Raw genomic sequence first — 204,683 nt, forward strand, 5'->3', positions numbered from 1 at the left:
GGAGACAGCGATCGGGGCATCACCCTCTCCCCCCCCCTTCCTACACACACACACACACACACACACACACACACCATTGGATGGGAGCGGTCAGGTGACCGCTCCTCCGCTTCCCCGAGCACCAAATTTCAGTTTGGCGCTCGGGAAGAGTTTCTCCTCCTCAGCGCGCATCAGCAGGGAGAAACTATAGCCGCGCTGATAGCAGATGCAGGGGCGTTCTGCATCTGTTCAGCGCGGCTCAGCCCACCTCAGCACGCCTGAGTGCTCTATGGCCCGGGCCTTATGGCTAGGTGAAACCTGAAATCCCAATGGTGCAAGATATTCAAACTGCTAGAATCCCTAAAAAAGATCATTACTGGGCCTTAGAGGAGTTTTATACTATAATGTGCTGCCATAGCTGCCCCTTAGACTGAACTAACCAAAAAGATAAATGGAAATAAAGTAGTGGGGTCAGACGGACGTGAGCATGCTTTTCAACAAATAAGAGATGTACTTTGCAAGGTAGCACTTTTGAGAAGTCCACATTTTGGAAAGCCATTTTTTTTTAGTGCAGACTAATGCTTTACAAATTAGGTTTGGAGCTATCTTTAGCCAAGAAATTGAAGGCAAGGAATATTCTATTCTTTATATAAGCCATACATAGTTTCTTAGAGGAAGAACTACTGTACTATTAAGGAGGGATTAGTGATTAAATGGGCATTGGGGCCCAATGATTATTTGCTGGGAAACGAGTTGACATTAGTTACTGATCACCTTCTGACTTGGATTAATAGTATGAAAGCCAAGAACGCGAGGATTACCAGATGATATATTGCTTTACAGCCATTTAAATAACAGATTGGGCATCAGTCAGGGAAGGAGCTTCAAAATGCTGAATACAGTATTTATCTCAGTATGGTGATTAAATTAAGGATTTGAAGGAAAGACACACTTCATTTTAGGAAGGGGGGTATGTGTTTAGGTTCCTTGTTTTACCTCATTAGTCTAAATGAAAATGCTGTATAAGGTTGTTATTCTAATGCATATATTCCCTAAAGATTGACTAACCGCTGCTAAGTGAATGGTGGGAGTGCTGTTTTTTGTTCCCTTTTCTTATTAGGCTGGCCACTTAATAAGATGTTCAACTTCTTTTGGCAGTTGGTTAATACTCAGGCTAACAGGCTAATCAGTGCACCCCTAGCCAGCTTAATGCTGTCAGCTGACTTTGGTTTTTGACAATGTTTAAATAGAAAGAAATGCTGTGTTTTTTGTGTACAAAAAACTGTAGTATTTTTAAGATGGCAAGCACTATGACCCTAATATTGAACATTAATGTTGAGCTTGAAAAATGGTTTGTTTGGGTATATATCCGAACATAAGTATATTTTACTTACCTTGGAATATACCCTGCTAGAGGCAGGAAATCTCTGCTAAGGCCTCTCTAAGAGGCTGCTCATCTGACCGCCCTGGGAGTTAGGGAGAACCCTTAATAATGCTAAGGGATGCGGCTGTCAGTTAGTGTTAAGACACAGTGAGAGAAGGATCTCATGTGAGAGTTACAATACTGTTTGTGGCAGGGCATGCCATCAAGCTAATGCCAGAAAATCACTGAATGGTTCTATAATTCATATACAGACTAAGCCAAAAGGGAACATTTGTTTCTGCATTATAATGGAAGGTCCACAGCACTCTAAATAAATAATTTGCACACAAACGTACTGAGAAATTCTCTAATTGCCAACAGTGTAACGACACATCAAGAGAACGTATTACAAATTAACAATATTCATGGTGATGCTGAAAAGTGTCCCAATTACCCCATTCTAATCACCTCAAGCGTCCATTTGGGTCCTGTGTTCCTGGTGAATGAGTCAGTCATGTTATGACCAAGATGGACGCTAGAGTTTATGCCAAGAGAAGCGGCTATGGAAGCAGTGGATGGCTTGTTTCTGTACTGTGAGCATCTGGCATTGAGTATCAGTTTATTTTGCCTTGGCTGGCCATAGTGCCCAAAACATTGGACATTTTGTTTTCCTAAGCTATTGCTTTTTCAAGATGTTTTATCTTGTAGTCTTTCCTGTCTCTATTTTCCATTGAATATTGAATAATAGTCACGGTGATGCTGAAAAGACAGTGTCACAATGACCCCACTCTAATCTCTCAGCCCAAAAAGTGGAAAATAGAGACAGGGAAGACTACAATAAAAGAACCTCTGGTTTTCCTGAATAAATCCAAATGAGTTTGCTCATATATTAATGTCACCCCCATGTCCCCCTTTCTTCCCCATTGTCACACCCTCTCTCTTCCCCGCCCCCCCCCCCCCATTTCACCACTTCTCCCACTTGTCACAATCTACCTCCACCCCCATGTCACACTTCCTTTCTCCTCCGCCTCAAGTCCCACTCTTCCTCTCTGCTCCCCACATAAGTCACACACTTTGGTTCCTCTCTCTGCTCCTCACACATGTCATACTCACCCCCCCTGTTGAAGGGCTATCTTTTTGGCATCTCTGTATGTACATTGTTTTAGTGTTACTTGTACTGTATGTTGTGGTAATAATGTATTCTGTGTTGCTAATGCCCCTACATTAATTTAGTATTAATCTGGCCTGTTGAATTGATTTGGTCATGCTAAATTGTATAATGTTTGATTTGATGTTAATGTGTATTAATGTTCTTATATTCTGATATAGAGTTCTGTCTGGTTGTACAACGGGTGAGGAGGTAAGCATGTGTGGGAGAAGCTTGTGAGGAGGGCAGTGGTGGGGAAGAAGCTGAAGAGGAGGGCAGCATGTGGGGGAGAAGCTGGGGTTGCGGGGAGAAGCTTGGGAGAAAGGGAGCATGTGAGGGAGAAGCAGATGAAGACGATCTAGGACATTTAGTAACAGACGTTTTACTGTGACCAAATGAATGCTGTCGTTTTGCCGTGACTCACCTCACCGCCAGTCCGCCGGCTGCTTTGCCGATAAGGAAAGTGCCTACGCTTAACCATTACACTAAGGCCTCACCCTAAAACCCCCTACCTTAACCACTAAAATTCCCAAAGTTAACCCCCCTAAAACTGACCCCATACCCTAACCGCTAAAACTTACCGGCTCCTGGAAGCAGCTGGCGGCGGAGGTTCCATTGGCCGATCGGCAGCAGTAGAGGGTCTCTCTGCAGCCAAATGCCAGTGGTCATTTGATCGCGGTGATAAGGCAGCGACCAAATGTCCTATTCAGGATGAGGGGGAGTCATTATGGTTTCTTTTGAGAATTCACCAGATATAATATCCTACCTAGTTGGATGTAACAGTATTTTTTAAATATTCTAATTATTTCTTTACTTGACCCTTGTACTCTCGACCCTTGCTCATTCCATGCTTTCTTTACCCTTGCCACCTTGACTCTTACCCCTCTGTTTAATAACCCATACAAATAAAAACAGACACCTTTGATAGCGACCAGCACTACTCAACCAACCGAGGCCCATTTGGGACCATATTAAACGCGACCATCGGGGATGTTACCATCATCCGGGCCATATCCTCTGGGGCGCGTTCCTCTCTCCACCTATGCCTCTGGCCCAGATCAATTGCTCCAGTGCGTAGGATCCAAATCTACGGGAACTCCATCTACTGACACTCCTGCTACCTCCTTGCCCAGCTAGCGGTCAAGGCTACAAGACATCACATCCACCCTTCTCGGAATCATTGTCCTTCTGAGTAGACTCCTGCTGGGCCTGCAGCGCCACTACTCCCAGCTGTGCCTGGACTTCAGGGTGTTATGCGAGCTTCCACAGCAGCACTTTACCCCAGACCTCTCCTCTTCCGATAAGCCTCCACTGTCTAATGGGGACGAAGAGCCTGGGAGTGAACCCATTAGCTCTCTGAGCCATCCTTCGCCATGCTGATCCCCTCCTCTCTGCAGCTTCTCCAGCCTGGCACTTTCCTCCTCCGACAGGGGGGAGGACAGTCCCTCCACAGCCTGAATTCTCCTTGCTGCAGATGTTGCTTTTGCCGACCTCCTCTTTGGACCCATGCTGTTGCAGATCCCCTGGACAGAAACCTCTCCTCTAAATGAAGAGACCCTAGGAACAGTCATAGAACCTCTTGGGGACAGGGGCAGAGGATGAGAGAAGTAAATATCCCAACATTACGACATTAGGAGTCTACAATGAGATTCAGCATGAGAAATTACTCAGTAGCAATTCTACATATTATAATATACTGTATAGCAATGCTATCTTGAGTGCCAATGAGAAATTTTAATTGTAATGTGTCTACACTGAAAATGATCACATTGTCTGTTATATATAGAATCACACAAATAGTTTTATTGTTACTAAAAAATTGGCTAGAAAACTGATTCTGATTATTATTTGCAGATGGGTGGTGGCAGCGAATTAAGATATATTTACAGTATATATATATATATATATATATATATATATTGTGAAGGGTTGAGGGCTATAGTACTCAAGATTGGGTGAGCAAAGTCGCTGTGTGTATTAACCCTTGTAACATATACAAGTCACATGCTCACAGGTGTGCCATTTGTGACACATGAGCCATTTTTAACCCTTTGTCCACCGAAGTGAGAGAGTGGGTGAAGGACCGAGATCCTAATTCAGCCACAGAAACTGGCAAGCTTGTTAATTGTAATATATTGCTGTGTTCACCTTTTTAAGGAATAAATATATTTTACTATATCTAAGCCTCGTTCAGTTCAACCCAGATATTTGGTGTTTGTTATATCTTGTCATAAGTTACCGTGACAAGGAGGTGTGAATAAATGATGATAATCCTGCTAATATGTTGCTAGGTAATGATTTTAGGAAGATGATTACCTAATATGAGACTGTCGAGACCCAACAAGCTCAGGAACCTGCTGCACAATTCCAGATACTGACGCACACTAGGGACCAGGGAAGGGTGATTAATATGGGTTGTACCAGTGGGAGGACTCTGGTGACCACCCAGTATAATTTATAATCGCCAACCAGACAGTCGCAGGGGGGCCTAATGAGGTGGTTGAGGGGGGTTGTACCAGAGTAGGGGCAAAGAGAGATTCCCATTACAGCCCATCATAAGGGACCCAGAAGAGGTGATTAATATGGGTTGTACTGAAGTGGGGGACAAAGGGGACCTCACATCTCAACCCATCACAACATATCAGATGTCTCGGATGGGTGGGGAAAGAGGGTGATTGATGAGGTTTGTACCGAAGTGAGAGCCATAGAGGACTTCATTACAGCCCATACCCACAGATCAGACAGTCTTGGGGGACCTGGGGAATTGTAATGTGCCAGGACACACCCAGATTGTTAAGTAAGAGGGGCAGAGTCGGGCATTTCAAGAGACAGAGAGAGTGTAAGTAATCGGGGAACACGTCCTTTGCGACGTGTTCCCTCCTTACCTAGTGCTGCTGCTCACTCTGTTCCACTCTCCACTCATGCGCGCAACCCCACTCTGATTACAGAGCGCGTGTGCACCCGCAGCTCTTTAGTCCCTGCCACGGAGCTTGGCTCCACACCCCGGACTCGCCACGCGAGCACATGATGACTTGCAACGATCCCCAGCTGCGTGTCAAGCATCAATTGTGCCTTTTGTCTCCTGCAGCCTATCCCAGCTTCCACTGGGGCCGCGCCTCCGCTCCACCCCCTGTCCCATTGGTTCTGTCTGCTCCACCCTCTGTCCCATTGGTTCTGTCTGTTCCACCCCCTGTCCCATTGGTTCTGTCAGCAATTTTGATTGAGTCACCTGTGCTGAAGCAGGGATATCCTTAATACCTGACCTGTCGGGGGGTCTTGAGGACTGGAGTTGGGAATCACTGCTGTAGTCTGTCTGTGAATTTCATACAACCCTTAAGACGCATTCCTTTTTTTGTGCGTTATTTAAAACAATGCCTTTTTATCCCTTTACCCACAGGTTTTAGAGGAGATCCTGTCCTCCCAGATTACCAACTTCCAATGCGGGAGATGACCTGACATATCACTACTCAGGAGAGGCAATTACTGAACATAATGTAGTCTTCAGTATATTCTGAACGGAGTTGCAGTTTATAAAGATAATTAATGCCACATGCTGCTGGATTCCATAGGTGAGATTAAGAATAAGTTGTAGTAAAATCAGGCAAAACAAAATAAGTTAGGCCGGGGCCATGGTGCCGCAGACCGTGCAGATGCTGAGCGATCAGATTGCCTTAAGGCAGTGATCGCGTCCATGCGGCATGCGGGCGGAAGCGGGAGGTGGGGCGCATTGCGCAAGAAATCAGTTGAAACTGATTTCTTGGCGCGACAGGCTGGTCACGTGAGCGGTTCGTCCAATGATGGTGAGCCAGCTCCATCACGCCCCCCAAGGCCCGTCCACCATGGCCAGGGAAAGCACCCTCTTCATCACAGCCTCCGTTCCCCTCCGCGCGGGCGACGGCACCATGGTCCAGGTCTTAGGGAAATACTGACTGCCTGAGCATCCCTAAGGAAGAAATTGTCCATATGTGTTCATGTAAATAAAGTTAAAAGAAAAGTTCCTGGCGCCCTCTATCTGTTTCTTCACGTGCTTACCATACAGCCCTGCACCATTTCCAGCACCCTGGTAAATAAGAGGCGCTCAGCATCACCCGAACATAAGCAACACCTGAATAGACAGTGGATAACTTTGAAAAGTGCCTTCTTCTGTTGCCCGGCGGGAAGAGGTGTTACACAATGTCATTACCCAGAATCCCTGGCTGCAGTGGATGCATTGTATGCTGAGTGCCCCTTAGGCACTGTAAACATATCACACATCCCATTAATTATCGTTGCTTTGTTCCCTCTTTTCTCTATGCAGTGGAGGAAATACAAAAGAACACCATTTAAAATTGGTAGAGTAGAACCTGCTGATAGAATTACTGTGACATGGGTGCAGGCTTGATATGCTTTGACCAAAATATTTAACTAAATGACCCAAACTTACGAGAAGAAAAAAACATATAGAAATGAACTAAACTATTTGTCACATTGGATGTGCTTTGGGGCTTTTTTGCTTACTGTTGTACAGAAGGTGTTACATGAATGAGTTTCTTTTTCCTTTACATGTTTTACAGCTCAGAAGAGGGATTGCACCATTAAAGGCCAAAACTGTAGAGAAGGTGAAGGGGGCGTTGTGTGAGGCGACCCAGCTTCTGCAGTGCATCAATTCTATGCATCTCTGTAGATGAAGTATGTTCAACCAATGCAAGGAGGTGAGGCCTGAAATGGAATCTATTGCAATGAATTGTAGCCATTTGCAGCGTTACAGAGGTTAAAGAGCTCAATATCTAAATGTCATAGCTGATTAAAGACCTTGTCAGTCTCCCTGCAGACCCGAGGGTGAGCTAGGAGGTGTAAGGAAGGTGATAAATATTCTGGGAAAAAATTCTATATTCAAGAACTGAAAAGGATGAAGAAAGAAGACAGAGAATGTTATATATAATGGGGTAGAAAATAAACTGTATAGAGAGACGAAGCAGACAAGAGAATAGTAAATATTGAGGTAAATATGAAGGTACAAATAATATATTGTGTAGACTGTAGAGAAAGAATAAGGAAGAGCATTCAAATAGTAAACACAGGTTAAAAGTAATACAGATAAAGGATAAGAGAAAGCACATTAATAGGTTGAAACAAATAAAATATTTGAGTCTAAAAAGAAAAGAGGAATAGGGAGAAAACAGCTCAGCTTACCAAAGGGTAACGAGAACTAAATAAAATGGAAGATGAATTACGAGACAACAATAATTTAAAGCAAGTGGAGGGGGGAAATAGTGCAATTATATGGAAAGGACGAGAGGGAATGGAGGGAAGAGAGAAAGAGGGAAGCAATAATCTATGAAAAAGCAGGGGGGATTCGAGAAGGAAAGATATGGATATAGTAGAAAGAATATGTATAGAGAGAATAGGCAGATACATTAGAAACAGAGCAGGAATATATACAGGAGATCCAGACAGGAGAGTTGTGCACGGTAAGAAGGGGGAGTTTAGGGAGGAGGGGGAAAAAAAGAGACACAAAGGTGGGGGAAATTCAGGCAAGTGGAGAGAAGGGAGATGTAAAAAGAAATGGAGTGTGCCCGAGATGAGAGGCCGCTGCCCATTGCACTCTACGGCTTCAGGGAGCAGTGTTCCCTGATTCGGGAGAAATTTTGGGGAAATAAGACCCTCGCCGGGACCAAATTTTGCCAACTGTAGGAAATTTAGAACTGGATTATGTTCTGCACATGTACAGCCAGCCGTGACCACGTCCCTCCCCACCTTTTCTGGTCTCTCCTGTTCTAAATGGCTAAAGGACACATGGGGGTTGGGTGATCTCGTAACCACATCATGGCATTGATAATTCGGAGCAGAGGCCTCTGTGCAACACGCCTGCTGCAGAAACACACACGGGGGATCCTCCTACACACACCGCAGCAGCTTAACCACAGGATCCTTCCCCTGCACCCTGTATGTATATCTGTATTTATATCGCCCCATCTATGTACATAGCGCTTCACAGCATTAATACGTGGGAAATAATAATATAACACATGGGAATAAATGTTTGAGACATAAAAGTAACATTCGGAAAAGGAGTCCCTGATGTGAAGAGCTTACAATCTAAGTTGTAAGTATGAAGAGTGTACAGAGACAGTAGGAAGGTGTTCTGATACAGTAAGGGTGTCTGCAAGGGGCATAGGTCGATGTATGAGGTTTATAGTATCAGCCAAGGAGCTACTCATATGCTTTGTTAAAGAGGTGTGTTTTAACATGGGTCTTAAAGGTGAAGAGAGGGTGCTTGTCGGATATTGAGAGGAAGGGCATTCCAGGTGTGGGGCAGTCAGTAAGAGAGGTTTTAGAAAGGAGAAGGCTTTAGATACAAAAGGGGTAGACACAAGACATTCTAAAGCAGAACCCAAGAGTCAGGCAGATGTATAATGTGATATTAGGGTTGAGATGTAAGGTGGGAGAGACGAGCCTTAACCATCAGATCCTGCACCGGATGCTCCTGCAGCAACGTCTCTTGAACTAGATCCCTCATAAGAAACAAAAGCAGATCCCCTCTACCCGGCAGTTATTGTACCAGGTCCCCTCCCTGCATCAGCAGATCTCTCTGTGACTTCTCCCCCACCACTAGATACCCGGTCCATTCTAGCTGCAGTAGCTACCCTCCTCCCCAGCACTATATCCTACAGCGGCTCTTGCACCGGATCGTTCTGCAAGATCCCACTTTGTTCAAGGAGTGCTGCTTCCTTCCGAGAGGTCACACACTGAGCTGTGACAGCAGCTTCCCCATGTCCCACCCTCCTGGTGGTGGTGGTTGTGATGATGATATGCTGGCATCATACCTGGTTCTTGGTGTGCTGTGCAGGGCTCTCCCCACCATTGCTCATTTGATTATTTGGTGATCGAGCGAGCGGAGTGGCCAGTGCACGGATGGCAGCAGAAATCGGTGCAAAGGCAGCAGTGGGCACAGCCTCCTATAATAAGAATAATAAGTGTAAAAGGTACTGTGCTTTAAATAAAGGGAAGCTTACACTATTAAAGAAAGGAGGAAAGGATATTTGGATCAGACTTTCAAAAAGTTTATTTTTTATAAAAAAAAAATTACATTTCTCTTTATTAAACAATGTTAAAAGATAGGGAAATATATAAGGCAGGTAAATGGCAGATGAGGTTTAATACAGATAAATGTAAGGTTATGCATTTGGGATGCAAGAATAAAAAGGCGACTTACAGTACAAATTAAATGGAGATATATTGGGGTAATACTTGATGGAGAAGGATTTAGGAGTGCTTGTAGACAGCAGGCTTGGCAATAGTGCCCAAAGTCATGCAGTAGCTGCAAAGGCAAACAAGATCTTATCTTGCATCAAATGGGAAATGGATTGAAGGGAAGTAAACATAATTATGCCCCTTTACAAAGCATTAGTAAGACCACACCTTGAATATGGAGTACAATTTTGGGCACCAATCGTAAGAAAATACATTATGGAACTAGAGAGAGTGCAAAGAGCCACCAAATTAATAAAGGAGATGGACAATCTAATTTATGAGGAGAGGCTAGCTAAATTAGATTTATTTACATTAGAAAAGAGGCGTCTAAGAGGGGATATGATAACTATATACAAATATATTCGGGGACAGTACAAGGAGCTTTCAAAAGAACTATTCATCCCACGGGCAGTACAAAGGACTCGGGCCCATCCCTTAAAGTTGGAGGAAAGGAGATTTCACCAGCAACAAAGGAAAGGGTTCTTTACAGTAAGAGCAGTTAAAATGTGGAATTCATTACCTATGGAGACTGTGATGGCAGATACAATAGATTTGTTAAAAAAAAAGGTCATCTTTTTAGATGGGAAAGGTATACAGGGATATACCAAATAAGTATAATGGGGAGGATGTTGATCCAGGGATTAATCCGATTGCCAATTCTTGGACAGGAAGGAATTTATTTTTCCCCTTATGAGATATCATTGGATGATATGACTCTGGGGTTTTTGTTTACCTTCCTCTGGATCAATAAGTAAGTATAGATATAGGATAAAGTATCTGTTGTCTAAATTTAGCATAGGTTGAACTTATGTCTTTTTTCAACCTCATTTACTATGTAACTATTTCCACAAGGACCAGGGGAGCGTCGTAAGTACCATAAAAATAAAGAGACATTACATAGTGTAGTAATGTTAACAAAATAATATAAAAGCAGTAAATGGGCTCGCAAATGGCTACTCACAATAGAGTAGAGATATCAAGCAGTCATCCAACTTAAGGGGTGGATGTTCCCATAGATGTGCAGCAATATTCAGCTGCCAGTCTCAAAAGAAAAAGAACAAACCAATGTGTAGAACGAAAAAATCTATTAATACACGGTGAAATACAATTGAAGGCTTACACTTAAGATGGTTTTAATGTGCAGTGTATAACATGCAGCAGCTGTACAGCGGGTCGCGATCTCCCCTGTGTACCGCACTGCTCTCCGAAATACTTCTGCATCCACGCCGGGGGTCACACGTCACTTCCTATGTGGCTGGAACCTCCGGACGCGGTGGTGCAGATGCGCTCTTGGTGCTCCCTCTCACAGATCTCTTGCTGAAACACACTACGCGTTTCGCCGTTGGTCAACGTGGCTTCGTCAGTAGTGATGATATGCTGCATCATGGGGACTTAGATACCCACTTGCCCTACCTCTAATTAAACATAATTGGCTATCCCACTTGTGGTTAACCCTAGATCGGCAGACAGGATCAGTTGTACAATTCCCTTGTATTCTGGCAAATGACTTTACAAATGATAAAGTGTAATGCCTAAATGTTATATCAATTAATTAAAATACAATTTTAATATAACAAATACAATAAAATAGATATTAATAATAAAATGTGACTAAACATTATTCACAAATTTATATAATGAAAAATGTATATAGTAAAAAAATCTTAAAATAATTACAAATTAATATAATTAATATTGAAATAATACAGTTTATGTTCTCCCCAGATATCAATCTCTACATAAACTATACTCAAGGAGTCGTCGATTGATGTTTCTCGGAAAAAATGGAAAATAAACATTAGTAACAATGTATACAAATTGTTTTGTAGAACAGAGTGGGGGTTATTTTTGGAAAAACCCCAATTATATCAAAGCAAAGTTGACTGTGGATACTTATAAGAATACCCCCAATTCAATATCCACATTGAGTCCCAGAGGGGCTAAGGTTTTCATTGAAAATATCCAAAATGTTTCCCTTTTTGTTAGTAACAAATTTCTATCCCCTCCCCTCCTATGAGGAAAACATGTTCTATAACAGTGAAGACTAATCCCACTGTATTTCCCTGATGATGGGAAATAAAGTGGTCAGATAAAAGGTGGGTTGTAACCCCTCTCCTTATATTCCCTAGATGTTCCAAAATTCTCACTTTTACACACCTGGTGGTCTTCCCAATGTACTGTAATCCACATGGGCAAGATATTAGATAAATCACATGATCACTTCTACATGTGACATGTTGTTTAATGAGACATTTTTCTTTAGTCACATGTGATGTAAAAGAGTGTTTGTCAGCTGTTTTATACTTGCAGGCTTTGCATATTGTGCATCCAAAGAACCCCTTTACTGAAGGTAACCATGTATTCTCATCTCTCTTTTCTACAGGTAAGGCACTTGGTGCCAATTTATTTTTAAGTGTATTTGCCCTCCTGAATATCACAGATGGTATCTCTGGAACAACATCACCAAGCAATGTGTCATTCCTAACAATATGCCAGTGCTTCTTTACAATTCTGACAATTTTATCAGCATCTTTATTAAAGTTTGTTAGGAAAGAAAAACTGAATTTGTCTTTTACATTAGTTTTATTTTTTACATTATGTAATAACTCTTTTCTTTCCAAAATTTTAGCCTTTAAAAAGGCATTTTGTACTGTACATTGTCAGAATCATACTTCTTGTCAAGAAATTTGACTTCTAATGTCTTCGATTGCAACTCAAAAGTGTCAATGTCAGTGCAGTTGCGCCTAACCCTACTAAACTGGCCAAATGGCACTTTTTTAAGGCAGCTTTGGTGGTGGCAACTGGATGGCAATATATAATTGTTGCTATCAACATCTTTGTAGAAAGGTTTCGTTTTGACGCATCCATGTTCCACGAAATGGTTAGCTCTAAAAATTAACATACTCTTTACTATAATTGCAAGTAAATTTGAGATTTGGTCCTTGTGGAAGAAGTTTGTGCAGAAGACTTTTGAAACAGTCTTCACTAAGGGTTGAGTGTGTTTTGTTCCTCTAAATCACCTATAGTTCACTATTAAGAGCTTAGTTTGTCACATTTGTCCACTATATATATTATTTATGCACTACTTATATACTTTTTAATGTACTATTAATTTTTATGCATTACTATTTTATGCACTATTGTATGCACCATTATCGTTTTGGGTTTGTGAGAGCGCTACTCAGCAATCGTGTGTACTATGTAACAATGTAAGGCTACAGAAAGGTAAAAAAATAAATGGAGGGGAACTAGGGTGAAGTCTGATACATTTATTTAGGGAGAGGGGAATGCCAATTTTATTTCTAAACAGATCCCCTTTTTAGTAACACGTTTATAGCAAGTGTCAATGGTAGGGAAAATGCTATAAATATATACAGTAGAAGTGTACCTTTGTAAATAAAGAAAGTAGCAGTATACATTTGCACAGTGTACTGTTCCAGCACCACTTACATGGTGTGCTCGTTGGGGCTGGGTCACCCTTCATGTGATCATGCTTTTATCCCCACTGTTTGTACTTTATTTTCCCTGCATTGTAATCTTGTAAAGCGCTGCAGGCACTGTTGGTGCTATATAAACAAAATGATACATACATACCATGCATAAACATGGCGCTTCATTGTCCTTTGCTTATCCTTGCTATTTAGTTGGCACCTTGTGTAAACCGCAGCCCGAAACACTTTTTTGCCCTGTGCTAATCTGGCCCATTACAATAGAGGGCTTCTCATTGCATATCTGCTTCCTCATACTACACTTATGTAGCACATTTTCCCCCATTCTAAGTGAGATGATGTCGCTACCGGTGTATTCTGGTGCTGGTGCGTACCTGTGAGGTGGCACAGGAGGCTGCAGATCTCGCGGTGGTATAGGGAGTCCATCAGGACAGGCTATACGGATGGTTCATCATCAGTGACAGCGCCTCCAGCCCAAGAGGAACCTGGTGCGGCCAGGATTGACCTCAGGGGCACTTCTTCTTGGATTGGCATATTTCGATCAGCACACCAGAGTTGGTATAACTGGGGTTTATTGGTTACACAGCAAGATAACACAGGATACAATCCCTGAATATAGTACCCGGATTGAGGCCTTGAATACCCCTCTTCAATATACCTACCCCTAATAGTGCAAGACCTCAGCCTACTCCTTCTTGGGAAAGGCGCTCTGCTGCATCCTCATAGCATGGAGGGCAGCCCAGAACTCCCCCCTTACAATAACAGGCAACTCCTGAACTTTATTGATAACACACACAAATCAATATAACAGACCCGACAGGAATTACTCCCAACACTGCCCTCTCTTTACTGGGATTTAGGGCCTCATTCAGAGAGGGTTCATAAAAAAAATCGCCAGGGAATTTAAAATGCCGCCTCTCCCAGCTGAAATGTCGCCCGAAAAATATATATTTAAATATATATTTCTTTAATAGTGTAGAGGTGCAGTCACGTGACACGGGACATTTCAATGCAGAGGGATACCGGCACCCCATAAAGGGGCCTGTATCTCGGGAAGCAGGGGGTCCCCGGACATGAAACCAACGTGGTTCAGCTCCGGAGACACCCTGCACATCTACACTATGAAAGAAATGTATATTAATAAATATTTTTAAAAAATCAATACACGCCCCCCCCTCCGCCCAAACCCATACAGTACAGTAATGGGCAAAATAACTACTATCCATATATGGATAATAGATTATTTGCCCATTATTAAACACTGCATTAACATACATAAATAAAGTAAATAAATACAGTTATACTTACCACAACACCAGGTCCCTCTGTCCTCCGTTGCCAGAAAGCATATATACATAATAAATACATTATAATGGCCCCTAACCCCTTAATCACCTTAGCGGTTACTAACTGCTATAGTCATTAAGGGGTTAACCCACCCTGACCCGACACAAACCCGGGAGCCCTAAGCACCCACCCCGGACTGACTATACCCACCCTATACCCATTGAGTAGTATAGTGGTACATCATACCCATCTAATAATAATATGGGCATGATAAGCCTCTATAGCACTCAATGGGCACCCTAATAAAAATACAGTAATACATAAGACAAAAAACCATAAAAGCCAACTAAACTACCAAAAAACACACTTCATTAAATACAAACAGTAGCCAGCTAATCCAATCAATATAATCAATAGCAAAATCAACATTGAATTAATTAAACCATTATCCAATCAAAACAATTAATTCGGAAAACAACTCAAAATGAATAGTAACACTAACCAATGTAAACAATGAATTAATCCAACATTAATTAATGTAACCATTAAAAGACAAATAAATAAATTAAAACTATCTCTGAAGTATCCATAAAACACATTAGCTAACATAATATAACATTAAGTACAAGCGAACACCAATCGCAAACCTTTTCTTACATTAACCATAAACAAACAATCACATCCACATCATTAACAAGCGAGAAATGCCCCCCAAATATTGGCATAATAATGTAGTAATCTGTACCCTAAAGAGGTACAGATTAATATATTATCAGTCAATGTGCCTCCCCCAAAAAATCAAAAAACACATCCAAAAAATATACCTGTAAAAAGAGACATTTACAAACATTGAATATCTTACTTACCATTAGAAGCGGTGGCCCTCCAACTCCCGGGGTAACAGGAAGCTCACGTACCTTGAAGGCCTCCAACAGCATCCGATACCATCCACCATCAGGATCCTGATCAGGTACCCCAATCTTCTTTTTTTTTTCTTTAATCACCTTCTTCTATCTTCATCTGTCACTATTTCTTAATTTTCTTTATCTTCTATCTTCATCTGTCAATCCAAAAAACCCCATGGTAAATCCCAACCGATGTTGTCTCGTCGGCTTCTTGGGCTCAAATGAGGCGTCACGGCCTTAAATAGGGCTTGTGATGTCACATTTAGCCTCAAAATGGTTAACAGCCACCTGATTGGCTGTTAAAACCATGTTCCGACTTTAATTTTTTTTTTTTTTACATGACGTCACTTAAAGGGAATGATGCCAGCCAATCAGAATGGTTGTGCTTCCTTTGCCTTTAAGATGACGTCACGAGATCCAAGATGGCTGGCGTCACATGGTATTTCAGCCAATCAGATCGTGGGAACCAATTCCACACGCTGATTGGCGAAATACCTTGTGACATAGCGGCCATCTTGGATTTACTGACGTCATGTTAAAGGTAAATGAAGCACAGCCATTCTGATTGGCTGGCATCATTCCCTTTAAGTGACGTCATGTAAAAAAAAAAAATTAAAGTCGGAACATGGTTTCAACAGCCAATCAGGTGGCTGTTAACCATTTTGAGGCTAAATGTGACGTCATAAGCCCTATTTAAGGCCGTGACGCCTCATTTGAGCCCAAGAAGCCGACGAGACAACATCGGTTGGGATTTAACATGGGGTTTTATGGATTGACAGATGAAGAAAGAAGATAAAGAATAAAAAGAAATGGTTACAGATGAAGATAGAAGACGGTGATTAAAGAAAGAAAAAAGAAGATTGGGGTACCTGATCCGGATCTTCATGGCGGATGGCATCGGATGCTGTTGGAGGCCTTCAAGGTACGTGAGCTTCCTGTTACCCCGGGAGTCGGAGGGCCACCGCTTCTAATGGTAAGTAAGATATTCAATGTTTGTAAATGTCTCTTTTTACAGGTTTATTTTTTGGATGTGTTTTTTGATTTTTTGGTGGAGGCACATTGACTGATAATATATTAATCTGTACCTCTTTAGGGTACAGATTAATACATTATTATGCCAATATTTGGGGGGCATTTCTCGCTTGTTATTGCAGTTAATGATGTGGATGTGATTGTTTGTTTATGGTTAATGTATTAAAAGTTTTGCGATTGGTGTTCGCTTGTACTTAATGTTATATTATGTTAGCTAATGTGTTTTATGGATACTTCAGATATAGTTTTAATTTATTTAATTGACTTTTAATGGTTACATTAATTAATGTTGGATTAATTCATTGTTTACATTGGTTAGTGTTACTATTCATTTTGAGTTGCTTTCCGAATTAATTGTTTAGATTGGATAATGGTTTAATTAATTCAATGTTGATTTTGCTATTGATTATATTGATTGGATTAGCTGGCTACTGTTTGTATTTAGTGAAGTGTCTTTTTTGGTAGTCTAGTTGGCTTTTCTTATTGTGTGTCTTATGTATTACTGTATTTTTATTAGGGTGCCCATTGAGTGCTATAGAGGCTTATCATGCCCATATTATTATTATATGGGTATGATGTACCACTATACTACTCAATGGGTATAGGGTGGGTATAGTCAATCTGGGGTGGGTGCTTAGGCCTGACGGCTGGGTGAAGGGGGTATTAGCCCTAAGGATGGGTGTTTAGACCTTGCGGGTGGGTAGCGGTTGGGTTAACCCCTTAATTACCTTAGCGGTATTAACCGCTACGGTAATGAAGGGGTTAACTCCCCCCCGCAACCCCCCCGCAATGCCTAAACAGCCACTAAGGGCCAAATTCCCCCTTCACCCACCCCGATAGCCACAGTATTGTATTGTATTGTATGTTTATACAGTATGCCTGGCACGGGTTTTTAAACCCTTCATTGCCTTAGCGGTTAGCCACTAAGGTAATGAAGTTGCTGTACATGCATGTTTCCTGCCTCGGATGCATGCCCGGGGGGGGGGGTTCGGAGCTGCTATTAATGGCTATCAGCTCCGGAGACCCCCGGCATCAATCCGAGGCAGGAAAGGGGCCTGATTTTTTCTAAGTCCCGACCCATCGCAGCTCATCGACCCATCTCCCCACCAATTGACCAACAATTTTGTGGTGAATTGAATTTGGGGAGAAAATCATTTTTTAGGGCTGCGATGGGCTGCGATAGGCCGTGACAGCCGACTCGCGGGTCTCTGAATAGCGCGAGTTTATCAACCATCCGAAAATGGTCGATTGCGGCCTGATCGCTGCTCAGTCAGTGAATTTCGGATGGAGATAAAATTTTGCGTCGATACAGGCCGTTATCGAGCACTTATCGAGGCTATCTGCATACGAGTAGCCATTTTGGGCGATAAGTGCTCGATAAGGGCCTTATCGAGGCTTTCTGAATAAGGCCCTTACAGTGTTAGAGGGGCCAGTGAATCAGTAGTCCAAGGGGACTTGGCTACACTTATAATAATGACATGTGTTTTAATACATAGCCCTGACAGTATACACAGCTCTATATATAATTTTGCAGATACAATGACTTCCTGTCCCTTAGAGCTTACAATCTAATTTGTGATGCCTCAGGTTGAGGGAGATTTAACAAAGGTCACGAGAGGCCGACACTAGGATTTAAACCAGGTGCAAAGACAGCGATATTACCACTGAGCTACTCCACGCATGGACAGAGGGGACGTGATTTATATTGACATATCACACTCTGCAACATTTGGCACCTGTCCCAGTTCCTCTCTCCCACTTTCATCCTTTTCCTTTCACAAAGACAGGGAGATTGTCCCCCACTCGTTCTCTCTGCCTCTCAGAGAGAGAAAAGGCAGACAGAGAGACCAAGTCTCCCCGTCTGCCTCACGTTCAAATTCTCCCTGTCTGGATCACATTCACATCATGTGCTGATGAATCGCATGTCTGAGACTAAGTGCACAGTGTCTACATGTAGTCTGTGCTGCTGCTGCTGCTGCTGCTGCTGCTGCTCATTGAATGTTTGTCTTAGTGTGTGTGTATGCATTTTAAGTACATACATACAACATGAAATGTGAGGGTGGGATATATGTAATATATAATCATGATGAGATGGGGCTAGCAGCATTTACATGTCACTCACTTCCAGTTAGCCAGCCCACAGGGAGGGTCTTATATGCGAGACACACAGACTTGCACACTGACTGCAGCAGGTTTATTAACTGCAGAACAATAGAAAGAAGGAAATCACACAGAGAGGTGCCTTTTGTGCCCCTTCAAGTTAAAACTGTTGTCACTTCTACTCGTCATTGCCTTTTTAAATACAATTTTTTTTGGTCAGGGATTTTGGGGCCAGGAAATTTGATCTCTTGACAAGAACCCCCCCCCCCCCCCCAGGAAATCCTACTGTATATTTGAAAGTGGAAACTGCTCCGGGGAGCCTTGATTTTGTCTGGGATTCCCATTGCCGCAGCACAGACCGGAACCTGTGCTAAAACCAAGCGCTGTCCAGAAGGGATTTAAACCAAGCACGCGTGGGCTCAACCTTCAACTTCTTCTCTCTTGCACCCCAGTCTATTAGACCAACCCCTAAAAACGCCACAGATCCCCCTCCCACCCCCCAAGCGATCAGAGGGGTTTTCTATTGTGTTTCCACTAGGTGAATCCGCACATCGTTAAATGTAAGTGACTGACATCTCTGCTATTCACTCTGTATGTTGCATTAGGAAGTAAATGATGTTGATGTACATTGCAGATGACAAGTGGGGAGGGGGTTTCTGGTCTTCTGAATGCTTCTTTTTGGCTAATGCATTAACTAAAGAAGTGGATACGGGTCTTGTTTCTGCTTGCTGTGTAGACGTATAGTTAATTGACAAAGCGTTTTTGATTTATTTATACAAATGTTTTACCAGGAAGTAATACATTGAGAGTTACCTCTCGTTTTCACGTATGTCCTGGGCACAGAGTTATAACAATATATGGTTACACTAAAAAACAGGGTTATACAGTCAATTCACAGACATTTCATGGGTTTGGGTCTGTGATGCTGCCAACTCAGAGAGAACATCTTATTTCTGACATATGTGCACTGATTTTTGCTGGGACAAATTCATGCAAATCCATGTAAAAAAAAAAAAAAAAAGTTTCTTTAAAAACAGTGTGTCCTTAAAAACTGATTAAATCTAGTGACCTTATAAAGTCGCTCATTAATTGAAACAGTGTTGGCATAGGATGGTTGCAGTGGACTTTCTTTGCGGTCAATTAACACATCAAAACCCTACTTGATTCAGTCGGAAAGGTCCAGATAGGATGTTATTGTTTTATTAATACTCATACTGCATTGATCTTGGTACCACTTTGAGTATTTGCAACCCAATGAGACCTAGGTTATACACCTTTAACCCTTTCAGTCCCGGAAAATAATGCCTCCAGGATAGAAGGGTTTAATACAGGAGTGGTGGCAACACTCAAAGTTATTTTGGATTTCCATTTTCAATGATTTTATGACATAAAAAAAAAGCAATGCAGATTCTCCATACAGTACTTTGCCTCCCCCCTTTCTGTAAACAGATAAATGCTATTGATTGGGATATAAATATACCATTACCAATACAGGGACACAGATTATGCACCAATTGCCTGCACACTGTACATTTCTGTAATATAATCCCTAACATGATGCAAAGTAATAACTGTATGTAAGGAAGCAGTGTGATGCTTCTGTGTAGCTCAATTGTACTGTGGTGTGTAGGATAAAAGGACACATGCATATGCATCCAGCCAAGGTCACATACATAGTATACTTTACAATGTTGAAACATTTTAAGAGTATCTATTTTTATTCCAGTGTTTTTCCCCCATGGGTCGATACTTATCAGTCTTAATGCAGACTCATAATATTTGTGTTTGGTGTTTTAATATGTATGGTGGGTTTGTTAATCCTATAGCTGGGTCCTGCAATGAACAAAATATTTTGCTTGTATGGTCGGAAATGATGTCTTCAACGTTATGATGTGATCAGGCGGTATTTTGTGGAAGTTTACACCAAGGAAATGAAATTAAAACCAGTAAACACCCAAATGAGGTGGAAAAGTGGAAATAATGCCATGTTATTGCTCATGTAAGGCATGATCAGTTTGTAGGACTTTAACACCTGCTGTACACACCAAAGAGAAGACCATTTTAGCTTGGACCTCTTCGTTTTTTTCCTCCATGCTATGATTGGAAATTGTCTGTATTTCTTTACTTGTTCCCATAAGGGAATATTCCCTCGTTCTTATCTATCGCTCTGTCTTTGAAGGATTTAGTCCTCATCCAACTAAGTCCATTATGATGAACAACATGATAAGGATGGAAACCGCTGTCTCTGTAGTGGCCGTATAGGTATTCTTGCTGGCTTGGAGACAAAGTGACACGGAAATGACCTCTGGCCATTTGTAAGGTTATTTGTCAGAAAGACCTTGGTATGTCTCTGTGCAGATTGAGCTGGATCGAAAGCTAATTGTTTAAGCTCAGTGGTGCCCCCTCTTCCATCCCCTGGATGGAAGCTGCAGTGTGGCCCCTTCACTGCTATGCAGGGTTTTCTGCAAATGCAGAGGAGAGGGAAGAGGTGCATTCGTAGAATACTCCTAGTCTTCCTCCTATGGACAGATAATTACATTTATAACTGCTTTCCAATATACGGTAGTTCACTTATTTTAACCCTACACTGCTGGAGGGCCAGCAAAGCCTTCCTCTGCAGTAATTATTATTTTATATTGAATTCACCAGGTACGCAGGCAATGCTTTGCCATGTAACACAAGAGGCTGGGAAATAAATACAGTATATAGTATATAAATAACTGATGCACGTGTAACTAAAGGGCTTGTAGGAGGGAATTCCTGCCTTGACAACCTTATAATTGGACTGTAATATGTTGCTGACCCCTGCAGAGTTAATTCAATAGTCCTTGATACAGAAACCAGGGAATGCAGCAAGATTGGTGACAAAGGATGTGATCTGTGTTACTGTATCAGGAGATATATATATATATATACTGTATATATATATATATATATATATACACACACACACACACACACACACAAACACACACACACACACATATAGACACACACATATATATAAATATATATATATATATATATATATATATATTATACACACACACACACACACACACACATATATATATATACACACACACACACACACACACATATATATATACACACACACACACACACACACACACATATATATATACACACACACACACACACACACATATACACACATACACATCTTCCCTTCTCCCCCTCTCCCCCCCCCCCCCCCAAAGATTTAATATAAAACAATGTTTATCTATGGGATTTAATAGTAATGTTTGTACCATATATAACAATCCAGCACAACATGTCAGAATGGCCAAATCGCAGGGCACCTTCATTTTTATGGCAGATTTTAGTTGCTTAACCTGTTTTTCCACTGCATAAATCCGCAGACTCAAAAAGGTCAGCAAAGAAACTGGCTTGTTTCAATATCTTTTCTGATATGTAGTTTGGTTAATACTTGAACAGCTTTTGTCTGATTGTATAGTATGACAAAAATAAATGTGTGCCTTTTTTGTGTTGCTTTATTAGCCCAGATGTTCTAATTAGTTTCCTAACCTTGACAAAACTGCTTCGTTTTTTATTTATTTTTTAAAGCAGATACTCATTGAAGCTTTCTGATGTAAGGGTTGTTATTGATTTTGGATAAATTACACTAATGCTTAACAGCAGTCAAGATGTTCAAAAAAAGCTACCAATAATGTCAAACCAGATACATATAACATTTTTAATTTTTAATTAACATTTAATGTTCATTTTTAGCAATATAATAATAACTTTTATATAGCACGTTTCCCCCAGTGGGACTCAAAGCGCTTCACAATTACAGTATATACAGTATATTACAGTCTATGTTTTTGGTGCCTGAGGCACAGGGATAAAGTGAGTTGCCCAAGGTCACAAGGAGCCGACACCAGGAATTGAACCAGTTTCCCCTCTCACTGTGCTACTCCACTCCTTATATACACACTATATAGAAAGTATCTACATCACTATATATTTGGGGCACTTTATATATGTGCTTGTGCCATTACCCTCTAAAAATGACTGATTTCTTACAATTGCTGTTCAGATCAATATTTATTATTGTAGCAGATTATGTATGGATTTCCTTTTCAATGTTAATTTAGCATGTCATTTTTTTTAAATTGGATAATTGTTACTGTTTTTTTTACATTTTATTTAATACTACAACGATCTAAAAGAAGAAATTGGGGGCCTCTCTTGCGTACACCAGAAGTTTGAAAATACAGAAGAGTCTCTGACCCATAAGTTTGCTAGCTACAGCTCGCAAATCGTATTACAAATTGCTGTATTTCTCAGACGCTTCACCCCCTGTTTTTTTTAATCGATTTTACTCAATACCAGGGGATCTCCGGAGATCGAACCAAACTTACCGGAGTTCTGACCCGGGGAACATATAATCAGACATAAAACAGCATATGAAAATGTACACAGACCCTCCAATGCTTGCAACATGAAAATAGTCTGTATATATACACACAAAATAAAAAAATGACATGTTACAGGCAGTTTTAGGTGTCACTTGCTTGGAAGCTCCACAATCATGCACCGATGTTGCCAATAAAGTGACTATTTTCATGTTGCAAGCATTGGAGGGTCTGTGTACATTTTCATATGCTGTTTTATGTCTGATTATATGTTCCCCGGGTCAGAACTCTGGTAAGTTTGGTTCGTAAATTTGGTATATATATATATGTATATATATCTGTACCTTGTTAGCCGAGCTTAATAATCACAAACGAATAGACAATACCATTCTGTGACTAACTAAATGCTTTTATTTGTGCAAGCTTTCGAGATACAACGGATAAAGCGAGAAAGGTTTTTACTTAAAAACAGTGCATCCTGGAATGTTTCTGACTGAAGCCTATCCCTCCCCCCTGTGCAGTATGCGATTTGTGACTTAAGGTGTTAAATGGTCCCTGAATGTTAGTGATGTAAGAGTATGTGTGTAAATATAAATGTATAAAGTGTCCACAGTGTATACAGCGCTTTACAAAAGGTGTGTGTGGGAGTGTATACCAATGGTGTGGGTAGATGTAGAAATGTAAGAGGGTGTTGCATTAATATTCGTGTGTGTAGATACTATGTGGTCCCTATTGGTATATAGGGATAGAATTACATTGTACATATGTATGTGTAAGAGACAGCTGTGTGTGCATTCATATAGCGACGTATGTATAGACATGGCCTTTAGCACGCATGGGAAGAGAGTTCTCTTGTATCAGGGTAGTGGCGCTGTATTCAATGTGGGCACTTTATACATTTATATTTACACACATACACACGCACACTCATATCACTAACATTCAGGGACCATTTAACATCTTAAGTCATAAATCGCATACTGCACAGGGGGAACGATAGGCTTCAATCACAGATATATTCCAGGATGCACTGTTTTTAAGTAAAAAACACTCTTGATTTATCCATTGTAACATCGCCGGAAGAAGAGATCAGTGTGGTATCGTCTATTCGTTTTTGATTATATGTACAGTATCTACATTTCTATATTTCTATATATCAAAAGAGGAGCTCGCTCTCCTCTTTTGTTTTTTAGGTTAAAAAGGAGGTGGTTGTATCCTGTGGAGAACTGTACAGAGTTCCAGAACATCTATTTCTATTTGTTGGAATTTTTTTATTCGTTTTAGCATTTTTTAGCTCTATTCTTGGCATTTTTGTTCCCTTTGTGTTTTCCTCTCTATTTTCCCTCACCCCATTCCTGTCTTTCCCTCCCTGTTTTTTCCCTTTGTGGTTATCCTTGTTTGTCACCCTTACCTTGTCTACAGCTCCGTTTTTGCTCTTGCATCACCAGTGGTTATTATTCCATTATTTTATTTTGTATAATTTTTCCACTGTTGGGTCAATCTACCTATAGGCACTGTCATTTATCTATCCTTCCATCTATCTATCTATCTATCTATCGATCTATCGATCTATCGGTCTATCGGTCTATCGGTCTATCGGTCTGTCTGTCTGTCTGTCTGTCTATCTGTCTATCTGTCTATCTGTCTATCTGTCTATCTGTCTATCTATCTATCACTCAAAGGTGTTACAGGTGCACTCAAAATGTATAGAAACAATGACAAAAAATGATATACTGTATATATAAAGTGCAAAAGATCCCATGACAAAGCCACCCAAACAAAATGGAACCCCAATAATCAATAAAGAAAAAGTCAGGGAAAGAAACTCGGTAAAAAAACAAATGCGGCATACAAATATTATGTATTTCAATTGTGTCCAAAAAAGATACAAAGATCACAATATAATAATGAAACAAAATACAAATAATACAAACATGTAAAAAAAGAGTTTCCTCTTGACAAAGGACTGTGTCCCGAAATGTTGGGGATTTTCTCAGGTGTGCCGCCCCTTTTTTGCACCTTTGTAATCTGTTTTATTAATATATAGTGATTTTTTTTTTTTTTTTACTTTTTTTGGACACTACAGAAATACATAATTTTTGTACATTGCGTTTGAGTGCGGCTTCTGTTTTTTGGATGAGTTTCTTTCCCTGACGTCTTTATTGTAACACGCACACACGTTAAATTGCCCATAACCAGCCGCTCATTATCACAGAGGTTATCAATCTGCCAGATGCTTTATTTAGCTGAAGGCTATGAGTTTCAACCACTGGCAGAAATAGGTACAAAAGGTGCAGCTGAATTTATAGGTACAGAACATAAAAAACAGGTGCATTTGGAGGATATGTGTTGATAAATCTGGAAACAATGGTACTCAGAGCTAAATGTACCTGGTTCATAATATTACAAAAATAAAGTGTACATAATATGCGGATTGGTACATTTACGATACACTCAAGGAAGAACAGGTGGGTGAAAGACGCCTCACTCTTCCTTTGAAACCTCTTTTGTTATATTTGATTTTCCATATAGGAGTGATACAAGCGTTTACGATTACTGCAGCAAAGTTACTATAATGTAATCGCTTCACATATACTGTATTCTAAAAAAAAAAATGAAAGCACGTATAGGACAAAAAACAAACAGTTTTTATATTACAAGATTAACAACAAAATGTGGTCTATAACTGGGACTTTTCTCCCAACGTATGTTCTTTTAATTACTCACCAAGGCGTAGATCCACAGAAATCTGGGCTACTAACGTGACGTTGCCTGAATAGATGGCGTCGGTTAGTTTTTGAAGTGAAACTTCTTTAGTGGCACCTATTCTGATGGGGCAAAACTGGAGAGATGGAGACGAAAAATGAAACGGAAGTGATGTGATGTCACGGTTCCCCCCCTCCCCCCCACACACCTGCTGTGACATGCGGCGGCGGCGATAGTCGCCGGCGCCGCTCCTAACGGCCACCGTTACCCCCACGCGTCCGCTGCTATGTGTATACCAAGATGGATGGCGCAGAGCTTCCGGTGCTGTGGGTGTAGTAAGATGGCGGAAGCCCCGCAAGTCCTCCGCCTGTGAGAGGAGGAGCCGCTGCTCAGCCTCTCTCCTCCCTATTCTCTACCTCCGCTTCCCCTTCCCTGTGTCCCGCTGACTGAGCGCCGCCGGGACCGGAGGAGGAAAGGAGCCCCGGGATCATGGAGGGTAACCGAGAATATATTGCTAACGGCCGCTGCACTGTCAGCATATGCCGCGCATGCGCGCACAGACACGTTATCGTGCCCTCTCGCCTCTCACGGCTCCTGCTCCGGTAATGCGGGAAGTGGGGGGTTTGAGCGCGCCACTTCCCACGCAGCACTGCCGGAGAGGGGGCCCTCTTAAGCACGGTATCTGCCCCTCACATACGCCGGTGCGGCCACGTCTCCCTGGGGTTGGTGGGGGGGGGGGGGAAGAGACTCAGACAGAGCTGCCGCGGGTCCGCAGCTCCGCCTGGGGTGGGGGGAGTCAGGAGAGAGGGGGCAGGACACAGAAAGAGAGACACACATACACTGACAGACATGCACACACACACTGACTGACACACATACACACACACACTGACTGACACACATACACACACACTGACACACACACACACACACACACTGACTGACACACACACACACACTGACTGACACACTGACTGACACACATACACACGAACACTGACTGACACACACACACACTGACTGATACACATACGCACGCACACTGACACATATACGCACGCACACTGACTGACACACAGACACACACACAGTGACTGACACACATACACACACATACACACTGACTGACACACACTGACTGACACACACACACACAGTGACTGACACACATACACGCACACTGACACACACACATGCACGCACACTGACACACGCACGCACACTGACACACTGACACACGCACGCACACTCTGACACACACACACACACACACTGACTGACACACACACCCCAGTGATGCGCCAAACACCGCCAAATAAACATTACCCCGCCAATCAGATTTACTCATGCTCTAAGCAGTAATAATATTATTGTTACGTTATATGTTGCTGACAACACACAAAAAAGTTTCACTTACTATGCGCGTGCACAGCACACACAGCTTTTTTTTCTCAGTTTAACTGGCATCCACAAAGCTAAATAAGTGCAAAAACGACAACTGTTACTGATCTCATTAGCCTGGCTTAACGCCACGTTAAATTAACCCTGCCTTGCATTAGCTTTAAATAACATGGCGTTAAGCCTGTCTTACCCACAGGCGGCGTTACTCCCATCCAGACCCTGAATAGGTGTTTCATTAAAGTAAGAAAGAGACGACCAAGAGGGAAGAGTCCTGTAAATAATGATAGGTATGATTTAACTAACCGTGATCTCACAATCTTACTTGTAAAATACCTAGTTCAGGGTGTGGATGTCAGCAACGCCTAACTAATGAAATGTTAAATCCCTGCGTTAACGAGAACGGCGCTCTGGGGATATGCGTTGTAGAGGGAACACCTCTTTTGCTTATCATTAGCACTAACATGCATTATAATAACGCAAGAGCTCGTTACAGCTGAAAACTGCATTTAACGCATCGTTAGTGAGATTTGAAGGTAGCGTCGCTTATAGAGCTCTGTGGATCTACCAGCTAGGCCTCATTCACTCGTGCATCTGTTTTTTGGAGTGTGCTATTAAATTACAAACGCAGCGTTAAACTCCCTAACGGTAACCTATGGTCATCAGAAGTAATTATTTGTTCTTAGCTAAAACACTTATACAATATTAAAAGAATTTAGAAAAAGCTATATTTGATTTGTAATTCCATACATTAAAACAGAGGTGCGCAAAGTTTTTTGCATGCGTCCCCCTCCCCCTTTGCCTGGTGACCCAGCTTTCACGCCCCCCCCTCCTGACTGAACCCGGTGTCAAATGACGTTGCACATCATGTGACGTCGCGTCACGTGACCCTGCCGCGTCATTTGACACGCGTTGTCATGTCGTAAAAATACCACTTGTGAGCACATTCACATCTCTCAGACAGGGCTACAACCCTGCCTTTCACCATTATCTCTTAGCATACAATGATTCCACTGCAACAAGGGATTCTGGGTAACGACATGCAAATGAGCCCTCTGTGTGTCACTTTTTTTCTTCTTGTCCATTTTACCATGGAACTAGGGTTTCCAAAGTGGCTTGTTCAAAAATAATGGACACAATCCTGGCCCCCCACCCCGAACACATATAAAAAAATACCCCCACGCCCCCGAATACATATAAAAAATACCCCCACGCCCCCGAATACATATAAAAAATACCCCCAGCTCCCCAATACATTAAAAAAATACCTCCACCTCCTCAATACATATAAAATATACCCCGACCTCCCCACTACATTTAAAAAATACCCCCACCTCAATACATATAAAAGATACCCCGACCTCCCCAATACATATAAAAAATACCCCCACCTCCTCAATACATTTAAAAAATACCCCCACCTCCCCAATACATATAAAATATACCCCATCTCATCCTGGCCCCCCATCATCATCATCTCATCTCCCCAGGCTGGCCCCCATGCCCCATCTTATTCCCCCCCCCCATCATTTTAATCTCCCCAGGCTAGCAGGCTGGCCCCCATGCCCCATCTTATCCCGCCCCCATATCATTTTAATCTCCCCAGGTGGCCCCCATGCCCCAAAATGTTGTCCTTACCTTATTTCCAGCAGACGTCTCTGAATCTGGCTCCGCCCACGCGCTCGCCTTGCCGACGCATCCGCCCGCAACATGCGTGTCCGGTATTAGCTCCGATTTTCTAAAGGACAGGCATCAGAATTACCGGCCTGTCTGGTTGAAAACCTGGCAACCCTACATGGAAACCTATAAGCATATACCTGCCGTATTACACAGCTCGTTCAGCACAGCCTGGGTTAAAGAAATGAGTAGCCAGTAAAACTACTCAAAGTAATCCCTAGGTTTTATCAACAGTTCACTGCCACTTATGGATTCAGCCTTTCATGAATAAAATGACACAGTAGTAAAAATATCTTCGGTACCTTTTCAAATATTTGGTGAGTGGTATTTAAGTATAGTGTACGTTTAACGTGATTGCTACAGGTCATTACTTCCTTTTGTTGCTAGGCAACAAGGCATTTGCTTCCGAGACAAAGAGTAGGAATTATCCTGCTCTATACATAGTTTGCTGTATGGAAAGCCAGGAAATGTTCAGTCCTTTATGAACGGCAGGTTAAAGACCCTTTCACTGCCAGAGAGGCCAGCAATGTATGTAAGCGCTGATGTGATCTGTTGGAAATCCCAGTTTCACTCATGAGATTTTTTATATATTATGTATTGGAAAAAGGAAAAAAATACAGTATGTTGATTTTTTTTTTTTAACTGCTTATAAATCATTTAGGTATGTTACATTTGAAGTAATAGCTAGCTGAATAGAAACATACTTTTACTTCACAAATAGTCTTTGTTTTTTTATTGTTTGGTGACATATCCATATTTAAAATAAATTCTGGTCATTTTTTGCAAAAAAATATTGGCATAACATTTTTTTTTTTTTTTTGACAAAGATTGGAAATAATTGTGATTATTTGTTAATTCTGCCTGGAAAATTGTAACTTAAAATGTCAGCTGTATTCTTTCTTAAATAAGCATGAGTTCCTTCAGAGACCCAATATTATGGTATTATGTCCTAAATATACAGAGCCGGCTCTAGGCTTTGCAGGGCCCAAGGCGGGTTCTCCCCCCCTCCCCCCAGTCCACCCGTCCCCCATAAAAAAGTTAAGGGGACTTACCTAGACCAGCAGCGATTCCTCTGGCAGCGACATACGTCACGGCGTGGCATCATTTGATGATGGTCACCATGGCAACGTGACACTACAGGAGGCAGCCCGCAACAGAAAAGGTAAGACCTCTCACAAAGGAAAGAAGACACACTCCTACACACCCCCATCTACCTCTCTCTGCTGGTTTGGGGACCCGCGCTCCCTCCTCTCCCTCCTCCTGTTGGCGCCGGAATCCAACTTCCGGCTGGAGGGGGGAGGGGAGTGCGGCCCTCGAAGGCATGGTGCGCAAGGCAGCCGCCTCGCCCTTAGACCGGCCCCGCGTGAAATAGGAGTGTTGCCAAAAACAAAATATCAATGACTATCACTATATACAGTGTATATAAAGTGTAGGCTTGATAAAAGGTGACATTATCACAACGAGAGAGGAGTCTGATACAGTATGCACCTTTTGAACAAGTCGACTGCTAATTACAATACTTCCCCCCCCTGACAAATGACACCTCCGGTGCCGAAAGATAGGTCATCGCCCATTCACTTGAAGCTTTCGGTATGGTGCCTTATCGAATAGCAGGACTTGTAAATATGGTACATACTGTGATAGAATTGTGGCACTAAAGAGACACCCTCAATTAAAATTAAATAGTATTTACTAAAATAATACTCTTTGTATATGACGACGAAAAATGGACAAAAAAAATTAAATCAATTAATAATGTCGGAGGGCGAATGGGCGTATATGTACTCCTACTTAAGCTAATGAGTAGTGCGGCTACACGCAGCAATCAATTATCATATTGACCATAGAGTATAAAAACTTACCAGTATCACTTGTAATCCGCCCCCGATGAAGCCACGCAGGTGAAACGTACGTCGGGCATGTCTGACGTCACGTTCCTTAGTGACGCCGGCTCATCGGAGAGGCATGGGCGCTTTGGGTTAGAGTGCTTCACAGACTGCAGCCGTGGGCAGCAACAGCCCTCTAACCAATCTTGTTGTTATACCAACTGTACTGTATCAATTACAGTATATCTTCAGTAACTGGTACCAGCTATATAACAGTGCTATCTACACTGCTTTTAGTGTCAACATCAACATTGATGCTAAGTACGACTCTAGCTACTTCTGAAACTTATTGAAGTGCTACTTTTAGTACAAAACCCAACTAAACAGTTCACTCTGTTACAGTTTAGTGTTAAGAGGTCCTATCCTACTTACAATTTGGGGTTAGTAATCTGATACTATATATAAGATTATATGATATACAGATTATCTCATGGATTAAGTGTAACATCCATCATTTAATTAGTGATAGGATACGAAGTGGCTATACAGCTATATATCCATTTAGATGATCATATGTACCACCTATATAGATTATAAGCATTAAGGTGCTATTTATACTATAAGTCTATCCACACTGCTCAGTAGCTTAATTAGGAGTACATATACGCCCACTCACCCTCCAACATTTTTAATTGATTTTATTTGTTTTGTCCGTTTTTCGTCGTCATGTCCAAACAGTATTATTTTAGTAAATACTATTCAAGCATTTAATTTTAATTCAGGGTGTCTCTTTAGTGCCACACAAAGGGATCCTTTCTATCACAGTTTGTACAGTATGCCTATTTCCCTGTGAGCACCGCCTTTCCTCACTGTTTGGGATTTTTCTTCAGTAGTAATTGCCCCTCTTTTCACGTTGAGCGTATCTCAGTCTACTTCGTAAATATGGACCATAATCACTCAAAATAGCCATTTAAAAAAAAACAGCTATTTCTTTCATGTATGCTTCAGAATTTTCTTTAATAAGAATATCCTTTTACATTGTAGAACATAGAATATTCTGCTCTGCTGCTTTATTTCCGAACATTAAAACATCCGTGGTCATAGAGACATGTAGTAACAACCATAGTTGAAAGAACTAAAGAGAATGATTGAGCTCTTACGAGACAAATGTGCATGTTTACAACCTAAATACGTTCAAGATGTTTCCCATTGCCTCTGTGTAACCAGCGAGCTGATAAACCTGGATGACCAGGTATGGATATTATGACATCTAAAAATGTAAAAAAAAATAAAAAACTTGTATAATTCTTCTATACCTATCAAAAATGTGTTCCTGTCTGAGTAAAGCAGTCTTTGTAATTTCATCAAGGTTGGTACCTGTATTGTGTGGTATGTTCTGGTTATTTAAAATGCAGCGCAACAAAGGGCATGTGCATATCTTGAACACATTCAGTATAATGTACTGCGTAAAACTGCATCTACAGTATTTGGTAAAGTCATTGAAGTCTGTATTTTTCAGGATGTGTCAGTGACAAAAGTATTAAATAATTTAAGCAACATCAAAATGTGTTGACATGTTAAATTAGATGTGTTGCTCCTAACTGTATTGAAGAACTCTGGTAACCTGATATTTAGGCTTGTTCAGTGTTTGTCTAACTCACACTGAAGTTTTGCAATAGCGCAAATGTGTTGTATAGTCTAGAGGTTGCAATATGCAATTATTGTCAGTTTAAAAATGCTGTTGCAAAACTGGAGTACCTGTCATTTTCCCTCTAGAGAATAAATGTAATATAAACTTTGCAGCTAAGAACTGCTTAGCACTTTGATTTTGAAACCATTATAGTTTTACAAATGACATGACAAAAAAATGTTCAGTATGTAAAATAGTTTTTAGTTATGATTTTTGAAGCATTTGAACTGTGGTGGAAATAGCTTAAAGCACCAGTTTGCTCTGACCTTTTATTTATTTTTCTTGGACTGGAGGGGAGCTTCAATTACCTGACCCCGGGAGGTCCCTCCGAGTTGATTCGGGTTCCCCATAATGTCTGGGAAACCCCGTGGTTCCTGAGATATTACTCTGTTTCTTTTAACCACTGGGCAGGAGCACGCGGATGGGGGAGAAGGAAATGATTGCCGTGGTCAGCCTCACTTTGGCAGACGATAGAAAGCTGCAACGTCATGGAGAGAAGATATTGAGGCTTTCTGTTGGTGACAAAACCCATCCAGGAATCCACAAATACCTTGGGGTTCAGTGGGCTCCCCCAAAGGTCCGTAATCTGGGAATCGGGAAGAGAAAAAAAAAAACACGAAAAAGGGGTGTGATGTTTTAAGAAAAAGTTACCATTTTCATGATGCTTAAATGATTCTGATTCCTATGGGATCTTTGTAGATTTATTTACAAACTGCTGACTTCATCTTAATTCTTCAAAGTACAATTGATATTTGCCCAGGACATCATTGAAAACGAGAGGTAACTCTCAATGTATTTCTTCCTGGTCAAACATTTTATAAATAAATTAAATTAAATGAAACATTGATAAAACACCCAGGCTGGTGCGAGATCTCTTTATCATATTTTCTGCATCGGTCCGTAAATAGAATACACATATTTGTTTGTAAACGATACAGTATTTAACTTGGCCTCTATTCTCTTTATTTCCCTGCTGTTAAGAGGCAATCCAAGCCATTTTTTTTTTTTTTGCGTTCCTTACATTTTATTAATACAGGATTGGAGCAGGGGGCGTCCAGAGCTGAACCCTATTAATTTTAGCTCCCTGCTTCCGGAGATACTACGCTTCATTGTGGGTGCCGGTAACCACCTCACCTGTCACATTATGTCTTCTTTTCAAAGCTCCCGGGCCAATAGGAAGCCGTGATGTCATCAGGTGCGGCTTGTTATTGGCCCCATGTGAATGGGGGGCTTTAAACTGCAGAAACAGGACATACTGGCACCCCCTTCGGAGGTAAGTATCTCTGGGAGCAAGGGGTCCCTGGAGCTGCAATTAACAGTGTTCATCTCCGGAGACCCCATGCTTCAAACCTGTATTTAAAAAAATTAAAGAAAACAAACGGCTTGGATCGCTCCTTTAACTGCTGCATGCAGACTACTAATCATCTGTAGTGATTGCTCATGATGAGTGGGTAATGTCTTGTGCCTTCAGACTCCTGCTACATTTTTCTACTTTTCACTGTATGTAATGGTACAGTACATTTTGTAAATGCCGGGTCTGCTGGGCACTGACGTCAGCTCTGCTTTTTATGGTCGTCATGAAAGAATAAAATGCGGGTTCTCTTTCTAGTGAAGCAACAATGCTAAATGCAGAGAGCCATTATTGATCAGTTCAAGTCTCTCATTTTGCTTGGAGAGGCCACGTTGCTCACTCCCTTCCCATCATTTTGGAAGTCAATAGGCTGAGTCGGTATTGCTATTATGAACCTAAAGAATTGAAATGGCATCAAAATCTAGCTTCCGGCCTACTGCAGCAGATCATGGTCTTTGGGACATGGCCCATTCATTGACCTCCTTTAGTCGGTTACATCTGTGGTGCTCAACTCCAGTCCTCCAATGGGTCAGGTTTTCAGAATGTCCCTGCTTCAGCACAGGTGGCTCAGTCAAAGGCTTTCGACTGAGCCTCCTGTGCTGAAGCTGGGATATCCTGAAAACATTAACTGTTTGGGGGACGGAGGGTGGGGGGTGTTGAGCATTGGAGTTGAGCACCCCTGAGATACATAATTGTTGTTCCAGTCTCTTAATCCTGCCCTCGGGAATCATAGCAGATAGTGTAATCACATCCGTGTGTGTGTCGCAATTTTGTTTTCAATGGCATTTGTACAGATATGAATTTAGTCTAAAGAGCCCTGATATGCACACATGATGCAAACGGTAAATGTAGCCTTCATAAACAACAATACTGCAGTCACATCGGTAGCTTTTCATCTAACCATTTAATATCGTCTGTGGTCATCTCAATGTGACAAATACATTACTGTGAGATGAATAAAACTTCCCAGCTGCTACATATGTGAATATAGCAGTTTTTATTTACTGTAGGTGCTCTAATGAAAGATAAAATATATCCAAAATATCCATCACAATAGTATTCAACTAATACAATATTTACCCACATTTCATATTATGCGTGTACAGTATTAATGAACAATGGAAAATTAACCAACAAGGTGTATTTTTTATCAAACGCTTTTAATAAAGTTAATTAACTATATTCATACCTCTGGGCATGTACACTAGCAGAGAGTATTTCTATAGTGTGTAGTAAAGCTGGGATTTTAAGTAGAGCACGGAATATGTATGTGTTTATTTCTATAGTATATATGCTTCATTTACTGTGCTACTCTACGTCCAATACAGATTTGGGTAAAACGCAAGTTTTATCTATTTATTTGATTCAATGAGCTGGCGGAAAAACTCAAAATCTGCATCAACCCTTCTTGCAGTATTTTGCATCATTTACATATAATTATCACACACACAGTTCAGTGACACCTTGTGCACAGGCGTGCAGAACTATTTTTTGGGTGGGGGTGCTGTACATTAGAAACCAAGAAGATACACTTTCATAATGTAATAATGCAGAAACCTATGGGGGCTGTAGCACTCCCTGTGCCCCTAGTTCCAGCCCTCATGCCAGGGCAGATAATTGCCTGTGTGACAGATGCATGCAGTGGGCACTACGTGTGTTACTAAAACCATCCCTCCTGCTATGATAAATTATCCTTACTATTTTACTTTTAAAATATTAAAATATCACCCTTGAACTTTAATTGGGCATCTTAGAGAATTGTGAGTAACACCATTTCGCACCTTCTAAAACGACCAATACTTCTATTTAATCAATGGTACTCCCTGTTTTCATGAACTCATTGGGAGTATTAAGTCTGAAAAGGTTCTCTGATATACAGTAAGCACTTAGAGGGAGCATGCATTGCACTTTGTGCAATCCATATTACCTTATCGGCATTCGGTATCTAATAGCCATTTACAAAGATACTGTATGTATTAAGCAGGCTGACATTTTTCGTTTTGTGCTACTTGTTGGGTAGTTTGTACATTAAAAGAAAATGCACTTGTGCGTACATAGAGAAAATAAATCCTTTAATGGCGCACTAATAGATAATACAACTTAATGTTTAATAGGCATAACTAAAATGATTACAGGAAAGAAATATAAAGATAAAACAAGAGAGAAGTGCACACCTCATAGTATAGTACGATTTCCTTTACTTGGCACAAAGAATAAAAATGCATTTACAACATGTCTGTGCATCAAGAGCAGTGAACAGAATAGCTGATAGGGTCTCCGTAGTGCAGGAACTGTATGCAGGGATCCTCACACTCTTGCTGACGCATTCATCAGGATGGCCCATCTGGTTGCACTCCACCAGTATCTCAATGCATGAGTGATGCGTCACCGCGTCACTGCCTTGTGATGTCACCGAGACCCAGACGTTCGTCGCAAGAACGGAGCAAGGAGGACGGTCTAGGCTCCACAGGCTTCTTCTCCTGCACATGGATCCCAGCTACTCCCACAACTTGCTGACAACCAATCGAAAGCCACAAGGGTGACGGACCGGTCTGACGGACGCGTCAGCAGGACTGTGAGGATCCCTGCATACAGTTTCTGCTATTCTGTCCACTGCTCTTGATGCACATGTTGCAAGTGCATTTTTATTCTTTGTGCAATGTAAAGGGATTCCTACTATACTATGGGGTGTGAGCTTCTCTCTTGTTTTATCTTTATATAGTGCTACTGTGGAACGCCTTTATACTGTATAGTGCTACTGTGGAACACCTGGGTTACCTCCCATTTTTGAAGATAGCATCACCCTCTGGATTGGACTGTATTATTTATTTTTATTTATTTATGTATCTGATGCATGCATGTTATATGTGGTAACAATTATTATTGAATATTTGTATTTTCTGTACTTACCACATAGGTTATTGAGCGCCCTGAGCTGAGGCTTGGTTTTAAATTATTATTGGTGGATTTTTTAGTATTTGTTATTTACCTATTAGGTTTATCCTGCTACTGCCCCATTCCTCTAACTTAAGCCTTTGAGATCAGTCTAATATTTAACGACAATATATTTATTTAATAGTCAGCAACTTAGTTTTATTGTTAGCCATTAAATATAACAAATATATAACAGTGCTCCTACATACAGTGAGTTAAAGGGATCTTCATCCCTCGTACTGTATACCAGACTGAGAGCGGTTTTGTGTAGATAATAGCAACTGCAAATGATGTATACTGGTAAACCAGTAGTTAGGAAGGCTTCATTCAAAGCACAGACTCAGTGCGATACAGTGTGTCTGGCTACAAGTCTCCTTTGATACAGACTCAGTGGAAACAAATATACTGCATCAAAAGTATAGATATAATTGTATCATATGATAGAACAATATATGAGCCGGCTAGTAAAGCAGCCTTAATATTACGCTGAGGCTCGCCTGCTTCAGTCAGCGCGATTGCACGGACTTGCAGGCGAGCCAGCGTGCGCGAAGGGAGCCGGGGGGAGGTGGTTGGAGGCGGGGCAGTGACGTCGCTGGGCCAATCGCCCGCGACGCACTGACGTCAATGTCACGGCGCCGTCACGTTGACGCTGCTTAAGGCTGATTGGATGTTTCCAGCAGACAGCGCGCTAAAAAAACAGCTTGGCGCTCGGCTGAAAACTCCAAAGCCTGAGCACGCCTGCGGACGCTCGCATGAGCCCCCTCTCAAGGCATCCTCATTGAGGATGCAGGGGCTCAGCGCAGAGCATCCGCACGCCTCAGCACGGCCTGTCCTTGTATGGACGCAGCCTTAGAGTAAGTGAAGAATCCCTCATCAATTTAAGTGAAAGGTGACCTGTTCTGATAGATTTCAGATTGTACCCTTACTGCTAGTCGTAGGTTGGGCTGCTAGTTAAGGCTTGTTGTCTAGTACCCCCTGGATGTGGTGCGCGCATTTAGTGCCTATAGGCCAAAACGGTGACTCGCGCGCCTAGGAGGTGTGGCCATGACATCACATCGTTAGGCCATACTGTGATTGGCTCACAGTGTCACGTAGCACTGCAGCTGCTCGGAAATGTCTTTGTATTTACACACCGCTGCTGCGCCAAAGCTGTCTGCCGTGCGCGTGTCGGCACTTGATAAACATTGCGTCGCGCGCGGCAGCGCTTACTATATTACAAGCCATGAATGCTGTAAGGTACAGCTGCAGTTGCCGGTTTTAGACCATTTGCCATGGAAAATCTGTGGCTGTCTCGCACTGCAAGATTTCTGCAGCCAGACTAATGGCCCATTGGATTATTATAGCGGGGGTTCCTGCATTTGAATGCGACTCACACTGTGTAAATCGGGCTGCGAGTCCCATTCAAACGCAGGGACCCCCGCTGTGTTAATCCGATGGGCCATTTCAGCCATCTCCTGAGTTACTGTGAGATAGCCACAGATTTTCCAGGGCAACTGGGCTAAAACCCGCAGCTGCACCTGTATACTGGGTATGTTGTGTCTTCCCACCTGTGAGCTGCCTTCTAGGAGTGCAGCAATTGTAGATGCTGCAGACATAGATAAGTATGGTGTATGCCCTAAACGTAAATGCTTGTATCTATACTTTTGATACCGGCCAGTATATATTTTTTCCACTGAGTCTGTATCAAAGGAGACTTGTAGCTAGACCCACTGTACCCCACTGAGTCTGTGTAAAGGCGGAGCATTGGTGCTTTGAATTAAACCTTCCTAACTAGCAGTTTACCAGTATACACCATTTCAGTTGCTATTATCTACACAACTGCTCTGAGTCTGGTACACTGTACGAGGGATGAGCACCCTTTTAACTCGCTGTATTTAGAAGCACCGTTATATGTTTGTTAGATTTTCTTGCTGTAATCATTTTATTTATGCCTATTAAACATTAAGTTTTATTATCTAGTAATATTTCATTTATTACTTTGGTAGTAGTGCACCATTAAGGGATTTCTTTTCTATACAGTATATTCACATTTTCTTTTATTCTCATGACATCCCAGGTAGCGCACACACCTTTATACCGCACATTTTGAGTTCGAGCAAGGTCTTTCTGTATCGGACTCTAGTTTGTACATTGTCTAAGAATTAACAAATAGGCATACTATCTCTCATTATATTTTTCCATACAGAGCATTAGGATAATGGTTGTGTATCAGGCCGTACAGTGTTACGAATGTCTTTTAGAAATTGAATACAAAGACCAAGACCTCTGTGCAATTGTTACCCAGAGATGCTTATTAAATATGTAACACGATTCTCACAGGGATATTTTTAAGTACTTAATGTTCTACTTTTATTTCCTGTTAGTATGCTAAGCCTAAATGTCACTGCGTCTAGTAAAGGTTTTGTTTCTAAAAGTTGTCAAGTAGAAAACCAAGCTGTCGAGTCATGCGCAGCCGAGATTAATGTGGAAACTCCTTAGTTGCTGTTATGAATACATTTTATACTGTCGCTCTACATGCAAACACAATAATCTATTTATGGTTAAGCATCTTAACAACAGACATTTTGTTGGAACCACCCCACTGTTTGCAGTAGGGTTACCTAGCTGCTGACTTGTTTGTTTTACGTTTGTGTGTGATGTAGTAAAGCTTTACTGTGTTCCTTTCTGTGGGCTCGAGGGTCGCGGGCCAAAAGGATTAATGCTGCATGGAGCCCCCGCAGCGTGATCGCGGCAGACACTGTCCCAGGCGCCGAAGGCTTGTGCTAATTTAGAGGAGTGGTAAGTAGGTTAATCTCCAGTCCCTGACATATGTGCTAGCTCTAACCTTGTGCAATCCCAACACTTTAGGCCAGTGGTTTTCAAACTTTTTTTGGTTATGGAACCCCAGAATTAGATTGTGAAATTCTGGGGAACCCCAACCCTCGACGCCCCCACCCCTCACTCCCACCATCTCGTGTCTCTCCCCCCTCACACTCTCCCCCTTCGACTAAGGCCATACAGCCTTTGCCCGCGCGGAGGCGTGCAAAGGCTGTGACATCGCAAGCGTGAAGCGGGTGCGTTTTCCGTCCATGGTGGATGCGTTGTGGGTGGCGTGCCTAGGGGCGCCACGGAGCTGGTTTGGCCTCATTGGGCGAACCATTAGCGTAACTTGCCTGTTGCGCCAAGAAATCAGTTTGAACTGATTTCTTGCGCAACGCGCGCCCCCTCCTTTCACCCGCGCGCGTCCGTGCTGTCGATGGGCACGATCAGTGCCTTTAGGCAATGTGATCGTGCCCCACATGGAAACCTCTGCGCGGTCTGCGGCAGTATGGACCTGCCCTTACACTTCCTCACCCCCTCATACTCTCTCCCTTACATTCCCTCTCCCTCTCTCTTCTATACACACTCTCCCTGACACTGTCCCACAACAGTATATACTGTAGGATATACTACATTCAATACAAGGCAGCAATAATACCATGCAATAGTCACGTACCCTGAGTGGTTCCCCCAAAGTACTGAGGATGCCTGTGTGTAAGCCCGGTGTCCGCACAAGCAATCCCACCCAAGTGTGAGGTAGTGCTATCCCCTTGTGATGTGTAGGTGCATGTTGGTACCTTCCTGGTCACAGGCCTGACCAGGCAATAATGGGAGGAGGATGATGGATCAGGTCCCATGCACCGGGGCCTCCAACACAACTCCCCTCACACCTTATCCAGGGCGCGGTCTGTGGTGCAATCGCCAGCCGGAGGGTTCCACCTTTCTGCTGCCACAGGCAGCTCTTGTCCAAGGCTGCAGGTCACCGTGTGGACGTCCGTCCACCGGCACAGTAGTGCAGCTGTAGTGCTAATGGGGAAGGGTCCCTATCTGGGGCCTTCCCTACAGTACTGAACTATGGCTGGCTCAGGGCCTACAGGGCAAAGTCTGGGCCTTGTCCAGGAAGCTACTGCTCCCTGGACACAACCTTCCTCCTTGGCACCTCCGTCAGCACTGGCTGTATCCTTCCTGCCCCACGGAGGATCCTCTGTCTCACAATATGGCCTCTTGCGCCCTTTCTGAAAGGCATCCTGGGACTTGTAGTCTCTGTGGCTTTCAGAGCCATTTCAAGATGGCCGCTGAACCGGCTGCAACAATGCATGGGCACCAGTCCCAAAATGGCCTCCACCACTATCTCCCCGATCGTGCGGAGCCCTGCCGACCAGCTGGGCAGTTGAGCAGTTCCCCCTCACCGGATGTAAGGAGCAGGACTCTGCTACATTTGATTTAAAAAACAAACCAAGAAACAACATGCGTACAGTATATAGTCCCATTTCGACAAGAGGAATTTTGAGCAAGTTAATCTTTAACCCAAGCTGCCACAAGGCTGCGATAGTAGCAAAGGGTTACATTAATATATCGAATTACACTATTCACCAACAATTTGCCATTTTTTTATGCTATTTGTGTTCTCAGAATTTAAATGGGAAATGTATTCTATGTTTTTGTTTCCATCGGTACGCCCTAGTTTTTTTTTTCTGTATAATTATTAACAGTGTATCATTTTATTTCTATCGACGAATAGAAGAACAAAACTTAAAGTAAAATGCTGGGTACTTTTTATAGGAATACTTGAACTTTCAGTGTTGTCAAACGTTTGAAGCAGAGTGTGCCTTTAAAAATCTCACTAAAGAACCAAACCGAACTACGATTAACATCACTAATAGGATTTAAATAAAGACATAGGTTCATAATTGGGCATTCCCACCCAAAATCAACTTAAGAAAATCATATGAAAAAGTGGACAAACAAGAATTAGCCTAATAAAAAAAATACAAAAATCTACTGTTTCATATGTGGTTTTAGTTTTGAGGATTGCCATTGTAGCAGGAAAATGATGGGGGACTTTCACAGGATATCATACCACCATTAACTACTATTCCAGTCAGTGACTGTCCATGCTGTGCGACATCTTTCATTACTTACTTTTACATAGTTATGTAGCACTGCTCCTGTGCCAGTCCCTCCTGTGACAGTCCTCTGAAGATACCCCTACCCAATAGACTGTAGACTCAGGCAGGGCTATATAAAATGGGATCCTTTATTGGTGCAGCCACTGCAGTTCTTGTTACAGGGGATTCATGATGTTAAAAGCAGGATCCAGGTCTTTGGATGGCCCTAGGCCACACTGGTAGGCAGGAGGCGTAACTCTTCCCCAGCCCATAACTGGGCTGGAGGCATACGTCTCTTTACCCTCTGAAGTGTGAACCTGGATTGACTAACTTTACATGCTTCCTTCCTAAGGCATAGATGGGAAAGGCACTAGGTCTGCACCATTATTGGCTGTACACAGACCCAGTTCCACCTCCACACCCAGTCACTCAGAAAGGCTGCTGGAGGAGGGAAAAACCCATGATGACATACTCCTGTAGCCTGCATCTATCAGGGCTTACATAACAGGGGGGTAGTAGAATAGCCAAACCTACCATGGCTACAGTTACATACTTTAATACAGCGGTGCGCAAACTGGGGGGCGCGGGATTTTTCTGGGGGGAGCGCGGGGGACCGCGCAAAAAGTCTCTGCAACCTCAACTTACCGGGATTCAGGCGGCTTCTGGTCATGTCGCCATGACAACACAGTGTCAAATGACCCCGTGGGGTCATGTGACGTGACGCGTTATCATGGAAATGCACGTCAAATGATGCTGCGGGATCACGTGGCGTCATGTGACCCTCTGCGTCATTTGACGCCAGCTCACTGCGGAGGGGGCGCAAGCTCTAGAGCCGGCACACAGGGGAGCACAACAAAAAAACTTTGCGCTTCCCTGCTGTAATAGATGATGTTGAAACAAGACATACAGGGGCTTATGCAGAGAGGTACTTACAGGAAAGGATTAAATCCGCCACAGGATTGGCAATTAATTTTTTCCTATGCAGGGTACTCCGGTAGCGCGGTGTGCGTGAAATTGCTAATTAGGCGAGTTTCACTTGGCGTGAAACTCGCCATTTAGTGGCGCGCTGTATTTGCCCACAATAAAGCCAACTTTTGTTGGCGGGCAAAATTTCCCCTGAACGCGCCATTTAGTAGCTCCGATTGGCGCGTACATGCGCATCGGAGCTACTGGAATCGTGCGTGTTTCAGCATTGGCGAAATCACGCTTCTCGCCACACATCTGGCGAATTTGAATTGGCCCACCATGTTCTCGCCAGGACAAGCTTTTCGCCTGCGTATTTTCGCCAAAAGATGGCGCTATTTCCAGTCTCTATCCTCTCTGCATAAGCCTGTTAGTATGTCCATCGAGTTCAACCTATGTTAAAATTAGATGACAGATACTTATCCTATATTTTTATCTACAGTACAGACAGTATATTGATCAAGAGAAATGTAAACAAAAAACTCAGTGAAAAATTATCCAATGATGTCTCAAGGGGAAAGAAAATTAATTCCTTCCTGACTCCAATAATGGCTATCAGAAGTCTTCCTGGATCAACATTCTTCCCATATTTACTTTATTTGGTATATTTGGGATGGATCAGGTCAGAACAGACATTCCTCTTCCCCCTGCTTTTCCTTCTAATTGTTACCCAGCTTTCCACCTCTTCCTGGTCCTCATCACAGATCCACCATTCTGCGTCCCTAGTCCCAGCCAGGGCCACCTCAGTGAGCAATAAGCACATTTCAAGATTGTCAATGTCCCTCAATGTTGCAAGTTGCCTTTTCAGATCAGAAATGTGAGACTTCAAAGAGACCACCCGCTCACACTTCCCACAGTGGTATGCTCCACGGAACAGCACATACATGTGGCAAGATGTGCATTGTGTGGCAGTCTCAATCCGGTTCATTGTTTCAACTATGGAGTGTTAAGTGATAGCACTTTATTGTATTTCCTTATACTTTGTTTCACACCTTCTTTGTTGCCACTCCTGATTATAACGCCACACTTAATCCAAACTGCACTGGAATCGCACTGCAATTCAGTCACACAGCTCAATGCCCGCACGCTCAAGGATTAGTTACAAGGGTCTGTTTAAAGAACAAACACACCAATCGGGTATGGTCGATAAGCAATTCACTAATACCCACCCACTGCAATCTCTCAAACTAGGCATTAAAAATTTGGTACAAACTCCCAATTCCCACAAAATAAAAATAAACCCACTGTACACTCTCCAAGCTCGCACACCAACGCTAGTAATAAATACTGCACGCCACTTCCACTTCTGGTTAGAACTCCACACTAATTCCAAACTGCACTTGAACCACACTACAATTCTGTCACACAGCTCCGTGCTCGCAGGCCACTTTAAGGTAAGAGATCTCTTCTTGACCTTTCCAATACTAATCTTATTTTTAAAATGTTATTCTCTGTTCAGTCTAAATGTTGGCAGACGCTAAAGATGAAGAAAATTATGATTTTTTTTAAAGAGCCAGGACATGGGGCTTACTCTATATCTGTTGAAGCCAGTGATCAGATCATTTTTAGACATTGTTCTCAATTGACTTCAATGGGGTATTTTGACTGAAAACAGCCCGATCGGCCACCTTAGCTGATGTAGAATCAGCCCCTATATGCTTTAAACTCATACAGTAGCTTACGAGTCATCAAAACGCGATCTGCTATACTACACCCGAATTGGTGATATCTGCCATTGGCTTTTATGGCAGGTATCACCGATTCAGCCACAATAGCGTGGATCGCCCGCTGAGGCTCCCGGACATAAAGGCTTCTGGAAGGGATTACTGCTTTAATGCCAGATCTGAGTGACCTCACCTGCATCAGCGCTTAGAGAATCCTGGCGAACGGTTCCTTGAGGCTTTTCCAGAATTCCAATCTTGTATTATCTGAACTATTCTTCATTTCTCCCTCGCAAGTGAGGGCAGTAACTTCAACAAAATCTTACTTTTGATTCTATACTATCAAGTTGTTCTATCCCAGGCCGGAGGTTTTTTTTTCAGAGATATCATATCTGTTGTAGAAGGGAAGTTTAGCAGGAGATCGGAAGAAATGTGGAGGGATCCCTTTTCAAAATGTAAGGGAAACTATTTAGATTTTTCGTTTCTGCAGCTGCAAAGGGTGTAGCAACTCTCAATTATATTGTACGTTTCATCATCTGCCCATTTTTTTTTAAATGAGGTTAAGGAAAAATGTAGTTTGCCCTGTTTGGATTGAGACTCAATGGAGAGATTTTTAAACCTATTTTCCAAAGTTGTACCTTTAAATTGCTACTAATCAAAAAGGAGTGATGAGCCTGCTATACAGTACACATTGGGGCTGGTGAGTGGGCCTGCAGCTGTGACAAAAGATAACAATAATCATTTAGCAATTTATAGTTGAGCCACTTTACAATATGTTACACATTTCGATTATGACACACTTATAAATGTTGCTCTTGTTATCAGCTGCAGCAGATAAAATGAGTTGCTGGCAGATTACATTTGGATGAAAGCTGAAGAAAGCCGCCGTGGGGCAAAAAAACCCTCCCAGACAATTACAATGATTCAGCAGCAGTCCTAGCGCAAAATGCAACAATCTCTACATCCAATTCCTAACCTCCAATTTATAATCCTAGCAGGGAATTTATCAAACATTTCCGTGAGTGTTTTGCCAATGCAGCGTACATACTTTTTAGTATGTTTACCTGGCACTTGTGAGTTTTACGATAGCTCAATGAGTACAGCCAATATATAATTATATACTGTATCCCAGAGCAACACCAGCACAATGCAACAGCCTGACCCACAGTGCTGGAACAAAAGCTTGCAATCCATTAACATTATTTACAAAAATGAAATTATCCATAGAGAGGAGACTTTCTGGCTGCTTCCTTTCTCTCAAAAATTAGTTTAGCATAAACAATGGTGAATCCCAAATTGGTACATTGTTCTTGAGGAACAATATCAATATTTTCTGACCTTGGGTCAAGTACGCACATGGTAAACCATTGCTCAAATATAAAGGTTAATAAACACACAGAATCCCAGCAAGCTCAAGAAACCCCAAAACATACCACATAAGTGTGTGTGTGTGTGTGTGTGTGTGTGTGTGTGTGTGTGTGTGTGTGTGTGTGTGTGTGTGTGTGTGTGTGTGTGTGTGTGTGTGTGTGTGTGTGTGTGTGTGTGTGTCTCAAAAGGAGTGCTACTGAGCATGGCCAATTATATACAACAAAAGACAGAAAAGCCCATAGCTACATTCAATATGACAAAACTACACTGTGAAATACCCATATACTCTCTTGAAAAAGGGTCTTTTAGTTAAACCCTTTGACCAAAGTGTTATAAGCCTGCAAGCCACATGAAGGCATGAGCAAATTTTCAGGTCCTAACACTACCTGATTAAAATTCTGATTTACCTCTATATTTGGATGGAGAACACATCACATTAGAAAGTATGCATTGTTGTATTTTCTAAGATATTTGTTGTTTTGCTGTTCCATTTTGATATGTAAAAAATTAAAAATGTCAAAGGTGCTTCTGCATCATCCTTTGCCGCCGCTAACAGGGTTATATAAACGGTGATAAACACATTAATCCCAGTAAGCTCAAGAAACCCCAAAACATACCACATAATATATAACAAATGAATACAACAACAAAAAAGACAGAAAAGCCCAAAGCTACATCCAATTACAAAAATACACAGTGAAATACCCATATATTCTCTTGAAAAGGGGTCATTTAGTTAAACCCTTTGGCCAAAGCGTTATAAGCCTGCAAGCCACATGAAGACATGACCAAGTTTGCAGGTCATAACACTTCCTGATTAAAATTCTAATTTACCTCTATATTAGGAGGGAGAATGATCACATTGGATCTGTCCAAACCCAACAACATGAAAAAGACCTGCTAACTTGGAAAGTGGGGAGGGGTGAGCTTGGGGGGGTGGGGCCAATAACCACCAAACAGCTGAGACTTGGAATGTTAGCAGGTCTTTTTCATGTTGCTGGGTTTGGACAGATCCAATGTGATCATTCTCCCTCCTAATATAGAGGTAGATGGGAATTTTAATCAGGTAGTGTTAGGACCTGCAAATTTGGTCATGTCTTGATGTGGCTTCAAGGCTTATAACACTTTGGCTAAAGGGTTTACCTAAATGACCCTTTTTCAAAAGAATATATGGGTATTTCACTGTGTATTTTTGTCATATTTGATGTAGCTTTGGGCTTGTCTTTCAAATATGAATGTGCCTGTTCTTGGAGATCTTCTGGAAATATCTTTCCCTCTCTGTTTCTGCTGCTGCAACCCCCTGCCTCCACAGATCTGCTTCCACTTTTCAAGATTGTAGATGTGTAAAATATTGCTGACTCATTAAAACTATTTATTTTTTTGGCAGGGGAATTTAAAAAATAAAGATAGATAGATTAATAATATTTATATAACTTTGATTTCTTGTAACATTAAACCAGCAGTCCCCCTACTTGTTTGTATTTATTTTTTCTTCCCCTTGGTGTTTTGGGGGGCAGATTTTTATATGCACCACCTTAGATTGCACGAGCGTTAATCGTCCCAAATGTGAAAGATCAACAGTGTTTATATTGTGAAATCGCCATACAGCCCAGTGTCATTACATTAAATAACTTCTCTTTTGACTACACTAGCTAGAGCAGTGGTGCTCAAACTCAATCCTGAAAGGCCACCAGCAGGCCAGGTTTAAACGATAGCCCATCTTCAGCACAAGTGACACAATCAGTGTGAAACCTGACCTGTTGGTGGCCCTTGAGGATGGAGTTTGAGCACCACTACTGTAGATTGCCCAAGGATACAAGTGGTACTATGCCAGCTAAAGAATCTTCAATATGGCCCTGTTTAGTTTCTAACAAAGAAGGAGAGTACACACCCTCATTACATTAAAATAATGAAAGGGAAATTAAACAGTGAAGTGTAAGAGACATAACCAACAACTAGCATATGATCAGTTACAAAGACTAGTGTCACGGTGGACTCCTGGATTGGGAAGGACCTCGTGGCAAGAACAGCGGGACCAGGCAAAAATTGTTGGGGTCACGGGCTGAGGTCGGAGGCAGGCAGCAAGCAGGAATGTCGGGGTCACACGCAGAGGTCGGAGGCAGGCGGTAAGCAGGAACGTCGGGGTCACACGCAGGGTTCGGCAACAGGAAGGCAGGAGCAGGACAAGGGAGCAGGAACTGGGCAGGGGAGCAGGTACTGAGACTAGGGAGCAGGGACAGGTCTAGGACTTGCTAGCAGGAAACAGACTGGGGCAATCTAGTTAAATAGCAAGGGCCTTTAATATGAATAGGACTCAAATACAGAACAGGACTGGTACAGGAACAGATCAGAGGCAGAAACATGGGCATAGAAGTCTTACACAAAACAAAGGCAAGGGAAGAACAGGAACTATACGGGCAGAGGACAAGAGCAACAAGAGGAGACAGACAGAAAGACACAGGAACCCAGAGCAGACAGAAACCAGCAGCACACACGGTGGACAGAGAAAGGAACTATGGCTTGGAGCAGGATGTCTGGGAGACCCTGACAACTAGTTAATAGATCTGTAGCTGAGTTTTGAACAAATAGCCAAATAAATGTGACAGGCAGCATCCAAAAATTGCCATTAAATGGAAACATGTGATGCTTTATAATCTATAAGGCTCTTTATTGACATTGTTTAATTATTTATCTGTTGGACTTTGTACAGTGGATATATAGAGTGACAGTGCAATTAATATACAATTAAGACAAGCATTCCATCATGAATAATTTCACGCTTTCATGCATGAATTGGTGTAACGGTTCAGTTCATTTTCAAAATGTTCTTATTTAACAGTAAATCATTTCACAAAGAAGAGTGTCAAGGAAATGTGCTAACAAAGTGTGAGAACTTAATACACCAAAATATTAATTACGTCACTCTGAAAGATCCAAGAATATTTACGTATAGTTACAGTAAAATGAGCAGTCATCTGTCTATTCAGATTTTTTGCTTTGTGCTCTATCCTAGTTCATAAAATGCAGATTTGAGCATTTGACAAAATTAACATTATTGTTACAGTAGCTCGCATGCATGTGTGACATCTGATGAAATCAAAAAGGTATTAAATCTTGCTACTATTGCATGGTTTATTCATCTGAGTACGATCCAGAAAGGAACTGTTTTATCACCAATATCATCTACCCCATATACCTAAATCTGTGATCATAACGTCTCTTAAATGAATATATTATTATTATTATTATTATTATTGTTGTTGTTACTGCTGGAACTCTGGGATCACAATACTTAGTTCATATTTTCTTACTGTTTTTATTTCAAGCACAAAAAAAACAATAGGGGAGCACACAATGAACAATAGAAAATAGACAAAATTATGTTTGCACACATTAAATGGAGACTGAAATTCTCCCAGCTGTGTTAGATACCCAGAGTAGAGCTCAAGGGGAATTCCCCAGTCAAAGCACTTACAATGGTACAGATAGTACTGGATAATGGTTAAGTGAGGATAGATATAAAATTAGTATATTACTCACACGGCTCTGAGTGAGTAGCAATCCTAGAATGGGTCTCTTGTCCGTGGGCTTCTAAATAGAATGCCTATATTCTGGCCCTGATTCCCCCTCAGTGGCCACGTCTAGGGATGGTGGTCTTCACCTCGGTGTAGGTATGTGCAGAGAAAAATCCAACTCAGTGCAAATGAATGAATTTATTACATAAAAAAAGGTAACTCCACACTTACATATTAGCAGTGTTCGACAAACCTATACATTTGCTCGCCCCGAGCGAGTGGATTTAACATCGTGGCGAGCTCCTATTGGCCCAAGCAGCACACGTTTGGTACTAGGTGGCGAGTAGATTTTTTTGTTCGGCGAGTAGATTTTTTGGTGATTTGTCGACCACTGCATATTAGTATGCCCGCATCGGCACCTGCAGGGTCTATTTGTAGCATGTGACTCAAGATTAGTCCCCACTTCCGCGTCCAGATCCTGGGGTTGTGACCTCAGCTCCAGCAAGTCCCCTATGGTGGCCGTCTGCAGTCAAATTCAGACCAACGCGTTTTGCCTTGTAACCAGGCTTCGTCAGGCTCAATGATGGTCCTCCGCTGGGTGCTTCATCTTTATAGAGTCTCTGCTTAGTCCATAATTAGCCTCACTTGTGCTGGGTGACGTGCCGAGTGTCCATTGGTCAAGCTCCCCCCGCAAATCAACCAGTGAGAAACCGCGTACGATCGTTGCATCCTGGCATAGCAAAGAGGTTGTGGTTCGGGCACATATCCCTGTTCATAAGCCCGGATATGTGCCCGAACCAATAATGTATGTTTACTGATATTAGTTATAAAGAAAAAAAATGCACATAATTCTGTTTTAATTGACATCAGTCAGGTATTCAACATGATGCAATGTGTCAAAATAAATTTCAAACAACAAATCATGCATGTTTTGTATGAAGTCAGAACAACCTCCATACAGTACATACAACGCACACTTTATGAAGGTTTGTACTACTGGTAAACACTACAATTTTGATGCACAAAAATATTTCAAATGTTATTTTAGCACATTCATCGGCCCCTTCTGTCTGAGCGAAACACTTTGGGGAGGGGGCGCTTAGCAAAGTTTCCCAGCTTAAAAACTCAGGCCAAAAAAACTACACCAGATTTATTTAAGACATTTTTTTCCTTTGAAACCAGAGCGAAATTCTCCTTTGATAAACCTGGTGCAGTGTTTTATGCCCACATTTGACTTTGCGAAATGCCATTGAAATATTAAGGAGAAAGCGGTTTATTTGGTTTATTGCGACCTTTAACTCTGCCTCTTTGTAGTGTTCCTACTCTCGGTTAACAAAAGTAACAGCTGATTCCCACTCATATCTGTTCACATTACCACAATTCATTACAGATTCTTTCTTTTTTTTTTTTTGCTGAGGGATTTTTCAACATAAGTTGGTTTTAACGGCTCAGTAATATTTTGCGGGGCAGTAAATGTAAATGAGAATTCAAATTTCCATGTTATATTAAAATTACGTATTCAGCTTGCTGTTTACTGAGCTCCAATAGTTTAATAATTCCAAAATGGAGCAGTCATTTTTACCACCCTGCTCTGTGGTCATTCGTGTTTTTTGGTTTGGTTAATAACCTTCCTCAGGGGTGTTTCTCATTACAAATCACTTCCATGGAGTGTACTGTGAAGATATCACTATAATCACACACTGCTCATTTCATCAGAATATCTATATATACCTGCATAATACATATTATTGTAGGGCCTTGATATACAGTAAAGGGCAGTCCCACTAAGGACAGTGGAAAGTGTTGCCAGGCTCCAGTATTGAACTGGACTGTCCTGTATTTGAACACTATGTCCAGTAAAAAAAAACGAGAGGAAATACTAGACATGTATGTGTCTAGTATTACCCCTCTGGTCATACTGTAGTGACCAGACCAGCTTGGAGGGCTGTGGGATTTCCCAGAGAAGGACTGTTGCTAAGGGGCTGGGCAGCTCCCTCCATCCTGATTGGCTGCATTACCAAGCAGCAACCAATCAGAAGGTGGTGTCAGGAGCCTGGGGGTGGGGCCAAGGAGAGCAGAGGTGTGTGTGTGTGTGTGTGTGTGTGTGTGTGTGTGTGTGTGTGTGTGTGTGTGTGTGTGTGTGTGTGTGTGTGTGTGTGTGTGTGTGTGTGTGTGTGTGTGTGTGTGTGTGTGTGTGTGTGTGTGTGTGTGTGTATATTTAATAGGTTTAGTGCAGCTGATTGGCACCTTTAAATTAAAAAAAAATTTGGAACAAGTATAACTATTTTAAATCAATGTTTACACTTTAAACATTGACTTCTCCGGGGTAAACAAATGATTTGGAGAGGTGGTGGGTTTCCAAAATTCCCCAGTCTTCATCAACTATCTTGTCGTGATAAGACTTTGTCAGTCCTCATTACTAAATTATTTTAGTTTTATCAGTTATTTGAAGTATTTAAGTCATCATTACTAAAAAAAGATAACCGTAAGTAGCTGATATGATTGGATCAAAGGTGACCCAGAGAAAATGGAACCCTATTTTGAACCGGATTCCAATTCTAAGATTGTTACTTTTAAGGGCGATTTTTAATCATTCTTGGGAGTCTGATGACGTTGATAATCCATTATCTATCAGGGGGGAAAACATGTGACCTGCTATGTGGGACTGCCCCTTTAAGTTTCTTAAAAAGCAACACTTGGGCCCAGATCCACAAAAGTTTGTTAATTCTGTGCTATTAAAGGGACATTATCAAAATCATTAACGGATGTTAACTTCTCTAAGGTTAACGCATATCCACAAAGCTAGTATGCAAAAGCAACAGCTGTCATGTATCTCATTAACATACAGTAGGCTGAATGCCATGTTAAGTTGGCACTGCCTCATGTTCGCTTCAAATAACATGACCCGCACTAGTCTCTCTTACCGAGAGGTGATGTTTCTCCCATCCAGACCCTAACACAGCGGTGCGCAATCTTAACTGCTCGCGCACCCCCTCCTGCTTCCCTCCCTGCTCGCGCCCCCCTCCCTTAACTCCTCTCCGACTCCCGGCGTCAAATAACGTTGCGGTGTCACATGACTTCACGTTGCCATGCCAAAGTGACGTCACATGACCCTGCGGCGTCATTTGCTGCCGCGTTGCCATGACGATGCGTCGCCGAAGAGAAGGTAAGTTAGTTGCAGAGGCCTCCTGCGATCCCCCGGCATTCATTTAAATGCCTTGGGGGAAGAGCGCGGGACCCCTGCAGCCCCCCGCACCCCTCCTGAATAATTTTGCGCCCCCAGTTTGCGCACCGCTGCCCTAAGATATGTAGAGAGAGACTCATTTTTTACAACACAGAGAGATACCTGTGTACAAACGCAGACACCTGAGATACCTGGGAAATATGCTAATTTGCTATTCACCGTATAGTATGGGCATATTTACCAGGTATCTCAGGCATGTTCCTCGTTAAATCCCTGAGTTAACTATAACGGAGCTTGGTGTGTATGCGTTGTTGGGGGAACACGTCTTTTGCATAACCTTTGCCCTAATGTCGTTATACTTAATGCACAAAAACAGCACTTAACACTGCTTTAGTGAGTTTGGAAGATGCAGCGTTATCCCGAAAAAAAACCCATAGTCTTAACCTTGTGCCAATGAGCTGAGTTACGGCTGTTACTGTTCTTAGGGTAACCTTCGTGAATAAGGCATTAACTCAGGCAAAATAATGTCCATTTCTGGTTTACGTAACATCCCATTATTTGCCCTGATTTAATAGAGCTTAGTGAATGTGAACCTAAGTGCAGTAAGGAATGGGAACACTCTTTGTCATGATCAGAAATGTACTAATACAGTACAACCCGCAAAATTAAAGTAGTAAAGACTCCTCTGAGAGTTACTCTAGTAATTGTGTGTTGGGTAATACTCTAGTAATGTAATATCTTTACAGGAGGAAATAGTGAACCATCCTCTATAACAGGTCTGCACAACTCCAGTCCTCGAGGGCCGCAAACAGGACAGGTTTTCAAGATATCCCTACTTCAGCACAGCTGTCTCAATTAGTGGCTCAGTCAGACTGAGCCACTAATTGAGCCAACTGTGCTGAAGTAGGGATATCCAGAAAACCTGGCCCATTTGCGGCCCTCGAGGACAGGAGTTGTGCTGACCTGCTCTATAAGAACAGATAAGAAGGATTAAGAAGGAGACGCTGATCACGGAGACTGTATTATTATAATCAAGTGAAGACCCTCTCTTGGTCTGATAGATTTATGTTCTCTCTAACCCACAAAAGATACATCGGTGGTATAATGTCATTAACGATGCATCCGTTTCCGTTAACTGTGCATTTCCCCCACTTCTCATCATATTAAATAGGGGCCTTAGCATTTGATACCCAAATTTGGTTTCTGTGTACTTTTTTTTAGCAGATGTGAATATCCGATTGCTACATTTTGTGACCAAACATTTTAATCACAAGTAAGATTTGTCTACCTAATGCAGAATACGATTTCTCTTTGAAAATGTGCCCTTGTATTCTCCAACGTCTTAGCGTGAAAATACACCGTCTGCCGACTCGGGATGACTTCACACCTCCGGAGGATTTAGCCCACTCTTAAAGCACTGATGATCTGGGAAAACAAAATGGTGGACGAGCTCGGAGGAAAGCAGTAATTGAGTCAGACAGTGAAGCTTTGTCAAAAACTGTTCTCCTGTTTATTGAAGGGTATACAGCCAGTTTAGTAGGTGACAGGTCAGGTCACATTCTCAGACCTGCCTGCACAGCACAATTACGTATGGCATATGGCATGTGATTAGTTCCTGAGACTTAAACGTTAGTACAGAATAGTTATAGAAAAATGGTTATCCAGCAATCAAAATGGAGTCCCCCCTTATATGCACATTTACACTCTTCATAATTGTAAGTGTTTCCATTAGTGCCACTTGCTCGTTTAAATGTAAATGTTAAAAGCTGCAATGCTTTTGAATAACAAAGTACATTTATATTGGTGTAGAATAATTACATTCAATGAAAAACTCAAGGAGGCAATGCTTTGTATTCTGCCCCCAGCTCAAATCAGAATGCAATACAAATACAATCCACACTCCTCTTGGGTTCAAGTTATTAGATAGTCAATGTCACAAAGGTAAGCATGCAATTAAATTTGATGGACAGTGGTCCAAGAAATGATAGTGATCACTGGCATACCCAGAATCATTAAGGTAATAGCTCACATATTGACCCTGATTCTGAGAGTGAAAACTAGGGTTCAGATACTGTGTTATTAACACTTCAAAGTGCTAAATCTCAGTTTGCTACAGTATTGGCTTGGTTGAGAGGATGACGTTTTCTCATTGCCTGGATGTAGTAAAACTGAAGATTCCCATCAGACAGTACAATACCACAATTATCAGACCAATAATTACAAAGACTATATTTGCTTATTGCTTTGTGGCACGTGGAGTGTTATATTTTATTTATTTGTTAATATTGTCCCCTTCCCTGGCTTGTTACAATTTGAACCTGACTGCTTTTGACATAAACATAATCGACTCCAATATGGAATTTATTGGGAAACAAAATCCAAGAATATCTTAACAATATGTTGTTAGACGTTTTATGTGCCTAAGTGAAAATTAACACCTTCTGTTTGTGGCTATGTGCCCTCCATATATGGTAATTGTTTCAATGACAATTCAAGCCAATAAAACATGTATGATCATTTGAATGGTACTAAAATTACAGTATCATGCTTCTTAATAGTTGAGTATTTTGCATAGTATTTGCATCTTTTACCTTTTGTCCATAGTGTAAAATAAGCAATAAGAATTGTGCCATAGCATTTTGTTAGCGTAATGCTGTATCATTATATATTTAACAATGTGACACCATAGCGTGTGTGTGTGTATGTATATATACAGTATATATATATTGCAATAAAGAAAGAAAGAAAGAAAGAAAGCCCACATCAAGCACTCTGATAGATCCACAAAGTAACACAAGTTTGTTATACTAATTAAGCATAGAATTAAATTTAAAAAGACAGATTAAAATCAGGCAGGGATCTACAGTACTAAGGCCTGGGACATAGTAAATTGAAGCTCGCTGAGGCGCGCTCCTGCTCTGCCTCGCCTGCTGAAAATGGTGCTTTTTTCTGTCCTTGCAGGCGAGGCAGTGAGCGCGCTCTGGGGGCGGGGCGGAGGCGGATCAGAGGTATGTCAGGAGGCGGAGCGGGAGGCGGGGCTAGTCCTCCGCTCCCATTGGATGGGAGCGGTCACGTGACCGCTCCTCCGCTTCCCCGAGCGGCAAATTTGAAACTTGCCTGTCTCGGCAAAGTTTCAGAGCCTCCGCACGCATCAGCACGCATGCGGAAGGGGAAACTATAGCCGCGCTGATGACAGATGCAGGGGTTTGTGCATCTGGTCAGCACGGCTCAGCCCTCCTCAGCGAGCTTGAATTTACTATGTCCCAGGCCTTACATACACACACAGACACGCTTACATTTCTCCCATTCAGGGACTATTTAACACCTCAAGTCATAAATCGCACACTACACAGGGGGGAGGGATGAGCTCTAGTCACATTCCAAGATGCACTGTTTTTAAGTAAACCCCTTGCCTGCTTTATTCAATGTAACAGCACCTGAAGAAGAGATCAGTGTATCTTGAAAGCTCACACAAATAAAAGCATTTCGTTAGCCACAGAAGGGTGTCGTCTATTCATTTTTGATTATTAAAACTCGGCTAACACGGTACTGATACCTCTACATATATAGGCAATTGATTAAAAAACAAGGTCCCAAAGGATAAAGACAAGGCAGGACAACACAAGATAATAAATAGCAAAGTACACAAATGGAGAGGGTATATATATATATATATATATATATATATATATATATATATATATATATATATATATATATATATATATATACCAATTGAGTGTCCGATGAACAAACTGATGAGGAGGATTAGGAGTAGAGTTTGTAAAAGTCCCTAATGCCTGTAGCCACGTGATATCGGGGACTAATTGAGGCTGGAATAATGACGTATGGTGCCGCCAATAGTGATAAATAATCTTGGTTGAAGATTAAACAATTCTGTTATGTTGCAAAATGTAGCCAGATCATACTCATCAGTAACAAGATGAAACTACTGAAGGCTGGGACCAAGCAATAGCAGGGAATGGAGACATAGGAACGATCTCACCAGTAGTATGTAAAATAGATGATCCCAAAAGGTGCATGCATCACTCCGTCAGCAGTGCCCCTCCGATATGCTGCTCGGCGGCAATATTATGCTGATCCGGATACACACAGATCAATATCCCTCTTTCCCCCAACCACCGCAAGCCAGCCGGACTGGTAAAGCTGGAAGCCTGTGCGATGTAACACTCCAACCTGTAGATCTTGACTCCCACAGAAGGGCTCCAAATATCAGCAACAAAACGAATCAAGCTACACGCTTCAATAGACTATGTGTGGCATAACCCTCAGGAACTCCTCACTCAGCTGATCAGCAGACACAATGACGTAAACCAACGCATTTCGTCAGCTGCTGCGCCGACTTCATCAAGGGTCATATATATATATATATATATATATATATATATATATGTATGTATATATATATATATATATATATATATATATATATATATATATATATATGCATGTCATCATCATCATCAGTTGTCGATTCACTGCTGGATGAAAGCCTCCCCAATGATCTCCCTTGCCCTGCGGTTGCAAGTCTCTCTTCTTCACGTTGCTCCAAGAAATGTTCTAATTTTATCTTGCCATCTTCCTTTTGGTCGTCGTCTTGGTCTTTTAATTTCCCTTGCAATCCAATCGAGTACCATCTTTGTCCAACGGTGGTAATTTATTTCCTTATGTCTGGCCCATTACCATTTTATTCATTGTGTCACAAACTTTTTTTGTTTGATTTTCTATCCATTCATTATTTTTCCTGTCTGTTTAGGTAATGCCCAGCATCCATCTCTCCATACTTTTCTGAGTTCTATACAGGTATTTACATACATTTCTTTCTTGTTTGGGGTCCAGTCAGAAGAGAAATCACCTCCACACTTGCCTCTTTATGTGCCCTCTCAGTTTTGCATTTGTTTCCAGGTTTACTCTGCCCTCTATGCCTACATTGCTAATGCAGATTTTTGGCATTTGATTGTAGACGTGGTTGCTACAATAGCTGGATAATACTATTGCTTATTTCTTACATTTCTGGCATATACAATAAGTCCCCGAACTACTAATTGACTGAAGTTTGAAGCCGGGAAACCTGATACAAATCCCTGTGTGCGCTCCTTGTGATCTTACAAGTCATTTTATCTCCTTGTGCTGCAGACACCAACACTTAGATTGTACGGTCGATCACATACTTTATAGGTTCTCTTGCATGTAAAATAGGATTAGTGAAATAAAGTCATGTCCTCTGTCTCTGACATTGTTTCTGCCCAGTAAATATAATATCCTTCAATCCTTCATTTGAAACAGGGGTTTGTGTACAAAGGATCATACATTTAATTGTTGGTGTAAAATTGATGCAGAGAAATCACAAATTATATTGCACTTGTATGCGTCTGTCAGTGGTTTTCAACCTTTTTATTTTTGCTTAAGGAACCCCAGAATTCGATTGTAAAATTCTGGGGAACCCCAAACCTCACCTCAACCCCTACCACCCTCACCTCCGTGTTTCTCCCCCTCACACTCTCTCCCCTACGCTCCCTCTCCTTCTCTTCTATACACACACTCTTCCCTTCTCACTTACACACACACACACACACACACACACACTTACTCTCCCCCTCTCACTTAAACATACACAGTTACTCTCCCCCTCTCACACACTCTCTCCTATCACACACACTCTCCCCTCTAACACACACTCTCCCCCTCTCACTTACACACACACTTACTCTCCCCCTCTCAATTACACGTGCACACACACACACACACACACACACACACACACACTTACTCTCCCCCTTTCACTTACACACACAAACACACACACACACACACACTTACTCTCCCCCTATCACTTACACACACACACACACACACACACACACACACTCCCCTTTCACTTACACACACACACTCCCCTTTCACTTACACACACACACACTTACTCTCCCCCTCTCACTTAAACATACACAGTTACTCTCTCCCTCTCACACACTCTCTCCTATCACACACACTCTCCCCTCTAACACACACTCTCCCCCTCTCACTTACACACACACTTACTCTCCCCCTCTCAATTACACGTGCACACACACACACACACACTTACTCTCCCCCTTTCACTTACACACACAAACACACACACACACACTTACTCTCCCCCTCTCACTTACACACACACACTCCCCTTTCACTTACACACACACACACACACACACACACTTACTCTCCCCCTTTCCCTTACACACACAAACACACACACACACACTTACTCTCCCCCTCTCACTTACACACACACACACACACACACACACACTCCCCTTTCACTTACACACACACACACACTTACTCTCCCCCTCTCACTTACACATACACAGTTACTCTCCCCCTCTCACACACTCTGTGCTATCACCCACACACTCTCCCCTCTAACACACACTCTCCCCCTCTCAATTACACACACACACTGACTCTCCCCCTCTCAATTACACACTTACTCTACCCCTCTCACTTACACACACACACACACACACACACGCATCTTTCACTTACATACACACACACACACACACACACACACAACCTCTCACTAACACACACACACACACTCCACCTCTCACTAACACATACTCTCCCCCTCTCACCTACACACACTCCACCTCTCACTAATACACGCACACACACATACTCTCCCCCTCTCACTTACACACACTTACTCTCCCCCTCTCACTTACACACACACACACACACTTACTCTCCCCCTTTCACTTGCACACACTCTCACTTTAAGGGCACAAAATCCCCCGGGTGTGCTCGCTGTCAGAGCGCTCTTACCTGATCCTTTCTCCCCCTCATGTCAGCCGGAAGTTGACACGACTTCCGGTGCCAGCAGGAGCAGGGAGAGGAAGGATAGCAGTGACCAGGTGGCTGCCGCTGAGCTCGAGAGCCGCCGGATCATTGCTGCGTAGGGTAATGCCGCACTGCCTGGCCTGGGACAGCTGGGGGAGTTGTCCCAGCTCACACCCTCTGGCGGCCACAGGACCCCTGAGTGGTGCTCTTGGAACCTCAGTTGAAATTGACTGGTCTGTGTACTAACCTTTTTCTTTTTTCCTCCACTGTGCACCGTAAGTGTAAACAAATGGTTTTAGTCGGTTTATTGACGCAAACAAATTGCATGTACTAAAAAAAATACTTATGTGCTCCAAAATCATCCACCAAGTTGAACACGGAGTAAATCTTAAAAAGTTTGTTTATATTGTTAGCGCAGAATTAATTTTTGGTGCTAATGTTTGATTATATAAGTGGATAAAAATTTATTATTTTCGCAGTGTGGCTATTGTAAATTATTAGTGTCATATTATTTATATTCACTAATTCTTGTAAATGTAAAAAAAAAACACAAACAATTTTGCCCATCACTTAGTTCCTAATTAATCCTCTTAATTGTTCAGCATTGAGGCTCATAATCTTAATTTTTTTTTATAACATTTTACCTTCAAGGGCAATCAGGGGAGAGAGACTTACGAGTGATTTGTAATGAATGTGTTTATTGTCTATCAAGAGAGCAATGTCCATAAGAATAGGAAGCTTTAAAAGCTTTTTCCAGTCAAAATGTCTTCTTGTAATTTCACACCAATCATTGTAATTAATGTATTCTACACTCAATTCCTGTGGTTTTATCTCCTCTTCGTCCCCTACAATCAGAGGTGGATTTATGTATAAGCTAAATAAGCTGCACCTTAGTGCTTTGCAATTTGATGGGCCTACAAATACTAAGATTTAGAATTTTGAAATACATATAATATATTTGAAGGGTCTCATAAATCCAAATCGTCTATTCACACTAAAAATAAATTAGCATAAAATCAATAGTGGTTTGAATTTACCTACCTTTTGTGATAATGAATCTGCTGCTAACCTCAAGTCTGCTATTTACTGTGACCTCATGGAAGCGTTACTATCTCTATCCACTTCAAACTCCTCCCTCCTGGCCCACTCCCAATATCATCATACAACCTGGACTACTCAAAAGCCTTATGCTAGCTACTAAATATTGGTGAACTCTGAAAACCAGCACACCAACCACAACTCATTCTAATGACAAACATCTCCAACTTAGAGCCTTCAAACAATTACTCACATTTTTATTTATACTGTTACTCTCTTTAGCAGGGATTGTGAACTTAACCCAGGCCCTCACTTTTCAACTATGTCCCATGCCCCTGAGAGTCCTGTTTGGAGCTTGAAAGTGGCAATCTGTTGCCCATATAAATATCCATTGCCAGTTGCCCAAACTGGATGAACTGAGGGCATGGTGCCATATGCCTAAACCAAAAGCCATCGTTCTAAAGAAACATGGCTAACTCCTAAAACCCTCGATGCAACCATCGCCATGCAGGGATACTCCATTTCTAGGAAAGATAGGTCAAAGAGCGGATGAGGGGTGTTACTTTATATTGAAGACACCTTAAAATTGACGCTGCTAAATTGACCCCCCAAGCCCAACCTCTGTTGAAATCCTAGTTGGCAAAATTTGCATCCACTTCTCTAAACCCGTTCTTATTGCTGGCATCTTCCGCCCAACTACAATCTCTGACTGATATCACTCAGTTTCTTTGGTCAATTTCCTGTCTGAACGGGAAGTGTGAGCTCTTAGTTCTTGGTGATTTCAACCTCAATTGGCTTGACCTTTAAAACAACAAAATCCAGGCACAACTCAAGTCACTAAACCTAACCCAACTCATTTCCCAACCCACACAGACACATCTATAATCTCACAACCACACTTTACTAGACTGGATTCAATCCCTTTAGTCCCAATAGAATCCAATCCTCTGGTAAATCCTACCTGACATTTTCAGTGGCCATGCAATAGTGTAATGTGTAAAGAAAATCAGACCACAAAAATCAAGCCCGAAAGTTCTACTCACTAGAACATTTAGAAACTTTAACCCACAACAGTTTATTGCTGATCTTACCTACTGCCTTTGGTACAGAATCAGCTTGATACCTGCCCCCAATTCTGTGCTTGATTATTTCCAAACAGAGTTCTTAAACCTACGTGATACCCATGCTCCGCAGAATAAAAGTTAGGGGGAGCCCACCTTCCATGGCTACAACCGACTTTATTGCACTTTACCATTTTTGGGATGCCTTGTCGAAAAGCTGCAAAGTTACTGGCACTACCAAGAATCTTAATAACTACAGATGCCTGTGGAATACCTGCACAAGGCAAACAAGACACGCAAAGCCCAATGTTACTCTGACAATCTTCAGAGCATTACATCAAATTCAGCTAATTTCTGGAAGGTCATCAACAATATATTCCAGCCTGCTAGCCATCAACAACCATCTAATATCAAAAAGGATGATACTACTTTGACAAATCCCACTAACATTGCAAATGCATTCAATGACTACTTTGTAGGGTGTGCTACTTTCCAATTAGCAAAGCGCAACCCAATGGCAAACATCAAGCTCAATCTGAGAAAACACCCATCACCCCAACTTCTCCCAACACTGCCCACAGTTTTCAATTTGTTCCAGTATCTGTGGTGAATGGGGTTAACACATTAGTCAACTCCAATCTGGCTTTCTCCCAAAACACTCCACAGTAAATACCCTCATAAAAGTTTGCAATGTGATCCAATGTGGAATGGAATTGGGACAATTTACAGGTGCAATATTCCTATATTTTGCAAAGGCTTTTTATTCTGTTGATTGTGTTATCTTGCTAAACAAACTGCAGTGCTCTGGAATAGGGGTACATGCTTTAAACTTGTTTCACTCCTTCCTACCTATCAGGTAGATCACAACATGTGTCTATCTCGGGCTCAAACTCCGACCCCTAGGATATCACCTGCGGTGTCCTGCAAGGCTCTGTTCTGTGCCTCTACTCTTTTCAGTCTTCAATGATCTACCTACAGCTTGTAATGGAGCTTCAATGCACATGTATGCGGATGACACAATCTTATATTCACACAGCCCTAGCCTGTCCGACCTTGAACACATACTTCAATCTGATTTTTTGAGATTTGAAAACTGGATTTCCCAAAACAAACTGTTTTTAAACACAACATTTCTAAAGCTACCAATGACGGAGTTTCAGATCAGAACCAACTCTAATACCATCCTAAACCCTGTCACTAGTTTTAAATATCTGGGTATATGGTTTGACTCCCATTTAATACTAGGGTTGCACATTGATACCCTGACAACCAAATCCTCCCTAAGCCAGCTGGTCAGAAAGCGCATAGCACAGCAGATGCTAATGCCAATTATAGACTATGGGGACATAGTATACGGGACAGCACCCCAAACTCACCTTGGCAAACTAGACACTCTCTACAACTCAATATGCCACTTTGTCCTCAAATGCAACTACAACACACATCACTGCGAAATGCTCAAAGAAAGAGATTGGTCATCACTTGAGTCTAGATGCAAAGTTCATGTTTCCTGTCTTGCCTTCAATTACTTTCTGGGCAAGCTACCCATCTATCTGAACCAGCTCCTCACCCCTACCACATGCAGCAGTTATCACATGAGATCTGACTTCAAAAGACTGTTCTCGGCCCCAAGGTTCAAAAAAAGGATTTGGCCGCTCCTCCTCCTTTTACCATGCACCTCACAACTGGAACAACCTACCTGAGAGTCTCAAAGCTGCCTCCAGTCTAAATTCTTTCAAAACCAAAGCTGTCACACATTATAATCTGGTCTGTAACTGTTCCATACACCTCTAATACATATTATCTATAACTGTTCTTACAGTTAATGGCAGACAGCCTGACGGGGCTCCCCAAGAGCTGCTCCCCTCTGCACAGGGCTATCGTGCTAAGGGTTAACATGTACTTGTACTTTGTGGAACTTCAACCCCACCCACTGGAATGTTAATGAGTCAAGAGGACACAAATAAATTTGTATTCACAGCTACATTGAATCTCAACCACCCCAGTGTACATCTGCGTTGCCCCAAAGGCGGACAGCCTGATGGGGCTCCAGAAGAGCTGCTCCCCTCTGCACAAGACCAGCATGCTAAGCGTTAACATTTGGTTGTACTTTGTGGAACATCAACCCCACCACTGGAATATTAATGAGCCAAGAGGACACAAAGAACTTTGAGATTCAATGCATCTGTGAATACAACCACCCTAGTGTACATCTCGTTGACCCAAAGGCGGACAGCCTGATGGGGCTCCTCAAGAGCTGCTCCCCTCTTCACAGGACCAGTGTGCTAAGGGTTAGCATTTGCTTGTACTTTGTGGAACATCAACCCCACCCACTGGAATGTTAATGAGCCAAGAGGATACAAAGAACTTTGTATTCACAGCTGCATGGAATCTCAACCACCCCAGTGTATATCTGCATTGCCCCAGAGATGGACAGCCTTTGGCGCAGCCAAAGGGTGTGAGCCGCTTGCTGCCATTCGCTGATGTTTGGGGATGTTAAAGCTGCTCTATTCAATCTGAAACTTACAAGTCCTTTATATCCTATACCCAATTTTCCAACTCTATCTGTCCATGAAATGTCTGTGATTTGACTGTATAACCCTGTTCTTTTATAACTCTGTGCCCTTGACATACTTGAAAACTCTCAATTTATTACTTCCTGGTAAAACATTTTTACAAATATATATATATAATGTATAACCCTGTTCATTTAATATAACTATGTATTTGTTACTACAGTATGAATTTGTCATCATAACTCTGTGCCCAGGACATACTTGAAAACGAGAGGTAGCTCTCAATGTATTACTTCCTGGAATTGCTTCCTGTATACCCCAGCTACCAACATCTGTGTATACTTGGTGGTCCATACCACAGCCACCAATTAGTGATACACCTGTGGTAGCTTTAAAACTTTAATGCCCCCAAAATGTGAGTTTTATCATGCCCTATTTATTTTATTATTTTTGCATATATAATAAATATTTTTAACTTGCCTCTTACTACCACCAATAGTATTCTGGGTCACCCAGTTACCCACTGATTATATAGCCAATATAGTGTCTCTCTTTGCTAGTCATACATCTACCATTTAGCCATGTCAACAGTCTAGCGAGTGCAATTTTCTCCCCACCTATGGGGAGAGGTGCTTCTCTTTGTTTAATTCTTTAATTGACCTTAGTGTACCCTGACTTCTTACTACCCTAGGTTGAGGGGATGATCTCTTTCTTATTTCGCTTATAAAAATAGCTGTCATTGATTTGACATTTTTAATATTTTGGGTCTGATACATTTGTGTCTGACTTCACAGCATAAAATGACTAAATGTTTAGTATAATGGTTGGATTCTCTTGTTCAGGCATTCAGACAACCAAGTCAACAATACAGTATGCTCATCTGTCTATACGTAATCGAAATGGAGAAATGTATGAATGGCAATAAAGCTCATATTCATGATCAGTAATGTTAGATACATATGTTTAAAGTGTTTTACTATATGGCTCCTCTGTAACTAGTCTAACATAGGTAATAAATACTGTACTAACCCCATTAACTTTTGGAATAAGTAGTGCAGTATATTGGCTGACAAGACTTCAACCCACATTCACTAAAAGGTGAAAAGATTAAATGTAATAACATACAGTATTACATCTGCTACCAACTGGTATTCTTCTTGGTTATTGCAGTGTATCAATATATTAATTATAATAATTATATATATATATAAAGACTATTTTGTGATGGCAGTATTGAAGGCATTGCAAAAAGCATGGAAATATCTGATAAGAATTACAGATGGGCTGCACAAGGACACTGTTAATATACATAAACTATTAAAAACTGAGAGGAAGCAGTGGTGGGACACGGTGACCCTAGAAAAATATCCCGAGAGCAAGAGGGTTCCGAGGGGTCTTAGGGTAATAAAAGTAGCACGTTTTGACAGTGGAATAAGACACTGGAGAACTGTTCGTCAGAACCAATGAGATTGATTATTACACATAGAAGACAATCACGAAGAAGACTAGATGAGGAGATCTCGAAAAATAAACAGATAACTGTACAGTAATAGAGGATCATTCAGATCTACAAAAAGTGACTAGAGAACCTAGAAAAAACGGACACGGAGATCATAGAATTTAAAGTTAGGAAATTTAATAGGGACAAGAATGATTATAAAACCAATACCATTAGGAACTGGGGCAAAATACATAAAGTTAACATTCCCAATAGTCTCAATGAGCGTAGATACACTACACAAGGTAAGAGGCCTGATGTTGGAAAACAAAATGGGCATGTTAGAGAGGATAGGTACATTAATGCTAATATGCGTCACCATAATGACAGAGATATCTGGAAAACAAGCAAACAACTACATAAAGTAGTGATGTGGTAAGAGGGAGGCAGAATCTCCATGTGTACCAGCAGAATATACTGTAACTCATAGAGGTGCATTTCGGAGTAATAGACATAGGAATTATGATTCCAAACGCAAATACTTCACCCCGACATACAATTGGGAGAGGGGTGAGATATCCAACAAAGAATGGATTAAAAGGAAGCACATGGCAAATGCAAATCAAGAAAAAATGAATGGGGTTCTTTTAGACAGAGGCCCCTACTCAAGACAGCTCCCGTGGCATGCTCCATCAGTCAGTGCTCCCACGCTGGCGGTCTGGGTCGCAGCCCAGTGATGTCAGCAGAGGCATCGCTTTCAAGCAGGGAGCTTTCGGCAAAGGTTGATGTAGCAAACCCACTGCCTACACTCAGTAATCACCTCTGATGAAGCGAGATGGCTTTCGCGAAATGTGTTAGGTGCTGTGTAGACAGTGGGGTTGCTACAGCAAAATTTTCCAAAAGCAGGGAGCTTGAGAGCAATGCCTCTGCTGCTGTCCGATTGATGGAGACATTGGGATGCACGCCACGGGAACTGTCTGAGGAGGCAGAAACATCTACGCAGCAGAGAGCAGTAACTACAAGACACAAAAGACTTGTTGGATACCTTAAAGAACTTTCATCTAGTGAGTGCAATCATTTAGACCTTTTTATTTATTATGCCACGTGGAGGTGTTTTTTGTGCCTTTTTTCAATATATATATATATATATAAATAAATATATGCACACACAAACAGACAGATACTGCATACACACCTAGAATAGATTGGTATAAAAAAGACCAGCCGTTTATCACTCTGCTATAAGAGAAGCTGGTCAGTGCTCAGGGACAGTACATATAAATCACATAAACAGAGAAAAAAAAGGAAGTCCCATACTAAGCAGTCACGATATCCAAAACATAACAAGTTTTTATTATACTCAAACATTATACATATAAAACATGATTAAAATCAAAACGGACACACACACATATATATATATATATAAATACAGGTAAACCCCGTTATAGCGCGACCCGTTATGACGCAAATCGGTTATAACGCGGTCTGAGCATGGCTCCCGAATTGAAAGCCTCCATTTTGCCGCCTTACCTGCATCTCAAATCCTCCATTTACCTGCATTTCAAATCCTCCATTTTGCCGCCTTACGCTCTCCTCTTCCAGCTGTCCTGTCCACGTGCTCATCTCTCTTCATCTCTCTCCTCTTCCTGCTGTCCACGTCATCTCTCTGCCCGTCGCGTGTCATTGGGTTGTTTTTTTTTTTTTTTCAAACATTCAATTCAATGCTTTATTGACTACCAGACACAGACACAAATAAACATTAATTCATTTTGTACAAAACACATGCAGGGATTGAACTCGGGACCTTCTGATACCAATGCCTTGCCTCTTACCTCTACACCATAGGCTTGGTGTGACAAGGCATAACCTATAAATATATTTATCCTCTACAACACATTGCCACAGGGTACATGTCAATGTTAATCTTAAGTCTATTTCTAGCTGTCTATGACATCACTCAGCTTATGGTTATGTCTTGTCACACCAAGCCTATGGTGTAGAGGTAAGAGGCAAGGCATTGGTATCAGAAGGTCCCGAGTTCAATCCCTGCATGTGTTTTGTACAAAATGTATTAATGTTTAATCGTGTCTGTGTCTGGTAGTCAATAAAGCATTGAATTGAATGTTTGAAAAAAACAATGGCACGCCGACGGCAAGAGAGCAGAGAGATGAGAGCACTGGTAAGGCGGCAAAATGGAGGAGAATTAAATCTGTAATGAGGAGGCTCGGTGAAATTTTAACGCGACCCCGGTTGTAACGCGGTCTTGGGGTTGTGGACTCCAAGGACCGCGTTATAACGGGGTTTACCTGTATATATATATATATATATATATATATATATATATATATATATATATATATATATATACACAAAGAAAACATGTGAAATTGTGCACTATATTAGTGCGTGAAACTATGAAAAAGTATGTGATATAAAATAAGATTCATATGTGTGACAAATATATATCTACAGTAGTAATAACTAGACTGTAAAATACTAAGCTCTAAACTGTAAGGTGCATGTAAAACCAAACACATATACAGTATATCCCAAACGTTGATGCAATAAGAAATGCAAAAAAAAAAAAACAATTGTGCGTACAAAGTGTCCACATACAGTATAATACAGTAAGAGTCCAATTGGTGAAAATGAGGGGGAGGAGGGAGAAAAGAAAAAGTCCCCAAAAAAGGGGAAAACAATATAAAAAATAATAATGTATATAACTCCAGGGAACATACAGCTTCCAAAAAGGATCTCCACAGCCTTGGATGTTCTCTACAAGACAGAAGCAAACTGCCATAGAGAAGTACGTTTTAGAAAATGTTACTGGTTATAATAAAATAACAGATGTGCCCTTATACTGTAGAGGGAAAAGAATAAAAGATCTTATCTTAAAACTGGTAGATCGCGTTATTAATTAAACATTCACGAATGTGTCTATTTTTAACTTAGATTTTGTAATCAAAGATTTCTCTAAAGACACAATTGTCAATTTCTGGGTTCTTTTCCGACACTGCACTAAGTGAATCAATCGATCTGACTCTTGATAGAGCAACATATGTCCGTGACTAAAAACAGGCTTAGGTAGGAAAAGGCATATTTTATCAAACGTTTGGCCTTGTGACATTCATTGTCATTGAAAAAGCTAATCGAATGGGAAACTGTTTTCGTTTGAAATAGAATGGTAAATTTGTGTCTGATGGAAAGAGTGGGATTCTTGGAATAAGTACTGTGTCTGATTTTGCTTCACTGATCACTTTTACTTCGATTATGTGTGTTTGTACTGGAGTAACAGTAAGTTGTACAATTACATACTGTAGTTCTCTCAATGGCAGGTTTCGAAGGAGCATGATAATGGCTCTTACTTTCAATTTCAGTTCATAAGGAGGCATTCCATTGGGAGTAAGACTGTAAGAATTCTTCCGGGAATGCAAGTTGATCAGCAGTATCATCTTTTCCATGTCAGACATACCCTACAGTATGTTGTCTTTCACTATAGCAGCATGTGTTGTGTAGACTGGTTTATTTCTTGTCTGCTGTTTCAAGTTAGGATATCAAGCATGTTTTATAGTAAGTCACTTAGTTACTGAATTGGCAGAGAGAGTTGTACATTTGGTAATTATTTAATTATATTGGATTTGCTAAAACATTGGTTTATAATGCAGAAATCCTTACTGTTCCACTCATTGTTTTGTTTGTTACCTTGTTATATCCCTTGTTAAATCTGCTTTCAGTATGTTCCTGCCAGTCTCCATTCCTAACATACTGAATAACAAAAAACAGAGTCACAAGGACTAAAATTGCCTACATTTAGGCATTTTTCTAAAAGACCATCATAATGTGAATTTATGTGCATTTTTGGAGCATATTGATGCATTAAACATTAAATTATCAAGGATGCCATTCTATGAACAGCCATTATTGCGAGGGGTAAAATACTGCACATTATGGATAGTGCTGATTAGTAAATATTGTACCTATACAATTTTGTTTTGCCCATTGTCACGGCATGGGCAGCATGTCACTAAGAATAAAGGTTAATCCTGCATGTTATCAAGATGGCAACCCAGTGTAAAGGGCCAAAACTTACCATCCCAGGGTTGGAGAGCCCCAACCTTAGTAATAAGTAACTCTTTTCTATGTATGTTACCACTGCTGCAGCTATCTGTGTGACTCATTGTGTGCCTGGGCTAGTGACAATGACTGAGTTTCAGGCATATAGTGAGCCAGAGGGTTAGCCATTGTGTGGGCCAAATGCTCTGTCTAGGAAGGATGGGGAGCTAGGAATAGACTGCCCGCTTGCTGGGAGAATGCATACTACAAGGCCAGAGCATTGTTCTCTCTCTGGCAGAAAGGCGTCAAACCCTACGTTGTGCCTTGAAGTGATCTCAGGGCTTAGCCCTGTTGGTGCCCTCTTGAGAAAACGCCTTGTAAGAGACGTGTGCAGAGGTACGCAATGTAGACCGTTTAAAGTGAAACTAAAATTAGGCTTTATTGCGCCTGACCCGTTTAACACAGGAAAACATGAAAATAAGCCAAACAAAAACCTATTTCCGCTTTGGAGACTATCTACACATGTAGTTCAGCCCTCTCTATAACTGGGTGGTTAGCTAAGCTATTTACCAGCCCCAAATATATATATATATAAACAGATATATAAACAGTCCCATAAGAAAGTTTTATCTGTTTCTTGTTGCTGTAGGGGAAGGCTTCTCTGTTCTCCTTGTTTCCACACCCTTGTGTGCTAAGGCAATGTCAGGATCCAGGTTTAGAAGTATTGTCCCCTGTGTCTTGCTGGCAGCGTGCAGTCTCTTTGCAGCTCAAGACATCTGTTTGTTCCACATGTCAGCCCAGTTGTGGACTAGGAAACTCTCTGTCTGTCCTTCCTTGGTTCAGCCCCACGTGTGAGACTAAGGAATCCTCCCTTCCTGTCTCAGAACAGGCTATTTCACAGAGCTGTGATTAGCAGGTGGGGTTGATTGCACCAGCAATTAACCAGCACACTGCTGGATTAGAGGCAAGTCTGTTAATAGGGATAAGACCTGTTACACTCCTATTATAAAAATGTGGGAGGGGTGCTTAGAACCTCAGTACCTCGGATCTACTTTTGCCAGCCTCCTCTTAATGTGATCTACCACCACTGAACACTCGCTACCACCACTGAAATTTCGCTACTACCACTGAAATTTCGCGCTGTCTGTCTCGCTTTCTCCCTCCCCATATCTTACTCATTTCCTCTCTCTCATTGCCATCTTTCTCTCTGACTCCCCTCTCACTTACTCGCCATCTCTCTTACTTTCTCCTTGCTCTCTGACTCCACCTCGCTCCCTCACCCTCCCTCGCTCTCTCATCCCCCTCGATCTCTTACTCCCCCTGCTCCCTCACCCCCACTCGCTCTCTCTCACCCACTCACTCTCTCACCCCCCTCGCTCTCTCACCCCCCCCTCGCTCTCACCCCCCTCCTCTTCGCTCTCTCACCCCCTCCTCGCTCTCACACCCCGTCCTCACTTTCTCCCCCTCGCTCTCATCCCTCCTTGCTCTCATCCCTCCTTGCTCTCTCACTCCCCTCTATCTCTTTTACACCTCCCTCTCTCACTCTTATTCCCACCTCTCTTACACCCCTGTCTTACTCCCCACTCTCTTTCTTTTTCTCTCTATATTATTTTTTTTCGTTCTCTTTGACTCTCTTTTTCTCTCTTCTTCCCCCTGCTCCCCCAAATCCCCCCCCCCCCCCGCTCTCCCTCTTTCTCCTTGTCCCATCTCTTTCACATTTGCCCCGGCAGCAGAGGCGGGCCACCCAGGTGGCCTATGGAGTAAGTTGGGCCACACTTCCGATGGGGCCAAACTTCCAGGTTCAGACCACTGGGCCCCTCTCCACTGTCAGACCCGGGACATACTGTATGTCCTGCAGTCTACATGAAGTGAGTCACCGGTCGACTGCGATCGATATCCTGAGCACCTCAGGGATAGAAAATAATATCAAATTTTTCAGCTATGTATTAAGGAGCCTTTCTTATAAACACGGACAATTGTCCATGATGGTTTTGAGCAGTGCTGCTGGGTGGTACATATTGCTTATTAAATGTTAGTGTTGGTTGAAAGCTTTCTTTATTTAAAAGTGCTCACCAATACAGTTACAGTCACTTTTTTTTTTAAAGACGCTCCAGAAATGTGTCACATAACTCCTATAACTAGGAATACAAGGGCAGTGAGAAGTGGAGCTGTGTGTCTGCAATAAACACACCATGGACAACAAGAGCTATACAATGCATACAATGAGGCTGTAAGAATATTGTCCTAATGTAACAATCCTGAAACCGGTAATGATGTGTGTTTACATTGTGACATTATTTATAGGTTCTGAAATCACAGCCTTAGTGCGCACAAATACTTCACTTGTTACTGAAGAGCCACGAGGAAAATGGAAATTGACTGCTGAATGAACCACATTAGGATGTGACACATTGAGAGATTTTCACATGTTAATGGGACTCTGGCAATACTGTGTAATATTGTCATTTTTCATCAAGCAGAAACCTAAAAGCACAGCACCGAGATAACAGTTAGGCCCGGGCCATAGAGGGGGGGAGCCGTGCTGAGGCGTGCGGACGCTGAGGCTCGCCTGCAGAAGCTGGGCGATTTCATGCCCATACAGGCGAGCCAGCGTCCGCAATCGGAGGTGGGGGGAGACTGTAGGGAGGCGGGGCAGTGACGTCGCTGGGCCAATCGCCCGCGACGCACTGACGTTGACGTCACGGCGCCGACGTCACGGCGCCGTGACGTTGACGCAGCCCCACTCTCATTGGAGGGTTTCAGCCGACAGCGCGCTGAAAAACAGCTTGGCGCTCGGCTGAAACCTCCAACTCCTCCGCACGCCTGCGGACGCTCGCGTGAGCCCCCTCTCAAGGCATCCTCATTGAGGATGCAGGGGCTCAGCGCGGAGCGTCCGCACGCCTCAGCACGGCCTGTCCATCTATGGACAACGCCTAAGGAGTAGGATCTCAGTGGGGCCTAGTCACAAAGCGGTGATAAAATCAGTGCTTTTGCATCCGATAATGCCCTTTTTTAAATCGTGCTATAAGACATGAAGCCAAAAGTGGGATTCACTAAGAAGTGATGGCCATTGTTTAAAGTCCAATTAAAAAATGCACTATCGTGTGACCTGTTTTTTGTATCAGTGCTTTCGTGCTATTAATTCCATCGCGTGATAGCTGATAGAAAAAACTGCAGCCTGGAAGAGCTGCATGGAGATGCTGCGTCTCCATGCACGGCTCTTATAGGCGATCGTGCATTAAAATATTTATTTTGATAATAGTGTACATGAGCAGGGGGTCTCCGGAGCTGAACCGCATTGGATTCAGCATCGGAGACCCCCTACTTCCCGAGATACAGGACTCGTTATGGGGTGCCGGTATCCCCTGAACTTTTAAGTCTCCTGCGTCACGTGAGAGGGGGATTTCAATCGTGCACTGGGATACCGGCACCCCATAACGGAGCCTGTATCTCAATAAGTAGTGGGTCCCCGAGGCTGAAACCAATGCGATTCAGCTCAGGAGACCCCTGCTCACGCACACCATTAATTAAAATTTACATTAAAGCAGATTCATTAAATTAGCGGATAGCCGCTAAGGCAATGGAGGGGTTAAGGCACAATAGCAGCTTTATTGGGGGCAATTGCCTCCAATAAACATTGCAATTTGTACTACCCAGAAATACACAACCCACCCACCCCCTGTGCCCCCAACAACCCAATTCCCTCCTAAAACACATAAAAGCAATTTTTAGTTTTATGCACCGGAATGATACCAGAGGCTGGTGGGGGCCCCCAGGTGGTCCCCGCTGGTGTCTGGGAGCCCTCGGCTGGTCCCCGTGGGTGTCCAGGGGCCCTTGGGTGGTTCCCACGAGTGTTCCCCGCGGGTATTCCGTGTGGGTGTCCGGGGATCCTCAGGTGGTTCCCAGAGGTGTCCGGGGGTCCCGTGAGTGTCTGGGGGTCCTCGGGTTGTTCCAATCCTGTGCCTAAAAAAAAAATATATGCATACATTCAAATAAATACATCCTCCCCCCCCAATACATACAGTACAGTAATGGGCAAAATTACTATTATCCAGAAATGGATAATAGCTCATTTGCCCATTATAAAATAAAACATTAGCCAGCCAGCATAAATAAAGTAAATAAACCTTTCTACTTACCCCAGCCATCATGAAGGGCATCCTCGTCAGCTTACACCAGGTCCATGTCCAATGCCAGCAAGAATACATGAAAAAATACAATCTAATGGCCCCTAAACCCTTAATCACCTTAGCTATTAATAACGCTAGAGTAATTAAGGGGTTAACCCACCCTCCCCCGCTACCTGCCTGGGAGGCTTAACCACCCACCCTGGGCCCACTATACCCACCCTCTACCCATTGATTGATATAGTGGTACATCATACCCATTTAATATAGGCATGATAAGCCACTATAGCAGTCAATGGTCACACTAAAAAAAAAGCATGAAGGCCAAAAGTACACAATAATAAAAGATATATACAAGCACCCCAATTCAATAAACAAAAGCACCAGACAACCAATCAATTAAATAAATAAACGCACTAACCAACAAAACAATTCATTTTAACCACAAGCCAACAAATCAATAAATTAATAAAACCACTAGCCAACACATTAATTAAAATCAGTAGCCATCAAAAGAAATAATTAATTAAAAACGCTAAACAATCGGAAAATGAAATAAAAACAAGTCATCCAAATTACAAACAATTTAAGCCAAACAATAAACAGAAAACGAAAAAACAACAAATCAATAGAAAAAAAGCATTTGCCAAAAAATGAATTGGCTGTCGCACTTAAAACCACTTATCACTGCTTCGTGAATAGGCCCCAGTATCTCTTGCTGCTTCGTATAAGAACAATCCAAGGTAGGAGAGATCCTTTTTGAGGAATAAACAAATGAGATGAACAATGAAAAAGGGTCAGTCATGGGTAGAGCAGGACAAGGAAAAGAGGAATACAATTTTATATAACTTTTGTAACTTACAACTTTTGTGGCCTAACTATTTCTAGTTTAAAACCATGTACATAAAAACACAAAAAGGGGCGCAAAAAGAGAAAAAACAAAAACTAAATTGGTAACAAAATATATACTTTATATGTCAATAATTGAAACATATAGCACTCATATTGAGACCCACTTGTAGATCATCTTCTACTGCATGTCTCAGAGAATATGGGCACTCATTTCTTATATTGAAGCAAGCAATGGCAATTGATCTAAATCAACCATCAGGAGAGTGAAAATGCAATACCAAATAGGTTTAAACATGGGCGTAAAGGGTATAGCTGGAAAGTAATGGGAAGGTGTTCAACATTTAGTCTACTGTCTATCAGGTGGAAATCTCTATAGCGTTAATGTAATTTTGTCTAAAAGAAGACTAATCACCAGCCAAGGATAAGGAGAGGGGTCCAGAGGGAAGAAATCTGTAAGAGGATAAAAAGGATAATGGATTAATATCATAATAAGAGAGGAGGGTTAATATCACAGGTGGGAACCCCACTGGGACCCCAGATTTCTCCAGAGAACAAGTCGCTCCCTTTTTAGAGTTTCTGTAATGGAAAGTAGAATCTGCTTTTCTTCGCACATTCTCTGCCATTCTTGTTATACATCTGGACATCGTTCTTAGTGGTGGATAAGTATTACTTTGACTTGCCTTTATGACATATATTTTTGGGACTGTAAATACTATTGTGTAGAGGGTCTTGGGACCCAGATGACTATCCACAAGTATGTTAAGTACTGTATGAATTCTATCATTTATTTTACTGGCTCTAGTGTGGGTCTTGCTTTTGAGTTCTGGAGACAACCACATTTCTCTACTTCGATAATTCGTTTGCATGTGTTGTAAGTAGTTGACGTATAGAACATTCAAACTTTTGTTGAATGCTTTATTGGGAGATAGTTATATTGATCCAGGGGCAGATTAGGAAAAACAGTGCAACATTTGTCAGTTGTAGTATAGTGTATATAAGTTCCCTGAAATGCAGATGCTAGAGGTAATTGGAACGGTGTGATCATACACAACATTGCTTTATTTTTTAGTATTGATCATCTGTCAGCTGATTTGGATATGAAGACGAGCAGCTGCCCACTAAATGTTATTATCTTGAACATATATCGCTTTTCATTTTCAAACATCCAGTAGCCCAGAGGTGCTCAACTCCAGTCTTCAAGCCACCCCCCACCAGGACAGGTTTTCAGGATATCCTTGCTTCAGCACAGATGGCTTAATCAAAGGCTCAGTCGAAGACTGCATTACCTGTGCTGAAGCAGGGATATCCTGAAAATCTGACCTGTGGGGGGCTTGAGGACTGGAGTTGAGCACCCCTGCATTAGCCAATAATTTCTGTTTTCGTTGCCCTGTACACTCACGGACCAAAGATCAAGTCTATTCAAAGTATTACACTTACTTGCCATCCTTATTTTTTTTTTTTTAAAGATACATACTGTACTGTACGAACAATAAACAAACATTAAACAATTCTCATAATGAATTGTTTAACGAAGATCAGTAATATCAATAATGAAGAAAGCAGAAGACAAAAAACATTTGACACTTTAATGAATGAAGCATAACCGTTTCGCCCCAGTTTTTACATACAGTATATTTACTTGAAATGTAAAGTAATGTCAATTATTATTTCTCTAGAAGCAGAATGGGGAAACAGAACAGCAAGCTGGCTCCAGAAGTGATGGAGGATCTTGTGAAGAGCACAGAGTTTAATGAGCATGAGCTGAAACAGTGGTACAAAGGATTTCTAAAGGACTGCCCAAGTGGCAGGCTCAACCTTGACGAATTTCAGCAACTCTATGTAAAGGTAGGTTACTGCCTTTTTACATATTTACTGTACAATACATTTTAACAGTCATTGGGGATTATGCATTAAACTGTGATAGTGCAGATGGAGGCACTATCCCTCAGAAACTCGTTGATATCAGTGGGAGTTTTCTGGGTGATAGTGCCCCAATCGGCACTATAGCAGTTTCATGAATTGCCATTTTATTTATTCCGCGGAAACGTTGCGGAATTTGGATTTAACATACAGGCCAAATACTTGTTGATCTTGTGAGATTCTTTACTTTAGGTTGAACCATTCTATTGTACAGTATATAAGAAATTATTGGGGTTTTATGGAACTGTTGTACTGCACAGAAAACGCATAAAAAGACCAGAGGTTTAAATGCAAACTATTTGCCCCAGAAAATGTATTAATGGTGCTCTGATTTTTAAAGAATAGATTATAGAACACTAAAGGTTGCCACACCATTTTTATTCGTTCCCTTACTTAATTATTTTATCATGTTTAATATGCATGTTATTTTTGTTCTGTATTTAATGTTTTCTAAACTGTATTTAGGTAACACTGTTGTGATATTCAATATAATGTACAGTTTAACTGCTGCCTTGCATTGGTTGTTAACACAAAGCAGTAGGCTGAATTCAACTGATAATTCACCTAATCATTCTGCAGGCATAAAAAAATGAATTGTATAATTACAAAACAAACTCCACACTTCTTCCACTCTTCTTCATATCCCTATACTGCTGGTACTGTATGTAAAGAAACCTTAAACAAAACATAATGTTGGAGGTGCATGGGATGAAATTGCCAATACTTAGGGTGGCCAGACACCCCGTATATATACAGATAGTACCTAATTTCATAGACTTGCCCCCTGGTCCCAGACAGGTCTGTTGAAGCTCATAATTGTCCCCTATCTTAGTGCCTTAAAGTGAAATGTCTGAACTTAAAATGACTATAATGAAATCAGTCCTAAAAACGTATAGATTTCTACGTGAGTGTAATAGTTACTTTTTACGATAGATGTCGCCTTAGTAAATTATTTAAAATAATAAAAGGCGATACTTTTTCCCCCACTGCTACTTGTTAGTTTAGTGCCAAGAACAGAGATGATCGAAAACAACGAATATAGCGAGCAAGCAGAATCTCATTTGGCGTAATCTCGGAGCAGGTCTGGAACCATCTCGGGAACCGCTTCATCAGGGTCCACGGACCCCATGGAACATCCGCTGGGGCACACAGGCCCTCGCGAATCTCCATTGCTGAGGTAGCTTCATCGTCCGCCCAGGTATTGTGGTCAGCCGGATCTTTTGTAGAGAAGGCCGTAGGCCTTAGCAGCGTAGGTTGTAGATAGTATGCTCCACACCATGGACAAGTAGCTCCCCAGACCAGGTCTCCACCCGGGAAGTCACACTTGGGGCACAGGCACTTTTGATATCTTGTCCCTTCCACCTTCAATACAAGGAGTAAAACACACAGAGCATTGCTGCTCAAAATTCCGGTGCTCAAAAGAAAACCTCATAAGTCTCTTTGTTGCTAGGAGAAAAGACTGAATGTATACCACATCTTTGGCTATAAGATATAAGCTCTCAATGAGAGTCAAGTCTACTCACGGCTTGATGAATAAGAAAATCCATAAGTATACCCACATAGGCTCCATGGGTCCGCAGGTCAGTCACTCGCGCGTGTCCTCCCACGGGGCAGTCAGGCAGACTGGCTTGATAAACAGCACAATGATGTCAGAATGCAGGGCACTTGTATACCTCCACGCTGGACTGTTCCTCCGATGTACCGAGTGTACTCCCGCAGGCTCCGCGACTCAGCGTCTCCACTCGTAGCCGGTCAGTCAGGATATCTCGCCCGCCTCCTTGACATTAATGATTCGTTACCGGATTGCAGTAGAACTCCTGAGCCCCTGAGCAGTCTCCTATCTTGCGTGCTCCCAGCTATACTCACAATAGCAGGTAAACATCCCATAGAGGAAATCCCATAGAGAAATAAACGGTGCACTGCGTCTCACATAAAGAGAATGGGGATATGATCATCAAAAAGGTTAATCAAAAAGTGTCTGCATCAGTACTCGTTTTGTCCATGTTTTTATCTAAATAAACCTTTTGGTTAATCATATCCCCATTCTCTTTGTGTGAGACGCAGTGCACTGTTTTTTTCCCTATGGGATTTCCTCTATGGGACGTTTACCTTCAATACAAGGAGGCCTCCTGGCAGACGGTAGTGGGAAAACTCACAGTTTGCCATCTCCCTTTTGGACGAAGTGCTTTGAGGTAGGAGAACAGGTAAAGTAGCTCCTCTCTCTTTGCAGGCTCCGAAGAACTGAGGGTGCGGTCGGCCACATCCGGCTCCTCCCTTAGTTGAGATGGTCTTTCGGCATTGGCTGTCACAGTGCCCCCTCCCTCTGGTGCAGATTAGAGTAGAGGATTACTAGGACAGGGCGTGACTGGATCCTCTCTGAGCCAGTCACATCGCTTGGGTGTGGCTCTGGCTTTCACGCCAGACCCTTGCAGAACTTTGCAACAATTGAGCATGCAACCTTTTTGCAGACAGCCCGCGCGCTCTCCAGTCTTGGCGGGAGACACCATATTGACTGACGAACTTCACATGGTGTGTTCCGAATAGAAGAACCACCATTTTAAGTTCACTGTTGTACAGGACCACGTGTCCCACACGATTCTGACCAGAATCCGTCCTCTGTAGTTCCTTACATGGTTGTACTGTCTACCAATCTTAGGTGTACCCCAGGCTAGCAAAGCTCCCTCTGATATGCTGCACTCGTTCACGGTCCATCACAAGTACTCTGTGGTTCCTGTCTGGTGACGGCTAGTAGTACTCTGGGCGTTCTTCAAGCAGAGGGGCATAAGCACCTAGTACATCAGGCACCGCTCCTAAGACACTCCCTAGCAGTACTTTAATGCTGCCCTGCTGCGGCACTGGCATCACAGACCCTCTCCAGAGGCCCCTGGAACACGTTAGTCAGGCCACCCCCTTTAGGCATCATACGCCTACCAGTCCACATGGTGACTCAGACCAGCAATAGCCTCTGTCTCCACACAGTTCACCTTATGGATCAGCATAGACTACAGTTCATGTGTCACTACACCTGGCCTCCCTTTCTTGTCAGTACTTGCTCTGAAAGAGTATCTTATAACTTTCAGCCTTGCGTCGCTGAAAGCCTGTCCTGTTGAGTAGTATTTCAGCAGCGCATCCAAAAGTAACTGTGTTTCAACACCCAATGGGAGATTCTGTCATTACAGCGTGTGTCGTGCATGCTACCTGTTGGTAAATAGGAGGGCTGAGTCATCCGCCGATGTTTGTGGGGACACAGGACAGGTTTCTGGGGTACACACCCAGCATGGTTCTCTAGCAGTGCAGTGCCTCCATCTGTCGCAGGCGCCAGATGTATGGAGACAATCTCCTACGATAGAAACAATCTCTCTCCTTCCGCAGTAAGATCACACACCAGGCAGGAGGTATATGAAACAGGAACGGTTTATTCTGTTCAGCTCAATGCAGCCACCACAGGCCTCTGCCCTATGCAGTCTCTGGTGATATCTCCAGCTCTAGGATGGTCCCTGGACCTGCACTACGGGTTAAGGGCCCCCGCAGCAGTCCTTGCTCTTCCCTGATCCTCTATCAGGATCAGGGGAAAGGTGCACACTCACTCTCCCCCAAAGGGAAGAGGAACAGGGAAGGCCAGTATTCAGGCAAGCTGTATGTGACCTGCCTCTCTCAGGTGGGGTGAGGCCCTCCCTACATTTGGGTGGCAATCCCCTTAAGTACAGCCAGGAGGAGGGCACCAGGTCTGTCCCAGGATTGGGAGAACCCATGGCTGGTTCCACCTCCCCCCCCCCCTCCTGTCACACAATGACACTGCTGGGAGTGGGGAAAACCCATGATAAGTACTGGCAGGCCTGCTCTTACCAGGGCTTTCTGCCAGTGAGGGCAGACTGGCAGCCAAGAACCAGTCCTGGCTACAATAAAAAATTCAAAGAAATTCAAAGACTCAATTTTGTATAGAAGAAGAAATTGAGGAAACTGCCTGTCTAAGCGTATTTAGCCACAGTACGCCTGGGACAGAACACCTCTTTATTAAAATATGCTCATATTTAAACTGCACAAAATTAGAGCGAGAGAAAAGAGTTCCCCTGTTCATATTTAAAACTGAACTTATTCCGTGGAGAATATATGAATTAATCACAATCAAGGTCATCCCAGGAACATTTTGCTGGCATGAAATCAATAGTCTAATAGACTAGTTCTCTTCCAGCCAATCGCAAATAAGACAAAGCTTGGAAGGTGAAGGACTCGTGTCTGCACGTACTGGGGAGGGTGTGCACCAAAATACTCATTCTGGTGTATTTTCATTGATTAGCAAGTGTTGCTTATTGCAGTTTATACGCGTAATGTTCACACATTAATTTGCTATGTTTAAATAAATTTCTATACAATAAAGGAGGGGGCCTGGACATATAGGGGTAACCAATATGCTGCATTTGTGGTGCAGGGAATAAAGACCAAGCATTTCACATATTATTGATAATACCTTTTTATCAACAGTCAATGGAGATTCCGAAAAAAGAAAATGCACATATTACATTTTGTATTATTTCTAGGATTTGTTGTAAAGGAGCACTCCTGGGGACACGTTTGAACCGTGTTGATTTCAGCTCCGGGGACACCCTGCTTCCCGAGATACTTATCTCCGTAGGTGCTGTGGCTAGGAGCCCCTGGTGGGTTCACAATATGGCAGCTTTCAGTAGCAGTGGCCCCCGGATCTGAAATCAACAGGGTCTAAAAACAACATGTCGCCAGGAGTGCTGCTCTAAAGGATATTCAGACAAACTAATTGTATTAACCCGTTGTTACTAATTAGCTTCTCTGTTGAATGTTTTTCATGCTGATGACATTAACTAACATTTAGATTTACAAAGAAAGAGTCGTATATAATTAGGGTAAGTAGGCACAACTTGAAGTATCATCAGTTTGGGCAGATTTTCGCTAATCACAGATGACTTCATTTTAATGTAGTTGTGTTTCATATTGCAACGACCTGTCCCCAAGTTGTCACAACATTCCAACCTGTCATCTTTTCTGGAGAAAGAATTGCTTAAATAAGAAGAGTTTCATTGGGAGATAACAAAATAAAAGATAAAGGGCCATATTTACTAATAGGTAAAGTAGTAGAATAGTGGGCCAGAGTGCTCTGGGATGTTGAGGTTTATTAAATATTTATTCATTCAAAACGTTTTTGGAATATTTTAACGCTTTACCAGTCAGAAGCGCCATTTAATAAGACATGGTAGTTGAGGCTAGTACCAGCCTACTGGATGGCTAATAATTGGTAACAACTTACAAGCTTTAATGAGTGAACCCAAATTATTGACACCAGCTACATGTATGAGGCCTCACATACGCCTCATGTTATGTGGTTATCTGCTTTTGTTCTATTTTGCTGCAATACTGTTTCTAGACTGTTTACGCTATATACAGTATCATTGAAACCATAGGATTTTTTTTTATTGTTTAAACCTACATTTCAATAAAAGAAAAGACGACAAGTCTTTCTTTTTAGAAAATGAAATCTGAATTGTACCTCCATGCACTATAAATTCGTAGTGCTCTGCCCTTGAGTGCCTCATTTCCGTCCTGTTTACAGTAAGTCTCTCTCGCCTAAAACCCTTTGCCCTCCCTTGCCCTTATAATTTAGTTGTCCAACTCTCTGACCCTCATTATTCAGCCAGCACTTTCCCCACTTTCAAGTCAAATCTAAACGCACACCTTCTGAATTAAGCATTTCAACAGCCTGGAGTCATGAATACTGCTCGCCATTCCCTTTTCTCTCACTGTCTCTTAGTCTCCACTCACATTATAAGATTTTCCTATCATAAGCTTGAATGTTTGATGCACTTTTTATATTCGGGGTTAATGTTTGTATGTACTGTATGTATGTATGTATGTATGTATGTATGTATGTATGTATGTATGTATTTTGTATATTGTATGTATGTATAACTTTAAAACTTCCACAGCTGTACAGTACACATCGCTTTACAAGAGAGATGATGTAGTACAGGGAATTATAATGTAATACAGTAAGTGCAACAAATAAGATCAGACTATAGGAATTGAAATCCCTGCCCCAGAGAGCTTGCAATCTAAGTGTTACAATGGGAACCTTACAGAGACAGCAGGGCAGGGAATAAGCACAGTAGATGGCAGTCATTGGTAGGAGTGGCTGTGGGTGTGGGACAGTAGGTTTGAGTCTAAGCTTTTGGGGGCACTTCTTCTAAGAGGTGAATTTTAAGGTTTGTCTTAAAGGTGTAATCTATTATCACATTTTTTAAGCGTTGTGTACATTGTTGGTGCTATATAAATACAAATATTTAAACATACAATTCAAGGGTGATCAGAGAAGGATGAATAAAAATTCTGTGGGGCAAGTTCATCAAGGACCAGTACAGGTTAGCACAAATAACGTCCATTGACTTAAGTTGCTTATACCTGCACTTTATGAATCTGCCCCTATGAAAGAATTACAATTTTAATTAACATGTCAGAACAATTCGAAGTAAATATTGTATGTTGTTTTTTTTACATACTGTACCACACAATATTGAAAAGCTAAATAAAGGGCCAGAGAGCAATAGGTCTTCCGTTCTGAACATCGACTGATTTAGAAATGTACGAATAATTACAAATGCATGAATTACTTTTCTATAATAACTTTGGGGACATACAGTTATTCTGCTCTAGGGATTCTCCAACCTGTACTTCTGATCCAGAATCAGCGTGAATATTGATTACAATTATATGGGATTAGCCGCTATTTGGGTAAATCCCAGAAGTCACGTTTCACGACACCTACAGTATGCAAAAAAGAATAAATAACACCAAAAATATGTTCCTAATTTGTCTTACCAGACAACTGACTGAAGCCATAAAGTCAGGTATTGCTGACCCACAGTACCAAACCATCACCGTTTGAAATATAATAATAACAACAACAACAACAACAAGACTTTATATCATACAGTGAACTTTGATAAAGCTCTACAGAGCGAAACATGTCAGGTGATTTTCTCCCGTTTTTGCCCTTATTAAAATCGTTTTATTTTTTCACCCTCTTTGCTTATTCATTGAAGTGGTGCGGCGACTTTTTGGCTTTTTTGCCTCTTTTTCTCTTGATTGTATCTTCAGCGCATTGCACACCAGGGATGGCACCCGGCAAGTGAAGACTCCTTATTATAGAGTGGATTACACCAAAGGAGAAGAAATTGATTAATTCCCTTGTGAGTACTTGGTTATTTATCATTTTGAACTGTCTTGATAATAGGAGGTTGCCATTGGACATTGGGCATTCATATATCATGCATGATTGCACTTTCTGAATGGGATTTCATACCTGCACAAGATATATATATACTCTAGAATGGACTTTATACTAGACTTGCCTAGGGTGCCTCCTGCAACATTGTAATTATTTCTTATTGAAAGAAGCTTTGGATTTATATTCAGTCCGTTTTGCTTTCTATACCTAAAGGAACCCCACACCCTTTGAGCCCCATTTCCTCCCTCTGGGGAGATTCTATGGTACAGGGATTTGAACCAGTCTCAACCTGCTTCAAACTCAATGTCATTGTTTTCAGAGTGAGTGTCATTACTCACTGAGCCGCTCACAGGTCTCTAAACAACACCAAGCTCAGTGTACCGTTTATTCGCTCCAAGACTGTAAGGACTTGTATTACATTTCACCTATTTCATTGCTATCCAGGAAAATAAGTGAAATAATTCTTTTCTCACAGCACATATTTCTACAGAAAAAAATGTCTTTGTTTGACAGATGGCATAAAGGCTTAATGCTGCTCCCTTCCTTCCTTGTAACGCTAAACCAAATAACCACACATAACGTTGGAAGAAAAGGTCACAGCTTTATTTTAACACCCACTGTTAAAACCCACCAGCCTGCCCGCCAGCCCAGCATGATCCATGCGAATGGGGGGAGATCCTTGCCCAGCAGCAAGCAATTGGCTGCGCTCCCTCCCCCCGCCCGAAGCATGTGAAATGGGGGGGGAGATCCTTGCCCAGCAGCCAGCAATTGGCCGTGCTCCCTGCCCCTGCCCTAAGCACCGTAAAATGGGAGGGGGAGATCCTTATAAGTCGATGTTGGGCTGCATTCCCTTCCCCTTCTCGCCCCTAGGGTCAGCTTAGGACCAGCCCTAAAGCTGCGCCCCGCCTTTTAGCAGCGTTGATTGGGCATTGGCCGGCCTGGCCCTAAAGCCGGCGCCTCCCGCCTGCCGACCTGTTCTAGGGGCTCCAGCTAAAAGGCGGACCCTAAAGTCCTCACCCATTCTCAGTCTCCTTAGCTTGGCTTGCGTGGCAGCTCCGCTATCCGGATGCTCCTCTGCTAGGCACCTGATACCCTGGGGCCAACACGCCCATCCAAAGCTGCGACCTCTGACCTTAATTCTTCCTGCAAAATCCCCTTGATGTTACTTGGAACACCTCCAAATCCTTTGGCGATGGATGCACGCCGTCCCTTCTGTGCCAGCTGCCGTCTTTGATGTCAATTTCTTTGTGCTTAAGAGTTTTACCACCGCAAGAGAGGATGAATTGCCAATGGCCTTCTTCCTAGCCTTCTCTTTCCTGATCCATTTCCCTGGCCCCTTCCAAATCTGCCTTGGAATAATTTCGGACCAAATTACTTCAACCTCACGCCACAGCACCTTCTAGCGGGCGCATTCCTATTGTAACCAATAAATCACCTCTAGTGTTTTGGTGTTGGCTAGGTCGTTCCCCCCGAGGTGTAGCAAAACAACATCTGGTTTCACCTGAAATTCTGCTAGTGCCTTGTACAGAGCCATTTGCAGATCAACCAAGCACCTTCCTCTCTTCCCAAGCCAATGCAAATTCTTCCTCTCCTCCGCAAAAAACCCTGCTGCGGGCCGCACCGCTGATCCTTCACCCATTTGTGCGCCCAATGAATGAAGAAATGACCCATGATCCACACTTCCAGGGTTCTTGCGCAGCTGCCTACTGAGAGGGAGATTTTTAAAAAAATATTCTTGTGCCCGCACGTTGCCGTCCCCTTTGGTTCTGATGTAACCCCTATAGGCACTGGACTTCCACCTCTCCAGTTTCTTTATTTGCTCCGGCGTACAGCTGTTCTCCGCTGCCGCTGCAGCAGTGCCGATTCTGAAGGAATGGGTACCAAATACACTAGGATCCATCCCCCCAGCGGCAAGGCACTGCCTAAAAAGCTTTAAACTGGTATCTTGTGAGCAGCGTTGCGTCCCAGTGGATGAGGAAATTGCCACCTACCTTGGGCCTGTGCCTTGCGTACCGCTTAATCAACACCACTGGGCATACTCTTTTGTTATTATTCATCGTGAGGTGGACCCACGCTCGCCTTCCCACTTGGTCGTTTTTTGACCTGTGGATCTTGCACGCCACAGACTTGAATTGATAATCACATTCGCGAAAAGCAAGCCCAAACCCTGGGTTGCTTTAGATGCCGCCACTAACTCACCAACCCTGAAGGCGCCAAAGAAAGCCGCAGCAAATGCTACTTTGAACAGTTCCCTTTCCGCTGCATAAGAGCATACCTCTTGTTTCCATCATCAATACCTCAAGCCTGTCTAGCGTTACCGGCTCCCTACCGTCAGTTCTCTTGGCTTCGCCCCTATCCCAGCCTATGAGGATTCTCCTTTCTATGAAATCCTTAGTTATGTCCTTGCGGTTGTGGAGTTTTAGGAAAAAAGCCAAGCCAACATGGCCCCAACACTGGCCCGTGTCGCCTCAGCTTGCTTCTGGGCCTGTAGGAAGCTAATGATTCACGCACTGCTCACTCGCTTACCCTTAACTCTGTCCTTTTCCTTGAATACGCTTACCCTTAACTCTGTCCTTTTCCTTGAATAATAGCCATGTGTGCCAAGCCCGGAGGTAGGTTTTCCAGGTATGTGGGGCTAGCGACTTCTAGACCAGGTCCATTAGTCCGATATCCCTATCTGCCAAAAGTGACGTGGGCACGTTAGACCAAGACATTTGCCACTGGCGCAGCTCGTGACTATGTTTATGGCCCTACCGAACGACTGGTATTGGAAATGGCAAGCATGCTGGTCGATCGCGTCATTGACATATCTGCCCTTGGAGTAGGATAGGTGCTGAATGAGTTTGAATTTGCCAGGTGCTCTCTTCGGAAATATCCCTAAGGGGGATATGATCAGATTGTGTATGGGCAGCGAGTGAAAATGGCCCTGCCATGCACCCCTGGCTTACCTCCTTGTGAATTTTCTCCTGTACGACATGTGCATATATAGAGGCTGACTTAAGATTGCGACTTGCGCACAAGGTTACCAAATTGAACCTAACTGGGATGACAAAACCCTCTCTAAAGCCGTTCTCAAGAAAATACGCTGATGCCTGATAGGGGTAAGGCTGGGGCCATGGTATCATGCATTCTAATTTAATTGGCATTGCTGCCCTTGCCAGGGCCACCATCAGACTCCTTGCCAGTGGTCCTAGCTTTCTGAAACATGTTTGCGCTGAGTGGCCACTGCTGTAAATTGAGCATATATTGTGGTTCTTACACTCCCCTCCCCTTTGCTCAAGAGCTTTTATTAAAGTCCCAGCATTCTGATTTCTTGGGCCTTCCCAGTGGTTGACTAGATGGCCGTCCAGCCGGCCCCCTGGCAAAGGGAGCAAATTTCTCCGGTGTTACCCGGCGCACCCATAGGTCAAGATCTTTACTACCATAATTCAAAACTGGGTTCCCATGCATCTTGTGCCTAAACTCCTCGTCATATTCGTACCATGCTGCGCCCCCATGTTTTATACTGTTGTCATATAGAAGGTCTATGTGTTGAAGGATGTTCAAACCCTCCTCTGGATGCTTCTCTAGCAGGCAGCTGGCTAACACTACGTAACCTCTTAGCCAGGTGTCCATGGTTTTGTACTTGTTACCGCTCTCGTCGCCTGCAGCCTTTGTTTTTTTCTTCGCCAGTAAACCCTCAGTAGAAAGGTTGTATACGTCCATGAATTTTTCTTTTATTATTGCTTTCCTCACTTTGGGTGTAGCCCAACTAGAGAGAGTGGCGCAGGAGAACGTGTCCTTTCCTTTCATTGCTGTGCTGGCGCTGACGCTGTCGTCCTTTATTTTTGGGACCATGCTCTCCACCACTGCCTCCTTACCCCACTTGGCGTAGCCTTAACTGACCGGTTAAAAACCTCTAGCTGTTTTTTAAGGAATTTATACAGCAGGGTTTTGTGCAATTGTTCCGCACTCTCTGACTCTGAAATATCACTGTCACTGGCCTAATCACTATCAGAGCTTGAAATAGGATTTATTTCCTTACCAAGTATCTTGTCGCTCAGGTCAGCACCCTGTGCTGACCCGGAACTAGAGCCCGCCGACGGGTTGAGCTGCCGGAAGGTGTCTGCACTTGGTGGGGGAGCCGGCTGGGCTGGGGGATGAGGCATGGCGGTTTCTATCCGCACCACAGCGCTGGGATCTGCGTGGGGCAGGAACACTTACCTGTATCAGGTGCAGCAGCAGCATCAGGATTCTGAGCTTCGTGGGTGAGGCTGGCAGGGCTCGGGGTGGGGGGGGTCTTCATACAGCGGAGAGCTATTGTAGTCAACAAGGCCTTCCATCATGTCTGGGGAAAAATGTGCAGATCCACAGCAAAATCCCTGTAAGGTAGGGGGAAAAATTATTTTAGTTCTGCCTCTCCCTCTGAGGACCCACTCTTTATACCCTCTCCCCCCCCCCACCCCCTACATGGTAGGGGATAAGCAGCCTTTCCCCTCTACATGGGAGGGGATAAGCAGGCTTCCCCACTCCGTTGGGGATGGGGGTAAGCTGACCCCCGCAGCTCATGCCCATCAGGCCATCACAGCCCTTAAAGAGCCTAGGACCCCATGCTGGGGCCTCTGCTTCTTCATTACAGATATTATTTTGAAGAAGGTGCAGCTGGGTTTGTTAAACATACCTGTCATTGCTAGTAGCAACATGAGATATGTTCTACGACATGGCACCTAACCCCTGAGCCAAGAAGAAAGCGGTACTCATGCAAACTTTGCGGTGATCTGGGCAGCTTGTCAAAGAATTGCAAATAACACTGGAAGTAAAACCAGGAAAATATTTTTACAAAAGCGTGTAGCATTGACATTGAAGATATGCTTTGCCTTATTGTTGAAAGATTAGAGTGACAGCTTAATGACCCATCTTGGCCAATATTTAGTGGTACATTTAAGGAACAAGCGGACATGACCCTTGGAAAAGAGATTCATGCTTATGCAGTTTACCCTATCTGTGCTCCAATCTGTCTCCTCAAAGAGCCGGTACTTTTTCCATTCCGTCTATCGTAGTCAGAATGTCTCTTCACTTCAAATCAAGTTGACACATCAAGATTAAACGTTCCAGTGTTTATATTCTGCTCAGTAAATCACTGACCAATGATAAAGAGGCTCTATATTAAACATACTGTAACTACAATATATAAAGAAAATAAAGAATGCAAAAGGTCAGGCATTGTATGAAAAAAGCAAGAGGAGAATAGACAACCGAAAGCAAGACATATATAACGGTGACATTTTAAAAGTAATGTTACCATTATACTCATTTAACAGTCAAAAGAAAATGGAAGAAATCGAATAAAACAACAAATAATTTTTCCAGACATTTCAAAACTGTTTTTACCATCTTCACTTGAGAAAGACCACTTTTGTTGGTTGAAACGTTGTGCTATTAGATAATAAATTCTTTGAAAATCCACAGTGCCCTGAACCTTCAATTTTTGCTTACTTTGGAGTTTTTCACTGGCAGGGACTCTCCTGGACCAGGAGCACCGGTAACAGCAAGTATCTGTTATTTAGCTTATGGTGTGCAGCATTACAATTGTATCTTGTTTACCAGGAACGACACGCTGAGACGGAAATGTCTTTTTTGATGCGTGTCCTCTGCATCTAAATATATATTGGGTCACCTAATTGGTTACAATCTGATTTAGAATTTCCCAGAAAGGAAGAGAATGCAGAGGATGGATATGTTCACAAATCTGCCGCTTCTGAATATCAAGCTTAACAGATTTGATAAATCATGTCGCTGTCTTTACATATTGCTCACCTTTTCGTTTCTCATATGCCAGTTTCGTGCTGTTCGAAGCCGGAGCAGGTGTGTGAATGTCAAGTGCTAAAAATGAAACTGTTATTTCTTGGCTACGGCACGTCAGAAGAAAATCACACACATTGCTGAGAAAGTAATTCCTTTTCTCTTTCAGAGTTGACATTTTGGCATTTATTGGTGTGGGAATAAATGTCATCTGCTATGGCGGGGAGGGGGGTTCGGCAAAAAAGTAACGTTACTGTATAACTATTGTTTTTTGTAGAAAATACTATTAGTCGGATGAATATATAGTGTGCTTCCCTCAAGTTTGATGCATTCCTTAAAGGAGCAATCCAAGCTTTTTTTCTTTGTTATTTTTTTAAAATACAGGATTGAAGCAGGGGGTCTCCGGAGCTCAACCCCATTAATTTCAGCTCAGGGGACCCCCTACTTCTCGAGATACTTGCCACCGAAGGGGATGCCGGTATCTTTCTGCAGTTTTCTGTAGTTTAAAGCCCCTGATCACGTGGACCAATAGGAAGCCGAAGCTGATGATGTCATGGCTTCCTATTGGCCCGCTGTGCAAGGGGAGCTTTCAAAATCAGCCATAATGTGAATGCAGGAGTGGCTACTGGCACCCACTATGGAGGTAAGTATCTCCAGAAGCAGGGGGGCCCCGGAGCTGAAATTAATGGCGTTAAAAAAATGGAAGAAAAAAAAATGGCTTGCATTGCCTCTTTAAGGCAAGTGTGGTTTAATGAGCACCAATGGCCACTGAATACTTAAGTGGTAGTCCCTAAAACTACAAATGTGTGCTCAGAATATTTTGGACAAATAATTTTTTATAAAATGACTCTTCTTCCTTGAGAGATTGCAGACCCCTGGTCTAGCGATTACGTCTGGGTCACTGTGGACGTGACCTCGCTTTTAACAATTATTAATAATGATCAGGGTATGTATGGCCTATGCATTATTTAACACATTCAGACTATCCCACTGCACAAAATACTTTAATCATGGATTCTGTTTATTTTCTATTGACACATTATTGTTTTCCTTTTTTATCACCATTATTATTTACAAACATGTGGCATAGCAGTGGAGACATCCCTTGTCCCATCCAATGCTAATGTACTTATGGGTTGGTGGGAGTCTGTGCACATTTTTGGTGATCACATTGTTATTTATGAAAGGTATATTGATGACCTGATACTAATATTTAGAATGGAGATATTACTACACTCTTTTTTCTTGAAGAGAGAGACCCCGATTTTAGTAGAGTGCCAAGTTCTATATACTGTATATATAATATACGGAGAAACACTCGAGGTATATAAGGAGCACACCTGAGGTATGCTAATGAGATATGCAAAGTATATTTACATGATTCACACAAGTAAAAGATTTGCATAAGATCTCAGTAAGCTCAAAAGTACTGTGTGCTGTGACAGTAGAGCTTCCCAGCATCTGTTTAGTACAATGCTAGAGCTGCTGCTCTGAATTGCAGAGGCTGTGGGTTCTGGTCCTGTTGGGTCTCTTCACAAGGGGCCTTAGACTTGTCAGTGTAGGTCTTATGGAAATCTTTTTGGATGTGTGAAGCATTTATATATACCTTGCATATCCATTAACATATCTTGCTCTCGCTCTTTCTCCGATTTTTACATGCAGTAGGGTTACAAAACCTCTTAAATTAACCTCCTATCCTAACAGTAAAACTTACCTTAGAAGCGGCTAATGGAAGAGGTTCCAGCGGTGAATCGGCTGTGGTGAGAGTTCGTCTGCAGCCAAATGCCGGTGGTCATTTGTTTGCGGTGTAACGGCCGCGACCGAATGTCCCATTCTTGATAGGTCTTCCCTACTGAATTGTACTAGTCGTAATAATAAAAAATAATTTTAATAACCATAGATCCTTAAGGATTGAAAAAAGTACATCTGATGGTGATACTTATTTTTATGTATGTATGTCTTTATCTATATAGCGCCATTCAGGTACATAGCGCTTCACAGCCGCAAAACACGTGAAGTAATAATATAATACATAATGAGAATAAGCGCTTCAGACATGACAGTAACAATAAGAAAGTGAGTCCCTGCCTGAAGAACTTACAATCTATGTGGTAATTAGGGAGAACTTACAGACAGTTGGAGGGTGTGATGGTAAGTGCGTCTGCAAGGGGTCAAGGTCAGTGTATCTGAGAGTATAGTATCAGCCAGCAGAGTTACCCATATGCTTCGTTAGAGAAGTGTGTTTTAAAAAGGGTCCTAATGGTGGAAAGAGAGGGTGCCAGTGGGATATTGAGGGGCAAGGCTGTCCAGGGGTGTTGGACAGTGAGTGAGAACGGTTTAAGGCGAGAGAGGGCTTTAGATATAAAATGGGTAGACAGAAGACATCCTTGAGCAGAACGCAAGAGTTGGGTAGGTATATAGCTAGAAATTAGGGCTGAGAGGTAAGGAGGGGCAGAAGAGTGTATAGCCTTAAAAGTGAGGAGGAGAATGTTGTGAGTGATAAAGAGTTTAATAAGAAGCCAGGAGAGGGATTTCAGCAGGAGAAACGCTGAGACAGATTTACTAGGAGAGAGTAAAAGTGATTCTTTCAGCAGCATTAAGATTAGATTGTAGGGAGATAGGTGAAAGGCAGGAAGGCCGGACAGTAGGTTACAATAGTCGAGGCACGAGAGAATGAGGCCTGCATTACAGTTTTTGCAGTAGAAGGACAGAGGAAAGAGTGTATCTTTGCAATGTTATGGAGATAAAAACGACAGGTTTTAGCTACATTGTGATTGAGGGAGGAGTTATGTGTGACCCCTAGGCAGCGTGTTGCTGATACTGGGAGTATAATAGTATTGCAAATAGTAATGTAGAAGGGGGTAGTTGGGCCAGGCTTGGATGGAAGTATGAGGAGCTCCATCTTGGACATGTTGAGTTTTAGTCGGCGGAGGACCATACAGATTGATATAGCAGAAAGACATTCAGAGACTTTGGTCTGTATAACAGTTGTAAGGTCAGGGTTTGAAAGGTAAGTTTGTGTGTCATCAGCATTGAGGTGATATTTGAACCCCAGTGATATGATAAAGTCACCTACAGAGAGTGTCAAAAGAGAATAGGTCCCAGGACAGATCCCTGGGGTACACCTACAGAGAGATCGACAGAGGAGGAGGAGGTGTTTTCAAATGAGACACTGAAAGTACAATGGGAGAGATAAGAGAAAATCCACGGTAGAGCTCTGTTACGGATACCAAGAGTATGGAGAATGTGATGGAGAAGATGGTGGTCCACGGTACCAAAGGTTGCAGTGAAGTCTATTAATATGAGCAAAGTGTAATGACCTTTGTCTTTTGCAGCATTTAGGTCATTAGATATTTTGGTGAGGGATGTCTCAGTGGCGTAAGCAGTGCGGAAACCAGATTGTAGGGGGTCTAGGAGAGAGTAGGAGAAAATGGAGAAAGTGAGAGAACACAAGGCGTTCAAGCAGTTTAGAGGCAAAAGGCAGACAGGAAATACATTAAGGTGAGAATTAAAGACAGGTAGGGTCAAGCTGTTTTTGAGTAAGGGTATAACTGTTGCATGCTTCAAGGAGGCGGGAAAGGTACCAGAATGAGGAGTTGAAAATATGTGTGAGGGTAGCGATTAGTGTAGGAGCAATAAGTTTGAGGAGATGGTAGGGTAATATGGTTAAGGGGGCAGGTGGTAGAGGGTGAAGAGGAGATCAGCAGTGACTCATCCTCTTCTGTGACAGCGGAAAAGGGGTCGAGGAAAGCAGGAGGAGTGTTAGTAAGAGATGTGGGCACTGAAAATGGAGTTAGGATAAGGGCAATGTACAACATTTCAGAAGTTCAATATATGAATGGTGGTGCTGCAGAGTGAAGGGCGCTGTGGCTTGAGACACATCCACAGGAGTTTCTTCACTTGCAGGGTAAAGGGTTCTTGTATATAAAAAGGGGGATGGGGGAGCACAATCGTCGTAAACAGGCAACAGGATGGATCTAATGAATGCTCTTAATGTGAAGCAGTTGTTACCATGAGCAAATTAGGTAGCTCAGGTGGCTAATGTCTAATTGGAAGGGAAGACACACATAGGTTTGTATGTATTAATGAGTTGGTAAGATAAAAGTATATATAACTTACACGGCCTTGTGTAAGCTCAGTCACATCAAGGTTTCTTTGGGGATCCCGTGTTCTGCGGTTGATGCTTTTCTTCTTGCGGTGTAGTTACTTCTTCTTGTTGTCTATGCCGTTATCTTCATTAGTTCCAGGTGCCGCTCCAGGGGGATTTCCTCTCGTATAAACAGAGAAGGGGGATAGGATTAAAACATATACATATATACGTTAATAGGGGGGAAGGGTGACGTGGCTATAAACCAATGGACAATATGATAATCTAGCACTCACACGGGCTAATGTGAGTGTGTTCTTATCTTGGTATCTTGCTCATGTAGGGTTATTACCCGATCGGAGGCAAGTGATGAAAGGATGGGGTATAAGGTTATATAAAGTGAAAATATATCTCAATACTCACACGGGCCAGTGTGAGTACACACTCCTAGCGGTATCTTTCTTCTTCTATTGCTGGTACAGCTGAAGTGAAGATGGGAAGAACACATACAAAGGACACTAGGGTCTTCAGGGTAAAACTATTTTTAATGAATATAAAACCCAAAAGATAAAAAACAGAAACCAAGCGTTTCTGTGGGACAGTAAAAGCAAGGGAGGGGACAGTGGGGTGTATGGTGGTAGGGGGTCTCCTCTTCCGCGTCCGGATGGGGAGCTACAACTACACCTCTGTCTCCTCTGTATAGTGCTGCAAAGTATTCCAGATGAAAGAGCAAAAATAAAGGGTTCTTGTAACTGCATCTTCTGTGTGCAAAAAATGTTGAAGGTAAATACTGTTGGGATGTACCAGGCACAAAGCCCAGAAAAACGCTACAAAAACGCAAAAGGGAGATAGTAAAAAACTATTTAATGTGCCAAAAAAGAGAAGGTTACATTGACATGTTTCGTCAACAAATGGCTTTATCAAAGTGCTTTGATAAAGCCATTTGTTGGCGATACGTCAGTGTAACCTTCTCTTTTTTGACACATTAAATTGTTTTTTTTACTATCTCCCTTTTGCGTTTTTGTGGTGCAGCGTTTTTCTGGGCTTTGTGCCTGGTACATCCCAACAGGCAATGATATAGCAATGATGGGCGCCAGGAACTTTTTTCATTCAAGAGCAGCTTTATTGTTACATCCATATATACCCAGAAGTTGGCATAGACATAACCACATTCTTCCTGATGCTGTCTGAACTTACTTCCTTAGCTGCCCCTATCTTGACCCACTAGGGAGGTGATCCCCTTGGCCACCTATGGAAGACCTCCTTGTGGTGACTTTGGTAGAATTCCATTCCATATGAGCCCCTGTCAGGCCTAGTGCTAATCTCTCTTTGCCAGGGATAAGGGTCCTTCCCTCGGTCCCTGCATGTCACCTTGTGGCAGCTTGGAGTGAGGCCAGCTATGGACCCTCCAATTAGGCTGGACTGACTATGCATCAGGACTATGGCCTGTTGAGTCCTCTCTAGGCATAGGCTGCCTCTCCATGAACCCTCTGTGTTGAAAGGAGCAATCTATGTGGGATGCCCCTTAACCAGAGTACTGCCCCTCTCTATTAAATGTTAACATGGTCTCCTTACTGTACAATATGAATGTATTTATAATACTCACAGTGAGATCCTACTACTTCACCTCCTCCTGGGATCTGCCCTCCAGAAGCTTCCACCAATATATAATCTCATGACATTACGGTCTCCAGGCAGAAGTGGGTGATGCTTAATATCTGCTGAGTCACCCCAGCACCATGTAATTGAAAACGGGCGTTACTCTGTGTGGGCCCACACAGTCAACCCCTTAAAGCCATGGTAATACCAAAGGGGAGTTACACCTTTTTGAATTGTAACACGAGTTTCGTGATTTATTTTCTTAAATGCAGATGGGATAAGGGTTATGTGGTTGGGACTACAAGACCCCAATATAAGGATTATGGAACATGTATGATTAATAAGGAATGCTGATACCCAACACCCATTCTCTAGATATTTGTTAATAATGTCAATTTTTTTTTAATTGAACACTTTCCAGTGCCAATTTGTGTGGGCGATCGGTTTAACCTGCTGAACTGCCTTGAGATTTACTGAATTTTTACTTTAAGAACTCTTAACTCCCCGAGGTTTAAACACAGATTATGTAACTTTAATATTTATAGATATTCTCAACAAATATTTATTAACTACAGTACTCTTTACTTGACAAATATTCTTAGATTTATTATGAGATGTTTTGTAGTTCACGTACAAGCTAAAATTCATAATTTGATCACTCTTAATCTTTAGTATCACAAGATGTATTATGAAGATCGAAGATTATTTCAGTTCTTAATCATTTCAGAGGCTTATTATAATCGTTTATTTGTAAACCACCAACATAGTCCAAAGCGCGGTACAATGGGGTGACAGAGATTTGATAATTATATAAACAGAGTTCCATACAAATATAGATCAGGACCAACTGATACACAGAGGCAACGAGGGCCCTGCTAGTCTTATACAAACGTGGTTCATTATTTTGAATAATATGTTTATATGGTGGCCTAGGCGATGATGATGTACGCTTTTTGTAATTTTCTTCTGTCCATTGCTTTCGGATGTGACATCTTAGGCTGCGCTCAGGACCATCCTTGTGCGCAGCCGTTTCCTGCGCGTATGTGAACATCACATGTACTGGGCTGCAGGAGATTAGGGATCAGGGGCGTGGCGGAGCTGGTTAGCCCTCAATGAATGTACCAGCTCACGTGACGCTGATGTCACACAAGTGCAGCCTGAAAGACAAATTCATATGCAGTAGGAACTGAGTCCTGAAGGGGTGCTTCTAATGTCCTGTCACAAGTAGAGTATATATATTTATCTCCCTAAAGTTGGGAAGTAAGATTACAATTTATTTTCATATGGCCACAAATAGTCCTACTTACTTGCTCAGTTACAGTAGCTCCATTTGCCAGTTATGCCTTAAATACATTACAATGAGATGTACAGTAGTTGCATATGGGATAAAAGTATAAATCTTTGTAGAGACACTGACTTTCTGGTTCCCTTTTTTCCCCCACTTGTGGCATTGTACTGAAGAGAATACTGACAGACTCCACACATCTCATTCAACCGTTTGTAGTGCTGGGGAGTGTTATAGAACTATTATTGCTGAAAGAGTGACTCTGAATACAAGATCACTGAGTTTGAATCAGGGGAGCTTGGTTGAAATCCCGGGGTCAGCTTCTTGTGACCTTGGGTATGTCACTTTATCTCCCTGTGCCTCAAACACCAAAACCATAGATTGTAAACTCATCTGGGCAGGGACGTGTATAAAAATTCCCATGTGCTGCGTACCGCACGCTATACTGTAATTCTGAAGCGCTTTGCGTCCCATTGGAAGAAAAGTGCTATATGAAAAAATATATAAATGTAGCCAGGTCACCTCTGGCTCCCCGGTTCCTCGTCTTCCTGTCCCTTACCTTCACCATGGTGGGGGCAGTTGCGGGTGGTGACGGACTGGCCGGCAGCTCCCTTTGCAGGGCACCGCCATGTTTGTTGTGCTCGCGCGTGCGCGGAGGCTCGTGTATGCGCAGATGTGATGCGGCGGCCATTACAGGGATTGCAGAATGGAATAGGTGTTGCGCCGTAGTGCAGGGACCTCCCGAAGCCGCGCATGCACATTTGTAGGCAGCGGCAGCAATTAGATGGTCGCGCATGCACAGTACAGGTAGTGCACGCGGCCCCAATGCTAAAGAGGCTCTAAAGGAACTCAGCAGCCACTGGGGCTGCTAACCACGTGACGCCAGGGAGCCAATGGAAGAGCCAGATTCTCCTGCTGCAGAAAGATACATTTCGCGCGCTGAGCTCAGGAAGTCATTAGGAGCTGGGACACAGACAGGGGAGGGTGTAGGTGCAGTGTGGAAAGTAGCCCCTGCACTAGGCCAGAGATCCCCTAGGCCCCAGCTAGGCCCCTACTTATATCCGATTGTGGCTGTTCTAGGGAAGGCCCCTGCAGTTAGGGACTTTGCCCTTTAAGTAGATAGTTAAGTCAGTGACACAGCTGCAGTGCACATCTCTGACCAGTGTGACCAGTGTGACCATTGTGGTCTGGGACCAGACCTACTTCACTACAGATCAGAGACTGTTTTTATGGTGATATCATTCAGAGGGAGACATCCAATCAGGACTAGGACACCATCGCTAAGGCTTCGGCGCTGGACGCAGACGGACCCTCTTCCTGTGGTTCTGCTGTACCCGGGTGCAGGAGCCCCGGGCAGGTATCATACACCAAGTGCACCAACTATACGTCGCTGATCATGTCTAAGGGGTGAGGTTGTGGGACTCTTGGGACACCTGGGTATAGGGTGTTGGTTTATGGCCCTAGGAGGTCAGCGTCATAGAGGGACACTACTGCGATGTGTTGATGTACAGTATGTTGTTATGTTCTTATCTGCACATATAGTAAACTGTTATACTTACAGTATACTTCAGTGTATGTGGTTACTGTATGTGGGTCCTGTGTCAGGGGTTATTCTATACTCTAGGATCCTGCACAGGTGGAGGCGCTGCGCCAGATTCGTAAGTGTATCAACCTAGGCTCTCACTGGCAGAGGCTTAGGTAAAAGGGCAGCATCAATAGTTTCTGTGTTCAGGGGGAAACAGGGCTACATATATTATTGCTTCCGACTACTTCAGAAGTAAAGAGAAAACGTGTACAACTCCTCCAGCTATCTCAATGGATACAGAACTCCAGAAACAATACAGCAAATACAGGGCGTCATGCAGAAACCACAGTAGATAAAACCAGCTCTTGTTAAGTTTTGGGATAGCGCACGTCAGGGACAATACAGACTGTAATGTGAAGCATTTACTGCTTTGCCTTGATAAACACATGACTCAGTCTAGAAGAGTCACTGACGCCTCGGATGCATCTCTCCTCCTCCTACATATATATTTACTGAGTTTCAAAAGTGTAATCAGGGACTGGCCCTGTTTGTGTTTCTTTTTTTTCTTTTATATTTTTTTTAGCCTTCGAATACTCACCATCATTTTCTGAATTCAAATATCCTGAGTCAGAGAGTCGGCGAGTGGTGAGATGCAAAATACCTTATTCCCAATGGAATTGCATAATGTCACCAGATGCTGACTCACTGTCTCGAAATAGAATATTTAAACTGAGAATAACAAGTTGTGGGATGTAAAGGCTAAAAATCCTGAATGGTGTATTTTTATTTAGTGTCCTATATTGGAGGCAAAATCATGTAGCCTTTTGACAGCTCCTTTACCAATTTTAATTATTTCTCCACGGTCAAAAGTATGTACTGTATACAGTATATGAGGGTAATTTTAAAAGACAAAAAAAAATTCGCATCAATATTCCCTCTGTAAACTAATTGCAGATCTCAGAGTTTTTTACTTAAAAAAATATAGATGTAGCCAGGTTCCCCCCTGTCATGGCTGACCCCCTCCTCCCTTTCGGCCGACGCTGTGTACGAGGGAGTGAGGGGGTGCCGTGTGCGCGAAGGAGCGATCCCTGGTAGCTAGGGACGCGAGCGGCGAGCAGGCCGGTTGCCGGGGACGCGATCGGGCCGTCGCTAAGGCCGCGATCGCGTTGCTACCGGCCCTGCGGCTCGGGGAGCAGGGCGCCGCCATGTTAGGGCTGTTGCGCATGCGCAGTGCCCCAACCCAGCGCGGGAGGACCAGATAGTTCGCGCATGCGCGAGATGAGCATGCCAGCCCCCAGGGTGCATAGGGGCAGAGACACCTGATGCCAGGGAGCCTATCAGAAGGCCAGATTCCCCTGCTAGCAAAGAGATACATTTCGCGGGGTTTTGCAGCCACGCATTCACTCAGGATCCGGACCAGCTAGGGGTAGGAGGTAGATGCAGGGGTGAGTGACCCTCTGCATTAGGCCAGCAGCCCCAAGGTCCCAGTTAGGTCCTGAGCCATCTATTAGCTTGTGGAGCTTAGGGACAGGCCCTAGATAGGGACACTGCCCCATTTATTGGTTGAATAGACAGGGACACAGTGTTGAAGCCGTGCGGCCCTGTGAGGTGGGTTCTGGGCTCAGAACACCACCCAAGACCCTGCGACAAGGAGTGACATTGTTGCGCTGGACTTTCAACCCACGCGGTGTGGAGGACCCCGTCGGATCGTGTGGATTTATATCGCGGTACCCGTGGCTGGAGCCCGGGCAGGTAACCTGCATCTCACGTGCACCAACCAGGCCTATCACCAAACATAGTGGCTGCGCAGTCACACACACACACCTGTACAGTGGTATTTGACTTCGAGAACACGAGACATTTGGGTGGGGGTTACTGGACACAGGGTGGGGTCACACTGTGGGTGGTTAGCGTCCGCCGTGACGCCTAGAGGTGGTTAGCGTCCGCCGTGACGCCTAGAGGTGGTTAGCGTCCGCCGGGACGCCTAGAGGTGATAGCGTCCGCCGTGACGCATAGTGTGGTTAGCGTCCGCCGTGGCGCAATATGCTGTTATGCTGTTTTGATGTTATGCTGTTTTGATGTTATGCTGTTACGTGATTGGTGTGTTTCCATGCAGTAAAGCCCGTCCTGTTTTATATTCTGTAGTGTTGTGTGGTTGTTCCTGTGAGGGCCTCCTCCCACTCCGTTGGGATCCCTCCCAGGTGGAGGCGTTGCACCTAGAGATGTATGATAACGATGTACCCCAGGTTCCCCAAGCGGAGGCTTAGGCTCCTGAGAGCCACACAGGTTGCACAGCACGTAGTAGCGGCGGTAGTCATAGGGAAGACCCGTTACAATTGGAGGCGCTGCTGAGATTGAGACCTGGGGTGCCCGAACTCAGCAAAAATGTCGTTAGGTTACACGTTACCTTCCCGCCAAGAGGTGTACACGTGGGCGGTAAAAAGGCAAGTCCCGCCCTCACAAACCCTTGCTGTAGGACAAGTTCCCGCCAATGCCTCATCCTATGAACTATGTTTAATCCTAATGCAGTACCCAGGCTTAGAAGATGCCAGAATCTTGGGTCGCCGCTCCGACCCCGACGGGTCATGGTGCACCGTATTAATCACTGGGGGATGTGAATTGTCGCCACAGCAAGGCCCATCCAACTTGCGTTTCCACGGGGCCCTCAGCTCAGGGTGTCCTGTTATATATCCTGAAATGCCGATAAAACCCGAACCCTGTAGCCCCAGAACAGACCTGCTAGAGACTAGTATGCGCATGTCCCTGTCCCCACCAGAAAGTGTATGCGGGGATGAGGCCAGTGTATTATCCTGTGCTAATTGTCGCTCAAGCAGACGGAGCTCCAGCCCCAGTAGAATGGGAGAAATCCAATTACTAGCCCAGGCCATCCAACAACTGGGTAGGCCCAAGCACGAATCCCCTTCCCCTCAGCCATACCGCAAGTTAAAGCTCTTTTCAGGGGTAAACCCTACTCCCACTGGTGAAGAGGCTTTTGATGTTTGGAAGGAATATGCTTCACAGGTACTGGAAGAGTGGACCTGTCCTGATGAGGTGAAAAGACAACGAATCATGGAGTGCCTGCGCCCGCCTGCGTCCACTACCATCAAGATGTATAAGGATCAGCATACGGGGGTTACCGCACATCAGATGATGGAGTCGCTTACCCGGGCATATGGTAAGGAAGATGATGTGAGTGAGCTATGGACTAAGTATTACAATCTCCGCCAGAAAGAGGGGGAAGACCTATCCGAGTTCATACAACGGATCCAGTTGCTCTTGTGGGAGCTACGTTCCCGCCAAGTCATCAAGGCCTCAGAAGTAAATGAGTATAGGCGCACTCAATTCCTGCGGGGAGCCATACCCACGCACCATATCGTGATAATGCTCAGACGCACGCTACAGAAGGGAGACCCCCCTACTCTAGAAGACCTACTGGATGAGGTGAAGGGTCATGAGGCCTATACTAGGTTGCATACGCCCAAGAAGGCCAAAGACCCGCGCAAGGATGAGACCAAGGAAGCAACAGTGCCCAAAGCAAAGGGGAGCAAGAGCGGTAAGGATACGGCCACCCCGGAGGTGCCTAGGTCCGCTCCCAGGTCACTTGACGGTCCGGGTCCCCGCCCAGACTTCCGTTGCTTCAACTGTGGCGAGCAGGGCCATGTTGCAAGGAACTGTTCAAACCCCACTAAGGCCCAGACCTACACCGTGACCGTGCGGAAGGCAAGCTCGTCCCTATCAACCATACCCGAAGATGTTGCCGAGGAGTCGGGGGGGCCTTCCACGGAGGAGACGCCCCCGGCCGATGCTTACTGCCGAGTAGGGCCCACCGCTGTAATAAGAGTCGTCGTGGAGGGGATATACTCTTCAGCACTTCTGGACACTGGATCACAGGTGACCATCATCTACCGTCCATTCTACGACCAGCACCTCAGCCATCTTCCCTTGCAGTCAGCCGAAAAGATGAAGTTATGGGGACTGAGTAAAGATGATTATCCCATAGACGGAATAGTAGCGGTCAAGCTGGATATCTTGCAGTTGAACACTAACAAGTCGCATCCCATGCTGGTGGAAGCTTTGGTCTGTCCAGAGGCTCGAGAACATCCCAGTGCCCCCATCATACTAGGCACGAATGCCGATATTGTGAGGTCGGTGATTCGCTCATTCCTACAAGAAGCCGGTGAGCTACCGTTGTCATCCCTGAATATAGCCCCTGGCCTGCGGGAAGAATGCTATAGGGTGGCGTATGAGGAACAGTATGGTGAAATCTTTAATCAAGAGCGAGGGTTATTGCAGATTCCACCAGGGGGAGTGAGGCACGTGACAGCGCTGATCAAGTACCCCAGTCGGCACGAACACGACCGATACTTCTCGCTAGAGACCCTCCCCGAGTCTGAGAATCAGTGGGGATACCGAATGATACCTGAAGTACGGGATTGGCCATCTACTGTCCCTAGGAAGATTACCGTGTCTATCCAGAACATGTCTCTCCATACCGTGCCGCTGGAAGTAGGACAAAGGTTGGGTAGAATTTATCCTGTGGATCCTGTAGACGATCCAGTGACCGTTCACACTGCCCGTGTGGGAGAAGAGGCCGAGGCACTACAATTCGACTTCGGAGAGTCTCCCCTGGGAGAAGCATGGAAAGAGAAGCTATGTGCTCAGTTGAGAGAGAGACGAGATGTGTTCTCTACTAGTGAGATGGACGTGGGATGCAGCAGAAGCGCTCAGCACACGATTCGTCTGAATGATGACACGCCATTTAGGGAAAGGTCGCGCCGCTTAGCTCCCAGAGATGTGGAGGATGTGCGGGGTGTCCTGAACGAGATGGAAACGGCCGGCATAGTGACCGGATCTCGGAGTCCCTATGCCTCACCGATTGTGGTGGTACGAAAGAAGAATGGGTCTGTTCGATTGTGCGTGGACTACAGAACATTGAACAGACGTACTGTGCCTGACCAATACACGCTACCCCGAATAGAGGAGATTCTCAGCGCACTGTCCGGAAGCCAGTGGTTTAGCGTGTTGGACCTTCGATCTGGGTATTACCAGGTTCCGATGAGCCCTACGGATCAAGAAAAGACGGCGTTCGTCTGTCCCCTGGGATTTTATCAGTTCACTCGGATGCCCCAAGGTATCTGTGGCGCTCCAGCCACTTTCCAACGGCTTATGGAAAAGACGATTGGAGATATGTGTCCGCGTGAGTGTTTGGTCTATCTAGACGACATAATCGTGTTCGGAGCCACCCTTGAAGAACACGAGAATAGGCTGATGAAAGTATTGGATCGCTTAGGGAAAGAAGGCCTGAAGCTCTCATTGGATAAGTGCCGCTTCTGTCGAACATCGGTCACTTATGTGGGTCATATCGTGTCCGCAGACGGAGTGGCCACCGACCCGGCCAAGGTGGAGGCGGTGGTGAATTGGCCAAGACCCGAGAATGTGCTGGAGCTGAGGTCATTTCTCGGGTTCTGTGGATATTATAGAAGATTCGTGGATGGATACTCCAAGAAGGCAGCTGTGCTGAACGATCTGCTGAAGGTCTATCCAGAGGAACCCAAGCAGAAGAGGACCCCCCCAAGGACCCCCTTCGGGGATCGGTGGACGCCGGCTTGTGAGGAAGCATTTAAGAGGCTGAAGAATAGTTTAACAGAGGCTCCCGTTCTAGCATATGCTGACCCGGAGAAGCCTTACATTCTGCACGTGGATGCCAGCCTCAACGGATTGGGAGCTGTGCTACACCAGAAGTACCCCACTGGGCTTCGTCCCGTGGCATATGCAAGTAGAAGTTTGACTCCCAGTGAAAAGAATTATCCAGTTCACAAATTGGAGTTCCTCGCCCTCAAATGGGCCATATCTGACAAACTACATGATTACCTATATGGGGTCACCTTCGAGGTCCGAACAGACAACAATCCGCTGACCTATGTACAAACCACGGCCAAATTAGATGCGACCGGTCACAGATGGTTGGCCACCCTCGCCAATTACCAGTTTTCTATGAAATATAAGCCTGGACCTCTCAATATAGGAGCCGATGCTCTATCTAGGAGATCGGGACTGGGCGAGACCGCCGACGATGGCCCTTGGGAAGAAATTCCAGGACCAGGAATGAGAGCTATGTGTTCCACTGCTGCTATTGTAAACGACCGAGTGGCATTCTCCGAGCTACGAGTAGTGGATTCTTTAGGGTGTCGACCTCAAGCCCTTCCAGAAGCTTACTGCCACCCTGATGGCATGGGTCTAACACAAGACGTCATCTTCACGGTGAAGGAACTGGTACTAGCACAGACACATGATCCTGCGGCTAAGGCTGTCCGCGAGGCCCTACACAAAAATGACTCTGCACTGGTGAAACGGGCTCCTCGCGAGGATGTGGGTCTTCTCATGAGAGAATGGGATAAGTTTGAGATGGATAACGGCCTACTCTATAGGGTTGTTCAATTCCACAATCATCCTGACCGTCGACAACTATTTCTACCTCGGCGTATGCAAGGTCTCGTTTTAAGATCACTACATGATGATCATGGACATTTGGGGGTGGATAAGACCTTGGGTTTAGTGCGAGACCGGTTCTTCTGGCCTAGGATGCGGGAGTCAATTGAACAACACTGCAGAAAATGTCTACGGTGCATTCATAGGAAGACCCTTCCCACCCGTGCTGCTCCAATGGGCCATCTCAAAAGTGCTGGGCCTATGGATTTAGTTTGTATGGACTTTTTGTGCATAGAGCCAGATTCAAAGGGTATAGGAAATGTGCTAGTAGTGACAGATCACTACACTCGATACGCTCAAGCCTTCCCCACGAAGGACCAGAAGGCTACCACAGTGGCTAAAGTGCTGTGGGAGAAGTATTTTGTGCATTATGGTCTGCCCAGCAGGATGCACTCTGACCAGGGACGGGATTTTGAGAGCAAGCTGATCAAAGAGTTGCTAACACTGTTGAACATTCAAAAGTCCAGGACTACTCCCTACCACCCGGAGGGAGATGCTCTCCCTGAAAGATTTAATCGGACATTGCTGGACATGCTAGGCACTCTGAAAAATTCCCAAAAAGGAGAATGGAGTAAACATGTTGAGGCCTTGGTGCATGCCTACAATTGCACTAGGCACGAGTCCACCGGATACACCCCATACTTCATGATGTTCGGGAGAGAAGCCAGACTGCCAATCGACATCCGCCTACGGGTATCTACCGACGGGATACCCAACATGGCTCATTATCGATATGTGCAGAGACTCCAGGACAGTCTGCACCGTGCCTATCAGTTAGCTGAAAGAGCCACCGCTCGATTGAATGCCAATAATAAAAGACGGTACGACCACAAAGTACGCTATAGAGCGCTCCAACCAGGAGACGCAGTTCTCCTACGCAACTTAGGGATTCCAGGCAAGCACAAGTTAGCTGATCGCTGGAGGGAAGGGCCTTTTCAAGTAGAGTCCCAAATGCCGGGCCTCCCTGTTTATCGCATACGTGATGTGAATGGCAAAGTAAAAGTTTGGCACCGAAACCACTTGTTACCTATCTCCCAACTGGGAGAAAGTGAACCTGAAACAGAAACAGTAATGAACGACAGTGAGCCTGAAGAGGCTATTGCGAATCCCGGCCCCATAGATGAGACCATTCAGGATCCTTTGGAGGGAACATCCAACCGAGACTGGTGGGCACCTCCCGAAGGCGCAATAAGTAAGGGGCCAGCTGACAAAGTACCGCCATTGGAATTTTCACCAAGTAATCAATCACTAGATCCTACCACTCCGAGTTTTGTGCCTCAAAGAGACAATGTTCAGTTGCAAAGAGACTTTCCCCAAACTGGTTCACCCTTTGCCAGAGAGTCTAGGCCTCAAGCCTACGATGGTCTGTCTCAAGAGGAAGAAATGGAGACTGAGACTCGCAGGAGTCAGAGAGTGAGACGCCCTCCCACTAGAGTGGCTTATGATTCATTAGGGGCACCTCACTATGAGTCTCAGCAGCAAGCTAAAGCCAAGCTAGCCTCAGTTATCAATATGTTTGTTGAACTGTACAATCTCGTTTAGAGTAATCGTTAAGTTGTACTTTAACACTGCATTTTTATTATATAAAGTTTGTACACTGTTTGGAAGGTTATGTGGTTCAAGCGAGGACGTTGGAGTTCTCACCAGGGGGAGGATGTAGCCAGGTTCCCCCCTGTCATGGCTGACCCCCTCCTCCCTTTCGGCCGACGCTGTGTACGAGGGAGTGAGGGGGTGCCGTGTGCGCGAAGGAGCGATCCCTGGTAGCTAGGGACGCGAGCGGCGAGCAGGCCGGTTGCCGGGGACGCGATCGGGCCGTCGCTAAGGCCGCGATCGCGTTGCTACCGGCCCTGCGGCTCGGGGAGCAGGGCGCCGCCATGTTAGGGCTGTTGCGCATGCGCAGTGCCCCAACCCAGCGCGGGAGGACCAGATAGTTCGCGCATGCGCGAGATGAGCATGCCAGCCCCCAGGGTGCATAGGGGCAGAGACACCTGATGCCAGGGAGCCTATCAGAAGGCCAGATTCCCCTGCTAGCAAAGAGATACATTTCGCGGGGTTTTGCAGCCACGCATTCACTCAGGATCCGGACCAGCTAGGGGTAGGAGGTAGATGCAGGGGTGAGTGACCCTCTGCATTAGGCCAGCAGCCCCAAGGTCCCAGTTAGGTCCTGAGCCATCTATTAGCTTGTGGAGCTTAGGGACAGGCCCTAGATAGGGACACTGCCCCATTTATTGGTTGAATAGACAGGGACACAGTGTTGAAGCCGTGCGGCCCTGTGAGGTGGGTTCTGGGCTCAGAACACCACCCAAGACCCTGCGACAAGGAGTGACATTGTTGCGCTGGACTTTCAACCCACGCGGTGTGGAGGACCCCGTCGGATCGTGTGGATTTATATCGCGGTACCCGTGGCTGGAGCCCGGGCAGGTAACCTGCATCTCACGTGCACCAACCAGGCCTATCACCAAACATAGTGGCTGCGCAGTCACACACACACACCTGTACAGTGGTATTTGACTTCGAGAACACGAGACATTTGGGTGGGGGTTACTGGACACAGGGTGGGGTCACACTGTGGGTGGTTAGCGTCCGCCGTGACGCCTAGAGGTGGTTAGCGTCCGCCGTGACGCCTAGAGGTGGTTAGCGTCCGCCGGGACGCCTAGAGGTGATAGCGTCCGCCGTGACGCATAGTGTGGTTAGCGTCCGCCGTGGCGCAATATGCTGTTATGCTGTTTTGATGTTATGCTGTTTTGATGTTATGCTGTTACGTGATTGGTGTGTTTCCATGCAGTAAAGCCCGTCCTGTTTTATATTCTGTAGTGTTGTGTGGTTGTTCCTGTGAGGGCCTCCTCCCACTCCGTTGGGATCCCTCCCAGGTGGAGGCGTTGCACCTAGAGATGTATGATAACGATGTACCCCAGGTTCCCCAAGCGGAGGCTTAGGCTCCTGAGAGCCACACAGGTTGCACAGCACGTAGTAGCGGCGGTAGTCATAGGGAAGACCCGTTACATAGATATATGCTTGCAAAAGATTTTAAAATGGTCGTCGTTATGACTTTCTAAAATCGTCTTTATACAGTAACTCCATCCTGCCCATTGTCATATTGAAAAGCAGTAGTAAAGCAGTTGTGTTTAATCAGTATTAACCCTCCTGTAGCCCTGGACAAATACAATGCATTGCATATTCAGTCATCTTTTCCAATCTGCTTCAGGCCTCGTCCATGCTGACCGCGAGCTGTGCGATCAAATCAATGTCAATCCATTGGAGAGTCCATACTTCTCATGCACGTGAGCGTGGGTAATCACGTTGCGCGGAGATACAAACATTTTGGTCTTTGTCGTGCTATGGGCCGGTCACGTGCGCGGTTCAGCCAATGAGGGCGAACCGCGCACGTGATGTCACGGGTGTGACCCTCGGCACACCCTCACCACGCCGCCCACCCATCGCGCAACCCTGGAATCACCTCTGCTGCAAGCAAGCGCAACGCCACGCCGCTCCGTCTTGCGATCGCGAGCAGGCAGCATGCACGGCCTTATGCAGTTCGCCTTCCAGGTGTTATATATGGCTGCGCACTTTCACTTAGCTCCAATACGTGTTGCAAAGTAGGGTGACAATTTTATATACTGTAGCTGTAGATCAAAGTGTTGTCCTTAACAGGGCACCGTTTACTGAATCTAACCAATACATTTATTTAACTACAGTCCGATATCGGGCCACCGCCAAAAACTATTGCCGGTTTTTATCACCCAGGCTGGCGTTAGGCCTATCTTCCCTATCCTAAATATCAGCAGTGCGCAAAGTGTGGGGGCGCACCCCCGAGACTCGCTGCGGAGGGTGCGGGGTTTACAGAGGCCCCCGCACGCTTCCCGAATACATTAAAATGAATGCCGGGGGAGCTGCAGAGCTTCTGTAAACTTCTACTTACCTTGTTTCAGATGCTCCTGGTCACTCATTGCCATGGCAACGTGGCGTCAGACGTATACCACACAAAAATGAAATAAAAATAAATATCAGAATGCAGAAGCGTACAGTATATATTTATCTTTGTTCCAGAAAAGATGTGATGAAAAATTATAATTTACAGTAGCCCATGTGGTTTCAGTGTTGAGGGAGAAAATCCAATACACCTGTCTGTTAAGGTAGTGATATGTCTTTGTAAATACCGCTCGCTTCTCTCTTGCCAGTTTCTCTCACCGTGGGAGGCGATAACATGCTGATTTATCTCACAGTGCACTTTTTCTTTTCTCCTTCCCTTTTATGTGATGTTCAATAGATGGAATTTTTTGCCTAACATTTGTCTTGTTCACACATTATAAACTTGTTAGCATTGAAACTTGATGGTGACTAAAAGCCTGAAATCGGCTATGCCTCTTGCGACCTTTTTAAAAAATATTATTATTTCGTTATTTGTTTTACTGGGAGGAAAGCAGGGAGTCTCCAGAGCTAAACCATGTTGATTTCAGCTCCAGGAACCCTCTGCTTCCCAAGATATATACCTTGAACGGGGTTGCAGATATCGCGGGTTATTAGGAAGGTTTGAAGTCATCCCTTGCGGCTCCCTAATGGCCTGCATGACGCCGGACCTTTAAACAGGACAGAGAAGCAACATGTACGTATCCCAGGAAGCAGGGGGTTCCCGGAGCTAAAATTAAGCTCTGGAGACCCCCTGCTTCTCATCTAGGGGGAATTTGTTTGTTTTTTAAGGCAATGCGGCTGTAAGCGTGTTTACCATGTAATGTCACCGGTGGTACATACTTTTGTAGCACACAGAAACTTGGAAAAGAAAGACTTGAGGTGTACCAAAAATATTACAAATTTATTAATTCACTTACACATAACAATACAAAATGTAACTGCAGTACAATTAATAAACTCAGAAATGGCAACATATAGCATATGTGTGAGGCTCAGAGTCTGCAGGAAATAATAATAATGCATCAAAACACCGGTTGGATGAGCATAGCATCAAAGTCAGGATGAGCATATCTACGTGTTCCCCATAGTAGACAGGATCAGGGTGTGCAGTCACTGGCTACCACTCCTACGCATTTCGACTTGCGTCTTCCTCTGGGAGTGGTGAGTGGTAACTTTGGGTCCTATTGGATATAGCCTCTCTGACTCATCTGGATCTACTCAGGGTGTCCATGTCAGTTCTTTTAAACTCCTTTTTGTTTATTGTTATGTGTAAGTGAATGAATAAATTTGTGATATTTTTGGTGCACCCGTGTGCTCTCTTGGGATACTTTTCCTTTGTACAACATATTCATATATGTCCTGGAGCACCGCTGGCACAATAATACTGTATGTCATTTGCCAGTTCTTTGTGGGTACCGTGACTAAGACACGGAGTGCATGCGGTGTCAAGTCCCCCCCTTTTTTCCATGTATATATACATATATATATATATATATATATATATATATATATATATATATATATATATATATATACTGTATTTTCTTTTTTCTTTTAAATCTCCAAAAAAATTATATCGAAAAGTCAGATGATCAGAAATAGACGGATAAGAGTTGTGTGTTTGCATGGTTTTTAAAAGGCTTTCAAAAGTCCTCAACAGCAAAACAATGATAATACAATGCATATGGCACCATATTTTTTTGTATTCTGAGCAGTGAACCTCATCATTTTGCACGTTGATACAGTAATAGAAGTTTTGTGGCGGCTATTTTTGTCTGTAAACAGTAGAAGAGAGAGATGGCAGAGCACAACCGGAAATATCCAAAAAAGAGAATTTAGAAGGAAAGTGCGTTATCCATAAAAAGTTTAATGGTCATGAAGGGAAAAATGGCAAGGCATTACCTGGTAGGTAATTGTAGTATGCTGTTACCATTGGAGCATGAGATAGACATTTGTTGAAATGATTAACCACCACCCGAACACTGCACTCTTTCTTCTTTCCCAACCGGTTATTGACACAGCTGCGCTGCAACGCTGCGTGTATGCCACTACACGTCTATCATGATAACAAGATGATGCTAGCAACACTTACAATAGAAAGAGAATTCATACTAAAGTGAAATACATTGTTCTCCTCATATATATCATCTGAATAGACCAGAAAAGATCCATTGAAAATTAAGCTTGTTTTCAAACAGGCGCTGGACGAGGGGTGGGCAACTCCAGTCCTCAGGGGCCACCAACAAGTCAGGTTTTCAGGATATCCCTGCTTCAGCACAGGTGGCTCAATCAGTGGCCCAGTCAATGACTGAGCCACCTCTGCTGAAGCAGGGATATCCTGAAAACCTGACTTGTTGGTGGCCCTTGAGGACTGGAGTTGCCCACCCCTGTGCTAGGCAATGTTGGTGAGGCAGACACAGACGGCGATTACATAAAACGGGAGGAACAATATGAAACGCTGCACAAAGGGAACAGAAAGCTTACGTGGAATTGTCTGGCATTCTTGTGGACTGTCTGGAAGTTTGGCGAACTTTTCCAAATATTAAAAGCATGGTGTGAGGACAATAAGAACAGGAAGTGTCTTTAATATACCCAATGATAACATTATGAGATTAAATTCCTATACAGTACGTCGGGGTCTATGTATCAAAATGCCAACTAATGTGTTTGGGTCAAATGTACAAATCTTGTTACACTGTAATATTGATGCAAAGCAACCGTCAGAGAAACTTTCACTACATCCGAGGTGGCCGAGTTTGCTGATGTTAACAATTGAACAAAACGGCATAGTCACATGATTTGATACTGCACATGCGGTTATGATACGTTGCATATAACGTGTGACATGTAGCTCTTCCCTATTTCCCTTATAAACTCCCCAATTCTCAAGCTGACACACGAGGCGGGAAAGCAGCCAGAACCGCCAAAATACCAGATACATTGACACATATTCAAAATGTCTTTTTGCTCGTGTCCGTTGTATGGCAGAAATGTGGGCTTGATCTTTTTAATTGCTTTTCATTACTTGCAGGTACACCAGAAATAGTGGCTCTGGAGGTTACTGTAGGTTGCAATAGGGCAAACATATCCTTTTTGTGAATATTGACCGGAATATACACCCAGTAATGTAGTTCAAAAACTGAAAGCTTCAAACATAATATTTCTACCTTCAACAAAGTTATTATGTTTTTCATAATATTGTAATCAATTCATTGTACACGCTCTTTATTTGTTCCAATACTTAAAATAAAAGTGGCCAATATAGAGTTACTACCGTACATTGTATCTCTACCTATATTTAGCCCAGACTTCTATCTCGATTGCCATCCGCATTGCTTTATGGCAACGTGACACGTGCACAGTTGACTGCTCATTTGAATGACTTTGCTTCACATAAAATGAGCAGGATTTTGCAATTGGCTGTCTCTAAATCCTTTGAGTAATAGAACGGCTAAGATCTGAGAAAAATAAAGGTAACATTGCAGCTCATGCAACTACGAAACCAATATCCAGATGAAGCCAGGGTTATTGCCCCTGCTAGCGTGTTACGGTGGGATATTCTGTGACATTGTGCATGGTCACCGCCACTAAATCCTATGGAAATTGTGTGATATTCGGTTAGGCAATATTCTGTACCATCAGTAGGTTAAATAAAATTGGCTAAATCTGTAAGTGCATTTTATGGAAGGACCACATCTATGTATAGCCATGGCTGGTCCAGACTATCTTTCTGCCTTCCTGCCACATAAGTTCTGATAGCTACCGACAGTGACAGACTATCCTGTGTGTTTACCCCCCCCCCTCTCCCCCCATGTGCCTCTCTGAATGACAAGGGGTGGAGGTGAACTGAGTCTGTGTCCTCCAATCATGGTGCAGACCCTGTGCCCTCCCCCTTTGAGCCTTAGGGAGGAAGTGTTCCAAATTGTATTCAGTCAAGGTCTCCCCCTCTTGGGGTTGAGATGGGAGTTGAGCGCTTCCCCTCCTGGGGTAGAGACCTGCAGCCCAAGATCTGCGCAGAGGACAAGGTCTCAAGACTGCAAGAGGTCAGGCACCATTCAGAAGTCTGGGACCTATCCTGACAAGCCCATGCATATGCTCTAATACCAACTGCACTGGCTGCACAAATAAAGAATCCTTTTGATATACTCCTGCCTAAGTAAGTCTATTGGGTAGGAGTATGAGAGTGAAGTCTGTCGTGGTGGGGACTGTCTCCAGGAACCCTGGAGCCTATTGCGACTGGAGGCGCTGATGACACCAAGATAAGAACATGAGGATCACCAAAAGCCTGTCCTGTTTCCCCTTACCACCGCGGACGCTCATCTCTCCTGGACTCTCACAGGTAACAAGCACCACACTGACCTGTAGCCAGAGTAAATCTCGCAGAGAGGGGGGGAAGCAGCACTACATATGCATTATATGATGGTTCCTAAAAGATAGTAGATATTCATATCACAGAAACATCATCTCTGGCACTCAGTTGGCAACCTCCGTTTGGACGTAATTAAGGCTGGATAAAGAGAGAATTCTGACAAGGAACACTTTAATCTGAATGTTATGCTGAACCAGTTCACACATACCATGAGAGAAACACATTTTTATTTTCTAGTGATCACACGCTTCCTGTTATAGGATAAAATGGCAATAATGGGGAGCCCCCGCTACTGCTAAGTATATATGTGAGCGGTGCTCTTGGGTGTAAAACGATATGAACACAGAAGAGAAAGTGACCCAAGATTAGCACTCAAGCTCACGCTCTGGTGATAAGTGTTATAGGATAAAACAAACCTTTTACTTGCGGATGATTGAGGTGCATGTCAGTTCTGCAAAATGATCATTCTGATTTTTTTTAGTTTTACATTTTTTTTTTATGATCCATACATACCTTTTCTTTCTAAGCAGTGAAATACTTTAATAGTGTAAAACAAAAATTGTGAGGCGCTTCCAAGAAAGATGTGATAAATAAATATATAAATATAGTGATAAATATAAATATATAGTGATTGATATCAACAGTGCTCAAAAATAATGATAGTAAAATTCGCTGCTCAACCCTCTTAGGAGAAGATCCGGTTTCTCCTCTCTTGACTGTTTGGAAGAAGCTTGTGGGGAGCGCAGATTTTCACCATATGAAAGGAAAAGAATATATAATAGTGTAATAAGTCCAAACACCTGTGGAAATATGTATGGGGATCGAGATTAAGAACTCACATTCTCCCAGTTAAAATACAGCATTTGAAGACACTCTGAAGACTCTGTAGTTTGCAGGGGGTCTTGCTTAGTGTACTCTCCCTGGTGTCAGTGGAACAAGCCCTCGATGGAAACAGAGACAACTCTAGTGCAACATTGTATGTTCACTCATAGTATATTAAATAAAAGCAGTGGTAATTTGCACTTACATTAGCACCATGTGCATAGACACATAAAAATCAAAGCGCAGCAGCAGTATACACCATCTACCCCTCTCCCGGGATCGCGTCGTGTCACTTCCGGTCTGGTCCGGCCCGTCGCGTCACTTCCGGTTTCGCGATCGATCTTGAAATGGGTCCACACGGGTTCTGGGGCATGGGGGGCACACTCTGGGTTGCTGCTGGTTCACTCTACGCGTTTCGCTAGCGTGGCAGCTTCGTCAGGAGTCCGATCTGTAGCATAATGCTTCTGGGTCTTCTGGAAAAAGTGCTGAACCCCCTGGAACTGGTGCAGAATTCTGTGGCCAGGTTGTTAACTAACCAGTCCGTTCTTGCCACATGACACCTGTTCTCCGTTCTCTGCACTGGCTGCCTTTGTTTGAATGTACAGTATCCAATACTGCCGGCTGCCACTATTCACCCAGAAGTTCCAACCCCTGTTCTGGATCTTCAAGGTGGATGGCGTTGGATTGTCTTTGATGACGTCACGGTACGAGAGCTTCCTGATACCCCTGAATTTGGAGGGCCAACGCTTCTTAGTGGATGCCAGCACTGCTGTATCAGGAAGCTCTCGTACCGTGATGTCATCAAAGACAATCCAACGCCATCCACCTTGAAGATCCAGAACAGGGGTTGGAACTTCTGGGTGAATAGTGGCAGCCGGCAGTATTGGATACTGTACATTCAAACAAAGGCAGCCAGTGCAGAGAACGGAGAACAGGTGTCATGTGGCAAGAATGGACTGGTTAGTTAACAACCTGGCCACAGAATTCTGCACCAGTTCCAGGGGGTTCAGCATTTTTTCCAGAAGACCCAGAAGAATTATGCTACAGATCGGACTCCTGACGAAGCTGCCACGCTAGCGAAACGCGTAGAGTGAACCAGCAGCAACCCAGAGTGTGCCCCCCATGCCCCAGAACCCGTGTGGACCCATTTCAAGATCGATCGCGAAACCGGAAGTGACGCGACGGGCCGGACCGGAAGTGACGCGACGCGGTCCCGGGAGAGGGGTAGATGGTGTATACTGCTGCTGCGCTTTGATTTTTATGTGTCTATGCACATGGTGCTAATGTAAGTGCAAATTACCACTGCTTTTATTGAATATACTATGAGTGAACATACAATGTTGCACTAGAGTTGTCTCTGTTTCCATCGAGGGCTTGTTCCACTGACACCAGGGAGAGTACACTAAGCAAGACCCCCCTGCAAACTACAGAGTCTTCAGAGTGTCTTCCAATGCTGTATTTTAACTGGGAGAATGTGAGTTCTTAATCTCGATCCCCATACATATTTCCACAGGTGTTTGGACTTATTACACTATTATATATTCTTTTCCTTTCATATGGTGAAAATCTGCGCTCCCCACAAGCTTCTTCCAAATACTTTAATAGGCCTAATATTTTGTATAAATGCGGGCCGATAGGAAGCCGTGATCTCATCCCTTACAGCTTCCTTTTGGCCCCCTTGACCAGGACATTTAAGGAGCAGAGAGATACCGGGACCCCCTACGGAGGTGTGTATCCCGTAAAGCAGGGGGTCCCCGGACATGAAATCAACACGAATCAGCTCCGGAAACCCCCTGTACAAACCCATTATAAAAAAAAAAAAAAATTGTTACTTGGACTGAAGCTAACTTCCTTAGAACCGGACTTTAATAAAAAGGTTACAGTTAGATAAACAACCATTATTATAACTGTTACTAAGGAATTCTATGATTTTCTGTCTGTACAGTATTACAAATCCTATGCTTTTCTTTCCTGAAGTGAACCGATATATTTTAGAACCCTGGTGAATTTGGGGTGGGAGGGTATCCTCATCCCTTTATTTTTTTACGTAAATACAGGCCTCCACTTAAGGGAGCATCGCAATACTTTACAGTAGTCTGAGAACAACTACAATTAAATACAATTATTTCGTTACATGAGAGACAGGCGGGAACGGCAAACATTATAATAATACATGGTTGCATTAAATGAACAAAGGATATACGTTCAGTTAACAGAGATTTCATGGACAGTTAGCGATATGATTATGGGCATAAGTAATATTTACAGACAGTATTAAAATGGTGTTATAAGCGGTCGGATAGGCCTGCAGTGTGTTGTTAGAAGTGGCCCTGTCTCAGGGAGCTTACAATCTATAGGCAGGGTAAGTTAAAACATTGGATACAGGGGATGGGAGGGCTGGTGAGTTTCAGAATGCAATATAAGAAACTGTAACATTACCAGACATCAGCAAACGGCAACACTCTTTGGCTGACGCATTTGGGTTGACTCTGGTGTTCTTTGGAAGAATGAAATAGCAGCATAGCTCGGACCTCACTTCACTATCAGCAGTGGACATTGAATAAATAACACAGTGAGCACAATCCTAAATGCACAATGAATATATTATTTTTCAGACCGAGGAATAATAAATATACACAAACAAGTCTGTACTAGTTTTTAGCCTATGATTTTGCCACCTTGTACCACATAATCTCCTGTCATTTTTCTTAAACTGACCTTTATAAGCCTGTAAAACAGTATTTTCATTTGTTTTTGGATGCTTTATAACACAACTAATAAAGATACAACAACATCTCATCAATAGGTTCAAGCAAGGGGGGGGGGTGGGAGAGCAGCACTTACAGAGGCTGTGGGGTCACATGACTTTGTAACATCAGAAAATGCCAGAGAAACGGTAAGGGGGGGGGATCAGGAGGAGTGAGCAGGCAGGGGGGCGCTGATGAAAAAGTTTGTGCACCCCTGCGATAAGACACGCTCTAACCTATGAGGAACTAAACGTTGTGAAGTACAGTGAACAATGACATTTTTCCTGTGCTACACATCTCATTCCACCTGTCTGTTTTACACAGCTTTAAAAAAAAATCAGTAGCAATGTAGTGAAAGGCAATACTCAATAAACATGTATAATCTCAATAGTATCTGAAGAGGGCACTTAAATGCTCAAAAAGACCACTTAGGAGCTACAATGTCTTCATTGTTCTTACTTTTTCGACTAGCGTCCGTTAAAATACTGTACAAGCAATCGGTGTACTATTTACTATTCCTTTACAGCACTATACTAAAACCCGGAACATCTTAGCTTTTCTTTACCAAATTTGGCACAAGATGCATCATTCTGATGGGCATAGCCTAAAGTAACTGAATATTCTTCAAATGTAAAATCTGTTCAGGTTTTATAAAGGCGATTTCTTGCTCAGTTATGAAGGCAATATCGATTTGTGTTGTTCTTTCTAAAACACTTTAATTTGTGATCTTTATACCAACCTTTTCTATTCATTGTACTGTATTTATTATTTTAGGAATATTTTTCTTCCCTGTACTGGATTGCTTTGCTTTATTATTTACAATCACCTATTTTACATTTTTTGCTTTGAGTACTATAAAATCCAACCTTCTATTACTCACATACTTGGTGGGGGGGGGGGGGGGGACATTATGTTCTGCTCTCATTTCATATGCGAAAAATGTTCAGATTAGCAAGAACACCAATTTCTAACTATTAAAAGTTGTTTATGAACAGAATCTTTGCAAACGAAATAACAAACATTACAAAAGGAAAGAAGAAAAAAAAACAGGTCAGTGTTTGTTCATGGTGATGTTTACACGTTAAAACCTTGATTTCGTCTTTCATCTATTCTGGTTATGAAATGACCTTTTGCCTCTTTTTGTTTGTAAAGATTCCTATTCATATACTGTACAATCAATGCACGTGCATCTTTGTCATCCGTTCACCTGCACCTCTTTCTATTCCAGGTTGGATTTCTTTTGATCTATTTCATGGAAGTACATTTCTAAATAATATAGCGATGTGCAGTAGGCTCTCCGATGATACATTTATGCTGTTTCTTTTCATGCAAGTGTTTACTTGAATTGTCGGTTCTTCCGTACAACTCACAAAGGTTCTCTCGAAAAAACAATTGGACGTATTTGCTCTGACAGTTGGCAACATGTTACACTGTATATATTTTCTAAACAACCAAGTACGTAAGTAAGACAGTTCACAGTTCTATGTATCCTCTTTTGCAACTTGCTCAAAACAGAGCACTTGTTTGTTCATTTGACAATGGTTCTGTGTACGAATGAGTGACAAGGGTTTGCAGTGCATCCTGTATTATTTTTTGTTTATTTTGGCATGAATGAAACGGCACAGAGATGTTGTATTCCAGGGGTGCTCAGCTCCTGTCCTCAAGCCCCCCAACAGGTCAGGTTTTCAGGATATCCCTGCTTCAGCATAGGTGGCTCAATCAAAAGCCTCAGTTTCTACTGAGCATTTGATTGAACCACCTGTGCTGAAGCTGTGATCTCCTCAAAACCTGACCTGTTGGGGGGACATGAGGACTGGAGTTTAGTCCCCTGTTGTATTCGATTCCACGAACCACACCCTTTGTATAACTTGGGCTCCTCTGTTTTGGATATTGTAGAAGTGGGTGATTTTTTATGTCTATTTATAGAAACCCTACCCTGGAATAACAGCACATCTCATGATAAGAGGAATGGTTTGCTAGGCTGTTCTTTGGGGGGAGGGTGGGGGATTGAACAGTGTAAATGTTGGGATTTATCTATCTCCGTTAAGTACACTCAGAACTAACTAATGGCCACTTAGGTACAAAAATTACTCTTCTGTGCCTCATCTATATGCCCAAAAGAGGGAAACAGAATCAATATGCCACACTGGAGATTTATTTAACAAACTGCTGAAACTGTTTTGCAGAACAATTCAAGCAACACTCCACCCCCACACCCTCTTTATGTTTTTCTTTTTGTTTCCAGTGTAATGGCAAAAGAAAGACAAATTGGCCTGTGCTGTACAGTAAGTCCGATAAGCCACTTATCAAGGCCTTTTCGCCAAAAAGGCCAAATGCTATTCAGTAAGCCCCGATTAGTCGCCGATAAAAACCCTTTTCGGCAATTTTTTTCAGAGGGAAAAAAAAAATCGAGAAGCCCCTTATCGGCAGGATTTCAAACTCGTGCAATTCTAGTAGCCCCGATTAGCTTATCTAGGCTAATCACGGCTCTAGAATAAAGATTTCCTCTTAAAATCCTCCCGCCAGGAAAAGTTGTCAGGAAGGTGGTGAAAAGCTGCCGAGAAGCAGCGAGAGGGGACCTGCATGCAATGCACTTTCCCTGCATCGGATTGATGCCGGGAGCCTCCGGAGCTGATACCCCTTACTATGGGGTGAATCCCATGCAATAAAAATGCATTTACAGGCAACTTCATTACTTTAGCGGCTAACTGCTAAGGCAATGAAAGGGTTAAGGAACAACAGCAGCTTTATTGGGGGGTGAGTGAAGCGGGTACTTGTCCCTTCACTCACCCCTTCTGCCCCAATAAACATTACAGTATGTACTTACCACCAATACACAACCCACCCACCCCAATGCCCCCACATAAAACCTTTTTTTATTTTTTTATACACAGGATTGATACCAGAGGCTGGCGGGGGTCCCCAGGTGATCCCCGCGAGTGTCCGTGGGCCTCCAGATTGTCCCCGCTAGAGTCTGGGGCCCTCAGGTGGTCCCCACGGGTGTTCGGGGCCCTTGAGTGGTCTCCATGGGTGTCTGGGGGCCCTTGGGTGGTCCCCGCGGGTGGATGTCACATGCTTTTGAACTAATGTAACCTATCACATGGTACAGCAACCAATGGGATTGTCTTTAATCCCATTGACTGTAATACCACGTGATATAGCCATGTAGTTTGAAGGATGTGACGTACCTCCTATGATGTTACAACCTGTTACGTCACAACCTGAAGAAAAAAAATAGAGGCGGGCACATGATACAGCGTCCAATCAGATTTGAGCTGGACCACCTGACCATAAAATGTGATGTCACAGGCCATATAAAAGGCCTGTACGTCTCATCTTACCTCAAGAAGCCCACGAGAGAGCATCCTGTTCTGGATTTACAATGGGGGTTTGGATTGACCGATGAAGAAAGAAGATTAAAGAAAAGAAGAAAATAATGACCGTTATTTATTTGCAACTCCCTGCTCAAAACCTCTGGTTGGGACTGTCTACACCGGTCCCAGGAAAGTTGAATTGGTCTTCAAAATCCAGAGGGAGCATGGGAAGAGGTCAACAAAAAGAAAACAAGAAAATATCTAAGTGTAGGTGTCTTAGTAATTATGGCAAATGTGCAAAGCCAATGGCACCTATAGAGTGCTTTCTCGCAGAGTTATAAAAAGCAGATCCAAAACTGTGGCAAACTTGCTTCAATCAACTTGCTCTCCGACTCTCCAACTCAACTCTCTGACGAAGTGCTGAAAAATGTGTGAAACGCGTTAGAGTTTACTTACTGTATGCTTGCCACGCTGTCACCTTGTCTGTTAAATTGATTTTAGTTTAGCTTCAGTATTGTAGCCCTTCCACGTGGAATGGACGGCATCATATCGTGAGTACTACCATTTACTTACCGCACTATGGCTACAGACAGTAGGAGTAATATTGCTGGGCATTACAAACAATAGCTCTAGGGTGGGAGTCCATTGAGGAAGAGAACCAGAGAGTACTGCTCACAACAGAAACCATCTGCATTATCAACCAGGACATATAAAAAATACCTTCCCTTTCTCTGAGCATGAATTTTTGAATGTATACCAGACTACATGATGCCTAAATTGTCCCTTCTCCAAGCAGGTTTATTGCTTTCATCAGTTAACAGACTGTTACTTTGTACCCGAGAATTGGTAGCACTGATCAATGGAACATTGTTTCTTTCTTGCCTAGCGAGAAATTAGTGCTGAGCTTTAAAGCAGCAGTCCAAGCTGCCGGGTTTTTTCTTCCACCCTTTAATATGCGCATCAAAACAATCCATACAATGATGAGTAATTAGCTAAGTTGTCAATCGATCCGTTCTGCTGTGATCGATCAGCGGTTCACTAAATGGTGTCAGTGCGGCAGAAGAGGACCAAAGATGCAAAGTTATGTGGGGAAAATCATGTGACCAGGCAGACACTAGATACAACTGGTGCACTGCTAGAGAAAGAGTAGAGCTCAAAAAGGGGTATGCCAGAGCCTGTTTCAGCAGAGGAAGGGGATGTGACTTTGTAAGTGGTTACTATAGAAACAAAAAAATGATAATTACATTATATTACATTAAAATATAATTTAGAGTTGATTTTTTTTTTATGCTACAAGTATTTTCTCATAGTACAGAACTGATTTATTAAGAAAAACACACATGCAGAATATTGCTTGGTCTGCAGCTTTAAAGAGGGGTGGAAGAGTGTACAAGCAGTCCTCGGTTATCCAATGGAATCCGATCTAGAAGTAGCGTTGGATAGTGAAACCGTTGTAAAGTGAGTCCCATGTTAATCAGTGGCGGTGAGCGTTGGATAATGCATTCAGGCGTCGGATAACAAATTCCGGCGTCGAAAAACGGCCCTTAGGATTACATTGTAAAGCGTTGGATATGCCATTCGTTGTAAAGTGAAACGTTGGATAACGAGGACTACCTGTACAGCCTTTAAAGAGAGGTGAAGAATTTCGTAAGCAATACGGGATTTAATAGGAAGCCAGGAGAGGGATTTCAGCAGGAGAGATGCTGAGACAGATTTAGAAGAGAATAAAGTGATTCTAGCAGCAGCGTTTAGGATAGATTGAAGGGGAGACATGTGAGAGACAGGAAGGACGGACAGCAGGAGGTTATAATAGTCGAGACGGGACAGAATGAGGGCCTGCTTTAGAATTTTAACATTTGAGTGACATAGGAAAGGGCGTATCAATGTTACCGAAGAAAAAAACAACAGGTTTTAGCTACATTGTGAATGAGAGGAGAATGTGAGGGAGGAGGCACACATTCTCCATCACAAGGCGTTCAGATTTATTAGGGCAAAATAAAATGTCCCGAGGAATAAACTGAAGCATGACATTTTAAAAGCAAATACTATCATGAGTCATTTTACACAAAGGGGAATGGAAGCCAATGTAGTAGCAGGAAGTGAATAGATGGAAAAATGCTTGATAAAGATTATAGTGTTTGGCTGCACATTGGTTAAAAGGTAGATAATGGTGAAAGCATGTTTACATTTCCATTTTGCAGTTAAGAACAGATTATCCTTCACATACACTCATTCACAAAACCCACGTGAATGGGCTATAATGCATAGTAGCATTAGTTTGGGTGCTAGACATTTGCAAATAAAATCCACAATGTTTTGATCTCTCTCCCACTCTCTCATTCTCTCTCTCCCAATCTCCCTCTCTCTCCCACTCTCTCTCCCACACTCTCTCCCATTCTGTCTCCCACTCTCTCTCCCACTCTCTCTCCCACTCTCTCTCCCATTCTCTCTCCCATTTTCTCTTCCATTCTCTCTCTCTCTCCCACTGTCTCCCATTCTCTCTCTCTCCCATTCTCTCTCTCTCCCCCACTCAAATTAAATCAGCTTTATTGGCATGACGAAAGAATATTTCAGTATTGCCAAAGCATGAATAACAAGGAGTACAGTAAAATGATTACCAGTACAGGGGTGCGCAAAGTTTTTGAGCTGCACCCCCCACCCCCCTTGTATGCCAGCCCCAGCGCTCGCGCCCCCCCCCCCTTCCTGTGACCCGGCATCAAATTACACCACAGGTCATGTGACATCACGTTACCATGGTGACACGCATGTCACAAGACCCAGCGCTGTCATTTGAAGCCGCGTTGCCATGGCGACGCGTCCAGAAGCCTACTGAATCCTGGTGAATGAGGTTGCAGAGGCCTTGTGCGGTCCCCCGGCATTTAACTTAAATGCATCGGGGAAGAGCGCGGGACCTCTGCAACCGCCACGCCCCCCAAAGAAATCTCCCCAGTTTGCGCACCCCTGACCTCGTACGTGAATAACAGGGGGTAGGGTATAATGGTTACACAGTACATGAATAACACGGGGTAGAATATAATGATTGCACAGTACATGGGTAACAGTTACACCCAGGGATGTGGGGGTTAGTGGGCGTCTCTCAGCCTGTGGCAGATGCTTATATAGTGTGCAGCCAGTTCTGCTGTGGTTTCTTCTGCCAGGAGGATCACTATTTTTTGGTTTACTTCTATACTATAAAGCTCTGGATAAGAACTGTGAATTTCTCCAAGTGGGCACTCCGCACTTCAGAGTAATGTGGGCAGCGCAGCAGGAAGTGTGTTTTATCTCCTACCTCTTCTAGCTCACATCGCTGGCACAGTCTCATCTCCCGGAGCTTCCAGTTCTGTCTTTGTCTGTCTGTTTCTATTTCCAGGCTGTGGGCACTCATTCTGTACTGGCCCAAGGTCTGTCCCTGCTTTGGGCCTTGTACTTTCAGTAGGTAGGGCGCCAGAGTGTGTTCGCTCTGTAGGCTGTGGTAGGTCTCCAGCTTCTTTGAGCGCTGGATATCATTTCCCCACATAGCCACATAATGCACCTTCATTTCACTGGCGATTGAGTTGATTTGTTTTTTCGGCAGGCTGTTGATCTGTGTGGGGTTTTGTTCTTGAAGTGAGAGAACAAGTTGTTTGATGGCACAGGGTTCAGTGAGGAGGTCCTGGCTTCTCATTGCTGTGTAGCAGTAAGCCTGCGGATGGCTGTTGTTTAGGTGAGCCCAGAATGTCAGTGCTCTCTTCTGCACTCTCTCTCTTTCTCACTTCCACTCCCTCTCTCCCACACTTCCACTCTCTCTCTCCCACTCTCTGTCTCTCTCTCCAACTCACTCTCTCACACTGTTTCTCCCACACTCCCTCTCCCCCTCCCACACAGGACTTAACAAAAATAAAGTGTGTCTAATAAAAAAATCAAGGTTTCTTTCTTTTTTTTTTTTCCTTTTCTTTTTTTAACCCTTTTATATCTTTGTTCTATGGCTGCCTAATTTTTTTCCCTTGATGCTTTAACTCTTTCACGAGCCCCCAGTCAAAGCTATTTTGTTTTGGTTGTGCCGCAGCATTTTCTTATTGATCTATTTGTAATCAAAGCACAGCACAAACCCATTGTTGTTACGCTGTATTTCAATATGTGTAGCTGATAATAAAAGGGGAGAATTTAACCGCGTTTGTTTGTTTTTTTGTTTAAAGGTAACATCAATTTAAAAAAAAACTGTGACTTTTAAAATAGAGTATGTAAGAAAACACATGGCAGTACCCACAAGCATTTTATGCCTCATGCCCAACAAAAAAAAGAGGAGTGGCCATTCTGATTAGAAATAACATACCGTTTGCCATGGAGAACATTGTAATAGATCAGGCAGGTAGATATTTAATTTTACGAGGTTCCCTTTCAGGAGTTCCAATATCCTTGGTGAAAGTTTACACCCCAAACGAAGAGGTCCTAGAAATTGTAAGTACATAACCTCCCTCCTCTTTAATTATAGCAGGAGACTTTTATCTAGTGGGAGTCCCAGAACAAGATAGATCAAGTGTCCCAGGAACAGAGTCTCATAGGTCAACCCAATCAAAGGCCAAAAAATTCCGGAAACTTATGAAAGAACACTCTCTCTTAGATATATGGAGAATCCAACATCAGGGTCAACGAGATTACTCATTTTTTTCAGCACCACATCAGACCTACTCTAGGATTGACTATTTTCTGGGTACTAAAGATATTCTCCAGGTGTCCTCCCAGTCAAATATTGGCTCGATATCTTGGTCAGATCATGTCCCAATTGACTTGGTGCTCTCTCTACCTTTTGGTAAAAACACTCGTTATAATTGGAAACTAAACGATTCCCTACTAAACTCACCTGAAGTAGTGAGCACAATAAATCAGAAAATAGTTGAATATTTCACAATAAATAAAGGAACAGTGGATTCTCCAACCACGCTATGGGAAGCCCATAAGGCATCAATTAGAGGTCCCCAAATCTCAATAGCATCTTATCAGAAAAAGAAAAAACAGAAATTATATAAGGAGCTCTCTGAAAAACTTAGTCTGTTGGAGACTGAACATAAAAATAAACCCTCCAAAAAAATTATTTAAACTATTGGATAAAACAAGGACTGAACTAAAACAAGTCCAGATAGAAGAGGTGGAGCGGGCACTAAAATGGACAAATCAATGTTACTATAACAAGGGAAACAAAGCTGGCCGGTTATTGGCCAATAAATTAAGAGGTTTTAGGATTATATCCCAAATTTCAACAATTCAAAGTAAAACAGGTATTAAAACATTTAATGAAAAAGAAATTGCCAAAGAATTTTCAGATTATTATATCAAACTATACAATATAAATCGCTCCAAGGGCGCGGAGGCGGGGTTAACGACTATCTCAAAATATCTAGAGAAATGTAATTTACCTGTTCTCTCAGAAGAAACCACCCAAAAACTAAACGAAAAAATAACCTCAGACGAACTTTTTGAAGTAATCAAACAACTAAAAATAAATAAAACACCAGCCCCAGATGGCTTCTCTAATCAATATTATGAAAAGTTTAAGATGGTGATATCTACTATAGGTTTTCAATGGTTTCATGGGAGGAGAGGCCATTCCACCCTCTATGTCTATGGTCAACCTGGCAATAATACACAAAGAAGGAAGAGATCCACTGCAATGTGACAACTACCGCCCGATCTCTCTTCTCAATTCGGATTTCAAAATTTACTGTAAAATTCTAGCAAATAGATTGAACCCAATACTTCCAAGTTTGATCTATAAAGACCATGTAGGATTCGTATCAGGTAGACAAGCATCAGACAATAACCGTAAAATTATAAATATTATCGACCATGTGCATCTCACTGAAACAAAGGCCATCCTGTTAAGCTTAGATGCAGAAAAAGCATTTGACAGAATCAAATGGGCCTTCCTAGATCAAACAATGATTAAATTCGGTTTCAAGGGCCCATATTTAGAAGGGGTTAGAGCCCTGTATAACACACCCACAGCATATGTGAAACTCCCAGGAGGTGATTCAAACCCAATAAAAATTAAAAACGGTACAAGACACGGCTGTCCCTTATCCCCACTTCTATTTGCACTATCGATTGAACCCCTTGCAGCAACAATCAGACAAGATATAAATATAAAAGGGATTGAGATCGGAGAAACTGAATACAAAATTTCACTATTCGCTGACGATGTAATCCTTACTATAGCCTCCCCTCCCGAATCTACAATCTCAATTAGAACAATTTGGAAGGCTGTCAGGGTATAAAATTAACAATGATAAGTCAAAGGCCCTGAACCTATCTCTCTCCACTCCAGAAATTAAACTATTACAAATGAATTTGAACTATAAATGGAGTTCATCAGATATTAAATATCTAGGAGTCAAAATATCTAACTCCTATGGGACCCTATATAAGTGTAATTACCCCACACCCCCCTATTTGCAAAAATCAAGAGAGATCTCCAGAATTGTAGCAAACACCAAATATCTTGGCTGGGTAGAATTGCTTCAGTCAAGATGAACATACTCCCAAGGCTGCTGTATTTTTTCCAAACCCTGCCAATATGTATTCCACTCTCAGAACTCAAAAATATCCAACATTGGATTTTCAAATTTATATGGAACGACAAGAGACCAAGGGTGGCACGATCGATAATGCTCTCGCCAAAGGAGTGTGGAGGCCTTGGAGTACCAGACATAATTAAATATTATCATTCGTCTCATTTAAAACAGGCGGTAGAATGGAATAACGATCCTGAGTCCTGTTGCTGGGTGGAAATTGAATCGTCCTATGTCTACCCCCTTTCTCTCCCTGCGATTCTATGGTCCCGCAAAGGAGAGGAGATGGTTTCAAGTAAGACAAGTCTAGGAGCTATGAGATGCACCTGGAAGATATGGTCCAAGACTAGAGAAAAATATAATCTAACATCCTCTCCTTCCCTTCTTACTCCAATATTTGGCAACCTGGATTTCCCTCCAGGCTGCGACCCTAAAGATTTCAAACAATTCAAAGAGGCCAATATAAAAATGGTGAAAGATCTTATGGAAAAAGGAGTGATACTGTCATTCCATGATATACAAACGAAATTTCACCTGCAACAGTTCCCACTATTTAGCTTTCTCCAGATCAGACACTTTCTAACAACAACCTCGCAAACATCAAAGTTCTCAAGACTAACACATTTTGAAAAGCTGTGTGAAATAGGGACACAACAAAGAAGTCTGATCTCTGAGATTTATTCGGGGATATCACGGTCAGCAACAGCCATCAACCACAGTTATATGATAAAATGGTCTGAAGACCTCAATATAGAAATAGATAGAGAGGACTGGGAGGACATCTGGGAATCAGCTTCTAAAACATCAATTTGCACTACTATAAAAGAAAATATATTCAAAATTCTATTTCACTGGTACTTAACCCCGAGTAGGCTGAGCCAGATCTTCCCTGGCCTACCAGAGCTTTGCTGGAGAGGCTGTGGCCAGAGAGGAGACCTGGTCCATATCTGGTGGTCTTGTCCCCAGATTCAGATATTCTGGAAGATGATCCGGACTCTGATCCAGGAGGTTACTGGAGTAGAGGTGCAGATGGACCCTAAGTCCTTTTTATTTGCTAAACCTATCATGGATCTCCCAACCCCTCTAAGCAAATTAGCCTCTTTCATTCTTACAGGAGCACGCTGCTCGATAGCAGCGGCTTGGAAAAAAATAAAAACCCCATCTAAACAAATGGTAATCCGCAGAGTTAACGAGGTCAAACTTATGGAACACCTGTCAGCCCTCCTCAACCAAAAACTGGAGCAACATTATAAGGTTTGGGATGCATGGCATGGGCCCTGTTGAATCAGAGCCAAAGACCCACCTTTAAGATTTACTAATAAAGTATATATTCCCTAGCTGAGAAAGGTCTGGCGGGAGGGGCGGATGTGGAGAAGGAGGGTGGACACAACCTATCTGCCCCCCCCCATACCCTACCACCCCCCACCTACACCCTCACTTTCCCTTACCCTCCCTATCTCTATCTTCTTTCCTGCTTTAAAACAAGGTGTGCTAGAGACTACGAAAAGACCCAACTTTTAAGGAGAAGCACTTGAATATAAGGCTACGTCTATACTCAGGCAGACGGAGTGGAACGGAGGGGAGGCGCACACACGCTGCAATACTCTTGCTAAAGCCTGAGCTTTTTCATGGCTTTGCAGGGTATCCAGCGGGCGCGATTTGGGGGCATGGCAATGAAAATTTGGAGGCGTGTCCATGGCGTTCCGGCGGGGACGTCACTTTCCTACCTCACATCCCGATGCCATCGCGCAAAAAATCACTTGTCTCTGTCTTCTTGAATTTCGCGCCGTTGTGAGCTCCGTCTGATGTGCGCGCTGGCGCCATCTATAGGCATCCTCAAAGAGGACAATAGATGTGATCGCGCAGCGTGGTGTGCGCCTCGCTCCGTTCCGCTCCGTCTGAGTAACTATAGACGCAGCCTAAGTGAGCCCTAGTGATCAGGAAACTGTGTGAAAATGTGGAAGTTTTTGGCTATATGTATAAAGGTCAATGTATATTAGATGCTCTCAGTTATTGTTCAGTCTCAATGCTGCTATCACCAAAAAAACAATACAAATATTTGTAATAAAAAAAAAAAAGAAGAAAACACATGGCAGATGATATTTGCAAACCAGGCCTTTTGGAAAGAACACATTACTGGTTCATCACAACAGTCTGCTTTTAATTCCACAGAATTTCAACGTAACAGGAACAGAGTCATTCTTCTGTTGCTATTTAAAGCACTGTTCTTCTCTGGTGTAACTAAATATATAATTCAATAGAATTGGGATTTGAATCGCATCTCTGACAAGCTTCTGTTGCTAAGCAGCAGGCCCCACATGTACCAGCAGAGGAAAATCATCACACTGTTGGAAGAAGAAAAAAAAAATGGAAATGTGAAGTCGACCAAACAAGTGGATGTTTATGAATCAGTTGCAAACGAAGAGAACGCTAATATACCCCATGTCTGCTCAGCGTTGCACCTTGAAAGAAAGAGTTCATGCTGCTCTAGACAAATACACATTTAACTTCCACATGCACAAATAACAAATGTATTTATTTGTAAGGATCTGTCGTCTAAATTTAGCATAGGTTGAACTTGGACACGTCTTTTTTTCAACCTTATCTACTATGTAACTTGGAATATGTAGCTGTGCAATGCTATAGACATAGTTGATGGCAAAAAAAGTGTTTTGTTTTTTTTTATTCTTCCAGATGAGTGCAAATAAATAGCAACGTTTTGAGTTACTCTCCCCCTCAGTACTTAAGGGGCTTCACACCCAAATTGTTTCAGTTGTCTCTTCCCCCTTGAGAGAGACTGGTTTCACAGCAGAGGTGTTCAGGGCTCTGTCACCTTCTGTCCCCTCCCTTAAGGGAGTAGTAGTGAGTACCATACCCCCTGCTCTACTAGGGAATAGAGGAAGAGCTAGGACCGCCCTTGGTGCCCAAGGCTGGGGGTGTGAGTCCAGGGACCATCCAGAGGCTGGAAAGCAGTGATAGAGTGTGCTGTGTGCGCAGTTTATGCTGTATACAGAAAGAATAAAGTCTGTTCCTGCTATCAAATATACTTCTGCCTGGGCGTGCAGTCTGTCAGTGGCAGGAGGAGAGAGTTCTTCCGCTGGGACTGCTTCTAGAAGTACTAGAGCCTGCGGTAGATTGAGGCCATGACACCACAGTGAACAAGAACCAGCTGTCACCCCTAAAGCCTGTCCTGTTTCCCCAACAACATCGGCGGAATCTCAGATCTACTGTGAGTCAACAGGTACTTAGCACCTCTATACACCTGGTAGCTGGGGAAATCTCCCAGAGGGTGGGGGAAACACCACTACAACAGTTAAAGGCATTTATGCTGCAAGATGATGCACTTACATTGTCAATGTATGTTATCTACATTAAGTTGAAATGTACAGTATGTTCAGTTATCTTGATGCCTATGATACCAATAACATTATCATAGGTCATACGCTACATCACTAAAGTGGCAACATGATGACTCGCTGTTCTCCTTTTGAAATATTTCGAACATGTTAACATATAGGCAATAATCAATGTATAACGCATGAAGAAGGGTACGTACAATATTTACTTTGTAACTGGCCTTAATTCCTTAATGGCCCATAGGTCAGTGACTACATTGCAGTCCTCTGAGCATGATATAATAGCATAATGTCCGCAGTGTGATTACTCTGTGGCTGTATTATCCTCTCTTGGTCAAGGATGAAGTCATTACATTATGGAAAAAAGCAAGAATTCTTGATCTTGTTTTGCCAGAGCAAGTAGCACTACAGGTGCATACAACTGCACCCTGCACAAATGCAACCGCATACAACTGCAGCCGCCGGTATTAGACCATTTGCCATGGAAAATCTGTGGCTATCTCGCAGTAACGCTGCGAGATTTCTGCAGCACGCTGAGAGTTTTCTACAGCCAGACAAATGGCCCATTCGATTAACACAGCGGGCGTCCCTGCATTTGAATTGGACTCACCCTGTGTGAATCCTACCGGGCTGCGAGTCCCATTCAAATGCAGGGACCCCCGCTGTGTTAATCCGACTGTAAAGAGTGCTCACCACAAACAAGGTGGTACCGTAAGGCTGAGGTGGGGATATTGATAGCCACCGACCAACAACCGAGCAGCCAAGTCCAGAGTGCAGAGTGGTAGTTGTGTGGCTGGGTCAGGGTAGGAGAGGTCAGGTTGGTGTGATACTTGCCGTGTCAAGGAGTGGAGATATCGGATAGTCGTTGGTGCGGTGACAGGGTCCAGGGGTATAGAGAGTAGAATAGTCGAGTCCGTAACCGTGGTCAGCCTGCTCTGGATCATCTCACGAGTTACTGCGAGATAGCCTCAGATTTTCCAGGGCAAGTGGTCTAAAGCTGGCGGCTGCTCCTGTATTTAAAATATGGTGACGGTTGTAAGTTCTTCACCTCGACGCTGCATTGAAATCTACAACCTTTTTCTAGTGCCTCTTATTTATTTTTATCACTGTAAATGTTTTATATTGGACAGGACGGTTGAGTGTTGTACATTTGCCCCATGGTTATAACAGGCCGGTTTTCATTGTGGATTTACAGTAAGTCAACAATCTTTGAAAAAGTGGTCTTCTAGTTACCCTAATTAAACTAGTCCAATTCGTGGTACAGCCAATCCAATGCCAGCTATAGGATATATATTAAAATGTATTCACAGTAATTGACTCTATATTCTGGGCTCTATTTCTCATTCATTGTCTCCTAAAGGAGCACTCTCCCCCAAAAGCCTATATGCGTTTAAGTTATATGATATTAGCATCTTTATCATTGATTCTTTAGTGGTAAAAATCTGCATTTTCTGAGGTTATCATGGTAACCTTTGGACCTGGGGCTCTGGGGAAAGCTTTATTTTAACCTCCCAGGCATTTCATATTTCAATTGCTTCTATCTCTTGAATGGAGCATCCGATTTGAAAACTATGTAGTGTTGGAAAAGGTAAGAATCGATCTATTAATGTAAGTAACAAAATGACAGCACGGACTGCTGCTTTAGTATGAAACGTTCTGCCTCCTATTGGTCATGGTTCAGATAGACCCTTTCATTCACCTTTTAATTAATGCCCCACTTTCATTTGGGAATCATCCGGAGTTCAAGTTTCGGAAGGACCTTTTACGTGGCCTTTTATATATATATATATATATATATATATATATATATATATATATATATATATAAACAAGTCGTAGGAATGGCTCTTTTAAAAGAATGTCATCTGGCTGATTCAGATGTTTGTATTGGAACTCCTAATCTGATTTTTCCTATATTCCCAAAATAGAGGTCTGAAAACTGAAAGTTGCAGGCTAAGAGTACAGTGTGTGACTCTTATTTATCCCCCAGATGCCATCACTCTCCCAATGGCTACCAGTAGGAAGGAACCCTACTATAACATGTTGGTGTAAAGACAGAGTGGCCAACACCAGTCGTCAAGGGCCACCAACAGGTGAGGTCGAAGATTCAGCCACTGATTGCGCTGTGCTGAAGCAGGGATATCCTTAAAACCTAACCTGTTGGGGTCCCTTGAGGACTGGAGTTAGCCACCCCTGGCCTAACGGTACAGAATGTGAAGGATATTGAATTTGTAGTCCATATTTTTAAACACCTTTAATCATAGAGTCAATGTAAGAAGCATTCTCACTTACAATGTAGCTAACGTTGTAGAATATGTAGAAATACCATTTTTATGAAGAAACATAGTCCAATAATTAAAATTACTTTAATAAAGGTAAACTTCAATGCAGCATTGGAAGGTATGTGTGGGGTACACTACTGGCATTTTAATTTGGGTATTAAATATAGGCTTCAAAAAATCAGATATAGTATAGAGTTTGTCGCGCACGCCCCCCTACCTGAGAGCTCCAGCGTTCGCACCCCCCCCCCCCCTCGGCATGAACCCGGTGTCAAATTACGCTGTGGGTCACGTGCCGCCATGTCATTTGACGCGCGTTGTCATGGCGACGCGTGACGCCTTGGTGATGCGTCGCCAAAGACCCGGCTGGCAGCAGGTAAGTTAGTTACAGAGGCCTCACGCCTCTCTCTTCATTTAATTTAAATGACGGGGGGAAGAGCCCGGGGCCTCTGTAACCGCCTGCGCCCCCCCTAGCAAATCTTGCTAGGGCGCACCCCCCCCCCCCCCAGTTTGTGCAACGCTGGTATAGAGAAACCTACAATGCAATATTCAGCTATTCAGAAGCTTTGAGAATACATTATGTTTTTAGTCTTTCTTTTTTTTAATAATTAAAAAAAAAAAAGGCAAATGGGTCAGCAGATAATGTATCTCTTGATTCCTTTTATCTAGTCATAATGTTATACTTGGGGAAATACAGTCTGTCTGCATTTCTTGCCAGGTTTCCTTTTTTTTCTAATGACATTGTTAGGAAATCAATGACAAGGGAAATTAATCATGTACTTTTCATGGTCCTCCGTGGTGCAGTTTTTGGTATTGGTTTAATTTAAGGGTTGGACCATGTTGACTAAGAGATTTCATGCTGATTTGGAAATGAAACAGAAGGCAAGTTTCTGCTCTCAACCATGGATCAATCTGATTCTCTGCAGGACGCCAAGCTGTGTGAAAACACGGAGAGGTATTTTGAATAATTACTTCAGGAATTTTCTTCGAACCTTTACTGAGGAGATAAAACGTGAAAATATTTATCAGACCTTCATTTAAAGCTGTAATCCTGCCTACTCATTTTTTATTTTATTTTATGGAGTTATAGCTCCCATCTTATTTAGCTATCTTCACTATAACTGATCATAAGGCAAATTAAACCAATAGTCTCCATTGGTACCACCAGTGTGCCAACCTTTGCGAAGTCAAGTGCGCGGAATAAAGGCACAAAGTCGCCCTTCAGCCTGATGTGTTCACAGGTTGTAGAACTAAGCTTAGTTTTAGCAAAACTTTGGGGCATAGGTAATAATCGTCGCAAATGTGTTTTTTAATATAAGGCTTAAGTCAAACTCCATATCAATTGCGCTTGTGTGCACATATGTAGAAGCTCAAATTCTCATTTGTTTTGGCGCACGGAAATGGACTGCGCTAGGTGTGCAGATGTAAATGATATGTCCTATATCCTAAACATTTGTGTTTCTGTGCACCACAAAATCAATTTAAAGTGCGTCAAAATAGGGGCATATGCGCAGCGTGAAGTAAGATGGCGGCTTAAGGCACGAGCTCCATAACATCTCGAGTACTAATATATACACACAGTGAGAATCTGAAACCAATTTCGGCTAAAATACCAGGAACGGAGCTTGATACCATCATGCCTCTGAAGGGAGAGAAAACAAAAAAGAACCATGGGGAACTCCTGGAGTTCTTTAAAAAGCAGGAACTCTCCAAGCCCTGGACCCGCTATCAGAGTCAGAAGCAGAGCTGAGCAACCTACCTTCAACTGAAAATTACCTTCTTGACCTACTGTATATGGAAGTATTAGAATCAATGATAAAGATACCTGAAGTGTTTAGAGAAATGGAACTGGATTTGGAAACCTTCTTTAAAATTAACCTAGGAAGTGTGTCTTCTATATCTGTCCTTTGGGAGGCTCATAAAGCTACAGTGAGAGGAAAATTAATATCTCTGTCAGCAGGCAGAAAACGGGAAAGATTAAATAAAATGAATTCCCTACAGACTAAAATAGATGCCCTTTCAAAGACCTATAAAATGACAGGATCAGAATCAACATTAAAGACCTAAAAAGAGCTGAGAGCGGAGCTAAAGGTATTTTTAGCCTTGAGGGCTGAACTTTCCTTGAAGTGACCCAAAGAAAATTCTTTGAGAAAGCTAATAAAGCAGATTCCTTACTACAATATTCAGTCCATTAAACAGCAGACCGGCTCAGTAACGTCCAACCAAGAATCCATAGTAGAAGAATTCCAGAAATGCTATTCTAAATGATATGATGGGAAAAAGGTTAAACATAATTCCCAATCCGAAAACCTTATTAAAGAATACCTGGTCGAGGCGGGTTTACCTAAACTATCCCAGGCCCAAAAAAACTAGCCTGAATCAAAAAATCTCATTGGAAGAAACACTTATGTTGGTTACAAATCTAAAAGCATCAAAAGCCCCAGGCGGGTTGATTAATTTGTACTTTAAAAATTTGATACACAAGGAGGGTAAGGACCCGACGAGTTGCGGGAGTTATCGTCCACTATCACTGATAAAGTCAATTTCAAATATAGTCAGATACTGAAATATTTTCCAAAATCCTATCTAATAGATTGGTACGGATCCTCCCCTGCCTGGTCCACCCAGATCAGGTGGGTTTCATCCCGGGGAGGCAGATGACAATATTATGAGGATTATTGATTTAACAGCACTGGCGAATACAGATAAGATACCTGCAAAGATCCTTAGCCTGGATGCAGAAAAGGCATCCGACTGGATTGACTGGGTCTATATGAATGAAACGCTCAAAGCCTTTGGCTTTGACTTGAGTATTTCTTAAAGCAATATTCGCCCTGTATACCAGCCCTTCAGCCAAAGTGATAAGCTAGGGTACAAGGCATGGTTTCCCCTTTTCACCCCTAATATTTACTCCATGTATGGAGCCCCTGGCTGCCCACATAGTCAAAATATAAATATAACGTTTGTTCAGGCAGGATGCCAATCATATAAATTAGACCTCTTCGCCGATGATGTCACATTAACACTCTCCAACCCCCTAACATCCCTCCCTAATTTATTCAGCGACATAGCTGCCTTTAACAAACTATCAGGGTTTAAAATAAATAATGGGAAATCAGAGGCACTAAACATACTGTAAACTTAAGGAAAGAAATAATAAAACGAATTGAATTATATTTCAACTTTAAGTGGCAACATACAGGTATTAAATATTTAGGTGTATATTTGACCAAAGACTATGATTAACTATATGGGGCAAATTATCCAAAAATACTTACAAATTGCGAGAGGACCTACAGTTGTGGTCTGGGTTTTAATACAGTATCTCCTGGATGGGGAGAATTTTTGTCAGTTAAAATGAACCTGCTTCCAAGACTACTTTATTTATTTCAAACCTTACCTATCCCAATTATAAATGTATATATATATATATATATATATATATATATATAGAGAGAGAGAGAGAGAGAGAGAGAGAGAGAGAGAGAGAGAGAGAGAGAGAGAGAGAGATATTATACTTCAGTCCCTAATAACAAAATTTGTGTGCAATAATCAGAAGCCCAGAGTAAATAGGTGCATTCTTACCCATCCCTCTAGAGCAGGAATCCTTGGACTTCCATATCTTCTATCCTACTATAGAGTGGCCCAGGCAAGCAAATGGATTGTCTAGCATACAAATCTGTCTACTAGGTCCTCAAGGCCTCACCGACTCTTTTGACACATATAGATAGTCTGCTTTGGCTACCAGTACAAGTCAGACAACTGAAACAATCTGCATTGCCAACTCTCACTCACTCTCTCAGGCTCTGAGACGAGCTCAAATTTAAATATAAAATATAAAATAAAAACTAGTTCATGATTCCCCTTTTGGAGAACCCAGATTTTTCTCTGGACCTTTCTAGACCGGCCTTTTCAAATTGGTCGAAGGTAAATATCACACGACTAACAGACATAAGCAGGGATCTAAAGATAAAGCCGTTATCTGGTGTTAAGGGAGAGAGCACTTCCCTCTAGAGAAATGTCACTATCTTCAGGTGAGAGCCTTTTATGCTAAAAGTAACCTTTCCAACACAGAGATGGAGTTTGAGAGGCTGTGTCTGGAGGCAGAATTACAGCAAAAATTGATCTCCGAAAGATACGGATACTTTGCGTTCCCGAATAATGGGTTGGAAGGTATCCTCACAAGTAATGGAGATTTGGAGCATGACCTGGGAGAGGAGTTGGATCCTGAGGATTGGGATGACATTTTCAATGCAGCAGCTACTGTAGTAGCTCTATCTGTATCACAATTAAGGAAAACTCATATAGGTTGTTGATGCATTGGAATAAGACCCCCTTGGCTATATCCAAATATGTGGCTGGATACTCCACGCTTTGTCCTAAGGCAGGGGTGCAAAAACGTGTCCCCCTGCCTGCTCTCCTGTTCAACCTTAGAACTCTGATTGTTATTGTTCTGTAACCCCTCGCTCCCCCTTTTTCTTGTTTCGCTGCTCTCCCCCCCCCCCCCCCACCCAAGATATCTTGTCTCCGGCGTCAAATGACGCCGCGGGTCATGTGATGTTGCGTCATTTGATGCTGCTTTGCAATGGCGACATGTCGCCGAAAACAAGGTAAGGGAAGTTATAGAGGCCTCACACGATCCCCCGCCATTTAATTTAAATACCTTGGGGAAGAGCGCAGGGCCTCTGTAACCACCGTGCCCCCCCCCTGGAAAATCTTGCACCCCCCAGTTTGCGCACCCCTGTCCTAAGGGGTGTTGGGAGGTACCATCCTTCCTCCACATGTGGTGGAATTGATCCCAGGTAACGGACCTATGGAATAAGATAAAAAATTGGATCTGACGGATCATGAATATAGAAATCCCTGTGGATCCATGGCTCCTTCTTCTAAATAGGCCACATCAAAATGTGTCCCGAGCAGAGAATAAAATCATTGCTCACATAATAGCCACAATGTGCGAGATAGCCAGGCTTTGGAAGCAAAACACTTTACCAACTCTTCCCCACATAAAGAATAACGTTTTGCATATTTGTCAAATGGAAGAGTTGACAAGCTATGTAAATGATTTGTGTTTAAAATACCAAAAAGTCTGGCAGCCTTGGCTGGCACAACCGGGAAGTCACATAGTAAACCTCGCGTCAGTACTCTTGAAGGGCCCCACACTATCTGGTATTCCCCCACGACAATGGTGGAGACGATGATGGGATAAGTTCGTCCCTACACAGGACGGACCTTCGTGTGGAGTTAGAGGCTACTAATAGATAGAGATGTTATAAGCAATTGTCATGCGTAATCAAGATGCTATAAAATTCCTACTTAATCCGTGTGTTGTGTGGGCACCCCCCCACCCCTCTTAGTACTACTAATAATAATAATAGCATGTTCTTGTATAGCGCTGATAATTGTACGCAGCGCTTTACAGAGACATTTTGCAGCCACAGGTCCCTGCCCCGCAGAGCTTACAATCTATGTTTTTGGTGCCTGAGGCACAGGGAGATAAAGTGACTTGCCCAAGGTCACAAGGAGCCGACACCGGGAATTGAAACAGGCTCCCCTGCAGCAATGTCAGTGTCAGTCAGTGTCTTTACTCACTGAGCCACTCCTTCTCCCATGTATGTATGTGCTGTATGTATCAACAAAACTAAATGCATTTGACACAGAATGAATGGTTCATTATATAGGTTCTGAACATGTGTTCTCTTAACAGTACGGCTATTATCAATAATATTACAGTCATAAGTCATATATATTAAACCAAACTCCATGCTATCCAACACCACCAAATCTTAATAGAGCCAGCTGTGTGACTGGAACATACTCCATCCTGATGTATACTCCATCCCACAATTAGCAGCCACTTTACTCAACATTGCTCCTCATTCCTTCTAGATTGTAAGCTCTCCGGAGCAGGGCCCTCATTACCTTCTGTCCTTACTTGTACGTCATTCTGTTTATGTAATTGCTGTCACTCTGTACCTCTGCGAAATATGGTGCTGCTTTACAAATAAAAGGATAAAAATACCAATACTCACAATAAATACAAAAAATACACAATTGTGTTAAATCAGGTATTTAAATTGTGGGATGCGACAAAAATAATTTCTAACAACAAATTGTGCTTCATTATTATTGCCGCACATTTTTTTTAAGAGATTGTATTACTTTTTAGCTGTGACAATTTGGACACAACAAACATTTTTTTTAAAAGTGTACCTAGGCACCATGCTCATCAGGTTTTAGCTGATTCAGTATTGCGAAGGTGTCAACTACTGCCTCACAGTGGCCGCAGCCAGAAAGCGAGAGACATTGTGGCCAAATTGGTGGTAGCTGCCATTCAAGTCAATGGCAGTTGCCACAAGATTGAGCGCGATGTCCCACATTGCGTCCTCGTGACTCCCGGGTGGTGACGCAGTAGAGGGTACAACTACTTCAATGTGTACACTTTTTGTAGACATTTAAAATAATATAACATATTATTATAAAAACATATAATATCCATTACATTATATAACAAAGACATTATATCATTATTACACTTATACATTTTTGTATGGAGTACAATTTTGGGCACCAATCCTAAGAAAAGACATTATGGAACTAGAGAGAGTGCAGAGAAGAGCCACCAAATTAATAAAGGGGATGGACAATCTAACTTATGAGGAGAGGCTAGCTAAATTAGATTTATTTACATTAGAAAAGAGGCGGCTAAGAGGGGATATGATAACTATATACAAATATATTCGGGGACAGTACAAGGAGCTTTCAAAAGAACTATTCATCCCAGTACAAAGGACTCAGGGCCATCCCTTAAGGTTGGAGGAAAGGAAATTTCACCAGCAACAAAGGAAAGGGTTCTTTACAGTAAGGGCAGTTAAAATGTGGAATTCATTACCCATGGAGACTGTGATGGCAGATACAACAGATTTGTTCAAAAAAGGTTGGACATCTTTTTAGATGGGAAAGGTATACAGGGATATACCAAATAAGTATACATGGGAAGGATGTTGATCCAGGGATTAATCCGATTGCCAATTCTTGGAGTCAGGAAGGAATTAATTTTTCCCCTTAATGGGGTTTTTTGTTTGCCTTCCTCTGGATCAATAAGTAAGTATAGATATAGGATAAAGTATCTGTCATCTAAATTTAGCATAGGTTGAACTTGATGGATGCATGTCTTTTTTCAACCTCATCTACTATGTAACTATGTAACATTAGAAATCTTGTTATAAACCAACAATTTGTTTTTCTTTGCCTTTTTGTCTGTTAAAATAATGCATTTCTTAATTGAAAATAAGCATGTACTAGAATGTAGTAATTTATCATTTTTAGTCCTGAAAACTAACAAAAAGCTTTGTCATTGGGATAAATTAAGTCATTTGACTTAACCTTTTTGGAATGCATGATAAACAGAATTGAGAAACCAAGTAAAAAATGAAAGCAAAAAAAGAATATATATTTTCTGTGGGGAACACAATTAACGAAAAAACGACGTATATCTAAACGTGTTTCATTTTTTCGTTTTAAATCGCTTTAAATAAATAAATGTGGTAGACTTAAACCTTTATCTTCTCCCAGTCAGTGTCCCAGGCCAATTTAAAAATCACTATATGGAGTTTCTTGTTGCTCTTTCCTAAATTTGCCTGAACTCAAATACAGGTGCCAGGTCCTCAGAACCCTCCTCCTCTAAAATAGCCCTATACAGTATATAAATAGATGTAGCAGACTTCAATGTTCCCCCAGATAACACAACATAGTCCATTATAAAACAGGATATCACCGTTTCCATAAGATTCAATGATCGTGTTGGTGCAGAATATCATATTAAACGGGCAATGGATGCAAGGGAAGTAAACATAATTATGCCCCTTTATAAAGCATTAGTAAGACCACAACTTGAATATGGAGTACAATTTTGGGCACTACTCCTTAGAACAGACATTATGGAAGTAGACAAAGTGCAGAGAAGAGCCAACACATTAATAAAGGAAATGGATAATCTGATTTATGAGGAGAGGATAGCTAATTTAGATTTGTTTATATTAGAAAAGAGACATCTAAGAGGGGATATGATAACTATATAAAAATATATTCAGGGACAGTACAAGGAGCTTTCGAAAGAACTATTCATCCCACGGACAGTACAAAGGACTCGGGGCCATCCCTTAAGGTTGGAGGAAAGGAGATTTCACCAGCAACAAAGGAAAGGGTTCTTTACAGTAAGGGCAGTTACAATGTGGAATTCATTACCCAGGGACACTGTGATGGCAGGTACAATAAGTATGTTCAAAAAAGGTTGGACATCTTTTTAGAAAGGAAAGGTATACAGGGATACACCAAATAAGTATACATGGGAAGGATGTTGAGCCAGCGAGTAATCTGATTGCCAATATTTGGAGACAGGAAGGAATTTATTTTTCCCCTTATGAGATATCATTAGATTTTATGTCACTGGGGTTTTCTGTTTGCCTTCCTCTGGATCAATATACTGTAAGTACAAATATAGGATAAAGTATCTGTCATCTAAATTTAGCATAGGTTGAACTTGATGGATGCATGTCTTTTTTCAACCTCATCTACTATGTAACTATGTAACTATAAGATTTCCTGCCACATCACACAAAAAGGAACAGTGAACCTTACTTTTGCTGTATTAATACATATAATGTTCGTGACAGAAATGTATGTGTAACTGTGTTTCCCCCACCAATCGCAGATAGGGGCCATTACAGGGTGTATGGGGAATATACCTGCTGGCAGCAGGAGGGCCGAGTCATCCGCCAATGGTAGTGGGGACACAGGAACAGGCTTCTGGGGTTCATACCCCACATATGTCTTTAGCAGTGCTGCGCCTCCATCTGCCGTGGACTCCAGGAACTGAAGGTGATCTTCCACGGTTGTACTTATTACCTCTCCCCCCAGTAAGGTCACGCACCAGGCAGGAGGTGTATTGCAAACAGAAACGGGTTTATTACTATACTCTGTAGTAACAGGAACAAGGCAGGATCTGCCTAATAGAGTCTCTCAGGATTTACCGGATGATAGTCCCTGGACCGCCACTACAGTCCAATGGCACCCGCAGCCGTCCTAGCTCTTTCCCACCTCCCTAGTGGTCCACACTCACTCTCCCCGAAGGGAAGGGCACATGGGAAGGCCCCAATCTCAGGCTCCCAGTTGTGTGACCTGCCTTCCTCAGTGGGGAAACAAAACTACTAAATTTAGGGTGGTCCTGCCCTTAAGTACAGCCAGGAGGCGGGTACCCCGTTGTCCCAGCTGCAACAGGATGTACCACCCCCTGCTGTCACTCAAGTGCAGTACCAAAGGTGAAGGGGAAAACCCCATACCAACTACTGGCAACCTGATTGTACCAGGGTTTACTGCCAGGAGGGAAGCAAACTAGTAGCCACAGATGGCATGGCTACATACAGTAGAGGCAACGTTTATTCTAACATTTGCCGTAAACTAGCCGGGTTACATTCTGGGTATGTGCTGGGTATGTGCTGGGTATGTTCTGGGCTAGTTTGAGGCACGTTTAAGGCATTTCTGCATTGACTAACGACCCATAGGATTAACACAGCAGGGATCCCTGGCAGTCCAATTCAGTTTGAATGGGACTGCCAGGGACCCCCGCTGTTAATCTGATAGGCCATTAATCAATGCAGAAATGCTGGGGCTAGTTTAAGGAAAGTTTAAGGCATGTATTCAGAATGTACGTGGGTGTTTCCTGGTTTTTTTGGGGAATTGCCACTGGTTTTTGTTCGAATAAGAGTTGCCTCTACTGTATGTATATATTATATATTAAACTGACTGAAAGCCTAACTGCTGGACTCCAAAAAATGGACAAATGAGAGGGGGACTAGCAAAATAAAACACAGAAATGGAGGGGAAAATGCCACACAAATCCCATAATCTTTGAAACCACCATGGGGACAAAAGTACCCATAGTGATTAGTAACCAGTCGGTCATCACAAAAATGAAAATGTGGCAAAACCCTTGACTCAAACCTGTGTACAAAAAAGTAGTGTAGAAACCCACCAGGACATATATCAGCATGCACAGATGTACATAATCATGCCACAATCACAATACTAAACATGCCTAATCACACATATCAAACACTGATGCAGACCCCTATATAACTCAAAGCTGCAAATGTTGCTCATGTGAGCAAGGGGACAGGGAGCAGAGATAATAATTCAGTGACCCAAACACAATCCCTTAGTAGAATGAAGCACAGAGAACTGGTAATTCAAGTAGAAAAGCACTATAAAACAGTACAATGACTCCTCCTCCAACTCCCCCCCCCCCCCCTCGTCACTCACATCCAATGCTGCTTTAGGATGTAGTGTGTGTGTATGTGTGTGTGTATGTATGTGTAGGACACCAGAAGTACCCCCCCCCCAGTCATATGTAGTGTGTGTGAGTGTGTGCGTGTCTGTGAGCATGTGTGTGTCTGTGAGAATGGGTGTGTGTCTGTGAGTGTGTGTGTGTGTGTGTGTGTGTGTGTGTGTGTGTGTGTGTGTGTGTGTGTAATTCTGTCTTAATGACCTGTGGACATGTGACCGCCTTCCACAAATATGCATCTCCATGGTACCATTCAACGTTCTACTTACCAAATCTAGTTCACATCACAATCAATTCTTATTTACGTTGCTTTCTCACATTACTTCATTATGTAAATCTGGCATTACTAATTAAACTTATCTGCCACATGCATATTGATTTTAATGGAAATTACAATCCTCTTTTCTAAAGCCCTGCAAATTTGGCATACCATTATTTTAGTCCAGTCTACATTTTAGGATATGATTAGATTAGCCAGAATATATTTTTTAAAACTATACTTTTTTTTTTTATTAAACATTTTAAAAACGTTTGTCCTTCTTGTCAATAAATACCATTACACACGAACTCAGAGCTTATTGAACAATACTGCATTATCTATCGAAACACATTAATATTTCCTTTTTAATAGTTGAGTGTTTCTTTGTTTGCCATAACTGTGTGGGGTGTGTTAAAAATACTTTGTCCTACAGTAAATGGAGCCATTATATAAAACTGTATAGCAGACGACAGTATTTCAGGGTGCTAATGTCTCCATGCTCTATAATATTTTCACGATGCCCAGAAAACGAACTATTCAATTGAACAAAAGAGCTCCAGGAATCCGTTGTTTTTTTTTGTTTTTTTTTAAGTCCACTGTCTTCTCTGAAAGGCATTATTTATTTCCTGATACATATTTATGAGGCCTGGAATGATTCCTTATCTCAGAAATTCAAGCGATTTCTTTTTAAAGACTTGGTGGGCGATATATCATTGCATTGGTAACATGCTGTCAACAGCTTCACAGCTTAACTGCAACGCAGAGGAGAAATGCCACCTGATTAATTAGGGGTATTGTTTTAACACCCATGGGGAATTGGTTTATTGTGTTAGTGCCAGTCCACGTCATGCCAGTTCATAGAATGAGGCTCAAGCACTTTGCAACTTGCTCATGCTGTGTGTGTGTGCGTGTGTGTGTGTGTGTGTGTGTTTGCTTTTCATATCTTTGTGTAATAACAATACTTTCCATCAAGGTTAACCCATGGCAGCCAGAGAGCCGGGAACAAAATGCATCACTGTTCCCTCTGGCAGATACAGGATTAATATTAATCATCTCAAGATTAAGACAAGAAAAACAACCACAGGTCTTACACAAGCTCTTCCAGCCTCTCTCCGCCTGTTAGATGTCATACAGTGTGTAAGCTGCATGACATTAGCATGCGAGAACATATAGTGGGTAATATATTATAGGGGTGTGTTTATTCATGGGCTCCAAAACTGGGGCAAAACCAGTGCATACAAAAATGTTGCTAAAGGATAAAGTACCATTGTATTAAATAGGAATTATTGCCATTGATAAGTCGGGTTGTGTTTTTTGCTCCAATGTTACCCCAGCTGGGAGACCATGTATCAACATCTCCCATTTTCAAGACTGGGCCAAAAGTGGAGGAAATTAACAGCACCATATATTTATCAACCATTACAGTGCGGGGCTCTCACTAGACCTCTGGCTCTGCCAGATCATGTAATCGCTCCCGGCCTCGGATGCCCGACAACGGAAGTGGGAGGGAGCACCATTTCCACATCGATGGGGCTGGCCGCTCAACCCAATCACCCCCTGGAAAATGAGCAGGTGGATCCTGGCGTGCCCGAGCGAAGATTAGTGCATAGGCCCCATACACAGAATACTAACGCACATCTGAGGCACACAAATTGTGCTTTACTTATCTGAGAACATATATTCTCTTGGATTTCAATAGGATTTTGTGTTTTTGTTTTTAAGTGTATTTTCCTTGCAATTGTGCAGCTGGGAGACTTGATTATTTAACCTCTAATATTAATCTTCCCCCCGCCCCCTTCTTTTGGGAATCCCTAAAGCTTATGTATATGATTCACAAGTCAAAGTCCCCTGATGAATACTCTGCAAAGTCGCTTCCGGGGGCTGATGAGATAAGGCACGGCTGCGCAAACTTTCTGCGCTGCGCCACCCTGCCTGCTCAGCCCCAGTGCTCACGTCCCCACTTACCTAAGAACCGGAGTCAAATGATGCAGCGGGTCATGTGATGTTCCGTCATGTGAGGTGACCTAATTTGACGTGCGTTGCCATGACGCTGTGGGGTCATGTGATGTCACGTCATGTGACACCCGCGGTATCATTTGATGCCACGTTGCTGTGGCGACGCATCGCCCAAAGCCAAGATAAGTAAGTTACAGAGGCCTCACGCTTCCCCGTATTTAATTTAAATGCTTTGGGGAAGAGCAAGGGGCCTCTATAACCGCCAACCCCCCCCCCCAAAAAAAAATCTCAGGCACCCCTGAGATAAGGTCTATTCAAATGAATGGGACTTAAACCTTCTCTGGCAGAGGAAACAGGAAAGTCGCTTTGCAGTGTATTTAATAAGGAGCATAATAACTTTATTTAATTTAACTTTATTTAACAAATTATAAGTTCATCTTTGTTGCAGAAAAATACATTAAATTCTTACTAATGGCAGTGTTGCTAACACAGGTTTATTTCGTGTCCCTAGTTGTAAACTTTAAACACAAACATAAATAATTAAAATCTATACTGTCTTGGCAGTCTTCTTGTGAACTTTAATGCTTGATAGATTAAACAAGCTACTGGATTCTGTATTAATTAAAGAGGCTTAAAGCTGAGTTTAGTAATCCACTTAATAGTAAATTACATGTATTCCCCCCGCCCCCCTGATCTCATCTAGGGACTTTTGTGGGAGAACTACACATATTAATTACCAGGTGTGGTGCAATACCTGTTAGGCTCACACGAGGCCTGAGCCTCCGCTGATGGGAACCTGGGGTGTATCCTGGATCGATACTTACAGCGCCTCCACCTGTGCAGGATTCTAGAGTGTAGAATAACCCCTGACACAGGACCCACATACAGTAACCACATACACCAAGTTATATATTAACAGTTTACTATATGTATAACAAAGATAACAACAGTGTCACCCTGTAATGCTAGGCCTCGCAGGGCCATAACTCCACACTTTATTCCCCAACGTCATGTACCCAAGAGTCCCAAGCCCACTGTGGCGGTGAAGTGGTTAACCAGGCCAATAATAAAGGTCTTATACCCGGCTGGTTACCCCTAAACCTTGTTGGGGATGAAGGTGTTAATTGTTGGTCACCACAATGCCATGTTTCCCCTCTACATCCCCTGTAATGTCTCCGTTTTGCAGCTCAGAAACTAGCTGCAGTCCTATGAATGTATGTTGAATGTGCAAACTGTATTCGCAACACAAGGGGGAGCTTCTAGCGCTATGCCAAGCGTTAATTGAATAAGTGCGTCTGTGGTAAGCGGCTCCATTGAAGCTCTGTATCACTTCCTAAACCGCAAAACCCAGCGGGGAAGTCTTAACCACAAACTCAAGTGGATAAGTGGTTTGCGGTGTAGTTGAAGTGGCAGAATGCAACAATGTATCCTGCGGTCTCGTTAACCAATTAAGGTCAAGTAGTGGAGTGCTTCTGCGGTTACCGGTTCTGCCAAGCAGTGATACATTGTATGCCATAGCTCAAACCTTAAACCACATCACAGAGCCTATTCAATTAAGTAGCTAACTTTTGTTAGGAAGGAGCTAGCACTCTAATTTTTAGAATACAGATAGTTGAGACTGTAACATTCACATACATGTTGTTTTTATATCACCCACACATACAGAAAGTACATATAAAAATAAAATGTGTTTCAGGTATGTTTTAAAATGTAAAGGCAGGAACCCTTTCCTGCCAGTCTGGCAATGAATCCATTAGCATGTCAATATGTTAAGGATGAATGAGCTGAGGAATTTTTCATCTCCATACTTCAATGGGAACCCTGCTGAGTTGGTTCCCCAGTGTTTAGAGAAGTCTGGAGTTGAAAAGCCTCAGAGATCCTAGGTGTCAGGGCGGCCGGATTATTACAAAGTACCAGATATCAGTGTGAAGTATGGGCTATCAACACTTGGTAGCCAAACCCCAGACTTACTGTCGCCAGATAAGGGGGTGGATGGTCCAGCCAGGCCACACTTTCCAGCAAGGGCAAGAACAGCAGCAGGGTCCCACGTTGCGGGGTTTCCAACAACAAGTCCCTCACACCTTAAGGTCCGGGTGATGGCTGGTCCACAGGCCACAGTGAGAAGCCTCCCTATGTGTCTTCTCCGCTGTGTTCCCTAACTATCGGGAGCCATCTCTGCATAGGGCCAGCTCTGCACACCTTCTAATGTGAGGGAAAAACTGCCTTGGGCCTAGAGGCCTAGTCCGGGAGCTTAACAGGCTCCACGGACACTACCTTCCTCCTCCCTGGCTCCGGATACTCTGCCAGGGTCACCTCTGTCCCGCGTAAAAAATCCTGCTTCTCAGGATATCCTCTCTCTTTATCCAGGTTTGGGTGTACCAAGATGGCCAATGTACTTGTACTGTTTCTCCTAAGCAGCAGAGCAACGGAGATCCCCCCCAGGAGGTAAGAAGGGGGATCCCTGTGTAGCCGAGCTCTCCACTTACCTCTGCTGTGGGCAGAGGAGCGGTCGGCTTGTCCAGGTGCCACTGGAAGGGCAGGCGGACCTGGCTGATGCAGGAGTCGCTCTGGGGAGGCTATGAGCTGATCGGGGGAGCTCCGGAACTCTGCGGCAGCCCGAGTATGCAGGACGCTGCCATTTTGTGTCTGTTCATGCGCGGTACAGTAGGAGAGTTGCAGCAGCCATTACTAGGCTTCGCACGGGACTACAAGTCCCAGCAGCCACCGGGGCTGCCTACCACATGGGCAAGTACAGTCAATAGGGCTGAAGAGGCAGGAGTAAGGGAGATCGATACATTTGGTCTGGCCTTAAACCAGGACAGGTACCACATGCACGAATGGTCACATACACAGTGGGTAGCGTCCAGACACTTTGGGTGGGCTTGGCGCTGCGGACACCGGGTGATTAGGTGCCCAGGGCACCTCAGTACTTTGGGGGATCTCACCAGGGTATATATATATATACAGTCATGTGAAAAAGAAAGTACACCCTCTTTGAATTCCATGGTTTTCCATATCAGGACATAATAACAATCAACTGTTCCTTAGCAGGTCTTAAAATTAGGTAAATACACCTCAGATGAACAACAACACATGACATATTACACGTGTCATGATTTATTTAACAAAAATAAAGCCAAAATGGAGAAGCCATGTGTGAAAAACAAAGTACACCTTATGATTCAATAGCTTGTAGAACCACCTTTAGGAGCAATATCTTGAAGACTTTATCAGTCTCTCACATCGTTGTGGAGGAATTTTGGCCCACTCTTCTTTACAACGTTGCTTCAGTTCATTGAGGTTTGTGGGCTCTCTTAAGGTCCAGTCACAGCATTTCAATCGGGTTGATGTCTGGACTTTGACTGGGCCATTGCAGCACCTTGATTCTTTTCTTTTTCAGCCATTCTGTTGTAGATTTGCTGGTGTGCTTGGGATCATTGTCCTGTTGCATGACCCAATTTCGTCCAAGCTTTAGCTGTCGGACAGATGGCCTCACATTTGACTCTAGAATACTTTGGTATACAGAGGAGTTCATGGTCGACTCAATGACTGCAAGGTTCCCAGGTCCTGTGGCTGTAAAAACAAGCCCAAATCATCACCCCTCCACCACTGTGCTTTACAGTTGGTATGAGGTGTTTGTGCTGATATGCTGTGTTTGGTTTTTGCCAAACGTGGCGCCATGCATTATGGCCAAACATCTCCACTTTGGTCTCGTCTGTCCAAATGACATTGCTCCAGAAGTCTTGTGGTTTGTTCAGATGCAACTTTGCAAACCTAAGCCATGCTGCCATGTTCTTTTTAGAGAGAAGAGGCTTGCTCTTCGCAACCATTCCAAACAAACCATACTTGTTCATTCTTTTTCTAATTGTACTGTCATGAACTTTAACATTTAACATGCTAACTGAGGACTGTATAGTCTGAGATGTAACTCTTGGGTATTTTGCAATTTCTCTGAGCATTGCACGGTCTGACCTTGGGGTGAATTTGCTGGGATGTCCACTCCTGGGAAGATTGGCAACTGTCTTGAATGTTTTCCACTTTTGAATAATCTTTCCCACTGTAGAATGATGGACTATAAATTGTTTGGAAATGGCCTTATAACCCTTCCCAGATTGATGGGCAGCAACAATTGCTTCTCTAAGATCATTGCTGATGTCTTTCTTCCTTGGCATTGTGTTAACACACACCTGAATGCTCCAGACCAGCAAACTGCTAAAACTTTGGCTTTTATAGAGGTGGTCACACTTGCTGATGATCAATTAATCAAGGGCATTTGATTAGCAGCACCTGTCTGCTACTTAGCATCTTAATTCCTATGGAAACAGTAAGGGTGTACTTAGTTTCTCACACATAGCTTCTCCATTTTGGCTTTATTTTTTTATTTTTTTTGTAAAACCATGAAATTAAAAAAGGGTGTACTTTCTTTTCCACGTGTGTGTGTGTGTGTGTGTGTGTGTGTGTGTGTGTGTGTGTGTGTGTGTGTGTGTGTGTGTGTGTGTGTGTGTGTGTGTGTGTGTGTGTGTGTGTGTGTGTGTGTGTGTGCTGCATGTGGGGCCTTGTGTGATTATTGTGTTATGTAATATGTGTCAGGAAATATAGTTGGTTATACCTGCCTTTATTTACTGTCAGTATTGTTCCTGCCAGAGGTTATCCTGCTGCGCCAGGAACCCTCCCATGTGGAGACTCCTTTCAGCAGGACTTGCTAAATATTGCCCATTTAGACCTATTCAAATTAAAGGGCTGTAAGGTGTTATCCGGCACGGAAGGTTTGTTGAAGGAGTAGTCCTTAGTAAACATGGCCCTCAATATGTAGCAGTGGATTAAGCATATGCCGAAAATAACTTTTTGTATGTTTGTGTGTGTGCTACATGGAAGGTGATTACATTTTGTATATAGAGGAGACTGATCCCCTGAAAGTGTGTGCCCGGGTGACCATGCAGTCTGCAAGGACAGAGGACTTCAAACACCCAGGTATATCAAATAATGACTGTTTTTGATCATGGTTAATCCTTTAATCGTTTAATGGAAAGCCAAATATGCATATGACAACAAGGTACATGATGTCAAAAATGTTATAATACACACCATTGAAGTGGTGTTTGTGTGTGTGTGTCAATTGGATGCGTGATAGTGACAAAAGGCGCTAACTACAATATAATTACTAAAGTAAATAATGTGATTTGCAAGTGCGATGAGAAGAATAATAGATACTGATAACCAGCTCAAACCCTCTGGTGGATCCTGTCTTCACTGGCTCCAAAAACTTGAATGATATTCTTGTAATCCAGGGGGAGCATATCGGCCGGAAGAGAATAGAAATAAAAACAACTTAAGTGTAGATGGTACAGCAATGTAGGGAAAACAGCGATAACTTGGCTCTATAGGTTTCCTACTTACAGGATTCCAAATCAAAACAGGCGCTGGAATGTATGGTAGAGTGAGGATATGCAGGTGTCGTTTAACTCCTCAATGTGCCAGTCAGTGTCTCTAGCAGGTAGTGGCACTCGAGAGAGAGAAAGAATTATAGTGCAGATCAGTGTGACAAACACAGCTTTACGGCAATTAATAAAATGAACACTTACAATAGTGCTAAAAAAATATCGCAATGGATACAATCAATGGTCGCGGTGCATCAGATATTCTCACCACCTCACTACAGGGGGGACGCGTGCGGCTGGTCAACCTCGCGGTGTGCTCTGCTCTTCCACTTCGTCACGCCGTCGACTCCGTGACGTCACTTCCCCCGGCGTCTCTCCGTGGCTCCAAGGTGCTCCACGAACGTGTGATCGATCCAACTGGCTCAGGGACTCCTCCTCAACGCGTTTCGCTGACCTTGTAGGGTCTCTGGCTTCATCAGGAGTATAGTGTCCCACTACAGACTGCAGGCTTAAATTCCCTGACTGCTAAGTGCGCTCCAATCAGTGTCTCGCTTCTAATAAAAAGCGGGTCCACCCGTATCCAGAAGTGACGCGGACGACTGCTGAAAGTGACGTGACGGCGTGCAGCAGTCGGAGAGATTAGAGGAGTCGAGCCACCTTTAATTTGTATGTTTCCATGCCATATTATACCAATGTAAGTGCGATATTATTCGTCAAAATATATCATATTTATGAACATACAATGTTGCACTAAATGTGATCTTCTGTTTTCAACCGAGGAATATTACGCTGGGCCCACCTGAGCTGAAAATCATTTTTGTGCTTCCACTGCTGTTTATCCACCGGTAAAGTGTGAGAACCCATTTCTGTTTTTCTCAAGATGTCTTTTTATTTAAGAATACTACACTATATATCTCTATATATTTATTTCACATATGGTGACATCTGTTCTCCCCAAAACCACCACTGGAAATCTACCTAAGGAGAATCGGACCGTCTCTTCAGAGGGTTGTAGCTGTGATTGTATATCACCAAATATTTATTATCTATTATTAACACATTTGCACTTTTATTATAATAATATAAGTAAACACATTACTATTTAATATTTAATACCACGGTTTTTTACTTCATAAATGAGCGCCTTTATCACAATTTTTTTGCACTAGCAATGAGGCACTGTCAGGGTCACTAGCAGAGTTCGGAGGCAGGCAGGAAAGAGGTATGACTGGGGCATGTGAACAGGACTAGCGCACAGGGACAAGGCTCCGAAGCTGGTGCAGTAGGAACCAGTATAAAAATGTATCTGTCTGCTGGAATAGGAAGTTTATAAAGGCAGCCAGAGAGGATCAGATTTCAGAGTGAAAGGGACCGCAGAGGGGGAATCTCAGAGACAGGAGCAGCCGCATTCCCAAAGGAGGTGTAAGGAGCAGCAGGCCAAGCATGTGAGGATGAACCTGACACTACTCCCCCCTCTCAAGAGCGTTCTCCAGACGATCCTTCTTTAGGGTTTGTTGGAAGACCTCTCCTCTGGCCTGTAGACTGCAGATATTGTGAGTTTCTTCCTCGGTGCAACCTGGAGTCCAAAATTTTCTTCACAATGAACTCTTCCTTTTTATCCACCAGGACTGGGTCAGGAGGAAGGCTGCATCCAGTTATCCTAGAGGTGGAAAACAAAACAGCGTAAATATTGCTCCAGTGTCAGATTGGTCCTTTCGGTCTAGCCATTGGATTGTGGGTTATTGCCACTGGATAAATTTAAACGAATTCCTGAAGAGGAACAGAAGGTCCTCCAAAATCTTGAAGTGAATTTCACCCCTCTAGCAGATATGATCTAGTCCGAATCCTCATGAAGATGGAACACCTCTCAAGATCAATTTGGCTGTCTGATCTGCTGAAGGGAGATTCTGTGTAGCAATGAAGGGGGTCATCTTCATAAGACGATCCACTACTGCAAGAATGGTATCATTCACACTTCATCTCGGTAGTTCAACAATAAAATCCATTTATATGGACCCCTAAGGATGAGTAGGGATCAGGAGAGGCTGCAGCACACGACAGGAAATGCTCGGGGAATCAAGGTCCTAGCACAGGTCTCACAGGCGAGGATATAGTGTTTAACATCTTGTGATAGTTTGAGCCACCAAAACGAGTGGGACAACAGTTCTTGTGTCTTGAGGACACATGGGTGACCAGTGGGCTGGGAGTTAATTGGAGCACCTCTAATTTTACTTCCTTAGGGACGAACAGAAGGTCATTTCAGTTATACAGGCTATCAGATACAATCCCGTATTACTATGACTTTTATTTAACCAGGAGAGGGCATAGAGATTGTTTGGGTGAAGGAGGGAGAATATCCACTCATCTGAGGGTCCCCGAAAATTTGTCTGAGTTGGGCTGATTTAAAATATACGTTTTGGCCCTCAATACAGAAGTGACCATCATCAAACACCCTGAAGTAAAGATGCTAAACAAAAATGTCAAGGTTGCAGGATTTGTAACTAAGCAACCATATAGTAAACAAACAGATAATAAAATATGTCGGTACTCAACAATCTAAGAAACAAATCTTCTAAAACTAGCATGTCTGAATATAAGAACGCCCAAGACATTTACACGACGAAGGATATTATTTTATATGCATATTATTCTCTCATCCTATTTTATTTATTTTTTCCCCCTCTATGCCGCATGATTTGTCTATTGTATCTTTTTCCATAGCTTCTCGTTTAACTAAAATTGAGGTTTAAAAAAAATAATTGAATGAATTAACAAATATAGTAAATAGATCAAGAGTATTTAGAAGAATTCCTCATTGCAAGGAGAGGTTTGTATTGTCTTGATTTTGTTGCTGATCTCAACTTAAATTTAGGTTACAATAAAAAAAAATGTATTCAGAACGATGGAATTGTATGGTGCTTATATCATGCTGCACAGAAAGTTAAGCAAATTGATGGCTTGAGTCCTGCTTTAGTACTTAATTTGCTTCAACCATATGTTCACTGCTACGAGATGTATCCGGCACATCATGCTGCTCCTTCCATGTTGAGAAAAAAAAATAGAAAATAAGATTATTCCTTAGTACAGCTGTAATCACTCAGCCAGATGTCAATGAGGGTCAGAAGATTTTGAAGGTCCACAACTGACCCACAAGTCTGAAAAATTCTATGTTTCCATCTGGTCTGTGTAAAGATGAAGGCAACTGAATGACATTGGTGTCAGCTAGAGGGATTCTGTAATTAGGCTGGAGGGCAGTTACAATTCATCACATTGCTCCTCTCTTGCAGGAACACTGCTGGAAATGACATTGGCAGAATTAACAATGGTGCTGATTGGGAATACAACACTACTGCACAGGGCCGCAGGACTAACATTTCCACTGGGGGCCCCCACCCACGTGTCGACGGCCTTGTGAGAACCTCCCCCCCCCCCCAGTTTTCTCTTGCACCCCCCTCTTCTCACACAGCTCCTCACTCTCACCCCCTTCTACACTCCCCATCACCCTTTCCTTCCCCCCTCTCTCTCACACCCCCACCCCATGTATTTTTATCCCCTCCCCACACGCAATAACCTTCCTCCCCAATATACGCGCGCACACAGACACAGTGACACACACACACACACAGTGACACACACACTGTGACACACACACTGTGACACACACACTGTGACACACACAGCCACACAGTGAAACACACACACAGTGACACACACACAGTGACACACACTGTGACACACACAGCCACACAGTGACACACACCCAGACACATACACACACAGTGACAGACAGAGACACACAGTGACACATGCAAAACTGTGACACACAGTGACACACACACAGCCACACACAGCCACACACAGCGACACACCCACCCACAGTGTGACACACTCACTAAGCCCCCCTCCCCAAACACACATAAAAATAAGCCCTCTCCCACCTTGAAGTGGGTACGGTGCCTGGGAGGGTGGTATAAGGGGGCCTGGGGCATGTGGACTTACCAGGGACCCGTGGATGGGCCTGCTTGAACAGCACGGCCAGTGCACAGGAGACCAGCAGGCCTGGGGAGGGATGGACAGATGGGCGGTGCAGAGGGAAGGGGAGGGCCCTGCAGTACTCATGGAGAGAAGGGAGGAGGGCAGTGCTGAGGAGAGCGGAGGGCCCTGCTTGCCTGTAGGAGGGAAGGGAGTGGTCGGAGCCAGGAAAGGGGAGTGCCTGGCTAGCCTGCCAGAGGGAAGGGAGGGGGTGGTGTTGCGGAAAGTAGGGAGATTGACTTGCCTGAGCAGAGTGGAAACAGTAGTGTTTCCGACAGTGAGGCCTGGTCTCCTTTACTGGCGGGCCCGGGAAAGCAATACCGGCTGTCCCCCCCTGTTGGTGGCTCTGCTCCTGCATATTCTTGGCGAGAAAAGTAACAACAAATAATCAACCTTAAACTCTGACTTAATGTAATAGTTGGTATTCATTATTTTGCTGAGTAGCCCTGAAATATCGATTGGCACCAGTATTTAACAGAAGAGCAGTGGGATGACCACAGCAGAACCCCCATTGCTCAGATCTAATTAAAGAACAGCTGCAATTGAAAATCAATTAATTTACTGCTAGCTAAGGACTTGTTTCCCACAGACTCGCAGGAAGAAATGTTTTCTGTAGTTTTGAATTTATTAGGCTGGTCTGTGAAGGCAAAGTAGAGAATGGGAACATATTACGATGTACAATGTATTTCTTACACAAGCTCGTCCGTGCAGAATTGCCTCCATTTTCATGTCTCTGAACCCCCAGAACCCTTAGCACATTCTGAGCACAACCCTCTACAGATCTGCGGTTAAATGTGGTTCATATTTAAGTCTGTATTTATTAAGTGCCGCTATTCCATAAAATGCATTCCGGCGCCAAAAGACAGCTTATGTCCCCTTTCAGTAAATAGTAAATAGTAAATATTTGCTCTTTACTGTATGTTCACCAACATCCTACCCTACACGAGAAGAAGCGATACTGTCACAGACACACAGGGCTAGATTCCCTAAGGGTCGAAAAGTTGCGTTAAAGTTTGTCTTTATTAAGAAATAGGATTGCGGCCAAATATATTCCAACTACCGCCGTGTTCACTAAGAATGATTTATTCAGAAATGGCTTGCAATATGTATACATGAAAAATGGTTTCAGTCTGCAGGAAATAACGCTGGCAGTGCAGAGAGGCTGGGGAGAAATCACACTTTTGTACCATAGGGTTATGTAATAGGATTTATTAGAAAACACTATGGCAGAAAACAAAAAGGACTCGTCGTGGCCTGTGGTTACCAATTCATTGCAAAGGATTGCTTTCAGGCACCCAAAACATAAATGCCCTACAAATATAATACAATTATTTTTGCCAGATATGTCAGGCAGCAGGTTCACAGTTTTGTCTCCCAACAGTTTTTTTTAGTTTTTTTTATCTACCAAAAGGTAAATTGTAAAGTTTGTCTTGATTTCATGTTTTTTTCCTATTATTCACTTAAAGAAATAGCAAAAATATTATCCATATACAGGTCCATGTGTGAGATATTTAAAAAAAAAATACTATATGTAGCCCCCTTTCCCTATACTTAAGGGAACAACGCGGCCAACAACGCGTGCTGCTCTACCTGTCTGCTCACAGGATGCCTAAGCTCTTTCTCCTTTGCGTGCAGCGCCTCCACCTATAAGGGATCCAAGCGTTGGTGGGATAATCCCTCACAGGAACCAATACACAGTAATAAGCAATACACCACATAATGTATATATCTAAGATTTACTGTACACAACACTAAAACAGATAACACACACCAATATACCGACAGTATAATGCAGTGACCCCAACACTTGGTGGTTCCCCCAAAGTACTGAGGGTGCCGTGGCACAAATAACCCCTGGTGTCCTGTCCCAGCAGTCCCACCCAAATGTGAGGTAGCGCTACCCCATGTAGGTGCACATTGGGTACTTAGTGAAAAAAGTGACAATAGCGCTCTAACACACCCGAAATGTAAAATACACAATATAACCACAGATATGTGAATAATAAACAATAATAGTGATATTCATGCTTAAATAACAATAGAGTGTTTAAATAACCAAATAGTGAATAAAAGACTTAGAAACAAACTGCAACCCTTGAAAAAGACTGTTCCACTTGTCTTGCATCAGGTGATCTTCCAAAAAATCAGGGGAGCTTGTCTCGTAGCCATAAAAATAAAAATAAAAAGAACATTACATAGTGCAATAATGTTTTAAATCAGTGATTAGAGCAAAAAAGGCTCAAAAATGACTACTCACATTAAAGTAATCAAATTCGGGCAGGCATCCAACTTAAGGGGTGGATGCACCCTGTGTATATGCAGCAGCCACCAGCCCCCAACCTCCAAGGAAAAAAGAAGAGACCATATAGTGCAGATGATATTATATTAAAAAAGGGAATACAAAAATGAAGGCTTACACTTCATATGATCGAGGTAGGCAGTATTGAATTGTGGATAACGGGTGCTCAGCTGGTCGCGATCCTCTGAGTTCCTCGCTCTCCTCTGCTCAACCGGAAACACTCGCGTCCACGCCGGGGCTCCCGTCACGTCCGTTGCAGTGGAAACCTCCGGATCTGGTGGTAGGAGTGGATCTTCGGTGTTCTTCCTCTCTGGTGTGGGCTGAAACACTCTACGCGTTTCGCCGTTACTTCTTACGGCTTTGTCAGGAGTATCTATTGGCTGCTAGACTGGGTATTAAATACTCTAAACCCCTCCCTCTTAGTTATATTCTATTGGCCAATCAATGTGACGTCATAGGTAAACAGAGCGGGTGGGCGTAGCTTATTACATACACCTCCTTTCTTTTAAAAAAAGAGGCAGAATTTACACACATAGTTGCCTAATGTGGCAGATAAATGGAAACAACCTCCTTTCTTGATCTCAAAAAAAGGGGCACAATTTATACATATATTAGCCTAATGTGGCATATAAACAAACAAAGTATCGGCATAATAAAATTATATAAAAATTTATATACAAGATTTAAAATTATATAAAAAATTAAAAAGCTCAACAATCCTAATCTAGAGTTAACTTTATTCACGACGATTGTGGTATTTCTCAAAAGAAAAGGAGACATAAAAGAAAACACAATTAATGTAATATCACAGATAATATAATTATAACATCGCAAAAGATCTCAATATATCAGATATACAGACCATTAAAGAAACACTCCCAATTCGATATCCACATTGAGTCCCCCAGGGGTTAGGGATTTCAATGTGAAAATCCAATAGGTCTCTCTTTTTGTTAGCTGGACATTGCGATCCCCTCCCCTCCAATGGGATAGAACTTTTTCTAGGACCGTAAATGTCAGCACTGTGGGGTTTACTTGATGATATTTAGTGAAATGTTCTGACAAGAGATGCGTATTAACCCCCCTTCTAATGTTTCCTAGGTGTTCTAGAATTCTAATTCGTACATCTCTAGAAGTTTTTCCTATATACTGTAATCCACAGGGACATGTGATGATATAGATTACATAATCAGTTCTGCAGGTGACATGATGTTTTATGTAATATTTTTCTTTTGTCACATGGGAAGTGAATGTAAATTTTTCCATTGCCCTGTAAAGCTTGAAGAATCATCTGGCTCCGAGCTGGTTTCCTAAAATAAAAGAAAATGTAGAAAATAATTGGTTACCTAAAGTTAAAGGTTGTTATGGAAGCACAGTATGCAAAGCTTGCAAATACAGGGCAACGGAAAAATTTACATTCACTTCCCATGTGACAAAAGAAAAATATTACATAAAACATCATGTCACCTGCAGAACTGATTATGTAATCTATACAGTATGATCACATGTCCCTGTGGATTACAGTATATAGGAAAGACTTCTAGAGATGTACGAATTAGAATTCTAGAACACCTAGGAAACATTAGAAGGGGGGTTAATACACATCTCTTGTCAGAACATTTCACTAAATATCATCAAGGACATCCCGCAGGGCTGACGTTTACGGTCCTAGAAAAAGTTCTACCCCATTGGAGGGGAGGGGATCGCAATGTCCAGCTAACAAAAAGAGAGACCTATTGGATTTTCACATTGAAAACCCTAACCCCTGGGGGACTCAATGTGGATATCGAATTGGGAGTGTTTCTTTAAGGGTCTGTAAATCTAATATATTGAGATCTTTTGCGATGTTATAATTATATTATCTGTGATATTACATTAATTGTGTTTTCTTTTATGTCTCCTTTTCTTTTGAGAAATACCACAATCGTCGTGAATAAAGTTAACTCTAGATTAAGATTGTTGAGCTTTTTAATTTTTTATATAATTTTAAATCTTGTATATAAAGTTTTATATAATTTTATTATGCCGATACTTTGTTTGTTTATATGCCACATTAGGCTAATATATGTATAAATTGTGCCCCTTTTTTTGAGATCAAGAAAGGCGGTTGTTTCCATTTATCTGCCACATTAGGCAACTATGTGTGTAAATTCTACCTCTTTTTTAAAAGAAAGGAGGTGTATGTAATAAGCTACGCCCACCCGCTCTGTTTACCTATGACATCACATTTATTGGCCAATAGAAAATAACTAAGAGGGAGGGGTTTAGAGTATTTAATACCCAGTCTAGCAGCCAATAGATACTGCTGACGAAGCCTTAAGAAGTAACGGCGAAACGCGTAGAGTGTTTCAGCCCACACCAGAGAGGAAGAACACCGAAGATCCACTCCTACCACCAGATCCGGAGGTTCCACATGAACAGGAAGTGACGTGACGGGAGCACCGGTGTGGACGCGAGTGTTTCCGGTTGAGCAGAGGAGAGCGAGGAACTCAGAGGAGTGTGACCAGCTGAGCACCCGTTATCCACAATTCAATACTGCCTACCTCGATCATATGAAGTGTAAGCCTTCATTTTTGTATTCCCTGTTTTAATATAATACCATCTGCACTATATGGTCTCTTCTTTTTTCCTTGGAGGTTGGGGGCTGGTGGCTGCTGCATATACACAGGGTGCATCCACCCCTTAAGTTGGATGACTGCCCGAATTTGATTACTTTAATGTGAGTAGTCATTTTTGAGCCTTTTTTGCACTAATCACTGATTTAAAACATTATTGCACTATGTAATGTTCTTTTTATTTTTATGGCTACGAGACAAACTCCCCTGATTTTTTGGAAGAGCACATTGGGTACTTGCCTGGATACTCCAGTACCCAGGTGCTGCTTGGCGTGTCGTGTTGGAGCGGGTCCCACACAGCAGGGCCTTCAACACAAATCCTCTCTATCCTAAGGGTCCTGATCCTCCTCGCAGTGTGAGCTCCAGCTGGAGGGTCTCACACAATGTCTCTGGGTCCTATGGCCTGGTCCTATGGCCTGGTCCCAGGCCGCAGAGCTCCGCGTGGCCGTCTGGTCACTGGCGCAGTAATAATACTACTGGGTAGAGTCCCTACTTGGGGCTTTCCCTGCAACACTCCTCTATAGGTGGCTTGTCCAAAAATACTGGACCCCGCCTCCCTAATACATTTAAAATACTGGACCCCGCCTACCCAATACATTTAAAATACTGGACCCCGCCTCCCCAATACATTTAAAATATACCCCCACCTCCCCAATACATATAAAATATACCCCCCATCATCTCATCTCCCCAGGCTGACCCCCATCCCCCTCATCATCATCATCATCTCACCATGGACCCCATCATCATCATCATCTTATCACCCACACCCCATCATTATCATCTCCCCAGGCTGGCCCCCAGGCCCCATCATCATCTTATCCCCCCCCCCCATCATTATCTCCCCAGGCTGGCCCCCATGCCCCATCATCATCTTATCCCTCCCATCATTATCATCTCCCCAGGCTGGCCCCCATGCCCCATCATCATCTTATCCCTCCCATCATTATCATCTCCCCAGGCTGGCCCCCATGCCCCATCATCATCTTATCCTCCCCCCCATCATTATCTCCCTAGGCAGGCCCCCATGCCCCATCATCATCTTATCCCTCCCATCATTATCTCCTCAGGCTGGCCCGCATGCCCCATCATCATCTTATCCCCCCCATCATTATCTCCCCAGGCTGGCCCCCTTGCCTCATCATCATCTTATTCCCTTCCCCCATCATTATCTCCCCAGGCTGGCCCCCCATGCCCCATCATCATCTTACCCCCCCCCCATCATTATCTCCCCAGGCTGGCCTCCATGCCCCATCATCATCTTATCCCTCCCATCATTATCTCCCCAGGCTGGCCACCATGCCCCATCATCATCTTATCCCCCCCATCATTATCTCCCCAGGCTGGCCCCCATGCCTCATCATCATCTTATTCCCTCCCCCCATCATTATCTCCCCAGGCTGGCCCCCATGCCCCATCATCATCTTACCCCCCCCCCATCATTATCTCCCCAGGCTGGTCTCCATGCCCCATCATCATCTTATCCCTCCCATCATTATCTCCCCAGGCTGGCCCCCATGCCCCATCATCATCTTATCCCCCCCATCATTATCTCCCCAGGCTGGCCCCCATGTCTCATCACCATCTTATTCCCTCCCCCCATCATTATCTCCCCAGACTGGCCCCCCATGCCCCATCATCATCTTACCACCCCCATCATTATCTCCCCAGGCTGGCCTCCATGCCCCATCATCATCTTATCCCCCCCCCCATCATTATCTCCCCAGGCTGGCCCCCATGGCTGGCCCCCATGCTTCCCATCTTATCCCCCTCCCCCCCCCCCCCACATCGTTATCATCTCCCCAGGCTGGCAGGCTGGCCCCATGCCCCATCTTATACCCCCTTCATCATTTTCATCTTCCCAGGCTGGCAAGCTGGCCCCCATGCCCCATCTTATAACCCCCCCTCATTTTCATCTCCCCAGGCTGCCCTCCATGCCCCATCTTATACCCTCCCTCCCCCCATCATTTTCATCTCCCCAGGCTGGCAGGCTGGCCCCATGCCCCATCTTATACACCCCCCCCCCATCATTTTCAGCTCACCAGGCTGGCCCCCATGCCTCTTCTTATCCCCCCCCACCCATCATTTTCATCTCCCCAGGCTGGCCCCCATGCCCCCCCGCCCCTCCCCCACAAAAATGTTTGTCCTTACCTTATTTTCAGCAGACGTCTCTGACTCTGCCCCCGCTGTCCTCTCCTTCACTCGACAGCACGAGTGCAGGATGACTGCGCCGGCCACAGGTCCTCAGCAGACCAGCCCGCGCTTGCTGCATCCGCCGCGTACGCTGCCGTCCACGCGCTCGCCTGGCCACCGCATCTGCCGCTTGGCTTGCCGACGCATCCACCAGCAACATGATAACACCGGACACCTATGTGTCCGATATTACCTCCAATTTTCTACCGGACAGGCATCAGAATTACCGGCCTGTCCGGTTGAAAACCGGACACATGGCAACCCTAAGGCAACCCTATCTATAGGTGTCTCAGGGCCTAACTGGGGTCTAGGGGCAAAGTTTAGGCCTAGTCTAGGAAGCACTGCTCCCTGTACTCTACCTTCTCCTTTGGCTCCTCTGTCAGGACTGACTCGTCGGCTTTTCACCCGCAGAGGATATCCTGCTCCTTTGAAATGCATCCATGACATTGGTTGGATCCGCCCACGTGATTTCCCTCCCCCCGAGGATTCTGGGACTCGTAGTCCCACTTCAGGCTGTGGGGAACCAGTCCAAGATGGCCATCGTGCTATTCCAGCAATCTGGGCATTGTAGTCTCTATGGTATTTTGAAGCCAGTTAAAGATGGCCACCGCTCCGGTCGCAACTGCGCGGCAGTCTGAAACGGGGCTAATCCTCCTTTTGTATGGTGTCTAGTTTAATAACAATTACCTAGACGGAGAAGGTGCATTACGTACAGTAATATATAGCCATCTAGTGATGATAACTTTAGACACAGATGGATTTACATGTAACCTCAGTGCTGTGTTTATTCAAAGCATACTTGATAGTAAATTCTAGCAATGCCAGATTATAAATAACAAGCACTTTTGTAGAGTGTAGATGAAGAGGGCATGCACAAAACCATGAGCTACTAGTAGGTCCAGCAACATAACACAAGCCCATTTAGCAATGAAGGGGTTAGGTATAAGCTGTTCTAGCATGTGTACATTGTAAGCCTTATTATGAGTGACATTTGCAAAGCTTTCAAAGCGGGAACATCAATGCAAAGTCCTGCTAGGCGGGCATGGCATCCTCCATGCTATTACATATGGTGTCAGGTCTAGGAGATGAAAGGCAAATAAACTCTTCGGGGGTTATTCATTCAACTGCAATAGTGCCAATCGGGGCAGTATTGTTACGGAAACTGCCATTGATTTAAATTGACTTCATTGGGGGGGGGGGTATCCGTGTAATAGTTCCCGGATCCGCACTATCACACTAAATAACCCCCTTTAAAGTGCCTGCTGTGTGATGTAACCTGAAACTGATACCAGCACGACACATACACAAAGAAGTGGTGAAGAGGCCTGTAAATAAAAAATGTTACATTAACTGGAAATGAAATGGTGATGAGGGCAGACGTGAGAATGTGGCGCAGTCAGTTGAATGGGTTTCTATCACCTTTCTTGGAAACCCAGCGGGGGGGGGGGGGGAACACTATTTGTTTAATGTTTGGAATAAAGCATGCAGTTCTTGGAAAAGCTGGCTTCTAAAAGCGACAGGCAGCCGTGCTGTTTAAATACGTGTGTTTTACCTTAAACCGCTTTTCATCATAGATTGCAAATAATATCCCTGCTAAACAAAAATACATCAATATTGTTACTTTTGGTATTGTGAGTCGCAAAAAAAAAGACTTGCTTTCTACTGTAAAAAGGGAGAAATGTATCCCGTCCATATATATAGTGTGTGAAATAAATAACAAAGGGGAATAATATAGGTGGAAATAATTGATGGAGAGGCCGGCAATGTATTACTTTTTTTTTATTAAGTTGCACGACCCATGCAAGGGAGAGGCTAAAGGATTGACATATTTACCATTGGTGTTATTTAAGAACCAACAGAATATATTTTCATATTATTCCAACCCCACATTATATAAGTTATGGTAGGAACAAAGTGCCAACAAAAACCTCTGTCATACACTGTACAGCAAATACAATTATCTCTTGTGAGCACATTCACATGTCTCAGACAGGACTGCAACCCTGCCTTTCCTCATCATCTCTTAGCGTACAGTGCTTCCACTGCAGTCAGGGATTCTGGGTAATAACATGCAAATGAGCACAGTGTGTCACCTTTTGCTTCAAATCCATTTTAACATGAAGCCGTATAAGCTTATGCTTGCCGTATTAAACCGCTTTTCAGCACTGCCTTGGTTAAAGAATTGCAGGAAGCGGGTCACTGGGCACACATGAACCACACATGTTACTCGTCAGTGAAGGTCCGAGGAGCATTCTTTCCTAGTGTCCCTTTTTATTTTTAGATGGTTATGAAGCAGGGAGTCCCTGGAGCTGAACCGCATTAATTTAAGGTCTGGTGACCCCCTGGTTCCTGAGATACCCCTGCCGGGTACTCCCTGGCTCTTAAATCTTCTATGGCATGTGGATCCATAGTAAGCCACAGCGGAAGGTGTCGCAGCTTCCTATTTGCCCTCATGATGCTCATTTTGCATCATATTGAAAATGTAATTACTGGAACATATGAGACATTTTAGTCACCAGCTGCGGCTCGGCTTCCGGCATACCTCCTCCGCTGTCAGCGTCTGACATTGGGGGTCCGCCCTTGGATGGCGTGGACACCAAGGCCTTCCCAGTCCTACATCCCACCCCACCCCAAAGTTAAGTGTGTGTTCTTGGGGGGAGCTGGGTGTTTTTCTTGAAGGACAGGTGTGTATGTCTTGGGGGCAGGGGGTGGGAGCTTTGTGTGTCTTGGAGGGGTGGGAGCTGTGTGGGTCTTGGGAGGGGGTGCTGTGTGTGTCTTGGAGGGGTGGGAGCTATGTGAGTCTTGGGGGGTGGTGAGTGTTCTTGGGGGGTTCTGTGTGTGTCTTGGGTGAGCTGTGTCTCTCTTGGGAGGGTTGAGTTGTGTGTGTCTTGGGGGAAGCTGTGTGTATGTCTTGGGGGGTGCTGTGTTTGTGTCTTGAGCAGGGGAAGCTGTGTTGATGTGTCTCGGGAGCGGTTTAGGACATTAGGTCGTGGCCATTTTGCTGCGATGAAATGACATACGGTGCTTGGCCCCGACTGACCCCACCACCGCCCACTTCGTTGCTAAGCTAAGTCCCTAACCCTTACCCTAACACCCCCTAATGTTAACCCCCATTAGAAACTCTACCCCCTAAACCTTTACCTTAAAATTCTTAAAGTTAACCCCCTACCTTAACCACTTAATCCCCTACTGTTACTCTAACACATAAAACTAACCCGCTACCCTAACACTAAAAGTAACCCTCTACTCTAACACTAAAACTAACCCTCTACCCTAACACTAAAACTAACCCGCTACCATAACACTAAAACGAACCCTCTACCCTAACACTAAAACTAACCCGCAACCCTAACACTAAAACTAACCCACAACCCTAACACTAAAACTAACCCGCTACCATAACACTAAAACTAACCCGCTACCCTAACACTAAAACTAACCCTCTACTCTAACACTAAAACTAACCCGCTACCCTAACACTAAAACTAACCCGCTACCATAACACTAAAACTAACCCGCTACCCTAACACTAAAACTAACCCGCTACCCTAACACTAAAACTAACCTGCTACCCTAACACTAAAACTAACCCGCTACCCTAACACTAAAACTAACCCGCTACCCTAACACTAAAACTAACCCGCTACCCTAACACTAAAAGTAACCCGCTACACTAACACTAAAACTAACCCGCTACCCTACACTAAAACTAACCCGCTACCCTAACACTAAAACTAACCCGCTACCCTAACACTAAAACTAACCCGCTACCCTAACACTAAAACTAACCCGCTACCCTAACACTAAAACTAACCCGCTACCCTAACACTAAAACTAACCCGCTACCCTAAAACGTACTTTCTCATTGAAGTGGCCGGCGGCGGAGGGTACCCCTGCAGCTAAATACCATTGGGGAGTTGGTCGCGATGGAATGGATGTGACCACATGTCCCATTCTGTTTGGGGGGGGGGGGCTGTGTGTGTGCATTTCGTAGGAGGGGAGCATTGAGTGATATATAAATCATTTTGTATTTTGACCCAGTTTGTCACTTTCAGAAAACTTTCAAAATAATATGCCAAAAACAATAACAAGCCAAACCATCCAAGGGGTCATTTGCCCCAATTTCACTTCCTTTTTACTTATGGGGAGATCATTTCAGGTTTGAATTTTAATTAATAATCATTGTCATTTAATACTCTCATATCCTACCATTCACCAACATTCCATACTGTTTTGATGTTCAATGGACGGTGACTTCTGACTATACAACTGATACCATATATATTAGTAACTATAGAGGGTTCATCTTCACTAAATCCCATGCATACATTTTCCCACTGAAATTGATTACCAACATTGACAGCAGAACTAAACAATCCAACTATAAATAGACCTATGCAACGTTCTGTTGAAATGTGTTTAGCCTACAAGAGGTTAAAAGGTAAGACACTGCAGTGTTTTTCTGTATGCAACTTGGCAATTTCCATAAATAATACAAATGAGCGTAATAATAATTATAGGTATCTATAGAAATGTATCACAAAACATTCACTGACTGAAATATTAGAATACCGGTTCAAGTACAAAGGAAGATGATTAAATAAATAAAAGACATACAATACAAAGAATAACTTCATGCAGGGGCATAAAATGGAGCCGCTAGACATTGTGCTGTGTTCTCAATTATATCAGTGACTGACAATTATCCACCGAGCATAACATCACACACCCTCCTTGTGAGTTTACATTTCCAGACAGAAAGAATAATAAATACAGACAGTAGGTGCACTGATGAAGCAAACAAAGGGGACCTTTTGTGAAGAGACATTCAGTAGCTTTTTTAATGCATTTAGGAGGTAATTCTGTATATTCCGAAACAGCCGTTCGGACCATTTCTGTCCCCAAATCTCCATTGATGCCAATGAAGGGTCTTGGCCTCTTCAGAGTATGGAGCAGTGTTTTTCAACAGGGGTTCCTAGGAACATTTGGGTTCCTCAGGTGTACCTAAATGTAATTTTCAGGTCATTTGAAAGTTGGACCGAATATAGAATGTACAATGCATCTGATCTCAGACGCGCTATTAGAGAGGGTTGGGGGTTCTTTACAATGCATCTGATCTCAGATGCGCTATTAGAGAGGGTTGGGGTCCCTTACAATGCACCTCATTTCAAATGCCCTATTGAAGAGGGTTGGGGTTCCTTACAATGTATCTGATCTCAGACGCGCTATTAGAGAGGATTGGGGTTGCTTACAATGCATCTGATCTCAGACTCGCTTTTAGAGAGGGTTGGGGATTCTTACAATACATCTGATCTCAGATGCCATATTAGAGAGGGTTTGGGTTCCTTACAATGTATCTGATCCCAGACGCCATATTAGAGAGGTTTGGGGTTCCTCAGAATTTCACAATATAATTATAGGGTTCCTGAACCCAAAAAAGGTTAAAAAAAAAAAAACACTGATATATAGAATTACCCCTATAGTCCTGGAAGGGCGAAGGGTTTCTGATCTGTTCCATTGTACTGTTTGTCTTGCAGCGATGCTTTGAAAAACACAAGTAACCTAAACATAACCACCTATTACTGTGCAGAATTGTTACTCATACTTTTATTATATTCTCTCACAACAGTTGTCGGTAATAAGAACAGTGTTAAAAAAAACATTAATCAAACGTCTGCTTTCTGTGTCAGCGCACCACATACATTAAGTGAAACATGCTGAAACTATATTGTTGAGTGTATGGCCGTAGGGGTAAACAGAAATCCCTGGGCTGAATCCATGTACAATATGCTCATCTGTGTCTTCCTTCTATCACTGCAGCATTTTGTATAGATCAGTATTAGAAATGGAGGAAGCACACAGGAGCCTTGGATAGTGTTCAAAAACACTTCTGTTGTATTAATACATCAGAGCAGGTATACAAACAGTGACGTTTCTGGACAATCCTGTCCTTTCTTCAGACCATACACCTGTACACCATATACCTGCTCTGATGTATTAATGCAGCAGACGTTTTTTTGAACTCTATCCAAGGCTCCTGTGTGCTTCTCCTCCATTTTTAATACTTATCTATACTATACGTGGACCCAGCTTTGAGACACCGGGGTCAACAGAGGGTGAGCACCAGGAGGAAATAGGGTTAATGTATTCTTTATAAGCAGTAGTGTGCCACTCTCACACACCTACTTCCATATTGCAGCATTTTGTAATATAGCATTTCCAACACTGAGTTATTGGAACACAACAGCAAAAAGTACCCCCAGGAGTCTATTTTTTAGCAGGACTTTCTCAAAATGTAGACAATGTAGGCATTTGCTTAGAAATGGTGGACAAAGCTTTGCATAGTTTTCTATGGACCTCTGGCAATAAATAATGTACTTGTGGAACTGACTCATAGCAGGGAGAGATAGATGAGTTCTTAGGTTGTTGATGCACAAGCTTGTGGTTTCAAATCCTGTTCGCATGATGCTTAGGAAATCCCTTTGTCTTTCTGTGCTTTATTTGGAAATATAGTATTTGAAAAAAATCTAAATGTACCTTTGTACATTGTCACTGTAACGGTGTTTCCCCCACCCGATGGGAGATTCTGCCATTACAGCGTGTGTGGTGCATGCTACCTGTTGGTAAGCAGGAGGGCTGAGTTGTCCGCCAATGTTTGTGGGGACCCAGGACAGGCTTCTGGGGTACATACTCGACATAGATCTCTAGTGGTACAGTGCCTCCTTCTGCCGCAGGCTCCAGATGTATGGAGGCGATCTCCTACGGTAGAGCACAGTTTCTTCTCCTTCCCCAGAAAGATCACACACCAGGCAAGAGGTATAATAACTGGAACGGTTTATTCTGTTCAGCTCAATCCAGTCACAGCAGGCCTCTGCCTTATGCAGTCTCTGGTGTTGTATCCAGTTGTAGGATGGTCCCTAGACCTGCACTATGGGTCATGGGCCCCGCAGCAGTCTTGGCTCTTCCCTGATCCTCTCTCAGAATCAGGGGAAAGTTACACACTCACTCTCCCCCTAGGGGGAGAGAAATAGGAAAAGCCAGTATTCAGGCAACCTGTGTGCGACCTGCCTCTCTCAAGTGGAGAGAGGCACTGACTAAATTTGGGTGGCAATCCCCTCCGTACAACCAGGAGGAGGGCACCAGGTCTGACCCAGGATTGGGTAGAACCCAGTCCTGGTTCCACCTCCTCCCCATCACTCAAGAGTACTGCTGGGAGTGGGGACAAACCAATGATAAGTACTGGTAGGCCTGCTCTTACCGGGACTTACTACCAGGGAGGCAGACTGGTAGTCAAGAACCAGTCATAGCTACATCACAAAAAAATGTTTTTGCTGCTTTTATTTCCTTGTAACCATTGCAGGTACACGTATATGCCAGTGTGTGAGGTGGTATATGCATGTGTAATCATTAGCACTAATGTGCGTGTGTATGTGTATGCCTTTATTTACTAGTGTAAGCTTGTGCTTCAGTGAATATATTGACCAAAATATAATTTCACCAACACTGCCAAGAGGCCTTGCGGCAGCTCAGCTATCAAGTTCTGATCATTGGTGGAATCACGCTGCATTAGCAAATGACCCCATGGTTTAGGACAAAATTCACTTGAATGGGGATAGAAGGTGTCTTCCAGAGGAGAAGTTTTTTTATGGTATAGCACTGCTTAGTAAATATGGCTTAATATGTGTGAGCTGGTGTGTGTGTTGAGCTGCTGGTGTGTGTGTGTGTGTTGAGCTGCTGGTGTGTGTGTTTGTGTGTGTAGCTGGTGTGTGTGTGTGTGTGTGTGTGTGTGTGTGTGTGTGTGTGTGTGTGTGTGTGTGTGTGTGTGTGTGTGTGTGTGTGTGTGTGTGTGTGTGTGTGTGTGTGTGTCTTGAGCTGGTGTGTGTGTGTGTTGAGCTGCTGGTGTGCGTATGGAGCTGGTGTATGTGTGTGTGTGTGTGTAGCTGCAGTTTATGTGTGTAGCTGCAAAGTTTGTGTGTGTGTGTATGTATGTACCAGCATTGTGTGTGTGTGTCTGTGTGTGTGTGTGTATGTACCAGCATTGTGTGTGTGTGTCTGTGTGTGTGTGTATGTACCAGCATTGTGTGTGTGTGTGTGTGTGTGTGTGTGTGTGTGTGTGTGTGTGTGTGTGTGTGTGTGTGTGTGTGTGTGTGTGTGTGTGTGTGTGTGTGTGTGTGTGTGTGTGTGTGTGTGTGTGTGTCTCGAGTTAAACACCTATTTGAGGGTCTGGAACAGAGTAACGCCAGAACATCGTTAACGCAAGGTTATGCTACAATAACGTGACATTAAGCCTATGCTAATGAGATATAGAACGGTTGGTTTTTTTTGCATATAATTAGCTGTAAGTCCCCTTTGGCATTAATATGGCCTTAAAGGGTCAACTGTGTGGGGTCACCTCCAATGGTACGGTGTAATAAGCCCTGCCCAGTTCTGTCTGGTGACAGTGAGGGAAAAGGTTCTAGAGGGTAGGTCCCTGGAGGAGTTCACTATGTAGGAGCCTCACTGTGTATAGTGTATATAGGTTAGTGTATAGATGATCCTATAATATAACAAGGCAGGGGTCCCCTTTCTTGTTTTGCAGTTAGGAACAGTGCCCTTCTCAGACACATAGAAATGGCTCATCCCTACTTTCCAATTGTATATAGAGAAAGCCTATGCCTAGTCAGGGCTCCCCAAACCATGACCTCGAGGCACAACAGGATCAGCCCAATAGGAAGGTCCTTAGCTAACTGTTACCCAGAAGTCCACAAACTGGCATTCAGTAACCGAGACTGGGTTACGGAAAACAGCTTGAGAGGAGATAGCACAAGGCCCAGATGGGCCGCCCAAGGGATCGATCTAGGACATTTGGTCACTGCCATTTCGCCGCAACCAAATGGTGGCTGCCGCCGCTTCACCGCAAGTCACCCTGCCGCCGGAACCTGCCACCACCAGACCCTTCGCTGCTAAAGATAAGTGTCTAAACCCCCTACCCTAAGCCCTTACCCTAAACCCCTCTACCCTAAACCCCTCTACCCTAAGCCCCTCTACCCTAAACCCCTCTACCCTAAGCCCTTACCCTAAACCCATCTACCCTAAACCCCTCTACCCTAAGCCCTAACCCTAAAACCCCCTACCCAAAACTCCTTAAATGATCCCCCTACCCTAACTACTAAAAACCTTAAATTAACCCCCTACCCTAACCACTAAAACCCCTTAAATTACCCTCTACCCTAAACAGTAATTAAACTAACTTTAGAAACAGCGAGTGGCAGGGATTCCAGCAGCTGACCGGCTGTGGCAGAGGGTCCTTCTGCGGCAAAGCAGCGAAAGCGTCGTGACCGAATGTCCCATTCCGCAAGGAACAGAGTATCACTGTCACTATAAAAGAAATGGATCAGTTGGGTAACTAACGATGAATAAAACTGCAGTACCTCCCTAGCGTCCCAAAATTGGTGTAGCTAGGGAACAGAAAAGAAACATTACAAACAGCAGAGAGAGCAAAGACTGTACAGATTGCAAAGTGTATGTGACTAAGCATTTATCTACGGCGATAAATAAAACTCCTGTTTGTATGAACAAGGTTCCTGGCGCCCTTCATTACATCTTCAAGGTCCAGCCTGCACGTATTCAGCACCCTGACAAGGTAACAAAGACTGAGCACCGCCATGTAAATAGAGTCTTTGATGTAAACTCCATGAGAGTCGGGCAAGGAGGGTTACATAGCTTTGTGGATTCGGGTTAACCTCAGGGGAAATAATGTCTGTTCCCGATTTATCCAACGTGGTGTTAAGAGTCCAAATTTAACGGAGATTTGTGGATCTAGCTCTAAGTGTATGTATGAAAAACTCTAATTTTGCAAAGTACCTCTGTGTACCTATGAAACGGGCCCTCTGCAGGTATTCCTGTATATTTTATTTTTGTATTCTTCCTTTATTCATCGCAGGATTACAAAAACACAGTATTATATCTGATATTTTGTTCCAGTGATTATTCCTTCTTTTATCTTCATAATAAAATGAATGAGTAAATAAATGAAGACTAACGTCACTAAAGTGAAAAGAAGCTAACACATCAAATGTGAGGTACAGTACAAAAAGGAAAAATAAGGGTGGGAGAAAAATGAAAAACTTTTTCTTGACACATCCTCCAATTAACCGTCATACTGTACCTTGTGCTTCCTTGTGCTTGGTAATAAATCTTATCCTACACACCTTGTTTATTTATTTCTTCAAAAATGCTGTCTTATCTATTACAGCAGTTCCCCATCTTTCAAAGTGGGCCCCCTGAAAAAGCAAAGGTTTCCTATATTTGAAACTACAGCCAGGGCCGGTTTAACCACTAGGCAAACTAGGCAGCTTCCTAGAGTGGCATCATTTGGGGGCTGACAACAAAACTGGGAATTTCATGTAGCAATAAGGGAGGCAGTTGGGACTACTGTCCCAGGCCCGGTGACTTGGGGCCCCGGCCTGGGTACCCTGCCAGCGACCCTAATATGTGCCAGATCCACAGGAGGTGCCTCTCAGAGGGGGTCTGATGGAGGCTGGTGGAACTGAATGTGGCACCTCTGTGGGCCATCTCCCTCCATACTCCAAGGCTGCAAGTAAGCCCACTCTGCCCCCACCCTCCCTCTGTTGTGACCCTCCCTCCGCCTCCCAGGCACATAACTACTCCCCCAGGCACATAATTACACCCCCACCCCCAGTATAATAAGAATGTACAGTCTGTGTTATATTCTCCTTTTAATGTAAAACAATTCTGTAATTAGACAGGCAGAATTTGTATTCATACAAATGCACAATATGAATTTTCAAAAATGAATTGGCGAGGGGGTGGGGGGTCGCGCAAGGCTGAAGGTTTGTTGCCTTGGGCACCTGGTACCACCGGCCCCGACTACAGCTGAATGACTACAATTATTAAGATGCAAAATGTTGCTTTACTCAGACATCAGAAGATTTTTCTCCGAAGGAGTTGTGGCTGCAGCTGTATTAAGGGCAGTTAAAATGAAATTGGAAAAATGGAAAAGCACATAGAGATAGTTATAGATACATTAAGCCTGAGCCTCTAGCCGTAAACGGGCAAGAACAATCATAGCAGAAATCTTACTCTACCCATTGCTCGATTGTCCCACAAACATTTAAGAGTGAGCATGGAATTGATTTGCTTTCTGTGCATTTGGTTTTGCTTTGTTTTTTTCTCAATCAATATTGGCACAAGAGATCAAAGATTGGATTTCAATGAATGCATCTTCTCATATCACCATGCTGCAGGGCAGTGGCATCTGACCAAACTTCATCTAAAATAAGTTCAATTTAATTTGATGAAATTCATTTGCTCAAAATGATTCCCCCCTTGTCATTATATTATAGGTCATTACATTGTTGTTAGAATATGTATTTGTAATAGCATATAAAAAAAAGGTAGCTTAAGAGTTAAAAGGAATGGCATGAAAAAACGTATAGACATATTACATTCTAACCCTTTAGGTTAGCACACGTATTGTTTCATAAAATGTAACCCTTTAGGCACTGCATACATGGTACACACTACACGCTCTTGGCTGCAGCACTTGTGTGTTCTCTCTTCTCTCTTCGCAGTGGGAGAAATACATGAGACAGTATAATGGTAGGATCTACTGAATTGGGTCTATAGGAAACTATACTTGCTGGGATCAGTCACACAGTTTTGTTAGCAATGAGTAGGTAATGAGATTTATTAATTAGGGGTTTGCAGAACACATATGTTTTGGCAGGGGGTGCACAATGTAAGAAAGGTTGGGTACCACTGGCATAGATAACTTTTTTCTTTACCGTTCAACACATTGGTAAACAAGGAAAATGTGCTAAAAGGAATCATTCCGTTTTGCATGGTAACAGGATGGCATTGAGCATGGCAGTGTGTAAACTGAGGCATTTACAGAGAGTGGCAACTTACACAATATTTACTCAAGTACTGTAGGTCCCACACTGTAAACACATACAGAACTCGCAACATTATTCTTGTTACTATTATTTCTTTAATTTATTTTTTTCCTCTGGAGACCTCACGTGATTTATATATACTGTCCCATTCTGCAAGGAACAGAGTATCACTGTCACTATAAAAGAAATGGATCAGTTGGGTAACTCACGATGAATAAAACTGCAGTACCTCCCTAGCGTCCCAAAATTGGTGTAGCTAGGGAACAGAAAAGAAACATTACAAACAGCGGGGAGAGCAAAGACTGTACAGATTGCAAAGTGTATGTGACTAAGCATTTATCTACGGCGATAAATAAAACTCCTGTTTGTATGAACAAGGTTCCTGGCGCCCTTCATTACATCTTCAAGGTCCAGCCTGCACGTATTCAGCACCCTGACAAGGTAACAAAGACTGAGCACCACCATGTAAATAGAGTCTTTGATGTAAACTCCATGAGAGCCGGGCAAGGAGGGTTACATAGCTTTGTGGATACGGGTTAACCTCAGGGGAAATAATGTCTGTTCCCGATTTATCCAACGTGGTGTTATGAGTCCAAATTTAACGAAGATTTGTGGATCTAGCTCTAAGTGTATGTATGAAAAACTCTACTTTTGCAAAGTACCTCTGTGTACCTATGAAACGGGCCCTCTGCAGGTATTCCTGTATATTTTATTTTTGTACTCTTCCTTTATTCATCGCAGGATTACAAAAACACAGTATTATATCTGATATTTTGTTCCAGTGATTATTCCTTCTTTTATCTTCATAATAAAATGAATGAGTAAATAAATGAAGACTAACGTCACTAAAGTGAAAAGAAGCTAACACATCAAATGTGAGGTACAGAACAAAAAGGAAAAATAAGGGAGGGAGAAAAATGAAAAACTTTTTCTTGACACATCCTCCAATTAACCGTCATACTGTACCTTGTGCTTCCTTGTGCTTGGTAATACATCTTATCCTACACACCCTGTTTATTTATTTCTTCAAAAATGCTGTATTATCTATTACAGCAGTTCCCCATCTTTCAAAGTGGGCCCCCCGAAAAAGCAAAGGTTTCCTATATTTGAAACTACAGCCAGGGCCGGTTTAACCACTAGGCAAACTAGGCAGCTTCCTAGAGTGGCATCATTTGGGGGCTGACAACAAAACTGGGAATTTCATGTAGCAGTAAGGGAGGCAGTTGGGACTACTGTCCCAGGCCCGGTGACTTGGGGCCCCGGCCTGGGTACCCTGCCAGCGACCCTAATATGTGCCAGATCCACAGGAGGTGCCTCTCAGAGGGGGTCTGATGGAGGCTGGTGGAACTGAATGTGGCACCTCTGTGGGCCATCTCCCTCCATACTCCAAGGCTGCAAGTAAGCCCACTCTGCCCCCGCCCTCCCTCTGGTGTGACCCTCCATCCACCTCCCAGGCACATAACTACTCCCCCAGGCACATAATTACACCCCCACCCCCAGTATAATAAGAATGTACAGTCTGTGTTATATTCTCCTTTTAATGTAAAACAATTCTGTAATTAGACAGGCAGAATTTGTATTCATACAAATGCACAATATGAATTTTCAAAAATGAATTGGCGAGGGGGTGGGGGGTCGCGCAAGGCTGAAGGTTTGTTGCCTTGGGCACCTGGTACCACCGGCCCCGACTACAGCTGAATGACTACAATTATTAAGATGCAAAATGTTGCTTTACTCAGACATCAGAAGATTTTTCTCCGAAGGAGTTGTGGCTGCAGCTGTATTAAGGGCAGTTAAAATGAAATTGGAAAAATGGAAAAGCACATAGAGATAGTTATAGATACATTAAGCCTGAGCCTCTAGCCGTAAACGGGCAAGAACAATCATACAGTAGCAGAAATCTTACTCTACCCATTGCTCAATTGTCCCACAAACATTTAAGAGTGAGCATGGAATTGATTTGCTTTCTGTGCATTTGGTTTTGCTTTGTTTTTTTCTCAATCAATATTGGCACAAGAGATCAAAGATTGGATTTCAATGAATGCATCTTCTCATATCACCATGCTGCAGGGCAGTGGCATCTGACCAAACTTCATCTAAAATAAGTTCAATTTAATTTGATGAAATTCATTTGCTCAAAATGATTCCCCCCTTGTCATTATATTATAGGTCATTACATTGTTGTTAGAATATGTATTTGTAATAGCATATAAAAAAAAGGTAGCTTAAGAGTTAAAAGAAATGGCATGAAAAAACGTATAGACATATTACATTCTAACCCTTTAGGTTAGCACACGTATTGTTTCATAAAATGTAACCCTTTAGGCACTGCATACATGGTACACACTAAACGCTCTTGGATGCAGCACTTGTGTGTTCTCTCTTCTCTCTTCGCAGTGGGAGAAATACATGAGACAGTATAATGGTAGGATCTACTGAATTGGGTCTATAGGAAACTATACTTGCTGGGATCAGTCACACAGTTTTGTTAGCAATGAGTAGGTAATGAGATTTATTAATTAGGGGTTTGCAGAACACATATGTTTTGGCAGGGGGTGCACAATGTAAGAAAGGTTGGGAACCACTGGCGTAGATAACCTTTTTCTTTACCGTTCAACACATTGGTAAACAAGGAAAATGTGCTAAAAGGAATCATTCCATTTTGCATGGTAACAGGATGGCATTGAGCATGGCAGTGTGTAAAATGAGTGATGATCCAGGGCTCCACGGGTTTTTCAGCAAAAGTGTTTATTCATGATACACAACGTTTTGGCCACACATAGGCCTTTATCAAGTGACTGCTACTAGTCACTTGCTAAAGGCCTATGTGAGGCTGAAACGTTGTGTATCATGAATAAACTCTTTTGCTGAAAAACTCGTGGAGCCCTGGATCATCTCTCTTTTTGCTGTATACCTGGATTGGTGCAGATAGGCCATCCCTGAACCAGGAGCTCCGCCTTTGTGCGCAAGTATCGCATATTTTTCCTTGCATTTATTTGCACTGTTTTGGGGTGCAACACACCCATACACCTTTGCAGTGTGTAAAATGAGGCATTTAAAGAGAGTGGAAACTTACACAATATTTACTCAAGTACTGTAGATCCCACACTATAAACACATACACAACTCGCAACATTATTCTTGTTACTATTCTTTCTTTAATTTATTTTTTTTCCTCTGGAGACATGAAGTGATTTATATATATGTATTGTTTAATTATAGGTAGATATGTATGTCTAGAGGACCTACAGCGATAAATCAGAAAGCTCTTTGAAGCAGTTAAGAAGGTTGTCCTCCCATAGGTATCTCGGGAAGACCAAAGTGAGTTTAAACAAGTATGTATACTCCACAAAGATCAAAATAAATCAAGTGGAAGAAAAAGAAAACTAACTACCTAGACCAGCATGCATCAATGGAGAGGAACAGGGAGGAAGTCAATAGGAGGATAAAGTGCATTTTTAAACAATCTTTCAAGGTCACCTTCCACTGTGCCTTACAAGTTAAATGTTTGACCTGCATATTCTTTCTGTGCTCACATATAGATGTGAAACTTGGTCCCCAAATGCAAAGATAATTCAGATGCTTCTGACAACTCAAAGAAGCATGGAGAGAAGTACGTTGGGTATTTACACGGAGACAGGAAATAGAATGAATGGGTTAGAGAGCAAACAAAAGTCTGTGACATCACAAGGGAGAAGAAATAAAAATGACAGTGGGCCGAACATATTGCATGAAGAAATGACCATGGTTAGTCAAATGTGGTACGCAACTGGATTGCTAAGGGTATTAAAAGACCAAGATGATGACGAAGATGAGGAAATTTGTGGAAGAGAGGCTTTCAACCACAGTAACTGGAAGATCATTAGGGGGGCCTTCATCCAGCAGTGGATCAACAAGAGCTGAAGATGTTGATAATTTATTATGATGATGATGATTAACCAGTACAAGTACTGGTTATTCCTACTTCTACTTGTGCAAACCCATTCAACTGAATAGCAGTTGTTAAGGATTCTAACCAATATTAACTGAAACACAAAAATAAGAATATGTACTATCCAATAGGAACTGGATTGAAATGTGGATCAAACCTTTATGCATATTTAACGCTTTTCTTGGTTGAATTATTGGAACATCTTAATTTTGATAGATTTTGCTATGAAACTTTCCTTCATTAATAACATATACCTACAATTAAGTTACTGTTTTTTCATGCCTACTATGAACCACTCTCCGTGGTGTAGTCAGAAAAAAGTGGCTGTATTGTGCCAGACTTTCTGGTCAAAGCCGGCCACCATGAGGGTCGCTGAGTGGCCTACAGGTCTTGACACCTTCTTGGAACTGGGAGATTCCCACTATTATCAACACAAATAATCTCGTTTATAATTGAAATACAGTTCATCTTTGTTCTTTGGTGTAGATCCTTATGAAATATGTGGGAATGTATAGGTTGTAGCATTGTTAGGTCTAATAATTACTATTGTATTACTAATTGTATGCATGCAACATATCTTAAGACTCTAATATATAACTGATATCTATTTGTTTTCTCTCTGCAGTTTTTCCCATATGGAGATGCATCAAAATTTGCCCAACATGCATTCAGAACCTTTGATAAAAATGGGGACGGGACCATTGACTTCAGAGAGTTTATCTGTGCATTGTCCATCACTTCAAGGGGAAGCTTTGAACAGAAACTCAATTGGGCCTTCAATATGTATGATTTGGATGGTGATGGTAAAATTACCAGAGTGGAAATGCTGGAGATCATAGAGGTAAGAAGGATGCATTATGGGCCATGTTTACTAAACAGTGCTCTGCCTTATGACACATTACAGACCATTTATTTGGATGGGCTGCAAGGCATCTTGGGCAAGGCGTTTCTTATGAGGGCCCGTGTTTCTTTCTATGTTTGTCAGTAACATATTCATGGGTTTAATAAATACCGATATTGTGAAGTGGACAAAAAACGGAGAGGGGAAATAGTGCAGCAGATGCTAACCTAAGGGTTAATGTATAGAGATTGGATACTATACGACTATATGATTTCACATGCATTGGGAAAAATAATGCTACTTGTGAAATTGTGTATTTTTTTTTTTTACTGTAATGCTTTAGTGCATTGTGTAATGTATGGGTCTGCAACCTCAAGCTTAGGTTTATAGGTGAAGATTTTCAGGGCTTAACCTCTGAACACATGTGCTATTCTACACCAAAACTACTAAATGCCAGCATCACTTAGTGTCCAAGCTCACACCCATTCATTTTTTTCATATAAATGACTCTTCTCTGGTATCGGCAGAGAGCATTTTGCCCAAGAAATACAACAACTCTTTAATTTCCACATTTATTGATACAAATATTTTACCAGGATTGATATTGAGATATCATTCTCATTTCTAAGTAGGCACTAGGGTACAAACAGGACAGATCCATCAATAATATGCATGCTTGACTTGTAATTGTGCTCAGGATCTGAATTTGCTGTCAGTTTGGGGGATAATAATCAGATTGCAGACATGTCTGAGACATGTGAATGTACCCACAAGTGCAATTTTTATTTGGGGATAATAATGACATCTTTATGATGATTCCAGAAGTTGGGCAATCAGGAAGAGAATGAAGAACATTCAGAATTGGGGACGGTAGACCAGGTTTCTGGTATACAGATATGCGGTTCGTCATTGTTCAGTGTTACTGTAGTATCCAGAAAGTTAACTAGTTTGGCTGAGTAATCTATTTTAGTTTAAATGATGGATAGAATGAGCTGAAGGACTTGTGAAAATGTTTAAGATTTTCTTCTTCCCCTGTCCATGTTACAAACATATCATCTATATATCTATACTATTTCTAAGGCTAGTGGTGGTACTGTATGTGGCTAGATCTGCCATATAAAGATTGGCATGTTGCGGAGCGATCCTGGATTGCAGTCCCCATTGGCTGCAGGTACCTTCCCTAGTTGAGTGTGAAGAGGACTTGAGTTGAGGATGTAGTCTTTCAGTTTGGTAATGACTTCAGCAATGCCTTTCTGGTCCAGGGAAGATGTTGAAATGAATGTGAAGCATGTATCAATGCCATCTTTGTGAGGGATGTTACTGTACAGGGATTTTACATCCATGGTTACCAGTAGTGCGGGGGTGGCCAACTCCAGTCCTCAAGAGCCACCAACAGGCCAGGTATTGGGGATATCCCTGCTTTAGCACAGGTGGCTCAGTCATTCTGACTAAGGCAGGGATATCCTTAAAACCTAACCTGTTGGTAGCCCTTCAGGACTGCAGTTGACCTCCCCTGCAGTAGTGTGTTGGGTGGTAGTTGTTTAATATGGTTCCGTTTCCTCAGGAATCTATGGCATCTTGTATGAAGCCGTTAGTGTTCACGACTAGTAGTTTGAGAACACCCTCAACTAGGCCTGATATTTGTTCAGCGAGTGTATCCATAACAGTTACAATCAATCTGCCTGGGCTTCCCGGTTTTTGGATTCTGGGCAGCATGTAAATGGTACCATCTGCAGGTTTGTTAGATATTATTGGCTCCAATTTTTGGTTGCAGGTGATTTGGGAATGGTTTCAGAAGATTCCGGAGTTGCTCGTTGTATTTCTGGGTTGGATTGTGGATCAGTTTCTTGTAGTAGATGCCTCTCACCTTCCCCGGTGTATTTATTTGTATCCATAGCCACCACTGTACCTCCTTGACCTTCAGATTTGATGGCGATACTGTGGTCGTTTCACAGTTTGTATTGCAGCTCTCTCCATGGGGCGAAAGGTTATACATTGTTTTTTTCTGCTGTATTGGTACAGTACAAGTAAAGAAACTCACAACCTGAACCTCTCTGCTGTATGTACCTGTCTACATTGTTGTTGTTGTTGTCTAGTTGGTGGTGTATAGTAGGTATTCCTCCTCTTGTTATATTGCATCATTGTGGAGGTGGTCTCTTTCTTGTATAAATATTATTTCAGTGTCAATCTGATGGAGAATGCTTCTATTTCTGAGAATAATTGGATCTGATCCGGATGTTAGTCTCTTACAGAGAACAGAGATCTCATCTGTTGACAGTTCATAATCAGAAAAGTTTGTCCTGTAACGCCCAGGCAGGCTCTGTTCTTCTTCGTTCATTAGAAGTATCTGTTCTGAAGAGTAATTTAAGATTTTTATTTCCATACTGGTTGCTTTTACAGTAGTATTGTTAATTGGCATTTTGCTGCTTTGAAATACATTCTCTTTTATCCATGGCCGGCTCTTATAAGGAGAGAGGCATTGTACTTTCTTCTGTTTTCTCTTGATTGAGTCCCTTTGTAGTATCTTGTGCAAAGCTTGCATTTCTTCTCCCATTTGATCAGCATTCGCCATACTCTGTACTTGCAGGGTTGGGAGCATTATATTTTTGGGGAATTTAATTATGTTTCTTTCCATAGAGTTGATGAATCGCTAATTTCTTAGTTTCTTGCTGGCGCGTTTCCAGAGATCTTCAGCAAATGGTGAATCGTGTGTTGTTAAATGTGGGTTTTTAGTCCTAAGTCCATTGGGAATCAGGTTCCTTCTGATAGGAAGTAAATGTCACTTTTAAGTTGTGTTTCCCTTGTAATCAGTTTTGCACTATTGCACTGGAATAACACCGCTGATTCAATTTCATTCAAGGACTTAGTAAGCAACATATCTCTGTAACTAGCTTCCCTAAAAAGGTGGAACGCCCCTTTATAGTAACATTTTTACCTAAGAGCTTTCTGTGGAAAAATTGCTACTAAAAAAAAAAAAAAGAATTGAAGGCCTGATTTATTCTGTTCTCACTGGGTAATTCACGTTCTTCCCTACAAACTCTATAACATGCGCGGTCGGCAAACACGCTTCGTGTATGCACAGTCTGAGCTCGCCAGGGGGATCCAAAAGCTGGAACAGCACCCGAAAAAGTCGGGACAGAACCCTAAAAAACAGGACATCTGTTAAAAGTTCTTCTATTTGACTGATTTTTTTTTTAATGTCACTTATCTGCTTTTATCATATTAAAGATGCTGTTAGTTTACGTTCGACCTACAAGGGACTGCCCCTTTACCATACAGAATTGCTCAAGTTTAATTGTCAATTAATCAATGTATATATCAAGGATTGCTTTGATGCATTCCACTTTTCTATAGATGTGGATGCACCAAACAGAATGTAAGAACCTTGTTAATCACGTTGCTTACATGGGGTGTACTGTACATTGTTGACCAAGAAGGTTTATATCTCCTAGTGGTGACCAACGCCAGTCCTCAAGGACCACCAACAAGTCACGGTTTAAGGCTATCCCTGCTTCAGCACAGGTGGCTCAGTCATAATGACTGAGCCACTAATTCAGCCACCTGTGCTGAAGCAGGGATATCCCTAATACCTGACATGTTGGTGGTCCTTGAGGACAGGAGTTGGCCGCCCCTGCAGAACTTTTGGACAAGTGAAACGTGCATGTGCAGTGTAGAACATGATTTCGGGGAGGGAGTCAGCGCGTCAGGAGGGCACATTGCATTTTAAACTCTTTGCCCTGCAGTGATGATAAAATAAAAATTCAGCAGCAAACAAGTTGGTAAGCGACGTATGTAATTAGGCAGGTTATCCAAGCAACTTGTTTAGATGAAATAGGAGAAATTTGCATGATGTTTGCACTTCCCTGGAGCGTTACCCAGGATCGATCTTAGGTAAAAACAGGAAAAGAAAGTGGGGCAGCATGGATTGTTGATTTAAATGGAATTAGCATGACTATGCCACTAAATATTAGTTTAAAGGTGTAAAAGGTGTTCTTTATCAACCAATAATCATGCGAAACCAATAGAAATGTATAAAACACATTCTTTATAATTGAGGCTTTTTTTTTGCCATTTATAATAATTAAGGGTCATGTATGCTATTGGCACCTCAGTCTTTCAGAAAATGATATGATTTGACACAATTCTGTGTTTAACTTTCCCAGTAAGTTTAACAGGAATATCACTTAGACCTGGCTTTTCTCTTACTGTAATCAGGTACATTATATTTTGGGATTCCTCAGAGCGTTATTCTAGATGAAATAACCTACAGCACATGGAAGGGTTTTATGTAACACCTTTGAGATGCCTATGACGTGTTTCTGGTGACAATGCAGCCTGCCTCGTTTCCTGGCTTTAATGGAAGCCATCACATTGGGCGTTGAATACAGTGTGTGTGTGCGCATTCAAAAGGTTTCTAGCAAGAATAAGTACTACAAAGACTTTAATGAGGATTACGTACTGAAAGCATAGAAACGAGAGGGTTGCTGATTAGGAGCAGCTTGAGTTTCTTTGTAAGGTACAGTACATAGGCCACTGACAAGGTTAAAGTGTTATGTTGGGAATTATAATAGTAATCACAGATTATGCCAATTGACGCAGCTTCCCCATTCAGGTGCTGTTAAAAATCAATGTGTGTTCGTCATATTATGCTCGTAAAGAAATGCTTTGCGACTCCTCAAATAGGAGATACATATACAAAGTAACTACGCACTGCTATGTATAGTCAAAAGTACCATCAAGTCCACGTGAAATGGCCCAAAGGGATAGGTCATTAACTCCTCTCCAAAATACACCATAATAATGCCAAAGACTCATATAACTCACAGTTTAATAATAAATGACAGCAGTGAATCAATAGTATCAATAGAATCAATAGCATGAAAAACAATATGTGGAAAAAGTCAATATAAATGTAAAGCCGTAAAAAAACTCAAAAAAATAAATGTGAAAAAGTGAATATAAAAGAGAAATGTAAAAAATCCATCAAACGAATTAAACACAAAATATAATGAACATCCTCTATCATGTGTGTACAATTCTAAAGTAACTACAACACTAGATGAAATGTGATACCACAATTATTACTTATTCATAATGTGCATCATTCAATCCATAATTCATGAGATTAAGACTGTATTAAAACTTTTTGACAGTACAGTCGAATAATACATTTTCATGTAAATGTATTCTTAGCGGACCGCAAAAATCACCTCCCTTAATTCAAGCAGCAATACGGGTTTCTCCCCTATTTTTTTTTCTGTATGTATGTAAAGCATGTGACAATTTAGATTTCTACATTCTTACCTACTTTAAACTGGCAATCGTTCGGTGATCCGAACAAAATGGCCGCCTTTCAGTTTCAATCAATCTTTCAGTCAGTGTAACTCAGCAGCTACAATGTAATATTCCTACAGTGACATTGATTATTGTTACAGTTTCCAGCTCAAACTGCTGGGAGCATTGGCAACAAATGATCACAAACAGGAAAGTGTTGCAAAGATCTTGCAATGCTGGAGAGTTAAGCTAAAATCGTCTATAGATAATTAAAGGAAGCTCATTACATTAAAACTAATTAAAAATGGCATTGAGTTGAATTTGAAAAAACAATCACTTAATACTACAGAACTGATTTATTAAAAAATACAAAAAACACATAAGATTTCACGTTTTGCTGCTATAAATGTTAGTGTCTGGTGGTTACAATTAGCGTTTGTTCACATTGTGTAGTATTAGACAAGCATCTGAAACCGACTGCTGTGTGCTTTCAGGGAGGACTGGAAAGGGCAGTGTTCTTCTTTACACCTGCAGTAGGATGTGAAATCTCTGACCCAACTTGGTCCTTATATTTTTATAGATACTCCTGTGTCTCTTCCAAGCATCGTTGAGTTCCCAAAGGCTGCGGCCACGCTGCCGCTGAGCAGGCGGGTGCGGTCACGCTGGCTGCGATGAAACACATTGCAGCAGTGTGTGTGACCAGCGTGAGCAAGCGCCTGGCATGCGCGGCACTTAGCTGCTTGCCAAGAAAGCAAATTTGAATTTGCCGTTTGCGCCGCCACCGCGCATGAGCACCTGCACGCTTAGCGCCACCCTGGCCTCAGAGAGGCTGCCGCTGAGCTCGCTCATGCTTGAGAGCGGTGACATCACCAACTCTCCAAGCATGAGTGATCGCTGTCCTGCAATAATTCTGGAGCGGGGTGGGGCATGGCTATTAAAGGAGGGGCGTGTCATTGGCTGAATCGGGGCTGTGTGTGTCTCTGTGTGTGTCTCTGGGTGTCTCTGTGTGTGAGTGTGTGTGCTCTGGGAACATACTGAACACATAGCCCCCCTTCCACCTCTCTCCGCTCAGTCCCTCCCCCCCCCCACCCTTCCACCTCTCTCTGCTCAGCCTATACTGCCTCTATCTCCCCATTGGTCAGAGCAGTGTCATGTGACCCTGCTCTGCGCTAAAAAGACAAATTAAACTGTCTCCCCAAGCACAAAGCTTGAGAGAGCTTCAGTGCCAGCGCACGAGCGCACCTGCTGCGTGAGCAGGGATGTGAGCATTTATTTTGCAAGTAGTAACCTCGGCAAGCGCCGCGCGCTCAGCGCTAGCATGAACGCAGCCTAAGGCTGGGATCATAGTACCTGCGTGACGGAGCGCATAGCCTGGCACACTCCTGCAGCCCCAGCGATCTGTGAACTTGGCTGCAGGAAAATGGGGGGGGGGGGGTTCCGGACGCGTCACACCGCTGGTTCGCCCTCATTGGCTGAACCTCTCCCATGACACAGACGTCACGCGGCTGCGCCTGGACAGACACATTTTTTTGTCCTCAAAACGCATCTGCGCCATTGCACTACATCGTGTGCGTGCGTGCGTGCGCGCACTAGAAATGGCCTCATAAGAATGAAACAGTTTGTGTTTGTCGCGCGCGTGCGATCCCATGCACAATAATCCCAGCCTTACCATATTAGCTTCTTTGCTGGGAGGCTTTTCCACAAACATTCAGTACAAGAGCAGGGTCCACCATTACTCTTTCAGTGAAGAAGCCCTTCCTCATGTCCGCTGAGCCTAGCACCCTGTAGAGTTAGACCTCTTGCCCTTTTTCGCTTCCAACCTGTACCTTGTTTATACCCTTCATGTATTCAGTGGCCTAAGTGCATTAAAACAAGTTTGACCCAAACCTGCTAATAATAAATAAGGTAACAGAGTAATTTGAACCTCATTTTAGAAGGGTTTACATTTACATTCTGAAATATGTATCCTACACAGAGTTCCTTTTATGGATAAATATATCTTACTTGATCTATTTTACACAAAACCGAGTTTAATATGAAAATAAAAGTAGGGTACTCCATACCCCCTGGATGATGTGTTTGATAGTATCTGTTATACCAACACTCTTTCCTGACCTACTTTTTTTGTAGTACCGGTATATGTAGAATACAAGATGGGCACTTCAAATTTGGTGTCAAATATCGTGTTCTTGTATCATAACCAACGTTTCGCCTCCTGACAGGCAGTGCCCACCTTCTACATACCCAGCATCTATTTGAACCGTGCAAGGGGTCCCCTTGATATAATTGGAGTTCACAAGATTTCTTTCCTATTTTTGCTAACTTTTTTTTGTAGACCATGCAGTACTTTACTTGCTATTCTCTGCAAAACCTTCATTTTATTTATGTACATTTATAAACGTGATCTCCAAAACTGAACACAGAACCTTAGTTGAGGTTGTCCCAATGATCTATAAATTATCATGACATTGCCTTCTTTCTGCTTTTGCTGCCTTTCCCCACTACCTGAAATCCTATTGGCTTTCCCCGCTGCTTTGTCACATTGTTTAATTTCCACCTGACCTGACTCTTGCATTCTTATCCAAGTGGTTGTTTCCAATCTTGTACCATTCATCATGTATTCTGTCTCTGGGCTTTTGTGGCCCAAGTGAATTCTCCACTTTTTGGCATTCAACTGTAATTTACAGTCTCTTTACCATGCCTCTAATTTACCTAAATCAGTGTTTCCCAATTAAATTTAGTCGTGGAACCCTTTTTGATTTTGTTCAACAAAATGGAACCCTTTAAATATTTTTAGCGTAGCACATAAAAAATAAAAAAAAGAAATCCGCCGCAGGCGAAAATTTTTCTTGGTTCAAGATCAAGTACCTTTAAATTGAAAGTAAATTTTTTCCAGGGGGAAGGCAACTACACGTTTTGTCCTCTTTCATGTCCCATAAATAAATGCAGCCGCCCTGTATACGTGCCCGTCAGGGGGAAAAAATGATAAGGTTTTACTCTTAATTATATGATAATTATAGCATCAGATTCTTTGTTTATTATTATGGTGTAGGGGGGAAGGGAGCCCGCAGTGGTGTTGGCGTCTCCGTCCCTCCTGGCTGCTGCAATTTTTAAATGTTTTATTTTTTCGCAAAACACTTAATTTTACCTCACGGAACGCCAGGGTTTTTTATAAGTCCCCCACTGTCCCAATACATTTTTAAAAGACCTCAGAGTTCCACGGAACCCCATTTGGGAAATGCTGCTCTACAATACACGTGTTACTCCTTTACTATACAACACACACATATATAATATATATACTATATACATACACATATACACAAACACACCTCTCACTCCTTCCTATACTCTCCCATACATTTCCCCTCACTCTTTCCTATACACTTCCCCTCACTCCTTCCTATACTCTCCCATACACTTCCCCTCACTCCTTCCTATACTCTCCCATACACTTCCCCTCACTCCTTCCTATACACTTCCCCTCACACCTTCCTATACTCTCCCATACACTTCCCCTCACTCCTTCCTATACTCTCCCATACACTTTCCCTCACTCCATCCTATACACCTCCCCTGCTCACTCACACCTTTCTATACTGCCATACACTTTCCTTATAAGTAGATATCCTATGCGCCCTCCTCTCCTGCCACTGCTCTCCTGCTCCGGCGCGAGCTGTAACCGCCACTGTCTCCACCCTCCCTCCTCGCGCTCCCTTCTCATGCACCTCGCTCTCCACTTTCTTCACCGGCAGCTTTTGCCACGGGTCAGCCAGCTGCGCTAGCGGCATCTTCCCCGAACGAGCAGCGTGCAGAGCCGGGGCTTCCCGCACGAGCCTCAGTGGAGCAAACAGTCTATCTCTTCGTGGCTGCTCACCCTCTCCACAGCCGCTATGGGGAAGTGGGAGGAGAGGGGGGTGGAGGAGAGCCATGGTGGAACCCCTGGGACTGCTCCGTGGAACCCCAGGGTTCCACAGAACCCCTTTTGGGAAACACCGACATAAATCATGCATCATTTTGCTTACCCCTCCAGTGTCCATCCTGTTGCAGGTTTCTGTGGCATCTCATTTTTCTACTTTCCAGTCCTTCTGCAATGTCACAAATGTCACAACACAATAGAAAGCTCCCGTCCAAGTATTGATCCCTGAGACACTCCATTCATCACATTCCCTCCTTGGATTCAACTCAATTTAGGACAAGTTTCTGAAGCGTATCCTTCAGCCAAGGATATCCACCACCTGAGTTCTTCTCTGCAAATGCTAGTGAGGCAGAACCTTGAAAGGTTCACTTTTCTAATACTATAGTTTGAGAGAAAAAAATGGTTATTAATTGCACCTTTTAATAAACTTTACACTCTGTGCAGTGACTCCAACCTGCCTCCCTTACACTGCAGCACGTCTGTGATATCTGCTGGTCATTTATTAAATCTTTTATTATTTGAGGATAGACTAAAACAAGACGTATAGATATGAGTATATTTAAATATATATATATATACTGTCGGTACATACTATTGCAACATAGTGACAAGGCGCCACCTGAAAGAATAAAAACAGGCTCCTGCATACTTTTTTTTCAAATGTATTAGCGATTATAATAGTTATAACATGGAGCTATGCTATGCAGTGAAGGCAAATTTTAGTTGTCCTTTATACTACTAAACATCGGCGCGTTAAATAGGCAAACCAAGGCGGTGGATGTTTTTGCGAATGTTTTTTTTTATATAAGGTTGAAGCAGGGTTCTCCAGGAGCTGAACCCTGTTAATTTCAGTTCCGGGCATCTCCTGCCTGCCGGAAGTACTTTCCTGCAAATTAGGTGCCAGTAGCTGCTCTCAGCTCCCAGGGTTCATAATATGTCCACTGTTCAGCTATTTCCAGGCCTGCGGGCTAATAGGAAGCTGTGACATCATCGGCGCGGCTTCCTATTGGCCCATGTGATACCGGTGCTTCATACCTGAAATCCCTGCTTGCTGAGCCAGAGCAGCTACTGGCACCTACTTCGGAGGTAAGTATCTCCGGAATTAGGGGGTCCATGTAGCTGAAATTAACTTTATTTAGCTCCAGAAAAGCAGGGAGTCTATAAAGTTAATTTCAGCTACAGGGACCCCTAATTCCGGAGATACCTCCGATGGTAGTGGGGACACGGGATCAGGCTTCTGGGGTTCATACCCCACATATATATTTAGCAGTGCAGCGTCTCCATCTGCCGTAGGCTCCAGGAACTGGAGGTGATCTCCTACGTTAGAACTTATTACCTCTCCCCACAGTAAGGTCACGCACCAGGCAGGAGGTATATGCAAACAGGAACGGGTTTATTATCTTCTGTACAGCAGTTACACGGCAGGCTTCTGCCTAATGCAGTGCTCTCAGCTCTCACTGAAGGATGGTCCTTGCACCGTCACTACAGGCCAAGGGCACCCGCAGCCATCCTAGCTCTTCCCCACCTTCCTAGCAGAGGCAGAGGTTTGGTCCACACTCACTCTCCCCCGGAGAGAAGAGCACAAGGGAAGGCCCCAATCTCAGGCTCACAGTTGTGTGACTTGCCTTCCTCAGAGGGGGAAGGACACTAAATTTAGGGCGGTCCTGCCTTTAAGTACTGTCAGGAAGAGGGCACCAGGTCTGGCTCATGATTGGTCATGCCAAGGTGCACCACCCTGAGGAAGATCCCCCTGTGGGATCGAAACGTTGGAGTTATGTGCTGTATTTAATACATTTATTTTCATTCACCTGAGTGCTGTCTCCCTTTTTGCTGCTATGCGGTAATGTATACTTTTATTATTTATATGGGACATGCACCTATTCATTATTGAATTTCTATTGGAGTGCCAGTGATTTTTTATCACACATATATATATATATATATATATATATATATATATATATATATATATATATATATATATACCACTGTCATTAAGGTTATGGTGGGTAAAAAAGTGACAAAAACCCTCCACAGTAAAGCATAAAGCAACTGTAAATATTACTGTATGTTCATTTGCATGTCTTAGACAGGTCTGCAACCCTGTCTTTCCCCATTGTCACCCAGCATACAGCGCTTCCACTGCAGCAAGGGATTCTGGGAAATGACATGCAAATGAGCACTCAGTGCCACCTTTTGTCTCAAGCTCGTATTACACAAGCCAATCCTCAAGCCACTGCATGCTGTTTTAAACACAGCTTTTAAACAGAGGCTGGGATGAGATGCAAAGCCATTAGACCTACTCACATACATGTTTCAACCTTGATGGGTATCATCAGTGTGAGGCTGGTCTTAATGGCAAGCAGGTTTGAGACTAGACTAGGTAATCACCACTGTCATTAAGGTTATGGTGGGTAAAAAAGTGACAAAAACCCTCCACAGTAAAGCATAAAGCAACTGTAAATATTACTGTATGTTCATTTGCATGTCTTAGACAGGTCTGCAACCCTGTCTTTCCCCATTGTCACCCAGCATACAGCGCTTCCACTGCAGCAAGGGATTCTGGGAAATGACATGCAAATGAGCACTCAGTGCCACCTTTTGTCTCAAGCTCGTATTACACAAGCCAATCCTCAAGCCACTGCATGCTGTTTTAAACACAGCTTTTAAACAGAGGCTGGGATAAGATGCAAAGCCATTAGACCTACTCACATACATGTTTCAACCTTGATGGGTATCATCAGTGTGAGGCTGGTCTTAATGGCAAGCAGGTTTGAGACTAGACTAGGTAATCACCACTGTCATTAAGGTTATGGTGGGTAAAAAAGTGACAAAAACCCTCCACAGTAAAGCATAAAGCAACTGTAAATATTACTGTATGTTCATTTGCATGTCTTAGACAGGTCTGCAACCCTGTCTTTCCCCATTGTCACCCAGCATACAGCGCTTCCACTGCAGCAAGGGATTCTGGGAAATGACATGCAAATGAGCACTCAGTGAAACCTTTTGTCTCAAGCTCGTATTACACAAGCCAATCCTCAAGCCACTGCATGCTGTTTTAAACACAGCTTTTAAACAGAGGCTGGGATGAGATGCAAAGCCATTAGACCTACTCACATACATGTTTCAACCTTGATGGGTATCATCAGTGTGAGGCTGGTCTTAATGGCAAGCAGGTTTGAGACTAGACTAGGTAATCACCACTGTCATTAAGGTTATGGTGGGTAAAAAAGTGACAAAAACCCTCCACAGTAAAGCATAAAGCAACTGTAAATATTACTGTATGTTCATTTGCATGTCTTAGACAGGTCTGCAACCCTAGTCTCAAACCTGCTTGCCATTAAGACCAGCCTCACACTGATGATACCCATCAAGGTTGAAACATGTATGTGAGTAGGTCTAATGGCTTTGCATCTCATCCCAGCCTCTGTTTAAAAGCTGTGTTTAAAACAGCATGCAGTGGCTTGAGGATTGGCTTGTGTAATACGAGCTTGAGACAAAAGGTGGCACTGAGTGCTCATTTGTATGTCATTTCCCAGAATCCCTTGCTGCAGTGGAAGCGCTGTATGCTGGGTGACAATGGGGAAAGACAGGGTTGCAGACCTGTCTAAGACATGCAAATGAACATACAGTAATATTTACAGTTGCTATATATATATATATATATATATATATATATATATATATATATATATATATATATATATATATATATATGTGTGTGTAGAGGTATCAGTACCGTGTTAGCCGAGCTTCAACAATCAAAAAAATAAATAGATGATACCGTTCTGTGGCCACGAGAGACGGGGCAGGGGCTAAACAAGAGAATGAACCTGAATCGCCACAGCATTACACGCGGAACAAGAGACAGTCCTATCGGCGAACATTTCTCTGACTCTGGCCATAAGATGAACGATCTGAGGGTTGCCATACTCAAAGGTAATCTTAAAACACCGAAAGAGAGACGGTTGCATGAATACAAATTTATGCAACTGTTCGGGACACTTAATGGTGGCCTAAACAGAGATCGAAATTTTATGAGTCATTACTGACACAAGTGAACTCTCTTCCCATGAGCGCTAAGCTAAACACCATGTCTGTACATACTGTGCTATATGTATGCACACACAGCTGTCTCTTACACATACCAATACTCCTTGTTTTTCCATCCCTATACACCAATAGGGACCACATAGTATCCACACACACTTTTAGTTATGCCACTTTCTCCCACATTTCCACACCTACCCACACCATTTTTATTAACTCCCACTCCACACACCCCTTTTGTAAAGCACTGTATACACTGTGGGCTCTCCATTCATTTATATTCACACAGATACACACACACACACTCTTACATCACTTTCTTTCAGGAACCATTTAACACCTCTAGCCATAAATCTCATCCACACCGGGGGAAGGACAAGCACAGATAACACTCCAAGAGACACTGTTTTTAAGTATTCCCTTTGCTTGCTTCATTCATTGTAACATCGCCGGAAGAAGAGATCAGTGTATCTCGAAAGCTCGCACAAATAAAAGCATTTCGTTAGCCACAGAACGGTATCATCTATTTATTTTTTTGATTACTATATATATATATATATAGAATCCAATGCACAGCCGGCACACCATATGCAAGTAAATAAGTTTTGGTGCTTATCCCATAAAGCAATAACAGACCATACGATACCGGTTGCAACACGACATCAAGGGACAGCACGCAGGTAAGTAAATCAAAAATGTTCTATATTTGATAGAAGACACAAAAAACGACGTTTCGGTCCCCCAGTGGGACCTTTCTCAAGGTGTTGAGAAAGGTCCCACTGGGGGACCGAAACGTCGGTTTTTGTGTCTTCTATCAAATATAGAACATTTTTGATTTACTTACCTGCGTGCTGTCCCTTGATGTCGTGTTGCAACCGGTATCGTATGGTATATATATATATATATATATATATATATATATATATATATATATATAATAATCAAAAAAATAAATATATATATATATATATGTAAATACAACTGTATGCTCATCTGCATTTCTTAGGCAGGTCTGCAACCCCGCCTTTCACCATTATCACCCAGCACACAGCACTTCCACTGCAGCAAGGGATTCTGGGAAATGACATGCAAATGAGCACACTATATATACAGTTAGGTCTGGAAATAATTGGACACTGACACCATTTTCATAATTTTGGCTCTGTACGCCACCACAACGGATTTGAAATGAAACAACCAAGATGCAATAGAAGTGCAGAGTTTCAGCTTTAATTCAAGGGGTTGAACAAAAATATTGTATGAAACGTTTAGGTATTGCAACCATTTTCATACACAGTCCTCTTATTTCAGGGGCCCAAATGTAATTGGACAAATTAACACAATCATAAATAAAATGTTCATTTTTAATACTTTGTCGAGAATCCTTTGCAGGCAATGACTGCTTGAAGTCTGGAACACATGGACATCACCAAATGCTGGGTTTCCTCCTTTGTGATGCTTTGCCAGGCCTTTACTGCAGCTGTCTTCAGTTGTTGTTTGTTCGTGGGTCTTTCTGCCTTAAGTTTTGTTTTCAGCAAGGGAAATGCATGCTCGATCGGGTTGAGATCAGGTGATTGACTCGGCCATTGCAGAATATTCCACTTCTTTGCCTTAAAAAAACTCCTGAGTTGCTTTCGCAGTATGTTTTCGGTCATTGTCCATCTGTAAAGTGAAGCGCCGTCCAATCAACTTTGCTGAATTTGGCTGAATCTGAGCAGACAATATATCCATATACACTTCAGAATTCATCCGGCTGCTTCTGTCTTCTGTCACATCATCAGTAAACACCAGTGACTCAGTGACATTGTAAGCCATGCATGCCCATGCCATCACACTGCCTCCACCGTGTTTTACAGATGATGTGGTATGCTTCGGATCATGAGCCGTTCCAATCCTTCTCCATGCTTTTTTCTTCCCATCATTCTGGTACAGGTTAATCTTAGTTTCCTCTGTCCAAAGAATGCTGTTCCTGAACTGGGCTGGATTTTTTAGATATTGTTTGGCAAAGTCTAATCTGGCCTTTCTATTCTTGAGGCTTAAGAATGGTTTGCAACTTGTGGTGAACCCTCTGTATTTGCTCTCGTGAAGTCTTCGCTTTATGGTAGACTTGGATAATGATATGCCTACCTCCTGGAGTGTGTTCTTCACTTGGCTGGATGTTGTGAAGGGGTTTTTCTTTACCATGGAAAGGATCCTACGATCATCCACCACTGTTGTCTTCCGTGGACGTCCAGGCCTTTTTGTGTTGCAGAGCTCACCAGTGCGTTCCTTTTTTTTCAGAATGTACCAAACTGTTGATTTGGCCACTCCTAATGTTCCTGCTATCTCTCTGATGGATTTTCTTTTTTTCTGCAGCCTAAGGATGCCCTGTTTCACTTGCATTGAGAGCTCCTTTGACCGCGTGTTGTGGGTTCAAAGCTACAGCTTCCAAATGCGAATGCCACACCTGGAATCAACTCCAGACCTTTTACCTGCTTAATTGATGATGAAATAACAAAGGAATAGCCCACACCTGTCCATGAAACAGCTTTTGAGTCAATTCTCCAATTACTTTTGGTCCCTTGAAAAAGAGGGGGCTACATATTAAAGAGATGTAATTCCTAAACTCTTCCTCCAATTTGGATGTGAATACCCTCAAATTAAAGGTGATAGACTGCACTTTAAGCCCATATTCATTATTTAACTGTAACTTGAATTTATTTTGGTACACAGCCGAAAGAACAAAACTTGTATCAGTGCCCAATTATTTCCAGACCTAACTGTGTATATATATATACACACACGTGATAAAGAAATTTGCTGTCATGGATTTCTCTTTTAAATGGTAAAAGTGTTATTTCCAATAAAGTGGACTGTAGCAAGGTGGTTTATTATTTATAGCAGGGTTTTTGTTCAATCACATTAGAAGAAATGTTTACTATGTCGTGGAGTTTGTTAGTCAGGATAACGAGAGGTTCCCCTTTTAACAGAATAAAATAAAATGTCTCGCATAATTCTGAAATATAAAAATTCACTGTTGCAACGTGCAGACGATGTTCTCAGCACTGTACAAAGAATTTACTGCACTCATTTCTCCTATCGTGCCATTACTACTAAAACACTCCTTTCATTACTAGAGCGTTGCAGACTTACAGGTGTTCCTGTTTCATTTCTTATATGGCAAATAAAAATGCAAATGACATGCAAATGTCACCTGTTACTCCCCATAACTTGTTTTGTTTTCTTATATGCAAAATAAAGTGGAATGTCTGCTGAACGTCAGCTCGGTTTCACATAGGTTTTGTTACTGAAAGGTAAATCAATGTGCAGTGGGGGCATTTTAACTTGAAAATGAAATGTTTCACCATAGGAAGCTACAGTAATGTGAAGTCTTTGCACATTACAGCTGGCAGAAAGCTGCTTCTAAATAGATCTGTAACCACTTGCCAATTTCCTGACAGAAGCTACTGAGTACTACACGTAAAGGTCACCCTGTGATGCTGCTGCATAACATAACACTTACTGACCCGAAGGAGCTTCTCCCAAAATATTGAAAGGTTACAGAGGGATCTGAAGGGGAACATCAACCTTTCAGTACTGGGTCAGGGAGTCCCACTGTTCATTTTCGGAGTTCCCTGATATCTGGTTGTTACATCCAAGACCTACGTAGTAACATCTTTTTAAGGCAAGAACTGCCGGAGGTAGCTAAAATTGTGGGGGTCTCGCAGCTCTGTGCAGTTTGGAGAGGAGAACTTCGCCTCACCCAGAGTTGTAATGGATATTAGGAGAGATCATGTGCAGAAACTATCAAGCTCTCTTGGATATACAGTATATGTAACCACCAATGTACATGTATTATGACTGGGGATGGAGCCAATAATAAGGCCCTAGAAAAGCATGGTTATTTACATAGAGGTTGATGGTGTGCAGTCATTATCAGAAATCATAATTACAAGAGGGTCCTGACTATAATTTTCAGTTTATTCTCTCTGGAAAATAAACCTTACAGTACATTGTTGGAATGTGCTAAAATACTTTATATCTTATGTTACTGCAGCATTCTGTTTTTCTGCAGAGGTAGGGAGTCTCATGTGTTTCCCTTAATTAAATAGCATGACTGCAGGGTGAGAGAGATTTGCTCTTTTGGGCATTTCTAGTTAAATTTTTAAATATATTCTTTTTCATGATTACACTTAGAAATGCATATTTTTGTCGACTAACCAAGTCATGAATAAAGCATTTTTGCATGACCCAATTTAATGCGTTTCAAACTTCCTGGCACCGATATGTTGCCGCAGTTCAGTAAATGTATGCATGTTACATTTTGTTTAGCGATCTCATACTGATTTTTTTTCCCCCGTGCGTTCTTTTAACAGCTTTGAACCTATTTATTTATCGTTGGACCCGCAATCCATTGAAAGCAGGGAATTTCATACCATTTCATGTGGACCGATTTAACATTGAGTTTATTGCATTATGCATTGTTGAACTTTACTTATTTTTGAGCAAACCTTTACTTGATACTGTGCCTTGGTTCAGTGAACCAATACTTGTTCTCTGGTTCACTGAACCAGAGTGACTGTACTGTAATTATAAGGGTTTGTAGGGTCATGCAACAAAAATCCACTACATCAATATTTAGCCGAGTTCTCTCTTCCATGGCAGCTGTGACTATCTTTGAAGGCAATTGTGTTAGTAGACTTTTATTGGTCCATAGGAGTCTATTTACTAAAGTCTTCAGGCTTCAAAACTGACCAAAATGAATGCAAAAAAAACCCCAGCACTTTATTTAGCAAAGAATAGGAATCCCATTGAATGCAATTGAAGTTTTCCTGGTGCCATTCTATAGCACTTGTTTTGTTCTGGTTTTGTAGTCGGGGTGACCCTATTTTATCAGTACCTGTGAAGCCTTTGCAGATGACTTATTTGTTTTATAGTAAGTGCAGTAGCAATATTCTACACAGCTCAGGTAGAACCTCTAACACTGTTGTCTTGAGCTGAAATAACCACATTTGCTGATTGAACCAAACGGATACCTTTTACGTACAGTATCTGCCTTTTTTGTTTCTCCAATGGCAGCTCTCCTGATTTGGACAGATTACAGCTCTATGTAACGTATAGGGAGGACACTCAGCATAGAAAGGCGGTAGGGAAGCACATCTGAGCGTCGCAGTGACAATATGGGTTTTCCCGTGAATTCATGGGGACGGTCTGGGCATATGGGGCCATGATATCATGTGCTCCTGTGACTGCTTCGGTCCTCCTGTGATGTTTGGGAGCACTTCTGTGATGGTTGAGAGATCAGGAGAGAGAGACAGGTGGACACAACAGGTGGCATCTTACCTCCCCAAAATAAGCATAATTTGTGTGAAACCCTGGACAAGTTATTGGAGTTATTTTCTAAAGTGGGGGTTCTGACACTTAAGTATGACTGATGTGAGTAATCTTACAGAGAACTACTTGTTCATCAATACATTTCAAAGTATTAATGAACTAAAAGGAGAATAATTGACGAGGGTATGAAATCCAGCCTGTCATCAGCTGAACTAACCTAATTTGGGGGATTCTCTGTAAAGTCCTGAGGGGGCATTGGGTAACTACAGTTTGAAGAGCAAATAAGGATTGGTAACAGCGATCACAGTTTTGTGGCAAAAGTCACAGTCTTTTGTGGTGAGTATTCTCACTTACATGTCAAAGTCTCCCAACTGCAAAACTGGGACAAAACTAGTGCAAACAAAGTTCGCTGGACCCATGAACAATCCCATTGCTAAGAAGGGAATCCTTTGTACATAAATCTAATGCTGTATTTCTTCCAGTATTGCAATACATAGAATAAAGCCCCTTGGGGCACCTGCATCAAGCACCAGTACAGGGTGTCACACAAATCAATGGGCGTTAACACAATAACCTGTGTGCCTTAGTGTTTAAAACTGCAATAGACCAACAGAGAGACGCAGGCACCCGGACTTAAACAACTGGATTTTATTGTGCCAAGAAACCAACGTTTTGACAGAATTGTACTGCCTTTGTCAATGTGTGGGCCCTCACCGTGACAAAGGCAGTACAATTCTGCCGAAACGTTGGTTTCTTGGCACAATAAAATTCAGTTGTTGAAGTCCGGGTGCCTGCGTCTCTCTGTTGACCCATTGCTGTTTCTGGGACTCTTGGTCTCCCTCTGTGGTACAGAGCACTGGCAGCTAAGTATCTTTACTTCTTTATTGAGTGCCTGCATCTCCTGTTGAACCTAAAACTGCAATAGACCCATAACTGATATTGAATTAACTTGCTCTAATAAGCAGTTTCTTCCTTTCCTTTCCTTCTAAAACGTTACTGTTGCTGTATTTCCCCCTATTTGATTATTCACTGACAGAGGTTACTACCATGACAACCTCTGTTTGTTTAATCTATGTACTGTACATTTCAGCAGCCATGATGAATTCCCAGAGTGGGGACATCTTTTATAAAATTATTTCACCAGAGTGCAGCAATAGACTAGTTAGCATCACTAAAGACAACCAACTATATCCCCCACAACAGAAGAAAGAGTACATCAACATTATTATTATTATTTTAGCGAGTTTGCTGCTTTGATTCTACACGTGTACAGATGATTGAAGAGCAAAATTAAGAACAACATTTTAGATTTGGTTGTTACAAGTACTAGGCTGTTTCTTTTCCCATCAGTCCTCGTTTGATGTATCATTCTCTTATCTTTCCCTTCATGTGCTGCATATTTCCCACACCAGACTGCCATACACTACAGTAAAAATGCTGTGCATAAGAAGACATAAATATCCACCCCCGCATAAACATCAGACAAATGTGACGTTCGTATAGAAATACATGGATGTTGATATCTTTCCCCCCCCCCCCCCCTTCTTTCTCCCAAGGCTATTTATAAGATGGTGGGCACTGTGATAATGATGAAAATGAATGAAGATGGTCTTACGCCCGAGCAACGAGTAGACAAGATATTCACTAAGATGGATAAGAACAAAGATGACCAGATCACACTGGATGAATTCAAAGAAGCTGCAAAGAGCGACCCTTCCATTGTATTACTGCTGCAGTGTGACATTCAAAAATGAAATCGCCCTGAAGCACTTTGGACTGCACAGAAGTTTCAATGTTCCATTCAGTTTGCAGCTATTTCCACAACTACAGTAAATCAACAAACAAAAAAATATTGCTTGGACTACCTATAAATGGACTTGCTTCTTGTGTTTGAAACACTCGTGTGCATGAGAATGTCATTTGCTAAAGAATTTTAAAAAGTATATACTATAAAAAAAAAACAAAAAAAAAAAAACGACGGCCACCATGTGAAGTGTGCAATGTAATTTCATACCAGTCCTTTTCCTCGAAGCCTGCGCATCAGTAACGTACTACATTTAATGATGATTACTATTTATTGTTCTACTGATGCTAGCTTTGTGTCTCCTAAATTGTTAGTGGTAGTGACACTGAATCCCATGGCAATGTAACTGTTTAAAATAATAACCCATTTCACCTGCTGTAAAGTAGCACTGGGCAGACCGAGGGACCTTCCCCCCGCTCACCCGTCTGCTCCACACACGTGCGCTTGTGTTGTCAGTGAATATACGTGTAATTCATTTGCATGCCTTTTAGGTTTGCCTTAATTCTTACCTCATTTGCATCCTTTCTATTTAGAAAGAGCTGAGTCAGTAAAATGCAGTGTGGGAAAAAAAAATAATAATAAATAAAACCCCCGGTAAGCAAATCCTGCTAAAAAAAAAAACCCCCTCCCGAATAATTCCAGATAAGTAAATAGATATAAAGATGCATTTACGAACATATATACAGATACATTATTGTGTCGTTGGGATTGAAAATAGTATTGTTTTATCGGAAGTGTATTGATGATTTCTGCCTGAATTGTCAAAAGCTTCCAAAGAGGTTGCAATATATGTTCCCAAATAAATTATTTATAACATTTGACTATCACCCTACCTATTGTTTATTGCCAAGATTGGTGTTGTTGTAAATATTGGTCATTTGATTATAGAAGCTATTGCAATACAATAGAATTAGGGAACCCCCCTTGCCCCCATCAGCAGTTTAAAGGTGAACAGTCTTGTATTTTGCACACTATATGGTCATAAGGAATGTACACTCGATGCTTCGTTCTTTCCACTTGGCCTCCTTCCTTTCCTTAATGGACCCTGAATAGATTTGCTCTTTAGGCAAGTTAGAGCACAGTATCTGAGCCACTGGAATCAAAGGCTGCGAGAACACCTCCAATTCACACTCTGCGTTTAAAGGCCGGGTTGTTAGCCCATTTTGCTGTGCTGCGGAACCCATAGCATAGCAGCTTCCATCAGCACTGATATTGTGAAAGCAGCTATAGACAGGGAGAATAAAATAACCCTCCTTTTGACACACACTTCATTTTATCCTGATCTCACACCACCTAGCACTAGAGAGATTTGTACCCATTGGTATATTAACCCCTTTCACTGCTGTAGAGGCTGGCAACACACTGTGTTGCCGACCTCTTTGGCAGCAAAGGAGTCCAAGGGCTTTAAATTGTAGGCAGTTCAGCAGCTAATTATAGATGACACAGGACAAAAGACAAATTGTGTAAGCCCAAACTCATCATTGCTATACACTATGGCATAATCATTATTATGATCTACGATTTAACTCTTTAAAAAAAAACTGGTCAGTAAGGTTTTGATCTAAAGATGAACGACTAATAGCAATTGATTATTAACAAAATCTATTGAGCTGAGGAGGCATCTATAACCGGATAAGATAATGACTGGGATATAAGTTACCACTGGAAGGACATGATTAGCTCTTAAACCCATTACAGCAGGGGTTCTCAATGCCAGTCCTCAAGACTCCCCAAAAGGTCAGGGTTTAAGGATATGCCTGCTTCAGCACAGGTGGCTCAGTCAGAGACTGAGCCACCGATTGAAACGCCAGTGCTGAAGCAGGGATATCCTTCAAACCTGACCTGTTGGGGGGGTCTTAAGAACTGGAGTTAAGAACCCCTGCATTACAGCAACTAATTCATCTTCAGAGTTGAACATACATTATTGAATGCTTTTGATGTCTTGCACAGGAGAACATTTGACACATTTTCTCCCTGCGATAAAGCATGAAAATACAGTGACAAATGGAATGTTTCATCACTCGTTCACATGTAACAAGTGAAATAAAAGAAGCCTGAATATCATGCAGTTATTGCAGAACTCTGCACACACTCTGTCACGCGATATCTTCAGCTGCAATTCCTATAGCTTCCAATTTAAACCAAAACTATTTTACTTGGACAGATCTTTGAGATCTACAACTCCTCTAAGACTGTTCTCTTCCGACCCATATGAGTATAGGCATTTTCATAGCCTCCGTATCCTGAAAAAAAAAAATATATATATATATATATATATATATACACACATTTATTTTTTTTAACCTACAATAAAACAATGTCTGTTTATTCTCACCCCCGGGTGACTTTCAGATGCTCCTAATAATCAATGTCTGTAGATCATTTCTTTGGCTGCTTTCAAACGTTACACATTTCATTCTCGGAGCCTTGATTTTTGTTGCAAAATACTGACCAACATTTCAGCGGTTTCATTACCAGTGATAAATGAAAGGTCCAATTACCCTGCTGCTGACATCTTGGCCATCTGGCTCCCGACTGTCAGCGTGGTTACATGTTTTATAGCACTCTAGGCATTTTGTGTTATGCATTATTCTATGTTTGTAAGGAAAGGATCACAGATTTGTACTGCATATTTACTTTGTATATTTCAGCACTCCAATCCTTTCCTCTGTTACGATTGCATAAAATGTAACTAAAGAGGACGGTATACGGCGTTTGGCCATGTGGCCGCGACCAATCGCAGCCGGTGCTCTGCCGCAACGCAAGTCACCACCGGGACTACTCACCGTTGGATACCTCGCCGCCCATCAGATCTCCTCACCATCTTTAAAGGTCCTCAGCCACAGAGCACCTTGTGCGGTCACCACGCTGACGCCATTTTGTGTGCGTGAACGCAGCAGGACACTGCCCGCCGCCATCCAGGACACATTCTTACATTTCCCCAGGTCTGTGGAACTGTGGCTGAGGGACTTTAAAGATGGCGGTGTCCGGCGGGGAGATCCGAGCGGCGGTGAGATGTTCAACAGCGAGGTGCCCTGCAGTAAGTAGTCCCGGCAGCGAATTGCGTTGTGATCGAGCGCCAGCGGCGATTTGGTCACGTCCAAACATCCCATTCTGACAGAGGAGCTTTCTGGGAGATAATTATTCCTATAGATCGACAACAGCATTGGGGTCAGTATCGAGATAGTGGGCATCACTGTGTATGGAATACACTCCTAAATCCCGCAGAGAATCATTTATTTGTATGTGTATATGTATATTTGTTTGCATATAATGCCAAGAATGTGGGCAGTGATTAACGAAACAGACATTGGAACAAAGGGATTTTCCAGGGATGACAATAAATCTATCAAATATAAAATTTCCCAATATCAAAGAAAATCCTTGCCCTGTAGAGATTTTGATAAAGGTGGTATGTTGGGGGACTTACAATACATAGACAGTAGGGCAAGTGTGGCCAACTCCAGTCCTCAAGGGCCACCAACAGGTCAGGTTTTCAGGATATCCCTGCTTCAGCACAGGTGGCTCAGTCAATGACAGCCACTGATTGGGCCACCTGTGCTGAAGCAGGGATATCCTGAAAACCTGACCTTTTGGTGGCCCTTGAGGACTGGAGTTGGCTTCCCCTGCAGTAGGGGAAGGAGTAAGTGCAGTGGGTGACAGTGCCTCTCCAAGGAGAACAATAAGTATCTCTGTGGAATAAAACAAACTCTCTTTTACAAAATGAGGATACACAATCAGAAGTGCACTTACATTTGTTTTGAAAAAGGGCCTGGGACGTATAGATATTGGGGCCTATGTACTAAGATTTTATGTTAAATGTTTTTGAGAGTCAAAGCTTCAGTGCTAAAAAGTAATCTAAACCTTCAGAACCCTGCTTTGTGCATGCAACGCATCATTTGTTGTTTGAACTGATCCTTGACACATCCATCACGTAGAATACCTAACTGATGCAATTTAAAATTAAAACTGAATTGTGTGTATATTTTATTTTTTATTTACAACTGGTATTAGTAAAGATCAAATATAATATAATTTATAATAGCCGTACTGTGCACATACATTTTGCTAACCTATAGAATGCGTCAAATACGTTTTTGGGTTCATACGTAGCAACCTAATTCTGTGTCAACACTACGCAGAGTCTAGCTAGGGCAGCGGTTCTCAGCACCAGTCCTCAAGACCCCCCAACAGGTCAGGTTTTCAGGTTATACCTGCTTCAGCACAGGTGGCTCGACAATCAGTGGCTCAGAATTTGACTAAGCCACTTGTGCTGAAGCAGGGATATTCTGGAAACCTGACGTGTTGTGGGGTCTTAAGGACTGGAGTTGAGAACCCCTGGTTTACAGGTTACACCAAGTTGAACTTGGCAGACAATTTTGTGGCACTCAATTTATTTTGTGGGGCACAGAAATATTGTTTCTAGTATATACCGTTCACATCTGTACACTTAGCGCTGCCCATTTCTGTGCTGCAAAACCAAAACATATCATTTTTGGCACAGCCGGTGCAGATGAAGGCATGTACTGTAAGCTCATTTCATATGCGTACACAAGCACAACTAAAATTGAGTTTGACATGCACTAATCTTGCTTCCAAAATGCTGTTTGCGATGCTTAGTAAATATACCCCATTGTCTACGCATGCAGGCATGTGTAGTGTTACTCAAAATGGTGCAACTCCATACTACAGCCATTTCAAAATACACGATTGTGTGTCTTTGAAGTAAGTCTATAAATAGGGTGACCAGACCTCCCGTTATTTTAAACCGCTGTCCGACTTTGTGGGCCACTGTTTTCCATCGGCCAAGCATGCGCGATTGGCGAGCACTGAGCTCCGAACGTGCATCGAGCGGTCGGCAAGCGCCAATCGCGCATGCGGACAAGCTGATCGCGCATAAGAAACCGGCAAGCGCTCATCGCGCAGGCGGCACTTGCCGGTACAAATATGCTCGCCCTATTTATAAAAGAAGTTAAAATTACAAGTTTTAGCTGCGGAGCACGACCAACTTACACAGACATTAAAAAAACGTCGTTCACCAAAATGACACGATTTAGTCTGAGGCAGCCAGTATAACCAAAAGGAAAAAAGAAACGTCCTCCGGCACGCAGACTCAGCCCATCAAAAGTGGATATGTGGGAGAAAAGAGACAAACAATGTGATAATACGTGCACGCAAATGTGATTTCAGACTGTCCACTTTGGTATGCAGAGCCCCAAATTAGGTTCTTAAAGCCGCAGTTCAGTCAATATCCTGCATGTGTGTTTTTTTAATAAATCAGTTCTGTTGTAAGAAAAAATACTTTTAGCAATTTCTGTTTTAAAAACAACAACTTTGAAAGACCAATTTTCTTGTATTCTATTTTAACAAGCACGCTTGTTCCTATAGCAACGATTTAAATTCCCCATATTTAAAGATGTCGCCAAACTTTGCCGATCAATAGACGGAGAACGAATTGACCGGCAGCTATGCAGTTTTTTAGGTAATTAGAGATTTGCCACATGAAACTATTGAAATAAACAAAATAAAAAAAGACTGAACTGCAGCTTTAATAGATCATTGGAGCCCTGTTGAAGATTCTAGGGGCGGCTGCCTTCTCTTCCCATGCACCAATGATGTGGATTAGATAGGTACATTTTACCACACATTAATGTGGATGTGGATATTTTATATTCACAAAAGTCAATACTTAGTATCTTAGGGGCATCCTCCTGTGCTTGTTTTATAGCACCAGACTATTGTTTTACTATATGGAGAAAAAAAAATTACACCAGCAAGCTGGAATAGAGATGCTCTTGATTGCCCCCAAAAAAGAATTAGGCTTGAAAAACAGAGTGGAAAACCTGCAGAAGCGAATGTATTAAAAAGACTGAAAATAATTGTTTGCACCCACAGCCACCTTCTGATGTTCCACAGCCGGATGTTAACTGTAACCACAAGTTTGTTCACATCACCCATCCTCCTATTCTTTACTTAGCTGAAGCCTGGAGTTTATGGGGTCTGCTTTGTCCTGTTTCCTTTGTTCCTACTGCCCGGCGTCTGCCATTCCTCCAAGGTCTCCTCGGCTGAGTTTGCCGTCACCTTATCGCACCTTCCCCAGCTCGCACACAGTCGGATCGGTGGAGGTCACCTCCGGAAGGCTTCGCGTCAGCGCTGAATTGGTGTAAGGCCTCGTTCAGGGTGCTGGCTTCGGAGGGAGGGCATGCTTACATGCGAGCGGCCGTCCGAAACAATGTATTGAAAGTGAACACTGATCCCTAAGCTGCTGTCTGTAGCCCCGCCCCCTCCCCGCCTCCTCAACTCTTGAAAAAGTCTTCTGGGGATGATGTGCACACATCGCCCAGCAGACACGCCCGCTCGCACACACGAACGCCCGCCCTCCAACTCCTGCCTCTGGCACCCTGAACGAGGTCTTAGGCCAAGCTCACGGGGGCGGTTCGGGCGCGCACTTCTGCAGCCACAGTGGTGTGTGCACTATATGCAGAAGATGGGTCGCGGCGACCAGGGGCATGGTGGGGTGCATAACTACCTTAGACAATCAGGTAAGAGTACTTGAAGTGCGAGCGGATGCAAGCGCGCGCACGTAGCAACGTCGCCACCGTGAGCTCGGCCTTGGACGCGGGACTAGGCAGGCGGTCATTTCTTTTTTCCTTTATTTGCTACTTTGGAATGGGCTCACAAGTGTTGTTTTGATTTGTTCTATGAAGCAGAGATTTGTGCCAGACAAATGACTGTCACTTTCCAATAATAATAAAGAGTGCATGGTCGTACTTAAGCCCTTAATCTGTATACCGTGATGGCGATGATCAGGCACTATAGCATGGAAAGATGAGAAAGAAAGAGAGAGAAAGAAAGAGAGAGAGAAAGAAAGAAAGAAAGAAAGAGAGAGAGAGAGAGAGAGAGAGAGAGAGAGAGAGAGAGAGAGAGAGAGAGAGAGAGAGAGAGAGAGAGAGAGAAAGAAAGAGAGAGAGAGAGAGAGAAAGAAAGAGAGAGAAAGAGAGAGAAAGAGAGAAAGAGAGAGAGAGAAAGAGAGAGAGAGAAAGAGAGAGAAAGAGAGAGAGAGAGAGAGAGAGAGAGAGAAATAATAATATAGAGAACCAAAAAATAGCGATCCTCCTGGGAGAAGATGAAACCACAGCAGAACTGGCTGCACACTATATCAGCACCTACCACAGGCTGAGAGACGTCCACTAACACCCACATCCCTGTGTGAAACTGTTACCCATATAACGTGCAATTATTATACCCTACCCCCTAGTATTCGTGTAATTATTGTCCCCCACCCTACTATTCATGCTTTGGCAATA

General features: G+C 42.9%; 1 protein-coding gene across 1 annotated transcript; it reads left to right on the forward strand.

Moving 5' to 3' along the window:
- The first annotated feature begins 18,543 nt into the window (after positions 1–18,543).
- On the forward strand, positions 18,544–198,203 carry VSNL1 (visinin like 1). The gene is made up of 4 exons (XM_075598408.1): positions 18,544–19,055; positions 75,671–75,839; positions 176,801–177,016; positions 197,129–198,203. Exons 2-4 carry the CDS (start codon positions 75,678–75,680, stop codon positions 197,324–197,326), a joined length of 576 nt encoding a protein of 191 aa, XP_075454523.1. The 5' UTR covers positions 18,544–19,055; positions 75,671–75,677; the 3' UTR covers positions 197,327–198,203.
- The last annotated feature ends 6,480 nt before the right edge of the window (positions 198,204–204,683 follow it).

Source organism: Ascaphus truei, chromosome 4 (assembly GCF_040206685.1).
Source record: "Ascaphus truei isolate aAscTru1 chromosome 4, aAscTru1.hap1, whole genome shotgun sequence".
Classification (NCBI taxonomy): Eukaryota; Metazoa; Chordata; class Amphibia; order Anura; family Ascaphidae; genus Ascaphus; species Ascaphus truei.

Excerpts from the sequence above, each read along its gene's own strand:
- VSNL1 (XM_075598408.1), top strand. The coding sequence starts at position 75,678 with ATGGGGAAACAGAACAGCAAGCTGGCTCCAGAAGTGATGGAGGATCTT. Across the intron at positions 75,840-176,800 it reads TTCAGCAACTCTATGTAAAG|TTTTTCCCATATGGAGATGC; the intron begins GTAGGTTACTGC and ends TTCTCTCTGCAG. Across the intron at positions 177,017-197,128 it reads AAATGCTGGAGATCATAGAG|GCTATTTATAAGATGGTGGG; the intron begins GTAAGAAGGATG and ends CTTTCTCCCAAG.